This window comes from Pelodiscus sinensis, unplaced genomic scaffold (assembly GCF_049634645.1).
Source record: "Pelodiscus sinensis isolate JC-2024 unplaced genomic scaffold, ASM4963464v1 ctg71, whole genome shotgun sequence".
Lineage (NCBI taxonomy): Eukaryota > Metazoa > Chordata > Testudines > Trionychidae > Pelodiscus > Pelodiscus sinensis.
This window is the reverse complement of record NW_027465980.1, coordinates 239,550-527,236: the sequence shown is the minus strand read 5'-3', so window position 1 is coordinate 527,236 and position 287,687 is coordinate 239,550. Positions and strand designations below refer to the sequence as shown.

Here is a 287,687-nt window from a genome sequence, read left to right as displayed (position 1 = left end):
TCCCTGCAGGAGAGACGAGGCCTGGCCCAGCCATGCCCTCTCAGGCTGGGATGGGCAGTCGGAGGATGGGGATCGGGAGCTCTCCATGGGCTCAGGATGTGCTGCTCTCAGCCAGCTGTTCAAGTACAGGGGATCGGGAGCGTTTGCGCAGCACGCCAGGCAGTGACTGGTTCTCCAGCTACCTGGAGCCGGCAGAGGTGCTGGTTCTGGAAGAAGCCCAAATCCCCAAGGTGCTCTGGCCTTGTGTCTCCAACCCACCAGTCACAGCATTCCTTCCAGATGGGCCAGCTGCCCCGCTCCCACTCTCGGGGCTGTCGACTTGCTCCTCAGCCCCACTGCTGGGTCGCCAGGAGCCCACAGCTAAGTGGGAGGCAAAGAGGGAGCCCCAAGACAGCACGGGGGTGTCACTGGTCTGCAGCAGCCAGAGGAGCAACCCAGCCAGCACTTTGAGCGGGTGGCTGAGAGCAGCGCATCCTGAGTCCATGGAGAGCTCCCGATCGGGCCTGGTGCAGGGGCGTCTCTGGGGCTACACCGTGGCCTTTGCTGTGGCTAATGGTTTCCTGGCTGGCGGCAGCAGTGGGGAGGGCGTTGGGAGCTGGCACCGTCCCGTCCCATTGCTGCTTGTGAGCTGTTCCACACTAGGGATGTTAAATGGCATTTAATCCAGCTAATCAAGTAGTGGATGGAATTCCCATTGACTACTCGATTAGTCGATAAGGGGAGAACTGCGGTGCCCAGAGGCGCAGCGCCCGGACCCGGCGGCTCTCCGGGCCTTTCCGAAGCCGAGGCGCAGCGCCTGGACTCGGTGCAGCTGGAAAATCAGCAGATTCCAGGCTTGCAACTGATCCCCCGCTACCCCCCCGCAGAGACAGTGCTGGGGAGAACTGATTTTTAAGCCAGCTCCCCCCAGCACCTGCTCCTGTTCCCGCCCTCCCCCCGGCTTGCTGCCTCTCTCTGATAGAGGTATGGAGGGGGGGGGGGGGAGCAACTGGTCGAGTCGCTATTCAACTGCCCACGAAGCATTTGCCTTTCCGGTAGTCGACTAGTCGCTTGCTGTGACGTAGTGGGGGGACTTGCTGGGCTGTGGTGACCTCTGCTGTCTGGAGCAAGACCCAGCAGGGAAAACCTCACTATGCGAAGGTGACTCCATACCCGTTGAACCAGCCAACCCCCCATGGGGAGAAACAAAGGGAGGTGGATGCTGCCCTGGCTGGGGGCAGGGCTTGGAGAGGGGGAGTTAGTTCCTGGCTGGAAAGCAGGGAAGAAGGAGCTGGGGAGGGGGGCTGGGACTCCCCCATCTCAAGGGGGGCACTGAGGCCTCTTAGCCCCCAGTTCCTGTAACTAGATTACATCTGTGCTGTGCTGTATCGTGGAGAAACAATAAGCTACCTGTATTCTACTGGCTGGTGAAGTCTGTTCGTGCTATTCCAGGGCTGCAGGAGACTGGGGAACCCCAACGCGCCGTCACACTTGCATCCCTAGTCCACACCGTCCTGCCGCTAGTTAACGTTACATGAGCTCTCTGCCTCCACCTCTTTCCAGCTGTTTGTCTCCTCCTGAACCAGGGGTGGGCAAATATGGCCTGCAGCCTGGATCTAGCCTGGTGATCCTCTGGGCTGCCAGTGTCCTGGGGCCCTCGGGCAGGCTTCCTGCCTGCCACGTTCCCCGTACTGTTCAAAGCAGCCAGCTGTGGGGCCAGCGTGTGTCTCTGCATGGCATGCCCCTCGAGGCGGGTCCCTGCATGCTGCACGTGCCCACACGCATGGCCCAGGCAGCTCCCATTAGCCGGTTTGTGGTCAACAGGTGCCATGAGGATTGTGCTGGGTGTGGAGGCAGCGTGCAGAGCCCCTCACCCCGCCTCCAGCAGGCCACGCAGAGGCGCACACAGGCCCGCAACCAGCCACTTGGAATGACATGTGGGGCACGGCAGGCAGGGATCCTGCCTGTGGGCCCCACGGGGTTGCTTAGGGTAAGTGCCTCCCAGCCAGCGTCTGTGCCTGGCACGCCATCTCTGGGACCCAAAGACCCTCCCGCACCCCAGCCCACTTGACCTCTTACCACACTCTTGGAGTGGCCCTGCAAACCCCCTTGCCGCCCTGTTCCAAACCAGGCCTGAGGTGCCTCTGGCAGCAGGCAGAGCGTTGAGCCAACAAGGGCTCCTGGCTTATTGTGGGGGTGGCCTTATGGCCGTCCGGCCTGGGAAGAAGCTGTGCTGCAATAAGCACACGGGGGCTCTGCCTGGTCAAGCCCCGTGCTGGAGAAAGAATCGCTTCCCCACCCAGCAGTTGTAGGTGAGACCAGGCCTCTGCTGCTGGGACCTTGGTGGCAGGCCTGCATTTGGGATGCTCCACTCGGCCATCCTAGAGGAGCCTCCCGGCCTTTCCTGTGCTGGGGCCATGTCCCGTCACTGCTCGGTGTTCTGCTGCGCTGGACTGGAATTGCCGGGCTCCTTCCCTTTCGGGTCCCTCGGGAGAGCTGGCAGCCTGCTCGGCGAGGCTGTGCGGCAGCGTGCACCACGCTGACAGTGGCTCGGAGTCCTTGGGCGCCTGCCGCAGGGTGGGGAGGGGGTGAGTGAGACCCAGCCGCTCGAGTTCCCTTTCTGGGGGCACCACAAGACCAGGCTCCCCTACCAGCCCATGGAAGCCCATTTTCCTGCCTTCCCCTCTCTGAACAGCACCTGCCACTGGCGCTGGCTCCCGCGGTGCAAGCGAGCGTCCGGAGCTCGCCGACCGGAGGGAATTGCGGGCAGGTGCTGCTCAGAGACGCCGTGGGGCATGCGAGGCCCGACACTGCCAGGGTCTGGTTGTGTGGAACGCGACGTGGGTCCGGGGCGGAGTGTCACCGTGCCGCCTTTGATTATATGGTCACGTCCGGGCTCATTTCCCTGGGTCTCCTGCCTTCTGCAGTGCCCAGAATAGACTGGTGGGGACGGGCCGTGTAAAAGCAGCTTTTCTAGTGCGCTCTGGGCAAAAGAGCTTTTGCTGTGGGCAGGGAGACGCAGGGTGGGGGAAGGGCGGTGTGGGGGCTTCCTTGGCTTGGTAGAAGGTGTCTGACCGTCTCTTGAGCACCTCTACAACCAGGACAGCCGGGGTTGGAACCGGAGGGAGGGGAAGAGGAGTCCCCATGGTGACCGAGTGTGATTTGACTGTTGGGCGTCTTAGGGGTGGCCCACGGTACGCACGCGGTGCGTGTGCTACGCGCCTTCTGCTGGGCTTGTGGAGCGGCGGGGAGGGTCACAGCCCTGGGCTTGCTCCCGTCAACCCATACGAGGGGAAGGCCTGGGGAGGGCTGTGGCCCACGATGGACAGGAGGAAGCCTGGCTTTCCCAGTCTTTGTGACACGGGAGGACTGGGGCCAGGCTCTTTGCAGTCTGGGGCGACTCGACGAGGCCTCAGGGAACGTGGGCAGGGTAGCTGTGGGGTGTCGGGCAAGGCAGTGGTGCTTCAGAGGCCTGTTCTGTGCAGCTCTCGCTCAGACCTTTGGACGCTGTTCAGCCTTGCTCTGGCAGTTCTAGTCCAAGAATGCTCCGGCTGCTCGGTTCGGTGGCAGAGTCGGGAAATGCCAAGCGTGAAGGTTGCATAACTATCCGCCCCCCCCCATGTGCATTTGTATTGCTATGGGCTTCCATTCGATTGTGCAATGGGCATCTCTCTGTACAGCTCCGCTGCGCATGGGCAGGACCGCGTTGCTTTGTGCTAGGCAGGCAGGCCGTGCCAGCTGCTTGGGGACGCCGAGCAGACAGTGCTGTTATGTGCAGAGTATGACAGAAGGTGCAATGTACTCCTGGCCCAAGTTCTGTGGGCTAGGTAGGCGCTGGGGCTGTGCGGCCCCGTTAGACGTGGCTTGGGCTGTGCTGAGTCTGCCCATACACCTGCCCACACGCGGCTCTGTGAAATTCCATGACTCTCAGCTACAAATTTACCTTGACAGCGAGGCACCCTCAGCCCCTGAATTGCATGCAAGGGTGGCTTTGCTGGTGGCTTACCAAGTAAATAAGTAGCTTGGTGCTGACAAAACGACAGTGGAGAGCGCTTGTCTGAACAGCCTGCCAGTAGAGATGAGGTTGAGCCATCCGGTGACATTACAGGGGTGCAAGGCCTCTTGTGCTGTAGGCATGTACCTCCGGTTAATGACGCCTGAGAGAGCACGGTGCATTTAAGAACGTTTGTGACCACGTAAGTTACCAGTGCACCTACCCAGGCACGCCACCAGCTCACACCATGCAGAGAGTTGAATTTTCCCCAGATACTTGAAACAAAAGCACCTAACTTCAGGGGCACAGGAACTAAAGAGGACAAATATTCCTCTGTCTGCCATGTGTTTTCTGTGCGCCACAGCAGTGTGTCTGGCCAGTGGCTCTGCCTTCCTGGTGTCTGTGTGGGGCTCTCGCAACAACAGGGGACAGGAGACTTTCCTAGAGAAGGAAGATGTCACCTGTTGGCTGGGGGGGGGGAGATGTCTCACCTGTTGGCTGGGGGGGGGGGGAGATGTCTCACCTGTTGGCTGGGGGGGGGGGGAGATGTCTCACCTGTTGGCTGGGGGGGGGGGGAGATGTCTCACCTGTTGGCTGGGGTTGTGCACAGGAGAGAGAGACTCTCTCTCTCTCTCTCTCTCTCTCTCTCTTTTTTTTAATGGACTCTCAGTTTCATGTTGCTTTTCTCCCTTTTGCCTTTCCTGACTCTTGTGTTCTTACCCGTTGGACCTGCCACGTTGTGGCTGTAGCTTCTTTGTGGGGAGGAACTAGTCCCGCAGAGGCAGAACGCAGTAGCAGTGTGAGGGTTGAAAGGAGGGACAGTCTGGGAGGTAACCACCAAGTCCAAAGTGCACTGCGGGAAACAAAGGGTGTTAGAACAGGAGCTCTGCTCTGCGCTCCAGGGCCCAGTGCGTTTCTAGCTGCGTCTTCAGCTCTGGCAGCAGCTGCTCAGCCTTTTCAGGAAGAAAGCGAGGAGCCAGCCCTTGCCAAGTGGCTGGGGAAGGCCTGCTCCCGAGGAGAGGTCTCTGTGGGAGCCCTGGCTCCGAAACAGGAAGAATTGGAGCCATGAAGCACTCTGCTTGGGGACTGTGATTGTCTGCCCTGCCCCCCCCCCCCCCCAACTCTCAGGATTGTCCCTGGTTCCCGCAGTCCACTTCTCTCCTCCTCGCCTTGCTCAGGTCCTTGCCGTGCACTGGCCCCTCAGCGGAGAAAAGCGGGGGGAGGGGCGGGCGCTTTGCGCTGTGAATCAGCCAAAGGACGGTTAAAGCAGAGCTCCCCCGCCAGCACGTGACTCAGTCACGCTCTGCCCCCCAGCCACGGCAGCGAGGCACCGCACCGGCCTGGGGGGTTGTGCTTTACCACGGCAAGGGGCTGGCGTACGCTGCTGCTTTACAGCGCTGTAATGTGCTGCGTCGGGGACAGCAGTGCTTTTCACCTCGAGCCACAAAGTAGCAGCGCAGACTTCGGCCTGGTTTTGCCAAGGCAGCTTCTTGCTCCTGGGCTCTGGATCCATCTCTCGGTGGACTCCGTGGTTGTAGTTTGTGTTCGACGGGTGTGAATGGTGCCTCCCTCCTGGCAAGAGGCTGAAGAGGCCGGGGGCACAGCTTTTCCGAGTGTGCGGATGGCCTTCGCAGACCTGTGCCTGCTATGCTGGGGCCGGGGAAGGCCCCCTCGTGGGAGTTGTGGGCTGCTGGGAAAGGGATGTGACTTCTTCCTCTTCGGCCCCTGCTGCTCTCAGCGCGGCCGGAGGAGCTCCGAGTGCCCACCCCGGGGAAGTTTGAACCATCAGTTGTCCCCCCCCCGCCCCCCTCCGCCCCAACAGGGTTCGTTAGTTTGCTAAAAACAACTGAGACAAACCCTTAACCTTTGCGATTGGGACGTGACTTTGCTTCCTGCTAGCTGGCTCAGGGCTGTCCTTTCCTTGCTGCACGGGAGCGAATCCAAGTAGGGGGGCCGCGTGCTGTGCCCCTTCGGCCCGGCTCTCTGGGGCAGGCGCTTGCAGTGCAAATGCTCAGTGATCCCCGAGCAGAGTGAGTGGCAGGCGGCACCGGAGCAAACTTTCCCTAAGCCACTCCTGGTGTGCAGAAGCCTTGTCTCCACCCTCTGCCTTCCTCCCCGACCTTTACACCCAGCTGAAGGTCAGCCTGGCGCCTGCCGAGGCAGCTGGGAGGAGCGTCAGGTGCTGGTACGACGAGGGGCGAGCAGCTCTCTGCAGTCTTGCCAGCTTCCCGGGAGCTCCCCAGGCAGTGAGTTGTTTTCCGACTCTTTGGGGGTGGCCACAGGCAGCGCGTGTCCCGTCTGCTGCCTTTTCAGAACTGAGGCGTGGCTTTGATTCTCCCACGACGCCCCTCTGCGGGGAGAGACGGGTTGGGCTCCGCTCCCGAGCGGGTCCCCAAACCAGGGAGCCCTGTGGAACTGCAGAGTGCGCCTCGCTCGGGGTGAACATGTGCAGCGAGCCCTGGGCTGCTGGTGTTTGCAGAGCTGCACGGGGCTGCTCCCGCGCTGGAGTAGCCAGGCACCTGCCCAGGTCCCTCCTTCCTCGGAGCGAGACCGTGCTGAGGCTTTTGCCCCGTCCCTAGAGGGTGCAGCTGCTCCTACTGCCAGCAGGCTGGCCCTGCCCTGGGACGCCTGGTTCCCAAAGGAACACGTGGTCCTGCGGCACCTTAGAGACCAACAAAAATAAACGGAGCCATGAGCGCTGGTGGGCAACCCCTGCCCTTGGACTAGGGTGGACCCTTCCGGGCGATGCTTACTCTTGCGGATCGCCCTTAGCCAGCATCCGGGTAACTGGTCCAATGGGGTCGCGCATCCCTACTCGGTGTGCTGAACAAAGCGTTTCCTGGCCTCCAACGGGCCCGTCACCACACCGGAAAGGTGACCGGGGTTGGGAGCAGCGGGCCCAGGCGCCTGCTGCTGCTCCACGCTCAGCTCGGGGCTCTGCAAAGGGCCGGTCTCTCCTGTTGCTCCAGAGCCACGATCTGTGCTCGAGGCTGCAAGCACTGGAGCCCCGACCCCGTCTCTGAGAGCGAGTCGCTTCGCAGCGGCAGTCGATCTGGGCTGCTCTGCGCGTCCCTCCTAGCCGAGCAGAGAGACGGCGCCTCCCTCTGGGCCCTCGGGCGAGGTTCCGGCTGCCTCCTTTCAGTGAGGCTGGTTTAGCCGGGGACCAGGCTGTGTGGCTGGGCTGTGGCCGGTGCGCTCCCTCCCTTTGCTAACCCCCGTCTCTCCCCGCAGAGTACAGCCGCTTCGAGTCCAAGATTCACGACTTGCGGGAGCAAATGATGAACAGCAGCATGAGCTCCGGGTCCGGCTCGCTGCGGACGAGCGAGAAGCGCTCTCTCTATGTCCGGTAAGGGCCCCTCTCCCCCGGGCCTCGGACTCTCCCTCTCTGGGCGGGCCTAGTTCGGATGCTCAGGGTGAATCCCATTGACCTCCTAGGCCAGGGTTGCACCCCAAGCCTTGCCCGGTGAGCTGCGCTGGCTGGCGAGATGCAGGGAACGTGGGGGTGCCCTGTCCGCCCACTGGGGCCACCTCCTGTGGGGAGCCTCTGCCTCCTCAGGGTGCTTGTCAGGCCCTTCCCTGCCGTGGCTGCAGCGCCCCGGGGAAGCTCGGTCTCTTGTCGCAGCCCAGAGGTGGTTCCCTGCCGTGGCACGTACGTGGCCTTTGCAAGGGGCTCCCTTCCAGCCAGGCTGACAGACGCCGTCCTGGGGGAGCCCAGTGAGTCCTGCATCTCCCTCCTTACCCCCTGGACGCAGGAGCGTGGCCCTCGGGGAGCCTGTCTTCCCAGATCCGTCTGCTCCCCCGGGAAATGGAGCCTCCGTGCAGCCTCATAGCTTGACAGCCTGCTGCTCCGGCTGCCCCGACGGCCCGGGGCCTGTGCAGTCTGTGCGCTGCAGCCCTGGGACAGGCCGCCCTGCAGGCACCAGGCCAGCCGCATGCTAATGACTTCCCTGCTGTCACAGAGCCCTGCCTCGCCCTGGGCGTTGCATTGAACCCCAAGCTCCCTGCTGGAGATGCACCGTGCCTGGTGCTGGGCGCCCGGCTCAGGGCAGCGGACTCCCAGGGCTGTGAGTTCAGTCTTTGGGGAGGCCAGTTAGGGATTTGGGGCAAAAATCTGTCAGGGACGGTGCTGGGTCCTGCCGTGAGAGCAGGGGACTGGACTCGATGACCTTCAAGGTCCCTTCCAGTCCTAGGAGCTGGGCATCTCCATTCATTTAAGTCTTGCCTAGCTGGATTAGTGCTTTGTCCCTGCACTTGCACTTGGGCCGGAGCTGGGTGTGAGCCAGACAGGGTATGTGCCAGCTGCTGCCCTTTGTCCCCCACTCCCTGCGCTAGCACCGTGGGCTCCCCCTTCTCTTGGCCCAGGGTGTGATAACTTGCTAATGGAGATAATCCCATACACCTCGACCCAGCAGTGCCTGAGCGGGCGGGGGAGGGCCTTCTCCCAGGGGAATTGGCCGGCTGCACCCCCTGTCCTTTCTGGGGTGAGTCCTGGCCCAGGGCTGTCACTGAGCCCAGGGGCCCCCTTCTGGCGGCTCTAGTGCCAGAGCTGGGCCATAGCCGCTGCCTGCGGGCGGGGGGCTCTGCGCCAGCCCCTCTCCAGCGGGTGGCGCGGCCCCTGGAGAGCAACGCCGGCTCCATGCTGGAGGGGATGCGGGCGCTGCTCTGGAGATCCAGGTTACCTGCCCCGGTGGTGGCCTCCTGAGGACTGGCACCCCCCAGACCGGTCAAGAGAAGGCGCGGGGCTGCGCGCTGGTGCTCCGGGTCTGCTCCATTGGGTGGGCGGGCGTAGGCCGGAGGGCGCTCTGGCGGCGCTCCGCTGGCTGTGGCAGGCAGTCGTGCAGGGTGTGGAAGGGGCTGGAGCAAAGCCGTGCTGGTCTCAGGCTGCAGTGTTCTCTGCCAGGTGTCCGGCCGGCAGCTGGAGTGCACATCTGCCCCCTCTGGAAGGGGCTGCTCATGGGCTCTTCCCATTGCCCCGGCCGGCCGGGAACACAAGCCTGAGGGCATCCCTTTGAAGCAGCATCTGGAACCCCGGGCCGGCCGGCTCCTCTCTGGCGGCTCTCCAGTTAACCCCCCTGGCTCTCCCTGCCAGGGCGCCTGTGCGTTAAGACCCCACTGCTCCCCACACCTGCCACAGAGCCCTGCCCCAGCCCTTGTGGGTGGGGTGGTTTCGAGCACAATTTAGCTGAAACTGGTTGAGCTGTCGTGCTGTGGACAGGGCAGTAATTACGAGGTTCGCTGCCAGACTGCCTTAGTCAGTCCTCCGGGGCAATCCCACAATGCACGGCATGACATCAGCAGGGGCGGGGCTTGCCACACTGTCTCCCAAAGCAGGCAGTAAATCCCTGTGCTTGAGCACACCCGCATTCCTGGGCTCCCTGCCGGTAGTGACTGGCTGCCCGTGCCTGAGCTGCTCAGTAGATTTGAAGGCCAGAGGGAGCCATTGTGATCATGTAGTCAGATCTTCTGAACAACAGGCCTGAGATCTGCCCCACAGTAATTCCTGGGGCCGTGCCTCTAAGGAATCCGCTCTTCTTGATTTGCAAATTGCCGGTGCTGGAGAATCCACCCGTGGGAAACTGATCCAGTGGCTGATACTCGCGGTCAGACATTTGCCATCTGAACTGCAGCTGCCAGACACTGGGTCATGTTGGAGCTGTGTCTGCTCGATTGAGAGCCCCTTAGAGATGTGTGCCCCTCTGTAAGTTGGGGGTGTTAGCGTATCCGTGGAGACAATTAGCTGATAAGCCTGGGCATCCCCTGGAGCAGCCTCTGTCTGCAGCCCTCCTGGGGCTCTGTGGCAGCCTCCCCGAGCCCCCGCCCCACCCTGTGGTGCTGCCTCTGAGGGAGGCACTAGCACGGGGGTTGGGGGCATGCGGCTATGTAGGATCTGGTGCCCAGGGGGAGCCGGCTTCTCCTGGGCACCGGCTCCTGCTTCCCCCCTCCCTTGCCTGCTACAGAGGCAGCAAGGGGGCAGGGGCGTGTACTCGACAGGATTAACCAATAAGACCAGGCCACAAGGTTCAAGTCAACTAGCCATACCCAGACGGCCAGATAGCCACGTGTGGCCAGCCCGGGTCTAGCTCCTCTTCCCACTCCGGTGCCCAGGTGCTGCAGGCTCGAGCTGGATGCTCGTAGGAGTGCTGCGGGCTGGCAGTGCAGCTGGTCAGAGCGGCTGCTCGAGGCATCTGGCCTTCCCCTGGCACTGGCATGGAGGGTCCCAGACAAACGTCACTGACCGGGCAGCTCTGTGGCATTCTGAGGCCACGACTTGGCTCTCCTGGGGGCTGAGTGATGTCTCAGCAGGATACTCCAGGCCGGGCGGCCGGAGGCTGTTTCTGGGCGTGGTTCTGTCCAAGCAGAGTGAGCGATAGTCTTGCCGGGAGGTGGCGCGGGAGCTTTGCGGTGCGCGTCCGGCCGGAAATGCAGCCCAGCTCTCCTCTGAATGGATCCCGTGCGCCCGGGTTCGGTGGCCTTGGCTGTGCCAGTATCTCTGTTCTCCTGCCCTCGCCCCATGGGAGCAGAGCAGTTAAATAATTCTCCCTCCGCCACGTCAGTGCTGCTGAGCCGTGGGTGGCTGGATTTCTGCTTTGTTAATTCCCTCGTGAGCCGCTGGATTCCCCCAGGAGTTGCATAGCCAGCCAACGCCCTAGCTCCCTGTGTGGCATGGGCATTCTCTACGCATGCCGCCGGCGCGCAGCTGGGAGACCGGAGGAGTGCTCAGAGGGCCTGTGTGTACTCTGGAACCTGCCTGGCCAGTTCTCCCGGCCTGTCGCATTTCTTCGTTCCTGCTTGCTCTGCTCTCAAGCAGGCCCTGCCAGCCACGCACCCATTGGCTGCAAAAGTTCTGCCCTTTCCGGGGTATGTGCCTGGAGCTAAAAGCCCCTCGGTGCTCTGCTGCTGTCCCCCGAAGGCAGGCTCCATGTGACATGCTGGCTTGTTTTGGGATGGAGCTTGCCTGTTGGAATGGGCTCCCCGCAGACAGACTGGGGCTGCTCCCAGCTGGACCAAGCCAGGAAGCTGCAGCTCTGCTGGGATTTTCTGCCCCGTTCCCCACCCCCACCCTGTACTGTGGCTGCCTCGGTTTGGGTGTAGCCGCGGCGTGTGCGGTGTGGTGAGTGAAAGCGGCACCCACAAGTGGGCCCCGGGTTCTGCCACTGCTGAGGGTGTCACCTGGGACCAGAGTCCCAGGCCAGGTGCTTTCACTCCCGTTTTGCCTGGGGCGGAAGCTCTAGGAGGCCCAGGCAGTGGGCTGGGCTCTCGCTCTCCCCAGCCCAGTTGTGCTGCAGTAGCTGCTGGGACAGGTGTGGGAGGGGCTCTAAATGGGAGTCTCTCTCTGGACAAGCCCCAAGGACTTTCCTGAAGTGACACCGCTGCATCAGGCTGGATATTGCATGGGCAGCGGGGTACAGACCCGGGACCTCCCCGGCTTCCCTCGGGGGGTGGAGGGTGCGGGGGGAGCCCTAGGCTCTTCTCTCCAAACACAGCAAGAGGCTGCCCGTCAGTCTGAGCTGGCATCGACGGCACTGACTCCTTTTCAAGGGCCAGTCTGATCCCGGGATGCCAGGGTTACGCTAGGGACGGGAAAGGCTCCCCGGTAAGCAGTGCCCTTAACGCGTGATGCAGGTGGGGGCTGGAGCAGCTCCCTGCTGCCATGGGCGGGGGACTGCTCCCGGCTCCCCGAGCAGCCCGTCTGCAGCAGGCCCAGGCGCATCTCAGGCAGGCTGTGCTCCGGATGGCCCGCTGGGCTGGGGTGGGTGACTGGTTAGACGTGAAGTGAGCCTCACGTTGAACTGGCTGATCAGTGGCAGGGGGTCTCCATCCGGGCCCATGCTCAGGAGCGTCCGGGGAATGGCTCCGTGCAGGCAGGGTGGGACTCGGTTACCGAGAGGCACTCCGCTCTTGGCGCTAGTGCCTCGAGGGTTTCCCCGAGTCCTTCCTGCTGCAGTCTTGTGCTGATGGGGAGAGAGATTCTGCAGCTAAAACGTGGCCAGGGAAGCCCAGAATGAGCCTGCAAGAGTAGACCAGGGTCTCCCGTCGCCAAGTGTCTCCCCAGTGGCCTGCCCCCCCTTGTGTTTGCATTGCCCTGGGTCACCAAGTCTTCCTGAACTGTCAGAATGGGCCCCTCTGGAAACAGTTGGGAGCCGCTGGGCTAGAGAGCAGGGAACGTACCGGAGGCAGCAAGGTGGGGGAGGCGGGAGCCGGGGTCCGTGAAGAGCCGGCTCAAGCCAGCTTCCCACGAGCCCCAGATCTGCCGAGCCACCTGCCCCCCATGCCCACGTGGCGCCCTCTGATAGGCAGCAACACAGGAGGCTTTCAAGATGGCTGCCTGCAGAGCCCCTGCCACCACATGCTGCTGCCTTTCTATGCGAGGCAGCAGCGCAGGGAGCGGGGTGGGGGGGAGCCGGCTTCTAGGCCAACTCCCCACATGGGCCAGCTCTGCAGCACCACCTGCCTCCCGCCTTTGCTGGCTCCCCCAGAGACAGCGGAGGGGGGACAGGCAGGAGCCAGTGCTGGGGTGAGCCGGTTTAAAAGCTGGGTCTCCAGCTGCCCCGGTTCCCCAAGCGTGGGGCGGTGGGGGGGCAGGAGAGGCTGCCACAGAGTAGCCTCTGTCCGCAGTGGGCCGAGCTTGCCACAGACAGAGGCTGCTCCATGGATGCCAGTGCAGCCTCTGTCCACAGCGTGCTCGGGTTTTCGGACTGGCTCCTGCCTTCCACCCCATGCTGCTGCCTCGGGATCAGAGGCATCGGCACAGGGATCTCCCCGGAGTGGGGCTGGGAGCGCACTGGCTGCTGCCCCTGCCCGGGGCCTATCGCACAGTCACGTAGCAGCGCTGTCTAACATCTCCACTCGAATGTGGCTCCCTCGGGAGCGCACTGGCTGCTGCCCCTGCCCGGGGGCTATCGCACAGTCACGTAGCAGCGCTGTCTAACATCCCCACTCGAATGTGGCTCCCTCGGGAGCGCACTGGCTGCTGCCCCTGCCCGGGGCCTATCGCACAGTCACGTAGCAGCGCTGTCTAACATCCCCACTCGAATGTGGCTCCCTCGGGAACGCACTGGCTGCTGCCCCTGCCCGGGGCCTATCGCACAGTCACGTAGCAGCGCTGTCTAACATCCCCACTCGAATGTGGCTCCCTCGGGAGCGCACTGGCTGCTGCCCCTGCCCGGGGCCTATCGCACAGTCACGTAGCAGCGCTGTCTAACATCCCCACTCGAATGTGGCTCCCTCGGGAGCGCACTGGCTGCTGCCCCTACCCCGGGGCCTATCGCACAGTCACGTAGCAGCGCTGTCTAACATCCCCACTCGAATGTGGCTCCCTCGGGAACGCACTGGCTGCTGCCCCTGCCCGGGGCCTATCGCACAGTCACGTAGCAGCGCTGTCTAACATCCCCACTCGAATGTGGCTCCCTCGGGAGCGCACTGGCTGCTGCCCCTGCCCGGGGGCTATCGCACAGTCACGTAGCAGCGCTGTCTAACATCCCCACTCGAATGTGGCTCCCTCGGGAGCGCACTGGCTGCTGCCCCTGCCCGGGGCCTATCGCACAGTCACGTAGCAGCGCTGTCTAACATCTCCACTCGAATGTGGCTCCCTCGGGAGCGCACTGGCTGCTGCCCCTGCCCGGGGCCTATCGCACAGTCACGTAGCAGCGCTGTCTAACATCCCCACTCGAATGTGGCTCCCTCGGGAGCGCACTGGCTGCTGCCCCTGCCCGGGGCCTATCGCACAGTCACGTAGCAGCGCTGTCTAACATCCCCACTCGAATGTGGCTCCCTTGGGAGCGCACTGGCTGCTGCCCCTGCCCGGGGCCTATCGCACAGTCACGTAGCAGCGCTGTCTAACATCCCCACTCGAATGTGGCTCCCTTGGGAGCGCACTGGCTGCTGCCCCTGCCCGGGGCCTATCGCACAGTCACGTAGCAGCGCTGTCTAACATCCCCACTCGAATGTGGCTCCCTCGGGAGCGCACTGGCTGCTGCCCCTGCCCGGGGGCTATCGCACAGTCACGTAGCAGCGCTGTCTAACATCTCCACTCGAATGTGGCTCCCTTGGGAGCGCACTGGCTGCTGCCCCTGCCCCGGGGCCTATCGCACAGTCACGTAGCAGCGCTGTCTAACATCTCCACTCGAATGTGGCTCCCTTGGGAGCGCACTGGCTGCTGCCCCTGCCCGGGGCCTATCGCACAGTCACGTAGCAGCGCTGTCTAACATCTCCACTCGAATGTGGCTCCCTTGGGAGCGCACTGGCTGCTGCCCCTGCCCGGGGCCTATCGCACAGTCACGTAGCAGCGCTGTCTAACATCTCCACTCGAATGTGGCTCCCTCGGGAGCGCACTGGCTGCTGCCCCTGCCCGGGGCCTATCGCACAGTCACGTAGCAGCGCTGTCTAACATCTCCACTCGAATGTGGCTCCCTCGGGAGCGCACTGGCTGCTGCCCCTGCCCGGGGCCTATCGCACAGTCACGTAGCAGCGCTGTCTAACATCCCCACTCGAATGTGGCTCCCTTGGGAGCGCACTGGCTGCTGCCACTGCCCCGGGTGCTATCGCACAGTCACGTAGCAGCGCTGTCTAACATCCCCACTCGAATGTGGCTCCCTCGGGAGCGCACTGGCTGCTGCCCCTGCCCCGGGGCCTATCGCACAGTCACGTAGCAGCGCTGTCTAACATCCCCACTCGAATGTGGCTCCCTCGGGAGCGCACTGGCTGCTGCCCCTGCCCGGGGGCTATCGCACAGTCACGTAGCAGCGCTGTCTAACATCTCCACTCGAATGTGGCTCCCTCGGGAGCGCACTGGCTGCTGCCCCTGCCCGGGGGCTATCGCACAGTCACGTAGCAGCGCTGTCTAACATCCCCACTCGAATGTGGCTCCCTTGGGAGCGCACTGGCTGCTGCCCCTGCCCGGGGGCTATCGCACAGTCACGTAGCAGCGCTGTCTAACATCCCCACTCGAATGTGGCTCCCTTGGGAGCGCACTGGCTGCTGCCCCTGCCCGGGGCCTATCGCACAGTCACGTAGCAGCGCTGTCTAACATCCCCACTCGAATGTGGCTCCCTTGGGAGCGCACTGGCTGCTGCCCCTGCCCAGGGGCTATCGCACAGTCACGTAGCAGCGCTGTCTAACATCCCCACTCGAATGTGGCTCCCTTGGGAGCGCACTGGCTGCTGCCCCTGCCCGGGGCCTATCGCACAGTCACGTAGCAGCGCTGTCTAACATCCCCACTCGAATGTGGCTCCCTCGGGGGTGACTGGGCTGGTTCGGAGAGTCTGCGCGACTTTCTCATTGGGTCTGCAGGGGCCGTGGGGCGTGCACCGTGGGCCCGGCATTGCTCTGCTGACTCCAGCTGCCACACTGGAGCCCCAGTGCCTTGCCGACCTGCTGCTTTGCTGGCTATGGAGCCTCAATTAAAGAGCCACACGGAGGCATTTGTACCTTCTGCTGTTCCAAGCCTCACTTCTAATGTCGCTGGGAGGGAAGGTGACTAGCCTCAGCATGTGTCCTGTGTGTGACCGCGCTGCACCTAGCCAGCCTCACTGCCTCCCTCCTCGGCAGGGGGGTCGCACAGCAGAAGGGGAGAGAGAACAGGAATATGGCTGTAAATGCACAAACTCCCAGAGCACAGGGGCTGGCTGTGAACCCTGGGGAGACGAGATCTCGAAGTGCTGCTGTCCTGAAGGGTCTCTGAGACGCCCTGGGGTTAACCCTGCTTCTCTCCAGTCATTCAGAAGGTAACAGAGAGAAAAGGTTTCTGGGTGGTTTGGAGAAAATCCCTCCCAGTTTTGTTACCCTGACGTGACACCGTAGCTGTCGGACACGACTAGCCCGTGACTGGCTAATCAGGTAAACTCCCCTCGGCTGCTCAGGGCAGGTGGTAGTGGGCGTGTAGACGGTCCGGCCACGGGGCTCTGTCCGTGCGGAGTTACTCTGCTCGCTCAACCAAGGACACAGTCTGCATGAGAGAAAGTGAATGACCCTGGAATTGAGCCATCCTGAGGGGGAGCTGGGCCCCGGCCTGCGTGGGGAACTGGCTCGGCTCACGGCCTCCGGCAGAAAGACAAGCCATGGAGAGAGAATTTGGGTGTTAGCGGGTCCTGCCTGATCGATTGCAGGAAGCCAGGAGCTAACTGTCCCTCGTGCGCCCATCAGGCTTCCCTTACAATGCCAGGTGGCCGAGCTTTCCTCCAGCGGGAGTGAAGCTGGGCTTCCAGGCCCATTCTGCAGCCGTGGGCGGTGCCTTGTCGGCCCTGCATTTGCTGTGGAGCGTGGAGGAAGCAGGCCACGCTGGCTTGGAGATGGGAGCCACACGTGCTCTGGCTCGCATTCCACTCTCGGCCCTGTATTCGCTCCCCTAGCCTTCTAGGGAAATGGCCAGATCCGTCTGTGTGTTTTTGCTGCTGCTAGCCAGCCTTGGCAACTGCACTTCTGTGCCGTGACGGCCGTGCTGGAACCGCGCGCGGGAGGCAGCCAGTTGATTACGGGCAGGTAGATAAATGTTCAGACACACTCCTACTTCAGTCTCTGGATAAAACGTGCATGTAGACATCAGTGTCAGTTGTGAGAATGGCCTGCCCTCTCGTGTGGCAGTCTCTGTCCGCCCCCAGGGGATGTAACCTCAGCTCGAGACACTGGCAGCCCCTGCCTACGGAGCAAAGGCTAGTGCGTTCCTCAGCCTGCCGATTCCCTTCTCTGCTCTTGCGCCCGCCTGGCGTGGGGAGCGGGTCTGATGTGAACTCTGTGGCCCACGTGGGTGCAGAAACATCTGACGCTCAGGGCTCATTTAATCTCCTCCAAAATGAGAATGACGGCCACTTCAAAGCCAGGGCAGGAGTGTGGGGAGCCGGCTTTGACGGGCTGCAAGGCCTTTCTGGGCCCAGGCAGTGAGGACGGGAAGCCTGAAGCTGCAATACAAACATGGTCATAGGCCCGCACAAAGGCCTGCGTGACTTCTGAGGCTGGTGTGGAGCACGACTTTCTCAAGAAACCCTGCTCACTTAGGCATCGGAAGCGGAGAATTTCTAGCCTGGTGGTGGGCAGCTTGTGGCCCCTCGGGTTGTGTGTGTGGCCTGCGAGATGTTTTGTTGACTGCTGCCCACACACGTGGTCGCCAAATTCTGCTGGCTCTACCGGTAATTGCTAACACCAGATGCAGACGCAGACACGGCAGGTGCAGTGGGGTGGGTGCTGATTGCACACAACGCTGAGAGCCGGGTGCTCCCTCTGCATCCCAGCCCAGCGCTGCCAGGGTCACTCGGCACCCCACGATCTAGGGATGCCGGCGCCGTGAGCAACGCTGCCCTGCCTCGGGCAAGCGGTTCGGTTTGCTGGGAGAGGGTCTCACCGCACGGCCAGGTCTGAAAAGGGGGGAACTAGCTGCTGAGAATCCCAGACGTGGTCAGGATCTCGGGGGGCTTCCAGCCCCACCCCAGGAGGTTACGGAGCAAGGCCTGGTCTGATCACCTGCTGTCCAGTAGCCACTGACTATGGCAGACTGTACCATTATCAGCAGGGGGGTCTCACTTCTTCTGTCCCTTTGCAGAGCCCTGTTTGACTATGACAGGACCCGGGACAGCTGCCTGCCGAGCCAGGGGCTCAGCTTCTCCTACGGGGACATCCTGCATGTCATCAACGCCTCCGATGACGAGTGGTGGCAAGCGAGACTTGTGACCCCCCACGGGGAAAGTGAGCAGATTGGGGTCATCCCCAGCAAAAAGAGGTGAGTGTCTGGGCAGCAGCCGGCCCTTCCCATTCTCCACAATGGCCTGGCCACAGCACAGGGCCTGCTCTGGCCGCCAAAAGCCAGGCTCTCCCACGCCCAGGTGTGTGTCCCCTGGTCAGGAGGCTCTGTGGGTCCCTGCAGGGCTGTGCACCATCCAAGTGGGGGCAGTGCAAGCAGCAGTGGGTAGGTCACTGCAGACCTTCTCCCTGCAGGGTTTCAAAGCAGCAGCGCCACACGGAGCCCAGGACCAGTGGGGGAGTCCACGCACTGCGGGTAGCCTGGGACACCTGGGCTGCAGGCGGCGTTTCAAAGCAGCAGTGCTGCGTGGAGCCCAGGACCAGTGGGGGAGTCCACGCACCACGGGTAGCCTGGAGCCCCCGGGCTGCAGGCGGCGTTTCAAAGCGGCAGTGCTGTGTGGAGCCCGGGGTCTGGCCCTGGCTTCAGGTGGTGCTGCCACTTTGAAATACCCCCTCCACTCCTCTCCTTGCTGCCTCTTTCTGGTAGAAGCAGCAAGCGGGGAAAGTGACTAGCGACTGGTCCTTCCCATACCTCATGTGAGCTTACCGGGGAGCGACCCACAGCCCGCTGCAGGCAGAAGACGGCTCCAGCCCTACTCTTCTCTCTTCCTGACCCCATGCGAGGCTGGAAGTGGGGGGGGGGGGGGGGAACAGCCCCTGTCCACAGTGCAGGGGCCACTCCAGCCAGGCCGTAGTGGGGGGGGGGGGCTACTCCTCCTCCCCCACCAGCTGGCCCCATTTAATCAGGTAACATTTAACCCGTTCATTGTTCAACGTGATTTTGCATCCCTGCCTGAAAACAGGCCTGGGGCTCCCCCAGCAGCTCCGGGCCCCGTGCCCGAAAACGCCGCCTCTGCCTTGTGTGCCACCAAGTCTGCCTGTGCGCAGGTCCCATCCCATGTGGAACCAGCAAGCCACCTGCTCTGGCTTCTGTGGCTTTCCCGTCCGGAGCCGCTGGGGCAGGGGAGTTGGGGGCAGCGTTTCGCTCCCGTCCCGTCCGGAGCCGCTGGGGCAGGGGAGTTGGGGGCAGCGTTTCGCTCCCGTCCCATCCGGAGCCGCTGGGGCAGGGGAGTTGGGGGCAGCGTTTCGCTCCCGTCCCGTCCGGAGCCGCTGGAGCAGGGGAGTTGGGGGCAGCGTTTCGCTCCCGTCCCGTCCGGAGCCGCTGGGGCAGGGGAGTTGGGGGCAGCGTTTCGCTCCCGTCCCGTCCGGAGCCGCTGGGGCAGGGGAGTTGGGGGCAGCGTTTCGCTCCCGTCCCGTCCGGAGCCGCTGGGGCAGGGGAGTTGGGGGGCAGCGTTTCGCTCCCGTCCCGTCCGGAGCCGCTGGGGCAGGGGAGTTGGGGGCAGCGTTTCGCTCCCGTCCCGTCCGGAGCCGCTGGGGCAGGGGAGTTGGGGGCAGCGTTTCGCTCCCGTCCCGTCCGGAGCCGCTGGGGCAGGGGAGTTGGGGGCAGCGTTTCGCTCCCGTCCCGTCCGGAGCCGCTGGGGCAGGGGAGTTGGGGGCAGCGTTTCGCTCCCGTCCCGTCCGGAGCCGCTGGGGCAGGGGAGGTGGGGGCAGCGTTTCGCTCCCGTCCCGTCCGGAGCCGCTGGGGCAGGGGAGTTGGGGGCAGCGTTTCGCTCCCGTCCCGTCCGGAGCCGCTGGGGCAGGGGAGTTGGGGGCAGCGTTTCGCTCCCGTCCCGTCCGGAGCCGCTGGGGCAGGGGAGGTGGGGGAAGCGTTTCGCTCCCGTCCCGTCCGGAGCCGCTGGGGCAGGGGAGGTGGGGGCAGCGTTTCGCTCCCGTCCCGTCCGGAGCCGCTGGGGCAGGGGAGTTGGGGGCAGCGTTTCGCTCCCGTCCCGTCCGGAGCCGCTGGGGCAGGGGAGGTGGGGGAAGCGTTTCGCTCCCGTCCCGTCCGGAGCCGCTGGGGCAGGGGAGGTGGGGGAAGCGTTTCGCTCCCGTCCCGTCCGGAGCCGCTGGAGCAGGGGAGTTGGGGGCAGCGTTTCGCTCCTGTCCCAGGCAGAGCCGCCGGGCTGCGCAGATGCCTGTGGCTGCTCCACTTGCTGCAGGGCCCAGCCTTCGCAGGCAGAACCGGAGCCGCTTGCTGGGGGAAGAGGAGGGTCTGCCCCGACCGAGATGGTGCTTCTAGGGCAGCGGGGTGAAGGCCTGGGCAGAGTTCAGCCTCTGCAAGCAGGGGGGCTGTGACCTGGCACAAACCCTATTGCTAATGCCAGGGGACCAGCTGGGGGAGGGGAAGGCCCTGTGTCCTCACCTTCTGCTGTGAGCCCTGGCCCCACGTGTCAGGTCAGTTCGGCTCTCTGGGGCAGCCCCCGCCCTCCCTTCCCCCAGGGGATCTTCGTGCTGGGCAGGCGGGCCAGTTGATCAGCTTTGCTAGGACTGGGCTGCCCACTGGCTCCCACCCCCAAGCTTTCTGGTGCTGGTTAGACTCTGCTTGATAGCCCAGAGCCCCCTCCAAGTGTGGCTCCCCCCAGCTAGCCCTGCCGCTTCCTGGGGATTGGCAGCTCCCAGACGGGCGTTGTTCCATGGACGGGGCAGAGGGGCCCTGCTGCCCAGCAGGCATTGACCCGGGCAGCAAGCTGTGCACACACAAACTAGGCTTTCTCCCTGTGGATTCTCATCAGGGTGGAAAAGAAGGAGCGAGCACGATTGAAAACAGTGAAGTTCCATGCCCGGACTGGGATGATTGAGTCCAACAGGGTAAGTGCAGAGCTGGGGCGCAGGGGCTGGCGCGAGGCAGCAGCTGGAGGGGCTGGCATCGTGTCAGCCAGAGCATGCCTGAGTGGAGCTGTCGAGGCCAGCTGGGCTGCTTCTGAGGCTTCTGTTCGAGCCGGACGGTGTGGGCTTGGCTGTGGGTCTGCGGAGCTGGCAGCCTGGAGCGGTGTCCCGATTCGGACAGACACGCAAGCTTGGAGCAGAACCTCCCTGTGATGCTGCGTGTGGCCCCGTACGCTGCTGGTCGCGCCCTGGATCACTCATGAGCAGAAGGTGCATCACAAAACCTCTGGGCTCAGCTCAGCCCTGCGCAAGCGCATGCAGCTTCCCAGGCTGGGTGGCTGGAGTCAGAGCCTTGCCGATCGCTGGCCACGCTTCAGCCAAGGAAGGGGGCTGCTTAGGGACGTGGCTTCACTCCTGTGGAAAGTGGGTTGGGTAGTTGACCTTCCGGCATCCCTGCAACATTTTTTCTCTCCGCTTAATTTCTCTCCTGCATTGTAGTTTCCATGTAATCTCCACGATTTCATTTGCGGGCGATTGTCCTGCACAGACCCTCATTGTCTCTTCATTTTAATTTCTGTGCATGCGTTAAATGCCATTGTTTTTTCTGTCCTCCCTTCCATCTCCATGTTCTTCGCAGTCGAGCAAAACGAAACGTAAAAAGAGTTTCCGCCTCTCCCGAAAGTTTCCATTTTACAAGAGCAAAGAGAACCTGGCCCAGGAGAGCAGCGGACAGGAACGTAAGTAGCAGCTGGCCAGAGAGGGCAAAGTGCGCAGGCCCAGCGCCTGCTTCCTCTGCGCTTCCCGGCCAAGCAATCCCTTTGCGCCGGACTCTGCCCTCTTGAGAGCTGCCGAGGTCGGAAGTGGATCCGCAGGCAGAGCAGGCTGATGGGTTTCCCAGCCTCAGGCAGCTGCTGCCGCTGCCTGGCCGTGGTGCAGGTTGAGATTCCCGCCGTGCGGCTCCAGGCCAGGGGCCACGGCAGCCTTGGCTGAGATGACAGGGATGAATGGCGAGCGCCCTGCCACAGCCCCGGCCGGCCGCTAGTGAGGGCGTCTCTGCTAGTTTCTCCTCCCTTCGCTCGCACAACTGCCTCTCCCAGCTGCTGCCAGTCGAGCCGCCTCTGGCCAAGGCCCAGGTGATGGAGAGCAGCTGGTGCACACTCAGTTCGCTGTTTTCATCCTTTCACAGCTTCTCAGCACGTGATCAACCCTCTGTTCTGTCTTCCTCTGCTCTCCCTGGTGTGCCAGGGACTCTGCCTCCCCTGCTCCTCCCTCCTCACATGCTCCCCCCAGGGCTCTGCCTTCTCATGTGCCCTGGGGCCCCTCTGCCTCTCCCTGCGCTCAGAATGAGGTGAGGGAATATGGAACTCCAGGCTTGTGTTGAAGTGGGAGTGGGGGGCACCGTGTCCCTTGCTGTCCCTACTGAGCCTGGCACTGCTCAGCTACCAACCCATTAGGCATAGCGAGTCCAGCCACGTCACCTGCTCCAGAGGCACCTCTGGGCCAGTCCCGCCGTCTGCAGAGCTGCTCTGTGCTTGGCTCGGCCATGGAGGAATTGCAGCTGTGGGAGGGACAGCTCCCTCCGTGGCCCCAGTGAACCGCCTCGTGCACACTCCTTGCTGGAAGACCGGGGAGAGCAGCTTCCCACGTGGAGCTGGGCAGCGCCACAAGGACAAACCCTGGCTCGGGCCTGTGGCTGGGATCCGGGACCTCGGCTCAGTCCCCACTCCGTGCTGGGTGTGGTGGGGTGAAGGTGCAGAGCCCAGGGCTGTCAGGCTGCTCTCCCCCTGCGTGTTCTCTCCAGGGTAAAAGCTGAGGTGAGCGCGTGGTGAGAACCGCACTGTCTAGGAGCAAGGGCTCTGCACGCCAGGCTCTTCCCTTCAGCCAGGGAGGGGCTGGACCATGCTCCTCTGGGGAACTGCCGGGCTCCCCCTGCAAACCCGCTCCTTGCTGGCAGTCCACGTGAGGGAGGGCTCTTAGCCTGGGCTGCGAGCTGGCTGAACGTCAGCCGCTCTAGTGAGGTATTGGTGGCTCCGCTGGCCTTGTCCTGCAGACAGCTGTGGTCCTCGCAGGTAGGACAGGAGGCAGGGCCATGCTGTGTCCCACACGGAGAGTCTGGGATCCCAAGCTCTTACGGCAGCTTGGCTTGGTCTCTGTCTATGGGAGAGGGGCCAGGCTTTCACAGGCGTTCAGTGCCCAGCCTGCCGAACAGGCCTGCAGATGTCTGGGGGGGGGGGGTGTCTGGCATGCCTCGTTTCTTCCTGGCCCTGACAGCCGCGTGTGCATCTGCATGCTCCGGGGCCTCTGGCCGCGGGTGGCTGGTGCTGTGGCTGCCCAGCGCGCTTGCTAGATGCATCTGCACGTGTGGCTGCAGTGTCCTTAGGTAGGAGCCAGGCTGCGCTGGCGAACCGAATGCACAGACCCCTCTGGGGGGGGAGGCCCCCCCCCTCGAGGCTCCTCCAGTTTTGCCAGCAAGTTGTGAACTTAGCGTCCCCTCTGCTCAAGGGGGCTCACGGCTCCCCAGCATGCCCGGCACCGGTGGCTGTGGTATTGGTGGGGGAGTGGGAGCCATGTCTGGGAGAGTCCCTGGGAAGGGGGGTTGGTTTTCTGCTTTCCCTCCTGGACGGGTTTGTGATCTGGGATCATCTGGGAAAAAGGGGGTTGACGGTTTGCTTGCAGAGGGCAGCACCAGGCAATTGAACATAATCAGCTTTGTGACCAAAGGGGATTTGCTCCCTGCCTGTGGCGCTCTAGTCTGTTTGAAGGCCCAGCCTCAGCCAGCTCCCGGTGAGCATGCCGTGGGGACCCCATTCCTTGTCTGTTCCTCTTAGCTACTTGTAGCCAGTCTCCGCCTTGAAATGCTTCACAGCGCTCCACTAAGGAGACGTCTACACAGCAGCATTGTTGTGGAATAACAAGGAGCATGTCTACACTGCAAGCCTGTATTTCGAAATAACGATGAGCTGCAGGACTTCTGACTCCGAGCCCTGGAACCCTCCTTTCCCGAGGAGTAAGGGAAGTGGAAGTGCTCTCCCTTTGATTCCTGCTGCGTAGCCAGCGCCCAAAGCCGAGTTAAGCTAGTTCAATGTCAGCTGTGCAATTGACACAGCTGAAATTACATAGCTTAATTCCACCTTAGCCCTGCTGTGTAGACGTGCTCTGAAGCCACTTCTGATGTGCTGGTTAGGGAGCAGTGTTTGCCCTGGGTGCTCCCTCGGGGAGCTGCCAAGGGGTTTGAACTGCTCAGCCCTTTCAAGGCTAAGCCTGGAGTGTACCAGGGCACGGGTGTGGGCAGAGGGCTCTAGGGCCCTCAGTCACCTGGAGTGGGAGATGCAGCCAGGGACGTTCTTGGGAAGGCCTCCCTGCCTCCGGGATTGGAACAGTTCACTTGGGCTGCTCCAGGGCCAGCTCTTCCTTTGCAGGCACCTTCCCCGAGTGTGTTCCGTGAGCAGGTGGCCTGCAGGCCCTGTGAGGCAGGTTGGAGGCCCTGAGACGGCCATTGGCTTGGTGAGAGGACGCTGCTCGGGTCGGCAGTGTGACGGCTGGATGCGTTGCCTGCCCCAGAAAGATGCTTTTGAATTGTGTAACCTCACTTGCAATTGCAGCTCTCAGCTGTTCTGCACTCCTGTCACTAATGTTCACCTGGCTCTGTCTTCTTCCTCTCCCTCTCTCTTACTCCCCTCTCTGGCTCTCTGCCCCTTCCTGCGGGCTCTGAAATCAGGACTTCCCTGGGTTAAGTGACGATTATTATGGAGCAAAGAACCTGAGTAAGTCATTTAAATGCGCATTGTTCACTCTCCATTTCTGGCATGTCTGGCGGTGTTTCCGGGGGAGGCTGGGATCCAGGCGCTGGGAGTGAAGGCTGCTCTTGATGTGTGGCACCAGGCAGTGGAGGTGGTGGGGGCTAGGCTTAAGGGAGCGCTCCGTCCCCCCAGGAGAGGTAGAACAGCCTCTTGTGCCTGCTGCATGGAGTTAGAATTCCCCTGCGCTGATGGCAGGGGGAGCCGCACTGTGTCCTCCACAGGCTGGTGGTCACAGCTGGAGCTTAGCTCCAGCTGGCTCTCGGGTTGAATGCCAGCCCAGATGAGTATGTGTCCTGGTTGCATTGGCAGCTGCTGCTGGCTTGCAGTCAGGGCCCAGTGACGTGGGCTGCTGGCTCTTCCTGAAGCAGGGAGCTGTGTCACTGTGCTGCCTGCCTGCTCCGGTGCTTGCGCACGTGCCCTGAGCTGTGACACAGACTCCGCTGGGGAGGCGATCTCCGCACCCGGGCTCCCCACACCGAAGGGAGCAGGCCGCGGTGTCTGCAGCATCGGAAATGGCTTAAACAAGCAAGGCCCCGAACTCTGTTCCGTCTCGTCAGTGTCTTGTCTCTGTGAGTCCTGCCGCACCCCCGGTCAGATTACACCTCGCTTAGGGTTTGTGCTGGTGTGTCTGTGTGCTACGGCAGCCACCCTCCTCCCTCCCACCTCCCAGCCCCGCATGGCACCTGGCCAGCTGGGACTTGGAAACCGACTGGACTGCCGGCGGGCGTCAGCCCTCTGTCTAGTTCATGCTGGATCCTTCATGGGGGCAGCTCCCTGCTCTTGGAGATGATGCAGGATGAGACCTGGTGCCTTACCAGGGTAGGCCGTGTCTGATGCCAGGATAGAGCTTTCCAGCCTGGGGAAAGGGAGCCAGCTAGCCGTAAGTTCATGCCTACAGGCTACAGGGAAAGGAAGCCTTGCCTCTGGCATTCCCACCTTCTTTTGACACTTGCCACGGTGCCCCAAGTGCACCGCACTGGATATCCCTGCCACAGCTACTGACAGAGGAGCCTTGAAATCTACCTGCTAGTGGGGCTGTGCACCTGGAAATGCCAGTTTGAGTGTAGCCCCTGGGGACAGGCTGAATCTGCGACAAATCTCATTGGGTCAGCACGCTGTGATCAGCTGTGGGGCTTGCCCATCTCCTCTCCCTGTGTCCTGTGGCCACTAGCGTTTGGTGACTGTCTCCTACCCCACGCACCTTTTGTGAGCTCCTGGCTGCGCGTGTTCTGAATTGGCGTCTTTTTCTTGTTGGTTTGCAGAGGGCGTGACGTCAAACACCAGTGACAGCGAGAGCAGTTCCAGTAAGTGTCTCTCTCCCCGTGTCTTCGCCCCTGTGTGTGCTAAGCGTCTTCATTCTCTGTTGTGCCCGTGGTGTTCCCTGTTCGGAGGCCGATGCTTCCTTTGGCCACTCAGCTGAAGGTCCTAGAGATGCTGTGGCCAGCTCCCTCAAGGGGATGGCAGCTTTTCTGCCGGGACTAGGTAGCAGTATGGATAAGGATTCAGGAAGAAGAAATGCCAAGTACTGCTGTTAGCCCGGAATAACCAGCTGCGCACACCGAATGGGAGAGCACTACCTGGGCAGTATTGCCGAAAGGGATCTGGGGGTCAGCGGAGTGCCACTGTTGCAAAACCCGCAAACCTCATCCTGGGCTGTATTAACAGGGGCATTATGAGCAAGAGAGACACGAGGAGTCATTCTTCCACTCCACCCTGCACTGATTAGGCCTCAACTGGAGACTGTGTCCAGTTCTGGGCACTACGCTGCAGGAAATTGGAGAGAAATTGGCGAGGGTCAAGGGAAGAGCAACGGGTATGATGAAAGGTCTAGAGAACATGAGCTATGTGGGAAGATTGAAAGAACTGGGTTTGTTTAGTCTGAAAAGAGCAGCATGAGAGGGATGCAATAGCTTTCAAGTCCCTAAAAGGTTGTGACTAGGCAGGGGGAGAACTGTTCTTAACCTCTGAGGACAGGACAAGCAGCAATGGGCTTCAACTGCAGCAAGGGAGGTTGAGGTTGGACGTTGGGGAAAACTTCCTGCCTGTCAGGGTGGTGACACACTGGAATAAATTGCCCAGGGGGGTTGTGGAATCCCCATCTCTGGAGATAGTTAAGAGCAAGTTAGACACACCCGTCAGGATGGTCTAGATGGTGCTTGGTCCTGCCGTGAGGGCAGGGGACTGGACTTGACGACCTCTCCAGGTTCCTTCCAGCGGGATACAGCGACATGGGTACTAGGAGGTGGAAGGATTCTCCCTGTGATCTGTCCCAGCTGAGGATTCTTCCCCAAGGCAACTCTGGCTTTTGGGTGCCTTGCAGCCCCTGGAGCCAAGCCCATAGGTCTCTTGTGCTCTGAGAGGACGATCTCTGCAGGCCACCCACAGCTTCGGTTTCCACGATAATGCTCGCTCTGCCCGAGGTTTCTGTCCCCTTGTTCGACCTGCCTGGAACTGCTGCTGCCCTGCTGTGTCCCCAGTTCACCCTGCCAAGGTGATCTGAGCCGAACGCACTGGTGCCAGCCGGGCAGCTCAGAAGTGAAGCAGTGTGTACAAGCAGGGCAGGGCCCAGCCCCGCAGGGCCTAGCCTGCATCCACAGATGGAGGGTGGGAAATAGGTGGCACCCCGCACAGCAAAAGTGCCGGGCCTGTGGAATGGCTGCGCAGAGCAGGTGGGGGTGGGGCTGTGGCCCCCCCCACCGGAGAGGGACGGATTCCACACAGCTAGCCAGAAAGGAGGAAGGCTGAGGTGGCCCTGCCGGTCCGTCCTGACTCCAAGGTGCCTGGAGTAGGCTCCTCAACGCAAACATTGGCCAGGTTACCTGCTGGCTGGGGGCAGCCCTGGGAAGAGACTCTGGGGGAGAGACTGCAAAGAGCTCCTCGCGTGTCTGGGACAAGTGGCCGTGAAGAGACTGCCTGGGCCGCCTGGGCTGAGTGCAGCCCCCGCCAGCGGGTGGGAATGACCCTGCAGGTACTGTTAGCTCTTCCTGGGACAGGCAGAATGGGAAGGCTGCTCTGCAGCACTGCAGGCTGGGCCTCTCCGCTGCACTGTGCTGTCCAGCAATGTGGGTAATCCAGAGGCCTTTGGACACCCGCGTATGGCGGCTCCTGGCTGCCTGTTTCCTTCATGCTGCTCCCTGGGAGCACAGGGTTGAGGCAGGAGAAGCCCCTGCAGACACTCACCTGCTTCTCCCTGGCTCTGTTCCAGAAGGACAAGAGGACACTATCCTGTCGTATGAACCGGTGACACGGCAAGAGAGTGAGTATGGCTGGGGTCCGGAGTCCTGGCTTGTGCATTGGCGCTTCTTAATCCAGGATTTACCCCTATGCCGGGGTGTCTGGGGGGGCCGGGACTCCAGTGTGAGCAGAGGCGGGGCCAGACTGCCCCAGCCAGCCTTTGGCCTTCGTGGTTGCCACGGCAGGAGCCCCAGGGTTCCTGGTGTGATTTGAAGGGTGCTGCAGCAGCAGTGGCTGAGAGCCCTGGGCCTATTTTACAGCCCCTTTCGCTCCCCCTCAGCAGCGTGGCCGTACCCTCCTGGGAGGGAGCAGACGGAGCAGCGTAAAATGCCGCTACAGCAGCGCTCTGTTGGCTGGGGACAGGCTGGAGGTGCCCTACCAGCCTGCTTTCCCGCCACCTTCATCAGACCTTGCATCTCCAGCCAGCACCAGAATCTAGCCTCAGGCACATGCCAGCTGCTGCTCTGGGAGGCCAGGAAACCGGGGGGCTGCGAGGCATCCAGTGAAAACAGGAGGGGCACTTGGCTGCCTCTGCCTGCAGACTCTGCTCGCCACGGGCCTCTGGCCAGTGCAAACACTCAAAACTCTGGCTATAAAACTGCCACCGCCGTGAACCCGCCTGGTCTCTTCTGCTCTGCGTCTCCCGCCCATGAGCGTAAGTGCCTGGAGTCAGAGCTGAGAGCACCCTGCACGTTGTTCACCGGGGAGCCGCCAGTTCGCTAGCTCTTCAGCCGCAGCAGAACAGGTTGTGTTCTCCAGACACGGGGTGTAAGTGCCAGCAGCACGGCTGGGAGAGGAGGTGCATTCCTACCCTGCACTCACACCACGATCCCAGCCTCCTACACTTGGAGGAGCGCACAGGAAAGCGCGTGCAACGGCATGTCAGAGAGGAGGTGTAAGCACCAGTTTTCCATTCTGTGCTCTTCCTGAGAGTTGCTGGTGTGTTCTGTGGGCTGTGCCCAAAGACCAGTCTCTAGAAATTGTCTCCACGTGCATGAGAAAAGTGCCCTTGTTTTAGAATGGGAATGGTTCTGCCCTTGGGTAGATCTGAAAGCTTTGCAAGTGAGCCGCGGTGCGAATGGCCGCCCTGTGTGGACCGCCAGCGTGAGCCGCGGTGCGAATGGCCGCCCTGTGTGGACCGCCAGCGTGAGCCGCGGTGCGAATGGCCGCCCTGTGTGGACCGCCAGCGTGAGCTGCGGTGCGAATGGCCGCCCTGTGTGGACCGCCAGCGTGAGCCGCGGTGCGAATGGCCGCCCTGTGTGGACCGCCAGCGTGAGCCGCGGTGCGAATGGCCGCCCTGTGTGGACCGCCAGCGTGAGCCGCGGTGTGAATGGCCGCCCTGTGTGGACCGCCAGTGTGAGCCGCGGTGCGAATGGCCGCCCTGTGTGGACCGCCAGTGTGAGCCGCGGTGTGAATGGCCGCCCTGTGTGGACCACAAGTATTCCACAGCAAGTGTGTGGGAGGCTACTGGGGTTAGAGACTCAGCCTCAGGGGCATGGCTTTTCTTGTTTCCAGTTCACTATGCGAGGCCAGTGATCATCCTGGGGCCAATGAAAGACCGAGTCAACGATGACCTGATTTCCGAGTTTCCACACAAGTTTGGCTCCTGTGTGCCGCGTAAGTGTTGGTGTTTGTTGTCGGGGGTTCTGACTCAGCGCTAGGCAGAGGGGTGCTCTGGAGAGGGGCCAAGGTTGCTGTAGGTGTGGGCTGAGCTTTGGTGGAGGGAGGTTGCGGAAGCTGGGGAGCTCTGACTCATGGAACCCTTCTCTTTCAGACACTACCAGGCCTCGGCGTGAGAATGAGGTGGATGGGCAGGACTATCACTTTGTGGCATCCCGAGAACAGATGGAGAAAGATATTCAGGACAACAAGTTCATAGAGGCTGGGCAGTTCAATGACAATCTCTATGGGACCAGTATCCAGTCGGTTCGGGCAGTTGCAGAGAGAGTGAGTATAAACATGCAGTCCCCAGGGAAGCCTGCAGTTCACCCAAATGATGTCTCATCCTATTCTGTCTGCAGCCATTGTAGCCATGTTGCTACGTGTGGAGCAAGAGCTTCTCAGGCAGGGATTCCTGCCAAGTCATATGGCCTAGTCCCACAGATCCACGAATCCAGCCCAGACTGCCCAGTGCTTTACCCCCAGACCTGCCCATCCTTTCCAGGCAGATGTTCTGGGCTAGCAAGGCACATTGCAGCAGCAGTGTCTGCTTGATCTTCACAAGCGCAGGTGCCGAGGTCCTTTGCAGTGGATCGAGAACAGAAATGTTCTGTGCTCAGAGCATGAGAGTCCATTGCGGGTTTGTCGTCAGTGTCCTGGCTATTGAAAGGAAGCCCCAGTCCCTTCTGGGTACTGCCACCCTGCCCCTGTTGGTCAGGAAATTCTGTCCATGCTGGGGCGTGGCCTATATCTTGGGATTGGCATATTCCATCCCTTGTCTTCCTGCTCCAGGCTGCGCTCAGAAATGGGAAGCCAGAGGTAGGTGTGATTGAATGACACTGGTCCCCTCATGCCCTTCCAGGGGAAGCATTGCATCCTGGACGTGTCTGGCAATGCCATCAAGAGGTTGCAACAAGCACAACTTTACCCTATTGCCATTTTCATCAAGCCAAAATCCATCGAAGCTCTCATGTAAGTGCCTATTTGCCCCCTCCTCCTTCGGTGCATTAGCTGCAGGAGATCAGGAACCTGCACGTCAGCTGCTTCCAATTCAGAAAAGGGACGGGGGGAAGGTGGCTATTGTCGAGGTCACAGAATCACAGAAATGTCAGGCTGGAAGGTACTGGAGGAGGTCACCTAATCCAGCCACCTACCCTGAGGCAGGACCAGACCTGCCTAAGAGCATCCTTGACACAGGGTTTTCTAGCCTCATCTTTAGTAAGGCAATTCCACAACGTCCCTGGGGAGCCTATTCCAGAACTTCCCTTTCTAGTTCAAGGGATAGTTTTCACAGTGGAGAGGGGTAACTAGGGGTCTCAAGGGTCTGTCATGGGACTTGTGCTGTCCAATGTAGTCATAAATGAGATTTGAAAAGGGGTTTAACTTGAGGTGGCATTATTTGCAGATGCTACAGAATTACTCAAGATAGTAAAAGTCCAAAGCTGACTGCAAAGATTACAAAGGGATCTCACAAAACTGAGTGACTGGGCAGCAAAATGGAAGGTGAAATTCAATGTTGATAAACTCTGAGTAGGACATATTGGAAAACATAATTCCAAGTGTACATTTAAAATGATGGGGTCTAAATTAGTTTAGGCTCTCTGACAGCAGTCAAAAGCTAACCGTGTTTGGAACAAATAGAAAAGATAATAAAATAGAAAAGATAACAATGCCACTATCTAAGCCTGTGGTCCATTCACATTTTGAATTCCCCATGCACTTTTAGTCTCCCTATCTGGAAAAAAAAGATACATAAGAACTGGAAAGGGGAGAAGACGACAGAAATGATGAGGGGTATGGGACAAGCTCCACGTGAGAGGGGAGTAAAAGACTTGGGCTGTTCAGCTTAGAAAAGAGATGACAAAGGCCCAGTCTACAGCAGTGTAACCTACGCAACTTCAGCTATGCAAACTGTGTAGCTGAAGTTGACACACGTGCCATGGGTGTCTTCCATGTGATAAAGTCAGTGGGAGCTGCTCTTCTGTCAACTCTAGCTATTCTTCTCATCCTGGTGTGGAGTACTGGACTCGACCGGAGAGCACTCCTAAGTCGATTTATCATATCTAAGCAGATCAATAAATTGAGTGCCAGTGGATCAATTGCTGCGGCGTGGATCCACCCTATAGTGAAGACAGACCCTCAGAGGGATGTAATAGATGTCTATAAACTCATGAATGGCATGGAGAAATGAGAGAGAGAATCAGGAAGTGTGATTTACTCCTTCATATAACATATGTACATGGGGGTCATCAATGGGATTAATAGGCAATATGTTTATAACAAACAAGCGAAAAAACTTAATGCAATGTAGTCAACTTGTGGAACTCCTTGCCAGGGGATGTTATGAAATCCAAAACTGTAACTTGTATAATTCAGAAAAGAATTTGATAAATGTATGGAGGCTAGATCACCAATGGCTATTTGCCCAAGATGGTAAGGGATGCCACCCTTTGCTTTGGGTGTCCCTAGTCTCTGAGTCCCTGAAGTTCAGACTAGATGACATGGATGAATTAATAAATTGTCTTCCTTGTTCATTCCCTCTGAAGCATCTGCCACCAGTCAGAAAACTGGACACTGGACTAGATGAGCCACTGGTCTGACCTAGTCTAGCCATCGTTATGTATGTACATTCTGAAAGCTTCCTTGCTGCAGTTTACAAGCATCACTTCTTAACCTGTGGACAATTTCACCGATCGCCATCCTCTTTGGAATAGCTCTTTAATGGACTATTACAGGGATCCCCCATTAGCTGGGCTCGCCAGCCGCGCGGTTCTGTGCTCCGCGCCGGCTCTTCCGGGGTGTAATCTGCTCGCCACGAGCGAGTAGATTACACTATTTGTCGAGCCCTGCCCATTAGCCATCTTTTCTGAAGATTAAACAACCCCAATTTATTTAACCTTTCCTCGCAGATTGAGTTTTCTAAACCTTTATCGTTTTCTTGCTCTCCTGTGGGCACGTGCTCTCTAATTTGTCCACATTTTTAGAAGTATTGTATCCAGAGCTAGGCAGAGCACTCAGCTAAGGTCTCATAGAGCCAGGAAAACTAGGACACTTACCTACCATGTCTGCCTTGTAACACATTCACCTCTTTTACAGCTGCATCCCATTGACTCCTGTTCAGTAAGTGAGCTGACCCCTGGATCCTCTTCAGCAGATATACCAGCTACTCAAGTTCCCTCTCAGCTGCACAGCTGGGTGGGTGTGCAGCTTCCTAACAGCCCCATGTAGGGCTCAGGGCAGGCACACCGAGTGCCATCTGACCATTGGCCCCAGCATGGGATGGCCACTCTGTGCTAGGGGAGAGCTAACGGTGCTTCCTCCCTGCTGTGGTTGCTCTGTGCTGGAGCCAGAAGGGGCAGCACCTCCCCACTGTTGCAACTGCTCTGTGCTTGGGGGGTGGGTGGGAGGGAAGGCACGTTTCCCCAGCCATGGGACCTGAGCTTCTGGGGACAGGTGCCCCCCACTGTGCCCAGTGGAGCTGCAGCGGCTGTCTCAGCTGGCCCTGAGCTGCTGTAGCGAGAGAGGACTGCAGGTAGTCTCCTCTCTCTCTCTCTTCCCTCCCTCTTGAGAGAGCCTGCACCTCAGCCCCACCCTAGCCCATACCCTGGCACCCCAACCTTCTGATCCAGACCTGAGCCCTTCAACCCCAGCCACAGCTTTCACACCCCTGCGTCCCAAGCCTTTGCCCTCGCCCACACTAAGAATCCATTAGCCCAACCCCTACCACGTGAGTTTTGTTGTGTGCGCCAATATGGCAGTAATGTGTCACACGTCACCTCCATAGTCTTGCATGTAACAAAATTCATTCTACTCAGGAGTAGGAAAATTCGCGGGAACTTGGCTACCTCCCCAGTTATAACAGGCTTGTAGTTGTCCACTTGGCTTTTCCTTCCTAAGTATAGAACTTGTCTTACTGAATTTTTCTTATTGGTTTCTGACCAAGTTTCCAATTTGCAAAACTCCTTTGGAATTCTAATCCTGTAAGCTTGGTGTCATCTGCAGATTTTATGAGCATACTCTGCACTCCATTACTTAAGTCATCAGTGAAAACATTGAATAGGGCCAGATCCAGGGCTGACCCTTCCAGGACTCCACTAGATACGTCCTTCTGAATTTGATAGTGAACCATTGAATGTGGCGTTCCAACCAGCAGAATACCCATGTTCTATTTCGCTTACACCAAATTTCCTTAGTTTGCCTTTGAAAATTTCATCTGCGACATTGTCAAAATACTTCCTGAAATCAAAATACTCACTTCTACTGCTTTCCCCGCTCCACTAAACCAGGTACCCTACCAAAGGAGATTAGGTTGGTTTGGTAGGATTTGTTCTTGACAATATTACCCCATTATCTCTGTGCTTACACATTGATTTGTTCCAGTATATTTCCCTGTATCAAAGGCAGGGTGCTAGGCTAGTCAGTAAGTCCCTGAGTCCTGCTTGCTCCCTTTTGATAGATGGGTACTATGCGTGGCCTTCTCCAGTCATCTGGGATCTCACAAGGCCTTCATGAGCTCCAGAAGATCACTGCTTTAGCTAGTTATTAAAGTACCCAAGGGTGAATTTCATCAAGCACTGCTAACTGGAATACATCTAGCTTATCTACATTGTCTTTAACCTGATCTTCCCTATTTTGTCTTATTCCTTCTGCATTCTTAATATTGTGTTAAGTATCTGCTTGTAGTTTTACCATTTTAGTGAAGGTCGAAGCAAAACTGACATTTAAACACTTCAGTTTTCTTCACATCATCTGTTTTTAGGTCTTTTTACCTATTAAGTAGAACTTACATTTTCCTTCATCTCCCTTTTGCTCCTAATGTATTTAAAGAGCCTCCTCTTACTACCTTTATGTCCCTTGGTAGGCGTGACTCACTTTGTGCCTTTTCCCTTCTGATTTTGTGTCTCCATGCTTATGCTATTCTGTATTCTTCAGAGCAATTTGTCCATGTTTCCAGTTTTTGTAGGATTCCGTTTTGATTTTCAGATCATCAGAGAGCTCCTGATGAGTCATAATGACCTTTTACTATTTTTTTTTCCTCTTTCCTTCCCATCAGGATGGCTTGTTGTTCTGCTTAAATATTGTCTCCATGAGAAGCTGCCAGTTCTCCTCAACTCCTTTGTCCCCTTAGTTTCCATGGGACCTTACCCACCAGTTGTGTCTCTTTAAGTCCTTTGTGCTTATTCTGCATCTGCAGAATCTGTTCAAGAAGCGTCCCTGTGGGTGTTCCATTTCAGGTTCCGCCTGTGCCTTTGAGCAGAGATTTTTTGGTAGCAGTGCCCCTCCCCCCCCCCCCCAGTCTTGTGCCCTGTGTGGGAAGTATAAAGGGGCTATAAAGTCTCTCCCTATTTTGGGATCCTTTGCTCAGGGAGGCCAGGCTCCCTGGGAGTTAAGCTGCTGCTCCCCCTGCAAGGCTATTCTGATAGTGACAGGCATTCTTAATGTCTCTGCAGTTTGAGAGTTGCTCATATTCACTGTAAGTGCAAGATGTGCACTTCTCCCTCTCCCCTTGCTCCCCCCATGATGCACCCTGGAAAACATAGGCAGTCCAAGCTTAAATGTCTGATAAGAGCAAGCCTTAAGAGCAACTTTGAATCCAGGGCCAGAAGACTTCCCACTGTAGCTTGCACTTAGATATACATATAGGCTGTGACTAGACTGGCTAGTTTTTCCGCAAAAGCATTTGCTTTTGCGGAAAAACTTGCCAGCTGTCTACACTGGCCGCTTGAATTTCCGCAAGAACACTGCCGATCTCATGTAAGAAATCAGTGCTTCTTGCGGAAATACTACGCTGCTCCCGTTCGGGCAAAAGTCCTTTTGCGCAAAAGGGCAAGTGTAGACAGCTCAGATTTGTTTTGCGTAAAAAAGCCCCGATCGCAAAAATGGCGACTGGGGCTTTTTTGCAGAAAAGCGCGTCTAGATTGGCCACAGACGCTTTTCCGCAAAAAGTGCTTTTGCAGAAAAGCATCCCTGCCAATCTGGACGCTCTTTTCTGCAAATGCTTTTAACGGAAAACTTTTCTGTTAAAAGCATTTGCGGAAAATCATGCCTAGTCTAGACGTAGCCGTAGGGAAAACCAGTAAAAGTTAATGTAACAAATCATAGAAATTCAAATGACAGTGAGTGGAAGTATTGGGAAGAATTGTTATAGATCGAATACAGGCCTAATATGCATTCTAGAACCTACCCTTATGTGTCTAGCTGCTTTCTCTCTTACAGAGCAATGGTCACCCAAAGCCCTTCCAGTATTTACAGTCAGGCTGTATCCATTTGCACCTCCAGATGAGGGAACACTCCACTGCCCTTAATCCTATGCAGGGCTTCCCCTGCGTGTTTCTTTCCCTGCACACTCCTTTTCGGTCGATCGTGAAATCTCTGAATCCGCATCTGGCTTAGTGTGCAAATGGGCCTACGCTGGCCGACACAAGGGCCAGATAAGAGAGAAGCATCTCTGGAAGCATTGCCTGGAAAGGACCTGTCCGAGACAGGTTACTTGTCTTAAGAACGTAATTTTCAGTATAGAGGCAACTCTGGAAATGAAATCCATCCATTGAACCATGACTGATGACCAGTGGCTATGGGCGCTCTGCAGACTTTGGACACCCTTCTATTGGGTTGGATATAATTCACATGGCATCTCTGTAAAACCACGAATCCTCTGTGTCCTCTGCTAGCTGGCACTACAAGGTCCTGGGGCCACGTTGCTTGTAGCAAAAGGCTAATGATTGTCTGAGCTTTCCAGCATCTTTCCACTCCACCCAAAGAACAGAAGCATATTGGTGCTGGAAGGAACTGCAGGAGCTGGACTTGCATTGCACAGTGCAGCAAGAGAGCACATGAAGTTCGGCATGTTGCCCAGTCTCTTGCAATAAGTCTGTAGGGGCTGCACAAGGAACTAGCTCCCCAAAATATGGAGGGTTCTCAGCACTGGTGGTGGCAGTGGTTTTTTGTTTTAAGTAAAAAAGAAACACGTTGAAACGATTCTCATCCATGCCTGGCAGGGAGATGAATCGGAGGCAGACGTATGAACAAGCCAATAAGGTCTTTGAAAAAGCCATGAAACTGGAGCAGGAGTTTGGAGAGTATTTTACAGGTAAGAGTCCTGCAGAGCAGAAGTCACCTCATCAGCACCACCTTGCTGCCATATTTATGGGATATTCTCCCATGCCTCTGAAAACAAAAGAATTCAGAAATGGACAGGAATCTGTGGATGCAGCTTCTGAGACCAGGGGGAAGGGCAAACCTGCCCAGGCAGGGCAGCAGCTGTGCAGGATTTTCTGCTTTGCTGAAGGCAGCAAGGAGAAAGGGGCAAACAGAAAAGCAAAACTTACTGAAGGGCTGAATGGGGAATGGGGGTCAGCCCATGGGAACAGCAGACAGAGAGAAGGTGCCGCTTATGAGCTGAAGGATTAAATTAGTGACTTGAGAGGTGAAGAAGACTGAACTGCTTTTAGTCTGTCAAGAAAAGCATGGTACCGTGGCTGCTTAGGGGAAAGAGCATTTGAAGGGCCTGTAAGGGATACATGGCAACTTGTGCCTCTGCAGATAAGCTAGCCAGCACGGCAGGGCTTCTCCCATGTTAAGGAAAATAGCACAAGTGCTGTACCACACAAATATTTCTGGAAAGTAATGGGCAGCATAGGAGCAAACATGTTAAGATCTTGAAAGAACGGTGAGATCCCACCAACTGCCGTCTCACATGCCTGATTGCTGCCCTAGGGACTTGCCCAGCTAAACCACGTGGCAAAGGCGGTGTTCGGGCTAGAACAAGCCTGTTGCTGGGCATTTAAAACCCTCTCCAGGATATTGTCCTTTCACAAAGATGAGCAAGAGAAGCCCAAGGAATTCTAGTGCTGTAAAAAAGCCGCTGTGATTCTGGGCTACATGTATGAAATGTGTTATCATGAATCTTGGAGGGGGATGGACTGCCTGTGGGACATTGGATGCCAGAAAAAATGACACAGTGTGAGGAATCTGACAAGGCAACCAAATGATCTGGGAGTGGGAGCAAATGAATTCTGGGAAGAGATTAAAAGCTAAATGTGCCTGGTTTCATTAAGCGTAGAGTCCAACTCAATAGGGCACACCCAGCCCTCTAAAGTGAGGGCAACCCCATCAGGGAGTGTTGTGATACCCAGGGGTGTTACAGTAGTAAAATATTGCCAAAGGGAAATGCATGGCCTGTTGGACAATGAGATGCACTTGGCTGGGAAATGCTCTCCCGGAAGCACCAAGAACTTCTTCTCAAGGGGGGCTGGAAACTAAACTAGATCCCTGGGCCATCGGGAATCGGTAATGAGCCCATCTTTATGCAAGTGCCTGCAGCTCCTGTTCCAAGTGGATGAAGTAACCAACACTGAGCTCCGAAAGGTTCTAGTACCTAGTATGTTTTGAATGAAGTTGTCTGAAAAGTTGATTGTCAGCCCCTTGTTGAGAGACTAGTTGGTACTTCGTACACATGACAAGAGTCTGTCACCCTTTAGCTGCTTGGAGATGCTCTGTATCCTTTACTCTCAATGGCCTTGTTTGCCTGTTGTCTGCTGTTCACGGAGTGCACATCTAGAACGACATACAGGATTTGCTCAGGTTTGCTGGTAGCTGTGCCACATTGTCCCCTCCCTCCCCTTTGGCTCCTTTGCTCCACTGGCTGTGCAGGTGTGGTACAGTGCTGACTGACTGGTTTATTCTTTCCCCTTTTTAGCCATTGTACAAGGAGACTCTCTGGAAGAGATATACAACAAAATCAAACAGATCATTGAGGACCAGTCTGGGCACTACATCTGGGTCCCGTCCCCTGAGAAACTCTGAAGACTTCCCCCACCAACTTCCTTGTGAGCAGATGTCTGAAATCCCTCCCTCACCTATGCTCCAAGGGGGGAGGGGGGAGAGGACATGAATACTCCTCCTGCCCCTTTTTTAGATCGTCGCGAGATTGAGTTTTCTAGTCCTGTTTCTTTTCGTTGGGATAAATCAGTCTCACTTCTGTGACTGTCCCCACCATTCCTGCATGGACCTTCCCACTGCTCCATTAGAGACAGATGAGATCCCATTCAAGTCGTTTTTTATTATTAAAACTTAACCCAAGCAAGATGGGAGGAGATGGCTGAGGACTTACATAAAGAACGACCGAAACCATGGATTTTTGAAAACGAGCTAGGACTGGAGCTCCGGGGAGCGTTTCTTCCAAGCATGTGTCACTGCCTTGCAGCTCTGAAGGGTGCAACAGAAAAGCAAGCATTTTATTTATCTGTATATGTAATTTATATATAATAGAGATATTATATATATATTATATATATATATATGTGTGTGGACTAGAAAACCTGAGGGACCTCCTAAAATGGTACTGTATTATTGCCTGGATGTTTTAAAATGTTTTGTCCCAGTTACTGGGCATGGGAGTCTGGTCAAGAAGAGATTGAAACGGTACCAAGTGCTTCAGATGCTTCTTGCATCTGGTCAGTTTTCTGAGAACCAAAGCCCAGATCTTTGGGGTAAGGCAGAGGGGGCCAAGGATCCAGAATAACACGTGAATCTGTATCAGCTGATCTGAGTGAGACTGGAAGACCCAGACTGAGCAGGGGTGGCAAAGCGAGAGAGAATGGATAAGACATGATTAAATTGCACATTGTTTTACACACCACCTAATGTGTTTGCATGAGAGGTTTCCTTTTTGTTCTATTTTTTTAAGCAGATGTTAAACCAAAACCATATTGTGTTGCTGTGTCAGCATTTTTATTCCAATTTTCTCATGTTAATAATCTGTGGGTATAAAGTCCAGTTTTTTAACTTATTTTTTAAGATGATTACATTGTAAATAGAACTCAGACCCAGGGAGTCATAGTTAAGAAATAATCTACAGACTTTATTGAATGAGCAAGCCGTCTGATCTCCACTGCTGCCGGAACACTTCACTGTGGATGCAGCAAATGCCATCCAATTGGTCTCCCTGGGCCCTTAGACTGGATCTGAATCTGGTGTGTGATAAGGTGAGAGAATTTTAGTTTTTCTCATGGAAGCACACTGGTATTCCCCTCTGCTGCTGGAAGAAAACCACAGCTGTGCCTGGATGGAAACTCACAACTTCCCAAGTCAATAATGGAATTTAAAACAGACTTCAGCATTTCAATAACCATGACAACTGCTATCCCCTGCCGTGGGGGAGGACGTGTGCTATTGAACAGCTGTGCATGCAATGCAGCAGTGTCTTTTACTGAGTCCCTGGGACTCAGCGCTTGGCAGACAGTGCTTGTTCACTTTTTCTGTTTAGTATTTCTACTACTGGAAGTGTCTGCATAAAGCCTGTTCTGGCCTTTGGGATCCACTGTCTTGGGAGCGTTGCTTGCAGTCTGTTGGGCATGGAGATGCAGACAGAATTGTACAATCGTACTGTATAACCAAGCAATTTTGTGACCAGATGAGTGGTGTAAGACCACAGACAGGTAGTCTTCCATAGGCTGAGAGGCTGCTGCTTTTGAGAAGCTCAGGTGTGTGCATTTGAATGTGGCTCCACCTCGGGGAAAGAGCTTCCAAAAGGATTTGTGGATTTTCCAACCTAGATTTTGTTATTCAGATACCCTTAATTCTAGTGCAAGAGCCCCCACTTCTTCCACTCTCATCCACCAGAGCGAAGGAGATCACCATAAAATGTGAGCAGGTATGTCTTCCTTCGTTCCAGGTAGTGACAGTTGGATGCTACAGAAGGAAGCCAAGGTTTTCCTAACTAATGGGATCAGACCATTGCTGTTTCCAGTTAGAAAAAAACATGCTGCTAATACTGTCCACTCCCTAAGGTGACAGGCGGCTGTTTGTGCTGGTGTGTCGTGTGCAGTGGGCACTGCTGTCAGCGGGTAGACACACACTCTGGGCAGCGAGACCCTGTTCCTTCAGTGATTGGCAAGGGGTTAGCAGACCGGTGAGATTCGGGGCAGTGCAGCACAGCACACTGATAGAAATACCACTGGCAAGCAGTGGCGCTAAGACTACTGTTGAGGTAGTTGCAATGGGATGGCCAGTGTTTATAGCTACGGCCTATTCTATTGGTTCTGCTCTGGATGCCACACACCCCATTCTCTGGAGAGCTGGTAGAAGTGAATTAGGAGCACATTCCTAAGATGCTAGTCTTAAGGTTCCAAGTTCCTTTACTCTTTTTCTGTCTCCCCTCTTCTAGTCACATGGAGAAAAAGGCCAGTGTGCTCCATGGCACAGGTGAAAGTACCCAATCAGTCATGACACTAGTTGCTTACCAGTGTTTCTTCCAAGGAGACATATATTTTTAATAAACAGAGAGTTGCAATGAACTCTGTCTCAGAAACCTTCTTGTATAAACCCTCATCATATAGTGGACCCTTGCTACTTCCGAGTTGATCCTGGCCTCTGAGTGTGGCCTAGCAGGGCTGCAGTGAACTGAGGGGTTATGCTCAACATGACACAGCCTGAAAATGTTTAGGCTTGCAGGTGGGAGGGGGTGGCCCCTAAAGACTAAATCCTAAACAGCAGTCGCTGGGTTCAGATTAGTGACCACATCTACAAAAAGGCCCCTTTCCAGCTTTGTCAAGGCCACTAGCTATTTGAGTTGGGGTTATGGTTGCAGGCCTTTTCCTTGTGCAGCATCATATTCTATTGTGCCAAGGCAGTTGGACCTAAGCCCCTTGCTTGAAGGCCACAGATCCTCATGCCTGCAATGTGGGGAATTTGCTGCAACATTTAAAATTAGTGGAAATTATGTGCTTTTATTACATTCCTGCCGCATCTGGTCCTGCATGTACTCAGAGGGGAAGTGGTTTGTTTTTCACTGACAGGCATATGACGATATTAGGAAAAACTATTTCCTGAGGAGGGTGGTGAAGTACTGAGTTGGGCTCCCTAGGGAGGGGGTGATTGGGATTGGTCCTGCTGTGGGCATGACTCGACCTCCTGAGGTTTCTGCCAGTCCTGGGATTCTATGATTCTAAGCTGGGTCATTATTAAAACGCAACTTGGTCAGACGTGTTATTAGTACAATACTGGTGGGTAGAAGTTATGATTGTTACATTAAAATGTTGGGGATAGAGTTAAGCCTTCACTAAAAGTTAAAGCCTATTTTTGAAATTCAGTGTCCGCTTTCCATGTGTGAAAGAGTTTGATGGGGAGAGGCTGCTATTTCAATGGTGCATCACCAAGTAGCAGACCCAGCCTTAGCATCTAGGGGGTGAAACAAATCAAAGGGCTGGAAATTAATGTTTCAAATAACTGATCTAATTTAATAGATGGTTTCACTTGTTAAATTGAAACTTATAAAAACCTTAGAGCTTGTCTTCAGATCATGCAGATGAGTGGAACTTCTACAAGCTCATAAACCAGTGTGTTTTAAGAAGCTATTTCCTAAATGTTTACTTTTATTACAAAAGCTTCATTGGGTAGCCAAGTTAGTCTGTAACAGGAAAAACTTAAACAACAAATAGACTAACAAAACATGTAGATAGTATCATGAGCTTTCGTGGGCACAACCCACTTTTACAGGCACTTATAAAATGAAACTGAGTTTTGATTTTAGTTGGAATGAATTAAAGCTCTTACCTGGGAGTTTTCCTTTCAGAAGGTGGCGCTGCCGGAATAAAGTGGCTTTTGAAGACCAGCTTACTGGTTATAGCCCATATATTTAATGTTGTGTTTTAGTTAAGCAAATTAATGAGTCAGATTGAAAATAGTCCTGTAGTCTGGTCACTGCCAGTGGTTATACTTGGGGTAAAAGCCTCCGAATAGACAATGAAAGGAGAGGTAGAGGGTCTCTCCTCCGTCAGAGCTGTTACCTCATGCCCTGAAGACGCTTGTCACGTACCTTACAAACCTAGCCAAGCTTGCTGTGAATGCAGATCTCTATCTAAGTACTGAAACCTTCCTTGAATCCTGCCGGGTGCTCTGTCCAATAATACCTGGTGGCAGCAAGCTCCACAGCTTAATTCCTGCGTAGTAAAGATTTCTCCAGCTGAACAGAAGGGTCACGCTCCTGCTTCAAATCCTATAAGCTTGGGAGATTAGACCCAGGGAATGAATGGAAAGATAGTGCCTGTGCTGGCACCACCGATGCTTCAGGGACAGGCCGGGATACCCACCTGAACCAACTGCAGCTGCAAGAGATGGTCTCAGAACAATTAACAGCTACACATGAATGTCTTGAAGTTGAGCGCCATGAGCCCTGCTTGTTTAGTGTATCGATCTGTTCTGCTAACTCCACCGTGCCAATTCTGATTGGTATGGCTGTGCTCACTGTACAACCGAACAAGGAGGCACTCAGGTATTCAGATATTCTCTTTCTGCCAAGCCATCATCACACTGTGGCAGCAGTGTTAGCAACACAGAATAACCCTGCTGGCTCTACATCTCCTAGGGGTCAGCAACAGCCAAGCAGTTTTCTCAAGGAGACAGACAGTACCTATGGCCCCCGGCTCCCAAGTGGCACTGCTGCTTTAAAGCATCCTCTCCTATTCCCCCTCCCCTTGCTGCCTCTTTGGCTATGTCCTGACTGCAGGCTTCTTTCGGAAGCAGCTTTTCTGGATGAGATCTTCTGAAAAACCTTTGGAAAGAGAGCGTCCACACTGCCTAAGTGTATGGAAAAAGCAATCTACTTTTTCAAAAGATAGCATCCAGTCAGTGTGTATGCTATCTCGCATGAAAGCTGTGATTACTGTGGATGGAGCGGCCACCGAGGCACCTGTGCTTTTTCCAAAGGAGCTCTCTTGGGAAAAGACTTCTTCCTTGTAGAAAGTGGTTTACCAATGTCGGAAAAACCCGTGTTCTTTCGATTTTTTTTTTCCCCCAAAAGAACGCAATTGCAGTGTGGATGTAAGTGAAGTTTTTCTGGAAAAATGGCCATTTTTCCAAAAAAGCTGCAGTGTAGATATAGCCTTTCTGATAGAGACACTGAATGTGTCTGTCATGCAGCTAATGTCTGTGATGGGAGAGCAGGGACAGTGTTCTTTAAACTTCAGCACAAGCAGACGTGTGAGCCTACTACTACCAGATACTTTTCTCCTTTGATGGGCTGAAGGGTACATACAGTATATATCTTTCTACAAACTCCTGGTCCCTAAATCTGCAGCCATTCTGTTAATCCCTAACTAGCCAATAACAGTTGTCCATCTGGCCACCCATCTCACAACCAAGCTATATCTAGTATCCCAGAACTATGGTCAACTCCTCTACCCAGCTTAGGGATGGTAAATTTTAATTACCAGTAGTCAATAGGGTGCCTCCACCTTTGAAGTGTAGCAACAGCCTAAGGCTGTTGCTACACTTCAAAGGCAAAAGTGCTGCAGGGAGCGCAGGGCCAGCAAGACAGTCCCCCACTGGCCCTGTGTTCCCTGTGGCATTTCAAAGCGGCAGCGCTACACAGAGCCCAGGGCTAGGGGGGGGGAGTCCCCAGCTCATCCCGGGCTCCATGCAGTGCTGCTGTTTTGAAATGCCACATGCAGCCTGGGGCATCCCCAGCTGGCCTGTGTTTCAAAGTGGCAGCACCAGGTGGAAGCTGGGGTCTGGCCCCTGCCTCCATGTAGTGCTGCTGCTTTCTTCTCCCCTTTCCGCCTCTTTCTGACAATGACAGCAAGTGGGGGGAGGATGACTAGTTGACTATCCGATAGGCATTTGCTTATCCGATAGTTGACTATTCATTCCCATCCCTCGCCCAGGCATGCAGTCAAACTGTTTTGATGTTGGCTGACTGACCCCTGCTAACAGACATATTCATAAAATTCTTGTCCAAAGCAGGAAATTCTTCTGCGAGGAAGATTAAATGAAGATGTATTTATTACAGGCATCTACACTGCCGATCCTTGACTGTATGTGGCTAGTGAAGCAGTATGGATTGGTATTTAACATGCTCATGGTCAACCTCACAGCAATATTTGTTAGCCACACACTGGTACAAGCACAAAGACCATTGCTCGTCTAATGGCATTGAAATGCTTTACCGTTTGCCCACAGGTGAGAGAGGTTAGGTCTCTCCATGGGAACAAGGTAGGGGGAAGGGCCTAACCAAGGTCATCCCTGAGGTGGTCTGACTTTCACCTGAACTGGTCTCAACTTGTTAGCCTCCCTGATGAGAGGCAGCAGACTCGGGATGTTGCCAGGGCTTGGCTATTACATCTTAATTTAACCCAGTCTTTCTTGCTGCTTTCTTTGTAGCCATTTCCAGTCATGCGATTGCTTTACAGAGCATCTCCAACTTGATCACACAGTACACTTCTAGCTGCTATTAGCTGACCAGTGATCCTGTCCACCAAACATCAAGCTGCTTGCTAGAAGGCCAGTTGTCTCTATCACCTCAGGTCAGTAAGGCTGCAGCTGGGTGTACCGCAATGAATTTCTGGTGAACATTATGCCCTTGACCTGGCTAAATGCCCATCTGGACAGGCACTTACTGCAACTGTTTGGCTAATAGGGCTAGCAGGCCATTCCCACCATTCAGGGAGGAATATTTGCCAGTCAACAGTAATGGGCGCCACACGGTGCCTCAGATGGCACATGACCAGGAGTCATCACCAAATTTGTTTGGCTAACTGGATCACTAGCTTTCCAGGCCTAGGCCAGGTGCTTATAGGGAGCATACCACAAAGGCTGAGCCATGCCCCATACCACCTTTATAAGCATGAAGTAGCACTGAGCACAAAAACAGCCCTCTCCCCCCAACTCCTCCTACTATTCAGAAATGCCTCACATAGACGTGGGGGGTGCCACACTGTCCATACCATATCACAGACTTACTGTTATCCTAGGGTAAGTAATTCTTACCGCACCTACTAGCGCAATACAATGCTGCCTAATTAGCACCACATCAAAGCCTCTTGGTTGCCAAAACAAATGGCAGCAGTGGCCTAAGAGGACAAGATTGTGTGGCAATTTGAGAGGCAGCGGCTGCATCAGTGCTGGCATGAGCCATCTAGTTTAATGTACGGAATGTCAATGGCTGTGACTGCGGCAAATGGCAGCTGCTTGTGGAAACGAGCCAGTTACCAGCTGCAGGACATCTCAAGAGAATGCATAGATAAAGATTGGCTTCCAGCTGATGGGTGGAGATGGGCCATCACCTGTAGTCTGGCCATTTAATCAGGCCCCCCCAAACCACTAGCTTTACTTAGTGCCATGATTTTTAAGTGTGTTGGATTTTAAATTTGCCCTCTGGTTGTTGAGCCTTTAAGGGTCACATGCTCTATAGCTCCGGCAGGGCTTGGCACTTACCCTTTTATTTTAAATAAAAGCAACCCCTGAAGCCATATGAATACCTGGTTCTGCCCACATTGTAGAGAAAAGCATGAAACTATGAACCCGAAGCCTCAAAAACCAGAAGGCAAACAATCCAAACTTAACTTTCTTTTACATTTTGATTGAATTTGGGGTGTGTCTGTGTGAAGGAAGAGTAATGCTTAAGTAAGTGGGAACAGCACCACGGTCTATAGAAATAATATTTTATTGTACAGTGTAATGCTGCAGCCCTCATTTATGTTCAAGAACACCTCTGACCCTGAGCAACTCCTCTATGAGGTAGTGCAGTGTTAGCTGGCCTTGGACAGCCAATGGTGTACTAGTTTAGCACCAGCTACATTATATCAGTGGCCAGTGTTGCACTCTTAATACTGAGTCTCAACTTTCCTTCCAAACAGCTGCAAAGCTGATGCTGTCAATAAAGATGGAATGATTGACAGCTACATCTACACAGCTTCCCTCTTCCCCAAAAGCCTATGCAAATGAAGTGCAGATTAGCATACTGCTGTGCTTCAGTTGCATAATTAATTAGGAGTTGTTTTTGCACAAAAAGGTGCTGTCTACACAGCACCTTTTAGTGCAAAACCCCCCTCTTGTGCAAGAGCCGTTCGTCCTCATTTTTTCAGGAAGAACGGCTCTTGCACCAGCGGAGGAGGGTTGCGCAAAAAAGTTGCTGTGTAGACAGCGCCTTTTTGTGCAAAAATGGCTCCTACTTAAGTATGCAAACAAAGCACAGCAATATGCTAATCTGTACTTCATTTGCATAGGTTGATAATGTGCAAGCCAGCTGCTATCCCAAGTCATACCATTTGAAGAAGAATTAAACTTGTGAATGAAGTTAAGTTCCAACCCTTCTCTGTGTATTTGGCTTGTGCAATTGGTCTGAAACAAAACAGCTACTTGGAGATCCATTAATGAATGTCCAAGCAGATAAAAGTGTTCCCCAGCAGGTTTTTGTGTGTTGCCTTTTCGGGTATCTCATTTGTGTCTTAGAAGGTAATCACAGCTGGAGCTGTTTAAGTGAGCATGTAACCAAGGTTTTAAGTTCTGTGACCTACTCAAACATTCTGTTTATGCTATGCAGCCCTTGTTTCAGAAAAGCAGTTTTACTAAGCTAACACGGACGTGATGTAGAAGTAAGGTTAAATGTTAGCTGGTGGGGTGGAGTCTGCTCACCCAATCCCTTCAGCTGTGGACAGTCTCCCACCGCACGTGTTGCTGTTGGGGAGGTTCAGAGTGAGCACTGACTAATGCAGGAAGTTCCATTTAGCAGCTCATAACCTGCAGTGCTAGACAAAGCTTTAGCATTTTGTGTGTGACAGGAGGTGCAAGGAGCCACTCTCTTTGTGATAACAAAATACAGGACTATGTAGCACTTTAAAAACTAACAAGATGGTTTATTAGATGATGAGCTTTCGTGGGCCAGACCCACTTCCTCAGATCAAATAATGGAAGAAAATAGTCACAACCATATATACCAAAGGATACAATTTAAAAAAAATGAACACACATGAAAAGGACAAATCACATTACAGAACAGAAGGGAGATGTGTGGGGGGGGGGGAAGGAAGGTGAATGCCAGTGAGTTAATGATATTAGAGGTGGGGAAGGGGAAATGTCTGTGAGTTAATAGTATTAGAGGTGATAATTGGGGAAGCTATCTTTGTAATGGGTGAGATAATTGGAGTCTTTGTTAATTCCCCTGTGGAGAGTGTCGATTCTTTCTTCGCCAAAGAATCAATGCCCACAAAACAGACATTAGACAGGATCACAAAGAAAAAACAGTTGCTTGTCATTTCAACCAGAAAGGACACTGTCTGAATGACCTGCTAACCTGCATCCTACTTCAGAATAGTGATAGAAATGTAGCCGTGTTAGTCTGGGGTAGCTGAAGCAAAATGCAGGCCAATGTAGCACTTTAAAGACTAACAAGATGGTTTATTAAATGATGAGCTTTCGTGGGCCAGACCCACTTCCTCAGATCAAATAGTGGAAGAAAGTAGTCACAACCATATATACCAAAGGATACAATTAAAAAAAATGAACAAATATGAAAAGGACAAATCACATTGCAGAACAGGAGGGGATGCAGGGGGGGGAGGGAGGGAAGGAAGGAAGGTAAGTGTCTGTGAATTGATGATATTAGAAGTGGGGAGAGTGGGATGTTTGTGAGTTAATGGTATTAGAGGTGATAATTGGGGATAGTTTCCCCAATTATCACCTCTAATACCATTAACTCACAAACATCCCACTCTCCCCACCTCTAATATCATCAATTCACAGACACTTACCTTCCTTCCTCCCCCCCCCCCCCCCCCCCCCGCATCCCCCTCCTGTTCTGCAATGTGATTTGTCCTTTTCATATTTGTTCATTTTTTTAATTGTATCCTTTGGTATATATGGTTGTGACTACTTTCTTCCACTATTTGATCTGAGGAAGTGGGTCTGGCCCACGAAAGCTCATCATCTAATAAACCATCTTGTTAGTCTTTAAAGTGCTACATTGGCCTGCATTTTGCTTCACCTACTTCAGAAGACATTCAAATCTGCACTTGAAAGGGAATTCTCTGAACTGGCATTCATGCTAAAATTCGACACTCTCTGCAGGGGAATTAACAAAGACTCCAATTATCTTACCCATTACAAAGATAGCTTCCCCAATTATCACCTCTAATACTATTAACTCAGACATCTCCCCTTCCCCACCTCTAATATCATTAACTCACTGGCATTCACCTTCCTTCCCCCCCCCCCTACATCCCCCTTCTGTTCTGTAATGTGATTTGTCCTTTTCATGTGTGTGCATTTTTTTTTTAAATTGTATCCTTTGGTATATATGGTTGTGACTATTTTCTTCCATTATTTGATCTGAGGAAGTGGGTCTGGCCCACGAAAGCTCATCATCTAATAAACCATCTTGTTAGTCTTTAAAGTGCTACATAGTCCTATATTTTGTTTCAGCTACACCAGACTAACACGGCTACATCTCTATCACTGTGATAACAAAGTGACAGTTGCAGTCCTGGTCAGCAGTTCTAAATGGCTGCCCATACTGAAATGGATTGAAAACCTAACAGAGGAAGACAACAGTGGCAGCCACAAGATACACAGGAGGCTGGAACCCTTTTATTGTTCACATTGCTGCTTTCTATAAAATCAAACATTTAAACAACTGTCTGTGCAACCGCAGCCCTATCTCATAAGATTATGAATCAGCTTCCTCCCATTAAATAGCACTCTAATAGTCCCTGAAAAAAAAGTTCACATCTCTCTAATAAAAACTTCCTGAAAAGTAAATAGCTTTACAATGGCCATCAGCAGCGAGACCTGGGTGCTGGTTCTAGCACTCACTGCAGAACTAGTAGCCTCTTCTATCCAGCCAAATGCTTCCAAAGTCCCATCACCCTGGCTTGCTGCAGTCAGTGTTATTCTTCATTTGGAAGGAATCCCTTTGCTCTGTCCAACTTATCCAGCACCTCACCATAAAGACCAATCATCTGGGGAATATAACCACCATCAGTCCTCTGAGTGGATAAAGAAAAACAAACCTCTCCCATTCGAATAGAGAGTTGTTCCTACACACTGCTTCACACATGGGCTACGTCTAGACTGGCATGATTTTCCAGAAATGCTTTTAATGGAAAAGTTTTCCGTTAAAAGCATTTTCAGAACAGAGCGTCTAGATTGGCACGGACACTTTTCTGCAAAAGCACTTTTTGTGGAAAAGCGTCCGTGCCAATCTAGACGCGCTTTTCCGCAAAAAAGCCCCAATCGCCATTTTCGCGATCGGGGCTTTTTTGCGGAAAACAAATCTCAGCTGTATACACTGGCCCTTTTGCGCAAAAGTTTTGCGCAAAAGGGACTTTTGCCCGAACGGGAGCAGCATCGTATTTCCGCAAAAAGCACTGATTTCTTACAGTAGGAAGTCAAAACAAAATACAGGACTAACAAGATGATTTATTAGATGATGAGCTTTCGTGGGCCAGACCCACTTCCTCAGTAGGAAGTCAGTGCTTTTGCGGAAATTCAAGTGGCCAGTGTAGACAGCTGGCAAGTTTTTCCGGAAAAGGGGTTGATTTTCCGGAAAAACTGGCCGGTCTAGACACAGCCATGGTTTTTAAAAACCAATTTAACTACACTTGTTTAAAAGTGCAGCCCACCTCCCGCAATGTGCTTGCATTCACACCAGTGGACAGGTGCTTGGAGCAGCATACTTTTCAGCTGCTGGCACACATCAATTTAACTATATCTCTTTCCAAAACTGATACAATTACATCAGTATAAAAACTCCTGACCCACTCAGAGTTAATCAGGAGACACTGGAGGCTTGGCTGTGTGTAAGACCAGTGCATGATGACTGCATACATCAGCCAGTCTATAAATTGCTGCAGTTGGGACAGGCAGCTCTAAGGGCATCTGGATGCAAACATAGCAGCAGCAGAAAGAGGCTTAGCTGGCTAAGGAAAGCTAAGGGCTAAGACAAGCTATACTGTTTTCTGTAGGTCTGACCCCCAATAGCTCGTCCTGCTTAAGCATCTAATGCAGCAGAACTCAAACTCCATTGCACCATGAACTTCTTCTGACAAAAATGACTCCAGAGCTCCAGGAGGGGAACCAATGACCATATCTGTCTGAAACCCACCACCTGAGGCTAGGGGTCCAAAACTGGCATCCAAGCGCTTCTGCCCTGGCTGGGGCATGTAACCTTAGCCATGGGCAGTGGGGCTGAGGCTTGAACTTGAGACTTGCTGGGCCCCAAGGTTGCAGCCCACCTTAGGGTCCTGACCCAGTTTAAGAACCCTGATCTGGTGACTTCTTCTGCCTTGTCCATTGTTCTTTGAAGTGGCTCTGTCGATGCTTCCCTGCCCCTCCCCCCCTGCCGTTTTCACCTGTCTGCCTTCTGCTCACACTCACCTGGCTTTCATAGCTGCTCTTCAGGGACCCGAGGTGATTCAGAAAGCGCATCCCCAGCCCACACCAGTGCTCAGCCTCCTTGTATTTACCAACAGTGTACTGAAATATTCCTGTATTCCAGGCTCTGGTCATCAGCCACAGGGTCTCCACCTCTGGGTAATCACCCTAAAGTAGCCAGCAAGGCAAAACAGCAATGCAAAAATTAGGCTTTTCACTCCTAAAGGTGCCTGGGCTACAGTGCATTGGAGTTTACTATTAAAACAGAGACCCAAAAGGGAGTTTTTCACCATGGCCATGCAAAGACCAGAATTCCTAATAGTCGTTCCATAGTTCACACTCATCTAGACCACTTCTGAACCGCTTACTGCCACCATGGGTGAGGACAAAATGGTTACTTAGCTCTCGTAACTGTTGGTCTTTGAGCTGTATTGCCCATGTCCGTTCCACGTAGGTGTGCACAGCTCATCGCAGATTTGTTTTCCCCAGTGGTACCGGTTGGGCCAGCAAGGGAGCCCTCTGGAATGGCACCCTTATATTGGCACATATATACCCCTACTCTACCCCCCAGTTCCTTCTTGCCAGAGTTCTCCGATGAAGGGGAGGTGGGTGGGATTTGGAATGGACTTGAGCCACACGACTCAAAGAACAGCAGCTATGCGAGGCAAGTAACCATTTTTTCTCCTTCCAGTGATTGCTCATGTTCATTCCATATAGGTGACGCCCAAGCAGAACCCTTTGAGGCGGGGTTGCCATATACATTGCCAAGGAGCCTCATACAGTTTCTGGCTGTGGTCATGAGGGAGGCTCATAGGCGCAGGATGGATTCCTTGATGGCTAGAAACCGGGTCCTGGCCAGAGAGGCCGTAGCTACTGTGGAGTCCAGCAGGGCACTCACAAACTCTAGTGTCTGAATAGGGACCAGGGTGGACTTGGCCTTGTTCAGAAGGAGATCCAGATCGAAAAAGACTCCTGAATCAGGGATCTATGCTTCACCAACTGAGCAGGAGAGGGCCCCAGAACCAGCCAATTATCCAGGTATTGGTAGACCTGAACTCTACACTTCTGGAGGAAAGCAGCTACCAATGCCATGCATTTGGTGAAAATGCTGGGAGTCGTAGAAAGGCCAAAAGGGAGTGCAGTGAACTGATAGTGGTCCTGGGCCACCGTGAAATGGAGGAAATGTCTGTGATGGATATAAGGAAACAAGCATCTTTTAGCTCAAAGGCAGCATAGCAGTCTCTCAGATTGAGGGAAGGGATGATAAAGACCATTTTGAACCTTGTCTTGGAGCTGACAGCATTGAAATCCGAGGTCCAGAATGGGGTGAAAGCCACCCTTGGCTTTGGGAAACAAGAAATAACATGAGTAAAGCCCCTTACCCCTGAACGCCATAGAAACCACTTCCACTGCTCCTAGACTGAGAGGCTGCAGAGATGCTCATGAGAGGGGTCCCTAAAGAGGGGTGGAAAGGAGGCTGGGAGAGGAATGGGATAGAATATCCATTTTGTACCATGTCCAGGACCCAACAATCTGTTGTTACGGTCGACCAAGCACAGTGGAAAAACAGCTAAACAGTCCAGGAAGGGGAGGACCAAAATGATGACTCATACATTTAAAATATCTGATGTGGCCCCTGGGATTTGGCAAAGGGTCCCACCCCCTCGTCGGAGGAGGAACAAGAGCAATGTCTGCCATTCCTGATTCCCAAATTCCTACCCCTACGCCTAGTGAACTCAAGTCTGGGCTCTTGCTGGGGAGGGCATGACAGGCCCTTGGGGTTAAAAGAATGCCTCTGTGAGGCAGGGGTATGGATCCCAAGGAACTAGGCAGGGGCTCTTGAGTCCTTCAGACCATGCAGCTGGTTCATAGATTCATAGACTTTAAGGTCAGAAGGGACCATTATGATCATCTAGTCTGACCCCCTGCACAGTGCAGGCCACAGAATCTCAACCACCCCTCTTAGAATAATCCTCTCACCTATATCAAAGATATTGAAGCCTTCCAATACTTTGAAGGACCCAACATGCAGAGAGTCCTTCAGCTGTAATCTGTGCCCAATGCTACAGAGGAAGGCGAAAAACCTCCAGGGCCTCTGCCAATCTACCCTGGAGGAAAATTCCTTCCCGACCCCAAATATGGCGATCAGCTAAACCCTGAGCATGTGGGCGAGACTCACCAGCCAGACACCCAGAAAGTTCCCTATAGCAACTCCTATCATCCCTCCATTGACCTATTTCCAACTGATAATGAATGGTCAATTAGTTACCAAGATCATGTTATTTCCTCCAACCATCCCCTTATAGAATCATAGAACTGGAAGAGACCCCAGAAGGTCGTCAAGTCCAGCCCCCCGCTCTAGGCAGGACCAATCCCATCTAAATCAACCCGGCCAGGGCTTTGTCAAGCCGAGACTTAAATACCTCTTGGGATGGAGACTCCACTACTTCCCTAGGTAACCCATTCCAATGCTTCACTACCCTTCTAGTAAAATAGTTTTTCCTAATATCCAATCTGGACCTCTCCCACCACAACTTGAGACCATTGCTCCTTGTTCTGCCATCTGTCACTACTGAGAACAGCCTCTCTCCATCCTCTTTGGAACCTCCCTTCAGGAAGTTGAAGGCTGCTATCAAATCCCCCCTCACTCTTCGCTTCTGCAGACTAAACAGACCCAAGTCCCTCAGCCTCTCCTCGTAGGTCATATGCTCCAGCCCCCTAATCATTTTGGTTGCCCTCCGCTGGACCCTCTCCAATGCGTCCGCATCCTTTTTGTAGTGGGGGGCCCAGAACTGGACACAGTACTTCAGATGTGGCCTCACCAAAGCCGAATAAAGGGGAATAATGACATCTCTGGATCTGCTGGCAATGCTCCTCTTAATGCATCCTAATATGCCATTAGCCTTCTTGGCTACAAGGGCACACTGTTGACTCATCTCTAGCTTCTCATCCACTGTAACCCCCAGGTCCTTTTCTGCAGAACTACAACTTAACTGGTTGGTCCCCAGCCTGTAACTATGCTTGGGATTCTTCCGTCCCAAGTGCAGGACTCTGCACTTGTCTTTGTTGAATCTCATGAGATTTCTAGTGGCCCAATCCTCCAATTTGTCTAAGTCACTCTGGATCCTATCTCTGCCCTTAAGCGTATCTACCTCTCCCCCCAGCTTAGTGTCATCTGCAAACTTGCTGAGGGTGCAAGCTATCCCCTCATCCAGGTCATTAATAAAGATATTGAACAAAACCGGTCCTAGAACCGAACCTTGGGGCACTCTGAAAACAAGCCCACCCCTTCAAAGAGAAGGTCTTGGGTGGTAGTCAGGAGTTCAAGGGGAACACTGGCGATCTAGAGCCAGGAACAAAGGCGTAGGACCAGTCCTGTAGCCATAGTGCACAACCAGCTCCGCTGAGTCGAGGGCTGCCTGCAGGACCGCGCACTCAAGACACAAACCTGCCCTCCTCTGACAGGGCCTTAAATGGCTGCCATAAATCTTGGGGCACAAGGTCTCTGAGTCTGTCCATGGCACCAGGCATAGGGGCTCAGGAGCACCTGCTGGTGGCAATCCTGAGCGGCAACCTGCCAGAGACACAAGCCAAAGGGTCCTTTTCCTTTGCCTCTCTGTTTTAGGTGTCAGGCCCAGCTGTCCTTGCCATTCCCTGTGATTTGCCACCTGAACAACAAGGGACCCTGGCAGGGGGTGGGAGAAGAGATGTCCATGGCCCACCTGAGGGACGTAATATCTCTGCTCCACCCACTGACCAGATGGTGGGATGGATGCCGGAATTTGCCAGTGTTTTGGTGATCTGGATCACCGTTTTGTTGAGGGCAAGCACCACTCTGGTCAGGACATCCACATTTAGGGTATCCACTGTAGGGTCCGAGTCCTTTGACACGTGCTCAGCCCGGACTCCTAAGCTCTGTGCAAGGAGCTTCGGGAGATCCCGGTGGGCCCTTGAGTCCATCGAGGGCATGGACAGAATGAAGCCCCCCAAGTGCCTCATCAGGGAAAGAGGACGAAGAATCCTTCAGCACCTGCTCCTCCTGCTGGTGGTGTTGATCCAGGTTTTAGAAGGCAACTGCGTACTACAGGCCCATGACCTGGGCTGGTTCCATTCCCCATCTCTGGAAGGTCTGGGAGATGGCTTACGGGGGGCTTGAGAATGGGCATATGAGGGGAGTGGGATAGTGGGGGGTCGCCGAGAGCAGTGCCCTAGGACCTGAGTAGGTGGAAGCCGGTTGGTAGGGACCTGGGCCTGGTGGTAAACCCAGGGGGCCCAGAAAGGCCACTGCACTGCTGCCACTGAGGTGGCCATGATGGCTGAGGAGGTTGAGCTGGAACTCTGCGGTGCTGGGTACCGTGCCATGAATAGGAGTGGTGCATGATTGAGATGCACCATCCCTGGAGAAAACGGACTCGGCCTCAGAGTCAGTGGAATAATCCAAGGCCAACGTGGCTATTGACTCTGGCTTGCCCTGCTCTGGGGCAGAGGAGGCAGCATTGGGTGCTCCAAGGGCATGACCACTGACAGTGCTGGGGTTCTGTGCACTGGTGATGGCCCCGAAGTTGGCGGTGCCCTCTGGTGAGGCCTGAGTACCGGCAGGTCAGTGCGGGAATTCCCATGCAGTCTCAAATGTGTCTGGCGTGGGAGGCCAGTCCACCTCAACCAGGTTGTCATCATCTGAGCTTGGGTCCCAGTGTGGGCTCGAACACCCGAGGGAGGGTGTAGGAGCAACAGTGGATGCAGGAGCAGGGTGGAGGTAGGTGTCTGGCTAGAGGGGAGGATGCAGGAGCAAAGGAGGGTGAAGAGTGGCCAGGAGGGAGGATGTGGGTGAAAGCTGGGGGTGCAGGGTCTTGGCGGGGGTGGAGGAGAGGTGAGTGAGGGGGATTAGAGTGCAGGGGACCTGGGCACGAGGGGGGCACTTATCTGGCTTCACACCCCCATCGCTCCTAAGCACCACCTCCTACTGCTCCCATTGGCCGGCCAATGGGAGTAGTGGGGAAAGCCTCTGGACAGAACGTCCCTGCATTGCCATTCCCACAGTGGGGTGGGGAGGGAGAAGCTCAGCCCCCCTCCCGCACACAGCGGGGAGCCTGCACTGCCACTCCAGACTAGCGGTTCTGGTGTGCAGCCGCAACACTGGTGCACTAGCTCCGGCTTCCTACTTGGAGGGCACAAGGGGTGGAGTGGTGAAGAAAACACTGACCTTCCCTGCCAGACCTGGCTGGTGGAGAGAGGCAGAGCCAGCAGCTCCGTGTGCTGTCATTACACCAGAGGGGGGTAGAGGTGGCATGGTAGTGCAAGCTCCCCGCTGCGTGGGAGGAAAGGGGGGCAGGGCTGAGCTCGAGCCACAGACCACCTGTAGGACGGCCATGGACCACTAATGGTCTATGGCCCACATGCTGAGAACTACCGACCTAAGGATCCTTAATTTAATGACAAGCCTTTTGGTATCTTAATCCCTCGATCCTGCTTATAAATAAATTCCCTGTCCCAAAGGCAAAGCTGGAAGCAGCACAGAACCCAGCACATCTCACACTCCACCTATATGACACTTATGAGCTCGGTCTGGGAATAGGGCATGTGCGGTGACTGCAGACCTCAGCTATGAAACTCAGGCCAGGCCAGAGCTCTCTATGTCCCCTTCCCTCCCTGCATGTGAGAGCTTAAATATTTTACGTCTTGCTGATTGCTCACATTCTGGTGAGGACTTTGTGAGCTTGTGTAGGAGCATTTCCAGCCTTTTCTTTTTGTGCTCAACTTACTGTGGTTCCTACAATGCTCAGAGCATCTTCAAAGTAGCCCCACACCTCCTCCAGTACACAAGCATCTGTGTCTATCACTCCAGTGGGCAGAGAAAGGTGAATCAAGCTGTGCAGACATTTGCTGGGAATCAAAAAAGAGGAAAATTGTTCAGCATCGTATGGAATATGAATCTTTGGCAAAGCAACCAGGCATAGAACAATTGGCCGAGTTTTAACAGCAATTCACGAGGGCTTTGGCCTATCAAGATAGCAGGGAAAAATACTTCTTACAGCCAGAGTATGAAAATTGGCCTCCTCTCTCAGACAATGAGGTTTGGGGTAAAACACTGAATGACTTGACTGAGGTGAAAAGTCTGATGAGATCTTGGAGAGGAAACAAGGGTGGGAGCATAAAATCACCTTTTCCTAGTAGGATATCATGTCTGGGTGGGGCCAGTCATAAGCACCCTAGTTCCCCTACCCTTTTGGCTATGGTGATGGCTATAAGGAAGAAGACCTTGAAAGACAGGATTACCCCAAGACTTTACATAGGAGTCTTCCTAAGGCAATGAGAACCAAATCAAGGTCCCAGAGTAGAATGGGCTCTCTTAAAGGGGAAAAAGTTTAGAAACCCCTTAATGAATCTAACAGTGGTAGGGTGAGTGAAAACTGAACACTCTTTGACAGCTGAATAAAAAGCTATGAAGGGAGCAAGGAAAAAGAATCTCCAGAGAGCCCAGCAACAAGCCCAGGGTCTCTACATTGAGCAGATACTCAAATACATTCCAGGGGAGAAAGTCAGAAGGCGATTTGGACTGATGATCACACTAGTCTTGAAAATGCTTCCACTTCTGCATGGCAAGTTTTCCTCATAGAGAGTTTCCTGATATTTAGCAGCACTATCTGAACCTCAAGAGAACAATTCTGTTCTATGTCCAAAAGCCATCAAGTAGGCCTTGAGGCGCAAAAACAAAAGACAGAGGTGGGCTATGGTTACTGATTCCTGGGTCAGAAGGTTTGCTGTCAGAAGAAAATAAAGAGCAGAGAGATCCAAAGCAGATCTGAGAACCACATCTGCCTTGGTCATGGTTGTGCCATCAGAATGATCACTGCTATCATCTGCTTCAACTTGTTCAGAAACTTCAGGATTGATAATGTAGGTTGGATAAGCATACAAGGCTAATAGGTCTTGAGAAGGTGGGAAAACCTGTGGCCAGTCTAGACACGATTTTGCGCAAGAAAGCCCCGATCGCCATTTTAGCCATCGGGGCTTTTTTGTGCAAAACAATTCTTTCCTGTCTACACTGGCCCTTTTGCGCAAGTATTCTTGCACAAGAGGGCTTTTTCCCGAGCAGGAGCGTGAAAGTATTTGCGCAAGAAGCACTGATTTTGTACATTACAAAGTCAGTGCTCTTGCACAAATTCAAGCGGCCAGTGTAGACGCAAAATCTTGCCAGTCTAGACGCACCCCAAGAGTTTGATGCCTGCTTATCATCATAACCTTTGTGTTCAATACTTCTACCAAGTAACTAACAATCATAATAAAGAAATGTTCCAGCTCCACAGACAAAAAATAGCACAGGGAAAGGGATCTAACATGTGACCAACAATTGATTCTTTGTATGTCTTCTTTCCCCACCAGTCCCTCATTTCCCTGCCAGTTTGACACACTTCCTAGACAAACAATGGCCAGTTGATGAGATACATTATCACCTGGCTGTCTTTGCACATTCCTTCTAGCAGTAACTGGTGTGAATACTAACCTGATTCTCACAGCATCAATGGCTTCCTGTTTCCTATGAAGGATCAGAGCACTCTTGAGGGCCCTCTTGCACACAGAGGGATAATGAGCAGGAGACTCCATTGCTAATGCTTGAAAAACAAAGGAACATATTGAAGGAAAAAGAAGTGACCAAGGTCGGACCTCCTGCTCATTGGTCACTGACTGTTTCTGGATCTCCTGTGATCAATGACCCAGGATTTGTACAACAGGAATGTGATTTCATAAGCTGCCATTTTTTATCCTACAGTCGTTCAGTACTAGTGACCACAAGTGTAGAGCACAAACCGTCATGGTATGGGCGGTGCGGGGAGGCAAGCTCCACAACCTGTGGCCCTGCTTGAATTCCACCCCGGCTGTGTTTAGGACCTGCCCCTCTTCCATTGTCTCCCTCCGCTCTTTCGTTCCTCTCTGCTCACCCTTTACAACCAAACCCTGGAACCCAAATGTAGCAAATGCCATTTGAAAAACCCCCACACGCTTTTCAATTGTCTTTCTAAAGAATGTAAGAATGGCCAGACTGTGTCAGACCAAAGGTCCATCTAGTCCAGTATCCTGTCTGTCAACGGTGTCCAATGCCAGTGCTCCCAGAGAGAATGAACAGAGCACATAAACATCAAGGAGTCCATTCCCTGTCGCCCATTCCCAGCTTCTGATTAACAGCCTGGCTACACAGTCATTGATGAATCTTCTCCTCCATAAATTGATCTAGCTCTTTTTTGAACCCTGTTAAAATCCTGGCCTTCACAACGTTGTCTGACAACATGGAGCATGTTTTCCACTGCAGGAAAGATTGGGAAGACAGAACATGCAGAAAGTACCTAATTAACAACAATACATTTGGGAATAAAAGATGTCAGTCACAGGTTTTTTGTTAAATCTCAGACAAACTTCAGGGCATATCTGCAAAAAAATTGTATGAAGGGCAGGTCAGCTGTCCTGCTGAATACTGTATTAAATATTACAGGATACATGAGTCAGCTCTTCTCTATTTCACAATTTCTTCATAGGTATTTCTAAGCTGATTTCACATTTTAAATGTATGTACTCTTAATCCTTCATAAAGTAATCATTCAAAATTATTACATAATTAACTCACTAAGAAAAGACATTACTTTAAATTAATCAGTCAGAGCGGTTTAGTGTGTTCATAACAAAGTTAATTGCTTTTAGAAAAAGAGAACACTAATTTATTTTGTGTTATCTTCTTAGCAATGGACATGTTCATGAAATTTCATCATATGTTTATGTTAAAATATGTCTCCAAAGATTTTAGGCATAACAAAGGATTTCATATAGTAGTAAAGTACTGATTTTGGTGGAAGGTTCTCTTAAAACCAGTTAATCAAATAGGGTATGTCTACACTACAGCACTAATTCGAACTAACTTAGTTCGAATTACAGGCAGTCCCCGAGTTACGCGGATCCGACTTACGTCGGATCCGCAGTTACGAACGGGGCACTTCCTCTCCCTGGTCTCGAGCAGACCAGGGAGAGGAAGCAAAGCGGCGGGGGAACGCGCGGCCAGCTGACAGCCCAGACGCGTCTGGGCTGTCAGCTGGCCGCGCGCTCCCCTCTGCTCCCCTCTCCCCCCCCTCCCTCTGCAGACCAGGGGGAGGGGGAGCAGAGCGGAGCAGAGCAGAGCGGCGGAACGCGCAGCCAGCTGACAGCCCAGACGCGTCTGGGCTGTCAGCTGGCCGCGCGTTCCGCCGCTCTGCTGTGCTCCGCTCTGCTCCCCCTCCCCCTGATCTGCAGGGGGGGGGGAGCAGAGCGGAGCACGCGGCCAGCTGACAGCCCAGATGCGTCTGGGCTGTCAGCTGGCCGCGCGTTCCGCCGCTCTGCTCTACTCTGCTCCCCCTCCCCCTGGTCTGCAGACCTGGGGGACGGGGAGCAGAGCAGAGCAAAGCCGCGGAGCCCGAGGGCAGCAGGATAGCCACGGCGCGTCTGGGCTGTCCTGCTGCCCGCGTGTTCCGCCGCTTTGCTCCCCGTCCCCCTGGTCTGCAGACCAGGGGGACGGGGAGCAAAGCAGAGCAAAGCCACGGAGCCCGAGGGCAGCAGGATAGCCACGGCGCGTCTGGGCTGTCCCGCTGCCCCCGTGCTCCGCAGCTTTGCTCCGGACGCCTGTGGTACAGCAGCTGGGGCGCTGCCGGTTGGTCCTGTAGCGCTGCTCTGGGTGCCACTGGACCAACCCAGCAGCACCCCAGCTGCTCTGCCCCAGGTGTCCCCTAGTCAGCAGCTGCTGAAAATGACCAGTGGCTGACTACAGGAAGCCCCTGCCCCGGGCTTCCTGGAATCAGCCGCTGATCAGTTTCAGCAGCAGCTGACTTGGGGATGCCTGGGGTTCTTAAGTTGAATCTGTATGTAAGTCAGAACTGCCAGATTCAGCCACTGTTGAAACTGATCAGTTTCAGCAGCGACTGAATCTGGACGCCAGTTCCGACTTACATACAGATTCAACTTAAGAACAAACCTACAGTCCCTATCTTGTACGTAACCCGGGGACTGCCTGTAGTTAATTAGAACTAACGCATCCAGACTAAAAAACTAGTTTGAATTAACGTTTTGCTAATTCAAACTAGCATGTCCACACAAAGTGGACCCTGAACTGAGGTTAAGGATGGCCGGAAGCAGTGCCGGCAGGGCATCAGATGAGGACTTAGAGCATGGAGATGCTGTCTCAGGCTAGCCGAGGGCTGTGCTTAAAGGGACCCAACCCCCACCCCAGACAGACAGTTCTCAGGGGTGCCCCGCTTGCAAAGCAGTCCTGGCTTGGATTGCCCAGAGTACCCACACTGGGCACATCACAGCACTCGGCCATCAGACCGGCTGCACTTGCCGCAGGCTGCCATCTGGGGAGAGGGGGCAATTGGGGGGCTGCAGGAGGTCCCACCCCCAGAAACCCGCAGAGCCAGCCCAGTCCTCCCCATCGGGGGCTCGTACCCCATTCCTCCCTCACCTCCTTCCACTTACCCCTCCCTAGCCCCCCTTCCTGATGTACAAAATAAAGGACAATTGTGTTCAAAAATAGAATCTCTCTTTATTGAACAAAACTGGGGGAGACTGGGAAAAGGAGGTGGGAGAGGGGAAGAGAGAGGGTGGGAGAGGGGAGGGCAACTACAATGATGAGGGGTTTGGAACAGGTCCCATATGAAGAGAGGCTAAAGGGACTGGAACTTTTCAGCTTAGAAAAGAGGAGATGGAGGGGGGATATGATAGAGGTCTATAAAAGCATGAGTGGGGTGGAGAGGGTGCATACAGAAAAATTCTTCATTAGTTCCCATAATAGAAGGACTAGAGGACACCAAAGAAAAGGAATGGGTAGCAGGCTTCAAACTAGTAACAAAAAGTTCTTCTTCACAAAGCAAATAGTCAACCTGTGGAACTCCTTGCTGCAGGAGGCTGTGAAGGCTAGAACTAGAACAGTTTAAAGAGAAGTGAGATCAATTCATGGAGGTTGGGTCCATGGAGTGGTATTAGCCAGGAGGTAGGAGTGGTGTCCCTGCCCGAAGTTTGTGGAAGGCTGGAGATGGATGGCACGAGACAAATGGCTTGGTCACTGTCTTTGGTCCATCCCCTCCAGGGTTCCTAGGGTTGGCCGCTGTCGGCAGACAGGCTACTGGGCTAGATGGACCTTTGGTCTGACCCAGTACGGCCATTCTAAGCTCAGGGCTCAGGGTCGTGGGTCTCAGTGGACCACCTTGATTTTCATACAAACCTGCTCCTGGGTGGCCAGGCTGGCATCTCTCCTGCTCTAGACGGCCGCTTTCCTGTGCCTAGTGCGGAGGTCGTGGACAAGGTCCACGATGTCTGCACTGGACCAGGCGGGTGCCCACCTCTTGCGGTCCTGGGCAAGCTCCCGGGAGCCGCCAGCCTGGTCCCGGGAAGAGGGGGAGGGCTGGGGGGCATCGGGTGGCTGGCTCAAGCCGTGCCAGGTGCAGGGTCCGTTAGTTCGAATTAACTTTGTAGTGTAGACATACCCTGAGGCTGTGTCTACACTACATGCCTCTGTCGGCAGAGGCATGTAGATTAGGGTTGTAGGCAAAGGTAAATGAAGCCGCGATTTAAATGATCGCTGCTTCATTTACATTTACATGGCTGCCGCGCTGAGCCGACAAACAGCTGATCAGCTGTTTGTCGGCTCGCAGCTAGTCTGGACGTTCCCCCTGTCGACATCAAAGTCCTTTCCGGCAGCCCCGTTATTCCTCGTGGAATGAGGTTTACCGGGGCTGCCGACAAAGGGCTTTGATGTCGACAGGGGGAACGTCCAGACTAGCGGTGAGCCGACAAACAGCTGATCAGCTGTTTGTCGGCTCAGCGCGGCAGCCATGTAAATGTAAATGAAGCCGCGATCATTTAAATTGCGGCTTCATTTACCTTTGCAGAACAAACAAATCTACATGCCACTGCCAACAGAGGCATGTAGTGTAGACGTACCCATAGTGAGAAATAAAGAATGAAAACTCGTTCGATCCAGGTATCTGGAAGAAAAGGAATGTTGTCCCTTAAGGGCTCCCTTCAACAAGGGAGTGAAAAGGAGAGTAGGGATGGACAGAAAGGACAGGACAATGTTGGAAGCAAGATTTTGTACTATAGTAATTAAAATTAAAATATGTATTTTAGATAAGAGTGGTCCTTTTGAAGAATTTATTTTAAAAACTGTCTGTCTGAAGATCCAAGCATTTAAGGCTAAGGCTGAATATGCAGATTGTGCACCTAAAAATCTATGCAAGGATTTTTAAGAAATGTGATTTTAAAATCTTCAGCAAAAAACTAATGAAATATTTAAACTAAGGTCCTGTAGACAAACTTTAAGCAAAATTTAAGCAAAAGCAAAATTTAAACTAAAGTCCTGTAGACAAACTAATGCACAACTGTTTTCAGCAGTGTTGGCTAAGGATATTAAATATTGTGTAATGTACTTGTCGAGTAGTCGATGGAATTTTCATCAGCTACTCAACTAGTTGATAGCACTTTCGCATACCTTCTGCTGGGGCTCTTGTACATTTCAAAGGAAGAATGTGGAACTCCTCATGCACCCCAGGGCCAGTGGGAAGTCCAGTGGGACTCTGGGTTGCATGTGGGCCAGCTTTGAAATATACAATAGTCCCCAGCAAGGGCTCTTGTGCATTTCAAAGTGGAAACACCCTCATGGAGCCTGGGGTCAGTGGAGGACTCAGCGTTCCCCACAGACCCCGGGCTCCATGCTGTGCTGCCACTTTGAAATGCCTCACGGAGCCTGGGTGAGCTGGGGAGTCCCCAGCTGACCCCAGGCTCCATGCGAACGCAGCAATGGCATTTCAAAGAGGCAGCGCTACACAGCTGATCCTGGGCTCAGCCATGTAGAGCTGCCTCTTTGAAACGCCGCCTCGGTGTTTCAAAGCAGTTCAGCACGGAGCTGATCCCTGGGCTCCATGCAGCACTGCCCCTTTAAAACACCATGGTTCATCTGTGTGGCGCTGCCCCTATGAAATATCCCCTCTTCCCCCCATCCCCCTTTGCTGCCTCTATCTGATAGAGGCAGCAAGGAGGTAGAGGGGGGAACAACTAGCTGACTAATCCTTAAGGGTATGTCTACACTAGCCCCCTAGTTCGAACTTGCAAATGTAGGCATTCGAACTTGCAAATGAATCCCGGGCTTTATATACATCTTCCCGTCCGGTCACCATTTTGAAATGCCACTAGTCCAGACTAACTGCCCGTGGCTACATGCGGCAGTTAAACAGTAATTGGAACTAAGTCCTTAGTTCGAATTACCTGTTACACCTCATTCCAGGAGGAGTAACAGGTAATTTGAACTAACGACTTAGTTCAAATTACCGTTAAACTGCCACGTATAGCCGCGGGCAGTTAGTCCGCATTTCAAAATGGCGACCGGACAGGAACATGCAAATAAAGCCTAGGTTATTTAAATCACGGGCTTCATTTGCAAGTTCGAATGCCTACATTAGCCTCCCTAGTTCGAACTAGGGGGCTAGTGTAGACATACCCTAACATCCTTAGTGTTGGCACATGCCTGTTAAAACTGTTTCATTACCACTTAATGGCTCTTTCACAGGTTCAATGTTATGATAATGGTTCTGGCAAGTTGGAAGGCTTTCACTTTTAAATTAATAGATCCATTTCAGGGGAGACTCGCCAGCCTGCAACAGCCTGCTGCAGAAGCCTTCAGGAACCATGAGAATAGTGATAAGAAGAGGGGAGAGGTTGAGCACTAAGACTCAAGGAAGGCATTGCCTCTCCTTGCCTCTTATACCAGACACCCATACAGCATAGCTTTATTTCTTTATTGTCATTAAATCCTAAATGACTGCTGCAGTGCTTAAGAAAATAGGTTTTGTAGTTAATGAGAGCCCCCTTTATCAGCTGGTTACATCTAATGAGGTAACACAAAAACAGAAGTGTCCTACAGGAACAATGGCTGTTTGGGTTTGTTTCACATTTCCTAGCAATGCCATGGCTGATTTAAAATAAAACAGAAATGCAGAATCAAGGTGTCATTCCCTGATGCTAATAGCTTCAAAATAAGTGAAATGTAAACAATCTATCATTTTGGCTCCAAGACTCCCTGTCACCTTCCTCCAAGTCCATTCTAAATTCTCAAGTTCCAGAAGACATGGCTAAAGCTTTGTGATGATACTACAGCAGTACAGAAAGTGCCAGCTACATGCTTCTCCACTATCTTTGGTTTTTAAAACAAGCCCGGATATTTTCTGAAGGATTTGCTCTAGCTCAACCAGAAGTTACTGGACTGGACGCAGGAACCACTAGCAAACCCTGTCTGCCCTGTGTCAGGCAGAAGGTCAGACTAGACTAGTGATACTCTGATCTCAGTCATTTGGGAGCCATATTAATGATCAATACCATGCGTAACAGCCACAATATTAAGAATTTACTGCTTAATTTAGTGCATGTCTGTGTGCCTAATCAAGTAAAAGCATCCTGATTGGTTCATGACTTAGATTAGTTTACAATTACATCACACACAGTGTTTTAATATCATGTGCTGCAAAATCCACAGGAAATACATTATGTGGCTCCCGAACCTCAGTGTGAGTACCACTGAACTAGACAATCATAATGGATCCTTCTGGCCTTAAACTCTATGAAAAGTTCTAGATTTTTTAGATGGAGGAAATCGGTAAGGCACTGGCTTACCTACAAACTATGGACATCTCTGGGTACTACCAGGATCACAAACATCTCTCCCAGTTGACAAAGCATGTTTGGGTTTTGCATAGATTTTCATTGCTGTAGAGCATAAGAGCATACTCCTATCCACTCCAAATGAAAGTGAAAGACTATCATAAGATGCAGTAATGGCCAACTTTCTTTACATAACCTTAAGAACTGGAAATGTAAATAGGGCCCTTACCAGCAATGGTTTCCAACGTCTTAGTATCTATTTGCGGAAGTTCCCACACCGACTCCAATAGGTTGTCCACTTCTGGATCACTGAGTTTGGCTCTCGCCTCAAATTCATAAAGCAACAGCAGTGTGTCAGTTGGGTCTCTGGAGAAATCTCCTGCAGAGGAGACAAATTAGTGCCTGTTATTAGTCAATCTGTTACGGTCAGTTTATGAAATGAAGCTGTAAGATGCAGTTTTACCCTTGGTTGCAGGAAAATCCTTAAACCAGGGCTGGGCAAAATATAGTCCGTGGGCTGCATCTGGTCTGCCAAGCTGCCAGATCCGGCCTGGCATTTGCTTATGGGATAGTCAACTAATTGCTTACATCTCTACCTTGGTGTAGATTACATTTGAAACTATAGCTGAGAATTGGGCCACTCGGAACATTCAGGGCATGTCTACACAGCAGGCCTAATGTCGAATTAAGCTACGCAACTTCAGCTATATCAATTGCTTAGCTGAAATCAAGTACCTTAACTTTTGGCATTGTCTACACTGCAGGCAGTCGAAAGGAGAATGCTCTTTCTTTGACTTCCCTTACTCTTCATGAAATAAGGGTTGCCATGAGTTGGAGTAAGAAGTCCTCCAGCTTGATATTATTTCGAAATAAAGGCCTGTAGTGTAGACACATTCTTTTGAATTTCAGAATAGCGTCAGTTATTCCGAAATAACACTGCTGTGTAGATGTACCCTAACAAAATAGTCAGCACAAACATAAGAGCAAATCTTACACCCCATTGCCATCAAGGGATGCAAAAAGAAATTCCCATATATAATTTCATCAAAGATCTCTGTGGGCTAAGAGGAATATTTGCCTATTTCATACCGTGTGAAAATTAGATGCTTTCACAAAAAAGACATTTTAAAAATAAAGAGAACATATGTTGAAAAATGTGTAATTTGTTCTTCTATGTCACCTTAGAAATTATTGCACAGTAATTTCTCCTCTTTGCTGATACTGCCACGTGCAACATAATTACAACTCACTACAGTCATCTGGATTTGTATTTTCACTTTTACTTGAAAAACAGGCAGTCAACATAATTGGACAAATGTATCGCCATAGTCGCTTTGCCAAATGTGGACCCACTATAACAGATTTACTGCTATTATCACCAGCATCTCAACAAAAGTTGCCCATGTCCAGTTTCACACACTCGGTATGGCAAATATGTAACTCTTGCTGACAACTATGACCAGGTCTTCTCTTGTTGTGCCAGAGATCGATCTTCTGTTGTTTGACTGAGAAGATATAAGACCCACTAAATCAACGCTGAGGATAGCTCCAACTGGCGCCAGCACTCCTGGCAGTTGTTAGGAGTAAGGGAAGCTGACGGGAGCATTTGCTCCCTTTGGCCTCCCTCTGTGAAGCAGTGCCAAGCTCAACTTAAGGTAAACTGACTCTAGCTATGTATTTTACGTAGCTGGAGTTGTGTATCTTAACCCAATCTTCCAGGTCTAGTGTAGACCTGGCCTATATATGTGCTATCCTGAGCTGTTAATTTCTCAAGTGTTGCACAAACTACAGGCTGAATCATTTCATGATACCCTATAAAGACAACTGGGTACTGTTTTGTCATGTGTGTTTCACCCTATCCTGCTGGTGCTAATGGGGTTAATTAACTGCACATTAATACAACCTGCACATTTTGCACTGCCTGTGCAAAGTGACTTATAAGAAAGGAAAATCTAGGAAGACTTGCCGCTATGTAGGTACAGACAGAAAATTGAGAGTGACTCAAATTACTCAGGTCAGGTCTACACTTGACCTGGAAGGTGGACTTACGATACATAACTCCAGCTATGTAGAATATGTAGCTGGAGTCGGCTTACCTTAAGCCGAGCTTGGCGCTGTCCCCACTGCAGGAAGCTGATGGGAGCAAACACTCCCATCAGCTTCCCTTACTCCTTGAGACGATAAGGAGTACAGATGCCAGCCGGAGCTGCCCTCAGCATTCGATTTACAGTTCTATACTAGACCTGCTAAATCAAACGCCAGAATGTTGATCTCTAGCACGGCGAGGGAAGACGTGCCCTCAGACTAACTGAAATCAGGCATATCACAACCTATGTTGTTACTGACTGGTAATAAAGAAGTACGGCTGTATCATATGAATCTACTCCTACCTACTTAGAGGAATCCAGGTTTAGGTCAGCTAAGAGCTGGGGAGAAGAGGGATTCCTTCTCAACCCTAAGAATGCTGTATACTGAGGTATACATCTGTTATAATCTTATTTGTCTCACTTTGCAACATAACTATTTTGAGCATCACCATAATGAGCCCTCAATGGCGAGAGAAACTTTACACTTACAGCTTATCCTTATTCTCAGGCCCCTACACAGGAATTTCTGGGGGGGGAGGGGGGGGGATACTTTTTTTTTTTAAACGTGGACTTCACCCCACCATGGTTCCCCAAGTAAGTGTGCTCTGGACAGCTGGGGAAAGACAGGGCTGATTTCCGCCCCTCTCTCTGCAAGAGTGAGGCCCAGCCCTGCCGCAGCTGGCTGGAGCATGGGGGAGGGAGACTCAGGCAGCGCGCCACCCCTGCCTTTCCCCAGCTGGCCAGAGCATGGTTACTTGGGGGGAACATGGGGGGTGCATTCGAACCCTTTGCACCCCTCCCTGCTTTACGGGCCTGATTCTATTATCTTCTGGTTGTCTAAAGGAAAACAACACAGCAACCCTTGAAAGTTCTTACTTCTGGAGCTCAAGAGAAGAAAAGGCATCAGTTCTGTTGCTTTTAGTATAGTACCGAATCCCTGCAGTTGAGTCCTAATGTGCTACTTTACTTAAACTGGGAAATCCAGGCATTTTTTCTCCTGTTAAACTGCAAGTGCAATGAAGCAGGTTTGGCCAAGTAAACTTTTTTTAAAGAACCTGGGTATTTTTGTACAGACTGGTCTACCACCGTTAGCAAGCCCATAAAATTAATCTGAAATCTTTAGTTCCAAACATGCTGAATCAGACAGCATCTAGACAATGAGAAAGCCAACAAGGGTACAGAAAAAGCATTGTGTTGCCAGCCTCTCCAATTCTTACATCAAATTATTTTGTAATACAGGTGTGTCAAGACTTTTGAATTGAAAAGAACAGTTCTCTGATTCCCAGATCATCATCTTCGAAGCAATGAGTCTTGGAAATACTTGTTCTAGGTATCGTGATTCTACATAATCAACAGCATTTGGTTATAGAATGTCTAGCTTGCCTGTTAGCTTCAGAGCATTCCAGATCTCCCTGCATGCCTGGATGTGTTGAAGAGCCTGAGACAGAAGCTCAATCTATTTTGTGAAAAAAATACATTATTTTTAAACTATGCTTTTAAAATGAAATATGAATATAACTCTCACAGGAAACCTCAGACGAGAAGCCTTCAGAATACCTGGCTACATAATAAATGAAAAACCAAGCATACTCTAATCAATCATCTGAACCTAATCATCTTTTTCTTCTTAAGAGCAGTCTCAGCACCCCATGCAAATCAGCAAGGATCCTTTACACTTGAGGTGCCACCGGACCAGGTATATAGCTCTAGGACAGCAATAAGGGACATGGCTTACATGAACCATCAGCCAGAAAGAGTTTATTCACCTGTGCAGTAACTGACATTCTTAGAGATGATTGTCCCAGTGGGTGCTTCATATCAGGTTGGTGCACCACTGCCGAGCCTGCAATCTGGAGTCTTCAGTGCTGTGACTCTGGGGCCATGTATATGCATGCCTGTAGCCACATGCTATTAGGATGCGTCTAGACTGGCAAGATTTTGTGAAAAAACAGTCGCTTTTGCACAAAAACTTGACAGCTGTCTACACTGGCCACTTGAATTTGCGCAAGAGCATTGACTTTGTAATGTACAAAATCAGTGCTTCATGCGCAAATACTTTCACACTCCCGCTCAGGAAAAAGCCCTCTTGTGCAAGAATACTTGCGCAAGAGGGCCAGTGTAGACAGGGAAGAACTGTTTTGTGCAAAAAAGCCCCAATGGCTAAAACGGCGATCGGGGCTTTCTTGCGCGAATCGCATCTAGACTGGCCACGGATGCTTTTGTGCAAAAGCACTTTTTGCACAAAAGCATCCGTGCCAATCTAGACGTGCTTTTGCGGAAATACTTTTAACGGAAAAACTTTTCCATTAAAAGTATTTCTGCAAAATCATGCCAGTCTAGACACAGCCCTAGTGTGCAGGCACTATGCATATGCGAGCCCTCACACCCCTCAGTTCCTTCTCTACCCTGGAATCATATAGCCTAAAGAAGGACAGAATTATAAAGTAGAGGGGAGGAGGGAGGGTAGTGGAGCACCCACAGGGCACTTATTTTGAAGAACATCAGTAACTGCATAGGTGAGTAACCTCCTCTTCGAGATAGAGATATCCCTGTGGGTGATCCACATCAGGTGACTTCAAAGCTGTATCTCTTTAAGGAGGTAGGGACTTTGGATCTGGCATGAATGCAGTAGATAGAACAGCCTTAGATAATTTGAGGCTAGAGAAAGGTCCTTGAATAAGTGCATAGTGCTTTGCAAATGTGTGTTCTGATGACCAGGTAGCAGCTGTACAAATGTCTGCTATAGGGACCTTTTGTAGAAATGCTACAGAGGTAGACATGGCTCTAGTTGAGTGTGCTCTTATTCAGTCAGGAGGATTAACACCTGATAAGGAGTAGCAAAGTCTTATACAGTCTGAAATCCAGTGGGAGAGTCGCTGAGCTGAGATGGCTTGACCTTTATTGTGATTTGCTATGGAGACAAACAATCTAGGGGTATGTCTACACTACCCTCCTAGTTCGAACTAGGAGGGTAATGTATGCATACCGCACTTGCTAATGAAGCCCGGGATTTGAATTTCCCGGGCTTCATTAGCATAAGCGGGGAGCCGCCATTTTTAAATCCCCGCTGTTTCGAACCCCATGCAGCGCGGCTACACGGGGCTTGAACTAGGTAGTTCGGACTAGGGTGCCTATTCCGAACTACCGGTACACCTCGTTTCACGAGGAGTAACGGTAGTTCGGAATAGGCGCCTAGTCCGAACTACCTAGTTCGAGCCCCGTGTAGCCGCGCTGCATGGGGTTCAAAGCAGCGGGGATTTAAAAATGGCGGCTCCCCGCTTATGCTAATGAAGCCCGGAAAATTCAAATCCCGGGCTTCATTAGCAAGTGCGGTATGCATACATTACCCCGCTAGTTCGAACTAGCGGGGTAGTGTAGACATACCCTAGGAGAGGACCTGAATGGTCTTGTGCATTGTAAATAGAAAGAACGTGCCCTGCGCATATCAAGTGTGTGCATATTTGATTTAAGCGAGTTACCGTAGGGTTTGGGGAAGAAGGTAGGGAGGTGTAGTCTGATTCAGGTGAAAGAATGATAGTACTTTGGGTAAAAACTTGGGGTGGGTCCGTAAAGTCACCTTGTCTTTGGAAAAAGAGATGTAAGGGGGATCTGCCATAAGTGCTGCCATTTCCCCTACTTGTCTGGCCCATGTAATGGCTACAAGAAAGCCTGTTTTGTTTTCATAGAAAGATGCAAAAGGGAGCAGGTGGCCACTGGCTCTGTGATGGATAGGAAGAGTACTAGCCAGCACCCGTTGACTAATGGGTTAAAATTAGGTAGCTAGCAAGGGTGTTGGCACGGATACGGTAATGAAATTTAAATTGGATATAGATACCCAGTCTGTTCTTCCTTTGTGGGGATTTCTAAGAAAAAGGCTGGAGAGAGCAGATGCAGGGATCAGAATTACCATGCCTATAAGAAATATTGGACATGGGAATGAACTGGACCTTGAAGTACAGATAAGCATGTATCATGAGTAGAAGGAAAAGAGTATCTAGTCACAATCGGGGTATTTTTCTTTATTTAGGTTGTTTAGTTTAAACTCCTCTTTGTGAATCCATGCCTCCCCCATTCACTATCTGAAAGATGTTCCCAGAGATTTTCTGTGTTTTAATTAGTTTTATTTAATTGCTCTGTACACCTATCAACCAAGTATGCTTTATCAAGTATATTTTTTGTTTGTTAATAAAAATCACTTTTTTTAAGGTGATGATTTGATTCTTGTGTCCTGGAAAGTAACAGGGAGTCTCTGTGTGTATTTGCTTGCGTAAGACTGGGCACTCAGCCACCAGAGACTGCAGCTTGTTTTTCTCTTTTCTTTTTTCAAACTCTTTTGGGGCAAAAGAGCTTTGGGTACCCCTAGAGAAGGAATTCAAGTTGTTCCCTCCTGTTTTTTAGGGTGAAATCACTTGATGGTGGCAGCTTTTTGGGTTTTCTTTTCTCAGAGCCACTGCATCTGTGACTCTGGGGAGTTTTTATTTGTAAGCAGAGCCTATAGAGGCAATATATTTAAGGTCTTTGCAGGCCTCCACCTTTGGTGCTCCGAGTGCCAGAGTGAAGAATAGCCCTGACAGGCTCAAATAGGGTTTTGGTGAGAGTATTTAAAACTAAGTAAAGGTCTCAAGCTTGCACTGGTGGAACCACATATGGATAAAGTGCCTGGAGGCCTTTGATGAACCTCTTACTAAGAGAATGTGCAAATATAGAGGTAACATCTATTTTAAGATGAAAAGTCATTATAGAGCAAGGTGTACCTTGATGGAACTCAGTGCAGGACCAGCTTGTTTAAGGTTCAACAAACAGTCCAAAATTAAAGGTAATGGAGATGTGGATGGGTTAGCCTGTCAATGTGAGCTCCATATTGAGAATGTTTTCCACTTCTGAAGGTATGCTTTATGAGTGCTCTGCACTTTACTGTGCAGCAGGACACGCTGGACCTGCTGCGAGCACCCTAGCTTCTGTGTGGAAAACTACTGAGGAGCCATGCATGTGGCGATTTGGAAGATAGGTCCGACTTCCGGGCTGAAAGAAGAGATCCAGGTAGCAGGGCAGGGGAATTGGTGATATGTGCACATTTTGAGCAGAAAGGGGAACCAGGGTTGCCATGGCAAAAAGGTGCTATCATAATTAAGTGTGCTTTGTCCCTTTGTGCCTCGATAACAACCCTGTTGCTGAGAGGTGGGGGGGGGGGGAAGGCATATAGATCAGGAAGGCATCTCCCAGGGAACCCTTCCCTATGCCACCTCTGGAACAAAAGCAAAGACTTTTTGTTGTTCTGGGTGGCAAAAAGGTCTATGGTGGGATGACCCCACTGTTGGAAGACCCACGAAAGGATATCTGGGCAGCGCCCTGCTTAGAGCATTGATCATGGTATTGAGGTTGCCCGGAAGGTGTACAGTAGTGATAGTTACACCATGTTTTAGGCACTGATTCCAAAGTGCAATTGCTTCTGTACATAGGGTGTGTGATCAAGCTCCACCCTGACGGTTTCCTTAAAACACTGCAGCAACTTTGTCTACATATAGCCTCTCATGATTGTTGTTGATTATAGGAAGGAGTATCTCACACACATATCTTACTGCTCGCAATTCTAGCACATTTATGTGGACATCGCTGCCTATTCTGGACCACAGCTCCTGAGCTGTGTGATGCTGCAGGGCTCCCATGAGGGAGCATCCATCATCATGGAAACAGACGGTTCTTCAGTAAGGAATGGAACACCGGAACACAGATTTTTTTGTATCAATCACGAGAAAAGAGTCCGCTTTATTGAAGATGGGATGATAAGGGACTTGGATAATGGGTGAATATTGGGCTTGTAAGATTGTCCTGAGCCTCCCCTGCAGGCACCTCATATGTATGCAAGCATTTTTTACCATAAAGTTGCAAGCTGCCATATGGCCCAGGAGCTGGAAACAGTCATGGGACATCATTTTGGGAGAGGACTGCAACTTCCTGACCAATGGCACTATCTTGTGAAAACGCTGTGTAGGAAGGGAAGCGAGTGCACATGGGGAATCAAGGTAAGTGCCTATGAACTGAATCTTTTGAGTAGGGATCAAATTTGATCTGTTTTCATTTATCTGCAGCCATAGATATTAGAAGACGTGTCTTGTGATCAAGAGGAAGCATCGAGCACCAGTTTTGGAGCGCGCTTTGAGGAGACAGTCGTCAAGGTAAGGAACTATGATAACAGTTTGTTTCTGCACGTACAGTGTAACAACTGAAATCACCTTTGAAAAAATTATTGGAGCTGTAGAAAGGCCAAATGGTAGGACCTTGTACTGATAATGTTGAGTACTTAAAACAAATCGAAGAAATCATCTATGAATAGGATGAATGGAAATATGCATCTTGCAAGTCGAGGGATGAAAACCAGCCACCTCTTTCCAACACTGGTATGATGGTGGCAAGTGTTACCATCTTAAGCTTTTGCTTTTTAACAAATTTGTTCAGTGCTCGTAAATCAAGAATGGGTCACCATTCTCCCAACTTATTCTCCATGAGGAAGTTATGGGATTAAAAACCTTTCCCACTATACTGAGCGGGGAGAAACTCAATTGCCCCTTATTGTAAAAGATGGTCAACCTCCTGTTGGAGAAGATCCTCATGAGAGTGGTCCCTGAAGAGGGACTGGATAAGGGAATGGGAAGGAGGTGCTGACAAGAAGGTAATCGTATATCCAACCTTGATTAACTCGCTTATCAGATGTTATCCTTCTCTAGTTGTTAAAAAATGGTAGAAGATGGTGCTAGAACAGTTTAGATGTCACAGATGGCATTGGAATGGGTGAAAGGTTTTCATGACCCTTGATATATGTCTCAAATTTGCTTAGTGGATTGTTGTGACTGTAGTGAATTATTAGAAGACTGATGTTGGCCCCTGCCTCTAGAATGGCTCTGTTGAAGTTGATCCAGCCTGTTGTATTGTTGAGTATAGTAAGAATATCTTGGTCTAGGGTATGGTTGACACCTGTATTGTTTTCTTCTTGTATTTGCAGGATTATGAATGCCAAGAGACCAGAGGGAGGCTTTTATGGAATGTTGCACTTCATTGGTGTTAGCTGTGGATAGCTTTTGCCTGTAGAATGGAAGGTCCTCTACAGTGGACTGGATTTCTCTGCAGAAGACTCCAGAGTTGAACCACAAGGCTTTTCTCATGACAACAGCTGTTGCCAGAGAACGAGCTGCTTTATCGGCTGTATCTAACACAGTGGCCTGAAGGGCCATTCTTGAGATTGCATGATCCTCTGTGACCCTAGCTTTAAATTGCTGCTTCTTGGCCTCAGGAATATCTGAAATAAAATCATTTAATTTTATGTAATTCCTGTAGTCATATTTGCTAAGTAGTGCTGCATAATTTGCAACTTGGAATTGTAGTGTGTAATTTTTTTGATTACCTGTTGTGTTCCCTCCCTCTGGGGCATCTCGTATTGGCTACTGTTGACAGACAGGATACAAGACTAAATGGATGTCTGATCTTAGCCAGTATGGCCGTTCTTATGTTTTGACAGAACAGATCAAGTCTTTTGCTGCCACATCAAATGGGGGTCGATCTAAAGTGATGCTGCTTACTCTTTTAGTGGGCTGCTTCCACTACCAGGGAGTTAGGTGCTGAGTAGGTAAAAAGAAACTCTGACCCTTTTGGGGGGAAACATAATATTTTTTATCAGCCCATTTACATGTTGGGGTGGCTGCTGCTATGGTTTCCCAAATTGTCTGTGGGTTCCATGATGGCTGGGTTAATTGATAGACCAGTGGTCCCCAACCTTTTGGGGCTGCTGCTCGCCCAGGGGTGGGGCTGCTCACGCGCTGCGTGCCTGGGAGTAGGGGTCGCCCATGCTCCAGGTGCTTGGGGCTGGCACCATGCTTGTGCCACGCGCCCAGGGGCGGGACCGGCCCAGATTGTTTGGCGGGCACACACCAATGGTCTGGCGGGCGCCGTGGCGCCCGTGGGCACCGCACTGGGGACAACTGTGATAGACCTATCTTGGAAGTCGTGTGAGTTAATAAAATGTCTGTCAATTCATGTTAGTTTGTGGACACTTCCTGGATGGAAATATTGAATTTAGCCCATAGACGTTTTAAAAGGTCCTAAAAATGTGAGAAATCGTCTGCTGTAGTTGGTGGAGAAGGCAACACTGCTTCAATCGGGAAGGATGATTCATTGGTGTCAGGTGAGGTATCCGATGATGGGTCAGACTGGTCCCCTTGTACAGTACATTATCATTGAGGGGATGGAGATTGTGGTAGTAGAGATTGTTGTGGTACAGTATGACATTTACAGGATTAATAGTGTTTATGATGAGACTGCCATGGGCTCCAATACTACCACTGCAGTTAAGGCATGCGTGGTGGCATCCCTGGGTTACTGTACCAAGCTGCCATATTTCGGTGTCTGGAGTGTGCAGGATGAGTCCTAGCCAAATAGACAGAGTAATCAGTGGGTGGTGAGTTTTTGGGAGAAAACATGACATATATTTCCTGGTCAGAGTCACTAGAAAACCACTCTGGCAATATATCTGGTCTTGGTGCCAGAGTACCAGGAGAAATGCCAGTGCCAAGAAAAGACAAATTGAAATACTGGAATAAATTGCCCAGGGAGGTTGTGGAATCCCCATCTCTGGAGATATTTAAGAGTAGGTTAGATAAATGTCTATCAGGGATGGTCTAGACAGTATTTGGTGCTGCCATGGGGGCAGGGGACTGGACTCGATGACCTCTCGAGGTCCCTTCCAGTCCTAGTATTCTATGATTCTATGAAAGTTGAGGAGACCAGGAGGTCTCTGTGTTGTGTATACTGCTACGATGGCGTCGACAGTGCTGTAGATGGCTGCACCAATGCCACTTGTAGTGCCATATGATGTCTTGGCACCGAGTGGCCAGGCAATACAGTCGGTGCCATGGTGGTGCTGGAAGTTGTGCTTGGCACTGGAGTCCGCTGCAGTGCCAGTAAAGTAGTGTTGGTGCTGGTAGGTGCCAGCAAAGTAACATCAGTGCTGTGATGTTTGAAGCAAGCAATGTGAAGCCTGAGGCCTCAGAGTGGGATTTTGCAGGACCCGCTTTCATGGCAATGCTGACAGAGTTGTCGTAAGTACGTAGATGTGGCGCTGGAGTTGTTCTCTGCACCATATTTCTTGGATATCAGCATTCAGATGCTGGGGCCCTCTGAGGTAGCAAGGAGGTGCAGGGGTTTTTTGAGGATTTTTTCTCCTTTTGCACCCAAGGTGTATCTGGCTACATGTTATCTTACTGTAGATTGCAATGTAAATTTCTTGGGGCAGGGACACTGATCCAGATCCTCTGGTGGTATAACTCCATTCAGCTACACTGAATTCCACAAAATCAATTTAAAGCAGCTGAGAATTTGATCCAATAGCTTGTATTGTTTGTAAAGCAACATGTACGTTTACTCTCTATTGTGAAAGACTTATATTTTCTAGCATGTATTCTAGGTGAAATAACTAGGCCTGTCAAGCGATTAAATAAATTAATTGCAATTAATCATGTGATTAAAAATTTAATCACGATTAATTGTGTGTGCTGTCCCTTTGAAATGCTGCAGTGGTATTTCAAAGGGGCAGCGCTGCGGAAGCCCAGGATCAGCTGGAGTCCTCAGCTGAACGCAGGCTCAGTGCAGCTGCCTCTCTGAAACGCAGCAGTGGTGTTTCAAAGGGACAGCACCACAGGAGCTTGGGATCAGCTGGAGTCCCCAGCTGACCCCGGAATTTCCAAGGACCAGTACCACAGGAGCCACAGCTGACCCTGGGCTCCATGTAGCACTGCCCCTTTGAAGAGCCAGAGCAGCACCTCAAAGGGGCAGCGGAACACAGAGCTGGGTATCACACAGAGTGCCCAGCTGATCCCCAGCTCTGCGTTGCACTGCCCTTTTGAAGTGCCACTCAGGCACATCAAAGGGGCTCCACGTTGCTGCCCCTTTGAAGTGCCGCTCCAGTGCCTCAAAGGGGCAGCACAACGTGGAGCCGGGGATCAGCTGGAGTGCCCAGCTGATCCCTGGCTCCGTGTTCCACTGCCCTTTTGAAATGCCGCTCCGGCACTTCAAAGGGGCAGTGCTGCATGGAGCCCGGGGTCAGCTGGGGACGCCAGCTGATCCCAGGCTCCTAATGTGCTGCCCCTTTGAAGCGCCGAAGCAGCACTTTAAAGAGGCAGCGCAGCATTAATGCCTGCAATTAACATGTTAATTTTTTTAACGCATTAATCCTGCCCTGCATTAATCACAGGGGTTAACACAGATAAATTTACAGCCCTAGAAATAACAGAATTATAAAAACACCCAAAGAAGCTGTATTTGGGGTACATTAAAAGCCAGATGCAGACCAAGGATTATGATGGATTCTCCATCACTGACAAATTTTTAATTTAGATTGGATATTTTTCTAAAAGATTTGCTTTAGGAATTACTTTGGGGAAGTTCTTTAGCCTGTGTTATACAGAAGGTCAAAATAGATGATTGCAATGGTCTCTTCTGGCCTTGGGAATCTTAGGGTGCATCTGTATTGCACCATTATTTCAAGATAACTAGTGTTATTTCAAAATAATGTCAGCATCTCCACAACCATTCCATTATTTCCAAATAATTTTGAAATAATGGATGTCTTATTCCATAATCTGTAAGCCTCATTCTAGAAGGAATAATGCCTATTCTGAAATAGCTGTTTCGAAATAAGGCATGTGTAAATGCTCCATTGCTGTTATTTCAAAATATCCCCTCATCAGGGCCATTCTAAGTTATTCCTCCCCAGTTTCTCCTGGGGCTCTAAATCGAGATAGCACATCTACATTAGGGAAGTCTGCCTTGGACTAATGTTGAGGTTTCCCTGCAGTGTAGATGTGCTATTTGGAATAACTATTCGGGAATAGCTTATTTCGAAATAAGCATGCAGTGTAGACATACCCTTAGTCTGTGTATGTATAGGGCCAGTTAACAAAATAGCACCATACCTGTTCGGTAAGTGTTAAACTGCATCGCCCCATTTCCAGATCAATTGCAGCAGCCAACAGCAAGCATGTCTTCTGGGCAATCAAAACAGCCTTATCAGAAGGACAAAACTGGGACAACTAAAACAGAAATGTGAATGAATAGCAAGAATACTGTCAGGTCAGCAAACAACAAAGAAAGGAACATTTTCTACTACAGTGAGGGAAAAGAGCAGTTTACTTATAGTTTTCATTTTTCCTTTATCTCCCACTCTTGTGACACTTTTCAGAGGCTCAAGTACCATTTCCTTCCTTCCTACTGATCTTTTTCCACCTAGAGGGCAAGGATTAGCACACTTTTGTTGAAGCTGACCTTTTTGAGACCATTTTGTCTTGGGTTTATACAACAGCAGCAGTAATGACAGCATAATTAGGTAACAAGTACTAAAAGGACACTAGGCAGCAGAGGATAGGTCTTATACTGGACCAACCTCTGCTGGTCGGAGAGACAAGATTTCATACTTTCCAGAAGTTCTTCAAGTTCATTAAGCTTAAAAGCTTGCTTCTCTTACCAATGGAAGTCAGTTAAAGATATTTCTTCATCCACCTTGTCTCTCTAGTATCCTGGAACCACCATGGCTACAGAACCACCACACACATTAATAAAGGGACACTCTCAATCATGCTTTTATATTTTTCCTGTATTGCTAGTGCTCAAAAAGCTCAAAATCACTTTCTGCTTTTCTTATGGGCAAATATTGTTTGTTCCAATGTTCTGTACGTAACTGAAATTAACAAAGACATTTCTTCTTTAGATGGGCATTGTACAACCTCCAAATATGCCTTCCCATTCCAAAAATGGCAACACTTACTTTAAATGGGTCTCTAGTATGCAAACAAGGACTCTATGTGCAGATCTGTCAAGTCTCACTATCTACAGGAGTAACTCCCTGATTTCAAATTTATTTTAAGGCAGATTTTAAAGTCTTTAGGATATATTCTAATTGTTGCAACAGTGAAACACTGGAATAACTCTACTGATTTCAATAAAATCACACCAGATTTACAAGTGTACATAAGATTAAACCAAACTCTCTCTCTCTTGTGTTGACGGATATTTATTCAATCTCTTTTTAAGACACTTAGTCCCCACAATACCTTAGACAGCATATATACTTCTGAGAAGATCGATGCTGCAGAGGTCAATCCTCTGGTATTTGATTTAATGGGTATTGTATAGACCCGTAAATTGAACACTGAGGGCAGCCCTGGTACTCCTCCTGTAATGAGTAACGGAAGCCAACCAGAGTGTTTGCTCTCATTGTCTCCCATTGTGTGGACATCGCCACTGCTTGGTTTAAGGTAAACCAATCCTAGATATGCATTTTGCATTCATCCCAGCAGGGGCTGGACATTACACCAACTATGGGAATTCATACCATTTCAAACCCGCACCAAATAGCAGCTCTTTATTATTTAAATTATTCAGTGAAGTCAAAAATCTGTGGAAATATCCATTCCCTCATCTATTCTGGGAATAGATGAGCCTAAATTACTAGTTTGTTTTCTTTTCATTGACAACTTTTCCTAGCTTTACAGGCAGAACAAAACAGATAATGCTGCACTTGCTCTGAAATCAGGATTGACAGATGGTTGTGCTGTTTTGAAGATTAAGCAGTATTCTAGAACCCTACTTTTAATTTCAGACTCGGGTGACTAGTATTCAGGTAGCTGTTTGGGATGAACTTGCCCAGTATAGAATCCAATTCTATAGAAACTAGCTGTGTACAGACAGACTTTATGTAATTATAATACAGCACATTTCTGGTATACTTTATACATAACGGCTGTATCTACATTGGCACCCTTTTCCAGAAAAGGGATGCTAATGAGGCCAGTCGGAATTGCAAAGTCCAGAATGAAGACAACACAGCATTTCCATCAGCAGCATACTATCTAGAAGATGAAATCCCTGCATAATGCTTGAAGAAGGTGTGAATGTAAGACCAATTAACATTAAAAATGTCCAGAATAAGGGACATTCGTGAGTAATATCATAGAAGTAGATAATAATCTTGTGGAATAGGCCAACACCCTCGGAGGAAGCTGTATATCTGTGTTATAAATCTTCAATATGATACAGTAAGAGATCCACCTACAGTCTCTGGGTGGAAATCACCAAACCTTTGATCTATCTGCAATAGCCAGTCTGGGGCACATCTAAACTACAAAGATTTTTCAAAAGAGAATATGCAAATTCCATGGAATTTGCATATCTTCTTCTGATTGCATTTTCAAAAGAGGATCTTTCGAAATGGAAGTAGTCTGGATGCATTTTTTTCGGGAAAAAACCCAGTTTTGAAAAAAAACACAAACCTTTTTTTAGGTAGAGTGGGGTTTTTTTGAAAAAGGGTTTTAAAAGAAAACAAAAATGCGTCCATGGGAATTTGCATATCCTCTTTCGAAAAATCTTTGTAGTTTAGACATAGCCTAGGTAATTTCCTAAATGATTTAGTGTTGTCTACATAAAAGACCATCACATTCCAATCTTCAAAGTATGCAAAATTGCCTCCTCTCTCAATTGGTGAGGCTTGGGAAAGAAACAGAAGGTGGATAAACCGGTTGATACAAAAATTATATGACACACTGAGTAAAAATTTAGGGTGTGAACATAATGAAACTTTATCCTTGGAAAATGCAATCAGTGGAGAATCTACCGTAGAAAACCTGTTTTATTCACCATAAAAGCTGAGGGAAAAACAAACAAAAATGTCGTCTTGTGAGTTAAACTAATGAAGAAAAAAGTAGCCATTGGCTCAAAGGAAGACTTTATATGACATTTAAGTGCTAAATTCAAATCCCAGATAGCTGTGGGTTCCTTACCTTGCTGATAAATGTTCCCTAATCATCTCAAAAACCTTACAGTTTTAAGATGGAAAAAGAATGAGAATCCTTCAGCAAATGAATGAAACCCTCTGTATAACTGCTACTATAGACACTGATTGAACGGTAGTGCCAGATGTATACAAAGAGACATGTAGCAATGTTCTAGCTAACAGACGCTTATCAATAATAACCTGAAATGGGTCATGCTCATCACCTGACAAATGCTCAATTGGTGATGAATTTGAAATAATCTGAATGATTTATTTAGGCATAAAACTTAATAGTTCACACATCTAAATCAAAGAGTCATGGATGAGTTAGTCTTTCTGCAAAACTGATAAAGAAATTTGTGGTCTTTATCATATAGTGTGGCCTTTAAAGTGTTATCTGGCACATTTGTTGACTGTTGCATAACGAGGGATGTAAGAGAGTAGTCAATTAGTCGACTACCTGATAAGCTTAAGTTTATCAGGTAGTTGAGCTGACTACTCACATTCTCCCCCTCTTGCTGCCTCTATATCAGAAGCAGCGGGGGGCTGGGGAGAAAGCAGGAGTCAGTTCCGGGGAGGGGGACTTAAAAGCCAGTTCCCCCGAGCCCTGTCTCTGCTCCCCCCCCCCAACTGGTGCCTCTGTCAAAGGCAGCAAGAGGAGGGAAGCAGGGGATGGTCTTTCCCACGCCATCCCACCCCAGCAGCCCAAGCCCCACCCACTCTGAGAGCCACCAGACAGCCAACACAGGATACAGGACCCACCAAAGGTAGGGCAGTGGGGTGGATTCTGGAGTGGCCTAGAGTATAGGGCATTCACCTGGAGAACACAGGGTGGTGGGTTCAAGTTCTGGGAGCAACTGGACAGCCAACACAGACTGCCCCAGGCACCTCCATTAGGAAAGCAGGATAAGGGACCCCCTGAAGGCACAGGGGGGCATGAGTGTCTGCACTCTCCTACCCCCCGCCATTGGTACCTCCATTAAAGGCAGCAAAAGGAAGGGAGCAGGGGACACACACCCCCACAGACAGCAACTGCTACTGTCTGGCAAGCAGCCCTGCTCAGTCCTGGTTTATGCTGGGACCAAACCCGGCTGTGGCTCTGCAATTTAAAACACGGTAGGAGGCAAGGGACAGACTGCCCAGCTCTTATTGCCTTTTAAATTGCAGAGCCGCAGCAGGGTTTGGTCTCAGCCCAAGACAGGACTATGCAGGGCTGCTTCCCCTACTCAATTACTACAATAATCCAAATTTAACATCCCTGTGCATAATCAGGGAATTCAATATTAGATGGGTGAAGAGAAATTCACAATCTTTTCTTGGGACATAATATTTCTTATTGGCCCATTTACATATCAGCAGAATTGTCACAGGGGTTCGCCAGAGAGATCAGAGAGGCTAGCAGCATGAGAATTACAGAGGATGTGTCATCCAAGGATCCCAAAATGGACACTGGAGAGGTTCAATAGGTATTGTTGATGGCATCAACTTATGCTTGAATTGGGTCAGGGGTACAAAGGCCTGTCTTTGGTGCAAGTACCGTGTCTTCTCAAAAGTGTCAGAATAGAAATCCCTTCTCTAAAGTGTCGGGGATCAAAATGTTTAAATTGGAGGAAAATTCCTTCTATTCAAGAAAGTTCCAGCATACTCTGAAAGTGAGAATCAAGTGGGACTGGGCAAATGTCCCACACTGGTGACTGGGCTTGGATCAGTACAAATAATCTCTGTACCAACTGACAAGAGAAAATTCTAGTTCCTCCAAAACAAATAGATCTCACAAAAATCTAAACTCCTGAGGTACTATGTGGGTTTGGTGTGTGGGAACCTATTCTATTGTCAGTACCGAGGGTATGTGCTCCTCTGGCACGTCTAATCCTGTCAATATGGACAGTACTAATGAAAATGCCAAGACCATGAGTGGCATGGCATGTCATCTTACTAGCATCTCAGTAATCAACTTAAATGTAGACAGTACTGAAGGACTTGTGGTTACCATTCTCTTAGAGGTGAAATGCATTGATAAGTCAGTGTCCTGCTCGTTCAGCACCAAAACTACCAACGCATTTACTGCCCCTCTTCTCAGCTGAGTCTGGAAGGCACAAGTTCCATAGCAAGAGTGTCTGGAGCCATAGCCAGGATGGGACATGAGGTGTCCGCAGCAGTCTTGCTCTGCAGGGGCCAAGGCCTTTTTTGAGGTGTACTCCTTCTGTGGAGAATGACTCTGTTTTCTATCAGTCTTCTCTGTGAATTTATCTAGGGTAGACCCAGATGAACATGGCACTGTCTCCACTCAGCAGCTCACAGCAGGGTAACGGAGGTTCCTTGTCTAGATTGGATGGTTGGTGAAGGGAATGATCCATCATTAAGAGTCTCACTTTTAGCTCTTGATTTTTTTTCTTGCTCCTGCTCTTAAAAACAGTGTAGATGGAATACTTTTGGAGGATATGAGACTCTCCCACACAGGAGATGCCACAGGAATGCTCATTGCTGACAAGAATGGCCTCATGGCAAGAAAGGCACCACTTGATACCTTGAGAGTTTGGCATATCCCAGAACAATAGTATGTAACATGGAAATGTCCCTCTCCCAGAAGGGGAAAGGAATCAAGAGAAAGTCACCTACACCCCTAAACAAAAAATAAATGAAATAACTAAAGATAAACAATAAGCTAAAGAAAGGTAGCTAGGCTAGGAAACTTCAAAAGTCAGTTGCAAAAGTTATTGCTCCATCTCAGGCAGAGATGACTGAGAAGAAATCAAGAGTGGTTCATCCAAGCAACTCTATATAAGCCTCAGAACAGGGCACAAGTAAGCACAGGGTGCATGTGTGCCCAAACAAGCACCATCACCAAAAATCTCATCCACAAAGACACTACTTGAAGTACTGATTATTAAAAGTTTATTTAGTGAGGTATAATGAGTATGCAATTGATAAGTACATGAACAGGCTACTGAATGGAGGATGGCTGAACCTTAACAATTAGATTATTAGTAATTAGTCAGGTGTAGATAATGTGTGTTAATTAAACTGAAGGATTATTTACAACCTCAGAGGTCTAACAACTTTGGGGTTTCCTCTCACTTAACATGGATATAGAACATAATGTTAATGGGAGATATGCATGCAAAGGAGATGGAGAAAAGTAGTCTATGTAATAGACATGCATCAGTGGCACAGAAGCCAAATTTCAGTAATCACCTAGCATTTGAAATGTCCTTTTAATTTAAATAATTTGAATTCCATTTTTAAATCACATAATGTAAAACATGACTATAATTCTGAAATCTGAGACAGATTTTCCTCTTCATGACCAAAGCATTTAACACCAACAGTGCCAAAGTAAAGCTCTCTAGAGAAACATTTGATAAATTTGTTTGGAGCTTGTAGCAAAACCAGCTTCACTACATCATCTGTCACATCACAGACAATTCTAGCTAGAGCACATACCTTGAATGATAGTACAAAGAAATCTCTCATTGTTCCAGGGCAGTTCTCAAACTGTACAGCCAAGTTCCAAGCTAATAAAATCAATAAGATAGGAGACCAGAATAAAAATTGTTTGCTGGTATAGTCTGTTCCTATAAAATCTTTGTAACAAGCATTTCAGGAGGAGTATTAAATTTTAAACAAGAAGCTCATTCAATAACAGCAGGAAATACTGTCAATAGTTGCAATTAATATAAATTATTCATTATTTTAAATCTATTTCAATAACTAATCATTCTGCCATTAAATCCATTCACACCAAGTTGAATGAGGATGATCCAAATTCTGAACCAAATGACTCCAGTATGGAATCAGAATAGTTCCTTTAACTTTAATTGATTTTCTCTAGATTTAGATGGAATCTGGCTGAAAGTATACAATGTCATCCCCAGAGCCACAAAAGGCAATAATTGCTGACTGCTTTGCATATAGTTTCTATCCTGACAAGTACATTCAGAAAAGAATTAGGCAAATCAGTAATCTATCCCTTAGATAGTTGTCATTCTCAAAGATGAACGGAAGCCTGTGTACCCAGCTTCACCCCCCCACAACCCAACCCCTTGCCCTGACTTCTGCACCCTCAGCATCCCCAAGGCCTGCCCTGAGCTCCCCACACCTACAGCCACCTGCCCTGACCAGAACCCTGCCACGCCAACCTACACTTAAATTGCTTACAGGTATTGTCCTATCATAACCCTATACCCTAAACTCCCCAGGGGGTGGTGGGAAGGAGTTTGCAATACCACAAGACCTATAAGAAATTAAAGTTACTTTCACCTTAGATTCCCATTACTGAATAATCCAGGTATGTAACTGGCCCTATCAGGTGCTCAGATCCTACAGCGATTTGCATATTACAACCTGCACATAACCCTCTTCCCTAGGCTATGCTTTCCCTAAACAAGAAGAGATAGTTACCTGTTCCATAGCTGATATTCTTCGAGATGTATTGCTCATGTCCATTCAGCATAGGGGTGTGCACCTGCCACATGCACCAGTGCCAGACGTTTTTTCCTAAGAAGTACCCGTAGGGGCAGGGGTCCACAGTGCCCCCTGGAGTGGTGTGCATATGCAATGCTATATAGGACACTCCCTGGCCCCTTCCGCCTCAGTTCCTACTTGCCATAACTCTGACAGAGGGGAGAAGGGTGGGAAATTGAATGGACATGAGCAATGACATCTTGAAGAACACCAATTACAGAAAAGGTAACTATCCTTTCTTCTTCGAGTGCTTGCTCATGTCCATTCAACATAGATGAATATCTGCAGAAGTGGATAAGAGTTAAGGACATATAGACTGCAGTATAGCTCTGCCAAATGCAGTGTCTTCCTTAGCTTGCTGCATGATGGCATAGTGGGACGTGAAAGTGTGCTCGACAGATATTCTAGATTGGAACATGTGTCAGCTAGGCATGCAACAAAGCTTGATCAGGATCAGCTCTACCAGAGCTCAACACTAGCGGCTGGGCCCTGCCAACTTGTAGCACATACAGATACAGGAGGTGATCCACTTTGAGAGCCACTGGGAGGATATTGGGGAACCCTGCCCCTGCTCCGCATAGGCCACAAAGAATTGAGTGGACTTGCAGAAGGGCCTCGTCCTTTCTAAGTAGAATGCCAATGCTCTCAGAACATCCAGTGTCCTCTCCTCGCTAGTCGTGTGAAGCTTGGGATAAAAGACTGGCAGAAAAATTTCCTGGTCCAAGTGAAAGGCCGAGACCACTTTGGGAATGAAGGCTGGATGAGGCCACAGCTGGACCTTGTCCTTGAAGAACCAGGTGTACCAAGGTACTGATGTCACAGCTCAGAGCTCGGACATGCTTCTAGGTGACATAATCACAACTAAGATGACGACCTTGAAAGAAAAAAACAAAAAGGGGCATGTGGCGAAGGGTTCAAACAGCGGTCCCATGACCTGTACCAAGACCAGCCTCAAATCCCACTGTGGTAGAAGATCTCAAGTCAGAGTAGAGCCATTCCAGACCCTTCATGAACCACGATGTGATGTCGTGCAAGAAGACAACACACCCTAATAGGGGCAGATGAAATGCAGAAATGGGAGCTAGGTGAACTCTAACTGTGGCTAGGACCAGCCCCTGATGTTTCAGGTGGAACAGGTAGTCCAGGATCTCTGAAGGGAAGCTTTGGACAGGGCGACCTGCCACTGCTGCACCCACTTCGCTATGTAGGTAGACTGTCATGGGCTTTCTACTCTCAAGAAGAACCCTCTGAACCTTGCCAGAACATACCAGCTCCTGGGGGTTCAGCCATGGAGGAACCATGAAGTCAGACAGAGGAACCATGAAGTCAGTGAGCTGAGGTTTGAGTGCAGGAGACGTCCATGGTCCTGGGAAAGCAAGTCAAGTCCCAGGGGCAACCGCTTGGACACACGGGATACTAGGCTGATGAGCATCCCAAACCATTGCTGGCAGGATCAGGCAGGCACGATAAGAATCATTGTCACCGTGTCCCTCTTGACTTTCTGCAAACACTGAAAGAGGAATATATCCAGTGAGGAGCCCCGCTCGAGACTGAACCAAGAGTAGAATCTGCTGTATCTTGCATTCTCTTTTGTCGCAAAGAGGTCCACTCAGGGAGAACTCCCTCATGGAAGAAGGAGTCAGCCACCTTGGGGTGAAGAGCCCATTCATAGTGAGAGGAGAACTATCTGCTGAGACAGTCCTCAGCTGTGTTCTGCACTCCCAGAAGATGAAGCACCCCTAACACAATGTTGGGAAGCAGGCAGAACTTCCAAAGCCGTATGGCTTCCCTGCAGAGCTCCTTGCCTGTTTATGTAGCACATGCTGGCAGTATTGTCAGTGAGGGCACACACCACCCTGCCCTCTAGGTGAGGAAGAAACATCCCGTGTGCATTTTTGATCGCTCTGAACTCCTTTATGTTTACGTGGAGTGATCTCTGCCATGGACCACACTCATTTAGTACAAAGGGTCCCCATGTGGGCCCCCCAGCCACAGTCTGCAGCGTTGGGTACTAGCTACCTTGAATGCAGTTGTGAATGAAAGTGAATGCTGGACGTGACATGATCTGTCTTGGTTTACCACTCTAGGGCCCTCAGGATACAAGGTGCAAAAGCTGCCACTCATTCTAGGGAGTACTTGGCTGACACATATGTGGACGTTAGCCATAGCTGGAAAAGTTTCATCCTGAGCCTGGCGAGGGGCATGACATATGCGCAGGTGGCCATGTGGCCCAGAACCAGCAGACACACCCCCATTGTAGTTATGGGTGTGCTGGTGAACTATTGCAGAAGGGTCAGCAAGGCCTTGAACCTCTCTTGAGGGAGTGATGCTTTGGCCTGGGTGGAATCCAGGATAGCACTGATGAACTCTAGAAACTGGGTCACCTCTAACAACTTCTTTTCGTTTGTTAGGAGGTGAAGGTGACAGCACATACCCAGAAGGAGCTCCACGGTACACTGGACCTTGAGCTTTGATGGATCTTTAATGAGCCAATCGTCCAAGTAAGGCTCTACTTGCACCCCTTTGCACCTCAGGTATGCTGCTACCATTGACATGCATTTGGTGAAGACCCTAGGGGGGGAGGTCATAGACAGGCCGAAGGGCAGGAGAGCAAATTGATAGTGATTCATTCTCACTGTTCCAAATTGACAGTGATACATTCCTCAGGAAGCATCTATGACCCTCAAAGATCACGATATAAAAGTATGAGTCCTTGATGTCAAGGGAGACATACCAGTCCCCGGGATCCAGATCAGAAATGATGGAGGCAAGAGAGACCATGTGGAACTTGAGGCGGACCAGGTACTTGTTGAGGCCACACAAATCCAATATAGGTCACAGACCCCCTTTGGCCTTCGGAACCAGGAAATAACGAGAGTAGAAGCCCTTGTTCTTGAAACCCAGCAAAACCCACTGCTCCCACCTGGAGCAACTGGGATAACTCCTGTTCAAGGAAGTGTTCATGAGAAGAGTCCCTGAAGAGGGACAGGGAATGTGGGTAGGAATGTGGTATGGAAGAGAGCTGGAGGGTGCAGCCATGCTGAATGGTGGCTAGGACCCAATGGTCCAATGTAATGTTCCTCCATGCCAGGAGGAAAGGGTGGAGTCTGGAGAAAAACAGGTGGGGAAGATCTTGAGAGTCTGGTATGTCATCCTTGGCACATCCTCAATAGGTGCACTTGGCCTGTGGCTTAGACTAGATTGTTGGCCATATTGAGGATGGTGGCCCAGCTTCCTCCTAGAGGACTTGTGGCGAATGAGGGCTGTATCCTGTCAGGGATAGTGGCCCTTCAAATGAGAGATGTGAGGCTTAAACTTCTTCCTCTCCATCTCAGGGACATACAAGCCCAGGGTCTTTAATGTGGTATGGGAGTCCTAAGCCCATGTAGCATAGTGTGTGTCTGCTCTGCAAACAGGGCACCCATGTCAAAGCGCAGGTCCTGAATGGAGTTCTGTGCCTCTGAAGAAAGGCCCGAAAGGAGGAGCCATGCTGCCTGGAGATGGATGATGCCATGGATCGAGCCACTGAATCTGCCGCATTCGAAGCTGCTTGCAAGGCCACCAAAGCTACCAAAGACTCTTCCTCCACCAGGACCTTAAAATCCCCATGCAACCTGTCTGGAAGGAAGGACTCGAATTTAGCCAACACCCGCCACGTGTTGTCCTCATAGCAGGTGAACAGTGCTTGGTGGTTTGCCACCCTCAGCTGGAAATTGAACGAAGAATAAACAAGTCCAAACATTGGGAGTCTTTATTCATAGGGATAGGGACATGTTGATCTTGGTGCTCTCTGTGGCTAACAGATTCCACCATGAGGAAGTATGAAGGAGGTAGGGAGTACAGGAATTCATGGTCCTCAACAGGGACAAAATATTTCCTCTCCGCCCTCTTTACAACTGGTGAAATAGAGGAGGGGGTTTTGCCACAATGCCCTGGCAATCTTGGTGACCACTTTGTGTAGAGGTAAGGCCACTCTGATGGGGCCTACCTGCCCCAGGACTTCTAATAGTGAATCCGAGGTCTCCTGCACCTCTTCAGCCTGAAGGCCCAAACCATTAGCCACCCTCCTTAAGAGGTCCTGGTGGGCTCTATAGTCTGGGGGCACCACCAGGAGAGAAGCCACTATTGCCTCATCCAGCAAGGAGGAAGAGGAGGCTGGGGATGGTTGGCTTACCTCTTGGGGTTGGGGGGGGGAGTCGGTTGCTCACCATCTCCTAGCTCTGAAGAAACCGGTGCCACAGCCTTGCCTGGTTGCCCACGAGGAGTTGGGGACACCGAGGGAGCTTGCGATGATCTGGCAACCAAGCAGATAAGCTGGGTTGTATTGAGAAACCCCAGGAAGTCTTGGAGCACGACTGAGCCTGCCACTACAGCTACATAATACTCTGTGACGGCATCAGTGGTCCCGAATGCAATAGTGCGGAGAGCTGCGTGAAAGTCTGCACTGGAGGGATGGAAGCCAAGTCTGAGGCAACACTGCAGGACAGAATGTTTCCCAAAACCCAGGACAAGGACCTTGTAGGGCGACTTTCCCGGTACCGGGACTTCACGACTGACAGACCTCTGTGAGTGGGAGAGCCTTGCCTTCCTTCATGGACTACAGTGCTCAGAAAATCTATCCCTAGTGCTCAGGAACCAGCATCAAAGAGGAGAGCCTTGGTGCCATGAAGGGGATTGGGACTGGCGGGACAAGGCACAATGGCTACAGTAGCTCAGTGCCAGTGAGTATCTTCGGCACAGCGAGTGATGCCTCAAGTATGGAGAAACGTCCCTAGATTGGTGCAGCAAGTAAGGGACTTGCTGTCCCTCCAGTGTTACTGGTGCTGGGGAGGTGCATGCCTCCACAGGTCTGCACACCAATTCCAACAACGTGAGAAACCTCGCATCATGCCCAGGTCTCTCTCTCACAGACCTTTGGGGACCTTGGGGAACTTTCCTCTCAGACTGAGAAGGAAAGCGGGACCTGACTGTGCTTGGTGACTGAGGGCCAAATAGTGGATTCCCTCTATGTTGAGGTGCAGGCAGTGCTGGGGGTGGCAGTACCAGCATGGCCCATATGTCCTGGGTAGCCTAGAAGGCTCTGGCATGGAGGTGAGATAGACCTCCAGCACCGGGGACAGAGACCAAGTAGGGGAGCTCAGTGCTGCCTGAGCCTTCTCTTGTTGCCTATCAGCTGTCTGGTCAACCTTCTTCCCCTTATCTTTACAACGGCACTTGTCTCTGTCTGACTTCTTGTGCTTTTCTGGGGCCGTAGGTGGCAAACAGTGCTGAGCCGCCAATGCCAGTGGTGTGCTGTGTACCAGTGCACCGGTGTTTGGTGCTGAGTCCGACTTCTGATCTTGCGGAGCAAGCATGAACTGCATTTGTAACGCCTGGAGTTGAATACCCCTTTCTTTAATCATTCAGGGATGGAAGGACCTGCAAACATGATACCTGTCCAAAATGTGTCCTTCCCCCAAGCAATGAAGACAGTCAGCATCCAGATTGCTGACTGGCATAGGCCTCTGGCATGCGGTGCAGGCTTTGAAGCCAGGGGAGCAAGGCATGCCCTATCCTCTAAGCAAGTCTCTAAGAAGAATCTAAAAGTCCATAAACCTATTAACAGATAGAAGATAACTATCTACAACACAATGGAAAAGCAGGAATGTTGGCTACCGCCTAAGGATGAAGCACACTATTCCAAGCACCGTCACTGGCATAAGAAGGGATGGAGGAGGGAGGGACTGGAGAGTGTCCTACATAGCATGGCATATGCGTGCCACTCCAGAGGGCGCTGTGACCCCAGTCCTATGGATATTGCTTAGGGAAAAACTTCTGGAACTGATGCAGTACAGGGGGCAGGCACACACCTATGATGAATGGACATGAGCAAGCACTTGAAGAAGAATTTAGACATCTATTTTATAAAACAAAACTTAGCTGCAGAATGAATCAAAGACCACCAAGTGTTAGCTCTTCACACACAAGTTTTTATTTCCAACTCTTTGCCCTTTCTTCCTTCTATTTACACGCTGGCAATGCTACTCACCTATTTTTCTAAACCAGTGAGCCTCATTGGACCTCATATCCAGTGTCATGCTCCCTTCAGTGAAAGGCTCAGCAAGTCTCTGATGTGCTGCAGAAACATGTCATTTGACAGATAAGAAACCTTCCCTGAGCAAATGTGGAAGACTCAGTGTGCAGCGGCAGTCAAAAAAGCAAACAGAATGTTAGGAGTCATTAAAAAAGGGATAGAGAAAAAAGACAGAGAATATCTTACTGCCTCCATATAAAACCATGGTACACCCACATCTTGAATATTGTGTACAGATGTGGTCACCTTATCTCAAAAAAAGATATATTGGCATTGGAAAAGGTTCAGAAAAGGACAACAAAAATGATTAGGGATTTGGAATGGTGCCATATGAAGAGAGATTAAAAAGACTTGGGACTTTTCAGCTTAGAAAAAAGGAGACTTGGGGGATATGATAGAGGTCTATACAATCATGACTGGTATAGAGAAAGTGAATAAGGAAAAATAATGTACTTGTTCCCATAATATAAGAACTAGGGTCACCAAATGAAATTAATAGGTAGCAGGTTTAAAACAAACAAAAGGAAGTTTTTCGTCATGAGGCGCACAGTCAACCTGTAGAACTCCCTGCAAGAGGATGTTGTGAAGGCCAGGACTTTAACAGCGTTCAGAAAAGAACTAGATAAATTCATGGAGGATCAGTACATCACTGGGTATTAGCCAGGAGGGGCAGGGATGTGTCTCTAGCCTCTGTTTCTAAGAGGCTGGAAATGGATAACAGAAAAGGGATCACTTGATGATTACCTGTTCTACTCACTCCCTCTAGGACAGTGGTCTCCAACCTTTTTACACTGAAGATCACTTTTTAAATCTCAGAACAGGCGAAGATCTACTGCCCCACCCCTTCCTTGAAGCCTCTCTATTCTCCTCCTGTCCACCACTTGCTATCCCCACTTTACTTACACACTCTCATAAACACTTTATTTTTAAATTATGCAATATATAAAATTAAAATCACGTGTTTATAGTTATGAAATAAATGGTCTGTTTTTTATTCATGCTATTTAAATCTAAAATGAAGCATTTATAATTATACATTTTGTGGGGACAGAGTACTGCGGCTGGGATCAGGGGAAAGGGAACAGGGTGCTGGGAGGGCAGAGGACAGGGTTCTGCAGCAGGGGACAGGGTGCCAGTGGGGACAGAGTTTGCGGAGTGGGGACGGAAATGGGGACAGAGTTCGGGGAGTGGGGACAGAGGAGTGGGGACAGGGGGCAGGGTGCCAATGGCAGCAGAGAGTCCCCTGCATCTGCCTCCTCCCAGGATTCCCCGCCCCCAGAGGGAAGCCAGCACATGCCTCCTCTGGGCCGACTCCCTCACCCCCCCCCCTCCGCGGGGCAGGGAAACCCTGTGCGTGCCTGCCCTGGGGACAACCCCTCCCCTCCCGCGGGAGCCTGCCCCAGGGACAACCCCCCACTCCCGTGGCAGAGCCAAACCCCCACAGGCTCCTGCCCCAGGGCCAAACCCCCCTTCCACAGCCCGGCCCGGCCTATCCCCTCTCCTCCTGCAGTGCGGCCAACCCCCGCAGGCACCTGCCCCGGGGACAAACCCCCCCTCCTGCAGCGCAGCGCAGCTAACCCCTCCTGCATCATGGCCAACCCCCACTGGCGCCTCCCCCGGAGCCAAACCCCCTTTCCATGGCACAGCCTGGCCCGGCCCGGCCAACCTCCACCAGCCAACCCCCGCCCTCCCCTCCCGCAGCACGGCCAACCCCCGCGGGCACCTGCCCCAGGGCCAAACCCCAGGGCCAACCCCTGCGCTCAACTCACCCCTGCGGCGCTGGTGGCGCAGGAAAGCCGACGCACTCCTCCTCCAGGGCTGATGCCCCCTCTCCCAGCACTGAACAGAGCTGTGGGAGAGGAGCAGCCCGCGCACTTCTGGAACTCCCTGAAATGACGCGGGCTTCAGGAAGGACTTCCGTCCACTTCAAGGGAAGCCGGCACTACACTAGAGGTAGGTAGTGGGGCTTCTCGAGGGTGGGGGAAAAATGGGGGGGTGGGGTTGCCCGAATGCCTTGCGATCGACCAGTTGATCGCAATCAACGGGTTGGTGACCACGGCTCTAGGGCATCTGGCACTGGCCACTGCTGGAAGACAGGATCTGGGCTAGATCAGTGTTTCTCAAACTTTTTTTTATAAAGTACTCCTTTTTTTAAAACAAATTGTAAGTAGCCCCAGTACCTACAATTTTCAGACAAACAAAATTTTTTGTACCATTGCAAAACATTTGTTTAAACAACTTAATCATAACTGATTGGTTGGAAGAACTTGCCTATAGGCAATAAACTTGGCATCATACTTATGATCGTGCAAAAAGGATAATAAAATCAGTCCAATTTTTGTATTCATATATATTCATACACACATATGTATTTTAATGCAAATATCAACAGTGATCAATAAATTTACAAAAAAATGATAATTAATTTAATGTGAAATTTGAGTTTGTTTGGATGAAATTAAATTTTCAAACCTAGGTTTCAAACTGCTGAGTGCCACAATTAAATCATTTGCTGGACACATACGATATCTTAATTTAGTTTTTAATTCAGTCATAGCCAAAAACTTTTCTCACATAAATAGGTTGATGTGAATGGGAGGAGTTCTGTGTTACTCAGTTCATAGAATCAGAATACTAGGACTGGAAAGGACCTCAAGAGATCGAGTCCAGTCCCCTGCCCTCATGGCAGGACCAAATACTGTCTAGACCATCCCTGATAGACATTTATCTAACCTACTCTTAACTGTCTCCAGAGATGAAGATTCCACAACCTCCCTGGGCAATTTATTCCAGTGTTTGACTACCCTGACAGTTAGGAAATGTTTCCTAATGTCCAACCTAAACCTCCCTTGCTGAAGTTTAAGCCCATTGCTTCTTGTTCTATCCTCAGAGGCCTTCTGCATGTGTTGTTTACATTCACCTTTCATTTTCTGCCAGAACACAAGAATGTTGCCATTTTTAGTACACTATCAGTAGAAAGCTCAAAAAGTTGCTCCTTCATTTCTTCTGAAATCCCTGCTTTCTCAATAGCATTGTCATCAAACGGATTCAAAATCTAAAGCTTCTGCATGTGTTCAGCTTCATCAAAGCTTGGAAAATATTGTTCAAAATTTAATTCCAAATTTGTCAAATGTTCCTTTATTGATGTTTTGATATGTTCATCCAAAATAATTTCATTTTCCACACAAAATTCTGAAAGATATTGAAATGACCCAAAATTTCTAGATAAAGCATTATTTTTCCAGAAAGCTAAGTTTTTTGAATGCTTGTACTTTATCATGCAAGATTAAGATATTTGTATTAAACCCTTGTAACTGTAGGTTCAAGTTATTGATTTTATCAAATATGTCACAAAGGTCGGCTAATCTGCAAATCCATAATTCGTCTTGAAAATATTGTACTAATTCGGATTTAATGTCTGTACGAAAAACTTCAACTTCAGCCTTCAAATAGATGGTTGAACAATCTTCCACATGACAACCATCGAATATCGGAATAAAGTAATACAGTAATATGTTCAGATCCCATATCATGGCATAGCGATCGAGAAGGACGTGAAGTTAGAGCCCACAATTTTATAAGGTTAGCTGTCTTCACTGCAATCTCTAACACAGAGTTTAAATATTCATTTAGCTGTTTTGAAGCCAATGCTTCTCTATGAATGATACAATGAGTACACTTTATTGAAGTTTATAGTTTTTAATTGAGCACTAAGACCATTTTGTTAACCTACCGTTGCTGCTGCTCTGTCTGTACACACAGGTATGCACCACTCCCATGATGATCGATATTTCAAATCTGTTCATTTAACAAGTTAAAAATTTCTTCCCCCGTTGTTTTAATGTCAACTTCTTTACAGCAGAATATTTGCTCACTTCTTTTTCATCTTCATCATCAATGTATCTGACAAACACCATTAATTGTGTGCAATTGGAAATATCTGTTGATTCATTAGGTTGTAAAGTGAACTGTTTCTTCTGAATAATTTTTACAGTAATTTGTTTTCTTATGTCTTCCATCATCTCATCAATTCTTCTTATTGTATCATTTGAATGTGGGATATTTTTAATTTTGACTTCTTTTTCACTAAACATAATTACAGCGATTCTGATAGAAGCCGGAATAACAAGCTTTTCAGCAATGGTATGTGGTTTCTTTGTTTTTGCTATCATTTGTGCGATTTCATAAGACGTTTGTAAAGCTTGTTGAGAGCTTTTTGCATACACTTTCATAGCAGCACAGGATATATTGATACCTTCACCTTTTCTTGTAAAATATTCAATTGATTTATCTTTTAATGTAGGATGCTTTGTACAGTAATTCCTCATTTAACACTATAGATATGTTTCAGAAAATGATCTTGTTAAGTGAAAACGTGTTATGCGGGGTCAATTTTCCCACTGAAAATAATGGAAAAGGTGGGGGTTGCGTTTCAAGCGGTGGTGTCTGTTGGGACCCGGACATAACCTTGGGAGAGAAAGGGGACTGGGTTACAGCAGGGAAGGGAGGTGTTTGGCTTTGGGGAAGGGAAGGGGAGGAGAAGAGAGGGGAGGGGGATTGAGTTGGGAGTATGCCCCTGTGACGGGTCTTCCGGGACTCGCACTGCGTTCGGCAAGGGGGGGTTTCCGGGGAATGGCGCGGCGAGTGGCAAACCCTCCACCATTTTGCAGGGAGGCGGGAGAAGCCCCATGCAGCTGCTGGTGACGGGCTGGCTGGGGAAATCGTGTTATTCCGGGGATACCGCCGGCCTGCAGGCGGGGGTGGAGGAGCGGGGGCAAGGTGTCAAGCAAGGGGGAGTCAGTGGGGAATGGCGTGGTGAGCAGTGAATCCTCTGCCGCTTTGCAGGGAAGCAGGGGAAGCCCTGCTGGGGAAATGGTGTTATTCTGGGGACGGTCATGGAATTCAAAAAACATTCCCCAAAAGAAGCATGCTATCGTGAAAACGTGTTAAGCGGGCACATGTTAAATGAGGAATTACTGTATTAAGGTGACAACAGAGAAGGTTTCATACAGTGGTTGGATAAAGTCTCACAGCAAATCACACGAAGTGGCAAAGGGGGTATACTTCCATTTGTAGTAAACCCAAATTTTAAGATATTTGGAATTGTAACTGTGTGTTTTGCTTATCTCAGAAGAATTTCCACTTCCACTACTGGTGCGTGGTTTTTTCACTACAGGTTTTCCCACCTCAAATGCTTCCGACATGGTTTCCTGTGTACTACCTTCTTCCAAATTTTCAGTTTTATTCTTTGTTTTCACAAGAAATTGGTCCATTTTAAACCCTTCAGTTGCAATTATAATAAACTAAACTTGTACTAATAGCAATTTTATCACTTACTTCAGATAGCAACAAGCGTGATATTCGACTGTTTACATCCATCCGCTATGAAAACTGGCAGTTTTAAGCTACCAAGTAGTGAGGCATGCCAAAGATGAACAAAGTTTGCCAATAACTTACCACTCATCACCACTCAGTAATATTTCCATATCTCCATCTAATGTAATACAGCCGAGCAATTGAAGGAGTTCACGGATTCGACTGAGGTTTGCCGATTGATAACTAACAAATAGCCAGACGGGCAATGAATTTTTTTGGGTGTAAAGTACAAAAATAATAAAGCGCTGTAAAACTTAAAACAAAAATTCAGTTTTCTCCAAATTTCAGTTGTGTTGACATACCCCCAGATTTCCCTAAGGGTATGCATACCACCGGTTGAGAAACACTGATCTACTACTAAAGGAATCATGGAGCACTGCTGGGTTCCAACCAAGCCTGAAGCAGTTGAGAAGGAACTGAGGGACGGTTAATGGTGTGTGCGCATTGGCATGTTCACTACAGCACAGCCAGCACGATGCATACACACTGGCTCCCACAGGTACTGCTGCTAAAAAGTTTCAATTATAAGCTCAGGGGCACTGAGACACCAACCGTGGTGTGCCCACAGGGACACTCTTTGAAGAAGAAGAATTTTTTTCATTAATTTTAAATCGACTGCCTATAAATTTCATTATACGAGCTTCTTGTGTTATATTAGTGAAGGAATAAATAATATTTTCTTATTAGTAGGGGGCGGTGCCCCCTGCTCGCTCCACTCACCAACCCCCCTCTTTGGGGATAGGCATCCCCAGTTCCCCCCTTCCCCCAGCTGCCGGGGAGGGCCAGGCCAAGGAGTGGCAGCCCTGGCCCTCTCCCACTGGCTGCAAGGCCTCCCTGAAGCCAGGCCAGCCCCAGCTCTCCCTCCCGGCCACCTTCCCACCCCTGCTCTTGCCACTTCAGTGCCTTTCACTCCCACTCATCCTGGCTCTTTCCTACCCCCAGCCTCCAGGGAGGGAGACTGAGGCAAGGTTGGCCCAGCTCTTCCCTTGACCTAGGAGTTGTGTGAGGGAGCTGAGGTGCAGGGAGGAGGCAAGGCTCCACCCCTCCCTCCCCCTCGGATCACCAGAGAGTGGGAGGCCTGCTGGAGCACCGGGGTGGGGGGAAGCAGAGAGGCCACATTGCTCATCTCCCAAGCACCAGGAAGATGGGGAGGGGAGGCCACGTGGCATGCAGCTTCTGTTCCTCCTGAGCACCAGGGAAGGAGGGAGGAGAAAGGCCACGCAGCTCACAGCTTCCACCCTCCCAAGCACCGAGGAGGGGGGAAAAGAGAAGGGCCACATGGCTCCCAGGGCCATACGGCTTGCAGATTTGCCTTACCACTGGAGATCCAGGAAGGGAGCAGAGAAAAGCCACACAGCTCCCAGCTTCAGCCCCTCTCCTTCCCCTGGAGCACCAGGAAGAAAGGGAGAGGAAAGGCCGCATGACTCTCACGGGCCGGATGAGAGGGCCTCGCGGGCCGCATCCGGCCCGCGGGCCGTAGTTTGGAGACCCCTGATCTAGAGTATGCAGGAGAGCATGATGACCTATGGTAGTGCTGAGAAGGAGAGTATGGTGGAGACCGCTTGTGGTAAGAGGTAGGGAGATTCCCACAGTGAGAAGGAACCGAAAATACTGAAGCTGGCAATGATGGTTGTAGAGAGAAGGCAACTGGTTCTGGGTTGGGAGAGAGGGTGATTACTCTCCTAGACTTATGCGTGGCCTTGCATGATGCAGAGGACGAACGCACATGGCTCCTAGATGATCAGTGCTCTGATGACAGAACTGTATGTGTTGAAGGCATTGAGTGCAACGGTGTTCCACTCATATTTGGTGCCACTTGAGTCAATGCCGATCAGTGCAATGCCGCCGTGACAGGCGATGTCGAAGAATTCAGTGCCGAAGGTACTGGTGCTGAGAGTGCCGGTGCCACACCAATCGATGCCAAGTCGGCTGGTGCCCAGTCAGTCGGTCGATAGCTGGGTGGTGCTCTTGCGGCTGGTGATCTTGTAGCCAGTGCTGGAGGACTCAGTGCTGGGGGTGACAGTGCTGCAGGACTCTGTGGCGTTGGGCTGTGCGCCAAGACTAAAGAAAGAGATGAACTCAAGGGCAGTGCCTGAGTCTGGGGTCTTGGCACTGGTACTGGTGCCATCGGGCGCTCCCTCAGTGCCGATGTGCTCGGTGCCGACAGTCTTGTTTTCATCAGCGCAGGCGCTGAGTCAGCCCTTGGTAGTACTGCAGATGCCGGTGCGTAGGGACAGGCTCGGCTCTGAGGCACTACGGCTCGTCTTTTGCTTTCGAGCCTGGTTAGTAGAAGATGAGCCAGATGTACCTGGCTTATCACCTATGCTCACTCTCTGAGTCAATGATGGCTTACCCGAGGCTTTAGAGATGACAGATGACAGCCTCAGCAGGTTGCAGCACTTTGTTGAAGAGGAGCATTTTCAGGCGCATTTCGTGATCCCGTCTGGCGCGCACTGTGAGCTTAGAGCTGTGCTGGCATTTCTGAGGAATGTGGCTCTCTCCCAAGCACTTGATACAAGTATCATGGCCTTCCAAGGCTGGCATTGCCTCGCGGCATGAAGAACATTTCTTAAATCCAGGAGACCCGGGCATCGAAAGGCACATGATGCCCCCGCACATGTGCGGTCCAGCTAAACCACAGCTAACGAATCTCCGACCTGTGGCACCGGGATGAGCCCGTCATCTAGGGTACATCTAAACTACATGCCTCTGTCGCCAGAGGCATGTAGATTAGGCTACCAGACATAGGAAAATGAAGCGGCGATTTAAATAATCGCCGCTTCATTTAAATTTACATGGCTGCCGCGCTGTGCCGATCAGCTGTTTGTCGGCACAGCATGGTAGTCTGGACGCGCGGGGGTCGACATCAAAGGCATTTGTCAACCTCCCAGGTATGCCTGCTGGGATGAGGTTTACCTGGGTGGTCGACAAATGCCTTTGATGTCGACCCCCACGCGTCCAGACTACCGTGCTGTGCCGACAAACAGCTGATCGGCACAGCGCGGCAGCCATGTAAATTTAAATGAAGCGGCGATTATTTAAATCGCCGCTTCATTTTCCTATGTCTGGTAGTCTAATCTACATGCCTCTGACGACAGAGGCATGTAGTCTAGACATACCCCTACAGTGAAGCACCCACGGGGACACTACCAAAGAAGAATATATTTTTCCATGTGCATTACTTTGCATTTGTCAACACTGAATTCCATGTGCCTTTGTGTTGCCCAATCACTCAGTTTGGTTATTCCTGCTCTTTCACCTATCATTTAAATGGAATACATGGCAATGTTTTCATAGTGATCTAATGATCCTTCAATATATGCACATGGACTGAGGTTGAGATGGACAAAGCAGACAGACTTGTTGAGAGTCTCTAGGTTACATTAAAAGGAGTAAAAAACAAGGGTGATGTCATGGTAGGGGTCTACTACAGACTGCCTACCCAGAAAGAAATGAGGGGTGCACGTTCCCGCTGCCAATTCTTCCTCCTCAACACTGGAAAGAGGAGGGACTGATGTTGCAGGTATATTAGTCAGATTCATTTCTGGTCTTGCTGGGTACTGTTGGGCGGGATGAGAGGTGTGCCTGGAGTGAGTGATGAAGAAGTCTGCCTGACTGACAAACTGCTGCAGCACAAGGAAGCTTAGTGCTGGCAGAGGAGGCACTCTTAGGCTGGAGAGCATTGTCTGTGCTTCCAGAGCAGTAGGCTTGCTGCAGTGTATCAGTGCAGCAGGTGGTGCCATTGTATTGCTTGGTGCCAAGGGGTTATTCCACTCTCTCAAGGCAGAGATAGTGGGCTTGTGAGCCTGCCTTAGAGCTAGGCTGCACCAGGGCTTTTGCTCTTTCAGTTGTCCCGGTGCCAGACAGATCCGGTGCCTCGCAGTCCAATGCTCTTGGTGCCAGTGGTACCAGTGCAAATTCTGTAATTGGAAATTACTTTTTAGGAGGCAATTCTCTGTGAGGGGAAGGAATTAAACTGCTTTTTTGAAGTTTTTGGAGTGAAAGGGTCCGTTGGAGCTGTCTTTGAGGAGGATTCCTCATCCAATGTGGCAGTGGGTGAATGATGGCGAGGAGGGGTCCTGTGCTCAGGGTCAGAAGCAAGACACAGGGATTTCCCCTTTATTCAGCTCTGGTAAGGCCATACCTGGAGTATTGTGTCCACTTCTGGGCCCCCCACTATAGAAAGGATGTGGACGCATTGGAGAAGGTCCAGTGGAGGGCAAACAAAATGCTTAGGGGGCTGGAGCACGTGACCTATGAGGAGAGGCTGAGGGATTTGGGTTTATTTAGTCTGCAGAAGAGAAGAGTGAGGGGGGATTTGAGAGCAGCCTTCAACTTCCTGAAGGGAGGTTCCAGAGAGGATGGAGAGAGGCTGTTCTCAGTAGTGACGAATGGCAGAACAAGGAGCAATGGTCTCAAGTTACAGTGAGGGAGGTCTAGGTTGGAAATTAAGAAAAACTATTTCACTAGGAAGGTGGGGAAGCACTGGAATGGGCTCCCTAGGGAGGGGTGGAATCTCCATCCCTAGAGGTTTTTAAGTCTTGGTTTGACACAGTCCTGGCTCATAGACTCATAGACTCATAGACTTTAAGGTCAGAAGGGACCATTATGATCATCTAGTCTGACCCCCTGCACAGTGCAGGCCACAGAATCTCACCCACCCCTCTTAGAATAATCCTCTCACCTATGTCTCAGATATTGAAGCCTTCCAATACTTTGAAGGCCCCAACATGCAGAGAGTCCTTCAGCTGTGATCTGTGCCCAATGCTACAGAGGAAGGCGAAAAACCTCCAGGGCCTCTGCCAATCTACCCTGGAGGAAAATTCCTTCCTGACCCCAAATATGGCGATCAGCTAAACCCTGAGCATGTGGGCAAGACTCACCAGCCAGACACCCAGAAAGTTCCCTATAGCAACTCCTATCATCCCTCCATTGACCTATTTCCAACTGGAAATGAATGGTCAATTAGTTACCAAGATCATGTTATTTCATCCAACCATCCCCTTATCATAGAATCAGAACTGGAAGAGACCTCAGAAGGTCGTCAAGTCCAGCCCTCCGCTCTAGGCAGGACCAATCCCATCTAAATCAACCCGGCCAGGGCTTTGTCAAGCCGAGACTTAAACACCTCTAGGGATGGAGACTCCACTACTTCCCTAGGTAACCCATTCCAATGCTTCACTACCCTCCTAGTAAAATAGTTTTTCCTAATATCCAATCTGGACCTCTCCCACCACAACTTGAGACCATTGCTCCTTGTTCTGCCATCTGTCACTACTGAGAACAGCCTCTCTCCATCCTCTTTGGAACCTCCCTTCAGGAAGTTGAAGGCTGCTATCAAGTCCCCCCTCACTCTTCGCTTCTGCAGACTAAACAGACCCAAGTCCCTCAGCCTCTCCTCGTAGGTCATATGCTCCAGACCCCTAATCATTTTGGTTGCCCTCCGCTGGACCCTCTCCAATGCGTCCGCATCCTTTTTGTAGTGGGGGAACTACACTACAACTGGCTGAGTTGATTTAGTTGGGATTGGTCCTGCTTTGGGCAGGGGGCTGGACTCAATGATCTCCCGAGGTCTCTTCCAGACCTATGAGTCTATGATTCTACTCCACGAGATGAACTCTAGCTGTAGCAAGTTTTTGCCATCAATTTTTTGCAGTGGTAACACTTGTAACGTGTGTCTCTCCTAAACAGTGAACACACTCTACATGGCCGTCTGAAGCTGGCATGGACAGTTTACAAGTTAGACAGCATCTAATGCCTGGAGAGCTAGGCATGGCAGAGAAGCTGTTTGAAAAAAGGGGATGGGAATAATCCCTTGTAAATACATATAGACTGATAGGCAATGTCTGCTTCAGGTGGGGGAGGAAGGATTTTTTTTTTAAGTAAGGAAAATAAGGGGAAAAGCCTGAAGGGAGAAAATAATGAAGAAGATAAAATTAGGAGTAAATAATAGTAGAAAAGTTTCCTGAAGATGCTGCTGCTATGCTGACTGAAGCCAACAGTGGCAGAGCAGGAAATGGGGAATGGCTGGCTGTGAACATGGGACAGCTTCTCAGAGAGGTGTGAGATAGCTGCCATGCAAGCATGGTGAACCGGAGCACTGCTATTACAAATCTCTGGCTAAAAGCACAAGGGTGCACAGGTACCTACAGTGGAACTCCCACAGGGACACTCTTCAAAGAAGAAGTGTGTATGGTTAGCCCACACATGCTGGCTAGCCTCATGATGCAGCAAAAGGAGAGACGGCACATATGCAGGCCCAACAGACATTGCTACTGAAGTTCACTGATAAGCATGGCAGGGATGCAGACACACCTGCAGTGAAGCACCCATAGGGACACTAGTCAAAGTAGAGGAGGGGTTTTGGGAAGGTAGGCAAAGGGCAAATTGAACTAAGTGTTAATATTGTCATTAGCCCATCATTTCTCTGACCAACTTTCTATTATTTTCTGCCGTTTCTAGTTTCAGAGGAAGAATAGAAGTCACTTTAATATAAACAATCCTCTTTTTGTAAATAACAAGGACAATAAAGAGCCTAGCACTTGACCTTTAACTACCAACTTTATAAATTCACACTGGAAACTCATTATAACAGAACAACCCTTTTCATTTGTCATAGCTCCTGCCTGTCTAGTAAAGGTGCTGTTCTGAGCCCTATCCATGTAAACAGAACTGTCACTTCAGGCCATCCTAGACTGAAGCCTCTAGGACTGCTAGCCATGTCACCTGATTTTTAACTGCATTTGTGAGGAGTAGGGTTTCCTCTTCCCAAGGGGAAACTGTGTAGGAAGAGGGGGCCTTTTGTCTAAGGGAAGCAGCTAACACTGTTATAGGCCCTACCAGCAATGAAGCTCTTCTAAATGTAGTCTTCCATCTTTCCAGAGCAGAAAAACACAGCATTAACTGTGCAGATAGATAAACAACCACAAAAAATGGAAATTAAACTACATACCTGAGGTCAAGTAAGCCACAAGTGTGTCCATACCGTTATTCCTAGAATGGAGGGGGAAATCGAGTTTTACAGAACACTTATTTTATATGGTATGGCAGAATACAGTAACTCTAATTACAGATAAAATAACCCATCCTTTTGTCAAAAGCATAAAGACTCAAACCCCATATTGTTCTAGGACCTGGAGTAGCAGTGCTGCAGGCATGTAGTAACAGTCGTGTAGATATGGCGATCTTTAGGAACAGAGTTGGAGCATTGTAGCAGATTTTCTATGTTTCATTTACATAGCCTTGTTTCCTTGCAATATCAAAAGTATGGCACTAACTCCAACGTGGGTACAGAGCAAAATGATATAAACCAGTCCAAACAGACCCAAGATTTACTATCAACAGTATTCCTTTTCCTGGGCTTTGGGCACTCAAAATACAAATTGAAAAATACTTGGTTTCTGGCATGGGAGATCACTGTTCTCAGAGCTCTTGACAGGCACATTTTCCAACTGTCAACTGGAGATGTCTACTTCAGAGAAACAGTCTGATCCACACTCCCCACTGAGGACTGAGTTAGTATCATGCTGGCATTCAGTTCACAGGAGAGAGGGAGTAATACAGGTACTTGGAGAAAAATTATCCAAGATGAAGAGATGACCACACTTGATGCCACTGGGCCCATTAATTGAAGTTCTTATTCATTTATGTAAATTGTTGTTTGGCTTGATTAAGGGAATAATAAGAAAATAAAAACCACATATACCTTTCTAAGGCTATGTCTACACCACAGAGTTCTTCGGAAAAACATCTGTTTTTCCAAAAAAACTTCACTTTCGTCCACACTGCAATTGTGTTCTTTCAAAAAAAACTGAAAGAACAGAGGGGCTTTCGGACATTGGTAAACCTCTTTCTATGAAGAAGAGGGAGTTCTTTCGAAAAAAGAGGAAAGAGGAAAAAGCACAGTTGCCTTGGTGGCCACTCTGTCCATAGTAATCACAACTTAAATGCGAGAAAGCATCCATTCAGTGTGGACACTATTTTTCGAGAAAGCAGATCGCTTTTTCGATGTGCTTGGGCTGTGTGGACATTCTCTTTTGGAAGAAGTTTTTTCTGAAGATCTCTTCTGGAAAAGCTTCTTCCGAAAGAAACCTGCAGATGTAGCCCAAGTCGACAATCATAGTACAGAAATAACAAGTAGTCCTGTGGCACTTTAGAGGCTAACAAAAAACATATATAATATTGTGAGCTTTCATAGGCAAAACCCACTTCATCAGATGAACTGAAAAGTGATAACGGGAATGCAGAATTCATAACAGAAAAAGAAGCAGGGTAGTACCAATCAATTATAGGACCTGTGCTAATGAGGCTAATTAGGTGGGCCGGAAGTGTCCTAAACTTAACTTGTAATCTAAAAAATAGCTGTTAAATGCAGGAAAGGCTGGCTTTATAATGCCACATCTTTGTTCAAGCCCAGTAAAATAGTGTCAAATTCACAGACGAATGTCAATTCCGCATTCTCTCTCTGTGATTGGCTGGTGAAATTCCTTTGTAGAAGAATGGCTACTTTTAAATCAATTAATGAGTACCCAGGCAGGTTAAAATGTTCCCTTACAGGTTTACGTGTATTAACATTTTTGATGTCTGACTTGTGTCCAGTCATCCTTTGTTGCAGAGACTATCTCATTTGGCCAATATACATGGCAGAGAGGCATTGTTGGCACTTAATGGCATATATCACATTAGAGGATGTGCAGCTGTATGAGTCTCTGATGTTGTGGTTTATATGATTAGGTCCTGTGATGATGATGCTTGCAGAGAGGTGTGAACAGTGTTGGCAACAGGGTTTGGTGCAGGGGTAGGGTTCCTGGGTGAGTGTACTGAGGTGTGATGTGTGGCTGCTGGAAAGGATTTGCTTCAGGTTAAGGGGTTGTCTGTAGGGCAAGGACTGGCCTGTCTCCCAAGGCCTGTGAGAGTGAGGAATCTTTTTCCAGGATCGGTTGTAGATCGTCAATGATGCGCTGAAGGGGTTCCAACTGGGGGCTGTGAGTGATGACTAGTACAGAAATGTATTTAGAAAATGGCCTCACCTATTCTCTTTGGGTTCTGCCATGACTTTTGACAACACAAGGCGAATCACACATCTATATGTAAGAAAAAAACAGAAAATAAAACTGAGAAACTATATCACTATTAATATTTTTGTGTCTTTTCAGATCTGAATAGAGAGAACCTTTTCCCAGCTCTTCTCTATGCCATCAAGTCAATATACAGATTTTTCCCATCCTCATCCTTTATTTTGTCCTCTACTTTGCTAAGTCAATATCTGGCTGGCTTGGGGTAAACAACAGAAGCAATGTGTTTGTCTTATAATTATTATTCTTAAAATAGGGTAGAAAACTTTAACATTGTATTTTTTAAAAAATTCTTTATTAGCTACAAACCCAAGTTCTAAGGCTAGATACCAAATATCAAATCAGTCCTTTCACCTCTGGGGATTATAGACAGGAAGTCAAAACACATTTGTTGCAATTTCATTCTAGTCACCACCAGCCATTTGTCCACATCACAGAAACATTAAATTCAGAGCAGCTGGCATTCACTACTCAAAGGAAGCCTATGACAGTCATGGCTACAAGTGTGGCAGTTCAGGTATGAGGTATATTTTACAGTGCCATGGGATGGTCTGGACTTCAACAGCAGAAAAGCTGCTGGCTAGCATAGTATACATCACCTGCTCAGTTCTTCACCTTAATGAAAACTAAAAAAAAATATTCAGATGTAATAAAATAAAACAAAGAAAAGCAGCACAAATTCATTTCCTTTATGGGTATCTCTAATACTTACTTTAAAGCTGTAAACACTTGTTGGCAATCTTGTGAGTGCTGATATAAATACTCCAAAGCTTTAATAGCTACAACCTGCTGTTCATTCTGAAAACAAGTAACACACACATTTTCTAAAAGCTGTGCTAATCTTCAAATAATTCCATCCTACCCACAACTGGAAAATGTTTGCTGGATTTCATAGGCCTTTTCATGGGGGTAAGGCAAGAGGATTCTGCATAACAAACATGCCCAGATGCAAGGCAAAAAGTCTTAACAATGTGATTCCTTGTACAATCAGTCCATAGACAGAAAAAGACCACTACATCTTGGGGAAACCATTAGAACCTGGGATACTATTAGTAAAACCCAAGAGGACAGATAAAAGGACTGTGCTATACATGCCAATATAATCATTAATTCAGTATACGCACAATTCAGTTACTGCTCACATACATGCAAGGAAGACACGGTATTTTTCATAGTAATTTGAGATTTCCCAACTCCAGAATCTGAGCTTCTTACACACATATAAGCAGCTTCCCCTTCCGAGTTCAGCAATCAAGACAGAAGACAACAGAAACTCTGTACCTTATGACAGGAGACCTTAGGAAAGCATCTGATGCAATGTCCATGTACTAACATATGTACAGGCAGTCCCCGAGTTACGCGGATCCGACTTATGTCGGATCCGCACTTACAAACGGGGCTTTCTCGCCCCGGAGCTCTCAGGCAGCGGGACCGCCCAGAGCACAGCGGTCCCGCCACCTCGACCTCCAGGGCGAGAAAAGCTGCTCCGGGTGCCCCTGGTCTGCTGGGGACCGTCTCCAGCAGACCAGGGACACCTGGAGCAAAGCTGGGGAGGTGGAGGGGTCTCGCGCCTCTGAGGCTTTGCTCTGGCAAAGCCTCAGAGGCACGGCACCGCACCGCTGCTGCGGCTTTGCTCCTGGTGCCCCTGGTCTGCTGGGGACCATCTCTGCTGCGGCTTTGCTCCCGGTGTCCCTGGTCTGCTGGAGACGGTCCCCAGCAGACCAGGGGCACCGGGAGCAAAGCCGCAGCAGTGGCGGGGAGCTGCGCCTCTGAGGCTTTGCCAGAGCAAAGCCTCAGAGGCACGGCACCCCGCTGCCGCTTTGCTCCCCGTGTCCCTGGTCTGCTGGGGGGGGGGGCACAGCTAGTGCGCCCCCCCCAGCAGACCAGGCTTTTGTTGTGGACCCTGGGGCAGAACAGCTGGGGCGCTGCCGGTTGGTCCCGCAGCGCCGCTCTGGGCACTACTGGACCAACCTGGCAGCACCCCAGCTGCTCTGTCCCAGGCGTCCTGATTCAGCCGCTGCTGGTCAGTTTCAGCAGCGGCTGAATCAGGATGCTTGGGGCAGAGCAGCTGGGGTGCTGCTGGGTTGGTCCAGTAGCGCCGAGGAGTGGCGCTACTGGAGCAACCCAGCAGCACCCCAGCTGCTCTGCCCCAGGCGTCCCCAAGTCAGCCGCTCCTGAAACTGACCAGCGCTGACTACAGGAAGCCCGAGGCAGAGTTACTCTGCCCCGGGTTTCCTGGAATCAGCCGCTGATCAGTTTCAGCAGCAGCTGACTTGGGGACACTTGGGGTTCTTAAGTTGAATCTGTATGTAAGTCAGAACTGGCGGTCAGTTTCAGCAGCGGCTGAATCTGGACGCCAGTTCCGACTTACATACAGATTCAACTTAAGAACAAACCTACAGTCCCTATCTTGTACGTAACCCGGGGACTGCCTGTACCTGAGGAATTTTCCTTAAGAATTCTTTTAAAACTTTATTTCTTTGTATTGGAATAAGCCTCTGTTTCACCTTATTCAACACACTTGAGTTTACATAGCAAGGTCTTCTCTAGTGTAGCACATAGCAAAGAAAGTCTACAAATTAGGACAGGCTACAGCTGCTACACTTACTTGAAGATTAAACAGAAGCCCAAGAAAATATTATCAGCTCTACCTACCTCTAAAGCAATCTGGGCAGCTAAACTCAGAAGATTGGTGGCTGCACTTCCATCTGCTAACAACTTATCTTCAAGTTGAGTATGATTTGCTGCTAACTTCCCAATTGCAACAACTGCCTCCACCGCTGAAATTAACGAAGAAAGGGAAGTTACTTACCCTGTGCAATAATGACAGCTCTTTGAAATGTGTCCTCCCATGGGTGCTCCACTGTTGCTCTCGGGCTTGTCCCAGCGCCATAGATTGGAGATTTTTCAAGCAGCATCTGGTCAGGCCACGCATGCTCGCACGTGGTGCATGCAGTTTGCGCCTTTGAAGTTCACGTGTGCAGCCCAAGTCTCCTCGGTTTTCATCGTAACTACCAGCTTGTGTACAACAGATCCGAAGAAGAGGGGAAGGAAGGGTGGGTTGTGGAGCACCCATGGGGGCAAACAAACTCAAAGAACTGTTGTTACTGTACAAGGTGAGTAACCCCTTTCTTCTTCGAGTGATGTCCCCGTGGGTGCTCCACTGTTGGTGATTCTGTAGCAATATCCACAGTGTGGTAGGTGGGCTTTAAATTATGAGTTATGCAGATCTGAGGGCCACCTGGGCTACAGTGGAACTCCTCTCTGTTCGAGGGTTGATTGCATAGTGTTTTATAAAGGTGTGGTTGGACGCCCATATAGCTTCTGCACAGATATCTATAAGGGAGACCCCTTTCAGGAAGGCAGTTGACGTATCTATGGCCTGTGTCGAATGAGCTCTCAGCATTGTAGGAAGAGGGCTGTTTTGCATGGAATAACATTGAGTAACACAGGATGTAATTATTTTGGAAATACGTTGCGCGGATAATGCCATCCTCTGCAATCATTCCATAAGGGATAGGAATAATGATTGCAATTTGTGGAAGGGTCGTGTACAGTCAATATAGAATGCTAACATCCTATGGGCATCTAGCCCATAATACTGCATCCTCATGAAAAGCATGAGGCTTCAGGTGAAATGTGGGAAGAACTATAGGCTTGTTGATGCGAAATTCTGAGCACACTTTCAGTAGAAAGGAAGGATGAGGTTGGAGGACCACTCTGTCTTTGTAAAATACTGTGTAAGTGGTGCCACCACGAGAGCAGCATTTTTGCTCATTGATCTTACCGATGTGATTGCTATTAGAAAGACCATCTTTGCTGTTAGTACAGGGAGCGAACATGTGGCTAGAGGCTCAAATGGAGGTCCCATCAGTGTGTTCAGCACAAGGTCTAGATCCCATGAGGGGGTTAGCAGCCTGCATGGTGGATTAAGATTATGCAGCTCTCTAAGGAATCTCTTCGAGACTGGGTGCACAAATATAGAAAATCTGTCAATCGGCAGATAGAAAGCCATCACACCGCAAGATGCACTCTGAGGGAGAATGGTGATAGTCCTTGGTCCTTGATCTGCAAAATGTAATCCAGCATAATATGTAGTGGAGCGGCAATCAGCAGAGTATCATTATCGGTGCACCATGCTACAAAGCAGTTCCACTTCTGGAGGTAAGTCTTATGTGTAGTCTGTCTTCTACTGTTTATTAAAACTCTTTTCACCTGTTGAGAAGAGCTCTTTTCCATCTCTGGGTATGTCTACACTACAGCACTAATTTGAACTAACTTAATTCGAATTAGTTAATTCGAACTAAGCTAATTCGAACTAGTGCATCTAGACCTAAAAACTAGTTCGAATTAGCATTTTGCTAATTCAAACTAGCATGTCCACATTGAGTGGACCCTGAACCAAAGTTAAGGCTGGCCGGAAGCAGTGCCGGCAGGGTATCAGGTTAGGACTTAGAGCGTGGAGCTGCTGTCTCAGCCTAGCCAAGGGCTGTGCTTAAAGGGACCCGACCCTCACCCCGGACAGACAGTTCTCAGGGTTCCCCGCTTGCTTGTCTACCACGACGAGGGACAGCAAAGCAGTCCTGTCTTGGAGTGCCCTGAGTGCCTACACTCGGCACATCACAGCACTCGGCCATCAGCCCAGCTGCACTTGCCGCAGGCTGCCATCCGGGAGGTCAATCGGGGGGCTGCAGGAGAGCTTCCACCCTGAGGAGCCCGCAGAGCTACCCCAGTCCTCCCCATCGGGGGCTCATACCCCATTCCTCCCTCACTTCCTTCCACTTACCCCTTCCTAGCCCCCCTTCCTGATGTACAAAATAAAGGACACGTGTGTTCAAAAATAGAAACTCTTTATTTAACAAAACTGGGGGGGGGGGATTAACCTCTGGGCAGACTGGGAAAAGGAGGTGGGAGAGGGGAAGAGAGAGGGTGGGAGAGGGGAGGGGGAAACCTGGGAGGAGGGAGGTGGAAGGGGGAAGCCAGGGGAAGAAGGAGGAGGGGAAGTATCAAACTATGGTACGCCATACCTTCAGTACTGTGTACAGATGTGATCTCCTCACCCCAGAAAAGATATTTTGGCCTTGGAAAGGGTTCCGAAAAGGGCAACTAAACTGATCAGGGGTTTGGAACAGGTCCCATATGAAGAGAGGCTAAAGAGACTGGGACTTTTCAGCTTAGAAAAGAGGAGACTAAGGGGGGATATGATAGAGGTCTATAAAAGCATGACTGGTGCGGAGAGGATGCATAAAGAAAAGTTCTTCATTAGTTCCCATAATATAAGGACTAGAGGACACCAAAGGAAAGGAATGGGTAGCAGGCTTCAAACTAATAACAGAAAGTTCTTCTTTACAAAGCAAATAGTCAACCTGTGGAACTCCTTGCCGCAGTAGGCTGTGAAGGCTAGAACTATAACAGAGTTTAAAGAGAAGTTAGATAAAGTCATGGAGGATGGGTCCATGGAGTGCTATTAGCCAGGGGGTAGGAACGGTGTCCCTGGTCTCTGTTTGTGGAAGGTTGGAGATGGATGGCATGAGACAAATAGCTTGGTCTTTGTCTTCGGTCCATCCCCTCCGGGGTAGCTGGAGTTGGCCCCTGTCAGCAGACAGGCTACTGGGCTAGATGGACCTTTGGTCTGATCCAGTACGGCCGTTCTTATGTTCTAAGGTCAGGGTCGGGGGGGCTCACTGGACCACCTTGATTTTCATGCAAACCTGCTCCTGGGTTTTCATGTGGCCTTTGGTGGCCAGGCTGGAAGCTATCCTGCTCTAGACGGCCGCTTTCCTGTGCCTAGTGCGGAGGTCGTGGACGTTGGAGGCCTCCCCCTAAACCTGGATGTCCACGATCTCCGCACTAGACCAGACGGGCGCCCACCTCTTGCGGCCTCGGGCAGGCTCCTGGGAGCCGCCAGCCTGGTCCCGGAAAGAGGCAGAGGGCTGGGTGGCAGTGGGCGGCTGGCTCGTGCCGTGCCAGGTGCAGGGTCTCCTGGCTGAGTGCTGGCAAGCTTGCACCTGGCACGGGCACCATAGCCAGACCGTGCCCCTTTAAGGGCTCCGGGGCTGGGAGGGGGGCAGATGAATTTCCCTGGTTGTGCCCAGAGTGGCCACCAGGGCAAGCTGGGAAGGGCTAGCCTCTCACTAGTTCAAATTAAGTGGCTACACAGCCCTTAATTCGAACTAGGCGTTAGTCCTCGTAGAATGAGGTTTACCTAGTTCAAATTAAGTGCTCCGCTAGTTCGAATTAAGTTCGAACTAGCAGTTTACCTGTGTAGCGCCTATGAAAGTTAATTCGAACTAACTGCTGTTAGTTCGAATTAAATTTGTAGTGTAGACATACCCTCTGAGAGCTAGATAAAAACCATGTGGTCAGGTGTAATGTTTCTGGTTGGGGATGAAGAAGCTTGCATGAATTCTGAAATAAGAGATCTCATCAATTCAGAAGGGGGTAAGGAGGTCGACAAGACATTTGATAAAGATAGGGAAACCAAATCTGTCTGGCCCAGGCAGAGACTATAAGAATGACCCAAGTACCCTCCTGCTCGATCTTCCTGAGTACTCTGGGTATGAGAGGAATAGGATGGAACGCTTAGGAGAGGCAAGCCTACCATGATATGTGGAAGATGTCCCCAAGGGATCCCGGGCCCAAGCAATATTTGGGTTCCTTGGAATTCTGGTATGTCGCAAAAAAAACTACAGTTAGGTATCCCCACAGGTGAAACAGCAAATGCAGGATATCTATGTGAAGTTCCCATTCATGGTCTGTAATGAAGTGACAACAATCCGCAGTTGCATTTTGATCCCTGGGAGGTACGATGCAATGAGGGTGATGTTGTTGCAAATGCACCAATTCCACAGGCAAACTGCCTCCGCACAAAGCGATGGAAAGCAAGCACCTCCTTGTCGGTTGATGTAAAACATGGTGGTGGTATTGTCCGTTAGAATGCGCATACTGCAGCTGCGGATGTCTTGGACGAAGCACTTGCAAGCACTGCCCACAGGGCGCAGCTCCAAGAGATTGATATGCCAGAGGGATTGGTGAGCTGACCCTCTGCCCTGAGCAAAGCACCCCTGCATGTGTGCACCCCACCTGAGGAGGGAAGAGTCTGTAGTGATGTACACAGAAAGCTATGGCTAGTGAAAACGAACCCCCAGCAGGAGGTTTCCTGGACTGGTCCACCACTTTAGGGACTTGTGAAAATTGGCAGGAACAGATACCTGCTTGTGCAGCTGGTGTTTGGCTGGGATATAGACTAAAGAGAGCCAATGCTGAAGGCAGCAAAAGTGCAGGCGTGCATACTGGACCACTAAAGTCGTGGCAGCCATTAGAGATATGAAGGACTAGTCGACTATCTGATAAGCAAATGCTTACAAGATAGTTGACAGGATAGTCGACTAGTCGCTTCCCTCCTCCCTTGGTGCTTCTATTAGATAGAAGCAGCAAGGGGGGGGAGAAGAAGAGAGGGTACTTCAAAGTGGCAGCGCTGCTTGAAGCCTGAGGCTTTTCAAAGCAGCAGCACCACGTGGAACCTAGAATCAGCCGGGCACTCCCCAGATGTCCCCAGGCTCCGTGTGGTGCTGCTGCTTTGAAAAGCCGTGGGGAGCCCGGTGTCAGGCTCCTCGTGGCATTTAAAAGTGGCAGTGCTGCGTGGAGCCCGGGATCAGCGAGGGAAAACCCAGGTGATGCTGGGCTCCGTGCAGCGCTGCCACTTCAAAACACTGCCACAGCATTTAAAAGCAGCAGCACCACATGAAGTCCAGGGTCAGTGGGACAGTCACCAGCTGACTCCAGTCTCCAAGCGGCACTTTCACCTTTGAAGTGTAGCCCTAGGACTGTTGCTATATTTCAAAGGCAGAGGTGCCCTCTCGACTAATTGAACAGTTAATGCAATATGCATTAGGGATGTAATGGTGTAGTTGATTAACCAATTACTCGACAAGCAAAAGCTTATAGGTGAATGCTATAGACTACACGCATTTCCCCTGCCCCCCGGCCAGTAAATTTTCTAGCAGACTGGCCCGGATCAGTACGGGGTCCGGGATCTACCCCTGCTGCAGCTCTGCATCTAAAGTGTATTAGGAGCCAGGCAGGTAGGCAGCTGGGTCTGGGAGCTCAATCCACCCCCCCAGACAGGGGCTACTGCCACCCCATGCTGCTTTCTCTGTAACAAAGGCAGCAGTGCAGGGAAACAGGAAGCCAGTCTGTGAGGGGAGCTGTTTTTTAAACCGGCTCCCCTTGCGGATCAGCTTCCACCTGGCACCCTACGCTGCTGCCTCTGAATCAGAGGCAGTAGCGCAGAGGGCAGGGGGCTCCTTCGGAGTGAGGCCAGAACACACAGGCTGCCAGCCCCGCCCCCACCTCCAGGTCTATAGAATAGTCGGCTAATAGTTAAGAATTCATGAGGTTAATTGACTATTCAATTAATTGACATTTAACATCCCTAATACGCATTGACTATTTGATTAGTCAGTTACCCGATACTTAACATCTTTAGTGGACACGTGGCCCTTAAGTCGAAGACAGGATAATACAGTGACGGTAGGGCTGGATGTTATGATTCATATAAGGCTTGTTAAGGCTTCGAAGTGATGCTTGGGAAGGTATGCTCTCACCGTGCTGGAATCCAGATGAGCTCCTATGAACTCTAGCGATTATGTGACACATTGAGTGGATATCTATTAGTTTATGATGAGGCTGAGGGATTTGAACTGCCTCTTGGTAAACTGGATCCCCTGCAGAGTCACTTGTTGGGACGGGCCCTGTATGAGACAGTTGTCGAGATAAGGAAAAATCATCTACCGTCATGTTGCAGATGCACTACTACCACAGCTAGGGTTTTTGAAAGTACCCTGGGGGCAGAAGAAAGTCCAAAGGCCAGGACTTGATACTGAAAATGGTCAAACCAATCGTAAAGTGGATAAAGCATCTGTGAGCTGTGTGTATAGTTCTATGAAAGTAGGCGTCTTGCAGGTCAAGGGCTGCAAACTAGTCTCCCTCCTCTAGTGCCAGAATGATGGATACGAGTGGGATCATCTTGAATCATTGTTTGCGGAGGTATTTGTTTAGGCAGAGTAGGTCTAGGACAGGTCTCCAAACCCCAGATCATTTTTCCGTAAGGAAATAGTTTGAGTAAAAACCCCTGCCCCGATATTGCTTGGGCACCTTCTCTATGGTGCCTGTGTAAGAGGTGATCCACCTCTTGCCGTAGAAATAATTTCTGAGAGGGGTCCTAGAAGAAGATGGGTGGTGGTGTTCGGGGACTCCCTCCTAAGAGGGATGGAGTCATCCATCTGCCATCCAGACCAGGAATCTCGAGAAGTGTGCTGCTTACCAGGAACTAGAATTCAGGATGTGACTGAGAGTCTTCCAAAACTGATCAAACCTTCGGATTGCCACCCCTTCCCGCTTCTCCATGTGGGAACTAACAATACGGCCAAGAATGACCTTGAGCAGACCACTGCAAATTATGTACTGCTGGGAAAAAGGATCAAGGAATTTGAAGCGCAAGTGGTGTTCTCGTCCATCCTCCCTGTTGAAGGAAAAGGTCCAGGTAGAGATCGTCGAATCGTAGAAGCAAATGCATGGTTGCACAGGTGGTGTCGGAGAGAGGGCTTTGGTTTTTTCAACCATGGGACTCTGTTCCGGGAACAAGGATTGCTAGGAAGAGATGGGATCCACCTAACCAAGAGAGGAAAGAGCATCTTCAGAGGCAAGCTTGCAAACATAGTGAAGAGGACTTTAAACTAGGTTCGTTGGGGGATGGAGACCTAAGCCCTGAGGTAAGGGGGGGGAAGTGGGATACTAGGAAGAAAAAACAAGGAGAAAGGAGCAACAAAGGAGGATCCTTGATTCAAATGGAGAAGGTAGGGCCATCAACTGCTTATCTACGGTGTTTGTACACAAATGCAAGAAGCCTGGGAAACAAACAGGAAGAATTACAGATCACAGGCCCCGGCCCAGTCAAAGAACTATGATTTGATTGGAATAACAGAAACTTGGTGGGATGACTCACATGACGTAAGCACTGTCATGGAAGGGTATAAACTGTTCAGGAAGAACAGGCAGTGGAGAAAAGGAGGAGGAGTTGCACTGTATGTAAGAGAGCAGTATGACTGCACAGAGCTCCAGTATATAGAGGGAGAAAAGCCTGTTGAGAGTCTATATGTTAAGTTTAGAGGCCGAAGTAACAGGGGTGATGTTGTGGATGGTGTCTGCTATAGACCACCAGATCAGGTGGATGAGGCTTTCTTCAGACAACTAAGAGAAGCTTCAAGATCGCAGGCTCTGGTTCTCATGGGGGACTTCATTCACCCTGACATCTGTTGGGAGACCAATACAGCAGTACACAGACAATCCAGGAAGTTTTTGGAGAATGGAGCAAGTAATTAAGGAAATCATCTGCAAACACTTGGAAGATAGTAAGGTGATAGGTAAGAGCCAGCATAGATTTGTAAAGAACAAATTATGTCAAACCAATCTGATAATTTTCTTTGATAGGATAACAAGTCTTGTGGATAAGGGGGAAGTGGTAGATGTGGTATACCTAGACTTTAGTAAGGAATTTGATATAGTCTTGCATGATATTCTTATCAATAAATTAGGCAAATACAACTTAGATGGGGCTACTATAAAGTGGGTGCATAACTGGCTGGATAACCGTTCTCAGAGAGTAGTTATTAACAGTTCACAATCCTGCTAGAAAGGTATAACAAGTGCGGTTCCGCAGGGGCCGGTTTTGAGACCAGTTCTGTTCAATATCTTCATCAACGATTTAGATATTGGCATAGAGAGTACGCTTATTAAGTTTGCAGATGATACCAAGCTGGAGGGGTTGCAACTGCTTTGGAGGATAGGGTCATAATTCAAAATGATCTGGACAAATTGGAGAGGTAACAGGATGAAGTTTAATAAGGGCAAATGCAAAGTGCTCCACTTAGGAAGAAACAATCAGTTTCACACATACAGAACGGGAAGCGACTGTCTAGGAAGGAGTATGGCAGAAAGGGATCTAGGGGTTATAGTGGACCACAAGGTAAATATGAGTCAACAGTGTGACGCTGTTGCAAAAAAAGCAAACATGATTCTAGGATGTATTAATAGGTGTGTTGTGAGCAAGACACGAGAAGTCATTCTTCCGCTCTACTCTGTGCTGATTAGGCCTCAGTTGGAGTATTTTGTCCAGTTCTGGGCACCACATTTCAAGAAAGATGTGGAGAAATTGGAGAAGGTCCAGCGAAGAGCAACAAGAATGATTAAAGATCTAGAGAACATGACCTATGAAGGAAGACTGAAAGAATTGGGCTTGTTTAGTTTGGAAAAGAGAAGATTGAGAGGGGACATCAGAGCAGTTTTCAGGTATCTAAAAGGGTGTCACAAGGAGGAGGGAGAAAAATTTTTCTCCCTGACCTCTGAGCATAGACCAAGAAGCAATGGGCTTAAACTGCAGCAAGGGAAATTTAGGTTAGACATTAGAAAAAAGTTCCTGTCAGGGTGGTTAAACACTGGAATAAATTGCCTAGGGAGGTTGTGGAATCTACATCTCTGGAGATATTTAAGAGTAGGTTAGATAAATGTCTATCAGGGATGATTTAGACAGTAACTGGTCCTGCCATTAGGTCATGGGACTGGACTCGATGACCTCTCGAGGTCCCTTCCAGTCCTAGTATTCTATGAGTCTATGAATATTGGGGATAACTTCCTGGTACAAGTGCTGAAGGAACCGACCAGGGGCCATGCGCAGCTTGACCTGTTACTCACAAACGTGGAGAAACTAGTAGGGGAAGTAGATGTGGGTGGCAATCCGGGCAGCAGTGATCATGAGATGGTAGATTTCAGGATCCTGACAAAAGGAAGAAAGGAGAGTAGCAAAATACATACCCTGGACTTCAGAAAACCAGACTCCCTCCGAAAGCTGATGGGCAGGATCCCCTAGGATGTTAACATGAAGGGGAGTCCAGGAGAGCTGGCAGTATTCTGAAGAAGGGGTCCTCCATTGTTGCTCCTTCACCCAGTTGCCAGGTGTCTGGTGTCATCGGTGCTGGTATGGTCAGTGCTGGGGTTGAAAAGTTTTTTGTTTTGGTTCTGCTGCAGATACGGCACAGGGTCGTTCTGTGCCAAGGGTGCCCGGTTTGTCTCCCTTACTAATTCTGGGAGGTAGAGATCGGGCTGGAGACTTTCTCTTTTTTGCAGGTGGCAAAGATGAGAGTGAGTGTCACGTTAGTGGACTTTGAAGGGAGCCGCCAGATCACTGCTGTACCCATGGAGGGGTGCCCCAAAAATGGTATAAAAGGGGGCCATGTGAGGTGTTGAATAGGAGCTTACTGTCTGCTAATCCTATGTACGCTAGTCATGTGATTGTATAATGTCTGTGTGTATAGCTAGAAGTCTGTAATCTGTGTAGATAATGAATATTTCTCTGCATGTGGTAGAGCAGTGGGCAGAGCCCAGCCTATGGACATGCTAATCAGCGAGGCCCTGTGGGACAATGGCACTCAATGGGCCAAGGACACACGTAAAGAATGAGTGGTGACTCATACCTAAGGGCTACCAGCAGAGAACACAGGAATAAGCCGTGGGCCAGGCGACCTGCTGTAGCCAAGAAGAGACCAGGAAGGAGGGATAAATAGGCCATGTGGTGGACTCCATCTTGGTCTTCAGCTCAGCACTTCATCCCAGAGGCAGCAATGCAGGGATCGAAGAGCTGGAAAGACCTGTGGACCCATCCTGATCCTAGGATGCGCAACAAGGACTTTTAAACCAGCAGCTGTAACATCTCTTCGGCTGGTTTCTTGGAACCGGACAGAACTTGTTTGGGGTAGGTGGGATTGGGTGCTAGGACCCCCCACCTGTGTATGAGGCCCAGAGCCATCTGGGGCACAGATTGCTGGGGTGTTGGAGGGGTTTTGCTCGTGAGGCTTCAGGCAGGCAGCTGAAGCGCTCTGTGGGACTGGTTTGTGGCCTGTTTGGAGAGGTCACCAGTCTGGGGGCTGTAAGGAGCCCCGGATTTGAGCAATTCGCCCTGAGCGGACGCCCTCAGCTGTGTCCAGACACGGCTCGGTCCGTCACAGTGAGCCCATCCATTTCCTTTGTTTAGTGGGAGTCTCTTGCTGAGAAACCTCCTCCTTGGCAGCCTGTGGTTCTAACGCCTTGTTGAACAGTTACATGCGGAGTCTAAGCTCCCTGTCCTTCCAAGCCCTGGCCGTAAAGCTGCTGCAGTGAACACACTTCTGAGGGACGAGTGTCTCTCCCAAGCAGCAAATGCATGACCCATGGCCATCTGATACGGGCATAAGGTCACGACATTTGTCGCATTTTTTGAAACCAGAGAGAGCCGGGCATTTTGATTGACTTTTTTCGTAGTTCTTTCTTCCTCTTTTTCTTTTTTTTGGGGGGGAGGGGAGAGAGGGAAAGGGAGGGAAGCAGGAACCAGTATGAGTGGGTCTCTGACGCAGTAACCATTTACATAAGAAACAGGGTTTTGTTTTGGTTTTTTGAACAATTCAAAGAGAAACACGATAACTATAAATTTCTAACTAGGTAAACAGTAATTTCTTATCTACGGGATCCCGAGAGAAGGATAGGACTGGACTCTGTCTGTGACTGAGGGCAGTATGAGGAAAACTGAGGAGACTCAGGCCGCATGCACACACGTCAAAGGCGCGAACCACACACGCCACATAGGAGCATGCGCGCCCGACCAGAAACCACTTGAAAAATCTCTGATCTGCGGCGCCAGGACAAGCCCAACACCAACAATGGAGTGCCCACAGGGACATCACTTGAAGAAGAACCAGCTGTTAGCACAATTTTTCATAGAAGCATATGGAACTAGTTGTACGCTGGTATTTTAACACAAATACCATACTCATTTAAGGAAAGGCTGACATCTTCAACTGATTTTCACAAACTCCCCTGGAAAACCTGTCCCAACTTAGTAAGCATGTTAACACTTCTTTACAGTTAAGCAAAGTGCTTGCTAGAAAGATAATTATATGGTTTTTCTGGCTACAGAAGAGTGTTACTAAACAAGGCAAACTTTACCTCAGTCTTGTTCAAATGCCTGGTTGTTGCAAAAAGCCAAACACTACATCTACTATATAACCCATAAACTGGGTGGGTTCCCACTTTCCCATGTCTTGGCTCATGCCAGTGTGATGCCTTTATAGAGTCACAGAATACTAGAATATGAAATTTCGAAGGGACTTCAAGAGGACATCAAGTCCAGTCTCCTGCCTTCACAGCAGGACCAAGCACCATGTAGATCATCCCTGATAGATGTTTGTCTAACCTGTTCCTAAATATCTCCAATGATGAAGATTCCAAAACCTCCCTGGGCAATCCCTTGCCCCAGGTCACAACCCAAACCCCTGCACACCCTCCCACCCCGGTTCCCTGCCCCAAGTCACAACCCCCTCCTGCGCTAGGTCACAGTTCAAACCCTTCTAACTCCTCCTGGAACCCTAGTTCCCTTCCCCAGGGACCTCTTGCCTAAGGTCACAATCCGAACTCTTGCATCTTAGTCCCCTAACCCAGGTCACAACTGCCTCCTTCGACCAAACACTCTCCCAGACCCCATGTCCTCTCCTGCACCCCAATCCCTTACTGAAAGCTCCCTTCTGCACCCAACCTCCATCCCAGACCCCACATCTCCTCCATTAATATAGAAGAGTGCAGCCCTTGACCACTTTCCGATTTCTTCAAGTGCCCCCCACATCAAAAATTATTTTCCACCCTGAGTTAGCTGGTGCAACAATACTCTAAGCCTAGCTCAGTGTTTACCTCAGTTGCCATTAAATGGATGTAACATAACAAAGGAGGGGTAGGAGGATAGGGCAGTAGCAAGAAACAAAGCTATCAGTATGATGTTAAAGATGAAGGAGACTCTGAGCCATATTTTAATTTAAGCTTTTCATGCCCAGCACTCTCAAAGACAACTGCAGTCTTGTCTGAGTGGACATATATCCCACTTATTTTAAAAAGAGCTACACTCACTTACAATAGAGGGTGCTGGTCTGTGCAATTTCCTTGTGTACATTGCAGACACAAAAATGCTCCATATATTTGTTGGGCAGGTAACAATCACTATTTGACAGAGATAAACCCTTAATCAGTTGTATGGTAGTGTGGATACAACAGACACAGCCAGTGAATTGTGATAACTGCCACTTTTAGAGTAAGAGAGTCAGTAGTAGGTGCACACAGGAAATAAGACGGTGCAGGAAACCTCTCATCCCAGTATATTTCTTCATACAACATACTGTTAACCTGTGGAACCCTTTGCCAGAGGATGCTGTGAAGGGCTAAAATATTTCTCCACTCATTTTCCACTCTTCTTCCATGAAAATGCTAAGAGGGATTAAAGGTCCCCAGATTCTGCCTTTTCTATAGCTACAGATGTCTAGAATTATTATTATATTATTATGTCTGTACGGCCCCTTGTGCATGCGCCTAGTCGGGGCGGGGCAGCTTGCATGTACTTATGATTCCAGGAGCTATGCTGGCGGGAGCTTAGTGCTCTGGTAGGTTTGACCAAGCTGGTAAGGTCAAGGGGAGAGGAGCCAGACTAAGCATGCACACCGGTCCTCCAGAATTGGGGGTTTGGCTCAGGGCTAACAACCCTGATCTAGAAAAAGCTTTTGTTATGGAAACAGCAACAAAGAATTCCCTTGCAACTGTGTCCAGAGACAGACAGAAGTGGGGGACCTTTGTTGCTGCCCTATACGCCAGTGGGCGTGAAGGACGATGATTATGTCTATAAGTATCATTATTATTATTATCTGTATTTCAGTAGCAGCCAGAGACCCCATAAGGATAAATGCTACATTGTGCTGGCCACTGCATTAATCTATAAAACAACAGTAGGTGCCTCATAGAGCTTACACCTCTAGTTAAAACTACAGGCAACAAGCGAATGTAACAAACAATGCAGACAGTAAGAAGACGGGATCACATGGCTGAAAAGAAATTATATGCACAGTTTACAGAGGAGGGTGCTGTTCTATTAAGCTATAAACAAACAATAGACATTAACAATGTCTGTAATCCTTGCTGACCATTTACCTAATTGTCAATAGGAAGTGGTGAGAGCTTAACCACAGAATGTTAAATGAGCACTAAATTCTATGTACCTATGAAGAAAAGGAAGCATTGTTCAGATACACAAGACGTAAGCAAAAAACTAAAATTGAATTCGATGACCTACAAAAACCCCTGCTTCAGGGGAAACAAAAAGTAGCACAGACCACAAAAATTAAAAACAAGTCCAAATATAGGCAAAGAAGTGATGTCAGCATTGCCAGGCAAGAAGAAAAAGGTGTATATAAGGTTGAGCAGACAGAAAGTGGAAGAGTTGTGAATCCGAAAAGCTAGGTCTGATCAACCAAGTAGCTCTCTCCCTGTCGCTGAATCCCGTTGCCGTATGTAAGCTCCGAAAGAGGAACACCGGAAAGAAAAAGAATATCTCTTGAATCTAAACAATGTTTCTATCCGTCTTAATGTAAGTATTATACAGGTATGACAGAAAATTCCACAAACTGTCAAAAGGTAAAGTGGAGGGTATAGCTGTAGGGGGAGTTATTATATTTGCTTTAATTGTTTTATTTTTTATATTTTTATCTGTATGTTATACTGTCTGAGAAGAATTAAAGACAGTGAGTTGATTTAAGTGAGAAATTAATTAAAAAGCAAATAGAAAATAAAAATCTTTGTTTAACCCTAAAAAGGAGTATTCCTCTGTTTGTGGTTTCAAATCCTATAAAGAACCAAACACCGGTTACTAAAACTAACCATTTTCAGGTTACAGAATCAATGACAAGGAGAATAATTCAGAGGGATAGCCGAGTTAGTCTGTAACTGGAAAAACTTTTAAAAAAACAAAGAATAGTCTAGCAGCACCTTAAGTCTAACAAAACATGCAGATGGTACCATGAGCTTTAGTGGGTACAATTCACTTCTTCAGATGAATAGAATATCAAAAGTCCAATTCCAAAATAAATAAGGAGAATGATGTTGGCATCAACTATGACAGAAAAAAAATGAGCGAGATCAGCACACAACAGGCAATCTGAGAAGCAAAACTTTCACAAAGTTATGTTTAAGGTGATAGCAAAACATTCGGGTGGAAAAGTCTGACAGAGAGAGTAAAAGGTCAGATTGGCTGGATCATGACATATTAGAGGTAGAGAGGGAGGTGAATCAGAATAAAAATTCTGAACTGAATCAAGGTGAGCAGATGAGATCACCTAAAACGGTGATTTTCAACCTTCTTTCATCTGTGGACCCCTAAAAAAAATTCAGATAGAGATACAGACCCCTTGCAAAATCTTAGATATAGTTTATGGCCCTTCAGGAGTCCATGGACCACAGGCTGCAAACAAATGCTCTATGGTAACAACATTTCACGGACCCATTAGAGATAGTCTGTGGACATCCAGAAGTCCACAGATCATTAGTAGAGAACCACTGCCCTAGAATACAATATATGAAAGAAAAGGAGGGGGTTGCAGACCTATGAGACTTCATCAGAAAGTGGGAGAGAGGAGAACTACCCTCCAAAAAGTGTAAAAGGGGAAAAGAGATAAGAGGAGACTTAGGAAAGCACAGTACCATAGAGACACCAAGTAGATAAGAAGTCAAGAAGAGAATGATCAACATTATCAAAAGCAACAGAGACCACGGAAGTTAAGGATGCAACTGAGGCACTGACATTTGGCCAGGAGGAGGTGATTAGAGACTTTGGTGCAGGCAGTTTCAGTGGAAAGGGCAGAAGCCAGACTGGAAATGGTTTAGAACAGTGTTTCTCAACCAGTGGTATGAGTACCCGAAGGGGTACTCGAGAGAAGTCTGGGAGGTATATCAACACAACTGAAATTTGAAGAAAACTGAATATTTGTTTAAGTTTTACAGCACTTTATGAGTTTTGTACTTTTACACCCAAAAGTTTCATCACCCGCCCAGCTACGATTAAGTTGTTTAAACAAATGTGTTACAATGGTAGAAAAAAACCCGTGTGTCCGAAATCTGTAGGTACTGGGGGTACTTATAAATATTTTTTGAAAAGGGGGTACTTTATAAAAAAAAAGTTGAGAAGCACTGGTCTAGGATGCAGCTGAGGAAGACAAACTTGAACTGAGAGGGAGAAGAGAATTGGGGACATAGGTGGAGAAGAAGCTATGTCAAAGGCAGGATTTTTGTTGGGAAAAGATCAAATCAATAAAACTGAAAAATAATCATATCTTCTTAGCAATATCCCTTCTGATTGTTTCTACCTTTTTCAGTGTTGCCCTCTAAGACTGCAACCTTATACACACTGAACTGAGTGAAGATGCTGCTGGGATCGCACCTCTCTGCTTCCCTCACTGCCTCTTTTGCCTGTTAACAGAAAATATTAATGGAATTTTACTGCAGTCATGACAAGGAGTGAGTCACACATATTGTAGAAGGAGTTACAAGTTGACAAGAGACTATATTAATGATTATACACGTTATTTATACAATTGCACAGCAGTATAAAGCTTGGTGCTTTATAGATAAAAAGAAAAGTCCATGCCCAGAGGACTTAAACATCTGAAGTTATCCAGAGTTGAAAAAATAAGGGGGTTGCCACAATACTAAAATAAAAATTACAAAACCAACAATAAAAAACACAAAAATAAGCTTTTGAGCATACGCTGGGAAAATGAAAGACATAAAACTGCCACAAAACATTTTTATAGGACCATTTAACTATCCTAATAGGGTGACCAGAGGCCCCATTTTCAAAGGGGCAGTTCCAGATTTCAGCCTTCCTCCAGGTGTCCCGACTTTTCTTTAAAAACAGGCAAATTGTCCCAGCTCTTCTGCTGCTGGCCTGATCACCAGTAGTGAGTGGGGGGTCCGGTGGCCGACAATGGTGGGGGGGGTGCAAAGCTGAGGGTGGGACAAAGCTGCAGCGGGCAGGGCAAGCCTCTCCCCCAGCTGGGGCTCCGGTGCAGTGTCTGCGCTGTGCCAGCTGTCAGCCAACAAAACCCTGCTCCCCTGTCCCATTTCTGGCTAGCTGTGACTGAACACTGAGAGCAGCAGAGGCTGCTGAGTGTGAGCAGGTGCCAGATGGCGGCTAGTTACTTGTTGCCTCCGCTGCCCACCATTGGCACTTTACACGCTCCCTCTCTTGCTGTCTTCTCTGCTATGCCCCTTAATACCCCCCAGCCCCAATGATCCTCCATTCCGGCCCCCTCCGTGGAGCGTGTCCCTTCCCAGAGACTCTGTGTGCCCCCCATGGGCTGCCTCATGAAGACGAAGTTCCAGGTACCAGGAAAGGTGGGTCTATCCTAGGCACCCAGTCAGGCCGAGAGGATAGAGAGTGCTGGCTAGGGAGGCTCAGGTCAGTCAGTCACTCTCCGTGGGAGAGGTGTACAGGAGTATGCGTGTGTCCCTCTGCCCGTGTGAACCCTAACGCCTCACAGAGAAAAAAGTAATTAGCAAGAATCCAGCTCCACAGTATTTATGTTTAACAGAGGCTCAGTCAACTTGATGTTAATTTGAATGTTTGTACTTCACTCTTCTGATTGATTGCCACTGAACTCACGTGAATTAAGAATAATTTTATCGGGTGTCCCGTATTCAACACAGGGCAAGATGATCACCCTAATCTTAGGAATTTATTCCACCAAAAAAAAACCTACATTAAGAGAAGTTAATGTTGCAGTTAAACATTTGAAACTAAAGAAATGCTAAAATTACTGTTAAAAACACACTCTTAATTCTGACACTTTAACAACAGTCTTTAATTTCAGGGTAAGGTCACACACTATTTCTCAACTGATACAGTGTAACATCAGACAATCTTTTCCACAGCCTTGAAAGTTTCACATTGTAACCTAAGTAGTAAAACAGAAATGCAGCCTGTGCAAAAGGCCAACACAAAGCCTAGGCTCCATTAAAGTCTCACTGGTCTGAATGTCTGGATAGGAGTAAAATTCACCTTGAATGATGTAGACGATCTGCAGAGCAGACTCTCCTGGACTCTACTTGGCATGGACTGAAGTACAAGGAAATAGAAATTGCCACATGTATCTAAAGTTAAACAGTATCATGCTTTGTCCCTGTCTAGTGGTGATTACGACACAAAGGTTGATGACGATGATGATGCATCCCTGTCTTTCAGATGTGGATCATTCAGATGTGGCAGTTCAGGCTCTTGCATACAGATGTAGAAGTCCCAAATTCAATCTCTGTTGTCAGGGCTGCATGGGGGACAAGCTTCCTCACCTAGGTGGAACATGTAACCTATACCCACTTAGAGTGATTCCCTTTCTAACTGTGGCTGGGAAATGTATAAAGATTGATGAGATGGGTAACCGATTGGGACCTTTTAATGCAGGCAGTCAAGGCTTCTGCTTTATGATCCAGAGATAAAGAATTCTGTGCTACTGTTGAGGACCCACATGGGGACACAAAATAACAAGAGCAGAAGGCTAGTAGCACATCAGTAATTAATGCTGACTGGTGCTTCCAAACACTGTTGAGTAAACGTTTTATATAGTCTCCCACAGTATTCTTGCCAGCAAGTTAAAGTAGAATGTATTGAATAAATGGACTGTAAGGTGGATAGAAAGTTGGCAAGATCATCAGGCTCAACAAGTAGTGATCAAGTTTATGGCCGGTATCAAACAGAATGCCCCAGTGGCATTTCCAATTTTTATCTTAGGGGATATTTTTGGTTTGATGCTGCTTCCCCATTTTATTAACTGTAGGACCACCAATGAGTTTGCAGAAAGGCGAATAAACAAAAACTCAGCTCCTTTAGCTGGCACATAATACTTCTTGTCTGATTGCTTACAAGAAGTTAGGACCATGGCTGGAATCTGCCATACGTTTTTGCTGGGTCCATGATGGCAGCATTAATGGATAGTGCTATCTTTGCTGATGGAGAAGCTTGTAATGTTTCTGTCAGCTTGTGTTGAGTCTGTGGTAACTCAGCCAGTGGGATGTCTTATGGCTCTGCTACTCATTTAAACAAATCCTGAAAGGATTTAAAGTCATCTCCCATGGGAGGGGAGGGGACAGCATTATTGTATTATCCGGAGATGAGTAAGTAGGTAGGAGGGTGTCACCTTCCAACCTGTCTGCAAGTTCATCAACTTCCTCCTCCAGAAATTCTAGGGAAGCCAGAGCAGATGGCAGAGGCAGTTGCTGAGTCCTGGATCTTCATGTATTGGATGGCTGGGTATTCTGGGTTCTGTATAATGCAGCGGAAAGCCATGGGAAGGAGCACCCATTGTGGGGGTTGCCAACCCACATCCTGCGGCTGAGTGGGTCCAAGCATAGGAGAAAAATAGTAAGATGAACCCACTCTTGTCTCCCTTTCCTCACTGGAGCGAGGAGGGGACAAACTACCACAATGGCCTGGTGCCGTCAATGCCAAAGTGTGGAGTTCTCAAGGCGGAAGCAATGAGGAAGTCTGCATGACTGACAAAGTGCTGCAGCATCAGTACACTCAACAATGGCACAGGCAAGTGCAAGTGGCACGATAGTGCTACTCTGTGTCTGTGGCTAACATTTCTGTTTCCTTAGTGCCAAGCTATGAGACTTCGGTTAGGTTTGCTGCTGCTGCTATGAGAGCGAGACCACAGAGGATCCTTTGCTATTCCAGACATCTTGGTTCCAGATAATTTGGCACTTCTCAATCCAGCGCTCCAGGAGCCATTAGTGCTGGGGCAGTTTTGGCAATTTGGGAGGCGAATCCCAATGTGGCAAGAAGTGAGACTGCTTTTTTGTGGTTTTGCTAGGAGCAGGGTCCTTAGCAGCCATGGTGGAGGAGGATCTCATATCTGAGACAGCTGTAGATAAGGACTGACAGGAGGGTGTCATGGGCTCAGGTTTGGAGGTGGGATGGAGGAATCGCTCCAGCAGTAAAAGTTTTAGTTGGAGGTCCCTGGCTTTTTTTGTCCATGCTGTGAGATTCTAGAAGTGGGAACACTTCTGTGTAATATGTATCTTCCCCAGGCAACAAACACAGCGCTAGTGGCCTTCTGTCATGGGTAGTGAGAGCCTGCAACTCAGACGGCGTTTGAAGCCTGGCAAGCCAAGCGTGTCGGAGATGATGTATTGAATAAGAATGTGAATAGTCCTGGTCTAATGCCTCTTCAGCAACTGCCTGCCAGAGGCAGGGACAGAAAGGCCAGGAAAAGACTCTCTGTTTGTTTTACTTAAGGGGGAAAAATGAGAGAAAAATGAAAAGAGATTAACAAGACAGGAATTTAAACTGAGAAAAGGGCAGAGGGCAAGGAAAAGAGAAAGTAGATAATGGTGCTGCTGTCATTCTGACTAAAACCAAGGGTGGTAGAGAAAGAACTGAGTGATGGCTGGCTGCACGACCAGAATAGCTTCTTGGAGTGCCATGAGACAGCTGCTGCTTTTGAGCGGCCAGTCCTCACCCACAGACAACCCGCCAGCCTGAAGCAAATTCTCACCAGCAACTATACACCACACCACAGTAACTCTAACTCAAGAACCAATCCCTGCAACAAACCTCAGGGCCAACTCTGCCCTCATCTCTACACCAGTGACACCATCACAGGACCTAACCAGATCAGCCACACCATCACTGGTTCATTCACCTGCACATCTACCAATATAATATATGCCATCATGTGCCAGCAATGCCCCTCTGCTATATACATCGGCTAAACTGGACAGTCCCTACATAAAAGAATAAATGGACACAAATCAGATATTAGGAATGGCAATATACAAAAACCTGTAGGAGAACACTTCAGTCTCCCTGGACACACAATAGCAGATTTAAAGGTAGCCACCCTGCAGCAAAAAACCTTCAAGACCAGACTTCAAAGAGAAACTGCTGAGCTACAGTTCATCTGCAAATTTGACACCATCCGTTTAGGATTAAACAAAGACTGTGAATGGCTAGCCAAGTACAAAAGCAGTTTCTCCTCTCTTGATGTTCACACCTCCACATCAGCTGCTAGAAGTGGGCCTCACCCTCCTTGACTGAATTAACCTCATTATCTCTAGCCTTATTCTGGCCTACATATTTATACCTGCCTCAGGAAATTTCCACTACATGCATCTGACGAAGTAGGTCTTTACCCACAAAAGCTTATGCTCCAATACATCTGTTAGTCTATAAGGGTACGTCTAGACTACAGGGTTTTGTCGACAGAAGTTTTGTCGACAGATAGTTGACAAAGCTTCTGTCGACAAAGAGCGTCTAGACTACATTCAGTTCTGTCGACAAAGCAAGCTGCTTTGTCGACATAACAGTGTGGACGCAAAGGACAGTTTAGATGCAATAATGCTTTCTGTCGACAGAACTCTGTCGACAAAAGGCGTTATTCCTCGTAAAATGAGGTTTACCAGCGTCGACAAAACTGCTGAGTTCTGTCAACGTTATGTCGACAGAACTCAGCGGTAGTGTAGACACAGGTTTAGTTTTGTCGACAAAAGTCCACTTTTGTCGACAAAACCCTGTAGTCTAGACACACCCTAAGGTGCCACAGGTCTCCTTGTCAATTTTTTGACTGTGAACATTTCAGATTCTGGAGCTTTACTATATGTCTTTGTATATTAAATCAGTACAGTCTAGTTTCTGATCCAATTAAAAAAGTCCTTCAAATGTGATTTTCAAATTCTTTTGATTTAGCCATCTAACATGGAACATAAAATCATAAAATTATAGAATGGAAGGAACCTTACGAGGTCAAAGCTAATCCCCTGCACTCATGGCACGATCAAATACTAATCAAACCATCCCTGACAACTGCTTGTCTAACCTGCTCTTAAAGATCTCCAATAATGGAGATTCCACAACCTCCCTAGGCAATTTATTCTAGTGTTTAACCACCCTGAGAGGAAGTTTTTCCTAATGTCCAACCTAAACCCCCCTCTCTGCAATTTAAACCCATTGCTTCTTGTGGTATTCTGAGGTTAAGAACAATTCTTCTCCCTCCTCCTGGTAATAACCTTTTAGATATTTGAAAGCAGTTATCATGTCTTCTTCTATGGGTAGGTCTACAGTACAAAATTAGGACAAATATATTAAGGCTGACTTTTTAGCATCCAGTTTTACAAAGTTGATGGTGCATGTCCTCATTGGATGCATGAGCATCTTGGAGTGCATACCCAGTAACATGGCTATCTTCAACTTTAACAGTTATGCACTATGTGTCACCATCCCACAGTTCCTGCCACCTCTTGCATTCTGGGTTAAGCTCCTAGTTCCTAATGGAACAAAAACATTGCAGCAGGTGGTTCTGGGTACATTTCATTAGCATCCCATAATGCACTTATCTCCTCCTTCCCTCTCTGCTTGAAAGCAACAACAAACCATTTTTTCACGCAATTTTTTCCCTGGTTATCCTAGCACATGCCATAGCATTGCAAGAATGGACCTTGCTGAGTACAAATTGCTATGGCAAGTATTGCAAACACCTCGTGTGTTATGCTGCACTTTGTCCAGAGCCTAGTCACATGCCGCTACAGTAAGGAAGAAGGGGAGGAGGACATGAACACAAATATGGAGGAACTTACTGAGTGGAGCAATTGGCCTACAATGGCAGCAGTTACTCCTGTTGACACTATGGGATGCTGATTCTGGTCCCATGAGACAAGCACAGACTGGTGGACCGCACAGATATGCAGCAATGGGACGATGATCAATGGCTGCAAAACTTTTGCATGCATAAAGCCACTTCCATGGAACTTTGTTATTGCTTTCCTTCATTCTTAAGCACAGCAATACCAGAATGAGATCTGCTCAGACAGCTGAGAAGCAAGTGGCAATAACTCCGTGGAAACTTGCAACGCTAGATTGCTACAAATCAGTCGGAAATCAATTTGGAGTAGGTAAATCTACAGTGGGGTCTGCTGTGATACAAACAGACAGGGCAATCAATACCCTTCTGCTAGGAAGGAGAGCAACTCTGGGAAATGTGCTGGACACAGTGGATAGCTTTGCCGCGATGGAGTTACTACATAGTCCCCCCCACCCAACTTTTCCACCTTTATCTCTTTGTACATTGCTCCCCATCTGTCTGTTGCACTAGTGATGCAATTATGATGCTCCATCTCTCTTGAGCTGAGGCACAACACTATTGTGCACTTTGAAGAAAAAACTTCTACAATGATACCCTTAATGAATTACCTAGCTAATAATGTCCATGTCAAGTAGCAACTGAGGATAGTTTTATATTTCCGTTTTAAAACATATTAATATCAAAACATTTTATTATGAAAATGTGACAAATCTCCACATTAGGCAGTTTTTTTATCTGCTGAACCCCTTCTATTTACTCCATTATTTTTTTAGATTGTAAGCTGTTTATGGCAAAAATCAGGCTATGATGTCTGAAGTGCACCCAGAAGTGGCAGTGAGGATCTAATGAAAACAAATACATTAATAATAATTAAGTATGCACATTTTAACCCAAGTGTAATCATGCAACAACACAGAAAAACAACAGAACAACCCTCCATTACCCTTTACCCTTTCACAATTGAAATCAAATCCCATTAACATTGCAACACAACAAAAAAATACTTTTTCAAGTTGCATCAGATGAAAGTAGCAGGAAGCCATGTTCCTCTGCAACTTAGCCAAGTTCTGATCTATCTGCCAAGGTGAATAGAAGCTGAGAGAATAGTTGTACCACTGAAGGGCTTCAGAGTAGCTTTTTGCCTAGAAAATTTAAAAAAATATATAATTAAAAAATAAAAAAAAATCACTGAAGTTTAAATTTACTATATTTTCCTAAGCTAACTAAATCAGACTTCATAAAACTCAAATAGTCACATTCATAGATTCCACGGCCAGAAGGGACCACTGTGATCATCTAGGCCTCCCATATAGCACAGACCATAGAACATCCCCAAAATAGTTCCTAAAACAGATCTTTTAGAAGAACATCCAGTCTTCATTTAAAAACTGCCAGTGATAGAGAATCCAACATGACACCTTGATAAACTGTTCCAGTGATTAATTAGCTTGTTAAAATTTACACCTTATTTCTAATCTGGATTTGTCTAGCTTCAACATCTGAACATTGGATCATGCTACAGACTTTCACTTTATTATATGACAGGGTCTAACCAGCATGGTTTCTGCAAAGGAAAATCATGTCTGTAAGACTTCTTTGAACATGTCAAAGTAATAGATAAAGGAGAACCAGTTAATTTATTTAGGGCTTCAAAAAGCCTTTGGCTAGGATCCTTAAATAAACTTAGTTGTCATAGGGTGAGAGGCAAAGTATTGATATGGATTAATAATGACTTAGAAGATGAGAGATTAAACTCTGAATAAATGGTTAATATTCATCATGAATTGGGTTAACAGCAATGTGTTTAAGATATTACCAATCTAGAAAGGGATGTAAATGACCTAAAACTTTGCCAAACTTTAATTCTTTAAGCTTAAAATCTCCAAGACATATGTCTGCTTCAGAATGCTTTTGTTTTGTTTTGTTTTTTTAATTTAAGGGAAAACAACTCAGACATTTCTAAAAATAAGGCTAGGGAAACATTTGTTGTTTTGCTCACATTAAAAAATTCTGGTGACTTGTTCTTTGATCAGCATTTGGAACAGACTCAAAATTTGTCAGAGATGGCCTTTGTGTAACCACTGTGAAAATCCATCCAAATCAGGCCAAGTGTTAAGTCTTTAAAAATTACAGTTTGCATATGCTCAGTAGAGATTTAAGAGATTTTAGCTGCTAAAATCTCCGAAGATTCCATTCTTCATGAGTATACTCGAGCTGCTCACAGCTCCAAGTGCTGGACAGACTGTGCATGCACCATCCTTACACAGAAACTGAATATGCTCCACCTAATATATGTAACTAATATATGTGACCAGACTGCACATACACCATCTCCACTGAGCAAATGAGCAATCTTCCTCCAGCCCAGGACTAGGGATAAAGCTGTTAATGGCTGCCCTGACTGCTCCAGGGCCCCTGTGGGACAAGGCACTGCAACAAGGAACCGGTCTCTCCTGTGCTCTCAATGATATCCCTGCAGACTCCGGACATCATGGAGGAGAAAGCCATCTCAGATTAGAATGAAAAGGGGACAAAAGTCAGACCAGGGGGAGGGAAAGAAGTAGATTGGGATGAAGAGCCTAGTAAAACTGAAACAGACTGGCTGTGCAAAACAGTATCGAAATGAGTGTTACAAGGAGGGAGAAAAATTGTTCTCGACCTCTGATGATAGGACAAGAAATAGTGGGCTTATATTGCAGCAAGGAAGGTTTAAGTTGGACGTTAGGAAAAACTTCCTAACTGTCAGGGTGGTTAAACACTGGAATAAATTGACTAAGGAGGTTGTAGACTCTCCAGCACTGGAGATATTTAAGAGCAGGTTAAACACACACACCTGTCAGGGATGATATAGATGGTGCTTGGTCCTGCTGTCAGGGCAGGGAAGTGGACTCAATGACCTCTCAAGGTCCATTCCAGCTCTAGTATTTTATGATTCTGTGATTCTATGACAACAGGGATTGGGAGCTGAGGGTAAAGGAGGCTAAGGCCTAGTGAGAGAAAAAAGGTGGGAACTGGGAGCTAGTTATTGCTGGCTGTAGGAAGGAGCACTAAAATTACACAGAAGCTAAAGATGTGAGCAGAGTGGGATGGGCAGGACACTAACAAACCCCTAGGGGCTGAGACAAGAAGTCAGGGAGGGGGAGTCTTTGGCAACAAGTCAAGGAGTGATACTGAGGGTGCTTCTACGTTGCAGGGCTTAATTCGAAATAAGCTACATAAATTGAGCTACATCAATTGCATAACTTAATTCAAAAAAGCTTATTTTGAAATAGGGAGTGTCTACACAGCACTTAATTTCGAAATAGAGCACTCTTCCTCCAACTTTCCTTATTCCTCATACAATGAGGATTACAGGAGTCAGAGTAGGAAGTCCTCCACGTTGACAGTATTTTGACACTGTTTCAAAATAACTGCCTGCTGTGTAGACGCAGACTAAGTTATTTCAGAACAGCGCTAGTCATTTCAAAATAGTGCTGCAGTGTAAACGTACCCTGAGATTGGATGAGGAGCCCAGGAAGGAAGACTGATTGGGAGTTAATGGGGAAACAAGAAAAAGACCAACTCGATGAAGAACCAGGAGGAAGGTGGAACTGGACTTGCTGGTCAGAGAGAATGGGCCTGAAATGAGAAGCCCGAGGAGCAGAGAATCTGACTGGGGGGGCACAGACTGAATTGCACCTTGGCCAAAAAGCATCTTCATTTGGCCAAAGAGCAGGTTATAGTAGAATCCTTTCTACTTTGGTTTAAGGATCTCCTAAACAGGGACCAAGCAAGAACATTTTATTTCCATCCAATCTGAGTCTATGAGATTGAGTGAGCCCATATAGGGATTCTTGATTTTCCTACCCCAGGTTAGGAGATCCAGAAATGGATATATCCTGACTGGTGTAGGCAGACATCATTAGAACTTCTGTGAACCAGAACTGTCTGGATCAGTAAGGGCTTAAGAAAATGTTAGCTCTGTCATGTCACCTCTTCACTGTAAGTAGTGGTAATAAGGAAATGGGAAGGAAAAGTATATCTGAGGTCTTTTGTCCAAAATAGCAAAACAGCATCACCATGAGAGTTATAACCAATGGCTTCTCTGGAACAATACAGGGAGATATGACATAATGACAGGCAACAACAGCTGAGCAAGAATTCTGGTCACTGCAGCTCCAATTAAAGACTGCAGAACAGATCTGTATCCATTTGGTGAGTGAAGAAGAGCTGGAAGGCAAAGTGACCTATTAAGCAAAGGATACAAAAAGGCACATGTTCTCTCTCAGTATCCACTTAAAATCCCACCCCCAGGCATAAACTATTCAAATGCCCATATAATAATCCACAGAACCTTCATGAAAAAACTGTTTTCTCAATTCACAAAATAAACATGAAAATGTACAGAGATGTTTCAAGAGAGCTTGTGGAAGCTCCTTCTCTGAAGGTTTTCAAAAGGAGACTAGATATCCATCTTTCTTTGATGGGGTAAACAAAAAATCCTGCATCTTGGCAGAGAGTAAGACTAGATGTGGTCCCTTCTAATCCTATGATTCTAAGCTCCTCACCAATGAGTCCACCAGTACTTGATTCCCAGTTCCCTTCTGCCCTTGTTACCAGGCCACCCACTCTCCAGACCATCCACCTGAGAGTGACTAGTCTCAGGACTCTTCTGCCCACAACACAGTTCAGTGACATAGCCTTTTTCATCCTTCTGACATTGGCTCTTTAGCTCAGAAAGATAAGCAAACTAGCTGTTCCACTGCCTCCCAGCTCTCAGTCCTTTTTAGCCTCCCACTACTGGCTCTCTACCTCAGAATAATCAGGAATCTATCCCCTCTTCCAGCCCTCTATTATGACGCTCTGTAACTGAAAGCACCCTGGAATCCCCATATTCACTACTGTCACATAATTATGTTTTGTACAAAGTGTGCCTAATGAGTTATCATTTTAAAAGTCTTGGTCCTTGAACATAAATATCCCATTGAATTGTATGTGCTATCAGAGTATGTGAAGTTATGAAGTTTTCCTTTGTGTGTATTACTGAAATATACTGTGAAATTGGGAACACCCACAACCAGCCTTTCAGGTACAACAATGGAATAGCCAGACATGCTGATGGCACATGAAAGGAAGTCCACTTTCCCAATTGCTAGTCCAGAAGACTTCTCAGAGAGAGTATGTGTACAAGGGAGAATGCTTGACCAATGACCAATCACAAGCACTGATCTTTTCAGCAAGCTGGAAGAAACTATAAAGAGAAGCAGTATCATCACTAGGCCTCACTCCCCCCATAACTCAACACCTGGAAACATATCTGGAGGACAAAGACTATGTGTGACAGTGAGTCAGGGTTCCCCCTGATCCTGCAGCCCCGTAGTAGCAAGAACAGACTCCACCAGCCAGTAGAATAGAGAGGATTTATTGCTTCTCCAGGATACATCACAGCATAGACGTGATATGGTTTCAGGAGTCAGGGCCAGGATGCCTCAGATCCCTCGGGTTAGGGGGTCCATTGCCCCCCCTAGACCCTCAGCCCTCCGCTTAGGCTGTTTCCTTCATGTTTCCCAGCCAGCAACTGACCCTTCTCCCGAAACCTGGTGTTCGTCTCTGCCTCCCACCCTTTGTCTCTCCCCCTGGGAAGCGCCTTGTTATCTGGTTAGGCTGGTAGTTAGGTGTCTGGGCTAATACACATGTGGGTGAGTCAGTGGGAATCACACAGCACAGCGCAGGGGGTCACCGGGTTACAGAGCAGACAGTACCCCCACTACGTCACACTATGAACTGAGGAGGGTGGTCCCAGGCTGGAGGAGAGTTCCAGCCTGTGTATTGAAGTTCTATAACCTGTTTATACAATCTATTAAAAAGAGATACAGCTTGATTCAAATTCTATGCAGGTTATAGAACTCATTTTGTGAATTTACTTTTATTTCTTGAGTAGCCAAATTTGATCTTTAGCTTACTACTCAATCAATTAAAATCTATCTTTCAGTAGTTAATACATCTGTTTTATATTTTTACCTAAAGCAGTGTTTTTGTTGAAGTGTTTGAAAGAAAAGACAGTTACCAGTTTCTGTAATTGGATTTTTTCAAGATGTGTTGCACATAACCATTCACCACAGGTGTGTATGCTCACCACATGCATCGCTACTGGAAGATTTTCCCTTAGCATTTCCCAAAAGGAAGCCGGCTCAGGTGCCCCCAGCTCAGGTGTGCCTCCAGCTCCCTCCACCCTCAGTTCCTTCTTCCTAGAAAAACTCAGACCGTCGGGAAGGAAGGTGGGATGTTGAATGGACATGAGCAATGAATCTCAAAGAATGCCAGTTAAAGAAAGAGGTAACCATCTTTTCTTTTTTGCATGCTTGCTCATCTTGCCCATATCCAAGCAGTATCTTTGGAGGTGGGAGGTGTTCACTGACATGCTGACTGCAACACAGCTCTTGCATGCTGCAGGCATAGTGCATAGCAAAGGTGTGCACTGAGGACCAGGTCACGGCCTTGAAAATCTCCTGGATAGGAACACTGGTGAGGAATACTGCAGAGGAGACTTGCGCTGTGGCTGAGTGGCCCTGGTGAGTGGGGGCAGCTGAGCACTCATTAGCTGATAACATGTCTGAATGCATGAAATTATCCAACTGGAGAACCTTTGTGTGGACAAGAGGAGCCTTTTCTTTCTCTCAGCACATCCCGCAGGGCTGGAGCACACAAAATCTACTAGCCTGGGCCCCACTAGGCTCTGGTGTGTGGGAAGGGTCTTTCTCCTCAGTAGGGGCCACGTCAGTGAGGATTTGGGGGAGGGTTGTCTGGGAGGTTTTGTTTTTTTGCTTCTCACTTGTGTGAGGCTCTCAACTGATTTTTTTTGTGGGTCAGTGGCCCCCGACCCAAAAAAGTTTCACCACCCCGGCATAGAGAGTACGCTTTTAAAGTTTATGGATGATATCAAGCTGGGAGAGGTTGCAAGTGCTTTACAGGATAGGATTATAATTCAAAATTATCTGTACAAACTGAAGAAATGGTCTGAGGTAAATAGGATGAAGTTTAATAAAGGATAAATGTAAATTAGTTCATGTAGGGAATAAAAATCAGTTTCACACATACAAAATGGGAAATGACTGTCCAGGAAGGCATTAGTACGGAAAGGGATCTAGGGGACATAGTGGACCACAAAATATGAATCATCAGTGTAATACTGTTGCAAAAAAAAAACAAATATCACTCTGGGATGCATTAACAGGAGTGTTGTAAGCAAGACATGAGAAGTAATTCTTCCTCTCTTCTCTGCCCTGATTAGGCCTCAATTGGAGTACAGTAATTTCTCATTTAACATAACAGATGTGTTTCTGAAAATGTTAGTGCTAAGCGAAAACGTGCTATGCGGGGTCAATTTTCCCATTAAATGGAAAATCAGAATGGACCTCCAACCTCCTGATTTTTTGGGGGTGAGGAAGTATCTTGAGTAGAAATCCTTTCCCCTGTGATGAGTACGTATGACAGGGGTCCCTGAAAAGGGATGGGGAAGGAGTTTGTGTTGGAGGGAATTTGATGAATGGTATCACCAGGCCTTTCTGTATGACTTCTAAGGCCCACTTGCCTGTAGTGATCTTGGCTCATGAATGGCAGAAGGGCTGCAGACTGTCTTGGTAACGCTCATTGGAAAACTATGTTGAACTTTTGACCACGTTTTCAAAAGGCTTGTCGGCCATTGGTAGACTGAGACATGGCTGGCTGTTCCTGAGTTTGTGTGAGTTTCTGTTGTCTTTGTCTTCTTCTCAAATCATAACGTCTTTGGGATGAGCATGATGACAATGCTCTGACCCGTGCTGTGTATTGTCTATTCAGCTTCTTCATGGATTGGGAGACATACCTGCCCAGGGTCTTTAATGTCACTCATGCGTCTTTAAGCAAGTATAATGAGACATCCGTGGTGTAGAAAAAAGTTTTCCACCTTCAAACAGAAGATCTTCAACAGTATTTTGTACATTTCTAGGAAAACCTGAGAGATGGAGCCAGGATACCTATTTCATGTCTATGGAAGTGGCTAAGGACCATGCTGCAGTGTCTGCTACAGAAGGACATTTGTAGTGCCGTCTTAATTATACAGAATCCTTCATTTATGTTGGACTGGAAGGAAGCCTTCCTGGAGACGTTCAATAAAGTTCTTCATGTTCTCAAAGTGATTATACATGTACTTTGCTAACATCATCACGTAGTTAGCTATTCTGATTTGGATGGAGGCCGATGAGTATGACTTTCTGCCCAGGATGTCAAGTCTCTTCTGCTTCTTGTCATATGGAGTGGATGTATATTGTGTCTGCCTGCCTCTGTTGCTGGCCATATCAACTACCAGTAAGTTTGGTGCTGGATGCCTAAATAAAAATTCAGCCCTCTTTGCTGAGACATAGTATTTTCTATCTGCTTTCTTTGATGTCGGGGAAACAGAAACTGGTGTCTGTCATAGTATTTTTGCAGGGTCTAATATGGCCTCATCGACTGGTAGTTCAATTTTGCGGACAGTGAGGCCTGCAAAATGTTGGTAAATTTTTGTTGTGTCTCGGGGACCTCAACCAACGAGATGTCTAGTGTGTTAACCACTCTCTTGTATAGATCCTGGAAGGACTAGAAGACATCCCCCACGGTTGGCGGAGGAGGCATTACTGTTTCATCAGGGGAAGAGGATGAGACGTGCAAGGTAGGTAACGTATCCTCTCTCTGAAAGTCGCCCAGTGTGACTTCCAATGTCGTTGGACTTGGGGGGGGTCTGCGTTCCACTGCAGGAGGCTTGGACGGAGGCATTAATTGAGCTGTCTCAACCTGAGTTTTCAATGCACCCTGCCAAGGCTGGGGAGTGGAAAGGGAGGGAGCCATGGGAAAGGTTGCCACATCTGAGGTTGGGGCATTTGTTGCTGCAGCTGTGTTTGCACTGCTGGCTTCAGTGATGAGTGTCTGGAGGAGAATGTAATCTCCTCATCATCATCGCTGTCACTGGAGAAGAGGGGTGCCGAGCTGGTGGGAGTGGCTATCCTGCTTCTTCCCCACAGTATTGGTGAAGCATTGGTACTGAATAATGATGTGCCTGGTACCGACATTACTTTCAGTTCTTGCTGGGTAGTCACTGGTCTTGGCATGGCAAATGTTCGCACCATCAGTGCCACATGCTGTGCCTGAGCTAGCGAGTACGCCAGTACCCAGGACAGACAATACCAGGGAGACTTCTGTACCCTTCGTCGGTACAAACTTGGGTGGTATGCGTATCAACAGTTTGGAGCACTTCTTATCCTCCGCACCATGAAGTTGTTTCAGCGCCAGTTTCGTTGATACCAACACCTATGGTACTGACAGTGCACAGTATTTTTTCTCAGCTTGGGTGCTGGTACCGCAGGGTGTGAATCTTTGGTAGATATTGCAGCTCAGGAATTGACCATACCTGACTTCGCCGGTGCCTGCAGATCCCCTGTAGCTTTCCCCTTTGGCGATGGAGGCTTTCTTTGTGGGGATAGCCGTCTCTTTGGTGCCCTCTCTGCCAAGGATGAAGAATGCTTTTTGACATTTTTTTGGCCAAGGACCCTTGATCTGAAGCTGCCATGGGCAAGGTCCGTACCAGGGAGGCTAGAGGTGCCAGTTCCAAGACTGGCCTATCCACTATCTCCATGGTGAGGAGCTATAGCTGGAGTTCCCACGCCTTTAAAGATCTGGAAGAGAGCTTTTTACAATGGTGGCAGCTCTTCGAGAAATGCTCCTAGCCCAAGCAACAGATACAGTCAGCATGTCCATCAGAGAAGGGTATCGACATTCTGCATGTCAGGCAGCATTTAAATCCTGGTAACCCTGGCATGCTTAACTTAACCTAAGTAAGGACTATGAACCTTTTTCTTTAAACTAACTAAAGTAACTCAGGGAAAACCGAGATGAGAACACAACTAACAAAAATTATCTAATAATAGCTACTTCACTAAATCTCTATGGTAACACATGGAATGCTACTGTGTTCCTTCCAAACCAGGAGCAGTTAAGAAGGAACTGACGGGTGGTTGACGGTGCACGCACGATGGCACGTTCGCTACAGCATGTGCGGTACAACACGTGTGCCACCACCCAGGAGGCGGAGTACTGCTACTGAAAAATTCTGGTTCCAAGCACAGGGGTGCCAAAACATCTACAGTGGAGCACCCACAGGGACACTCCTTGAAGAAGACTATGATATTTCTTAGTAACTGGTGGGTGCAACGGTGGGAAACATCTGACTAAGCGCATATGACCTCAATATTGGTGCAAAGACAAAACTCACTCTGCTCATGGATGGAAAAACTTAAAGGGAACACTGGTGGAATGGGTAATGAACTTACTCTAGTCAGGCTTCTGACCAGTGGAAGAAGATACGGTCTTGGGATGCAAAGCTGGGGAGAACTAGCTGGAGCTTTTCTATTGCTAGTTCATGAGTAGCTGGGAGAAGAAACTGTGTAACTAAGTTGGCATGTGTGCCTGTGGATATCTGTGTAAGTGTAGTATGTGCCAACAGCATCACAATGTGAGGGATACCCCAGGCTGGTGGGACAGAGGGCTCAATAGTCCCACAGTCCAAATTGCACCCTGGGAACCCCATCACACTTACCGTTTCTCCTCCTTCTCACACAGTGCCCGCTCGCAGTGTCTCTGATGACTCTCTCTCATAGGCACCTGCCCCCTTTCCTGTGCTCTCAGGTTCGCCTTGACTCACTGGGTATCTTCCATTTACAGGTATCCTCATGTAAAACCCAGTTGGTGTGAGCTGATGCATCACAGATGCACTAGATCTGCTCTCAAATGACCAGTGTTACCCTATAACAGTGACCCTTCATTGATTTTTTTAAAGCAAAGAACAAAGATTCTGCTCTTCTCAAACCTCATAGCTCTTGGCAGCTCTGTCCCACAGAATGATGTGCAGCTGGTTCAGTGTTTCAGGTGACAGCTGTTTTCCTGTATAGTGACCTGAGAAGTGATTGAAGTTAAGCAATTACAAGGTCTTAAATAAAAAATAAACTATTATCTACCATACAGAAACTGCGGTTCCTCAAGATGTGTTCCACTATTTGTACACATGAGCCCAGTGCACTCCAAACAGATTACTGGACTTCAATGCCCACTCTGAGTGTCCTTACCCATTCAACTGAAGGCATAAAAGTGGGCCACTGTATCTGCAATAAATTCCACAGTGACAGAGATGCATGTGGAGAGTGGGTGGATGGCAGGTCTTGTTGGGGAGAAGGAAGGTGTATACATGTATATATTATGGCAAAGCTCCAACCTTGTCTTGGTGGGTCCCCCAAGTCCTGGCAGACTGCACATGCCTTAGAGGCTTACTACTACCCTCAATGGAGCCCCTCTGTCTCTGAGGCAAGGGTAACAGCTTACTGAGCCACTTTCATCATAGGCTAGGCAAAGGGTTGGTGGGAGAACTCCCATGGTATCTGTTGCCTTTCTTGTCCCGATATATACTTCCACTTCCAACAAGGATTACTGCTTAGGAGTAAACAACAGTAGAATATATTAAAAGAGAACTAGATAAATGCATGGAGGTTAAGCTCATAAATGGCTATTAGCCAGTGAGGGTAAGGTATGGTGTCCCTGGCCTCTGTTTGTCAGAGGGTGGAGATGGATGGCAGGAGAAAGATTGCTTGACTGTTCGATTCACTCCCTCTGGGACACCTGGCATTGGCCACTGTCGGCGAGCAGGATACTGGGCTGGATGGACCTTTGGTCTGACCCGGTATGGCCATTCTGATGTTCTTATGTATATTATATATTTTGTATGTATATTTTCTGTATGTTTTATAATTTAAACAGACTCCTGGTAGATAGGTAGATAGGTGAGTGCCTCAAGTTAGTATCCTTAATCCATATATAGGCATCTAAATAGCAAGTGGCCTAATTTTCAGCAATGCTGAGAAACCACTGAAGTCAATGGGAGCTACAGATGCTAAAAATATTTGAAAAATCGGGCCACTTTTTTAAGTCACTAGAAAAGAATTAGCACCCAATGCATTTTAACAGTGAGAGGTGGAAGTACACAGGGCTAGATTGTGTCACTTCCATTCCAGCATAGCCATGCCACAGCCAATCACAGGCTAGTCCAAAGGGCAGGGCCTGAAGGCTAACCAGCCCTAAGGCTAGATGATTATATCAATCTTTAAAGAATTCAAGAGTTAGAGTGTACAGGTCGTCCCCGCTATAAGTCGCCCTGGTTCACATCCATTCTGCCCTAAAGTAATTGACGCTTGTAGGAACTGATGTGTTATGAGTCCTCCTATTCCCCACTCTTAAGTTGTGCATAAAAAAAAAATCGTGCAAATGGAAGTCAGCTGCAGGAAAAAAATTCCCTGCTTTAAGTTGTTTTGCTATAAGTCAAAGTTTTTTCAAACGTATCTTGAACATATAGTGAGGATGGCCTGCAATGGGATATTAAACTGCTTCCAGCTCATCTGAAGAAGTGGATTTTGCCCATGAAAGCTCATGATGCTATATATATTTTTATTAGTCTCAAAGGTACCACAGGACTATTTCGTTATTATACAGTTCTACCACTAGGTGATGCTGTAACATAACTTATTTACGCTAACCCTAGCAACACCTGGCAGAACATTACAGAATCTTGCAGTTAACATATCTCTGCTTGCTTGCTTTCTCTCTTTTTCTGCGCAGGAAGCACTGTAGTCATTCTATATCTGGTACACAACCCTGACCTGCTAACAGCAACCTTAAAACCTACCATGTACCAGAAATACATGACAAGTTCAAAAGTAACTGCAACTAAGATCCTTTCTAGACTTCAGAGAAGATTGACACTGCGGTGGTCAACATTCTGGTGTTTGATTTAGATTAAGAAGGTCTAGTAAAGACCCACTAAATCAAACACTGAGAGCACGCCCCTGTCAATGCCAGAACTCCTACTCATTATGAGGAGTAAGGGAAGTCGAAAGGAGCATTTCTCCCGTCAACCTCCCACTGTGAGGACGGTGCCAGAGCTCAACTTAAGGTATGTCAACTCCATCTACGTTTCAGGTGTAGTGTAGTCCTGGCTTTAGGTTACTGACAACTGTACTAATGCCATGAAAGACTGCAGGATCTCATCAACTTGCTACTTTTCAATGCTCCAGACAACTTCAGCTCTGATGAACCATCACAATGGACAGACTGGAAACACTATTTTGCAAGACTTTTAATTTTTTTTTTTTTTTTTTGAACTGAGGAAGTGGGTCTGGCCCACGAAAGCTCATCATCTAATAAACCATCTTGTTAGTCTTTAAAGTGCTACATTGTCCTGCATTTTGCTTTAATTACTACAGAATTCCATATAGAAATTTTAAATCCATTGACTTTACTGAAGACAGTAACTATGGGAAGGTTTTGGGTAGGCTTGATGTATACCTCGTATCTTAGAGAAATGTGGATTATGAAAGAGTATTCAAACTACCAAGCTTTCTGATCTGGAAAGACAGAATTTTGCTCCACCTTGAAGTGTGCCAGCGCTGCTGCACCTCTAATCGGAGATTTATGACAGCGGTGTTCTTGGTCAGTTGTGCACGAACTGGTTGGCAACCTTTGGAATCACTATCCCGCGTGCACAGCCAACTGCCTCTTTGGTTCTCTCGCTGACCCAGATGTAGCCAGATCCAAAGCAGAGGGGAGGAGGGTGGGAGGTGGAGCACCCACGGGGACAATCATCTTGCACTCCAGTTACTGCACTAGGTAGGTAACCTTCCCTTTCTGTTTAAGAAGTGTTCCCATGGGTGCTCCACCTTGAAGTGACTATGAAGCAGTATTCGTGCTTGGTGGTGGGCACTTGGGTGAATTTTACTTGGTAACTACCAATATCGCTCAGCCAAAATGCATATTAGTGTCCGCAGACAACTGGATGTCATAATGCTATGTGAAGGATGGGTGCTGAATCCCACAGGGCATTTTTGCAAATTTCTTCTGTTAGTACGCTCCTGAGGAATTCTGTTGATGCTGGCATTGCTCTTGTGGAGTGAGCACATATGGTCTCTGGGGGCTCCTTTTGGAATATGTCGAAAGCTAGATGTATGTAGCCCGATATCCATTTGGACAGTCTTTGTTTGGATATGGGTAACCCTTTTGATCTCTCTGTAAATGACAGAGTCATGGAGATTTGCGAAAGGGTTCTGTATGTTGTAAGTAGAAGGCAACTACCATGCGGACATTGAGGGTGTGTAGCGCTCTTCCTCTGTGGTCCTTGTGAGGTTTAGGGAAGACGATGGGTAAGTATATGGGTTCATTACAGTGGAATGAGGTAAGTACTTTTGGAAGAAAATTGGGGTGAGTATGGAGGGCCACTCTGTCCTTATGAAATACTGTGTACACAGGATCTGCCATTAGTGTGCCTAGCTCACCCCCTCTTCTTGCAGAGATAATTGCAACTAAAAAGGTGACCTTCAATGATAGGTGTAGAAGGGAACAGGTGGCTAATGGTTCAAAGGGCTTGTCTATGAGTGCTCTGGGGATGAGGTCAAGGTCCTATGCTGGAAGTGGGTCTCTTCATTGGTGAAAACATACTGTGTAAGCCCCGGAGGAATCTCTTGATGGACAGGTGAGTGAAGACAGAATAACCTTGTATTGGTGGATGTAGTGCTGCTATGGCAGCAAGATGTACTTTAAATGAACTTAGTGACAGACCTGTTTTGTGTAGTTCTAACAGGCAGGTAAATATCTGTGAAACTCCCATCTCTATAGGAGTACACTTCTGTTTGGAATACCAGACCGTGAAGCAACGTCATTTTTGTTTAAATGTTTTTCTAGTTGCAGGTGTGCAGCAGTTCACAAAGATTTGCTGCACTTCCTCGGGATACTCCACTTCTGCAGGAATCAACCAGTTACCATCCAGGCATTAAGATAGAGTGTGTGGACATCTGTATGGTACATCTGCCCATTCTGCTATATGAGCAGAGATCGGACTGGAGGGAGGCAGGATGGTGGACGTACACTCCTCTGCAGCAGGTAAAGATATCAGGTTTGTCTGGTCCAACTCTGGGCTATGAGTATTACTTGGCATTGGATCAGAGGGAAAGGTGGGAATGCATACAGGAGGGCTGCTGCCCATTTTATGCTGAACGTGTCCCCCAAGGATTGGGAACCTATGCTCGCTCTCGAACAGTAATACAGGCACTTCTTGTTCTTGTGGGTGGCAAGGAGGTCTATCAGCAGAAATCCCCATTTTTTAAATAGATGGTTCAGAACTGTGGGGTTGAGCTCCCACTCGAGTTTGTGTGGGAAGTTTCTGCTGAGACTATCTTCCAGGATGTTGTCCTTGCCTGGGAGGTAGGTTGCTATAAGTGTTACGTTTCTCGGGATGCACCACTCCCACAGTTTAACCACTTCCCAATATAACTGGTAATATTGAGCTCCCCCTTGCCGATTGATAGAATACACTGTTGTGACATTGTCCATTAGTATCTGGACTGTTTTGTTCCAAATCAGGGGCAGAAAATGAACACAAGCATTACACACTACCCTGAGTTTGAGTAGATTTATGTGGATGTTTGTCACCTGCTTGTCCCATTGGTCTTGGACAATGTGTTTGCCCAATGGGCTCCCCAGCCCATTAGCGAGGCATCTGTCATAACTTCTAGTGTTGCAGATGGTTGCTGGAAGGGGACCCCTCTGCACACATTCTGGTGTAGTGTCTACCACATGAGTGTGGACTTTATTCTGCTTGGCATGGTAAGACATTTGTTGATATGGTGTGTGTGTGTGTGTGTGTGTGTGTGTGTGTGTGTGTGTGTGTGTGTGTGGTCTATACACTGTGCTTAGCCAGGCCTGCAATGGTCTCATGTGCAGCCGGTTGTATAGTACCATAAACGTGGCTGCTGCCATGTGTCCCAGTAGTTGTAGGCAGACACATGCCGTTATAGATGCACTGGCTTGTTCCAGGGATACCAGATCCTTGACAGCTGAGAGCCTGTGCTCTGATAGTGAAGCTATCGCTTACCTGCAGTCCAAGTGCACTCTTATGTATTCTATAGTCCGAGTGGAAGTAAGCACACACTCTGCCAGATTTATTTGTAGGTTCAGAATGTCGAACAATGTTCTAGTGGCTGCTGCTACCTGCTGTGTGTCGTGCACTGTGGGGCCTTTTAGCAGGCAATTATCAAGGGAATATGGGAATATGGTGATGCCCCCTTTTCTTAGGTGGACTGCCACCACCGCCAGTACCTTCAAGAATACCCTTGGGGCTGCTGAGAGCCCAAAAGACAACACTGTGTATTGGACACGAGGTCCCTTATAAAACGTAAGAACCATCTGTAGACTGGATGTATTGAGATATGAAAATATGCATCCTGAAGGTCAAGGGTGGACAGTCAAGCTCCCTTTTCCAAGGCAGGAATGATGGTGGCTAGGGTTACCATCTTGAACCATTGATAATGAACAAAGCCATTAAGTTTTCGGAGATCTAAAATCGGTCTCCAACCCCCTGACTTCTTGGTGATGAGGAAGTAGTGGAAGTAGAATCCCTTCTCCTCATGTTCTGGTGGAACCTCTTCTATAGCCCCTAATTTTAAGAGCTGCTGTGCTTCTTATATGAGCACGTGCTCATGAAAGGGTTCCTGAAATGGGATGGGGAGGGGAATTGAGGGTGGGGGATGGTAGTGAATGGGATGCAGTAACCCATTTTGATGATATCCAACACACACTTGTCTGTGGTGATGGTCCGCCATACTGGATAAAATGCAGCTACGTCTACTGCCAAATGCTGTACAAGGTTTGGATTACTGCCTTGGAAATTTCGGTGCTGTCTAACCCTTGACCAGACCTTCAAAACGCCTTACGAGATGTTGAGGGTTGTTGCACAGTTGCCTGACTGGAGACCTGTCTGCTCCTGTTCTGTCTTGGTCGGCACCTGTTGTCGCAGTTGTTGGGATATGTAAAATTAATAGGTGTTTGGGATGACTATACATCAGTAGCTAATGGGTCTAGCCAGAAGAGGCATTGCCATTGCCCTTTAAACATGTTTTTCCTTTTTGTCCTAGCAGCCTTGGAAGATGGTAGCACTGATCAGTGTCTTGTTTTGTCTTTGCACTTGTCTGTAAAAACATTTTCAAGGTTGAAGTGCTTTCCCCCTCCCTATAAACTGCTGATTAAGACAGTAGGTAATGCTGATTCAACTAAAAACCAGTAAACAACAAACAGGAGCGGGTAGAATTGTATTCATCACCTACTTATTAATAGTCATTGTGTAGGAGTTAAAACTACTAAATAAGGTTTTAGGAAAAGTAGTGATAGACGTGTGAATTAACATACTAAAACAGATAAAAGGGTTGATTGGTACCAGGTTGTTGCCACTCGGACATTATGTTGAATGTCTAAGGTAAATGTGAGTGGGCAATAAAGCAGTTCTGTTTACCCCATCTGCTCCTGGGTCGCCTGTTTCTTCTCTAACAGTAGTGTCTTGGCTGTTGGTGAAACGGGATTGGTTTATATCTGCGTGAAAGATCTTGCCTAGGGTCTTCAATGTGGCTCATGAGTCCTTCATTGTATGTAGTGGGGCGCTGGTGGATCTGGCAAAAAGTTTCGTGCCCTCGAATGGTAGATCTTCAACCATGGACTAGGACCTCCCTTGGGAAGCCGGAAAGCTGGAGCCACGAAGCACACCTCATGACAATTGCTGATGCTAAGGACCTTGAGGCAGCATCTGTTGAATCTAAGGGAGCCTGTAAGACTATTCTGGAGATCAATGCTCCTTCACCGATGTTCGCTTTGAATTGCTCTTTTTTATTATCAGGAAGATTTTTAATAAAATTTTTAAGTTGATCGAATATGTGGTGTATGCACTTTGTGAGGAGGGCCACGTGTTTGCAATTCGGAGCTGAAGGCTGGCTGATGAGGAAGCCTTCTCGCACATTAGGTTCAGGCATTTCCAGTCCTTGGCATAGGAGACTGTGCACATGACTTGCTGCTTGCCTCTCTGGTTGACAGCGTTGACCACTAGAGAGTTCAGCGTGGGGCACGAGAATAAGGCCACACCTTTCAGGGCCACATAATACTTGCAGTCAGATCTTTTGCAAGTTGGTGGGGTTGTTGCTGGTGTCTGCCATATGGCTTTGGCAGGGTCTATGAGTACTTCATGCATGGGAATTGTCAGCTTGGAATGTAGTGAAGCATGCGGGATATTCATCAGTTTGTGCTGGGTCTCAGGCATAGCTAACAGTGATATTTCCAGCATGTCTGCTACCCATTTAAACAATTCCTGGAAGGATTTAAAATTATCCCCCGCATTGGGTGGCGGGGGAATGATTGTGTCATCGGGTGACGAGGATTAAAGATGTGTAGGTGGGGGTGAGTCTATTGTTCATTCTGCCCGTGATGTCAACTTGCTCTTCATCCTCTGAAAAGCAGGAACAGTCGGGCGTATTGGGGGGGGGGCGGTTAAGGCTTGGGCATCTGTGGTAACTGCAGCTGCTGAGGTTGCCCAACTCTGTATGCCATCCACTGGTCCCAATATGGACAGACGGTTAGTATGACTGGCAGAAGCCACTGTGTTTGTTGCCACAGCTGCACTTGCTGCATTGGCTTGGACGACAAACTTCTGGGAGTATGCATCTGTTTAGGTGCTTCATCCTCATCATCACTAATTAAAGGCGGTGCCGACACTGGTTCTGAAAAAAAACTGAACCTGGAGGTATTTGGGGTGCCATCTGTCCCAAAGAGCAGTGTCCCCGGTAAGGACACTGTCAACTTTATTGTGGTGATAAACTGAGGCAATGGAGGTAGGGGGGAGAAGAATGGGCACCGGAGGCACTAGTAGTGTCAGACCCAGCATTAAGGCTGGAACCAGTGCTGGCTGCTTGTTAAGAGCGTCTGTGTGTTTCATTGGTGCCGACACTGCAGGATCTTGTAATGGAGCACTCGGAGCCAGCACTAATTGCGGTCTTGCCGCTGCCACTTTTTGCGCTGCCAGTGCTTTCACCAGGTCCAGAGTGGAGCTGTTGTGTTTCGGCTCTGCGCTCAGCTTAAAGGATGAAGGACGGACCTTCTCCCTGGGGTTGCAGCTTTTCTCAGTGCAGGCCCTATCTGTTGACTGTTTCTCCAGTGCCGTAGGTGGAATCACCATGGAGACAGACTTTATATTCTGAGAGCATTTCCTCACTGGGGATACAGACTCCAAGGAAGACTAGGATCTCTTTTTTGGCATTTGAGCCCTTTCCTGGTCCCCGGGGGTTCGACCTGGTGGGAGCCAGTCTCTCAGATGCCACCCCAGGAGATGCATGCCTGAGTGGTGTGGCCTGCTGAGGCAGACCATGAGGTTTTCTCCATGCTAAGCATTTTTAGCTGGAGTTTCCTTGCTTTTCTTGTTCTAATTGTTAACTTCATACAGAGAGGGCAATGTTTCATGTAGTGCTCCTCACCCAAACACTGAACACGCTCCAAGTGTCTGTCCAATATAGAAATGGACAGCCTGCAGCTCTTACACATTTTAAATCCTGGTGAGCCAGGTATGTCCCAGTAAAACAGTCTCTTGTGAGCAATGGGACCGTGACTGACTATATGTGGTATAATGAACTCAACTATGCTAATAACTATCAACTTTATCTAAGAACTAATAACAAGGTAAAAGGAGGGCAATTGCTCTGCTGTGACCAAAGCCAGCAGCGGTCAGAGAGGAACTGAGGCGGTGGTTTGCCGTGCGCATAGGATAGCCGTTTCAAAGGTCTCGTGCCAGTGTTCTGCATGCACAGCCAACCGGGTCACAGCTGTGATAATCTCTGATTAGAGGAACAGTGGCGCTGGCGCTCCTCAAGGTGGAGAACCCATGGGGACACGCCTCGAAAAAGAACTGCTTGGTCTGGAAGATGGTGACCACATTAATGTCAAACTGGACAAAGAAAAAGGATAGACAATTCTAGCAGTTGCAAAGAAAAAAAATTCAACTTCAAGGCTGTGTCTAGACTGGCCAGTTTTTCCAGAAAATCAGCTGCTTTTCCGAAAAAACTTGCCAGCTGTCTACACTGGCCGCTTGAATTTCCACAAAAGTACTGACGATCTCATGTAAGATTGTCAGTGTTCTTGCGGAAATACTATGCTGCTCCCATTCGGGCAAAAGTCCTTTTGTGCAAAACTTTTGCGCAAAAGGGCCAGTGTAGACAGCTGAGATTTGTTTTGCGTAAAAAAGCCCCGATCGCGAAAATGGCGATCGGGGCTTTTTTGCAGAAAAGCGCGTCTAGATTGGCATGGACGCTTTTCCGCAAAAAGTGCTTTTGCGGAAAAGCGTCCATGCCAATCTAGACGCTCTGTTCTGAAAATGCTTTTAACGGAAAACTTTTCCGTTAAAAGCATTTCCGGAAAATCATGCCAGTCTAGACGTAGCCCAAGACTATAGTGATCAACAAAAATCACTGACAGCTATAGTTTGTTCCTCAAAAAGAAAAACCAACAAAGCAATCTCTACAGATGACAGATGAAGAACAAGATGATTTGAGGATTCCAAACCAATCACAGCCAGTCATTGCCCCTAATTGACAGCCAAATGACTATGCTTAACATCAAAAATATCATCATAGTGAATTTTGTAAATGGTAGGAATGTAGATATGTAATGAAATGCTAACCTATATTACACTTTTCAGAGAAGCGGCTGTGTTATGTGTTAGTCTGTTACAGCAAAAACAACAAGAAACAATGGCACCTCAAAAACTAACACATTTATTAGGGCTTAAGCTTTCATGAGATAAAATTCACTTTCTTGGATGCTTGAAGTGAAAGAAAGGCAAGAATACAGAGAAGGGAATGTAATATCAGTTACAATTAAAACAGGGTGGATGTAGCTCACCTCTAGCAGTGATGTGAAGGTGAAAGTACCTGAATGGAAAATCACTTATTGTAATGAGACAGCCATTCCCTGACTCTATTCAGACCCATTCTGACTGTACCAAATTTGCACTTGATTTTCAGCAGTTTTACATTGCAGTCTGGTTTTAAAGATTTTTTGCCTCAGAATGGCAACTTGCAAGTCAGATTAAGAAGAAAAAAAAGAGTCACGTTAAGGAAAGAAAAGAGGTAAATCAATTGCTTAAGTCAATTAAGCCTTGTCATCAACAAACAGCAACAGAAGCGGGACACTGACCTGCAATTATGCCTTCTATTTTTTGCTTTGCAAGAGGCTCCTTCAGCCTCTGTAACAGAAACTTGATGTGGAGCAGGACGATTTTTCCAAGGTCAGGTGAGGACTCAAACCGCTCTGAGATGAACTTCAGAAAATCAAAACCAACCAATTCCCTATTCACAGAGATGCATTTTTAAGGGAGTTGTATAGAAGGGGCTGTTGACTTCCCATTCTGGGATCCAATATATCCATCCCATAAAATCTGTTTTGCATTTAGATTGCTTGTCACACACACACAAAAATAATCTAGTGGTTTAAGCCATCTTTTTCATTCTGAGGAACCAGTTCATAGCAGAAAGATGCTCCATCTCTTCTATGAGCTGTAGCTATACTCCTAATTCTTGACTTTCAACGGCTCTGTGGATCCCTTGCGGTCCACAGATTAGTCTGAGAACTAGTTCCCTAACCAATAATTGCTCATTTGACTCTAGGACAGCCCTGTAACCTGTAAGTCCATAAATATCTACAATTAAAAACATTTAAAGTCTGATTAGTAGTATCAAAGGGAAATAAATACACCTTTAAGGCTAAAATTCCATCCTCGATAGCCTGTATGATTCCCAGATCTAGATCCAACAAAAACACAGAGGGAGAAACAGCGGATGGCAGTGGGGAAATGGAACTTCCTTGCTCACACCCATATTGTTTATAAACTAACTTTTTAATGTTTGTTTCCAGAACTGCAGACACTAAGAATAGTATTTCAAGAGCTTAAGTCCCTGATTAACAGTCACGGAAATGTACTATCATCTAGGGGATAAGAATTTGGCAATATACTCAGTCCTCTGTTGGCAGGTCATAGAAGGACTAAGGGGTAACATGTTTAAACCCCACAGAAGAAAACCCTTTGCAACACCCTCAAGAGACCTGTATCTGTGGTCACTGTGCCCATGGAGTACGTAGGAAAATCCTTAAAGAGACTCCCTCAAAATATCTTTTGTTGGTCCATCTTAGCTTTCCTGCTAGCTGCCAGAAATCTCCCCGTGGTCCTTTTCTGTCATTCTCTAATCTAACTATTGAAAGATGGGCAAAATAAATGTCAACACAACTTCATAACTGGGACCCAAGAAAGTATAATCTCCTTCCTCAGAACCTTTACCATATCACATCAGTGCCTGAACTCACATGCCAGAGAAACAGTTGGTACAAGTTACTCTGAATCCATGTCTAGATCCCTGCAAATCTGTAGCTATCCACTTTCTATCCACAGGTATCTGCATCTGCAAACATGGATCATTTTTGTGGACATGGATGCAGATGCAGATACAAATTTTGTAACTGGAACCCTGAAAATTTGAGGATATCCTCTTTATATCGACATTTGCGGATATCAATGTGGATATCTGCAGCTCATTCCTGCTGATACAAATTTTGCATCCATGCAGAGCTCTACCCAGGTCTCTCACTTCAGTGCATGGTAGTGCTGCCAAAATATCTGAACTCAGCTGACCCAACAACAGGAATTTGTAATGGAAACTTGAAATAGACCTTGAACTGCAGCATCCAGTGGTGAAAGTAACTTGAAATTTCTTACAGGTACTGTCCTTTGGCAATCCAGGTCCCTGCCAGTTCTTTAAATAGATCTCTGTTGTCTTTTGCCACAGCTCAGCCAGCTCTTGCCAGAGCTGTGCACTAGGGCAAAATACCTGCTTACTTTCACCTCTAACCAGATAGAAGGTTATAGCTATAAATACAACAGCCCTGATTTAACTTTCTTCCTGAGTTATGCTTGGACAAAGTGGAGGAAACAGCTCCCCAATTCAGGTCTGCTAAGTCAAGACACAAATTAGGGCTACACAGGAACAATCTATATATGCCAATGTAGGATAAGGTGTAGCAATTCTCTCTTCCATCATAACTCACATTATATTATTCCCATGACACACTATTTCTACAACTTAACTCTCCTTTGTAAGAATACTGGGAAGACCAAACAATGTAAGTTTTCCCTCAAGTAGGGGGTGCTGAAGTTCTGTACCTCTCATATTCCAGAAGCAGCTTAGCAGTGTTCAAACAGAAATCTAGTGACACCTCATGATGCAGAAGTTCAGCAATAGCTAGAGAGAAGGAAACAATACAGATTACTGAGTCACTGAGGAAAATTATCTGCTTGCTGTAAAAGTGTGGCAGGTCTCTATGTGGTCCCTTTCAGCCTGGTGTGGTGGTGTGGGTGAGTTCCATTTTAATTTCCCCCTATTGGGGCAGCATTGGGTTTGTTTTAATATCCCAGGGCAAGGAGAAGCCAACACACATGAATAAAATAGCATGTCCCCTTTCCATAAGGTTTCAGGAGATGAGCAATTCCAATAAACAATTCATAAAGTCCTCACCTAGGGACTCTCAACACAAAGTTTCTGAGTCTATCTTGACCAGTCTCCTGGAGCCTCAGAGGAAAAAAACAGCCACAGAAGCCTGCCTAACTCCTATTCCCTTTTTCCCTGATGAACTTCCTATTCCTGTTTAAACAGCCCAGCCTTAGTCCTGGGTAGGACCTCTCTGATTACACTTCAGGCTTTCCCAGACTGTCCCATAAAGCACATTCTTTCACAATCACACTCTCAAATCCTTTGTCTACTTACGAAAAAAAAACATAATTCTAAAACTAGGAACCAGTTCTTCATATTTTCATTTTCTTTTCATGTTTTCAAAGTGAACTGGAGGGTAGGAAAATGACAAGCTGACAGCTTTGGAGGATCGAGTCCTCTGTCTCTCGTAAGAACACATACAGAAAGGAGAACAATGCAAGCTTCCTCCTCATGCTCTCCCCCTCACAATGTGACTCCACCCTACTCTGGAGGGACCACTTCAATCATGATGGGGAGTTTAGTCTCTATGAACTCTCAGTTAAATTTGCAACAAAAGAGCAAGTTAGCATGATGGTGGGTTTGGGTCGCCTGTCACTGGAGACTGGACTGAAATTCTTCAATAGCCAGAGGCAGTGGTAGCAGTCAATTTCTCCTGTCTCTAACATGTACATTTTCACATCAAAATCTATGAATGGAATACGCCCAGCCCACTTCATGACCCCCCTTACCAACCCCTCTCTCCCTGGCCAGCATTTGGGATGGTAGTCTTTCCCCCTTTGCCAGGGATTGAGCTTTCAGCTGGTTTCTGGGGTAGGGAGCCCAGCCACTCCTTCTGGGACTCCCTCCACTGCCTTCTCTAGCTCTGTATGTGTGTATCGAGAGAGAGAGAGAGAGAGAGAGAGAGTGTGAGTGTGTGTGTGTGTCTGTGTGTACATACTCACTCTCTCACACACCTTCTATCCAAGGAAACTTTTAAAGATCTCCAGCTGTGTCTGTCTGTCTGTCTCACACACCTTCTAACCAGGGAGGCTTTTAAAGACTCCAGCAGGTCAGAAGTGGAGTCAGCTGTCACTAATCTGCCTGGGCCAGCTCCCTGCCAACTGCTCCTAATTGTAGTATACCGTTTTCTGTTATTTCCACTCCAATTCATCTGATAAAGTGGATTTTAATCACAAAAGCTCATGATTCTCTATATTTTTGTTAGCCTCTAAGGTGCCACAGGACTACTCATTGTTTTTAAAGTTACAGATTATCATGGCTACTCCTCTGAGATTTTTTTAACATAAATTCTTCCTGAGCTATGAAATTATTTGAATTCAAATCCCTTCTGAAGATCCCTTCTGCTATGATATCAACAAAGAAACCAGTTGTCTTATACTGTACTGACAAGTCTGAGGAGCAAATAAAAATAAAGTATAAAGCCTACATAAAACACAGATCTGTGTTTACAAAGAAATTACTCACCCTATGTGGTAACAATAGTTCTTCAATGTGTGTGTCCTTATTGGTGCTCCACTGCAGACACTGTCTCTCCTTGTTCAACACCGGTGGTCACCAACCAATAGATCGGGATCTACCGGTAGATCTTGGAGCCTCTGACAGGTGATCCTAACTGGTTTGGCCAAGAGGCTGTCAAGTGCCAACACTTCAGCTGCCCCTCCCCCTACAGCTGCACATCTCCTGTCCTTTGCCTTGGAGCTGTCCCCTTAGGAGACTCCTGCTTGCTGTGCAGGGGAGGGAGAGGAGAGTGCTCATGTCAAGATGCATCCTCTCCCAATTTGTATCCTATCTCCACAAAGCAGAGGAGGGCACAACAGGACTTGGGAGGGAGTTTGCTGGCTGCTTTTGGGAGTGGACCAGGGCCAGGACAGGGGTAAGCCTGCCTTAGCCCCGCTACACCACCATCCAGGAGCCACCTGAGGTAAGCAGTGGCCGTGGTTATTTGTGTGGCAAGGTTATTTGGCTTTGAAGTAGATCTTGGATTTCACTTAAATTCAAAAAGTGATCTCATGCTTAAAAAGATTGGAGACCATTGTGCTACACTATAAGGTTAGTCAGTGGGTGTGGGTTAACCATCCTCATTTCTTTCTCTACTGCAGTCATATCGAGAACTCCAAAGTTGATGGGGGGGAGGTCAGATAATGAAGCACATAGGGAGATACATCTTGAAGAACCATCATTACTGAACAGGGTGAATAACTTCTTCGAGTAGTGTCCCTATGGGTGCTCCACTGTGACACCTGAGCAATATCACCTGTAGGACTTTGGGCTGGACTGGTCACATATTCAAGTATTGAGGAGCCAAAAACAGTATCACAGGCAAAATCCTCACTGATCTCATAACATTGTGTGAAGGTATGGACTGAAGCCCAAATCACCACACTGCAGAACTTCAAGATGTGGACACTCTTTAAGAAAGCAACAGATGAAGAAACCAATTGCATGGATCAAGTCCAGAAGAGTAATGTTATAAACCTGGTATCACTGTCTAACACAATTCAAGACCCACTTAAGTCCTTTGACCTTTCCAACATAAAGAGAAACAATCTAGGGGATTACCTGACAGCTTTTGTCCTTTCAAGGTAGAATGCAAGGACTCTTCTAATGTCCAAGGTGTGCAGTATGGCACTCCTATTTTCCCGGTAAGGCTTAAGGTAGAAGGAGGGTAGGTGAATGTACTAGTTCATGTGGAATGAGGAGGTCACTTTAGGGAAGAACCTTGGATGTGGCCTAAGCATGACCTTGCAGGGAAGATTACTGGGTACGGCAGATGTGCCATTAAAGCTGCCATCTCTCTAGCCATAGTAATTGTCACTAGAAAGATGTTTTCATCATCAGATCAGTTAGCAAACAGTTTACCTTGGGTTCAAAAGAGTCAGTCTTTTTAATACTAGATTTAGGTCCCAAGATGGGGAGGGAAGTCCAGTTTGAAGGAAGAGGTTTGTTATTCCTTTCTGGAACTTTATTATGGTTGGATGTGAAATTACTGAGTACCCTTCAATAGTTTGGTGTCCTCAGTCAACACATCTAAACATTTGTCTAGAAATGGATGACTGAGATGTAGATGATGTTGCATAAAGCCTCCACCCGAGCTATTACTTAATTTTACACATGGATTTTCTGGATATACACGAAACTGTAAGGTCCTGCCAACACATGACTTAGAGACTGACAAAAACCTCCTGCTGACTGCGTTGCTGTGGGGAGGGGGGCAGTTGTCTTCTAAATCACTTCATTAATTATTATTTGTAAATGATTATCTGAAGCTTTGTAATTGTTTCAGCTGCATTGCTTTTTAAACTCTGCAACTAGTTATAATCTTTGTTAAACCTTGCAACTTGGTAACTTTCATCCACTCTGCTTGTAACTTGCTCTAAACTGCATTCTCCCCTGAGATATGACAGTGTGTGTGTATGTGTGTGTGTGTGTGTGTGTAGACTATTGCGTATTTGGGATTAGAAACTACAAGTCTGAGCACATGGAGCCAGGTGATGAGTAATCAGACCAATCAAGGAGACACTGCTGCTCTGCTGGATCAAGGGAAGTCTGAGCATGCTCCCTGGTAACGAATGTAGATGAGTCACAGAAGATGTACAGAGGCAATAAAAGGAGAGAGCACATGGCAGAAGCTCTCTTTCTGAGAAGCTCCTCTTTCTGCAGCCAGAAGCTCTCTTTCTTTTCTGACCAGCTCCCCAGCCATGATCACCAGAATCCACATGCCTTGGCTCCTTCTGCAACCCATATGCCTGAGGGCAGGAATGAATGTGTGTGAATGAGTGAATGAATGAAGGAGTGTGTGTGTTTGTGTGTGAGAGTTTAACCATATAGTTCATATAGTGGAGTGTTCATTCCTCAATCAACACTAGTGTAACCCTGAGTGGTTTCCAGTGGGAATTTTTGGGTAACAGATGACTGGTTCTGCATCGGATGGCATCTATTCTGGCACTGGTTGCAGCACTGATCATAATCTCATTGAGGCTGAGTGTATGGGGCAGGACACAATCATTGGCTGAAGAACCTAATCTGTTTCTTTTTGTTTGCAAATAATAAGCATCTTTAACATCACAAGAGAGGATTTCGGAGTGTGTAATATGTCCATGCTCTCTGCAAACAATTTCTCTCCCTCTAAAAGTAAGTTCTCTACTGTTGCCTAGACCTTCCTAGGAAAGCCAGAAAGTTGGATCGCTAAAGTTCTCTGCTTGACTACAGTTGTGGCAATGAAGTAAGCCACTGTGTCAGCAAAATCCAGAGAACCATGCTGGGCAGTTCTGGGGGTGAGGAAGCCTACTGCTACATCAGTGTTATATTGTTCTCTGTCAGCTGGGACATATTCAATAAAACATTGCATCTGAGAAAAAATGTGTGTGTGCTTGGTCAGTAATGCAGAGTACCGGTTGTACCTCCCTAAACTGGGACTCTCTGATCTGGCAACATCTGTGGTCTAGTAGAGAGCCCCAGGGTAGGGCTGCTTGCAGTGCGACTGGGAGCTGGGTGACATGGCAGGGAGCACTGTGGCAGGGGGATTGGGCAGCATGGCAGAGAGCCCCATGGAAGGGGGGTCTGTTCGCATGGTGGAGAGTCCTGTAGCAAGGTGGATCAGCAGCATGGTGGAGAGCCCCACAACAGGAAGGTCCAGCGGTGCAGCGAACAGCCCTGTGGGAAATGGGTCCAGTGGTGTGACTGGGAGCCCCATGAGGCAGGATGCCAATGTCCAGCAACCCAGGCCAGGGCCAGCAAACCAACTGAGCCAGAGGCAGGGGAGCCAGCTTGTGCCAAAAGTGAAGCCAGCCATGGGAAGGGGCAGGGGACTTGGGGCAGGAAGCATTGGACCTTACCTGGTCCAGTAAATTCCCTCATTCGGGACCGGTCAGGTCCCAAGGGTGCCAGACCAGGGAAATCCATCCTTTAGTTTGCTATGCAAAACTGAAGGGTCATCGATGAATAGACTTGCTTGCAAAAGTAGACTAGGCATTTCCACTCTTTATCATAGGGGTGGTTTAAGTTTGATGTTGCTTCTCCCTTTGATTAACTGCCTTGACCACCAATGACTATGGAGGAATGAAGCAGGACTGGGGGAAAATCCTTCTTGAGGCATTCTAGTTTGGTGCCATGATCTCAGTACCGAGTTCAGAACTTCCACGATACCCAGGTTTCCAGTCTGCTGGAATTCTGTTAGCACCTAGTATCCCAGTGCTGGTGACAATGCCAGAGCGGATGCACCGTCACCATACCAACCCTCATCATACCAATTTGTCTGGTGTCAACTTTGATGATGCTGCTGATGGTATTGATAGCACTTCAAATCCTGGGAATGTTTTAGGGTGTATACCCTTATCCCTCTGTACTGGACATTCTAGGCCTATGCCCAAAGGATCTGTGGGCCTGTCAGCACCACTGGGTGCCAACAATCACCATGAGGTATGGGTGTGCCAGACGACCTTTCTGCCTGCAGTGCTAAGGATACCAAGCAAGATGGTGATCACTTTCACTCATCTCTGGGTTTGCTGAGGAGACTTCCCACTCTCTTCTTTAGCTTTTGAGAGGAGTTCCCAGTTCTTTCACAAAGTCAAAAGCCAGGGGCATAGGCACCAGCTTCCTCTGGGCCCAAAGGCTGCTCTTCCCCAGGCTCCACCTCCACTCGACACCTTCCCCCAAGTTCTCACTCTCAATAAACATCCTCCCATCCCGACCCTGCTGTGACGTAGTGTGGGTACTTTGTTGGTTGCTAGGCTTGGGTTGTGAGTGACCTCCACTGGCTACTGTCTGCAGCACGGCCCAGCAGGGCAGGGGATGAGTCATTATGCAAGGGGGCTTCGAACATGTCTGACCAGTTATCTCCCAGGGAGCGGAACAATGGGAAGAAGGGGAGTGGAGCCCTGGCTGGGGGCAGGGCTGGAAGTGAGGGAGTTAGGTTTCTGGCTAGGATCATGGAGGAAGCAGCCTAGGCAACGGGCTGGGATTTACGGGCCCAGGCTCCCCCATCTCAAGGGGGGCTGAGGCATCCTAGGCCTGCCCTGTAACCATATTACATCTGTGCTGTGTTGTATCCTGGAGAAGCAATAAACTCCCTCTATTCTACTGGCTGGTGGAGTCTGTGCGTGCCACTACGGGGGTGCAGGAGACGGGAAAACCCCAACGCGCCATTACACCTGCCTCCTCTCTCCCTCAAGCACACCCCATTCTATCTTCTCGCCCTTTCTCCCAGAGCTTCCCGCACAGCAGATTGTGGTGGGCAGAAGGCACAGGGAGGGTGGGAGAGAAATTAATCAGTGGGGCCACCGGCGGATGGGACACATTTGGTGGGGGGGGGGGGCTTGCAGCCAGTGAATATTAAGAACCAATTAATTTTTTTCCATAGGTGTTCCAATCCCAGAGCACCAATGGAGTCAGCACCTATGGCTGGGGGGAAGATTCACATTTGACTGGTGGATGTGGATGGAGATCTGCCTCCATAAAGATGATCTTCTGGTGAAGCTCTCAGTCTTTTCAAGCTCTTAGTCAAAGTTGTTGGTTGAGGGAATATTTTTGTTAAATGTGGCTCCCTCCAAAACAGCAAATATACTGAGAATGCTTGTCCATGACACGGATAGCCTTGCTGCGCGCATGACACTTTTGAAGCCCAGAGAGCCAAGCATACCCTTGTCTGGGGTGATCCCTTGGCTAAGGGGGGTTGTGGAATCTCCATCTCTGGAGATATTTAAGAGCAGGTTAGACAGACATCGATCAGGGATGGTGTAGAGGGTGCTGGGTCCTGCAGTGAGGGCCGGGGATTGGACTCGATGACCTCTCGAGGTCCCTTCCAGTTCTAGTGTTCTGTGATTCTCTCCGCCTCCTCCCCCAGGTACAATTAAAAAATAAAGCCCTTTTTTATGGCACATGGATCTGTTAATGTACAGCTCATGGCTCTGTCTCTAGCTGAAACCATAGAGTAAGAACTGAGGACCGTTAGCCCACATGCACTGATTAGCCTCGTGGCACAACATGAGGAGAGATAGCACATGTATGAGCCAACAAATACTGTTACTGAAATTCACCAATCAGCAGCACAAAGGCACAGAGATAGCTATAGTGGAGCAGCCATAGGGAAACTACTCAAAGAAAAGCTTTATATTATCAATGAATGGCCAATCATTATACTGACCACTCTTAAACTCAGCCAGACTGCACCATTACTCCTTTGAAGTAGCTTCCTTGCTTTCTGCACAGGAATTAAGTGAATACAGGCCAGTCTAAAACTATTAACTTTTTTACAAAGCTGCCTTTTAACTACCTTAGTACTAACAAGTCCTAACCCAGCAAATGCATATAACTGTCACTCAGCAGCAAAATATTATCCCCCTTTTATTCAAAGTCACACCAGGCACTCAATAGCAGCTATATTCTCAAAGATTGTTACAATAATTTTGATAGATTTCCATACTACATATATCCCAAAACCAGGCTGTGACATTTAGCAAGTAAATCCCCTTCTTCCACAGTAGATGAAAGACTGATTTCAATTCTCTCCCAAACCATTCAGTCTTACTTTATGCACCTGGAATGTAATCACATTATTCTGAGCCACATACAGAAGTGTGATACCTGTCTTGATGTCTTCATCTGAAGCTTCACTTTTCAGAAGGATTTTAATTTTCAAGTAAAAACCAGCTGGATGCATATTCTCCTGCATATTGAAAAGCAATGACAATACATAAACAGCCAAATTGGTTTTTGAAACTCAGAGAACAATTTTAGCTGAATCCTGTCAAGAGTCCAACACATTCACACACATGAAGGAATGTCAGGAAATCGTAGCAAGAACAGGCTTTCCCACGCATACATACACAATATAAATATTCTCCACAGTGTTCTCCAATCTAGTTTTAAATGTCCCAAGCTCTATAATAATGGGGGGTTTCCACAAGGGGAGACGCAATTCTCGGTTTAGTCCTGAGTGGAGCGCAGGATCAGGTCCAGGAGGTAACCGTTACAGGACCGCTTGGGAATAGTGACCATAATATAATAACATTTAACATTCCTGTGGTGGGAAGAACACCTCAGCAATCAAGAACTCTGGCATTTAATTTCAAAAAGGGAAATTACCCAAAAATGAGGAGGTTAGTTAAACAGAAATTAAAAGGCACAGTGACGAGAGCCAAATCCCTGAAAGCTGCATGGAAACTTTTTAAAGACACCATAATAGAGGCCCAACTCAAATGTATACCCCAAATTAAAAAACATAGCAAGAGACCTAAAAAAGAGTCACTGTGGCTTAACCACCATGTAAAAGAAGCAGTGAGGGACAAAAAGGCATCTTTTAAGAAGTGGAAGTCCAATCCCAGTGAAATAAATAGAAAGGAACATAAACACTGTCAAATTAAGTGTAAAACTGTAATAAGAAAAGCAAAAAAAGATTTTGAAGAACAGCTAGCCAAAAACTCAAAAAACAATAGCAAAATGTTTTTTAAGTACATTAGAAGCAGAAAGCCTGCTAATAAACCAGTGGGTCCCCTAGACAATTGAGATACAAAAGGAGCAATCAAGGACGATAAAGCCATTGAGGAGAAGCTAAATGATTTCTTTGCATCAGTCTTCACGGCTGAGGATGTTGGAGAGATTCCCAAACCTGCACCGTCCTTTGTGGGTGATGAATCTGAGGAGCTGTCCCAGATTGAAGTGTCATTAGAGGAGGTTTTGGAACAAATAGAAAAACTTAACGTGAACAAATCACCGGGACTGGATGGCATTGACCCAAGGGTTCTAAAAGAACTCAAATGGGAAATTGCAGAACTGTTAACTGTGGTTTGTAATCTATCCCCTAAATCAGCTTTTGTACCTACTGACTGGAAGATAGCTAACGTGACACCAATATTTAAAAAGGGCTCTAGAGGTGATCCTGGCAATTACAGATCGGTAAATCTAACATCAGTACCAGGCAAATTAGTCGAAACAACAGTTAAGAATAAAATTGTTAGGCACGTAGAAGAACATAATTTGTTGAGCAATTTGTTGGGACATAATTTGTTTCTGTAAAGGGAAAGAGGAAGTTACTCACTTCGTGCAGTAACGATGGTTCTTCGAGGTGTGTCCCCGTGGGTGCTCCACATCTGCTGTCGGGCTGGTCCCGGCGCTGCAAATCGGAGCTTGCCAGAGCTGTGTGTGTGTGTGGCTGGACTGCGTGCGTGCGAGCCCATTTCGCGCCTTTCATCTGCCGCGCGCTGTCCAGCGCCCGCCAGTTCGTCTCACTGCCTATCTGAAAGACGGAAAGACAAGATTCCGAAGCAGGAAGGAGGGCGGGGCGGGGCGTGGAGCACCCACGGGGACACACCTCAAAGAACCATCGTTACTGCACAAAGTGAGTAACTTCCTCTTCTTCTTCGGGTAGTCCCCGTGGGTGCTCCACGTCTGGTGACTCCGAAGCAGTAATCTCAGTTAGACGTGGGCTTCGGAATCGGGATTCTGAATGCCAGGCAGCACTGCCAAGACTACCGCTGAGTCAGAGGAGAAGTGCTGAACAATTGCATAATTCCTTGCAAAGGTGGAAGTAGAATACCAAGTCGCCACCCGGCAGATGTCCTGCAGAGGGACTCCTTTCACGAAAGCTGCAGATGCAGCAATTGCCCTTGTTGAGTGGGCACTAGGCTGCGACGTGAGTGGCTTCTTACAGATAGCATAGCAAGTCGTAATACAAGAGACAACCAGTTTGGAAATACGCTGGGCCGATAAGGGCTCGCTCCTAGCAGGCCCTGATGTCGAAATGAAGAGGCGATCCGTCTTATGGAGAGAGAGGGTTCTATCTATACAGAATGCCAAGGCTCTACGAACATCGAGCGTGTGCAGGAGAGCGTCACGCTGAGAGGTATGAGGTTTTGGATAGAAACATGGCAAAACGATTGGTTCATTTATATGAAAATCTGTGCAGACTTTAGGTAGAAAGGCTGGATGAGACCTCAGTATCACTGATTCAGCATTAAAGAGTGTATAGGGAGGTGTTGACATCAGTGCGGCTAATTTGCTCACTCTACATGAGTCTCCTAAGGGGACAGCTCCAAGGCAAAGGACAGGAGATGTGCAGCTGTAGGGGGAGGGGCAGCTGAAGTGTTGGCACTTGACAGCCTCTTGGCCAAACCAGTTAGGATCACCTGTCAGAGGCTCCAAGATCTACCGGTAGATCCTGATCTATTGGTTGGTGACCACCGGTGTTGAACAAGGAGAGACAGTGTCTGCAGTGGAGCACCAATAAGGACACACAAGGGATGGCACCAGTTGGAAAGCAGACTCCATAAGTAGTAGTTTTAAGTGGGAATCTCTCTCCAGCTTAGTGCGAGGCTTAAAACTCCTACAGGAATCAGTGACATGAGACTCTCCCAGATAGGGGCAGCCCATGAGCCTAGGCAGACTAGGTAGTTGCCTGAGGCACCGCCAGTCCAGGTGCCCGATGATGATGTCACGGGGTGCCGGGGCACCCCAAGATTATGTCATGGCCATTGATGGCTGAGCAGGTGGGGGCACCGATCGCGCCTTCCGCCTAGCACGGCAGCTCCCGCAGCCGCCCTCAGGCCGCTCCTGCTCCCAGACACTTTAGGCAAGAGTCATGGGGGTCTCCTCTCAGCATCGGCTTAACGCAGGATGCACAGGGTTTAAAGCCGTAAGGGCCTGGCATCCTCCTCCCCCAGAGGGGAGAGATAATAAACTGCAAAAAACTAGCTAACTAATTGACAAACTAAAACTGGAAGAACAAAGAAAACTGCCAACAGGTAAACAATTAACTCTCACTGGGATCTGTCACAAGAACAGAGAAGCTCCAACAACTATGACGGGCAGTAAGAAGGAACTGAGGAGGGGAAGCACCGGCAGGGGTACTTATGCTCCGCTATAGCAGTGCCACTCCAGGGGGGCCGACTTGCCGGCCCGATGGGTACCGCTGGGGGAAAAAATTCTCTGGAAACCATGCATGCGGCGCACGCACACTTCATTGGAATGCACATGAGCAATCACTCAAAGAAGAACAAGAAGTCCATGTCCCTGGCCGAGACAAAGAACTTCCTGTCAGCCCTCTTGTTGATTGGGGGAGTGCAGGCAAGGGTCTGCCAAACCTCTTCCAAAGCCTCCATTATGGCCTCTGTGACCGACCAGGCCATGTCTGGGCACAGCTGAAGGCGTCCGCTCAGGGCGAATTGCTCAAATCTGGGGCTCCTTACAGCCCCCAGACTGGTGACCTCTCCAAACAGGCCACAAACCAGTCCCACAGAGCGCTTCAGCTGCCTGCCTGAAGCCTCACGAGCAAAATCCCTCCGACACCCCAGCAATATCCGTCCCCAGATGGCCCCGGGCCTCATCCACCGGTGGGGGGGTCTTAGAACCCAATCCCACCTACCCCGAACAAGTTCTGTCCGGTTCCAAGAAACCAGCCACAGATCCTGGTCAATTTGTCCTCTGGACCTTACCCACAAATCACGCTGGGCCAATCCTTTAGCATCTAACAACTAAAGGTTTATTACCACAAGGAAGAAAAGCATGAGAGTAAGGTTGTTAAAGGAATAGTACATTACATGCATCGAATCTCCCAGTTCTCGATGCAGGCTCTAGCAGAGATATTACAGCTGCTGGCTTAAGAGTCCTTGTTGCACATCCTAGAATCAGGATGGGTCCACAGTTCTTCCTGGCTCTTCGATCCCTGCACTGCTGCCTCTGGGATGAAGTGCTGAGCTGAAGAGCAAGATGGAGTCCACCACATGGCCTATTTATCCCTCCTTCCTGGTCTCTTCTTGGCTACAGCAGGTCACCTGGCTTATTCCTGTGTTCCCTGCTGGTAGCCCTTAGGTATGAGTCACCACTCATTCTTTAGGTGTGTCCTTGGCCCATCGAGTCCCATTGTCCCACAGGGCCTCACTGATTAGCATGTCCATAGGCCGGGCTCTGCCCACTGCTCAACCACATGCAGAGAAATATTCAGTATCTACACAGATTACAGATTCCTAACTACACACACAGACATTATACAATCACATTACTAGCGTACATAGAATTAGCAGACTGTAAGCTTCTAGTCAACACCCCACATGGCCCCCTTTTATACCATTTTTGGGCCAATACCCCCACCTATGGGTGCATCAGTGATCTGGCTGCTCCCCTCAAAATCCAGTAACGTGACAGCCTCATTGATAAGTAGCATGATCTTTGCATGCAATGGAGGCTGGAGGATTTTCAGGAGTCTGAGTTGCTTCTCCTGTACTTTCTGGAGAGGAACCTCCTGGCTAGCAGCCACTCTTTTGAAGAGATCCTGAAATTTCTTTAAATCATCCACTGGAAATGGATCTCTTCCAGTGAAAAAGATGAGTTATCAACTGGAGAGGTGTCTAGACTCTGTGGATCAGGATCCTCCTCCTGGATTTGCCCCTCCTCTTCCTCTGAGTCCTCGGTGGGAGGAAGTGAGGTTGGAGGGGGTCTCTTTACCGGAGTAAGTGGGGCAGTGGAGCGTTGTCTTTAAAACATCCATGGATCCCATGGTGGCCAATGTACAGTATAGTGTGGTGGAGGATAATGCCAGTGCACATACCACAGTGGGTGATGGGCTAGTCAGGATCTGTCCCTGCGAGAGGTGGAAAGTGACTGTGTAGGAGAGGGGTATTGTGATAAGAAGACACTTTTCTGGTCATCATCTTCAAATGCGCTATACATGGGAGAGCACCAGAGATCTAGGAAAAACTGGGGAACCTCAGGATGAAGACAGTGCCAATGAGGGTTCCCTACCATGGTGCGGGGATAATGGGATTTTTCCTGCCCAGTTGGCGCCAAAGCACCGTGACCCGAATTGCTCGGTGCCAAGCATTCCAGAACCATGGTTCTGTCCGCTGGTGTCATAGGGAGAGGTGCCAGTGATGGCGGCATAGACACCGGCACCAGAGATGTCGGTTCCAGTGCCAGTGCATTGGTTGGAGTCAACCTCCCAGCTGGTGCTAGCGTCTTAGCTGATGCTTTGGTCATTGCTAGCTTTTTCTCCAGTTCCTGCACTTTGACCTGAGCCAAAGATTTTGCTGGTTCCTACGGCTCTCTGGGTGCCAACACTGCACAAACCAATGCCAGAGACTGCAAGTGGCAGGACTTAGTGTAGGCATCATGGAGGCACGCAACACTGTGATACCAGAGGTGACAGGTTTGCCTCCCCTGCTGACTTGGGGAGATGGAATCACTGCTAGGGATCTCACTGGAGAAACATTTTTTCCTTGGCTGATCCTTTTGTCAATGGGAAGCCAGCCCACATCCTGGGCACCTTGGAAGACTTAGAGTGGGCTCGAGGCAGCTGTTGGGGCTCTGAGGGATGGACTACCTTACTGAAGAGGAGCATTCTGAGCTGTAACTCCATCCCTCCTTGCTCTGGCTTTGAAGCTGGAACAGTGGTCACACTTCTACGGGACATGAGTGTCCCCCCAGCATCAGATGCAGGAGGAGTGCCCACTTGAAAGCAGCATGGGATCATGATGTGTAGCATTTCTTAAACCCCAGAGATCCCAGCATGGTGCTCAAGCAAACATTTTCTAATCAGTCTTCTGCTTCTTTTTTTTTTTTCTCTCCTTTACTTTCTTCTTTTTTTAAACAGAGAAAATAAACTTGGAGGAAGGGGTAGAAGTCCTGAGATGAGGAAGCCCACATCTTACGTCTCTGTTTTCTCCCCCTTCCCTCCACCTTTTTTTTTTTTTTTTTTGCAGAAACAACTGGGGAGAAGAAAAAAACCTGACTAGAAAACTAACTGGAAAATATAAACAACTATTTCTGTCCAGACTAGAACAAACACTGAGGTAAGAAGTAAGTTCCATCGGTCACCGAGATGGTAAAGGAGGAACTGAGGAGGGGTGGGACTGTGCACATGAGGTGCGAAGGCACAAATGCCATGAGGCGCCTATTGCGCATGTGTGGCCCAACCAACAGCTGCTATTTAAAACTCCGATTTGTGGCACCAGGACAATCTGTCACTAATAGTGGAGCACCCATGGGGACATCACTCAAAGAAGAACCAACCTTTTCTTAGAAAAATAATTTTAAAACACAAATGCAAAATTATTAGCATCTATTATTTAGATCATGGTTTCCTGCTTGCTGATTTAAATCATGATTAAAATTAGTGACTTAAATCAATCCACTCTGCTTAGACATCACAGTAAGTTAGAACCTCATTAGCCAGGGTTAGAGCCCTGAGAGCTTTGTCTTGGTACTGTTTGCAATCCCACTCCAGATAGACAGTGGCTAATAACCGCAGCACTTTAGCCTAGAATGAAAAGACAAAATTAATAATTAAACTCAAATGAAACGTAAGCAGGGTCTGAATGAGTTCTCCCCAATAACTAGCTATAGGAGCAAAAGGGAAGTTACTCACCTTGTACAGTACCGACGATTCTTCGGGATGTGTCCCCCCATGGGTGCTCCACTGTTGCTGTCAGGCTCGTCCCAGCACTGCAGATCGGAGTCTTTTTCTAGCAGTATCTAGTTGGGCCACATATGCGTAGAAGAGGCACCTACCTTTCGGGCCTTTGGAGTTCACGTGCGTGGCCCAATTCCCCTCAGTTTCTACATGTATGCCCTCTTGAATGAGTGTCAAACCAAAGAAGAGGTAAGGAGGGTGGGTCATGGTGCACCCATGGGAACACACATCTCAAAGAACCATTGTCACTGCACAAGGTGAGTAACTTCCCATTCTTCTTCATGTAATGTCCCCGTGGTAGATGGGTTCAGCTAGGTCTTACACGCAGATGAAAAAAAGAAGTTACTCACTTCCGTGCAGTAACGATGGTTCTTCGAGGTGTGTCCCCGTGGGTGCTCCACGTCTGGTGTCGGGCTGGTCCCGGCGCCACGAATCGGAGCTTGCCAGAGCTGTGTTCGGCCGGACCGCACATGCTCGAGCCGGTTTTGCGCCTTTCATGTGCCGCGCGCGGTCCGGCGCCCGCCAGTTTCCTCTCACCGCCCCTCTGCAAGACAGAAAGAGAGGAGATTCCGTAGCGGGGAGGAGGGCGGGTCGTGGAGCACCCACGGGAACACACCTCGAAGAACCATCGTTACTGCACGGAAGTGAGTAACTTCTTTTTCTTCTTCGGGTAGTCCCCGTGGGTGCTCCACGTCTGGTGACTCCGGAGCAGTAATCTGAGTTAGACGTGGGCTGCGGAATAACAATTTTGGTGGCTAGGGAGTACTGCTAGAGCCACCGCTGAATCGTAAGCTAGCCGCTGCGTGATTGCATAGTGCCTTGAAAATGTGGTATTGGAGGACCAAGTGGCTGCCCTGCAGATGTTGCGTAAGGGGACTCCCCTAACGAATGCTGCTGACGTTGCCACTGCTCGCGTCGAGTGGGCCCTTGGCTGCGATGGGAGCGGCTTGTCGCGAATTGTGTAACAGGTGGTAATGCAGGAGACGATGAGTTTCGAAATACGCTGGGCCGAGAGGGGTTGGCCCTTAAAGCGGCCTGACGTTGAAATAATAAGGCGATCTGTTTTCCGGATGTTGCGGGTTCTATCAATATAGAATGCCAATGCCCGACGGACGTCCAGGGTATGCAGGAGTGCGTCCTGCTGAGAGATGTGAGGCTTTGGATGGAAGCATGGCAAAACGATCGGCTCATTAATATGAAATTCTGTGCAGACCTTAGGTAGGAAAGCCGGATGAGATCTCAATGTTACAGATTCCTTACTAAATACTGTATAGGGAGGCGATGCCATTAATGCTGCCAGCTCGCTGACCCTACGCGCTGATGTTATGGCCAAGAGGAAGAGTACATTCATTGCCAGTATAGGCCAGGGTACCGTCGCCAACGGTTCAAAGGGAGGACGCGTCAGGGTGTCCAACACAAGGTCTAGGCTCCATGCGGGTGGTGGGGGCCTGCGAGGTGGATTAAGGTTAGTGAGGCCTTTGAGAAATCTTGTGACCATGGGGTGAGAAAAGACCGACCTGCCCTCCACCGGGCTGTGAAAGGCCGCAATTGCTGCTACATGGACTCTGAGTGATGATATGGAGAGCCCGGCAACCTGTAACTGAAGGATATAGTCCAAGAGGACATGCAGTAGTGAGAGAAAAGGGTTTAAGCCCTTTGGAGCACACCAACGTGTGAACCTAGACCATTTGGACAGGTAGGTCTTCCTGGTAGAGTCTTTCCTGCTATGCAGCAATACCCTTTTCACCTGGTCCGAGCAAAGACTCTCGGACGCGCTGAACCATCTATCATCCATGCAGTTAGATGCAGAGTGTTCAACTTCGGATGCAGAAGGGCACCGTTCTGCTGCGTCAGGAGGTCCGGTCGATGTGGGAAGCGGTATGGTGGTCGCGTGGACAGCTGCAGGAGAGTTGAGTACCATGGCTGTCTGGGCCAGGCCGGAGCTATGAGTAAGACTCTCGCCTTGTCCATGAGGATCTTCTCGAGCACACTCGGAATGATCACAACAGGGGGGAATGCATATAACAGTGATGTTCCCCAGTGTCGGAGAAAGGCATCTCCCAAGGAACTGGTGCCTGCTCCTGCTCTGGAACAGTATGCTGCACGTTTCCTGTTGGCCCGAGTGGCGAAGAGATCTATCATCGGACGGCCCCAGCGACGGAAGAGAGGTAGGAGGACATCCGTACTGATTTCCCACTCGTGATCGTGATGGAAGTACCTGCTCAATGCATCCGCACCGGGTAAGTATGATGCGACTATAGTGATGTCGTTTCGAATGCACCACGTCCATAAGCGGACTGCCTCCATGCAGAGGGACCGGGACCGGGCGCCTCCTTGTCTGTTCACGTAATACATCGTGACGATGTTGTCGGTGAGAATTCTGGTTGTCGTGCCTCTTATATGCGTCCTGAACTGTCTGCAGGCATGGAACACTGCCCGCAACTCGAGAAGGTTGATATGTAACATCCGCTCCGATGCGGACCAGCGGCCCTGAGCTGTTTCCGTGCCGATGTGAGCACCCCATCCCACGAGAGAAGCGTCTGTTGTTATCTCTTTTGACGGCTGTGTCACATGGAAGGGGACTCCTGACAACATGTTGTTGGGGTTGACCCACCAACGGAGGGACTTCTTTACATGTACGGGTGGAGCCACGAGTTTTCAGGTGTTGTGTCTGACGGGGTTGTACACCATGCTTAACCAATGTTGCAGGCACCGCAAATGCAACCTTGCATGCCGCACGATGATCGTAGTGGCTGCCATATGGCCTAGGAGCTGCAAATATACCCGTACTGGGAGTGTTGGAGCTTGTAAGACTGTGCCTATTAAGTCCTTTATGACTTGGAAGCGCTCGACCGGAAGATGAGCTCGCTCTGAGAGAGAGTCGAGTCGGGCTCCTATGAAGGTTAGAGTTTGTGTCGGTTGCAGACGCGATTTTTGCATGTTTACAATGAGGCCGAGGGAGTCGAATAGATCCCGCGTCGCGGCTACCATGTAATGTGTCTCCGACTGCGTGACCCTTGATGAGGCAGTCGTCGAGATACGGGAAAATTGAGACCCCTGTTTTGCGTAGATGGGTGGCCACCACCGCTACTGTCTTTGAGAACACTCTCGGGGCCGATACCAGGCCGAAAGGGAGCACCCTGTATTGGAAGTGCTTGTCTCCCACTACAAACCGAAGAAAACGTCTGTGCGCTATGTGCATTGTGATATGAAAGTATGCGTCCTGTAAATCTAGGACTGCGAACCAGTCTCCCTTGTTTAGCGCCGGTATGATCTTGGCCAGCGTGGTCATCTTGAAGCGCTGCTTTCGAATGTAGCGATTGAGGCCTCTCAAGTCGAGGATAGGCCTCCACCCTCCGGACTTCTTGGGGACTAGGAAATACTTGGAGTAGAAGCCTTTCCCCCGGAACTCCACGGGTACTCGTTCTATGGCCCCAATCTGTAGAAGGTGGTAGACCTCGTGCTGAAGAGCGACCCCGTGAGATGGGTCCCTGGAAAGGGACGGGGTGGGTGAGGTCCTCGGGGGAACTGAGGTAAAGGGAATCGTGAGTCCTGATGATATCACTTCCAGGACCCATCGGTCCGAGGTAATGCTGGCCCATTGATGACGGTATGGCCTCAGCCGATGATGGAAGAGGTTGTTTGCAGGCTTCTGTGTGATGACAACGAGAGACTTGTTCGAGTCCTTGACATGGGAGTCAAACGTGCTGCTTAGAAGCCGGTCGAGCAGATGCTCGATTCTGTTGCTGGCGCTTGCGCTGTGGGCGCTGTCTAAATCTGGACTGGTCAGGTCCGCGTTGTTGCTTTTTGAAGGATGAATAGTCGTACCTCCTTTGAAAGGGGTAGTATCGTTTACGCTTGAACGGAGGGGTGTACATGCCCAAGGTTCGGAGGGTGGTACGAGAGTCCTTTCCCGAATGTAGAATCTCATCGGTCGTGGAGGCAAACAGCTTCTGTCGATCAAACGGCAGATCTTCAACCTTGGACTGCAATTCTCGAGAGGCTCCCGCTGACAGGAGCCAGGAGGTTCTCCGCATGGCGATGCCCATTGCCATGGCTCGTGCAGCCGTATCCGCTACTTCTGTGGCGATTTGAAGTGATGTTCTACACGCGGTATACCCCTCCTGGACAACAGCCTTTAAAAGAGGTCTCTTGCTGTCGGGAAGGTGTTGCATCAGCTCCGGAAGCTTTGAATAGTTATCAAAGTTGTGGTTTGATAGGAGGGCCGCGTAGTTGGTGATTCGGAGAAGTAATGTTGTGGAAGAATATATCTTACGGCCGAATAAGTCCAATTTTTTAGAGTCCTTATCCGGGAGGGAGGTCTTAAAATGGGGCGTCTTAGCGTTGTGGCAGACAGCGTCCACTATTAAAGAATTAGGCTGTGGGTGATTGAAAAGAAAGTCTAGGCCTTTGGAGGGGACGAAATATTTTTTGTCCACCCTTTTATTCGTAGGTGGTATAGATGTTGGCGTCTGCCAAATCTCCTCAGCTACCTCCATGATAGCCTCGTCTATAGGGAGGGTGATCTTCCATTGATGTTTAGGATGTAAGTTCTTAAACAGCTTATGCTGTTTCACCTCAGCCTCCATGAGTTGTACCTCCTGAGATTGCGCCACTCGTTTAAAGAGGTCTTGGAACTCTTTAAGATCATCTGGGAGTGATGTCTCGGTCAAGGTTACCCCTTCTCCCAGCGCGAGCGTGGAAGAGCGAACACTAGGAGACATATCCGGTTCCGTTTCGGAGAGCTGGCCCTCTTCCATGTCTGATTGTGGATGAGGGGGGGAGAGTGGTGGTAACGTAGGTCGGGGTGGAGATTGATTCCGAGGTTCAGAATGCATCGAGCGCGGGCTGATTGATCGACAGGAGCAAGGTGATCTGCGGCGAGATCGGGAGCGACTGTGATGGGGTGACCCATAATAATAGGATCTATAGTAATGCATGGAATGACGATCAGAGGCTGCTGGTGATGAACATCTAGAGGATCCCACGGTGCCATGCCTGACATAGTAAGTGCCGTGTGGCGTGCGATTTGGGGAGTGGAATCGCCTTGACGGGGATCGAGATCTGGAATATCTATAATGTGAGCAGCTACGCTCCCTATAGTGATGGTGGCGAGAGGATAAGCTTTGCCTATGATGCTCCTTACGCCCCGCTGCATGGTGTGCAGACATGGAGGGGTGAGGCGATGGCTCCGGAGGGGGCACCGGGGAGGGGGAGAGGGAAATTTCACGGATGTCCATCCTTGGTGCTGCACTAGTAGAAGCTGCTTCTAGCTATGCTATCATGTGCCGAAAGTGTCCGTCTGCTATGTACATTGGACAAACATCTCAGACACTTCGCCAAAGGATTAATGCCCACAAAACAGATATCAGACAAGATCACAAAGAGAAAACAGTTTCTTGCCATTTTAACCAGAAAGGACACTCTCTCAATGACTTAACCACCTGCATTCTGCTACAAAGACCTTTTACATCTGCACTTGAAAGGGAATCCTCTGAACTGTCATTCATGTTAAAATTCGACACTTTCCAACAAGGACTTAACAAACATTTGAACTATCTCACCCATTACCAAGACAGTTTCCCCAATTATCACCTCTAATACCATTAACTCACAAACATCCCACTCTCCCTACCTCTAACATCATCAATTCACAGACACTTACCTTCCTTCCTTCCCCCCCCCCCCCCGCATCCCCCTCCTGTTCTGCAATGATTTGTCCTTTTCATATTTGTTCTTTTTTTTTAATTGTATCCTTTGGTATATATGGTTGTGACTACTTTCTTCCACTATTTGATCTGAGGAAGTGGGTCTGGCCCACGAAAGCTCATCATCTAATAAACCATCTTGTTAGTCTTTAAAGTGCTACATTGTCCTGCATTTTGCTTCAACTACCCCAGACTAACACGGCTACATTTCTATCACTATTCTAGCTGCTCAGGGATTGCAGGCTGCAAGCTTGGAGGGCCAGGTGGCTGTGCTGACGGAGTCATTTGTTCAGTGCTGGGTACCGTGGGTGCCGAGGCTGCTGAAGACAGCTCCCTGTGAGGGGAGGTGTGCACTGCATTCAAAGAGGCAGGCACCGTCGGTGCGGGGCAGGCTGTCTCTTTAAGGGGCCCCCCTGCCGTCTGCGGTGCCGGGGGCAGTCCGAGCCGGGAAGTGCTGGCTGACTTCTTTGAAGTGGCTGCACGGGCTGTCTTTGAAGTTGAAGTGCCCGGCTTATCACCTGCGCTCACCCGCTGCTGCGGGGCAATCTGCAGGGAACGAGCAGGAGAGGCTTTCTTCCTCTTAGGGGAAGACATAGCCGGGGAGGGAGCCCTCCGCTTTCTTGCGGTCGGGTCCGAAGCCGAGGAGCCTGGAGCGCTGGAAGGTAGGAGAGCCTTATCAAAGAGGATCTCCTTTAGCCGTCTTTCCCGCTCCTTGCGGGCTCTCGTCGTGAGCTTGGCACAGTGACTACATTTTTGGGGGATATGTGCCTCCCCAAGGCAGCGGACACAAGCCGAATGTCCGTCAGAGACAGGCATTGAGTCCCTGCACATAGTGCACTTTTTGAAGCCGGGGGAGCCCGGAATACCGGCTGTCTGAAGGGGGTCGACTGCCCCTTCCTCTCTCCTTTAGGAATTGTAACTATGTTTGCATAAAGGGTCCGAGAACTACTGAACTTAGCTCAAGCAGAGCTAGCCGGGTAACAATGTAACTCTTCTTACTTGTATACTTTTTTTTTTTTAACTAGAAGTTGAAACAGGAAAACATCTGTAGAAGGCAACAATATAACTATATACAAATGGTAACTGTTTCTTTTGCTATCATTATGCTGCCTCTTCTCTCTTTTTTTTTTTTTTTTAAACCAGAGCCGCGGCTCTGAGAGCTGCGCAGCGGAGACAGCTGAAACCTTCAAATATAAGTATAAACAGCTGATAACTCTATAAAGGTATTAACTAAAATCAGGAACACACTAATGAACTGAAAATGTAGTGAAAACGAACAGAAGTTTAAATCATTTTGAACTTTCCCTCAGGAAACCTGAGGAGAGGAAGGAGAGCTCCGTCCGTGACCAGGGGCGGATTAGAGGAAACTGGCGGGCGCCGGACCGCGCGCGGCACATGAAAGGCGCGAAACCGGCTCGAGCATGCGCGGTCCGGCCGAACACAGCTCTGGCAAGCTCCAATTCGTGGCGCCGGGACCAGCCCGACACCAGACGTGGAGCACCCATGGGGACTACCCGAAGAAGAAGACTGCGTTGGCCACTGCTATTTATCATGCGTTTGCTCTTGCTTCTTTATGTTATAATATATAACATATAATATATAATTTTTTTTAAATGAAGCACAAGCCCAAGGGCCCACCGCCTGCGAAGCTGGTGGTATACTGTCCCTCTGGAGCTGTGCAGTAGCTATTTACAACAATAAAACCAGAAAAAAAAATTTAAACTATTACGAACTAAAGTGATGAAAGTTATTTTTTAAAACTAATTATAACCTAAACCCTATCTACAGAGAACTGAAGAGGAGGAGAGGTATTGAGCTCCATCTGCGACTGAGGGCAGTAACGAAGGAACTAAGAGGAGTCAGGCCGCATGCACGAACTCCAAAGGTACGAACAGCATGCGCCCCTCCCGCACATGCACAGCCCAACTAGATACAGCTAGAAAAAGACTCCAATTTCCAGCACCGAGACAAGCCCGACACCAACAGTGGAGCACCCACAGGGACATCATTCAACTGTATTTACAGGAACATATCCACTCTGCCAAGATATATTGCTGACAGAGCAGTGCTGCTCAAAGTGATTAACTCTGGCTGGTGTTGGACTAAAAATCACTTTAGTACATTTACTTTCAAAGGGGTCTGGCATTCGAGCTTGTAGGTTAACAAAATCCTTTTAGCTGAAGGGGACAACTTCATTTGGGACAGGTTAAGCACAATTCTGCTCCCCTTTATTCATGCAATTAAGACAACAACATTGATAACATTTCACTGCCCTTGAAGTCAGTAGCCCAACACCAGCCAACATAGGCGGTGAGTTATCTGGGCTTGTGGTGCCCATGCTCCAGGAATATTCAGAGCCGGGGGCCCTGCTCCACCAATATTTGGAGCTGGGTCTCTTTGGAGCTGGGTCTCTCCCATGGCCCTGCCTGGAGCGGGCCCCAGCCCCTGCCTGCTGGGCCCCCTCCCCCCCCCCCCGCCCCAGAGCGTCCCCCCCGGCCCCGGAGCATCCCTGCCGGAATGAAAGCTGTGCATACGTGGCGAACTGAAATGCTGTGCAACAGCTGAGAAGAGAGACGCCCAGGCATGGCGTGACGTCACGGCCCGGGACTTTAAAACCGCCCAGCCCAGCTTCTGGCCCGGCAAGTGGTCTGGAGCCACGGAAGCAGCTGGGGCCCAATCACAGACTCCAGCGCTGCAAACTGGAAGGAAGAAGGTGGGGAAGGAAGAGGTGAAGTGGGGAGAGGGAAAAATAGGGGGAAGGAGTGGGAGAGGAAGGGGCTTGTGCTGAGGGGAGGGGGGCAGGTCAGGAGAAGGGGAAGGTACCAAGGGACAGGGTGGAGGAGAGACCAATGCCAGGCGGCCAAGTGGAGACTGAGGAAAAGGGCAGGAGGGGAGGTGTCAGTGGGAGGGAGGACAGGGTGGTGCTGAGAGGAGAGGGTAAGGGCATTGGGGGCTAGAGAGGGGAGGGGGAGGTGCTGGGAGAAGGCTTGAAAGAAGGGGTGGGCATGAAGAAGGCCAGAATGGAGCAAGTCATGTGTGAGGGCACAGGCGCAAGAGGGGAACAGGGGGCAGAGGGTGGTGAGGGGGTGGGCATCGGGGGGGGGAAAGGGCAAAGGGGGCAGAGGCAGTGAGGGAAGGGGGGCACCAGGAGGGTGCAGGGGTAAGGTAAGGTGCAGGTGCCAGAGGATTCTGGGGGTGAAGCAGAAGGACAGACACCTGCAGGGGAGGGACCAGCACCAGAGGAGAGAGGCAGGGCAGGTGTGCAGAGGGAGGTTTTAGGAGAGGGGATGAGGAGGAGTAGCTCACATGATCAGAGTGGGGCTACTGGAGGAGTGGGCACAGGGGGGAGAGAAGGGCTGGTGGAGGGGGGCAGGTCTCAGGAAGTCTGAGGGCAGTGAGAAGGGCAGGAGTCCGAGTCAGGACAGCAGAGGAGGATGAGGGGTTAGGGGGCAGCAGGCACCAGGGGAGCTGATGGAGCAAGGGGGAGAGACATGGCAGCAGAGGGAAAGGGTAGAGGTTTATAAGATATTTATTAATAACTTGGGTGCCACAGTGGCACATCCAAACAAGCCACATGAACTCAGTACTGGTGCACAACACAAAATTCATTCTGCTCATGGGAGGAAACTCTGAGAGGGAACACTTCCCCCAGCCTCTCCTCCCCTCCCCCCGAGGTAATGTCACACACATTGGGTTAATGCAATTACAGGATAGTTGCATGAGGGGGGTTTGGTGGGGGCCAAAATAATCCCTATTGGTAGGAGGATGGTGGGAAAAGTGCTTAGAGAGGGGACTTTACTTCTGGTCATGTGTCCATCAGAGAAAACATGAAGAACATTCCCACTTTGTCACAACAGGTACAACAAAATATAATATATTTGATGCACAATGGAATCTACAATGGGTTCGTTCCATATTCAAAAGAGTATTAATAACATTGATATTCGTAGTTAAATAATTTTTTCTTACGATAGTGCTATTGTGCAATAAAGGGAAACTGTTAAATGCTTACGGTTTCCAGTCCATTTTTACATTATTTAATAAAAATATATCGTCTTACAGGGCGGGTGGGCAGGCGGAGGGCTGGGGGAACTAGACCCATTCTGGGCACCACCAAAAATTATATAAACCTGCCACCCCTGCCAGCTAAAGTTAATTATTTTGAGCAACACCGCTCTCTCTGTTGAATATCTTGGCAGAGTAGGTGTGTTCATGTAAACAGAGTTTGCTCCTGAAGTCTGACCCCATGCAACTATCTGTCAGGGGAGACTTCATTCAGATTCTGCTTACAGAAATAATCAAAAACAACACTTAAATATTGCACAAAGGAATGGAAATAAAGGAGATGGAAATATAAGCTGTGGATAATATTCACTATAAGCACACTGGGACTTGTCTTTTCTGTTACTAGAAGTATAGTAGCAAGCACAATGTGTTGTTCCTTGACTGGGACTGCAAGGCACTATCATCATAACAATTGTATTCTCATCCCATCTGAAGATTTGTCTTGACATAGTAAATCGGTTTAGTTTATGTCAGGCTTAGTAAACTTGCTAGCTAAGCCTGACAAGAGCCAGCATGATAATTTGCAGGGGCTAGTTCGAATAGGACACTGTGGTACAGGCCAACGGCAGCCACACATCAGGCCTGGGGCTCCAGCTATGCCCACATGGGGCTGTGGCAGCTGCTCCTTCAGCGGAGTGAAGAGATCCTGGGCTGGCAGCGTGGTTGGGGGCGGCAGGCCTCCCTCACCACTAGCACCCACGGCAGCCTCCTTCTCTTCTCCCATGGGCTGGGGAGCCTGTCAGGCAGGAGAGGCCACGACCTACATGTGCAGCCTGCAGCTTCAGGATGCCTCTCAGGTAGAACATACTGTCCAGACAGTCAGTGTGATTAATAAAGTGTAGGGTCTTGGGCAAGGAAACAGACTGTACTTGCCTAACACCAGTCTTAAACAGACCTAAACTTAACATTTTTCCTTCTGTAGATGCAGGGTGACCTTTAGCACACTTTAGGTGATCAAATTTAAAATACATTTACTAAGATAAAGATCAAGTTTAGGTCAGACTTAAGAAACACATTTAGTAAAACCAACCTAACTTGACCACTTTTTTGAGTCAAGACAGAGTCTATGGGTTATAATGTAATTCTTTTGCAAATACACTAGTTTGAACAGAGCAATCATGGACTAGCTTTTTATCTCATGAAAATCTCAGTTAAAATATAACTGGAGGAGGGAATAGCTCAGTGGTTTGAGCATTGGGCTGCTAAACCCCAGGTTGTGAGTTCAATCCTTGCAGATGCCATTAAGGGATTTGGGGTAAAAATTTGTCAGGGATGGTACTTGGTCCTGCTGTGAAGGCAGGGGGCTGGACTCAATGATCTTTCAAGGTCCTTTCCAGTTCTAGGAGATAGGCAATCTCCATTAATTTAAGGACACACATAGCAATGACCTCATTCTCAGACTCTGTCTAGTATGTAGTGCAGAATTATTTGCCCTATGCTACTATTCTGCAGGACTAAAATAGCAGAAAGTGCTAAAAATCAGGATGGATAACCACTGGCACAGCTGTGAGAAGTGAAGTCCAACAGTGCCAGAGTGGCAATGGGGACCGCAGTGCAGAACTGGCACTAACAAAATCCTGCTATTAGTCTGTGAGTAATTCAAAGTTTCTGTATGCTTATTTCTTACCTGCATTTCTTGCCCAGTAGAATACTTTTTATCCATCTTCCCAATCTCATAGCTCTGGCTAAAATTTAAAAGGAAAAAATCAGAATTATATGAGCTAAAAGGCCTGAGAAAAACTCAGTCTTCTGGGCTATGCAGTAACTTCAGACTTAAATTTCCCATTTGATCAGAGTGACTGATCACATTTTTGGGCCCCGGAGATGTTCCAGTTGCAAGCAGAAATAGATGCAGTCTGATATTTTATTTGCTATAATCTTGTTTATTTACAAAGACTGTACAAAAGTCCTGCTTCTCCTAACACAGGAAAAGCCAACAACAAAAGGATAAATTTCTCAGCTTGTGCTCCAAAGTCTTTTTAGCCAATGATCCAAAAAGCTCTCTCTGGTTTTTCTCAGGTCATGCTGTACTCACAGGCTACAGCTTGGTTTTCTTGCTTTATACCTCTGCCTCTCTATGCTGTGTGTTCACAGTTTGTGTTTGCTGTGCCTTCCCTCACACACACCTTGCTGAGAAAAACCCCTCCGCCCACTTAGTCCAAGCTCCTAGATGGGTTCCCAACTCCATTATGTCTTAGATGAGGGTCTTCTAATTAACACATTCTGATACTTCTGTTAACAAGATGCACTTACACCTCAGGCACAAACGAACACCTCTCAGAATAACAGTATTATTATCCCTGCTTTACAGATAAGGGAAGTTAGGCCCGGTCTTTACTAACATGTTAGGTCAACCCAGATACATCATTCAGGAGTGTGAAAAATCAGTAACTCCGAGCAGTTAAGCTGACCTAACAACTAGGCTACGTCTAGACTGGCATGATTTTCCGCAAATGCTTTTAACGGAAAAGTTTTCCATTAAAAGCATTTGCGGAAAAGAGCGGCTAGATTGGCACAGACGCTTTTCCGCAAAAGCACTTTTTGCTGAAAAGCATCCGTGCCAATCTAGACACGCTTTTGCGCAAAAAAGCCCCGATCCCCATTTTCACGATCGGGGCTTTTTTGCACAAAACAAATCTGAGCTGTCTACACTGGCCCTTTTGCGCAAAAGCTTTTGAGCAAAAGGACTTTTGCCCGAACGGGAGCATCATAGTATTTCCACAAGAAGCACTGATTTCTTACATGAGATCGTCAGTGTTCTTGCGGAAATTCAAGCGGCCAGTGTAGACAGCTGGCAAGTTTTTCCGCAAGAGCAATTTTGCGGAAAAACTTGCCAGTCTAGACACAGCCCTAGTGTAGATATTACTAGGCTAAAGAAAGAACTGCAGCTGTGCCACTATAATGTATCATGTTTAGACAAGCCCTTAATAATACAGAAGATAAGAGACTGGCATTCAAGGCCATATCAAATCAGTAGCAGAGCCAGAAACAGGACATAGGAGTCTTGATTTACCAGTTCTAAAAATTAGACCAGAGTATAAAAGGCCTCTGAGGTAAATGCTTGTGGGTAATTCCATAAAACTGAAGCTAAAAAGCAAATGACAGGTGAGTAAAAATACAGCTTTAGGGATGTAAAAATAAATTACTTCTGTGGGCTGTGATAGATTAGCCACTTGGCCCACAGGGCCCACACCAAGGAGCACCACACAACTGGGGGAGGCCCCAGAAAAATGGGCACCTCTCACCAGCAAGTGTCAAGGGGAGGCGGGGTGAGCCTCCACCCAACCTCACTCCCCAGCAGCACCATGTGCATAGGGCAGGAGAAGCCTCCATGCCCCAACTCCGCTTCACTCTCTGGCAAAAACATTGGGTGGGTGAGGGGAGCCCCTGCATCCTGACTCCACTCCATATTCAACAGCAGCAGAAGATGGGCAGGCTGGCGGGGTGGGCAAGGGAAGCCCCAGCACCGTAACTCCATTCCTTGGCAGAAGTCTCAGGCAGCATGGTAGCAGATATTTTAGGCTTGGGGCTACCTAAGACTACCAGGCCACACCCACACTCCACCTCCAGGCTCCTTCTTGACTGCCTTTCCCATGCCAGAGACCAGGGCAAGCGGGCTAGGGAGAATAATTTTTGAGGCATGAATAGGCTGGAAATCACATGAATAGGCTTAGCGGAAAGGCAGAGATGCTTTCTCGTGCCAGTACTATGCAGGGTTTTTGCATATATAGGGATTGTTTCCTCTTGGCCAGCACCCTGGCCTGGCCAGTCTTGGGTTTTCCTGGGGAGCTGGTCCAGTCAGAGGCAGTGGGGGAAGAGGAGGTTACTGACGTTCCTCGAGATGAATGTCCACATGGTTGCTCCATATCAGGTCAGTGTGCCACTGCTGCACTGAGAATCGAAGTCTTCAGAGCAGTGTCCCTGGGGCCGCACATACACATACCTGTAGCTGCATGCCCCTACTATGTAGGAGTCACACATGCGCAAGTCCCTCCCTCCCCTTGGTTCCTTCTCTACCTCAGAGAAAGACCCCCTGGAGAGGTCAAAGCTCCGAAGTATAGGGGAGGAAGGAAGGGTAGTGGAACACCCATGGGGACACACATCTCAAAGCAACCTCCGAGAGAGAAAGGAGGAGGGAGGGAGGGGTCTCCGTGAGTGCTCCACATCAAGAAACTACAAAGTTATATGCCACTTTGAGGTATAGCATGTGGGAAGAGGAGATCCGGGATGTGAGGCAATGGTATTGGAGTTGAGCAGAACATCCTTGTGAGGAATGGCTACCAAGGTTAGCATGGCCATAGAGCCCTTCCCCATGCCCAATATGGGACAAAAGGGTTGGTACTTTTTGTTGAATTAAGTGGTGATATGGTGGGGTGACCCCACAGGTGAAAAATCCATGATAGAAAGTCTGGATTGATGTGCCACTCGTGATCAGTGGGGACAGCCTTGCTGAGTGTGTCAGCCGTAATACTGAGAGTGCCTGGACGACGGAAAGCAGTAATTTTTATACCATTCCTTAGGCACCAATTCCAAAGCATCATGGACTCCATACATAGGGCATGTGGTGGGGCCCCACCCTGACGATTTATATAAAATATCGCCGCGTCATTGTCGGAATACAGCCTGACATGACTGTTGACAATAAAAGAAAGGAATCAATCACATGCATATCTTACTGCATTCTCACGGGGCAACACTGCCTCGCACTGCAGCTAAAGGCGTTCACCTGGCCCCGGGGGCGGGGCGGAGCGGACCCCGCCCCCACAGCCCTGCTGGGCATGCTCCAGAGTGAGGCCTGAGATAAAAGCCAAGGAAGGCAGGCAGTTAGGGGGCAGGAGCGCAGGGAAGAGGTCCTGGGCTGTCCCAGCTATCCCTGAAGGCAGGCCTGCCAGCACGGCCGCCTCAGAAGCTAGGCCTGCTGATACAACCACCTAGGAGCCGCAACACTAACTACCAGCCCCGGGACGTAGCCTGTCGGGGAAGAGGTAGGAAGTAGCCCAGGGCAGAGGAAGGACCTCCGAGAGGTTGGCGTGTTCTGGCAGACATCCCCGCCCACCAGGCAGTGGATACTTTCACTGTCAATAGGGCCCTGGGCTGGGACCCAGTGGAGTGGAAGGGCCCAGGTCCCCCTACCTCCCCAAAAAACCCTGTAATCCAGCCTCGCGGACTGGGAAAAAGGCTTGACTTTAGAGACCAGGCCGGATGGCTGTTTTTCCTGAGTGCTCAAAGTTCCAGAACATTCGTGTGACAATTTCTTTCTGTAGTGGACCCTGAGCCATGTGGTGTTGGTGACGTCTTCAAGCATGAGGGATGCAGCTGTTGTCATGGAAATGCACAGTTCTGGTGGGGGAAATGGGACTCACAAGCATAGGTTCTATGGAATTGTCCATCAGTGGAGAGATTGTTTTACTATCAGAGGGAGCAAAAGGGATTTTGATGGGGGTGAACGTTGGATTTGTACACATATCTGAGCCAACCTTATAGATACCTGATGTACAGGTGTGCATTGTTCACAACAGAACTGCACGTGGCCACGTGGCCCAGGAGCTGCAGGCAGTCATGAGCTGTTACTTTGCAGGCAGACTTCAAGTTTTGAATAAGCTGCTCTATCTTCTGAAAGCACTTTGTGGGGAGCAAGACAATGGCTTGCGTACAATCTAGGTAGGCTCTTACAAACTGAATTTTCTGTGTGGAGAGCAACGTTGATTTTGGTTCATTTGTAGACAAAGGGATTGGAAGACATGCCTGAGGACGAATGTTCGAGTTCAGCGTGCACTTTGAGAAGGCTGTTGGCCAGGTAAGGGAATATGATGACATTTTGTTTCCTTAGGTATGCAGTAACTATGGCTAGCACTTTCAAAAACAATCTTGGAGCAGTGGAAAGGCTAAATGGTAGGACCTTGTATTGGTAGTATTGGGAACCTAAAATGAATCAAAGAAAACCTCTATGAGCCGAGTGGACAGAAATGTGAAAATATGCATCTTGCAAGTGGAGGGACCAAAACCAGTCACCCTGTTCCAACGCTGGGATGACAGCAAGTGTCACCATCTTAAACTTCTGTTTTCTTATGAATTTGTTCAGTGCTCTTAAATCTAGAATGGGCCACTATCAGCCTGACTTCTCCCTCAGGAAGTAATGGGAATAAAAACTCTTACCCATAAAGTCCTGAGGAACTGTCTCGATTGCTCCTAAATATAGATGTTCCACTTCCTGTTGGAGAAGTGGCTTTTGAGAGTGGTCTCCGAAGAATGAGAAGGTAGTGGAATGGGAAAGGGATATAGACATGAAGAGAAAAGTTATCCATACTTATTTATTTGGAGAACCCATCTAGCCAATGTTATTTTTTGCCAATTTTTCTAGAATGGAAGATGGTGGGGCTGGAAAAACTTGTGAGATGACGGCGACGTTGGAATAGGGGAGAACTTTTCTCAGCCATCAACCTGTTCAAATTGCTTGCTGGGCTGCTATGCTTGTTTGGTGTTACTAGAAGGTGGGTGTTGTTGTTGGGACCTATTTCTATTACAACAGGGCTGGCTCGAGCCATTCCTGCGCCCCGGGCAGCAGGAATGCAATGCATGCATGGCTCCGCCCCCGGGCTCACGGCGCATGTGCAGCCCTGCCCCCGGCGCGCTGCGCACCTTACAGCTGCAATCGGGTGCACAGTGCCCGATTGCAGCTCTAAAGGGCACCGCACGGCCCCCAGCCCCGGGGGCACAGTGCCTGATAGCAGCTCTAAGAGGCGCCGTGTGCCCAGGCGCACGGCACCCCTTGTAGCTGCTATCAGGCAACCCCCCCATAGGCTGGCACCTTGGGAAGCTGCCCGGCTAGCCCCCCCACCCTGAATCTGGCCCTGTATTACAATGTTGTTGCTGTTTTTCCTGTCTAGGGTAACTATGGGTATACTGAGGGTGTCTGGGATAAGAATGATACCTGAACTGTTGTCTTCTAAGTGCTGGATTGTGTATACAAAGTGATCTAAGGGTTGCTCTGGAATCTTTCATTCCATGCAGCGTATCATTATATATTGGCTCTAAAGAGGTTCATAGAATCATAGAACACTACAACTGGAAGGGACCTCATCATCTAATCTAGTCCCCTGCCTCACAGCAGGGCCAAGTACTGTCTAGAGCAGGGCTACTCAATTTTGGAAGCCCAAGGGGCCATAATGATACTCACAGCACATGCCGAGGGCTGCAACTTAAGTGTGGTTGCATATGCATGCAAATATATATGCAAAGATATGCAAATATTTTATTTCACATTGACAGGCATGAATACAAGGATTAGCTTTAAGCCAAGGCACCAGACCCAAACATGGCCAGTGTGAGCCAGTCAGCACCTCTCAGGTTCTGCCCAAAAGGCTAAGCAGCCAGCACTTCCAAAATGCCCCAGCACTCCTGTCACCTGTCACCTCCTTCCCGGAGGCTAGAAATGCCGACACCCTGTACTTGTCTGTTCCAGCCAGCCCATTCGCTTGTGTCTTTCAATGCTCACGTGGCGCTTGGCTGAGTGCTGTTCTGCTCAGCTGGACCGCCACGGGGGAGCAAGCGGCCATTTGGGTTCCCCACGGCGGCCCGACTAAGCACGCAGCTCTCAGCCGGCGCCATGGCGGGAGGGGAAGGGGGCGGGGCGGTGACGTACATGGCCCCTCCCCCCTTCGCTTCCCGCCGTGGCACTCAGCTGCGTTCTGCACCGCTTAGCCGGGCCGCCGCGGGGGAGCGCAAACGGCTGCTTGTTCCGCTTACTCCCCCGCGGCGGCTCAGCTAAGCGGTGCAGAACTCAGCCGAGAACCATGGCAGGAGGGGAAGAGGGTGGGGTGGTGATGTACATGGCCAGGGGGAGGGGCCCAGCTGAATGAGAGACAGGATGGGGAGGAGAAGAGAAAGGGAGAGTGAAAGGCAGAAGGGGGAGAAGAGAAACAGAAACAGAGAGAGAGGCAGGAGGTGGAGGAGAGCTGAGAGAGAGAGGGGGGAGGCAGGAGGAGGAGGGGAGGAGCAGAGAGAGAGACGGACATGGAGGAGAGTCCCGAAAAATCCCGTTGTATGACAGGTTATTGGCTAGTTTTTCAATAAAAGCTAAAAACTTTCGCTTTTTTCTAGTCGTTCAGCCGTATTTGTTTGCTATTTTCTCAGAAAAAAATACTTTCTATTTTGTTTTCCCTTTTACATTACCTGAGCCAGAAGGAGCTCTGTTCATACCTCTTCTGTTCATATGTTTCCACTCCAAAGTTATAGCAGAGGATTGATAGATAACAGGTCTGCAATTTTTTAAAAAAGTGCTTTTACTGTTTGGTTCTCGTAGCAACTTTTTGCAATCTAAAGCAGCTCAGTCTCAGACATGCTTACAATACTTTTTATATCAAAGCTACACCCATCACTATCAGAACTACTTTTATAGGAGGGGTAAATAATCTGATTAAATTTGCTGAGCTGTTTTTCTATGGGAAACTAAAGCAGCATTAATAAGAAAATCCTTCAACATCACACATAACAATAGATCTGTTCAAGAATATGTTGCAGCCCAATTCCATCAATAAATACGACAGAGTACTTAAGAGGAAGAACTAAAAATGGGGAAATTAGAATAGAGGAGGAAACACTTGGGAGCTAAACACTGAGGAGTGAATAAAAACATCACAAAGCAGGAACTATTGCACTGTACAGTTTGGAGGAAAAGGTTCTTCCAGTGTTTGATATTTCAGAATACTGCTGCTTCATCAGCTCCTCTGTATAAAAGTGTCAAAAACATGATACACCTCAGCTGAGCCTGAGGCTAGCTAGATTCGCCAACAGGCTGCAGCACTATGACCTGCCTGGCTAGTCCACCCAACTGGCTTCAAGATCTCCACAGCTCTGCATTAAAGCTCAACAGCAGCAACAAGTTGCTGGTGTGTCAACACTTGTGCCTGCAGCTGTGATCCTATACCTTTTTCCTAGACTTGCTTCACCTCTGTTCAATTCCCTACTCTGGTTCTGACTCCTGTTTCCTAGTTCCAGCTGTGAGCTGCAGTGCTGCTCCTGGCCTCTGACACTGACTCCAAGCACAAGACCTAATCATCATTAGTCAGATCACTAGGCATAACTGCCCACACACACTCTGATCTGTGACAGTTTGAACAGCCCAAAAAAGACAAGACATAGTTCAGCTACAGGAATGAACCACACAAAAGCTGATGCCTCCTTGGCAGAGTTAGTGAGGACCCTGAAGAATCTATAAATCCAAGTCAGTGCCCTTCTGACACAGAACATAATACTGCAGGTGAAAACCAGGCCTCCAGTGACACTGGCCCAGTGAGCACCAATGACCCCAATTGTCTGACAAGTGAGATGGCATCTGTGGAAAATATTGTGGGTTTTTAAACCAGTGCCACCTACTGTCAGTCCCTGCTTCTTCCACACTGATTTCTTGCCAACCAAGCCACAGTGGGATTTATTAGTGCTGCTGACTGAGAAAGCATTGGCTTCTCCACTGTTTAAGAAATTCAGTCCCTTCCTATTGAAACACATCAGGAAATTGGTCCAAGCCACTTCAATAATCTTCAGCAACCCAAATAGTAATGTACAACAGAAGACACTCATCAGGTACCGAGACACGATGCCACCCGATTGCTCACTACACAGTAGATATTCAGCACCTGGTAACAGACACAAACATGAACAAAGTCGCTCAGTGCCATCACTTCCAGTTGGGTTTAAATGATGGAATCAAGGAGAAGCTGGCAGAGATAGAACCCTGTATTGGGCTAGATACGTTTATCCAGCTATGCATGAAGATTGCCAGTAGCTTATCATAATGCCAGAAAGAACAGAGCATAGCTTCTTGACTCTCACTGGTCTTAACAGCACCAGTCAGCCAGCAACCAGTACCCACTTTACAGCATGAACTTCTGCAGTTAGACATGGCCCGGTCTCATCTCTGACATGGAGAAGGCCCGATGCTGGGTTTCAGGCCTCTGTTTCCATTGTGAGGAAAACAGACATTTCACCTTAACTAGTCCTGCAATGGCCTGTTCCACATCTCAGTTGGGAAAAGCCAGACCTTACACCTGTGTCCACCAGTAACCTGGCAGCATTCAATCAGCACCAAATGCACCTTAAGTTTCTGCTTCATTTACACCAGGGGTTCTCAAACTTTGTGATACCGTGAGTCCCCTCTAAGTTGCTCACAACCCCCCAGGGGGTTGGGACTCACAGTTTGAGAAACACAGGTATACACTATTCCACCATGTCAGAAATCATCTTGAAGGCACTGATTGACTCTGGACCTCCGGCAGCTTAATGAACATTGGGCTTCATGCAAGCGCATAGGATCCCAACACAGTAGAAAGGTCTTACACAATCTAACAGTATCCATGGACATACTACTATTCTCATGAGGTTCCATCATTAACAAATCTATACTCTGAGAAGTCACAACCGTTCAGGCCCCTAGTGAAACCCTTCTATTTCAGTTTGGTTTGTTCCCCAGCTTCCTACTCATTCTTGGAGTTATCAACTTATTACTCATGTTTAAAGCTACAATTTTGTCATGCATATTTTAATACAAGTTATGGTAAGATCATGGGCAAAAAATCATGGAAGCCATGACACAATCCTGACTTTTACTGAAAACATCCTTGAAAATGGAGAGGGAGGAGGGTCTAGCACCATCTTCCATAACAGAGCAGCTAGGAGCTGCTGGAACTGTTGCCTAGTGGGTATGAGGAGCCCCTCTACCACCCTGCAGGGCTGGAAATGTGGGGAAGGAAAGGTTCCCCATTGTCCCTAGAGGCAGAGGAGCAGCAGGGGTTGGGGTTGCAAGTAACAGAGGATGAGGAGCTGCGGAAGTGAACGGATCTGGGGTCCCTAGCCTCTGTTTGTCAGGAGCTGGATATGGATGATGATTACACCTGTTCTTTTCACTCTGGTGCATCTGGCATTGGCCAATGTCAGAAGACAGGATACTGGGCTACATGGACCTTTGGTCTGATTCAGTATGGCCGTTCATATGTTCTTAAGTTCATTCTGCCACCACCAGTAGTGGCTGGGAGCTGAGGGGGCAGTTGCTCACAGCAACTGAACATCTGCAGGGTGGTCCCAGCGAGTGCCAGCAGCTAGGGAGCTGGCTCCCCATCTGTAATTGCTGACCAACTTGGGGGACCCTCTGCTACCTCCAGTGGTAGCTGGGAGTTGTAGGGTACAGAGGCAGTTGCTTGCAGGAACTGAGCAACTGCAAGGGAGCCCTTGCCAGAGGTAGCAACTAGGAAGCTGACCCTCCACCAGCATCCGCTCCAGGGGTCCCTCAGCCGCCAACAACTGGGAGCTGCAAGGGGCACTGGCTGCTTGTGGCAGTTGAGCCGTTGCAGGGGAAAACCCTGCCAGCAGTGGCTAGGCAGCTTACGGCGCAACAGCAGCAGCAACAGCCAGTTAGCTTCAAGAGCATCCCCCACTACCCACAGAGGCTGAGATGCAGGGTCAAACATTGCCAGCAGCAGCTGGTCAGCTGCAACAGGGTCCTCCACCATCCATGGAAGCTGGGCTGTGAGGTCCCCCAATCCCAGCAGTGACTGGTCTGCTGTAGGACCCCTAATATCAAACAAGTCTCTAGAAGTCATGGATTCCATGACCTCAGCAACCCCCTGACATAATCTTGACCTCACTTGTGAGCCAAATATACTGTGGAGATCAGGCATTATTGGTTTCTGCCCATCCTATTGCCAACCAAGTGAAGGTTTCATTGAGGAAGAAGGGTTGGAGCTTGCAGGAAGAGCCTCTCAAGACCTTTCAAATATCTGGCCATCATATCCTGGGAAAAGAGTCAGTGACCTTGGACTGGCAGATGGAAGACAGATTTCAGCCAGCTGTACCCAGATAGAAGCCAGTGCAAGACCTTCATGTTTCAGATGCAGAAGGTACTCAAGGATTGTTTACAGTGGAGCCTCAATATGGCTGACCCTCTCAGAGTGGCCCAGACTGAGAATCAGGTCCATTGCCAAGGAGATGGACCTGGTGGACGGCTTTCTTCTTTCCAAAAGAACCTGCCTCACTTTTTGTGAGCAGGATTGCTCCTCCAAGTTCAACCATGGAGCAATAAGACCACGAGGTGGAGTGGCAGAAGGTATGGATGCAGGAGGTCACCATGATCCTGTGACAATAGATCTCACAGATCAGCAGAGGTCAAAGTTACAGCACCAAGAGACTCATGAGAGTACTGTACCAATGCTGGTGCAGCCATGGTGAGCATTACTCACACCACGTCCTTTCTGATCATCTGCAGGACCTTCCTGATCAGAGGAAAGAGCAGGAACACATACTTGAGACCTTTTCTCCAAGAAAGGAACCTTCTTCCAGGCCAAGTCTGGAGCAGAACCTAGGGCACTTCATGTTCTGCCTGGTCATGAATAAATCTACTTATGGAGAGCCCCACTTTCAGAAGATAGCAGAGGCAATTCCCAAAGTGAAGAGTCCACTAGCACTGAGCGAGAACGGTCTACTCAGGCGGTCTGCAATGGCATTCTTGCTTCCCAGGAGGCATCGAGCTTCCAAGGAGATATCACAAAAGTCCCAGAGCTGAATACTCTCTTGGCAGAGGGCTGCAGAACAGGCCCCTACATACCTGTTGATGCAGAATATAGTGGCCCTATTGTCTGTGAGAACTTGGACCACTCTGCCCAACAGGTGAAGTGGGAACATCTCGCACACCCTCTGAACGACCCTGAGCTCCTTTATAATTATATGGAGGCTTGTTTCTGTCCAGAAACTACTATCCCCTGCATTTGGAGTATGCCAAGATGGACGGGGGCACCCCCAATCTGAGGCATGAGATGCCGGTTCCATAGAATGTTGGTTGACCCAACCAGAAGGGTACACCCAACACAACGTTCTCAGGCACAGTCCACCACATCAGGAATTGTAGGATCTGTGACAGACTGGTAACCACCTGGTCCAGGTGCATGGTGGGTGAGTACACCAAGGCTAACCACAGCTGTAGGGGGCACATCCTAAGCTTCCCCTTTACCAATACTAACATTAACTTTTTGTTGTTTGCCAAGAGTCCCTGATGCCAGAGCCGGCCCAAGCTACGGGCTGACTGGGTGATAGCCTGGGGTGCCTGATTGTAAGGGGCACCACGCGGTGCTGCCAGGCCGGGCGCGCCCGGGGCACAAGAATGGCTCAGGCCAGCTCTGCCTGATGCTGGCTCATGCCTACCAGGAGAGCAATGTCCTCCCGAACCTTGACTTCAGAGCTGCCCATGATGAGCCAATTGTTGACACAGATATAGACCTAGATCCCTGGGCGCCTCAGTTAAGATGCCACCACTGACATGCACTTTGAGAACACCCTCAAGCCCAAGGGGAAGCACCATAAATTGGTAATGGTTCAGACCTACCATAAACTGAAAAAATCACCTGTACCCCTCAAAGATCATGATATGGAAATATGCATCGTTGCGGTCGAGGGTAGCATACCAATCCCCCAGATCCAGGTCAGGGATAATTGAAACAAGGGAGACCATGCAAAACTTGAATTTTACAAGGTAGTGGTTCAGATCTCACAGGTCCAGGATGAGACAAAGCCTCTCCCCACTGCCTCCCCCCACCCCGCCTTTGCTTTTGAGATTAAAAAATAACAGGAATAGAAACCCCGGTTTCTTGTAATGATCTGGGGTAACTCCTCCACCACTCCCATACAGAGTGATTCCTCTACCTCCTGTTCGAGAAGTTTCTCATGAGAGGGATCCCTGAAGAGATATGGGGAAGGTGGGTGGGAAGAGGTACTAGGGTACAGGATAGCTGGAGGTCATAGCCATGCTACGCCATGGTCAGGACCCAACTGTTCATTGTAATAGTTTTCCAGACTGGAGGAAGAAGTGAAGGTGGGCCAAAAACAAAACAGGGAGGATACAGTTTGAAAGGTATGTCACCATACTGCTGCGCTGGCTCATCGTCACCAAGTTTGCTGCCATACGCTTCCCCAAGTGCAGAGGGGGCTACTGACGGCACCTACATGCCCATCTGGGCCCCCGACCATCAGTCATCACATTACATCAATCGCAAGGGCTAGTTCTCCATGGTCCAGCCAGCCATCATAGACCACCGAAGCCAGTTCACTGATGTCTACATTGGCTGGTTGGGAAAAGCACCTGGTGCCCACACACTTAGGAACTCCAGCCTCTTCCACAAGCTGCATATCAACGCTGCCTAGATTTCGAATGTGCTGTGCTTTCTCAGCATGGTGCCGGAGGTGCCGGCCTTGTCAGCAGTGCTCGCACTGGAGGAGCTCGATGCCAAGGGCAGGGATTTGGCCAGAGAATACCTGGCCTTTTTTCTTTGTCCTGTCTGAGGACAAGGAGGGATGGTTCTTGTCCGACCTTGGGACGTTCTCCCTCTCTTTAGTCCGCGATGAAGCTGAGGAGTCTTCTCAAGCCAGTTAAATGGACTTTTCACACAAGAAAGTCTTGAGTCAATTGGTTCGATCCCATCTTGCTCACGCAGTGAGATTGGAGCAATGAGGGCTCTTTTGGGAGAGGTGGCCTTTTCCCAGGCATATAATGCAATATGAGTGCCCATCAGAAGCAGGCATGGCATCTCTGCATGAGTCACACCTCTTTAATCCTGGTGAATCAGGTGTCTTGAAACCAGGGAGAGTGCAGGAAAAATGAACTAGGGACAAAGGTTCAAAAACTTGGAAAATGATGAAAACGGAGGAACTTTGTACTTGTTTTGATGTTTTACATCAGGGAAGGGTGACTGTAAAGGAGCTCTGTCTGCTGCTGTAATGGACTGGAGGAGTGCTGACCAGCACCCAGTGACCAAGGGGTTAAGCTCAGGCAGCTAGCAAAGGTGATGGCCAGGGGGCCTCTGAGAACCAATCGAGATAGAGGGTTGAAATTTGAATTGGATATAGGTTCCCTGGCTGCTTTCTTTGTGTGGGAGAGATAAACCAGGAATTGAGAGACACACAATGATTTAAACCCAAGCAGGACTGCCATGTCTCCAAGGCGTTCAGAGCATTAGAGCACTAAACAAAGGCTATGTCTAGACTGCAAGCCTCTTTTGAAATAGGCTTTTTCGAAAGATACTTTCGAAAAAGCCTCTTTCGAAAAAGAGCGTCTAGACTGCAAGCGGAAATTTCGAAAAAGCAAGCCACTTTTTCGAAAGAAAGCAGCGAGTGAGTCTGGATGCTCTCTTTCTAAAAAGTCCTGTTGGCATTCAAGAATGCCTTTTTTCGAAAGAGCACTTTCGAAAAAAGGCGTTTTTCCTCGTGAAATGAGGTTTACCGCCGTCGAAAGAAAAGCCGCGTTCTTTCGATTTAATTTCGAAAGAATGTGGCTGTAGTCTAGACGCAGGTGAAGTTTTTTCGAAAAAAGGCTACTTTTTTCGAAAAAACCCCTGAGTCTGGACACAGCCAAAGAGAAATCAGAAATAAGTAAAAGGGAAAAGTGAATCCAGTCGTGTTCAGGGTAATTGTCTTTATTTTGTGGTTTGGATTGAACTGCTCTGTGTGAATCTATGCCTCCCCTCCTTATTTACTGCCTTGTATTGTGCCGAGATTTTTCTCTGTGTTTTAATTTGTTTTCCTTAATTGCTCTATAACATCTAGCAACCAAGTATGCACTCTCAAGTTTATCTTTTGTTTTGTAATAAAAATAACTTTTTTTTAGGGTGATGATTTGATTGTGTCCGGGAAGGTCGGTCTGTGTGTATATCTGCATGCCTCTGACTGAAGGGTCAGCTACTAGAGACTGCAGCTTGTTTTCCTCTTTTCAAGCTAATTTGGGGCAAAAGAGCATGGGGTATCCCTGGGGGTGATTTCACCCATGGTTTTTAGGGGAAAAGCACTTGATGGCGGCAGCGATTCCCCAAAATCTGTGTATTATGATTCTGGGGGGAAGTTTTTTATAACCAGTGCCTATAGAGGCAAGATTATGAAGCTCTCTTGCGGACCCTCACCTTCTGCACTCAGAGTGCCATAGTGGGAAACAGCCTTGATAGCTTCTAAGGACAATAGAGAAGAAACTGAGGCTCCACACCACATGCACAACTAATGGATAATAATGACATGAAGACACACCACTGAACATGCAGGCTACATTTACACTGGCATCCTTTTCCGGAAATGCTTAAAACGGAACAGTTTTTCCGTTATAAGTATTTCCGGAAAAGCGTGTCTACATTGGCAGGATGCTTTTCCGGAAAAGCACTTTTTCCGGAAAAGCGTCCGTGCCAATGTAGACGCTCTTTTCCGCAAAAAAGCCCCGATCATCATTTTCGCGATTGGGGCTTTTTTGTGGAAAAAACTACTGTGCTGTCTACACTGGCCCTTTTCTGGAACAGTTTTTCCGGAAAAGGACTTTTGCCCGAACAGGAGCAGCATAGTTTTTCCAGAAAAACAATGACGATTTTACATTAGATCGTCATTGCTTTTCCGGAAAAGCAAGCGGCCAGTGTAGACAGCTGGCAAGTTATTCCGGAAAAGCGGCTGCTTTTCCGGAATAAGTGGCCAGTGTGTAGACAGCCGCAGAGTGTGGCAGGACACTCCTAGAAAATATCTCCAATTTCCAGCACAAGGACACATAGGCACATAGAGTAGAGCACTCACAAGGACATCACTCATAGAAGACTGCACTTTTATGTAGAAAAATTATGATTAAAAAGACAGTTACCTGTTCTGTAAGAGAGAGTTACTCACCTTGTGCAGTAATGGGAGTTCTTTGAGATGTGTACCCATCAGTGCTCAACTCTAGGTACTAGTGTGTCTTTGCGCCGGCAATCAGAGATCTTTTCTAGCAGTCTCCTGACACACCGCATATGCCCAGTAGTATCTCCTCATGCCATTAGTGTTTGTTAGTTGCATGTGCTGTGTGGTGCCTCCATTCCTTCTCTGCCTTGGATATGTCCCAAAGAGGCTCCAAAGTAGGAGAGGAGGGAGGGCAGTAGAACACCCACAAGGACACACATCTTGAAGAACTCTCATTACTGCACAAGGTCAGTAACTCTCTTTTCTTCGAGTGATATCCCCGTGGGTGCTACATCCTAGGTGTTTAAAGAGCAGTGTCCGTCTCGTGGAGGCAGATTTTGAAGAATGTCCCAGAGACCGTAGAGAGAATAGAGTGGCCCGCTGATACTGTTCGGATTAGGCCAGATGCCAGAGTGTATTCCCTGGTGAATGTATGCTCGGAGGACCAGGTTGCCACTTTGCAGATGTCCTCAAATGGGATTTTGTTGAGGAAGGCTGTGGTGGAAGCCACTGCTTTGGTGGAGTAAGCTGTGATGACAGGTGGCGGTATGGATGGTGTAACAAGTATGGATGCAAAAGCAGATTCATTTAGATATTTGTGAGTAGATGACTTGTCCTTTCGAGCATTCAGCAAAGAAGATTAAAAAGTCATGTTGGACTTTGAGGATGTGTAATGCTGCTTGGATCGTGTCATCATGCGGCTTTGGACAGAATGCAGATAAGTGAATTGGTTCACTAATATGGAAGGGTGGGGAGTACTTGTCCTTGCTGAAAATTGTGTAAGAGAGATGTGCCATAAAAGCTGCTATTTCACCTACATGTCTGCTGGAAGTGATGGCTACAAGAAAGGCTACTTTCATTGACAGATGTAGCCATGAACATGTGGCAAGTGGTTCAAAGGGCGGCGTGTTCAGACTCTTAAGGATGTGGTTAAAGTCCCACAAGGGAACAGGTGGTCTGACTACAAGGAACGTGTTTTGTAGGACCATTAAAAAATGTTTAGTCCTGGGATGAGAAAACAGCAAGACGCAATATCCATTGGAATATTAAACACTGCAATTGCTGCTGTGTGGACTTCTACTGAACTAAAAGAGACACCTGACTGCCGCTGTTCAAAGACGTAGTCCATTATGATTGGTAGGGAAGGAGTGAGGGGTGAAATGTTATGTTTTTCCCGTATCCAAGCAGAGAATCTCTTCCATTTATAAGTGTAGGTTTTCCTGGTAGAAGAATCTCATCAACTACTGATTAGTATTTATTTTACCCAGTCAGAGCAGCAAGTTTTGGCATCATGTAGAACATAAGAACAGCCATACTGGGTCAGACCAAGGTCCATCTAGCCCAGTATCCTGTCTGCCAACAGTGGCCAATACCAGATGCCTCAGAGGGAGGGATCACAACAGGTAATCCCCATGTGATCCTCCCCTATCACTCACTCACTCCCAGAGAAACAGAGGCTAGGGATACCATTCCAACCCAACCTGGCTAATAGCCATTGATGGACCAAACCTCCATGACTCTATCGAGCTTTTTTTTGAACACTGTTAAAGTTCTAGCCTTCACTACATCCTCTGGTAAGGAGTTCTACAGGTTGACTGTGCATTGAGTGAAGAAAAACTTCCTTTTGTTTAAACTTGCTGCCTATTAATTTCATTTGGTGGCCCCTAATTCTTATATTGTGGAAATAAGTACAGCCGCTCCCCGACTTACGACCACCTCCACTTACAACCATCCGCACTTACAATCAAAGCGGTCGTAAATGCGGATCCAAGTTACGAATGGCAATCCGCACTTACGAACAGCAGCAGTCACCATGTAACTCTATGGGATCCGAGTTACGAACACTTCGAGTTACAGCCAAGTCTTTGGTCCGTAACTCATTCAAAACTCAGGAAGCGGCTGTAAATAACTTTTCCTTATATTCACTTTTTCCGACACCAGTCATGATTTTAGAGACCTCTATCATATCCCCCTTTAATCTCTCCTTTTCGAAGATGAAAAGTCCAACTCTTTTTAATCTCTCTTCATATGGGACCCGTTCCAAACCCCTAATCGTTTTTGTTGCTCTTTTCTCAACCTTTTCCAATTCCAATACATCCTTTTTCAGATGAGGTGACAACATCTGTACACAATATTCAAGATGTGGGCATACCGTGGTTTTATGTAGAGGCAATAAGATATTTTCTGTCTTATTCTCTATCCCTTTTTTAATTACTCCTAACATTCTATTTGCTTTTTTGACTGCTGCTGCACACTGAGTGGATGTTTTCAAAGAACTATTCACAATGACAGCAAGAGCTCTCTCTTGATTAGTTGTAGCCAAATTAGTCCCCATCATATTGTATGTATAGTTGGGACTATGTTTTCCAATGTGCATTACTTTATATTTAACAACATTAAATTTCATTTGCCATTTTATTGCCCAATCACTTAGTTTGATGAGATCTTTTTGAAGCGCTTCACAGTCTGCTTTGGTCTTAACTATCTTGAGCAGTTTGGTATCATCTGCAAATTTTGCCACCTCACTGTTAACCTCGTTCTCTACATCATTTATAAATAAGTTGAATAGGATGGGTCCCAGGACAAACCCTTGGGGGGACCCCACTAGTTACCTCTCTTCACTTGTAAAACTTACCATTTATTCCTACCTTTTGTTTCCTATCTTTAAACCAGTTATCAATGCACAAAAGGACCTTCCCTCTTCTCCCATGACAACTTACTTTACTTATGAGCCTTTGGTGAGGGACTTTGTCAAAGGCTTTCTGAAAATCTAAGTATACTATATCCACTGGATTCCCCTTGTCCGAATGTTTGTTGACACCCTCCAAAGAACTTTAGCAGATTAGTACAGCATGATTTCTCTTTACAGAAACCACGTTGACTTTCTCCCAACAAATTATATTCATCTGTGTGTCTGACAATTGTATTCTTTACTATAGTTTCAACTAATTTGCCCGATACTGATGTTTGACTTATCGGTCTATAATTGCAAGGATCGCTTCTAGAGATATTCTGGCCTGCATATTTATAACTGCCTCTGGAAATTTCCACTACATGCATCTGACGAAGTGGGTCTTTGCCCACAAAAGCTTATGCTCCAACACTTCAGTTAGTCTATAAGGTGCCACAGGACTCCTCGTCTCTTTTGCAGATTCAGACTAACACGGCTACCCCTCTGATACCTGTTACGTAGGTTGCTGTAGGGGTACTCTGGCATCATATGCACCAGTTCCAAAGTTTCATTGCCTTGGTGCAAAGGGAATTAGACCATGCTTCTCACTGTTGATTGATGTTTAACCCTGGGAGTCATGTTTAACTCTTGGTTGTTGTACTTAACCATCTGCGAGTTGTGGTAGGCCTGGGGAAGCTGGTGGCTGCTGCCTGGGCAGGTGGGGACTAGAACCCATGACCCTAGGTTGTTAGGATAGGATGTTGTCAGTTAGGATCTGGATGGTCTTGTTTTCGATGTGTGGAAGTAAATGAAGGCATGCATACCATACTGCTCTTAACTCCAGGAGGTTAATATGGAGGGACCGCTTGTGATAGGACCATTTGCCCTGTGCTGTATGGGAATCCAGGTGTGCTTCCCAGACCACATAAGGGAAGCTTCTGTCATTATGGTAATTGTCGGGGATGGCTGTTGAAACGGAACACCCTCTATCATGTTGTGTGTTGATGTCCACCAGTGTAGTGACATTAGGACGTGGTGTGGTATGTTGACTGACTTGTGTAGAGAGTCCCTGGAAGGGATGTAAACAATGGCCAGCCATGCTTGAAGGACCCTCACATGGAGTTTGGCTAGTCTCTCACCACATACATTGTGACCACCCACGTGATCAAATATTTGGGGAAACAGCTGCATAGTGTTGTAACTGGAAAAGCCTGCACTATGTTTATGAGGGTAAAGAGGGACTTGAACCTGTGTTTGGGTAGTGTCACTCTGGTTGTGATGGAGTATAACTGAGCCCCTAAGAACTCGACAGCCTGTGTAAGCTGCAATGTGGATTTCTGATAGTCGATATGGAATCCAAGGCTGAGTGATAAGAGCTATAGTCTTGTTGACCATGTCCTTGGCATCTTGATATGACGTGCCTTTGATAAAGCAGTCATCCAAACAGGGAAAGATTATCACCCCTATATGGCAGAGATTTACTACTACTACAGCCAGTGTTTTTTAGAAGACTCTCGGTGCCATTGATAAGCCAAATGGAAGGACTCAATATTGGTAATGGTTGGTTCCTACTGTAAAACGTAGGAAACATCTGTATCCTGAGTGAACAGTTATATGCAAATAGGCATCTTGGAGGTTGAGGGCTAAGAACTAATCTCCACTGTCTAACGCTGGTATGATGGTTGCTAATGTGACCCATCTTGAACCTTTGATATGTTATGTACTTGTTGAGTTTTCTGATATCTAGTATGGTGTAGGGGAGCCTAGACTACCCTGCCTTGACAATAAATGGTGATGTCTGCCTTGTCCAAAGTGCAGATCGCTAAAAAACAAAACCCAGGCCAGTCTCAAGTCTGGTGCACATAGCACACAGGCATGGCTTGGGAGGGAGAAGCTGTGAGAGGAAGGAATGTTTTGAATACCAATGCAGATTAAGCATGGTACGCGAGACCACGTCAAGAACACACAACAAGCACCTTCTACTGGTACTTCTGTTTCTGATAAGCAAAAGTTACAGATGCAGCCATACAACTGTCAACTATGCACGTAGCAGCAACATCCTGGGTGACAGGATGTGCTCCAAATAGCACACTGGACATTTTACATATCCTACACAATACGTAATCAGTTGGTAAATATTATAAAATGGGATTAGTAAGAACAATCAATGGGAGGGAATGGGCAGGACTGACCCACAGGTCCTGCTTGATGTAACTAGAAGTAAGTAGGCCATTCACACCAGTGACCTAGTGCATGACATTCCACTGTGTGGGAAGAAAAGGAACCAGGACCTCCTGCCTGGTATTGTAGGTAGCATACAAGTAAAGTGCAAGTGAACTAGGCTTTATTATTGTATTATAGTAGTTCTTCTATTAATTGCTTTTGCATTGGTTTGCGCTGTATTAATTGCTTTAGAATTTATAGTATTTAAAGTTTAAATTGTATAGCAATTGTTTCTAAGGCTTGTAAAACTTAAACAACTGTATTAACTGCTTAAAGCTTGCAATAAATAAGAAAGTGGTTAAGTATTCCTGGAGTGTTCTGGTTTCCCTTGGATCTAAAATAAATTGAATCACACAACAATTTCAGATATGAAGTAAAGAAAAAGTAACTTTAAACTAGGCAAGTAAAAATGAACAATTCACAATAAAGTCTGGGCAACAAAGTGTTGTCAGCCTTCCAGTATTTTACCTCTGAAAACCAGGAATTAAATCTAACTCAAGTAAAGAGTGAGGTTGGGAGAAATATTCTAGTTGTCCTTTTTATGACAATACAACCCCCAAAGACACAATTTAGTGCAACTGGAAGTCTTCAAAGTAGGAATAAGATCCTCCGGAAAAGGGCGCTTTTTCCAGAGGATCGGGGCCAGTGTAGACACTCTTTTCCGGCTTTTCTAAAAGCCAGAAAAAAGCGGCGGACATTTTTATTTAAATGCCGCGGGGGATATTTAAATCCCCCGCGCATTTCCCTATTACGATCGCTGAAATTAACATGCCCCTTCCGGAAAAGGGGCCAGTGTAGACGTAGCCAGACTGTAGTAGGATGAGGTGAGGACAGAATTGAAGTGCATTGGCAGAATTGACTGTAAGAAGCTTAAATGCACAGCTTCTCTATGCTTTATGCCTGAATCAAGCCTGTACCTCACATTCACAAAAAAATTAAATTCACTATATTCAATCAAAATGTAAAAGAGCTGCTGATTGCTCATGGAAAGCACTGACATACTGTGCATTCAATTTAAAAACCTTTCTGCCTATGCTTGATTTGTCTTCCCTCATTCTTTAAGAAGAATATTATCAGGAAAGCAGAATTGTTCATCAGGTCCCACTGCTTATTCCTCACATAAATCATAATTCTTTTGGATATCACAATGGTTGCCATAAAGATAACTGTGATATCAAACAACAAGAGGCAAGAACACTAATATAGGGGTATGTCTTCACTAGCAAGTTTTATTACAAAAAACTGCCTTTTCGCAACAAAAAAGTGCGAACAGTCACACCACAATGCAACTTTTGTTAGGAAAAACACAGTTTCAGCAACAGAAAACTTCCACCTCTATGAAAGACTTTTTTCTTTTCCCCTCCCTTTATTGTTGACAAACAGCCTGTGTAGACTCTGCTGTTTGTTTTGTAGACAGAACTGGCTGATGCTAGTGTCCCACAATACCTGCCCTGATGGCTCTGCTCAGTGTTTTGATCTGTGCTGCCCTGCAAGCATGCACCCTTCTCTTTTCAAAGCTCTGGGATGTATCTGACAGCTGAGTGAGCTGTTCTGTTTGGGGAAGGAACAAAGAACAAATGATTGGACTGCTTCTGTTCTGCCGCGCACTAGAAACAGTGGCACGCACACTGCCACTGCACCGGGAAAAGGACAGACACTGTGCTGCTTTGACATTCCTTAGCACAGAGAGCTCACAGAGCTACTCATGATGCCACTCCCAGCTGTTGAGAAGGCTGAGAGAGAACTTGGCAGGAATCCTAAGAAACGCAGGGATCAGCTCTTCCTTGCCACAACACTGATCTGTGGGACACATACCCACAGTGCATTACTCACATTGTCGATGATAGGGCCCCCAGAAGAAGCAAGTGTGAACACACACTGGCAATTTTTGTTTAGTCAACTTTTGAGTGTTGACATAACCTTATTCAACAAAACTTGGTATTATAGACATACTCTAGATTTCTTCTCTTGCATACTCAGAATTGTAACTTGACAGGGGAGTTGTCATGATTATCTGTAGACTGTCTATTTTAATAAAACATTAATAGCAAGAGCAGGTGAACTCTGAAGAAACAAATGTGCTTAGTACAAAAGAACAAGCAAAATTAAGACACAGAAGAGAGAGAATTGTCTTCATGAATATTTTTTGGAATTCTCTGAGACATCAGTAGCTCCTTGAAAAGATGCTTTCTTTCTTATTAATATTAAACTTTTGGAAAGACACAAAAGGTCTGATTTCACTGACCTGTTTTGGCAGTCTTGTCAACATATCTTTGCAGCGTTGCAGACATGTCACTGCTTTCTGAAAATACCCTTGAATAACTGCCTATGAAAGCAACAGAATGTGCCAATGAATTATTAGGATAAAAGCAATTTGTCTTTAAATACCCTGCCAGCTCACAAGACAGTGTAACTCACTACACTGTAAAGGGATATATAACAAAAACATTAAGACACACCTAAAACTCTGAGGTTATAATGCCTGAACATGCAAAAACGTGATCATTTCCTTCAAATGCTAAAATTGCCATGAGGATACATGGACTATAGAGTAACTCAGTTTCCTAAAGAGTAGGTCATGTGAAGGTTATAAACAGGTCATGAGCACAATGTGGAGGAAAAGAGTATTGGAGAATGAGCCTATCCCATCAGACAGCAGGGCTGTGCCTACCTCCCCCACTTTGTCACAACTTGGTGCACATAGTTGCTATGCCACTCAGGTTTGTCACCAATACTCCTCCACTGGCCGGGTCAAACCTGACTGGCACTATGACCTCATGCACCATCTGGAGTGGGAAGCCAAGCACAGTTCCACTGAAGCCACCACTATAAAGTGAATGCAGCAGGCGTTCACTGTCCAGCAGTGTTCCCTGTAACTTGTGCCCTTGTGGGGCTGTTCAGAAGAGATTCAAATGCCATCCAGCTGATTAACAGAACGCCCACAGCTAAGGGTCTTTTTTTTTTTTTTTTACAGGTACTGCACATTTGCACGCCTCGGTGTAAATAAAAAAAAATTATTTCACCCATGGATGGAAAAAATCTGAAATCTGCACATGGATGGAAAACAGAGGAAATATTGCTCTCCAACCCCTTTTTCTGGAGCCTCCTCCCAACATCAGGCCAGGATTAAGATTGCAGAACAAGGCAAAGGACTGCTTATGGTCGATGCCCCTCAGTGGAGCGAGAAGGAGGAGGTTGTTGACCAATGATTTTTGGGCCTCCCCTATGAATAAAGATCCTGACAGGGTCACTAAAAAAAATAAAATGCAGTTAGAGGGGCACCACTAGGGATGTGAAAATGTAATGGTTTACAATTAACCAATGAGACTGTATCAGAAACAGGCAGGAGAACTCAACTGCAAGCACTAGCTCCCACAGAGCCATCTGCCCCCCTCCTCCCACACTGCTGCTTCTGTATTAGAGGCAGCAGCGTGGGGAGGGCACAAGCGAGCCACCTTCCCCCTGACATTGCTGCCTCTGATACACAAGCAGCAGTGCAGGACAGGACAGATAGATGGGAGCCGGTGCACACAGGGGGCCAGCCCCCCACATGTAACTGTGTAACCACTGAAATTTTCAGTGGCTCCCTGTGCAAATTAGGGATTGAGGCCTTCTCCTATAAGTACCCCAATGTCTGTACCACTTTTTAGTGTTGCCAACCCCAACTATTCAAAAATCATGGGTGCCTTACAAATCATGATACATTTTAAAAAATTATAATTGTGGGGTTTTATTTTCTTTTTGATGTTTTAGCAGAGTACACTGGTGTCATTTCAAACATTTCTTCTAAAAGGTTATAAATGTTCTTTTCATTAAAATTTTTTAAATGAAGTTGAGATTCTCACCTATTTGCATGATTTGCAGGGGGAGCTTTAAGAAAAATCACCAAATTTCATGAGGCTCATCATACAAACATGAGTTGGTAACGATGACCTCCCCATTTGCATATAAAAAACACTTGTACGTAAAAAGTAGTGTGCGAGAGCGTATGTTAGTAAACCTAAAGATTATCATCTGGTGGCACATTCAATAAGAGGACGTTACTCCTTGAGGTGTTGGGCTCATCCCAGAGCCACAGGTTGGAGAGTCGTCAGCTGTGGTCCAGCCGGACCGCGCATGCGTGGGGCGCATGCTGTTTGCACTGGTTGCTAGCTTACGCACAGTCCGGCTTCCCACCAGTTCCTCCTAACCGGATCACTCCTGAAAAACATAAGGAAGAAACTCCAAAGAGGGGAGGAGGGCGGGTCATGGAGCACCCACAGGGACACACACCTCAAAGAAAGATCGTTACTGCACAGGGTAAGTAACTTTCTCTTCTTCTTCGGTGATGTCCCCGTGGGTGCTCCACTTAAGGTGAGTACAGAGCTGTAGCCTCATCTACGGAGACGGGATCGGAGCCAAGATCAGTCTGCTGTGGGCAGCACCGCAGAGGTCAGTGCTGATGGCATAATCTTTAGCAAAAGTTATGTCCAAAGACCATGTCGCCGTGCGGCGATGTCTTGGATTGAGACTCCTTTGAGAAAAGCTAGGGAAGTGGATGTTGCTCTAGTAGAATGAGCTGTAATAGGCATAGATATGGACTTATTTTGTAAAGTATAGCATGTGGTAATACATTTCATGATTATTTTAGATATACGCTGTGAAGACAATGCTTTGCCTTTGGATCTTCTGTAAGAGCATAGGAAAAGCCGCTGAGATCGTCGAAATGGGCGAGTCCATTCCAGATAAAAGGCAAACGCCCTGCGAACATCTAAGGTATGTAGACGGGCTTAGTAAGTAGTTGCATGCAGTTTGGGGTAAAATGTTGAGAGTACTATCGGTTCATTGATATGGAATTCCAAATTCACCTTCGGCAGAAATTTTGAGTGAGATCGAAGTATTACCCCTTGGTTGGTGAACAATGTATATGGAGCAGCAGCTGAAAGAGCTGCCAATTCCCCAATGTCACATGTGGCTAGAGACTCGAAGGGTGGGTATGTGAGAGTGTCCAGAACGAACTCAAGATCCCACAGAGCAGGTGGTTTCCTGTGTGGAGGGTGTCAGTGCATTAAACCCTTCAGGAAGCGCTTAGTCATCAGGTGAGACATAATTGAAAAACCCTCAATTGACTGTCTAAATGCAGAAATCGCCGAGAGATGGACCTTAATAGATGAAAGGCCTAACTTAGAACGGAGTAAGTGGAGGACATAGTCCAGAATGCAATGAATTGGAGTGGACATTGCATCAAAATCATTGGCTATGCACCACAAATGGAACCGGTACCACTTATAAAGGTAAGTCTTTCATGTGGAATCACGTCTGCTGTGAAGTAATATTTGTTTCACCTCTTGCAAACAAAGTGCTTCTGTGCTATGGAACCAGTTAGGAGCCATGCCGTGAGGTGCACTCGGTTGATTTGTGATTGTGGCATGAACATCCCCGGCTGCATGAGCAAATCTGGTCGTTTGGGTAACTGATATGGTGGTCAGCGAGACATTTGTAGTAGAAGAGGGAACCACGTCTGCCTGGGCCAGAACGGAGTTATCAGTATCACGGTGGCCCTGTCATCCATTATCTTCTCCAGCACTCTTGGAAGAAGTGGGATATGAGGAAAAGCGTAGAGAAGATGATGAGTCCAGCTTATCAGAAACGCATCCCCCAGAGACTCCGGGCCCAGAATGGCTCTGCAACAGTATTTGGGACAATTTGCATTGAGAAGTGGCAAACAAGTCTATAGTGGGGTGTCCCCAGCATTGGAATATCACTAGAGCCACTCCCAGATTGAGTTCCCACTCATGTTGAGGAAACAGGTGTCTGCTCAAGGCATCTGCAATGGAATTGTCCTTGCCAGGTAGGTATGTTGCCATAACAGTAATTCTGTGACCGATACACCAATTCCATAGCTTCATGGCTTCTGCACAAAGGGATCTGGATTGGGCTCCGCCTTGTCGGTTGATGTAGTACACCGTGGTGGTGTTGTCGGAGAAGACTTGAACCGTCTGACCACAGATCCTTGGAAGGAATGTCTTGCATGCACTGAATACCACCCTGAGTTCCAGAATAATTATTGAACCTATGGTTAGAGAGACGAACAATATAGTTCGCCATTCTTAGTATGAGTGTGGCGGAAGAATAAACCTTTCGTCTGAAAAGGTCTAACTGTTTGGATTCTTTATCAGCAGCAGCATTCCTATATTGTGGCGTCTTGGATTTTTGCTAATCTGAATCCACCACCAATGAATTCGGTTGAGGGTGCATAAACAGAAATTTCATCCCCTTCAGGGAAACGAAATATTTCTTGTCTGCCCTCTTGTGAGTGGGCTGAGAGGATGCAGGTGTTTGACATATAGCATCAGCAATTTCTAGGATTGCGTCAAAGGGTAATGCCATTTTGGATTTCTGAGATTTCTGGAGGTTCTTCAAAAGCTTATGTTGCTTTTGTTGAACCTCCACCACATGCAGGTCCTGGTATTCTGCTACTCTTAAAAAGCTCCTGGAATTGTCGAGCATTGTCTACTGGAGAAGAGTAACCAGGGAACACTGCATCATCCGGAGAGGAAGAAGCAACAGAGTGGTCCACTGGGGACTGCTCCTGTGGTTGTGCCTGTTCCGGTGCCACTACTTGTACTGGTTCTGACTGTGCTTGAGAGAGAGGCACATTTGCAGACGGTGTGGAAGATCGAGTGGAAGCGCATGGTGGGGTGGCAAGCCTGGAGCTATTGCGAGAGTGATACCGGTAACGTCGTGGAGACCAGAAGGAAGAGTGCCCAGAAGAGTATCGTCACTCCTTATGATAATCACTACGGTGGTGATGATGATCACGATAGTAACGAGACTATGAATATGCAGGTGAGTATCATCATCTGTAATCATGACAATATAGAGATAAAGATGAGCATGTAGGCGATCTAAGTGAGCGAGATCTGCATGTGGTGTACGATAGTGATCGGGAACATCTGCAGTAACGACAAGGTGACGGTGAATATTGTTGAGAATGTCTTCGCAAGAGAGTGGTAGCATGAACCTCGTGTGTGCGGCTCAGAGAAGGCAGAAGGTGATCGAGGCTGTGGAGAGAAAACGAATTGTTCAGGGCCTGGTGATGAGAGTAACCTTGTGCCCAATGTATGATTAACCCCTGCCTGCAGCACTGACTGGTTCAACTCGGAAGGGGGGGGGAGAGCCCTGATGCTGCGGTTCTGTGAGCCGACGCGTGCAGAGGCTGATTCACTAGCACTTCGGCGCTTGCTATTTTCCAGCTGTGGAGTCAGTGCCGACGAAGAGGGTGATGAAGAGCTCGGCGCTGATGACGGAGAGAAGGGGTTTGAACCCCGCACCGAGGCAGCCGGTGCTGAAGGGATCTGTGCTGTAGTAGCCGGCACCGAAGCAACCGGTGCCACAAAAGCCGGCACCAAAGCGGCCGGTGCCACAGTATCCGGTGCCGAAGCAGCCGGAGCCGACATTTGCAGGGTCGATGCCGCTGGTGCCGATGTCGGCGCCTTCAGCGCTAGGGAACACACAGTCGCGGGTGTCTGAGCTTGCCTTTGTACTGGAGCTGGTGTAGATTCTGGTCTTGATGGCACAGCCATGGTCTGATCCGCCCCCCTGCTAGAGGTGGGGCTCGTCTCGGAAACACTGCGGTTCTTCCCTTGCCGCTCACCCTGCTGTGATAGCCTGGTTGGCTTATGACTCCCGCCCTTAGATGACACAGAGGGGAGAGTCGGGGTTTTTGCTGATGCCGAAGTCTTTTGAACAGACTGCCCCGGCAGCTGAGTATCTTCCAGCTGAAGTGCCTTGCTATATAGCAGCAGTTTCAGCCGCATCTTGAGGTCCCATCTAGCTCAATCGGTCAATTTCAAGCAGTGTGGGCATTTATGGGGTACATGCCCCTCGCCCAAACACTTCACACAGAGAGTGCCCATCTGATGCTGGCATCGCGTCATGGCACTGCGAGCACTTTTTGAAGCCGGAGGAACCCGGCATTATGAACTGAGGAAAAAAACAGTTTGTGTTTGTTTAGGTTTTTTTTAAACTAGAAACTGTTGAACAAACATTAACACACTAACTAACTTACTAACTATTAACTATTGGCTGACTAACTAACTATTTACACAATTCTTTCTTTAAACAGTTGAGGAGAAGCGAGTTGCTCCACCTGTTACCGTTGAACGGTAAGGAGGAACTGGCGGGAAGCCGGACTGCGCGCAAGCTAGCAACCAGCACAAACAGCACGCACCCCACACATGCATGGTCCGGCTGGACCACGTCTGACGACTCTCCGACCTGCGGCGCCGGGACGAGCCCAACACCTCAAGCGGAGCACCCATGGGGACACCACTGAAGAAAGTTGTTGTTATACACTGCACACAGCATCCTGTGTCCGGCTTTTAACACTTCTTAGATCATGGGTACTTGAGATCTAGACAGTGTTCAGTATTATTTAATCAGGTCAGTGACAGAATATCAGCACAGAGATGCGTAGTTTTGAATTTAAAAATCTCACAAAATCTCTTTCTGTTGATGTATAGACCCTGGATCCAAAGTAATATAAGAGGTGACTGAGGCCTCAAAAAGATAGTTGTTCACTTTATAAACACTCCCGGTTAGCTACATCACAGAAGGTGGCTGAACTATGTCAGCTGACTCAGGCTAGTGGGACTTGCAAGATGGAGCCTGAGTTCTGGGACACTCTCTACTCACAGGATATTAGAGGCTGGAAGTCTACACAGCACTAGCCCGCAGCCCCAGCTGCTGGCACAGACCAGATGTAAGTGTCTCATTGCTGTGTAGATATTCTCATCAAGAAACAGTCTAAACAACATTGTTGGATTATGATAACTAAGTTGAGATAAATGTCTAAAAAATAGATATTAAGAATGCTTACACAACTGCAACACTGAGAAGTCAAATCTAAGACCTTATAGTAGATCTATGAAAACATATCTTTCCAGTTTATTGACAGGAACTCTCACTTCTACAACTGGTTCAAAGTTACAGTGTGATCATTCATACATTTAATATGCCCCAATGACCTATAAAGAAAAACTGGCCAGGAGACATACTGATTCAGCCTGATAAGACAGCACTTTGAACAGGTCCTTCTCTACATCGGCTTTGTGCACCTGAATATCTGCCTCATCGCTGCTTCTCTTCATTAATTGAGCATATAGTTTTTCTAGACTCTGAAAAAGAAAACATAAGCACCCAGAGAGCTGTTACTCAACTGTAGCACTTGCTAGTAATAGTGTCTGTAGGAGACTGCACCTAACCAAAAACTTACATTTATGGCAATCACAAGAAATCCGTCAGCAAGGGCAGCTCTTCCAGCATCCACCCACCCTTTTCCAGTCTTCATAGTCATCTGAAGCAGAAAAAAAAACATGTGTTTTGTGACTATTCAACCATTTTCAAACTATTCAATGATGGATCTCATGTTGATGCATGTATCTTAGACAATAGAGAAAATTTCAAACCTTAAAATTTGTATGACAAGTGGCTCAACTATTTGAGTGCGTTCTGATGTAGTATAAGATCTGTAAGTCCTGTTGTGTTAATTTAAATGGAATATATGAGTGCAAACCATCAAATTGTTAACATAATGCTGTCACTGTCCAACAATGAGCAGTTTTAAACTAAGTTTGGAATTATGACACAGAGACCCCACTGACAAAGGTATGAGTCTGTACCAATGGTGGGCAACCTGCAGCCTGAGGGCTACATGCAGCCCATCAAGGTTCTCTATGTCACTCCCAAGACATTTCTGTTTACCATTGCCCATGCGCAGGGTTGCCAGATTCTGCTGTTTTCTGTCTATATAGTTTTTTTCCTACCAGTATTACTGAAGTGACATGCACATAAAGCAGGGCTACTCAACCTTGGAAGTCCTGGGGGCCACAATGATACTCACAGCACATGCCGAGAGCCACAACTTAAATGTGGCTGCAAATATATATGCAAATTTATGCAAATAGCTTCTTTCACACTGACAGGCATGAATACAAAGATTAAGGCAAGACTACACCACACACAGGCCCCATTTAAGTCAGTTCTGCTGATATTAATACAATGCAAGATTACCCGATTTCCACCCATATGATAGCACTGTTAATGAGCAATGACAGTCCAGGAATTTAACTACTAAAACACATATCAACAGAAGCCCATTATATTGACTACTTTTTTGTTTTGGGTTCCACCTGCAGGCTGTGTTGAGCCCCGCCTAAACCCAAACCACACCATGGGCTGCAAACAAATGGGTCGCGGGACGCATGTTGAGTAGCCCTGACATAAAGCAAGGGCACATGACGTGAGATGCATTCTAAGTGCACACAGCATTGACTATGAGAGCTCTGTACTCCCTCTGTATCAAATCAAAGCAACACTAGAATTCAATGAGCAAACCCCACAAAATCTAGGTGCGCAAGTGCAGTTAGCGAAACTATCCTGCCAAAGCCCCAGGTTGCTCAGAGCAGTTGGCTGCGAGGGTCATGTGCCTCTCTGTGCCATGTGCCCCTTGCAGGAGGAGCAGGGGAAGGCCAATGGAAGCTGTAATGATTATGGTAGGGGCAAGGGCAGCACGCAAAATCTTCCCGCCATCCCTCCTCCCCCGCAAGAGGCATGCAGCACAGAGAGGCTCATGGCCACAGCAGCTGACTGCTTTGAGTGGTCTGTGGCTACCGGCAGGCTGGGAGCCTGCCTGAGCGCTCTGGTGGCTTCCAGCCAGGAATTACCTAGGTAAACCCCTCCTCGCCAGAGGCCGTATAACCCACATATCTTCTGGATAGGGATGCAAAAGGTTAACCGGTTCCCTGGTAAACAGGTGACTTATTGGCCTGCTTACAAGGTAACCAGTTAATCGGCCCTGCTGCCTGAACCCTGCCTTCAGCCGCAGCAGACCCAGCTGGAGCAGCCCCTGTCCGCAATCGCAGCACAATCAGGACTGCTAGGGCTCTTGTGCCTCTCAAAGGGTAAGCACCCTAGAGCCAGGAGTCAGTTGGACTTCCCGCTGGCCCCAGGGCTGCATGCGGAATTCTGCATTCCTCCTTTAAAATGTACCAGAGCCCCAGCAGCCCGCAGTCACTGCCCCTGACCCAGTGGCCCCAGCAGGGTCTCTGGTACATAGCAAAGGAGGAATGCAGAAGTGCCTATAGACTAGTCAAGTAGTCAATGGAAATTCCATCAACTACTTGACTAGTAAATTAGTCGTTAGTTAACATCCTTACCTGTACTGATAGTGCTAGCCACTTAAGTTCCCTCTAAGCTGTGCAGTCATGAAGTTGCTATTAAGCCCCACCTAGGAGCTCAGGGTTGCAGGGGAAGGGATAGCTCAGTGGTTTGAGCATTGGCCTTCTAAACCCAGGGTTGTGAGGCCATTTAGGGATTTGGGGCAAAAATTTGTCAGGGATGGTACTTGGTCCTGCTATGAAGACAGGGGACTGAACTCGATGAGCTTTCAAGGTTCCTTCCAGTACTAGGAAATCTCCATTAATACATGTATTTTTTTAATCTCCAAGCCCCGAAAGCTGCTGCAGTCAGCAGGTACGCACCCATCCCACTGGCCCCAGCAGGAAGCAGCTGGAGGTAACAGGAAGGCACCCCTACCCAACTTAAAGCTGCTGCACTCATGGCTGTTCTGTGCTGGGGCCAGCGAGGGAGCGGACAGCACAGTAGGTTCAGCGCCTAGGTGGGGGACCGTGGCGAACCATTCTCTACCTTCACCATGCAGGCAAGAGCAGCACACACTTAGGGATGTTAAAGAGTGGGGGGGTTTGGAAACATGTAACCACTGAAATTTTCAGCAGTTAAACATTCACACGCAGGGGGAAAGGCAGCTCTCATGGAGATGTCTACCCCTCCCCTCGTGCTGCTCCTCAGAGGCAGCAGCACAGGAGCCACAGCTCCCTGTGAGCACCGGCTCCCCACGGAGCCATCTGCCCCTTAACCTACATGCTGCTCCCTGCACCAGCTCCCACATGCTCCCGACCCTGCTGTGCTGCTGCCTGTTATACAAAGGCAGCAAAGGGGGGCAGGCCCTTGCATGTAACAATGAAGGCTAATCAGTGAGCCCAGGCTCATCAGTTATCCATTTAACCACGTACACTATCACATCCTCAGTGCTCACAGTGTACAGCCTCATACTCCATCCCACCCCCAGGAGCTGTACCTGCTGGGTGCTTCTGGGGCACAGCACTGCTGACCAAAAGCCACCCAGGGTAAGCCAGAGCCTCAACCCTCCTCCCCACACACATCACCTTTAGCCCTCCCAACACAAAGCCACCTCTTGAACTCCAAAGCCCAGGCCATACCCCAAATATCACAGCCCCAGTCCAGAGCCTGTACCCCCTCCTGCTTTGAACTTGCAGCTCAGAATCTGTGCATCCAAACCCCAGGCCTGGGATCCTCCCCAAACCCGGAGCTACCTCTTGCATCCCAAACCCTTCATCCCTGCACACCCCAGAGTCCTCACCCTCACCCACACCCACACCCCAACCCCTGCCTCAACTTACAGCCCCCGTCCGCATGCTGTATTCCTAGTGATCGCTGTAGTCATGGTCTGGACCGCAGAGTCCAAAGCAGCCTGTAGAGATGGTCTTGACACTGTCTTGCCTCCTCAAGGAATACTGAGAACTCTGGACTGGAGTCCAAGGAATCAATTCCTGGAATTTTGCTAACGCACTGCAGGAATTGAAGGTGCCAGCAGCTGACGACTGCAACTACAAGTGACCAACCAACAGGAAGTCCTCCTGGCACAGATTTTACATTCAAAGGGTATGTCTACACATCAAAGTTAAATTCGAAATAACAGCTGTTATTTCGAATTAACTTTAATAATGTCTACATGGGCACTTAATTTGAATTTGGTAAACCTCATTCTACAAGAAGTAACACCAAACTCGAATTAGCTAATTCGAAATAAGTGCTGTGTAGACACTTATTTCGAAATAGGGGGCCTCCAGCCTTTCCAGGGTGCCCTAGTGGCCACTCCAGCCTCAAGCAAGAACATTCCTCTCTCTCCCCCACCCTCCCCGGAACCCTTAAAGGGGTAGACTCTGGCCACAGTGCCTGTGTCAGCTCCAAGCCTGCCGGCCCAGAGCCCGCAGTCACTGCCCCTGACCCAGTGGCCCCAAAACATGAGCCAGCAAGCCACTGGCAGCCAGCCCTCCACTGCTCCCCAGGAGTAGTCTGCCAGCTCCCTGGAGCCTGCCAGGGCCCAGAGAAGGTGGGAACCTTCCTGGTCCAGGGCGGAGATCAGGGTGGATCTTACTCAGGTTTGGGGAGGGGATCCCCCAATGTCCATGATCTCCATACTAGACGGAGGAACGTGGCCATCTATGGCAGGATAGCTGCCAACCTGGCCACCAAAGGCCACATGAGATCCCAGGAGCAGGTTCACATGAAAATCAAGGTGGTCTGGCGAGACACCCAACCCTGAGCTTCCACCTCCCCCTTCTTCCCCTTGCTTCCCCCTTCCAGCTCCCTCCTCCCAGGTTTCCCCCTCCCCTCTCCCATCCTCTTTCTTCCCCTCTCCTGCCTACTTTCTCCAGTCTCACCAGAGTTTCATCCCCTCCCCCGCCACTTTAGTTAAATAAAGAGAGGTTGTGTTCATGACAATATGTGTATTTTATTTGACATCAGGAAGCGGGGCTGGGAGGAGGGGTAAGTGGAAGGACATGAGGGAGGAATGAGGCACAAGCCTCCAGTGGAGCATACCAGGGAGGCTCTGAGTGCTCCTCAGGGTGGAAGCTCTGTCGCAGGGCCTCCTGGATACTGACAGCCCCCGATGGACCTCCCGGATGGCAGCCTGCAGAAAGTGCATCCAGGCTCACAGCAACATGTTCATGAGAAGCACCAGAGTGCCCAGAGGCAGCTCTGGCTCCATGTTGCAGAGTGTTATGATGCTCCGAGTGAGGGCAACCAGAGCACTCAGACACAAATGCTTTGCTGTTCTCAGCGACGCAGGCAAGCAAGTAGAGACACCTGGGAACCGGCTGCCCAGCGGAGGAAGGGGGGAGGTTGGGTGTCCCCCCCCTTTAAGCACAAGCCTCAGATAGTCTCAGGCAACAGTCACACAAAGACACTCCTGACCTGATGCCCTACCCCTGACCTGGTTCCGGCCAGCCTTAAATCTGATTCAGTGTCCACTCAGTGTGGAAGCAGTATTTAAAGTTAGCAAAACACTAATTCGAACTGCACTGTGTGTGTAGACACATTAATTAGAATTAGCTTAATTCGGATAAACTATTTCAAATTAAGATAACTCGAATTAACGCTGTAGTGTAGACATACCCAAACAGATCCCATTTCTTTGCATCTTTGGACTTGGGAGTGGGCCTGGGCTGACCTTTGCTGCTCCTTGTAATTCGCCACACTGTCTACTAGCATCCCTGATTGAAGCTGCATGAAAAGGTGTTCCTTTTTAAGAAACAAAATACTTCCTTTCTACCCCGAGCCATCCGAAATATGAAGGCTGGTGTCTATCAGAGCATCTTTGTGTTGGCCTGTATCATTTTTATGAGTGGCAGAGCCAGCCTTGAAGGACCCTCTGGGGCTGGAATTGTGTCAGTCTTCCACCACTTCATCTGCTTAAAGGTGGAAATTTTGGGCCACCCATTAAAGAACCTGGTAGGCCTTATTGTCCATAGTAGGGAATGTAGTGGTGGAGATGCCTGCCACTGCCTCATCTGGTGATGACAATGACAAAGCTCTTAGTACAAGGTCCTCCTGTCCTTCAGGCTCTCTGGACAGTAGCTCAGGCATGACCGCACTGTGAGAAGTGGATTGTGGCAAAGGTATATTCTGGGATAGTGGCTCAATAGGTGCAGTCCCTGAAGCAGACCCGGTGTCCACGACCTGTGAAGGACTATGGTAGTAATCGGGGGTCTGACATGGTACCAAGGTGGCCAAAGTGCACACAGTGCACACACCACCAATGCTGCTCTGAAGCCCTACCCTTCAGCCTGATAAGCCCAAGGGATCCAAAAGGTCAGTTGAACTAGACCCTGCTACTGTGGGGGCCAGGAAACCATTGACACTGGCATATCCTGTGACCTATGGTGCCAGGACCAAGATCTGTAACAACTGTGGAATGAGACTAAAGATTCAGCCCTGGAGACCAAAGAATACTCCATGCTAGACCACAGGGGTGTGGATCCCAACGAATGATACCACAGCAATGGAAAGCCTCATCATAGCATCATCAATTTGCCTTTGTGCTTTATCAGCGGTGGTGCCGTCTCTGATGCTGTGACGGTAAAAGGGGGCAGTGCTGGTACTGTCAGTGATGCCATCATAATTGGTGGTGCCGTCACTGGTGCCAGTGCTTGCACTGCCGCTTTGACCAGCTCCTCTCATTAGGCCAGAGACTGTGCCGTCATGGCTATAAGGACCCATGCTACCTCAAATATGTCAGTTGTCAATAGGAGGTCACCATCCTCCTCCAGCAGCTCCCTAGTATGAGAGTCTCAGAGCACTGGTTGCACCCCACTATTGTCTCTCTGTGGTGTCTTGGTAGAAGACTGACCTCCTATCTGCCTTCTTTTTCTCACATGGCACCAGAGTCTGGGAGCGGTGCCACACACTCAACCCCACCTTGTGTGTTTGGGAGAGGTGCTGGTAGAAGGAGCATCTTTGATGCCGAAGAATCCCACACTAAAACCAGAGCACTGCACACCGCTATTACCATAGCCAATTCCGATGCTAGCTATGGCCAAAGAGCAACTTCCATAAAAAGTAGGTTGAGGTGACAGTCTGGCTCCTTGGACATTAGGAAAAAATTCCTAACTGTCAGGGTGGTCAAATATTGGAATAAATTGCCAAGGGAGGTGGTGGAATCTCCCTCTCTGGAGATATTTAAGAACAGGTTAGATAGACATCTGTCAGGGATGGTGTAGACGGAGCTTGGTCCTGCCTTGAGGGCGGGGGGCTGGACTCGATGACCTCTCGAGGTCCCTTCCAGTCCTATGATTCTATGATTCCTTCTTTGTTCAAGGTCTAAAGCTCCTGCAAATGGGGCACTTGTTGGTTTGATGGCCCTCTCCCAAGCACTTATGGCACACCACAAGCAGATCACCTTTAGCCAGACATTTCCACAGCTCTCATAGGATTTAAAGCCCTGAGAGTAAGACATACCACAGTTAGGGGGAATAAGATAGGGAGGACTCCCTAAAATGAAACTTAACTACAAGCTGGACTTCCCTGATCTGGCACCCTCGGGACCTGACTAGTCCCGGATGAGAGATTTTGCCGGACCAATGGAGGTTACATCTAGTCCTCCATGTTACCAGCCCCCCCCAGACCTGGACAGACCACCAGCCTTCTGGCCACCATCCCCACCCCCCGATTCCCCTGCCAGCCCCGCTGCTCTGCCAGTCCTCCCCCCACCTTCCCTGCTAAGCCAGGCAGCCCAGCTCCCTGTGCACTGGACTCCTGGATGTGCCAAGCAGCCCTACTGTGGCAGGCCAGGCCACCCCGCTGAATTGTGCCGACTCCTGGACGCGCAAGGCTCCTGGCCCCTCCGAGCAGCATCACTGCAGTATGCTGGGCTCCTGGCCCAGCCAGGTAGTCCCATTGGGTTGTACCTAGCACACCTGGCAGCCCAGCTGCAGGAAGCCCAGCCTTCAGCCTTCCACTGGAACTCTCTGGTCCTGGAATATCCCTGGTCCTGCTGGACCACAGATGTTGCTGGACCAGAGAGTCCCGGTTTACAGAGGTTCAACCTGTAAAAACTATAATTATTCATGATACTAGAGTAACGAAGAGACACTTGCAAAGCAAGAGAACAGAGTTGTTCTAATGACCATCATGAGTGATAAGAAGGAACCAAATAAGCAGCAGGTCAGCAGTGGTCTATATAGACTGCCACTGAGGCACTACTTGAAGGCGGTCCACAGCTAACTGAACAGATATCAGTAGGATAAAAACATTACAATGACTGCACACATGCAGGAGTGGCCCGAGGCCGGCTGCAGCAGCTGGCGCCCTAGGCGGGGCGGTGGAGTCGCCACCCTTGCCTGCATGGCCATCAATGGCCATGACATCATCACAGGGCGCCCCTGGCGCCCAATGACATCATCATCGGGCACCCGGGGCAGCAGCGCCCTAGGCAACTGCCTAGCTCGCCTAGGCTCACGGGCCGCCCCTGCGCACATGGCACACACACACAGCTGTTGGAAGGCACATGAACTGTAATGCGAAGAACAATAGTTCTTGTTTTGTCCATCAATTAGGCTTAGTGTCTGAAACCCCAATTTTGGTTTACTGATTTCCAGTTCCACGTTTTTCCTGTTTACCAAGCATGATCTTAACATAGTCCTTGAGTTATATCAGTAGGTCTTTTTGCTTGGACTAATTCAGTCTGTCTCATTTTTGCACTTTTCCCATCAACATTTGCTGTTACAAGTTACTGCGGCATTTTATGAACTTACTTTATTAGCTCAACTATAAAAATGAGTACAATATCCACTTATCACAACAGGATATACTCTTGTCCATTAAGTACTGAAGCTGTAATTTACTTCTTACACGATATTTTTATTGGTTGGGTAAGGCAGAGCTATTGCAGTTAATTTCTATGTGGGAAACCTCAGGAACTCATATTCTCAGCATGGACTAAGCTTTCTTTATGCAGGTTTGCTATGGAAGTCAAAGTTTATAATGCTTTTGCTGAGAAACTCCTAACTATAATAGCTTAACCAGCTGCAATTTTATTAACACAGGACCAACTTTAACGGATATATCCCTCAAATACAATTCACTCACTTTCCTGAATTACACTATCATTTGAAAGTACCTTTCCATCATTTCCCTTGGAAACCACCATACTGCATCTGCATTCTCACCATTTAGCTAGACTTACCAAAATCTGCCTTCGCACTATCTCCTCTGGAGGATCACTGCTTTCACACAGGCATGCTAGCCTGCAGGAAACATGTCGCACTGCAAGAAAACAATGCACACATACATAAGGATGGGCCACTTCCCCTATTCTTTTCAGACCTTAACTCCAACTCCAAAGTCAGATTATGAAAACAACAGAGAAGCTACTTCACTAACTGATGCAATGAGAAAAAAATCATTTCTTAGGTAAGAAGAAGTTACTCACCCTGTGCAGTAACGATGGTTCTTCGAGATGCGTATCCCATGGGTGCTCCACTGCAGGCGTCGGGCTTGTCCTGGTGCTGCAGATCGGAGAACTTTTCTAGCTGTAGTCTGCCGGACCGCGCATGCGCAAAGCACGGCTCATGCCTTTTCACGCCGTTTGTGTGCGTGCGGTCCGGCTCCTGCCAGTTCCTCCTGATCCTCTTGGTCCGAAAGACATAAATAAGAAACTCCAAAGAGGGGAGGAGGGCGGGTCGTAGAGCACCCACGGGACACGCATCTCGAAGAACCATCGTTACTGCACAGGGTGAGTAACTACTTCTTCTTCAAGCAGTGTCCCGTGAGTGCTCCACTGTATGTGAATTCGCAGCAGTAGCCCCTGTGACAGAGGAGGGTTTGGAGCTATCTTGCCGCAACCGTGGACAGCATCGCTGTCACCAGTGCCTCATCTGGTATGTGAAGGTTGAGGATGGCATAATGTCTGGTAAAAGCGAAGCGTGAGGACCATGTAGCAGCCCTGCAGATGTCTTTTAGCAGCACGCCTTTCAGAAATGCAGTTGATACGGCCATTGCAGATGTTGAATGGGCTCTCGGTTTTTGTAATAGCGGTCTATTTTGTAAGATATAGCATTTCTTTATGCAGTTCACTAGGACTGACAAAAATGCACTGTGCTGACAATGGGTGGCCCATAGAACATTCAGCCATAGACACTAAAAGCGTATTTGCCTTCTGAAAGGGTCTAGTCCTTTCTATGTAAAAGGCCAACGCACATCTGACGTCAAGAGTGTGTAGACGTGTTTGTTCTGCCGAGGTATGGGGCTTGGGATAAAAGGTAGGAAGTACTATCGGTTTGTTAATGTGGAACCACGAGTTCACTTTTGGGAGGAAAGTGGGCTGAGGGCCTAAAATGACTTCCTGATCGGTGAACACTGTGTATGGAGGAGTAGCTGATAAGGCGGCCAATTCACCAACTCTTCTCGCAAGGTTATAGCAAGTAGGAAGGTAACTTTAATCGTAAGGAAACGTAAATCACACGTGGCTAGTGACTCAAAGGGCTTACATGTCAGAGCATTAAGAACTAGCTCTGGATCCCACAGTTGTGCTGGTTGTGTGCAATGTGGAAAAAGGTTAGTCATGCCCTTCATGAATCGCTTTGTCATTGGGAGAGAAAAAACAGACTATCCATCCACAGAGTGGCGGAAAGCGGTGATTGCGGCAATTTGCACCCTAACGGAAGCACAGATGAGAGAAGAGTCTCTGAGATGCACAAAGTAATCCAGAATCCGGTGGATGGGAGCAGAGTATGGGTCTAAACATGTCAGTGAACACCACGCAGAGAATCGTGCCCATTTATGAAGGTAAGAGGATCTTGTGGATAATTTTCTACTGTGCAGTAGGATGTGTTTGACCTCTTGTGAGCAAATCATCTCTGTTTGTGGGAACCAACCAGGTACCAGGCCATCAACACCAGAAGGTGGATTTGAGGATGGAACAAGAGCTGGTTGTTCTGGGAGAGTAGGTCGTGTCTCCTGAGCAGAGGATACGGAGAACGATCCGACATTCAATAAAGGTAAGGAAGTCACGTTTGTCTTGGCCAGAAGGGAGCTATCAAGATTACAGTGGCTCTGTCCATGAGTATCTTTCCTAGAACTTTGGGAATGAGAGGTGTGGGAGGGAACACATATAGTAGATGATGGCTCCAGTAGCATAGGAAAGCGTCTCCTTTAGAACCCTGTCCGATCCCTGCTCTCAAGCACTATTGGGGACATTTGGCGCTCGTACGTGTGGCAAACAGGTCTACCGTTGGAAAGCCCCAAGAATGGAATATGGTTGAGTGCATGTCCGGGTGCAGCTCCCACTCGTGTTTCATGGAAAAAGTCTGCTCAGTGCATAGGCCATGGTGTTCTGTTGACCGGGTAAGTATTCGGCAATGAGGGAGATTTTGTGCTGGATATACCAGTTCCACAAACGTATCGCCTCAGCGCAAAGCGACTGGGATCGGGCTCTGCCCTGCCTGTTTATATAATGTACCATTGTCATATTGTCAGTAAGAATTCGAATGACTTGACCGTGAATCTTCGGAAGGAAGCCTCGACAGGTGTTGCGCACCGCCTGCACTTCTAGGAGATTGATGTGCATCAGCAACTCCGCGGAAGACCAAAGCCCCTGCGCTTGATCGTGTTTCAGGTGTGCGCCCCACCCTAGCAGCGATCCATCGGTGGTTAGTTGTATTGTCGGTTGTTGATGATGAAAGGGGATGCCCGACAACAGATTTTTGGGAACAGTCCACCAAGCTAGTGGGTCTCTGATGTAAGGAGGAATTGTCACCCTTCTGTGGACATCTCTAGCATTTGGAGTGCATACTGCTGCTATCCAGTGCTGGAGACAACGGAAGTGTAGTCTCACGTGTTCGACGACGTACGTTGTGGCCGCCATGTGTCCCATAAGCTGAAGAAATTGAAGTATAGATGGTTTGGGACTGGTGGTAATAGTTTGTATAAGATCTTGTATTGTTTGAAACCTGGTTGTCAGTAAGAGGGCACGTGTCCTGGTCGAGTCGAGATGAGCACCTGTGAACTGTACTGACTGGTGGGGCGTCATGGCCGATTTCAGAATGTTGAGGATCAAGCCCAAGGCCTCAAAAACCATTTTTGTGACATTTGTCACGTGAAGGGTCTCTGCTGCTGAAGGAGCTCTGATTAAACAATCGTCTAGGTAAGGGAATATCATTATGCCCAGACAACGCAGGTAAGCTGTAACTACTGCCAGAGTCTTGGAGAAAACCCTGGGAGCCAATGAGAGACCGAAGGGCAGGACCCTGTATTGGAAATGGTCTGCGCCTAATTGGAATCGTAGAAATCGTCTCTGGGCCGGGTATATTGCCACATGAAAATACGCATCCTGTAGATCGAGGGACGTGAACCAGTCGAGAACCAGCCACCACCCCCCACCCCCACCTCCAATTTTTTCTCCGTGAGTAAAAACCCCTGCCTCTGAACTCTTTTGGGACTGTCTCTATTGCTCCAATGGCCAGAAGGCGAATTACCTCTTGTTGTAGTAGAGGCTCATGAGATGGGTCCCTGAAAAGGGACGGGGTGGGGGTGGGGGTGGGAGGAGGTAGAGAGACGAATGGGATGGTATGTCCCAGCACCCATCTGTCGGTGGTGATGAGAGACCATCGGTGTTGGAAGGGTCTCAGACGATGATGGAACAGCGCATTTGTAGTATTGGGATGGTTGCTGAGCGGAATGGTCCATAGTCCTGTGACAGGAGTGTCAAACTTGCTGTCTGGTATTTAGACGGCCAGATGGTTTTGGCTGAGGTCTTCATCTCTGTTGGCGCTGCCGGTTACGTTGTTGGTCCTGCTGCCTGCATTAGGATGGTTGAAAGGTGAACGGTCTTTGCCTCTGATAGGAAGTATACCTCTCACGATGGAAAGGAGGTATATACAACCCTAGAGTCTTGAGTGTAGTTCTCGAGTCTTTACCCGAGTAAAGAACCTGATCAGTTTTGTCCGAGAAAAGATTCTGCCTATCGAAGGGCAGATCCTGAACTTTGGATAGGAGGTCCTTTGGAACGGCCACCTGCTACAGCCATGATGCCCTGCACATAACCACGGATGTGGCTGTGGTACGCACTGCAGTGTCCACTGTGTCCAAGGCTATATGAAAAGCTGTTCTGGAAGCTGCATAGCCTTCTTGGACTACTGCTTTAAGGACCTCACGCTTACTATCAGGTTGTCACATTGCTGAATTGGAGGGAAGCAGCCAGATCGCTGCTGCACCCCTAGGTGGGGGTGTTGGCCCCAGAAATTGGTATGGGGGGAGCCATGTGGGGTATTGAATGGGAGCTTATTGTTTGTTAATCTTATGTACACTATTTATGTGAGTATATAATGTCTATGTGTGTAGGTAGGAATCTGTAATCTGTGTGGAAGCTGAATATTTCTGTGAATGTGGTTAAGCATGGCTATGGACAGGCTGAGTAGCAAAGCCCTGTGGAACAATGACTCTCAATAGGCTATGGACACACCCAAAGAATGGGATTTGTCACCTGAGGGCAGCCAGCAGGAAACATAGAGATTGGCCTCTGACCAGGTGACTTGCTGCATACAAGAAGAGGCCAGGAAGGGAATAAAAGAGGCCATGTGGTCGATGCCATTTTGTTCTCAGCTCAGCACTTCATCCCAGAGGCAGCACTGCAGGGATTGAAGAGCCCGGAAGACCTGTGAACCCATCCTGATCGTAGGATGTGCAATAAGAACTTTTAAACCAGCAGCTGCAACATCTCTGCTAGAGCCTGCATCGAGAACTGGGAGATTCGGTGCACGTAACGTACTGTACTTTAATAACCTTACTCTCATGCTTTTCTTTCCTGTAATAATAAACCTTTAGATATAGATTCTAAAGGATTGGCCCAGCGTGATTTGTGGGTAAGGTCCAGAGGGTAAATTGACCAGGGATCTGTGGCTGGTTTCTTGGAACCGGACAGAACTTGTTCGGGGTAGGTGGGATTGGGTGCTAGGACCCCCCACCTGTGTATAGGCCCGGGGCCATCTGGGGCACGGATATTGCTGGGGTGTCGAAGGGGTTTTGCTCGGGAGGCTTCAGGCAGGCTGCTGAAGCGCTCTGTGAGACTGGTTTGTGGCCTGTTTGGAGAGGTCGCCAGTCAGGGGGACTGTAAAGAGCCCCGGATTTGAGCAATTCGCCCTGAGCGGACGCCCTAAGCTGTGCCCAGACACGGCCCGGCCCGTCACACAGGTAGATGCTCCAACAGAGGTACTAGCTTTGAGTAGTTACCAAAGCTAAGATTACTTAATAATGCAGAATAGTTGGCCATACAGAGTAGGAGACAAGTAAATCTTTCGTCCAAAGAGGTCTAATTGCTTCATGTCTTTGTCCGGCACATTAGGTCTTTGTTGTGAGCCCTTGGTTCTTTGTTAGGCTGCATCAACAACCAGGGAATTCGGTTGGGGATGGGTGTCCGTGTTTTTGTTAGTGACTGGTGTCAAGGCTGGCAGTTGCCATATATCGTCCGCAATCTCCAGGATGGCCTCATCTAGTGGGAGAGCCACCTTGGCCTGATGTGATGGCTGTAAATTTCTGAGCAGATGGTGGGATTTCTGCTGGACTTCCGCAATCTGTACCTTTTGTGTGTCTGCCACTCTTCTGGAAAGGTCTTGGAACTGTCGAAGATCGTCGGATGGTGACCTGTCTCCTTGGAATACTGCATCATCGGGCGATGAAGAGGATTGGTCAGTGGGGGACTGGTCCTGAGGCTCATCCTGTGCCGGATGCTGCTGTTGTTCGACTTGTGATTCAGATGGCTGAGAAGGTGGGATACCGGTCGGAGTGGGTGGTCTGGTTGTTGGTGGTAAAGACTGATATTCCCTGGTGGACAATATTTGAGACCAATGTGGAGAATCCGATATTGACGTATGTCAGGTAGATGAACGGAAGTAGTATCTATAGTAACGGTGATGCTGAGGCGTCCTGTCATAGTAACGCGAGCTACGCAGCGATCTACTATGATAATGACGTCTATACAAATCATAGTACCCAGAATGACCCGAACACGATGGAGATCTGGGGGATCAGGATCATCCCCTGGATCATAGAGGAGGTGGAGGTGACCAGTGATAGAGACGTTGTGGCGAGATGTGCGAAGAGTGATAAACTCTTTGTGATTGCCTCATGGAATGTGCGGAATGCGCCTAAGAAGGAGAATGCGGTTCCGGCGAGAATGACTACAATCCAGGGTAGGAGAGGGCGTAGGGATTCTCCGGGGTCTTCAACATGTGGCAGCAGTGATTCGCTCTGGTGAAGATGTAATTGGGGTAGAGGGTCGTGCAGACGTTTTGTACTCTACCCTTGGTGCCAAGCGTAGTGCTGTAGGGTTGTGTGGAACTGATGAATGACGTGGAGGTACATCATCTGGTGCCGGTGTGTGTTCCGGCACCGTAATTTCACTCAGTGCCAGCGAGTCGCTTGGTGCCGGTGAAAGAGACAGTGCCAGGGAGTCTGCTGGTGCTGGCGATTGGGTCAGTGCCGAGACAGCAGTCGGTGCAGCGAGGGCTGTCGGTGTCGAAACTGACTCTGGTGCCACACTCAGAGATGGTGCAGGGACCAATCTTGATGCCCTTTTCAGCATCGGTACCGGGGTTGGCTTTGGCGCCGATGGTGTTTTAGGCGTCAGATGAGGCAAAGTCGAGGGATGCAGAGCTGAAGTGCTGTGACTTTGCTTAGCCTTGAACAGGCCACACATAGCAAACGTGCCAGAGGTGCCTGGTTTGTCCCCCACAGCCAGGCCGCCTCTGTACAAAGGGATAGAGAGCGTGCTCCACCCTGGCGATTGACATAATACATGGTGGCGATGTTGTCGGTAAGTATACCTATAGTCTTGCCCTGGATATGCCTCTGGAAATGCCTGTAGGCATTGAAAACCACTCTGAGCTCTAGCAAATTTATGTGGAGGGATAACTCCACTCCCGAACACTTGCCTTGTACCTGCATAGTCCCCATATGGGCTCCCCAGATGATCAGAGACGCATCTGTTGTGATATGCGTGGCAGGAAAAGAATGGTGAAACGGGATCCCGGCTAAAAGGTTGTGCGGATTGGTCCACCACAGTAGGGAGGCACATACCTTGGTAGATGGAGAAATCAGCCTGGTGACTTGATGTTTTGTGGGAACTAAAGCCAGCCAGTGTTGAAGGCAGCAGAGATGTAACCTGGTATGATGGATTAAATAGGCCGTAGATGCCATATGTCCCATTAGCTGGTGGCAGGTGAGTACTGTGACTGTGCGACTGGTATCTAGTATGGTAATGAGGTCCTGGATTGCCTGGAACCTCTGAACTGGGAAATAGGCATGTGCTGTCACTGAAACGATGCGCGTGCCTGCCAAGTCCGGGATTTGTGATGGGATAACTGTGGACTTCTGTTCATTTATCATTAAGCCTACTGTGGTGAAAATTCGCCTTGCCGTCATTGTGCTTCCACAAGGGAATGGCCTTTTATAAGGCAGTCATCCAGGTATGGGAAAATGAAGACTCCCTCCCTTCGTAAGAGTGCCGCTACCACTGCAAGAGTTTTTGAAAATACTCTGAGTGCTGCTGATAGTCCGAAAGGAAGCACCCGATATTGAAAATGCTCCTTCCCTATTGTAAAGCAGAGAAAATGCCTGATTGCCGGGTGGATAGTAATATAGAAATAGGCGTCTTGGAGGTCGAGAGCTGCAAACCAATCTCCATTATCCAGAGCAGGAATTATGGAAGGGTCACCATTTTGAAACACTGCTTCCTTAGGTACCGATTTAACTTCCGCAGGTTAAGAATGGGTTGTCATCCTCCCGTTTTCTTCACCATAAGAAAATAGCAGGAATAAAACCCTCTTCCCCAGAACTCATCCAGTACCCTCTCTACTGCTCCAATGTCTAGAAGACGCTGAACCTTTTGTTTGAGCTGAGTCTCATGACAGGAGTCCTTGAAGAGGGACGGGGTGGGTGCGGTTGTGGGGGGTATGGATGTGAATGGGATGGCGAAATTGGAGAAGACAATTTCTAAGACCAGTGGTCAGAAGTAATGGCGGCCCACTGGCGATAGAATGGCCTGAGATGATAATGAAATACGGCTGGCCCTTGATGTTTCCTGATGACCATGGAGCATGGTTCGGGGCTCTTGACAACAAAGTCAACCCTGTTGCTTGTTTGTAGGTGTGACGGGGGCATGGCTGTTTTGGGTGCGCCTCCTTTGTGGGCCCTGTTTGGCTCACAATTGATCTAATGTTCGCTGTTGGTGCTGCTGCCTATAGTGAACATCATAGCATCTCTGGAATGGCTGATACTGCCTCCTGCGGTATGGAGGGGTATACATACCCAGAGTAGTTTGCGTGTCTTTCCCTGAATGAAGAACACCATCCATCTTCTCTGCACTTTTAATTTGTCAAATGGTAGGTCCTCCACTTTGGTATGTAATTCTTTGGGGATTTCCACAGAGTACAGCAATGACGATCTTCTCATAGCTATGGCGGTAGCCACCGCTCAGGCAGAGGTATCCGCCACATCTAAGGCAATTTGCAGTCCTGTTATGGCCGACGCGTAACCCTCTTGAACTATTGCTTTCAATACCAGTTTATTTGTCTCTGGAAGGTGGTCCATTAGCACAGTCAGTTTCAAATAGTTGTCGAAATCGTGATTAGATAACAATGCCATGTAATTTGCAATCCTTAACAAGAGGATGGCTGAGGAAAGCGAAGTTACTCACCTCCGGTGCAGTAAATGTCGTTCTTCGAGGTGTTGTCCCCGCGGGTGCTCCACTATGGGTGCTGGGCTTGCCCCGGCGCCACAGACAGAGACTTGTCGTTAGCAGTGTCTGGCCGGACCACGCATGTGCCGCAGGCTCGCAGCTTTCGCGCTCTGTCGCGCGGTCCGGCCCCGCCGCCAGTTCCTCGAAACCGCCTCGAAGTCTGTAAGAGACAAGCAGAGAGAGAGAGAGGACTCTGAAGCGGGGAGGATGGCGGGTAGTGGAGCACCCGCGGGGACACCACCTCGAAGAACGACAGTTACTGCACCGGAGGTGAGTAACTTCGCTTTCTTCTTCAGGGATGTCCCCGCGGGTGCTCCACTATGGGTGACTGCGTAGTGGTAGTTGCCAAAAGCGGAAGGAGGGCAAGGAGACCCTATTTATCTGCCGTGGAGAGCACCGCAGTCGCCACTGCCCCATCTGAATGCGAGAGAGAGATAGAATAATGCTTAGCGAAGGTCCCATGAGAGGACCAGGTCACCATTCTGCAAATGTCCTTCAGAGATACGCCTCTGTGGAACACTGTAGATGTGGCCATGGCTCTAGTGGAATGAGCGTGTGGTTGGGACGCAACCCTCTTGTTGCGTACGATTGCACTATGCATGCGGTTACGAGATTGGAGATTCTCTGGGAAGATAGACGTTGACCCTTTGACCTGTGTGCCAGGGAGACGAATAAATGGTCCGTAAGCCTGAACGGTTTAGTACGATCTATGTAGAATGCTAAGGCCCTGCGGATGTCCAAGGAATGTAGGGCCACGTCCCGTGGCGAGGCATGGGGCTTCGGGAAAAAGGTTGGCAAGATGACTGGTTCATTAACGTGGAAATTGGAGACAATCTTGGGTAGGAACCTCGGATGTAATCGCAGGACTACCCCATCGCTACGGAAAATCGTATATGGTGGAATGGCCATCATGGCGGAAAGCTCGCTAACCCTGCGTGCAGAGGTTATTGCGAGCAGGAAAACCGTTTTCAGAGTGAGGAATTGTAAGGATACGGTCGCCAGAGGCTCGAACGGTGGCCTCATTAGGGCGTCGAGTACCACGTCCAGGCTCCACACAGGAGGGACTGGGTTGCGTGGTGGGTCCATATTGATAAGGCCCTTGAGAAATCGTTTAGTCGTAGGATGGGCAAAGATAGAAACACCATCTATAGGTGATGTGAATGCCGATATTGCTGCGAGGTGCACCCTGATGGAGGCTAACGCAAGACCCTTGTTTTTTAGGTGCAATGCATAGTCCATTACGGAGGAAATGGACGGACGTGTCGGATCGTGGTGGTTCGAGGTACACCAGGAGGAGTATCTGTGCCACTTGTGAAGGTAAGTTTTCCTCGTGGTTTGTCGCCTACTTTGTACTAGGACGTTTTGGACTGCGGCAGAGCAGAGAGATTCACATGGGTTCAGCCAGTTAGGAACCATGCTGTTAGGTTCAGCATTTGTATCTGGGGATGTTTCAGGCGTCCTCGGGCTTGTGTGAGGAGGTCGTGGAGAGGCGGAAGGCGGATCGGTGTCCGCAAAGAGAGGCGATGCAGGAATGGAAACCAGTGCTGGCGAGGCCAATCTGGGGCTATGAGGATTATCGTAGCCCTGTCCGCCTTCAGCTTCTGAAGGACCTTCGGAATGAGAGGTATGGGGGGAAATGCATAAAGGAGGGGTCCGCGCCAAGTCACGAGGAAGGCACCCCTAGAGATGCGCGGCCCAGGCCCGCTCTGGTGCAGAACTTGTGGCATTTTGTGTTGGCGGGAGTTGCGAAGAGGTCAACTCGGGGACTCCCCCAACGTTGGAAGATGTCGCGTAATATGCCGTCATGCATTTCCCATTCCTGTTTCGAGTGGAAGTGTCTGCTCAGGAAGTCTGCCATCACGTTTGTGGTGCCAGGTAAGTAGGATGCCAAAGGAGTCACCCGTGGCGAATGCACCAGTTCCAAAAGCGGATAGCTTCCGTGCATAGGGAACGGGAGCGAGCGCCGCCCTGGCGATTTACGTAGTACATGGCTACGATGTTGTCTGTAAGTATCGTCCGTGGTCTCTGCAAAGAGCTTATCCTTGTCGAAGGGTAAGTCCTCGACCTTCGTCTGTAGTTCCTTTGGAACTCCTGCCGCTTGAAGAAAAGAAGCTCTACGCATAACAATAGCCGTAGCGGCAGAGCAAGCAGCAGTATCAGCCACGTCCATGGCCATCTGGAGGGACGTTCTCACTGATGTGTAGCCCTCTTGGATGACTGATCTCAGGATCAATCTTTTTGAATCAGGGAGATGATCCATGAGAGGAGTGAGGCGTGAAATTGTGTCGAAGGAATGATTGGAAAGATGCGCCAAGTAATTGGCGATTCTGAGGAGTAAAGTCGCTGAGGTGTATACCTTTCTGCCCAGGACGTCAAGCCTCCTTACGTCTTTATCAGAGCCCTGGTGTTTGAGATAAGGGGCTCTAGATCTCTGCTGAGCTGCGCCAACTACTAAAGAGTTAGGCTGTGGATGGGCGAAGAGGAATTCCATGCCCTTTGGTGGCACAAAATATTTCTTGTCGGCTCTTTTGTTGGTGGGAAGGGCCAACGCTGGAGCATGCCACACTTCGTCAGCCAGTTCCAGGATGCCTTTGTCGAGAGGGATGGCAAGGCGTGAACTGTGTCGCGGTTGGAGATTCCTAAAAAGCTTGTGTTGCTTATCTTTGAGCTCTTGTAGGGAAATCTCCTGGGTAATCGATACCAGCTTAAATAATTCTTGGAATTGACGGAGGTCGTCTGGAGGAGAGCTGTCGTCAGGGTTCACTGCATCCTCCGGAGGAGATGAGACTGGAATGGAAGACCCCAAGGCATGGTGCACGAAGGGAGTATGTTCCAGCTCTGAAGAGTGGTGAGATGGTGATGGCGCATGATGTGGAGGAGTAAGGGGAGCCGGGGTTGGAGAGCGCCTGCGTGCAGCGTAGTCGGAGACGGATCGTGGTCAATAAGAATACCGGCTATGGGAATGTCGAGAGTCGTGGTCATCACGATGGTAGGCACCACGCGGCGAACAGTCATAATTTAAACTGGAGCGGCTGCCGTACCGATAATGGTACGGGGAGCAGAGCGAGCAGGAGTGGAGGTGTGATGCCCTGGAGGAGGCAGGAGAGGCAGAGAGATGCCTGTACTGGTGCCTGCGATGGGGAGATGCAGCAGCCAGAAACGGGGAGGGCAGTCTCGACGAGGTGCGAGGAGAGCAGCACCGATGAGAGGACCAGCGTGGGGATCGCAGCGCCGGCAGAGGAGAGGACGGTGCTGGGGAGAAGAAGCGGGAGCAGCTGCGGAGGCGTGGAGAATAGAAAGCAGCAGCAGCAGGGCTCCGGGGTGATTGACGTGCGGCAGGCGCTGAAGCGCTAGCCGCTGAATTATTTAGCTCCTGGTGTGGCAGAGCAGGAGCGATCGGCACCGTGCCGGCCCCAGAACGGGTCGGCGCCGTGTGGTCCGGCACCGTGCGGTTACTGGAAGGCGGTGCCGGGGCAGGTGTTGCGGCCGGTGCCATGATCGGGTCCGGGGCTGCTCTCAGCGCTGGCTCAACGCTCGGCGCCGGAGGAGGAGGCAGCGGCTGAACTGAAGCCGGCTGGGGAGCTGACGTCTTTGCAGGCTCCCGTGGCCGCTTAGACTTTGAAGCCCCTGAGGTCCCCGGTGTCTGTGCCTGGCTGTCCCTGCCATTCAAGGCAGCTGGCAGGGATCTTGCTGGGGACAATGCCATTTTCTTCTGCAGTCCCACAGTAGGGGAGGAAGCCCGGCACTTAAGAGGGTGCTGATTCAAGTCAGCTTGCTGTGGCTGCAGGGCTGTATCAAAGAGCAGCATACAGAGGCGCCTCTCCCTGTCTTTCCTGGCTCTGGAGGTGAGCCTTAGGCAATGGTGACACTATTGGGGGATGTGAGACTCCCCCAGGCAACAAATACAGTCTGCATGGCCGTCAGAGGCTGGCATTGCCTCCGGGCAGGAGCCGCATTTTTTAAAGCCGGTAGCTGACATTTGTTGGGAGCTCGCTGCTTCTTATCTGTTGTTGGTTTTGAAAAGTAGGTGGTTGTTAAAGCTGATAGCTATCTTTTGTTCTTGATATCTTAACAGTCTTTTTTTTTTTTTTTTTTTTTTTTTTTTTAAGGTGAACGGAGCTCTATACAGAGGAGCTGACAGGAGAACAGCTGAGAGGCGGGAGGTAAGAGCGGTCTCCGCTTTCACTCCCGATAGTTCTTGTTTGTCCTTCCCCTCCTGAAAGAAAAGTGGGTTTTTTTGTTGTTTTTTTTTACTTTATGGAGAGAGAGGGGAGAGGGCGGAAAAGGATATTTTATATGTAGAAAGGGAGAACTAGAAGCTATCTAGCTCTGAGGAGAGAGGAGCGCGGTTACAGGCGTCTGCAGCCTGAGGCGGTGAAGAGGAACTGGCGGAGGGGCCAGACCGCGCGACAGAAAGAGCGCGAAAGCCGCGAGCCTGCGGCACATGCGTGGTCCAGCCAGACACTGCTAACGACAAGTCTCCATCTGCGGAGAAGAATAGACTTTCCTGTCAAAGAGGTCAAGTCTCTTATTGTCCTCATCCGATGCTGTTGCTCTATACTGGGGAGCCTTCGCCCTTTGGTGTACCACATCTACTACCAATGAGTTTAGCTGAGGATGACTGAAGAGGAAGTCCAAGCCCTTGGATAGGACAAAGTACTTTTTGTCCGCCCTTTTGTTTGTTGGAGATATGGATGTGAGAGTTTGCCATATCTCCTCTGCTGCTTCCATGATAGCCTCATCAATTGGAAGCACCACTTTAGACTTCTGTGTGGGCTGCAAATTTTTCAGGAGACGATATCTCTTCTTCTGCACCTCAACCAACTGAATCTCCTGAGATGATGCCACACTTTTAAAGAGCTCCTGGAACTACTTGACGTCATCCGGTGGGGAAATTTCCTCTGGTATTACTGCTTCGTCGTGAGAGGAAGATGACCATTGCTCCAGCAAATTATTGGGGTGTTATTCTTCCACATGTGACAACTGACCCTCTTCGGGCTCTGGTTGCTGTTGCGCCTGGGGAAGGGAAGTTGAAGGTGGAGGAGACTCCATTTGTTGATCGGTGACAGATCGCGGAACTGAAGCCCAACTAGCCCATCTGCAATAACAGGGGGAGGCTCTTCTAGAGTGGCGGTAATGAGCCGTGTGATCCCTATGGTAGTAATAATATCTGCCAGGAGGGGATCGCCTGCAAGAGGCACTGTAATACCTGCCATGCTCAGGTGAACAAAAATATACTGAGCTCCTCGAAGAGGGGGGAGGTGAAATGGACATGCATCTGGAGTGATGACGATACTCCATGTACGGTAACGATCATGAGGCAATGGCGACCTGGCTCGCCTGTCATATATATATAGTGCTTGTGGTGCTGATGGCAGTGCTGCAGCTTTGGTGATCTCAGCACTGGTGGAGAGGGCAACGGTGCCAAGGAGAATGTCAGAGATGGTGACATAGGAGTAAAACTTCTCGGCCGGTGTGATTTTGCCAACACCTTCCTTGGTTCAGTGGAGTCTCTGGGTGCTACCGGTGCCGGTTCAGGCTGCAGCACCAATAGTCTGGGCTCCAGTACCAGCTGTGCCGATGTAGACATAGGCACCGGTGCAGATGGCTTTAGTGCCGGGAGGAACTGGTGCGGACGGCTTCAGTGTCTGGGGCGCTGGTGTGGACAGCTTCGGTGCCAGGGGCGGCCTCGGCATTTCACTCGGTGCTGACGGTGCTGCATCCACCGGTATCTTGTGCCTCAAAGATGGCCTATGGGAGGCAATACCGGAGGTGCCGGGTCTGCTCCCTGTGTTCACCCTGCTACCCAGGGCAGGAGGTAACAAATGTGCCGGTGACACCCTTTTCTTTCTTGCGGGGGCTGCCCCCAGGAGAGAACACCCTCTGCTTTTGAGTAGGTACAGCGTCCAAGGTGGTGGTGACTCAGCTTCTACACACTGAAGAGCCTTATCGAATAATATCATTCTGAGGTGCATTTCCGTAGCGCCACACTCTGGCCGTGAGCTTAGTGCAATGGGCACACTTTTGAGGCACGTGACCCTCACCGAGACACCTAATGCTGGAAGAATGGCCATCACAGGCCGGCATCACATCGCAACAGAGATTGCATTTCTTGAATCTGGGGGAACCTGGCATATTGAAAGCTTCTCTGCTTTTTGGCTTTTTTTTTCGGTTTAACTATAAACAGTGAGAGAAAAAAACTACTACTTTTTTTTTTTTAACTAGAACAACGACTATGACTACAACTAACAGTTAAATTAACTAACAACTAATACTACTATCTAATAACTATTTAATAACTATTTTAGGTTCTGATGAGAAGAACGCAGAGATGAGGGAAACTCCGTTTGTGACTTGAGGCAGTTGAGAGGAACTGGCAGGAGCCGGATCACGCACAAAACAAGAGGCATGAATGGTGCGAGACTGCCCTGCGCATGCACAATCCAGCTGACTTCAGCTACTCAAAATCTCCAGACTACAGTGCTGGGACGGGCCTGACACCTACAGTGGAGCACCCCCGGGGACACTACTCGAAGAAGAATATATGTTTCAATCATGGTGGACTTAACCATGTTCCCACTGAAGTCAACAGGAGTTTTCGAATTAACTTAATTAGAATAGACTCAGGCTTTCCACATCTGGGAGCAGATTCACCTACTGCTTATCTTGGTATAAACCAAGGAGGACTAAGACAGCAAACAATTCTGCAAGAGACAAGGCTATAGCGGTGCAAAGCAGTCAAAATCTTAGCTATGCCCAGGAGATCATTAAAATACAGTGCAGCCCACAAAGCAGAGTGGAACTAGCTGAGAAGGGAAAATGGCCAGGGAATGGTCTGATTCAGAACCTTCTCTCTGCAGCTTCTACAAAGTTCCAGAAGGAGTTAAAGCTTATCCTAAGCAGCAACCCCAAGGAAAGGTAGCTGCAAAAACAGTCCGCCCTCCATCAGAATGAATCTCTCTCCAGTGCATGGAGCTTAGCTGGCACAAGAAGTCTAATTTAGGTCCATGGGTAAACATTTTGTAGTGAATGGATATACAAACAAACAACAACACTGGAAATCAGGGTAAATACCCAAATACAATTTGTTTATTATTGCCTGTTAAGAATCAATAGTGTGTTGCTCTGTGATGTACAAGAGACAAATGAAAACAGTTTCTGCTGCAAGGAACTTCTAATTTAGCAACCACAATCATAGAAAACTTCAATATTTTCATCTTACCTAAAAGATGGCAACAACAACAACAAATTGCTAGTGAAAAGCTGGGACTTTGGTTCAGTACTGATTGACGCAGGAGGTACCACTTACTAGGTCACAAACATTTCCTACAGCACTTGGGTTCTCTTTCTGTCTAAATCAGGAGTGGGCAACCAGTAGCTCCAAACCAAATATGGCTCAGCACAGAACCAAATATGGTTCTTTTGTCATTCTCAAAATACATGCAACTTTTTAAATTAAAATGAAAAATTCAAAATTTAAAAAAAGACGTAATTACTCATGTCTTGTGTGTGTGTGCCTGTCTGTTTCATCTTTAACCTGAGGTGAAAGAAGGCAGTGCACCCACAAGCGCTGGCTAGGCCATTCTGTTCATTTAAAGGGCTGGCTGAGGGCGTGCTATAGGGGACGCATGCACACTCCCAGCCAGGATAACAAGAGGGGATGGCAGCAGCAGATGCCTCCATCTGGCCACGGCAGCCCAGCTCCAGACCTCATTTGACTGCCACTGTCTGTCCCCAGGCACCATGCTCCTGGGCCCAGCAGCAGTGGCACAGCCAACAAGGCCACAATTGGGGCCTGGCCCCTATCTGGCAGCAGTGTCCTGTTCCTGGCCCCAATCCTGGGACAGGTGCCACGGTCTGGCCCGTCTGGCCACAGGAAGGACTGTCAGCTGCCTCACTCCTACTTCAGCACAGGTAGGAGGGTAAGCTACGATCCAACTGCAGCGATGCTGGCCCAGCCCTTCGTCTAGCCACTGCTGCAGAGGTGCAACAACCCAGCCCCAGCTAAGGTAATCCAGCCACAGCGCCCTCCACATACTCTACTTCCCACCCCCAGTGCCCTGCCCTGCCTCCTGCACCTCCCACACACCCCAACCCCTGTCCCAAGCCACTCACACTCCAACCCTGACTCCTACACCACTACATCCACAAACTGCTCCCCCCAGCAGCAGAAGTTCCATTAAATAAAGTCTGTGAGTATGTTTCATTTATGTTTTTCTTAATCATCATGTCAATTATCAATAATATTAAGTTGTATTTTTTCAGTCATGCAAATGGGGATTCTTATACTGATTCTTTGTTGACTTGTTCTGAATTTTGATGTAGTTTGGCTCTTTGGTTTGAAAAGGTTGCAAACCCCTGGTCTAGATAGAAAGGTATTTTCCTGATAGGCCTCCCATCAAAGTACTAAGCAGACCTGACCACGCATAAGAGTGACTTAAAAAATATAATTGGGCCAATACCCTTCATTTCTTTATGATATATAAAGAAATTCTGAAAGGCTTTCTGCTTTTTTTTGTAATGGTAGAAATTCAGATCTATGCTAGAAACCTTGAGGGTGACATGAGAATAGGTAATATAACACCTCAACAGCCAAGAGATTAAAAGTGCAGCAAATGAGAGAAAATGAATTATAGCCATTGTACAAAACTACATTTTTGCTTGCTTTTGTTAATACCTATTTATCAAAGCTGTCTAGTGGACATTTGGGAGAAAGTCTTAAATAAACATGTGATACCCTAAAATTTCTATTTTACTAAGAGATCTCTTATGTCCTGAGAATAAAAATCCTGGCCTCCTTCAGTTCCTTTTAACCTTAACTCCAATGCAGAGACATAAAAGGACAGATCTCAAAGAATAATTAATATGGAAAAGGTAAGTAACCATTTTTTTTTCTTCAATGGATTTCAGCAATGCTGAGGTGCTTGAAGCCTGCATTCAGTAACTTTATTGTGAGCAAGTCAATGCCAGTGCTTTCATTAAGAAGGCTGAAAGGAATGTCACAATTTTGACAAGAGGCTGAGCCTAGACTCCTAAAAACTCCCATACAATCGGTTATGAAGCATATGAATAAAAAAAACAAAACAAAAAACTGCTTCAACTTATGAGAAGAGGGTAAACCCGATGACTCTCAAAATCCTTTAAATGCGGAGCTGCAGCGGGGGTAGCGTGAGCTGGGAGTGAGCCAGTGTGCCTGCCCTCCAGCTCTCAAAATCCTTTAAATGCAGAGCTGTAGCAGGGTAGCTGCTGGACCTGGCGTGAGATGGGATTCAGACAGCATGCCTGCCTGCCTGCCAGCTCCCAAGCTCCTTTAAATGCAAAGCCAGGGGGCAGGGAAGGCATGTAGCCGGTAATGTTAACCAATAACTAAGCCCTAGTCTACACTAGGGAGTTATTTCAAAATAACTCCCCTTATTTCAAAACAGCAAGCAGAGCATCCACAATACCAAGCCCGTTATTTCAAAATAACAGGCTGATTATTTTGAAATAATAACTCCTGCTTTTCATGAAGAATAACGGTTATTTCAAAATAGTTATTTTGAAATAGCGGTAGTGTGGATGCTCTACTGCTGCTATTTTGAAATAACTACTGCCCAGACTCATTCAAAGTAATTACTTCCCAGTGCTTTCTGGGGCTCTCAGTCGAGGAAGCCTACCTCGGACTAATTTCAAGACTTCCCTTCAGTGTGAACATGCTATTCTGAAATAGCTATTTTGTGAGTTATTATTTTGAAATAAATTATTTCAAAATAATTTCCTAATGTAGACATGCCCTTAGACTGTAAGCACCTTTCAATAAAAACTATGGACCAGATACTGGGGTCCTACAGACTTGCACAGAGAGCAGGTCAAGATGCAGAGACAAAAGTGTCTTTAAAGATCACTTCTGCACTCCGAAAATCATGATGCTTCAATTGTGCAAGACAGCGAGTTTTGCACAAGGTTAGATCAATATTTGTGTCAATACGGTTTATTTCCAAAAATTTCTGACCAAACATTAGTAAAGCACAGAAGAGTCCAGACACAGACCCTTTCCTTTGGTCATATCCCTTTTCATTGCTACCAGGCAACAGGAAAGGGGAGTAATATAACAGCTCCCACGTTGACTGTGTCACCAGAGGATCATTCTTGCACTGGAATGATCCTTCTTTAGTTGGTTATACAAAATAGCAATGTGTTACTCTCTGCTTCATTTTATCTGCAAAGATATTTTCACTGCTGGTGGTGCGCCAGAGTGCGCAACTCCAGTAAGAGCCAGTTGGGGCACTCCGCTGCAGGAAGAGGTGCAGCATACTCCCAGGGCTCTCCTGCAACAGGCTGACACACTGAGCATCAGGCAGGTAAAAAAGGCTGGCTGGGGGCTCACCCCACATCGGTCTGGGACTTCATCAGCCCTCTACCCCTCACCCAGCACCCTTTAGAGAGGGCAGCAGGAAGGCCTCCCCCTTGCCCCATTCCTACCAAGACTGCTTGTGTCTTGCTACTTCTTTTCCATCACTATCAGGGAGCAAGGGGAAAACACTCAGCATCCCTGCATTCCTCTCCCTCCTGGCTGGTCCCGCTCCCTCCGGGGAAGGCAGGGGGCAGAAGAGTGAGTGACCCATGCTGTATGCCTTCCTCCCACTCCCTGAGCATGACAAAGGGAAACAGCAAATAGCATCAGTAGGAAATGGGGGGCTTCAGCCCCCCCAACCCTCCTTAAAGAGTGCCCTTGCCTCCATGCACTCTGTAAGAAATTTAAATTACTTTCACTCCTGCACACAGCCCTATGGGACTATATAAAAACGTTAAATAAAATAATATTATCTTAAGAGGTTTTCTTTTACAGTATAAAATAATTTAATCTATGACACAAAACACATACATACATTTAGCTCTTTGCTCATCATTGATCACTGAACCTACTCGGTTAGTCACTGCCCAATTCCATAGATTTACTGCACTTTCTTCAATCTAGGAAGGCAGAAAAAAATCCATTAGACTTCACCATTTTGTCTTGATCTGCATCATACTGAACTTCTTATGTAACAGAACCATACAGAGATAAATACGTATATGCCTGTGTAAATCAAAAAATGACAGGACCTAAAGTTGAAAACATTTAACAGGATTGATGGCACCTGTGTTGGCCAACGTTGTCTTCAGACATAATTTGAAATTATACACAGTAGGGAACTCTGTGAAAAGCAAGATTTCAGAAACATTTGTTTTGTGTCATTAAAGCATCTTCCTGAACAGATTCACTTCACTCGATTGTCCTTACACTCATTTACAAGTCCATTCTTGAACTTATAAACATTTGATCAGGTTTACTCCATCCATCTGGAATGAAATGATCTCTCACACACAAACCTTGTGCAATAGTATATTCATTTCCATTAAGATAGAACTGACATACTGATGTCTTTCAAAGTCTAATAAGGATATTCAGAAAAAAAATTCTTTAAGAATGGCTTCAATTCTAAAAAAATCTTCTCACAGAGACAGACATAAGTAGTTCAATCTACTTAGAAAGTTAAGAGGTCACTTGATTATGGTATGTAAGTTCTGACAGAGAGAGAGAAGACTTCTGACAATAGAGGATGCTTTATTCTACCAAAAGACCCGACAGCTGCAAGTTGCATTTATACAAATTCAGACTTGAAATTGGGTACATAAAGTGAGAGTAATCAGCCATTGGAACAACAAACTAAGCGATGTGGTATATATTCTATAACTTGATGCCATTAAAAGGGCTGGTTTTGTTCAACATCTTTATTAATGACCTGGATGAGGGGATAGATTGCACCCTCAGCAAGCTAGAAGGAAAGGTAGATATGTTGGAGGGCAAGGCTAGGGTCCAGAGTGACCTAGACAGATTAGAGGATTGGGACAAAAGAAATCTGATGAGGTTCAACAAGGACAAGCACAGAGTCCTACACTTGGAACGGAAGAATCCAAGGCATTGTTACAGCCTGGGGACCATGGTAGTTTGGCAGAAAAGGACCTGGGGATTACAAAGGATGAGAAGCTGGATATGAGTCAACAGTGTGCCCTTGTAGCCAAGAAGGCTAATGGCATATTAGGATGCATTAGGAGGAGCATTGCCAGCAGATCTAGAGAAGTGATTAATCCCCTTTATTCGGCACTGGAGAGGCCACATCTGAAGTACTGCATCCAGTTCTGGGCCCCCCACTACAGAAAGGATGTGGAGAGGGTCCAGCGGAGGGCAACCAAAATGATTAAGGGGCTGGAGCACATAACCTACAAGGAGAGGCTGAGGGATTTGGGCTTATTTAGTCTGCAGAAGAGAAGAGTGAGGGGGGATTTGAGAGCAGCATTCAATTTCCTGAAGGGAGGTTCCAAAGAGGATGGAGAGAGGCTGTTCTCAGTAGTGACGGATGGCAGAACAAGGAGCAATGGTCTCAAGTTACAGTGAGGGAGGTCTAGGTTGGATATTAGGAAAAATTATTTCACTAGGAGGGTGGTGAAGCACTGGAATGGGTTACCTAGGGAGATGGTGGAATCTCCATCCCTAGAGGTTTTTAAGTCTCGGCTTGACAAAGCCCTGGCTGGGTTGATTTAGTTGGGATTGGTCCTGCTTTGGGAAGGGGGCTGGAGATAGATAGATATATATATTATTATTATTGACCTGAAGGGCTGAATTAGGGATGTAAAAGAGACTAGTCAATTACCCAATAAGCATATACTTATCAGGCAGTCGAGTGGCGACTTGACTAGTTGCTTCCCTCCTTCTCCCCCCAGCCTTGCTGCCTCTAAAAGAGGCAGCAAGGGGGGGAGCAGGAGCCGGTGCTGTGGGGAGCTGGTTTAAAAGCCAGTTCCCCCCAGCACCATCTCAGGGGGGCAGGGGATGCAGATATGTAGCAAGGAACCAGCACGAGCTGGGAATCAGCAGCTTCCCAGCTCTCGCTCAGTCCCAGATGCTGTGCCTCTGCTTTTTACACGGATTAAAAGCCTGACAGCACAGCTGGAGGACAGAAAGCGAGCTGATTCCCGGCTCGCAACCGGTCCCTCCCAATACGCTTCTAGCTTTTAAATGTATTAAGAGCCTGTCAGCTCTTAATACATTTAAAAGGCAGAGCCACAGTGGGTTAGCTCCCAGGGCTGTTTCCCCCTTTCTTGACTAATCAAGTAATCAATGGGAATTCCATTGACTTCTTGATTAGCTGATTACACGCAATTTAAGATTCCAATGCTTAATCTCCACCAGACTTATATTATCACAGTCACCAGTTGTCAGGTACATAGGATTTTCAAAAACGTTATCCTCTTGGGTAAAATTCTGAATTTAATTTTTGTCCAAAAGAGTATGTTGGGGCAAAAGTTTGAAAAAAAATCTTTCAGTTGTTTTTGTGTTTAGTAAAGAGTTTTCCCCCATTTTAATCAACTTTTTCAAAATGGCAGAAGTTTTTAACTTAATATGTAAGTAGTTCTTAACAAGGATTGACGAAAAATACCTAAGTTATAAACATTTAAACAGTCTTTCATTCATTTTAATGAGGTATGAACTACAAGAAATAAAATATGAATGTTATTTATTTACTTTCTGAACTTTCACACTGTTGCACTCGAAAGTAAAAAGTCATAATAGCTCATTCATATAAAACAATGTTCCTTGTTTTTATCCATGGAGCACCTGCCAGAAAACCACCCAAAAACAAGTCTAAATAACAGGGGAAATCTATAAATATCAGAAAATATAAGCAAGCGAGTTGTGGGTTGTGTCATTATACTTGGCAGGGTTTGCATCATGATACCATGATGCTGGGCAGGACTTGTGTCAGAAACATTTCTCCAAGAGAAGGGAGGGATAGTTTGGATGTGGTTTTTTTTAAGCTGTCAGAAGACAAGCAGAAAAACCTATGGGCTGCGACTGCATGAAAACATCAACGCAACTGCCCCAAAAGAAGAAAAAAGTTATTTGTTTTAAGTGGACTCACTACCATTTGTGTTCCCTGCTATTAAATGGGGCTAAAAAATACAGATGGGGGCAAACTGGAATAAGAGGTAGGCCAAACGCACATATTCACATGATATCCAAGTCAATTCTATGTATTTTAAAGGCATTTAAAACACATTTACACAATTCATACTTTAAACTCTCTTGAAATACTCATTTACACAATATTCTAATCTCCTTAGAAAGTAATTACAATCCACTGTGTCTACTCTCACACAGTTCTGCAACAGATTTGTTTCTTTTATAGACACAAAAAAGCATAAGCTTGCCCAAGAATAAAAGTGTAATGTTCAATGCAGTTTGCAATCCACTCAATACAAAGAAAATTTAGAAGGAATGTTACATGTCAGTAATGTTATCATGTCACATGTCTGTAATGCTAAATATATGGCATCCTCTTTCAAAATGAAAGAAAATTAATCTGGTCTGAAGAGTTGCTGGAATCCTATCATACCATATAATAAACTTTTGCCAGTTGCTAATTTGGCCCTTGGACTTTTTGTTAGTGAACATTTAAGAAGTTATACTTTAATATGACTCATGTTTTATATTGATACATCAGAAAAACCTGCATTTTCTTCAAATGTGCTAAATGACATATAAACAAGAAATGTTATACTATACCATACTTTTATAAAAATGTGAACAGAACATATTATATTCTAAGACAGTGTCTACACTTCCACTTTCTGTGCTAAAATTTTAGTCATTTAGGGGTGTGAAAAAACACACTCCTGAGACACAGACATTTTAGCACTGAAAAATATAAGAATAGACAACGAGTAGTCTTGTAGCACCTTAGAGACTAACAAAGTATAGACACTTCAAGGGGTAGCCGAGTTAGTCTGTACAAGATAAACTTAAAAAACAACAAAAGGTCTGGTAGCACTTTATAGACTAACAAAACATGTAGATGGGATCATGAGCTTTTGTGGGCACAACCCACTTCTTCACAGCACTTCATGGCTGGGAGCTGCAACTCCAAGCAATAAAGCTACCACCCCTTGTTCAGGATGGGGTTTTTTTTTTATACCACTGAGAGAGTCAGTTCTTTTGGTTATAAAGCATGACTACACTGCCCACATCACAGCTCTGTGGCAGATGTGCTGTCAAGTTGGCAGTGGAGACATATTCCAAACAAGTGTCACAACCAGGTCTTGCTCTTTACTTGCACTGGCCATTAGGTGTTGAAGTTGTCAGAAGGTCAACACAGAGCTGTTCACCATTACCTCGGCCACAAGATTGGATTGTTTTTAAATATGTGTTTTCAGCCAGTGTTTCCAGACTTCTACCTGAACCTCCTGAATCTCATTCCCAGTCTCATTATCCACATTTTCTATTTCACTGAACAGTTTGTCAATGATCTCAGGTACATTTGATGAGGTGTCTTTCTTCACCAGTTCTTGAATTAGCACTGAAAGAAAGACAAACAAGGGGCAGCAACTCTCCACACAAAAATTAAGAGTAACACATCATTTCTGAACATCTGAACAAGATAAACCAATCAGTTTACATTTTCTTCATATCCTTCTATCTACTACAGCAGTTCTCAAACTTCAGAAACTCAACAATCCCCATTTTGATTTAAAAGTTTTCAGATTCCCAAAGCCTCCTGAGATTTATTTTCATTTAAAGGTAAAAAAAAAAAACCACATTCATGAAAAGATTATTTATTTATATTGTACCACTAAAACTATTTATTTATTGAAGTATCCATTATTAGACAGATATATATAAGTATGTGTGGCTAATGAACTACCCTTTATTTTTATTGTCATTAAATCTAAACAGCTAGAAAACTTCTCTCCTTCACCCAAGGCCTTACCCCATCCACCTCTTGCCACCCCACTCCTGCCCATCTCTCTTCCCCACCTCTTTCCACCCCCTCCTTGCACCTCATATACACCACTGAACCGCAGCATACAAGAGGCACTGGAAGGAAGGGGGAGTAGTTGATCAGAAGGGCCGGCACCCTAAAATACACTCGCAGATCCAGCCTACCGACCAAGATTGTGTTTATTTAGTAGCCTAGTGTTTCTCAAAGTGAAGAAGGAACCTGATCAATTAAATAAAACAATTCAAGAAATAATTCTGAATCCTAGAAATTTTTTACTTAGGCAACAAGGTGAAATTCTTGTGACCTACACCAATTAAATCTGTTGACTTTCATGAAGTTGAATCCAGGCAATGAGACCAAATTTTGGACCAACATTTAATTTGTTAATAAAATATCTCTTTCCTGAGAGTGTCTTTTGTTTCTATTCTAAACAACTTTTACTCTTTGGCACTCTCAAATAATATAATGCTGCATGAAGCCTGCATCAATAACTTTACTGTGAGCAAGTCAATGCCAGTGCTTTCATTAAGGCTGAAAGGAATGTCACAATTCTGAGGAGAGGCTGAACCTATAACCTTAAAAACTCCCATACCATCTGTTATGAAGCGTATGAATAAAAAAACCAAAACCCTGCTATCCTGGGTCTTCTAAATTCCTGCCTCAGGTTTAAAAGGAAAACTGACAAACTCAATTAACTGCCGTATAATTAACCAGTCACTGAATTTAGAGACAATTAAGTAACTTTACTGGGTCCTCCTTCCCTCTTCAATAGGTTTTGATCATCATAACGTAGAAACTTCTCCACACATAGGTTTGAGATGCAAAAAACACTCAAAGTCTCTCTTTGTCGCTAGTTTTGTAATTATTCAAGCATTATATTAATCCATTAACCAGTTGCTTTTCAAGCGCTAGTTAGTTAAGCCCTGCCTGTTTCCAACTTTCTTTGACTGTGAAGTTCTTCTAGCACATCAAGCCCAATCAAAGTGTCTTTGTTAAGTTATTTAATATTATTTGTTTTCCTTGAGCTGAAGACAGTCATCAGCTATTTTGAACCACAAACTAGACAACATGCTTGGTATTTCCTTCTCTATTTCTCCTCTATACTTGTGTGCTCAATTTACTGGGCATGGGGCAATACAAAACCTTTATACCCCATACTAAAGTAATCTGCAAGCATTTATTCAGGGCCAGCAATATTTTTATTCTCCCTAGCTCTTAAGAACACCATCCTTCCCCAGAGCCTCTAGTCCATACTTCTCAAGTCCTCCCTGACATTCAGGTTCCAAGACAAAGCTTAATATTATCAGGAAGAGTCAGATTTTCCTGACTATAATTAGAAAAACCTGGAAATGAGGCTTTTATTCCCTGTGGCTTCATCATAACACACAAAATATACATGTGCAGCACTGAATTATTTACACAATTACGGATTAAACATTTAGTTTTTCAAAGATTACTGATTTGTACCTTTAATGTCCGGTAAGTGAGACTTCCCCTTCATTTCTAAAGCGTTGAATCAAATCCTTTAACACACACACACAGACAAAAATTCAAAAGTTTTATATGTAACTTTTCTACTACACCTTTCAACTATTCCTTACTATAGGCTTGATTCCACTCTTACGGTGTGTCTAGGATTTTTTTTTTTTAAATGGCCTTTTTTCGAAAAAACTTGCCCTGCGTCTAGACTGCTGCCATGTTCTTTGGAAAGTAAATCAAAAGAACACGGCAGATTTTTCAGCCGCAGAAAAACTCTGCACTGCCTTCCCTTATCGACTAATCGATTAGCTGATTAATAGAAAGTTAACATCCCTAGCATGGTGTCCAACCCGCTAGCTACTACATGTGGTTATTTGGCCAGGCAAGTGTGGCTAGTTGGCTTGAACAATGTAGCTATTTGGCTAGTTGAGCGTGGTTAGTTCACTATAGCAGTAGCCACTATAATGGTTACTGCTTCAGAAATGGTTGGATACAACAGCTACAGATCCTTTTTTACTACTTTCCAACCACCTACTTATTGTTTCCTCACTCCCATTACCTCAGTTGATTTACTGCAAAAATTCTAATTCAGAAACTTAAAGAAAAATTGTTTATGTTAAATGTAGGCATGTGAACGGTTAACTGGTTAACCAATAAGCATCATGCTTAATGGGTGATGCTTACTGGTTCCAGTTAGCGAGTAGGAGCGGGAACAGCTCCCCACCCGCTGTTTGCAGGAAGCTGTTCCAGCCCCAAGGAGCCACCGCAGACAGGGGCTGCTCCAGGCATCCAAAGCAGCCCCTGTCTGCACCCAGGGGAAGAAAGGACACAGATAGGGGCTTCTCCAGCTGTGCTGTCCATGCCTGTGGAGAGGGGCCTCTCCAGCCTGGCCCCCTTAATTGGTTAACTGGTTAATTTTCATATGTAACCAGTTAACCAATTAAACATAATTTTACATCTCTATTTAAATGCCCTGCCACATTTCTGACTGGCTATTTTTAACTCTCCCATTTTTAGCTCATCTCATATCTCACTCCTGGGGGAATTCTGCACCACTGCATGCATATAATTAATGAGCAATAAATATATTTAATTTTGAGTGCAGAAAAAAGCTTCTGCCAGAAAGTTGCTGCAGTACTGCCTTTTGCCCACCAAAGGGTGCTATGGCACTAGAACAGAGTAGCAGCTCTCCTTGAGGGAGGGAAGAAAAAGAGCCCACCCACCTTCACAGCATCTAGCAAGCCAGATCAGGAGACAGTGAACATGAACAGACATCAGCATGGGGCTGCTCTGAGTCACGGAAGGGTGGGAGCACATAGGGACAGGGAGCTGGCTGAGTAGGACACATAGACCCATGGGAATGAGTTACGTAGGTGCTTGAGTAGGGCTGGAAGGACATGTGTGGACAGTAGGGGCAAGGACATATGCAGGTTTAGGGTCACATGTGACAGATGTGCCTGATAGAATGGGAGAGATTAGGCATCAGCCAGGATCTGCATGGGGAAAGCTCCCAAAGACTGCTTCTAGCTCCCTCAAAAAATCTGTTCCATACTTTTCCCACTTATACCCAAGAACCCTCCATGTTCACACCATGTTCATTCCCAACAATTACTTCCCTGTCACTCCGTTCCTCTTTTAGCTTTGAATTCCTTAAGCCTTTGCACTAGTTCTCAGGCATGCCGGAAATACGATTCGTTATTGTAGTTTAAATTAATTATTACTCAGATTTCTGAATTAATATGCCTATTAATCTGTTTGTTACCTGTATTGTTACAGACATAGTTGCTGGCATGTAATTTGATGTAAATGACCAAAAATAATTGAAACTGATGTGATTATGTTGAATAATCTTGACAAATACAATATGCAGAGTTTGGAAATACCGTGCACAAAAATTATAATATTTGGAACAGAATTCCCCAGGAGTGATATCAGAAACTGATCAGGTTGGCCAGTACACAGACAGACAGACCATACATAAAATATTACAAAAGTAATCGACGCTCTTTGTGGATTTCTTGATTCTTGTGTTTAGAGCTGTGATGGGCAACCTACAGGACACATATAGTCCATTGGTGTTCCACCTGTAGCTCCCTTTCCCCTTTTTTCCCCAAACCTCTTGTGCACCAGGACACTGGAGCGCGGCACCTACCCACTCCTCCTCCTCCCTTCCAGCACTTTCAGAGCACTCTGAATTGGCTGACTTGAAGCTGTTCAAGATCTGGAAGGGAGTTGGAAAAGTGGGAATGGGGCATGAATCAGGTGATTCATTGTGCTCCAAAAGCACTGAGAGGGAGGGGGAGTAGGTAAGTGTGGGGCTCCAGTGTGGGAGAACATGGCGGAAGGGGACAGAGAGCCACAGGATGCAGCTGGAACCCCAATAAGCTGCACGTTGCCCACCACTAGATGTCAATCTTACAACCCACTGAAATGGAGGGCCACTCATGCAGACCACTCACTAGTATTGGTTGCCCATCAGAGCAGTGGTTCCTAACCATTGGTACACAGACTAGTGCCAGGCCACACCCATGCCTTGATGATTGGCTCAGCAGGAATGTCCTGGATTAGCCAATGACTGTGCTATTAGCTCTTTAAATTGGACATGGGTAACTGTGTCTAGTCACTTCCACCAAATACAATGGCTAAAAGACGGAAGTGAAGGAAGTAAAATATTTTGGGAAGCAATGTCTTATGTATGATTTTTAACAGTGGTGGAAATAAAATACTTTGGGTAGCTAACGATGTGTTATTTTTTTATTTTTTAAGGTACAAAGAATACTTTGGGGGCAAGAGAATAATAATAAAAAATCTGTTACGATGACATGTAGTTACAACAAAATTTAGTGGGGATATGCTACTTCAATTTTGTAAAATCAGGAGTAGGGATGTTAAATATCAGTTAATTGAATAGTTAAGTAACCCTTAATGAATTCTTATTGGTTAGTCGACTATTCTACAGGCCGCAGGAGGTGGAGCTGGCAGCCAGTGCACTCTGGCCTCACTCCCGAAGAGCCACCTGCCACTCCGCATTGTTGCCTCTGATACAGAGTCAGCAGCACAGGTGGTGCCAGGGAGGAGCTGGTCCATGAGGGGAGCCAGTTTAAAAAACAACTTCACACACAGATCAGCTGCCTGCCATCCTGTGCTGCTGCCTCTAACAAACAGGCAGGAGTGCCAGGTGGCTGTTGGGAAGGAGGGGGGAGAGAAGGGGTCAGACGGGCTTACTGGCAATCAAAACAGGCCCAGGAAATGGGTTGAGAATGGGCCTTCCCCTTTTGACATCACTCCTGCGTGCCCCTCCCCCTTTCTCTGTGTGCAGGGCCAGCTCTAGGTTTTTTGCCCCCCCTTTTTTTGTCTGGGGAGGGTGTGCGCACAAATGCAGCTTGTGCAGCTTCCTCGGGTTTGGGGTGCTCGCTCCAGGGGGAGCCCAAACACCAGGGCATTTTCATCTCCTAGCACAAGCTCCTTCCTCTCCCACCTCTTTCCCCTATTTTTCCCCTTTCCCCTCCCCTATCTGGCTTCTGCTTTCCAGTTTGCGGAGCTGGAGTCTAAGATCGGGCCCCAGCTGCTTCCGGGGCTCCAGACCAGACCACATGCCGGACCTGGAGCTGGGCAGCGCGGTGCAACGCTGGGCCGGGCGGTTTTAAAGTCCTGGGCCGTGACATCACATCACGCCCGGGCGTCCCCCCTCTCACCTGTTGCGCAGCGTTTGAGCACACCATGCATGCGCTCCTTCAGCCTCACAGTGCCATGTACATGGCTGGCGCGCAGTGTTGGGGAATTTAAAGTGTAGGGCTGCGGCTCCCCGTCACAAATCCCCCTCCTCCTTCAGCAGCCACCATCCGGCCCTTAGGAGGACTACCCACCAGGAAATTCCTGGTATCCTAGCCAGTCCGCCCCTGGGGTCAGAGCTCCCGGACCTGGCACAAGCCATAACTGAGCCAGGCTGCCTGCCTGCCCAGCTCCTAATACAATTTAAACGCAGAGCTACAGCAGGGGTAAGCGCAAGCCAGGACTGAGCCAAGCTACTGGCCAGCCTGCTAAAAAATTTACTGGCAAAGGGTGGGGAGAGGAAAATGAGTGTAGTCTATAGCATTCGCCTATACGTTTTTGCCATGGCGTATGTGTGCACCCGTTGCAAGGAGCTCCTGACCCTCAGAGACCAAGTTCATGCTTTAGAGGCCAGGGTGGCTGAACTGGAGGAGCTAAGGGCGGTAGCGAGCTATGTTGATGAGACTTTCCGGGACACTGTAATACTGTCCCACCTCCAGTCTGAGAGCCCCAGTGCTCTTAAAGAGGATGAAAGTCTCAAGGGAACAGAGCATTCAATGGGAACTGAGGGAAACCATCCCGTAGTTGGGACCCTCCTTCCAGAGGATGTTGCGGTATCCTCTCACACTGAGGATACCTCTGAGGGTGAGGGAACGCCGGTTGTTAGGAAGAGGCAGGTGTTAGTAGTGGGTGATTCGATCGTTAGAAACATAGATAGTTGAGTTTGTGATGACCGGGAGAACCGTATGGTCACTTGCCTGCCTGGTGCGAAGGTAGCAGATCTCTCGAGGCATCTAGATAGACTTATGTTAGTTCTGCGGAGCCGCCAGTGGTCGTGGTACATGTAGGTACCAATGACATAGGAAAAGGTAGGAGAGAAGTCCTGGAGGCCAAATTTAGGTTGCTAGGAAAGAAACTGAAATCCAGGACCTCTATGGTAGCATTCTCGGAAATGCTTCCAGTTCCACGCGCAGGGCCAGGTAGGCAGGCAGAGCTTCAGAGTCTCAAGGTGTGGATGAGACGATAGTGTAGGGAAGAGGGGGTTGGATTTATTAGGAACTGGGGACACTTTTGGGAGAGGGGGAGCCTATACAGGAAGGATGGGTTCCACCTAAACCAGGGTGGAACCAGACTGCTGGCACTAAACATTAAAAAGGCCGTAGAGCAGTTTTTAAACTAAGAGATGGGGGAAAGCCAATTGGTGTGGAGATGCACGTAAATCAGATGGAGACTTCCCTTAGAGGAGAATCCATTGATAGAGATTCTCTAAGCTGTAGTCAGAAAGAAAGGAGGAGAGAGGACAAATCATGAGCCAGAGCAGACAAACAACCTCATATAAAGGAATCCAATGCATCAGGGAAGGGCAGACAAATGTGTAAAGTGCTTCTACACAAATGCTAGGAGTCTGACTAATAAGATAGTGAACTAGAGTACCTCGTATTAAAGGAGGAGATTGATATAATAGGCATCACTGAAACCTGGTGGAATGAGAAAAATCTGTGGGACACAATCATACCAGGATATAAAATATATCAGAAGCATAGAGCAGGCCAGGTGGGTGGCGGAGTGGCACTGTATGTGAAAGAGAATGTAGAATCAAATGAAATAAAAATATTAAGTGAATCAACATGTTCAATAGAATCGCTATGGATAGTAACTCCATGCTCCAATAATAAGAAATTAGCAGTAGGGTTATATTATCGACCACCTGACCAGGACAGCGATACTGACTTGAAATGCTGAGTGAGATTAGAGAGACTACCAAAATAGAGAACTCTATAATAATGGGGGATTTTAATTATCCCCATTTTGACTGGATACATGTCACCTCAGGAAGAGAAGCAGAGATAAAATTTCCCAATGGCTTAAATGACTGCTTCTTGGAGCAGCTGGTACAGGAACCCACAGGAGGAGACGCAATTCTCGATTTAGTCCTGAGTGGAGCGCAGGATCAGGTCCAGGAGATAACAGTCACAGGACCGCTTGGGAATAGTGACCATTTAACATTCCTGTGATGGGAAGAACACCTCAGCAGTCAAGCACTCTGGCATTTAATTTCAAAAAAGGGAATTACACAAAAATGAGGAGGTGAGTTAAACAGAAATTAAAAGGCACAATGACTAGAGCCAAATCCCTGCAAGCTGCATAGAAACTTTTTAAAGACACCATAATAGAGGCCCAACTTAAATGTATACCCCAAATTAAAAAACATAGCAAGAGACCTAAAAAAGAGTCACCGTGGCTTAACGACCATGTAAAAGAATCAGTGAGGGACAAAAAGGCATCTTTTAAGAAGTGGAAGTCCAATCCTAGTGAGATAAATAGAAAGGAACATAAATACTGTCAAATCAAGTTTAAAAATGTACTAAGAAAAGCAAAAAGAGATTTTGAGGAACAGCTAGTCAAAAACTCAAAAATAAACACCAAAATGTTTTTTAAGTACATTAGAAGCAGGAAGCCTGCTAAAAAACCAGTGGGTCCCTTAGATGATCAAGATATAAAAAAAGCAATCAAGGACGATAAAGCCATTGCGGATAAACTAAATGATTTCTCTGCTTCAGTCTTCACGGTTGAGGACGTTAGGGAGATTCCCAAATCTGCACCGTCCTTTGTGGGTAATGAATCTGAGGAACTGTCCCGGATTGAAGTGTCATTAGAGGAGGTTTTGGAACAAATCGAAAAACTTAACGTGAACAAATCACCGGGACTGGATGGCATTGACCCAAGGGTTCTAAAAGAACTCAAATGGGAAATTGATGAACTATTATCTGTGGTTTGTAACCTATCCTTTAAATCAGCTTCTATACCTTATGACTGGAAGGTAGCTAACGTGACACCAATATTTAAAAAGGGCTCTAGAGGCAATCCTGGCAATTACAGACTGGTAGGTCTAACTTCAGTACCGGGCAAATTAGTCGAAATAATAGTAAAGAATAAAATTGTGAGGCATGTAGAAGAACATAATTAGTTGGACAAAAGTCAACATGGTTTCTGTAAAGGGAAATCCTGTCTTACTAATCTATTATGCTGTGTCTACATGGGCGCGATCTTGCACCAAAGCGGCTGCTTTTGCGCAAAAACATGCTGCCTGTCTACACTGGCGGGGAGTTCTTACGTAAGAACACTGACATTCTTATGTGTGCAATCAGTGCTTCTTGCACAAGAACTATGATGCTCCTGCTCAGGAATAAGCCCTCTTGCATAACTGTTCTTGCGCAAGAGGCCAGTGTAGACAGGCAACATGAATTTCTTGCGCAAGAAAGCCTGATGGTTAAAATGGCCATCGGAGCTTTCTTGTGCAAGAGAGCGTCTACACTGGCATGGACGCTCTTGCACAAAAGCACATCTCTTGCGCACAGGCACCTGCCAGTGTAGACGCTCTCTTGCGCAAATACTGTAACGCAAAAACTCTTGCGTTAAAGAGTATTTGCGCAAGATCATGCCAATGTACACATAGCCCGAGTTCTTTAAACAGTTAACAAACATGCAGACAAGGGGGATCCAGTAGATATAGTATACTTAGATTTTCAGAGAGCCTTTGACAAGGTCCCTCACCAAAGGCTCTTGTGTAAATTACATGGCCATGGGATAAGAGGAAAGGTCCTTTCTTGGATTGAGAACTGGTTAAAAGACAGGAAACAAAGGGTAGGAATGGTAAATTTTCAGAATGGAGAGGGGTAACTAGTGGTGTCCCCCAAGGGTCAGTCCTGGGACCAATCCTGTTCAACTTATTCATAAAAGATCTGGAGAAAAAGGGGTAAGCAGTGAGGTGGTAAAGTTTGAGGATGATACCAAACTGTTTAGGATAATCAAGACAGAATCAGACTGTGAGGGTCTCCAAAAAGATCTCACCAAACTGAGTGATTGGGCAACAAATGGCAAGTGAAATTTAATGTGGATAAGTGTAAAGTAATTCACAGCAGGGAAAATAACCCCAACTATACGTACAGTATGATGGGGGGATAATTTGGCTATGACAAATCAGGAAAGAGACCTTAGAGTTATCGTGGATAGTTCTCTGAAAACTTCCACAGTATGCAGTTGCGGTCAAAAAGGCAAATAGGATGCTAGGATTTATTAAGAAAGGGATAGAAAATAAGACACAGAATATCTTACTGCCCCTGTATAAAACTATGGTATGCCCACATCTTGAATACTGTGTACAAATGTGGTCTCCTCACCTCAAAAAATATATTTTGGCCTTGGAAAGGATTCAGAAAAGGGCAACTAAAATGATTAGGGGTTTGGAACGGGTCCCATATGAAGAGAGGTTAAAACGACTGGGACTTTCAGTTTAGAAAAGAGGAGTCTGAGGGGGGAATATGATAGAGGTATATAAAATCATGAGTGGTGTGGAGAAGGCAAACTAATAAATAACTTTATTCCCATAATAGAAGAACTAGAGGACACCAAATGAAATTAAGGGGTAGTAGGTTTAAAACTAATAAAAGAAAGTTCTTCTTCACACAGCGTGTAGGTAACCTGTGGAACTCCTTGCCAAAGGAGGCTGTGAAGGCTAGGACTATAACAGAGTTTAAAGAGAAGCTAGATAATTTCATGGAGGTTAGGTCCATAAAAGGCTATTAGCCAGGGGATAGAAATGGTCTCCTTGGCCTCTTTGTCAGAGGCTGGAAAAGGATGGCAGGAGACAAATCGCTTGATCATTGTCTTCGGTCCACCCGGTTCTGGCCACTGTTGGCAGACAGACTACTGGGCTAGATGGACTTTTGGTCTGACCCAGTACAGCCGTTCTGATGTTCTTATGCTTGTCAGTTAATCAACTACACTATTATATCCCTAACCAGGAGTTAAGTCAAATTTAGTTATTTCAAAATAATTTCCTAGTGTAGACATGTTCCGTCAGAGGCAGCAACACGGGAGTGGGAGGAGCAGGCAGTTCCATGGGATCCAGTGCTCATGGAAAGCTATCTTAAAAACCAGCTCCCACCCCCCTCCCTCTGATACAGAGGCAGCAAGAGGTGGAGTCAACAGGATTACCAATAAACCCAAGTTTATCAGTTAATCATATAGTCAACTACACGTTGACATCCTTAACAAGGATCACATTCGCTCACTTGCTAGAGTACAGTGCTTGTCAAAAGAACAGCCATGCTGGGGGTCAGACCAAAGGGCCATGTACACCAGCATCCTGTCCTCTAACAATAGCCAAAGCCAGGTGCCCTAGAGGGAATGACCAGGACAGGTAATCACCACATGATCTCTCCCGTTGCCCATTCCCACATTCTGACAGACACTAGGAACACCATTCTATGCCAACTCCCGGCACATACCAACTCCTAGGGAGTAGCCTGCTGCTCTGCACTGTTGCCTCTGAGGGTACGACTAGACTGCAGAGTTTTTCCGGGATGAAAAACTCTGCCACATCCAAGGAACACGTCTGCTTTTCCAAATATTTTCAGAAGAACAGATTTTTTTTGGCATCCCTGTAAACCTTGTTTTACAAGGAAGGAGAAATGTTCCAAAAAAAGGGCTTTCCCCCAACATTTGACCCAGGTTAGATGGGCCAAATGTCAGAAAAGCCTCTGCCAGAAAAAGATACGCAAACTGTGATTTGCAATTTGCGTAGCTTTTTCCGGAAGAACTGTGTAGTCTAGACACAGCCTGACACAGAAGAAGAAACACAGGCCAGCAGGTGGGAGCTGGTATGTGCAGGGAGCTGGCTTAAAAGTTGCCTCCCAGAGAGCCACCTGCCATCCCATGTGTAACTGCTGGAAATTCCAGCAGTTATACATACATTTTAACGTCCCTACTCCAAACCTCTAATCATTTTTATTGTCCCTTTCTGAATATGTTACAACCTTGGAGAAAATGGCTGTGCTGGCGCACAGCTAAATTGATTCAGACCAGCTGTGTGCTGCTGGTTGTAGGTAGCCAGGTTTCCTGCATGGGCACATCTGACATCCAAACTCAAAGGAAAGAACAGAGCACCCTGGGAACACAACAAGGTGCATCTCCTGGCCTCTCCCCCATCCGCACTCTGTCCCCTGCCACCCAACCCAAGGGCACAGCACTTCTTCCAGTATCCCCCTCAACCCCACCCCCGCATCCAGCTTAGGTGCAAAGTGCTGCTCCAAGCCACCACTCCTCCAAGCATCCAGCCCAGGTGCCCAGTGTTTTCACCCCCAGCTCTGCCCAACCCACCCCAATTGTGGAGTGTTTCTCCTAACCACCCCACTCATCCTGGGCACCCTGCCCAGGGCCACTGCTACTCCTGACACCCCCCCCCCCACTCCACACCCCTCAGCACCCTGCCCAGGGCCACTGCTACTCCTGACACCCCCCCACTCCACACCCCTAAGCGCCCTGCCCAGGGCCACTGCTACTCCTGACATCCCCCCCCCCCACTCCACACCCCTCAGCACCCTGCCCAGGGCCACTGCTACTCCTGACACCCCCCCCCCACTCCACACCCCTCAGCACCCTGCCCAGGGCCACTGCTACTCCTGACACCCCCCCCCCACTCCACACCCCTAAGCGCCCTGCCCAGGGCCACTGCTACTCCTGACATCCCCCCCCCCACTCCACACCCCTCAGCACCCTGCCCAGGGCCACTGCTACTCCTGACACACACCCCCACTCCACACCCCTCAGCGCCCTGCCCAGGGCCACTGCTACTCCTGACCCCCCCCCCCACTCCACACCCCTCAGCACCCTGCCCAGGGCCACTGCTACTCCTGACACCCCCCCCACTCCACACCCCTCAGCACCCTGCCCAGGGCCACTGCTACTCCTGACCCCCCCACGCCACACCCCTCAGCACCCTGCCCAGGGCCACTGCTACTCCTGACCCCCCCCCCACTCCACACCCCTCAGCACCCTGCCCAGGGCCACTGCTACTCCTGACCCCCCCCCCACTCCACACCCCTCAGCACCCTGCCCAGGGCCACTGCTACTCCTGACCCCCCCCCCACTCCACACCCCTCAGCACCCTGCCCAGGGCCACTGCTACTCCTGACACCCCCCCCCACTCCACACCCCTCAGCGCCCTGCCCAGGGCCACTGCTACTCCTGACACCCCCCCACTCCACACCCCTCAGCACCCTGCCCAGGGCCACTGCTACTCCTGACATCCCCCCCCCCACTCCACACCCCTCAGCACCCTGCCCAGGGCCACTGCTACTCCTGACACCCCCCCCCCCACGCCACACCCCTCAGCACCCTGCCCAGGGCCACTGCTACTCCTGACACCCCCCCCCACTCCACACCCCTCAGCACCCTGCCCAGGGCCACTGCTACTCCTGACACCCCCCCCACTCCACACCCCTCAGCACCCTGCCCAGGGCCACTGCTACTCCTGACACCCCCCCCACTCCACACCCCTCAGCACCCTGCCCAGGGCCACTGCTACTCCTGACATCCCCCCCCCCCACTCCACACCCCTCAGCGCCCTGCCCAGGGCCACTGCTACTCCTGACACCCCCCCCCCACTCCACACCCCTCAGCACCCTGCCCAGGGCCACTGCTACTCCTGACACCCCCCCCCCCCACTCCACACCCCTCAGCACCCTGCCCAGGGCCACTGCTACTCCTGACACCCCCCCCACTCCACACCCCTCAGCACCCTGCCCAGGGCCACTGCTACTCCTGACACCCCCCCACTCCACACCCCTAAGCGCCCTGCCCAGGGCCACTGCTACTCCTGACATCCCCCCCCCACTCCACACCCCTCAGCACCCTGCCCAGGGCCACTGCTACTCCTGACACCCCCCCCCCACGCCACACCCCTCAGCACCCTGCCCAGGGCCACTGCTACTCCTGACCCCCCCCACTCCACACCCCTCAGCACCCTGCCCAGGGCCACTGCTACTCCTGACATCCCCCCCCCCCACTCCACACCCCTCAGCGCCCTGCCCAGGGCCACTGCTACTCCTGACACCCCCCCCCACTCCACACCCCTCAGCACCCTGCCCAGGGCCACTGCTACTCCTGACATCCCCCCCCCCACTCCACACCCCTCAGCGCCCTGCCCAGGGCCACTGCTACTCCTGACACCCCCCCCCACTCCACACCCCTCAGCACCCTGCCCAGGGCCACTGCTACTCCTGACACCCCCCCCCCCACTCCACACCCCTCAGCGCCCTGCCCAGGGCCACTGCTACTCCTGACACCCCCCCCACTCCACACCCCTCAGCACCCTGCCCAGGGCCACTGCTACTCCTGACACCCCCCCACTCCACACCCCTCAGCGCCCTGCCCAGGGCCACTGCTACTCCTGACACCCCCCCCCCCACTCCACACCCTTCAGCGCTCTGCCCAGGGCCACTGCTACTCCTGACACCCCCCCCCCACTCCACACCCCTCAGCACCCTGCCCAGGGCCACTGCTACTCCTGACCCCCCCCACTCCACACCCCTCAGCACCCTACCCAGGGCCACTGCTACTCCTGACCCCCCCCACTCCACACCCCTCAGCACCCTGCCCAGGGCCACTGCTACTCCTGACACCCCCCCCCACTCCACACCCCTCAGCGCCCTACCCAGGGCCACTGCTACTCCTGACCCCCCCCACTCCACACCCCTCAGCACCCTGCCCAGGGCCACTGCTACTCCTGACACCCCCCCCCACTCCACACCCCTCAGCACCCTGCCCAGGGCCACTGCTACTCCTGACACCCCCCCCCCCACGCCACACCCCTCAGCACCCTGCCCAGGGCCACTGCTACTCCTGACACCCCCCCACTCCACACCCCTAAGCGCCCTGCCCAGGGCCACTGCTACTCCTGACACCCCCCCCCCACTCCACACCCCTCAGCACCCTGCCCAGGGCCACTGCTACTCCTGACACACACCCCCCACTCCACACCCCTCAGCACCCTGCCCAGGGCCACTGCTACTCCTGACCCCCCCCACTCCACACCCCTCAGCGCCCTGCCCAGGGCCACTGCTACTCCTGACACCCCCCACTCCACACCCCTCAGCGCCCTGCCCAGGGCCACTGCTACTCCTGACACCCCCCCCCCCACTCCACACCCCTCAGCACCCTGCCCAGGGCCACTGCTACTCCTGACACCCCCCCCACTCCACACCCCTCAGCACCCTGCCCAGGGCCACTGCTACTCCTGACACCCCCCCCACTCCACACCCCTCAGCGCTCTGCCCAGGGCCACTGCAACTCCTGACACCCCCCCCCCACTCCACACCCCTCAGCGCCCTGCCCAGGGCCACTGCTACTCCTGACCCCCCCCCCCACTCCACACCCCTCAGCGCCCTGCCCAGGGCCACTGCTACTCCTGACCCCCCCCCCCCACTCCACACCCCTCAGCGCCCTGCCCAGGGCCACTGCTACTCCTGACCCCCCCCCCCACTCCACACCCCTCAGCACCCTGCCCAGGGCCACTGCTACTCCTGACCCCCCCCCACACTCCACACCCCTCAGCGCCCTGCCCAGGGCCACTGCTACTCCTGACACCCCCCCCCCCACGCCACACCCCTCAGCACCCTGCCCAGGGCCACTGCTACTCCTGACACCCCCCCCACTCCACACCCCTCAGCACCCTGCCCAGGGCCACTGCTACTCCTGACACCCCCCCCCCCACTCCACACCCCTCAGCACCCTGCCCAGGGCCACTGCTACTCCTGACATTCCCCCCCCCCCACTCCACACCCCTCAGCACCCTGCCCAGGGCCACTGCTACTCCTGACATTCCCCCCCCCACTCCACACCCCTCAGCGCCCTGCCCAGGGCCACTGCTACTCCTGACACCCCCCCCCCCACGCCACACCCCTCAGCGCCCTGCCCAGGGCCACTGCTACTCCTGACACCCCCCCCCACTCCACACCCCTCAGCGCCCTGCCCAGGGCCACTGCTACTCCTGACACACACCCCCACTCCACACCCCTCAGCGCCCTGCCCAGGGCCACTGCTACTCCTGACACACACCCCCACTCCACACCCCTCAGCACCCTGCCCAGGGCCACTGCTACTCCTGACACACACCCCCACTCCACACCCCTCAGCGCCCTGCCCAGGGCCACTGCTACTCCTGACACCCCCCCCACTCCACACCCCTCAGCACCCTGCCCAGGGCCACTGCTACTCCTGACACCCCCCCCCCCACTCCACACCCCTCAGCGCCCTGCCCAGGGCCACTGCTACTCCTGACACACACCCCCACTCCACACCCCTCAGCACCCTGCCCAGGGCCACTGCTACTCCTGACCCCCCCCCCCCCACTCCACACCCCTCAGCGCCCTGCCCAGGGCCACTGCTACTCCTGACACACACCCCCACTCCACACCCCTCAGCACCCTGCCCAGGGCCACTGCTACTCCTGACCCCCCCCCCCCCACTCCACACCCCTCAGCGCCCTGCCCAGGGCCACTGCTACTCCTGACACCCCCCCCCCCACTCCACACCCCTCAGCGCCCTGCCCAGGGCCACTGCTACTCCTGACACCCCCCCCCCCACTCCACACCCCTCAGCACCCTGCCCAGGGCCACTGCTACTCCTGACACACCCCCCCACTCCACACCCCTCAGCGCCCTGCCCAGGGCCACTGCTACTCCTGACCCCCCCCCCCACTCCACACCCCTCAGCACCCTGCCCAGGGCCACTGCTACTCCTGACACCCCCCCCCACTCCACACCCCTCAGCGCCCTGCCCAGGGCCACTGCTACTCCTGACACCCCCCCCCCACTCCACACCCCTCAGCACCCTGCCCAGGGCCACTGCTACTCCTGACCCCCCCACGCCACACCCCTCAGCACCCTGCCCAGGGCCACTGCTACTCCTGACCCCCCCACGCCACACCCCTCAGCGCCCTGCCCAGGGCCACTGCTACTCCTGACACCCCCCCACTCCACACCCCTCAGCGCCCTGCCCAGGGCCACTGCTACTCCTGACCCCCCCCACTCCACACCCCTCAGCGCCCTGCCCAGGGCCACTGCTACTCCTGACACCCCCCCCCACTCCACACCCCTCAGCGCCCTGCCCAGGGCCACTGCTACTCCTGACACACACCCCCACTCCACACCCCTCAGCGCCCTGCCCAGGGCCACTGCTACTCCTGACACACACCCCCACTCCACACCCCTCAGCACCCTGCCCAGGGCCACTGCTACTCCTGACACACACCCCCACTCCACACCCCTCAGCGCCCTGCCCAGGGCCACTGCTACTCCTGACACACACCCCCACTCCACACCCCTCAGCACCCTGCCCAGGGCCACTGCTACTCCTGACACCCCCCCCCCCACTCCACACCCCTCAGCACCCTGCCCAGGGCCACTGCTACTCCTGACACACACCCCCACTCCACACCCCTCAGCACCCTGCCCAGGGCCACTGCTACTCCTGACCCCCCCCCCCCACTCCACACCCCTCAGCGCCCTGCCCAGGGCCACTGCTACTCCTGACACACACCCCCACTCCACACCCCTCAGCACCCTGCCCAGGGCCACTGCTACTCCTGACCCCCCCCCCCCACTCCACACCCCTCAGCGCCCTGCCCAGGGCCACTGCTACTCCTGACACCCCCCCCCCCACTCCACACCCCTCAGCGCCCTGCCCAGGGCCACTGCTACTCCTGACACCCCCCCCCCCCACTCCACACCCCTCAGCACCCTGCCCAGGGCCACTGCTACTCCTGACACACACCCCCACTCCACACCCCTCAGCGCCCTGCCCAGGGCCACTGCTACTCCTGACCCCCCCCCCCACTCCACACCCCTCAGCACCCTGCCCAGGGCCACTGCTACTCCTGACACCCCCCCCCACTCCACACCCCTCAGCGCCCTGCCCAGGGCCACTGCTACTCCTGACACCCCCCCCCCCACTCCACACCCCTCAGCACCCTGCCCAGGGCCACTGCTACTCCTGACCCCCCCACGCCACACCCCTCAGCACCCTGCCCAGGGCCACTGCTACTCCTGACCCCCCCCCACTCCACACCCCTCAGCACCCTGCCCAGGGCCACTGCTACTCCTGACACACACCCCCACTCCACACCCCTCAGCGCCCTGCCCAGGGCCACTGCTACTCCTGACCCCCCCCCCCACTCCACACCCCTCAGCACCCTGCCCAGGGCCACTGCTACTCCTGACACCCCCCCCCACTCCACACCCCTCAGCACCCTGCCCAGGGCCACTGCTACTCCTGACACCCCCCCCCACTCCACACCCCTCAGCACCCTGCCCAGGGCCACTGCTACTCCTGACCCCCCCCCCCACTCCACACCCCTCAGCGCCCTGCCCAGGGCCACTGCTACTCCTGACACCCCCCCCCCACTCCACACCCCTCAGCACCCTGCCCAGGGCCACTGCTACTCCTGACCCCCCCACGCCACACCCCTCAGCACCCTGCCCAGGGCCACTGCTACTCCTGACCCCCCCACGCCACACCCCTCAGCACCCTGCCCAGGGCCACTGCTACTCCTGACACCCCCCCACTCCACACCCCTCAGCGCCCTGCCCAGGGCCACTGCTACTCCTGACACCCCCCCCCCCACGCCACACCCCTCAGCTTCCCCTGGCCTCCCCCGAGGGCGGGTCACCCACCCCAGAAGCGCTCCCAGGCGACGAGCGCCGAGCCCCTCACGGCCGCAGCCCGCGCTCCCGGGGGAGGCCGGCGAGGAAGGCGACCTCCGCGCATACAATGGCGGGCTACGAGCCCCGCCGGGGACGCACGGTCACCTGCCGCCGACGGGCAGGGCTCCTGTCACGGGCAGCGACACTCGCCTCGCGCCACCTCAGCCAGGCACCGTTTCCCGCCCAAGCAGGCGGCGTCTCGCGCCGCGGAGTATGCTGGGATAAATCGTGCTGCGCGCGCACCCTGCCGCGAGCCAGACAACTACAGCTCCCAGAGACCCAGCGCGAGAGGTGGGCGGTGCCTCGCCACCATTTTATTGCTAGCGGCGGCCGAGCCTAGCGCGCTGATTGGCTTGCCGTGACGTGACGCACGTATACCGCGGCCCCTCACCAATGGGGTTGTAGGCCCGGCCCCCTCGCGGTGAGTAGCAGGCGCTTAGCCAATGGGCTGCTCGGCGCTTCCCTTCCCGGCTAGGCGGCCCCGTGCTGCTTCTGGAAGGTTCCGGGTCCCGGGCCGGGATGTCGGGGGCGCTGAGCGCCACGCTGGGCGGCCTCAGCAGCGACTCCTACTGCGAGATCAGCCAGTACCGCGACCAGCACTTCCGGGTGCGCGCAGGCAGGGCCCGAGCCTGAGGGGTGGGGGCAGGTGCACAGCGCCAGGGGGCGGGGCCTGAGGGGTGGGGGCAGGGTGCACAGCGCCAGGGGGCGGGGCCTGAGGGGTGGGGGCAGGGTGCACTGCGCCAGGGGGCGGGGCCTGAGGGGTGGGGGCAGGGTGCACAGCGCCAGGGGGCGGGGCCTGAGGGGTGGGGGCAGGTGCACTGCGCCAGGGGGCGGGGCCTGAGGGGTGGGGGCAGGGTGCACAGCGCCAGGGGGCGGGGCCTGAGGGGTGGGGGCAGGGTGCACAGCGCCAGGGGGCGGGGCCTGAGGGGTGGGGGCAGGGTGCACTGCGCCAGGGGGCGGGGCCTGAGGGGTGGGGGCAGGGTGCACAGTGCCAAGGGTTGGGGGCAGGGGTGCGTAGCGGCAGCCTGAGGGGATGAGCACAGGACCGGGGGGTGGGCACATGGGTGTACAGCACCGGCGGGGGACAGGATGCACAGCGCCAGGGGGCAGGTCCTGAGGTGCTGATGGCAGCCCAGGAGATGGCAGGGTGCAGTACCCAAACCTGAGGGAGGCAGAAGTGCCCATGCCCTTTGCCATGATTGCCATCTTGCACTTCATTGCTGGAGTAGGAGGGGGAGGTTCTCAAACAGGCAGAAGTAGCAGTTTCACAACCAGTGGGTCAGGCATTCCCTGAACAGTAGGTTGCTGTTTCCATTTACTGTTTGTTGTGCTCTCAGGGTAGCCGATACCTACAGGATAAGGCCCTGAAGCTCTCTTCCACACTGTATGTGGGCAACCTGTCCTTTTACACCACTGAGGAGCAGATCCAGGAGCTCTTCTCCAAATGCGGAGATGTTAAGAGGATTGTCATGGGGTTAGACAAGGTCAAGAAAACCCCTTGTGGCTTCTGCTTCGTGGAGTATCCTTTTCCGTTTTCTGTTGCCATAATTTTTCTGCCACTGCTTTTTGATTAATCGCATCCTGGGTGGATTATATCCCCTCAGTTCTGTTGAACATCAGCATGTTACAGAGCATATCTGGCCTCTCTGGAGGAGCTGGGAATGCTCCTGTGATATGTGAGCAAACATGAAAATTGTGAGCTTTCATTCACAGTACCAAACAGTTTCCCTCCTTCACAGGGTCTGCTATTTCTCTACCATCCTGCCTCAGTCACTGACATTGCTGTGGATATAGTCATTTCTCTCATTCCCTGTATGCAGCTGGCATTGACAAGCTGAACAACACTTTGAGTCTTCCTTATAACAAATTCCAGGTATTATACAAGAGCAGATGCTGAGCATGCAATGAGGTATATCAATGGCACCCGACTGGATGATCGGATCATCAGGACTGACTGGGATGCAGGGTTTAAGGAGGGACGACAATATGGGAGAGGAAAGTCTGGAGGACAGGTAAAGAAAATACTAGCTTCAGCACTGAGCCAGCCTTCCTTGGGACTGGGTGATGGGTGGAGCTACCTTTGGCCGATCCAGTGCAAAGTAGGGATGTTAGCTGTCGGTTAATTGAATTCTTAGCGGTTAGTTGACTATTTTATAGTCCGTGGGGGGAAGGGCCGGCAGCCATGCAATCTGGCCCCACTCTGAGGGAGCCCCCTGCCACTCTGCGCTTCTGCCTCTGTATCAGAGGCAGCAGTGCAGGGTGCCAGGAGGGAGCCAGTCTGCGAGGAGAAACTGTTTAAAAACCAGCTCCCCTTGTGGGCTGGCTGCTTGCCACCCTGCACTGCTCCCTCTGATACAGAAGCAGCAGTGCAGGATTGCAACAGTCCTGTCTGCAAGGGTCCAAGCTCCCTGTGGACAGAGGCTACTGGGAGAGTAGGAGGCAGTGGAGGCTGCCCCAGAGCAATCTCTGTCTGCAGCAACCCAGGCTGGCCAGCGACAGAGGCTGCTCCAGCAGCAGCCCCTGTCCACGGGGGGCTGGGACAGAGGCAGCAGTGTGGGGTATGGGGGGCCGAAGCAGGTGGCACCAGCTCCTGCTTCTCCCTCCCCTTGCTGCTTCAGATACAGAGGCAACGGGGACAGAATGCGAGTAGCCAACTAGATTAACCGACTATTCATTCACATCCTTAGTACAAAGGCAGTCATCCATGGCAGACCCAGTAATGAACTGAAGCCAGTCTAAAATTATTTTAAGATCACTAGAGTAGGAGCATGGTACTTAATGCCTTTTGAAACTACATTCCAAGCTCCCTATGGCCCAAAACAAACCGCTTTGCTCACTTCTCAAGATAGTGTTCTCAAAAGGGTGTAGCAATCAAGGTGGGGAGTGAGAAACAGGATCATAATGGGGATGGTGTGGTTCTAAAGCTAGTTTAATCATCAAATGATGCCTATGAGAAGATTAAAATTTCTTCCCAGATTTCCAGAGGAACAAAGCTTTAGGTTCAGGCTTTGGCGATTCATAAAGATGAACTGCAAAGCAAAACCAAACAGAATTTGGCCCTTCTCTGCTGCTTCATTATGTCTAATGATGGCCCCGCCATTAGAAAAGTCAGGTCTTCCCATCAGTCTCCTTGGTAATGGTTCCTTTGCAAGGTATTTTAAGGGCTTGCAAAGGCTTGTAATCTGAGCTTCAGCCCACCACCAATGTATGCGAAGAGGGTGCCTAGCATGTCTCTGTCTAGCCAGGTGCAGATGCTGATTTGTGTTACTGCTTTGCCCCAGGTGCGAGACGAATACCGGACAGACTATGATGTGGGAAGAGGTGGCTTTGGCAAAATCATTCAGATGCAGAAAACCAATCACCAGACCGTAATCTACTAAATGACTAATCTATCCCAGTACCTAGAGGGATGGTGAGCCTCTGCAGCTAGCTCTGGCCTCACTCTTTGGATGGGGGTGTGATTGGAGCCAGGTTCCAGCAAAAGGCAATACGAGACTGGCTGTTCAACATTTGTTCATTTCTCATCTCTCCTGGGCTGGAATGGCTGATCTATTGTGATACAGGGCAGCAAGAAAATAGAGTGGCCAGCGCTGCAGAATTTCTCACTAAGAATAAGTGAGACATGTCCCGCTCAGACTTCTGCCTCCAAGTTGTCATTGCAGCTGTGGTTGCTCTCGAGCACAGATTTCTGAGAAATACAACAGCCATCAAAGCCCGCCTTTCTGCTTGTGCAGCTCTGGGACAGAGGGAGGAGTTTAAAATATGTAATTTACAATCTTGTTTGCCTCTGTAAAGCATCATTCCTGATATAAATTAGGGAAGCAAAGCAAGATCTTACTGGCCACTTGCAAGTGCTTGTCTGAACTCTGGACCCTTTGCTCAGTAAGCCCTGCAGAGCCTTAGTCTTTGCTGTATCTGTGATGCTGCCTGCTGTTGCAGAGCGTCACTATTACAATGTGGTTTTGTTTGTGTCTGGGTTTTTTAAATAAACATTAAGTCCTGTACCTGCTGCAGTTTGCGCTTCATTGCCATTGGGCATGTGGCAGGGCTTTTGGGGGACACAACCTGTTGGCATGTCGGCTGCTCTCTGACCACAGTGGGGCAGTCGTCCTGTTTGCTGTGATCTGGGTCTTCCTTTTGGTGCTGGCCTCATTTGTCTTCCCATTGCACTCTGTGCTAGTAGCGGGTTTGTCACCTCGTGAAATCACCAGTAAAGTTACACTTTGCTGTGTGTACTAAGATGCGAAATTAGTCCTCAGTTCCCTGCATCAGTGAATGCCAGGAAGTTTCCCCATTTTCTGCCATCGTAGTGCCAAGTCCTGTAGCATAGAGCACATGAAGCATCATGGGGCCAGACCAAGAAGCAGGAGCTGCAGGGCATACTGCTCTTTCTTGAGTCCTCCAGCTGGAGAAAGGGAAATTACCCTAGCATACAGTTCCTGTAACGCATTCCTGCATAATGAGGTGCTGTAACAGTTTCTTCTTTTGCATTAAATCACATACTTTAGCAGCTCAAGGCCTCTGAACTTCAGAGGGAAAAATGTCTGCCTCTGTCCTATTCAGTGGCAGGACACAACCAGGCCTCCAAGCACACTCTGAGTTACCCAACAGCCCTGATAACTAAGGAGTAATTGCCAGAGAAGTGCTTACACAGGCACAAACAAGGAGTCCAGTGGCTCCTTGAAAGTCTAACCATTTTATCAAGTTATAAAGTTTTTGCTTGTTGCAACTCACTTCATCAGATGCATGAAGGGAAAGAATCAGATGGTAGAGAAACAGAGATGGGAGCATTACATCAGCACTAATTCGATCAGGGTGGATGTGGCCCACTTCCAACTGTGGTAAAGTGAGAATACCCAAAGGGGAAAATTATTTTTTGTAATGACCTGTTCTGGTGGTGTCAATTTGTATATGAATTCCAGTTCAGTGGTTTCACGTTGCAGTCTGTTTTTGAAGGGGTTTGATTTGTTTGTTTGCTGAAGAATGGCAATTTTCAAATCTCTATCTGTGTCCAGGCAAATTAAAATGCTCTCCAACTGGTTTTGTATGTTATTATTTAGGGATGCAAAGGAGTAGTTGACTAGTCAACTAACTGATAAGCATATGCTTATCAGGTAGTCGAGTAGACTGCTCACTTTCACCCCCCCCCCCCTTTCTGCTTCTGTGTCAGAGGCAGCGGGCTGGGAGAGCAGGAGCTGGTGCTGGGGGAGTTGACTTAAAAGCCGGTTTCCCACAGCACTGTCTCCTTAGTGCGGGGGGGAGGGGCAGACCTGGAACAAACTGGGACTTCTTAGTCCTGGCTCACACTGCACCCAGGCGATAACCCCGCAGCAGTTTAAATGTAGTAGGGCTACAGCTTCTAATACATTTAAATTGCAGAGCCGCAGTGGAGGTAGTGAACACCCCCCTTATTGAGTAATCAATGGAAATTCCATCAACTACTTGATTAGCTGATTAACTGCAATTTAACATCCGTATTACCATTCTAGATACCTGATTTGTGTTCATTTATTTTTTCATATAGACTCAGTCCGGTTTGGCCAATGTCCATGGCAGAGGGGCATTGCTGCACATGATGGCATATATCACATTGGTAGATACGCAGAGGAACAAGCCTTTGATGGTATGGCTGATGTGGTTAGGTGTCATGTTACTGGATTTTAAGGGGAGCAACCAGATCACTGCTGTACCCATGGGGGATGTTTGCCCCAAAAGTTGGTACAAAGGGGGCCATGTGAGGTGTCAAATGAAAGCTTACAGTCAACTGATTCTGTATATGCTCTTCATATACCTGTATAATGTTGGTGTGGAAGTTATAGACATGTACTCTGTATGGACACTGGACGTTTCTCTATATGTGGTTGAGCAATGGGCGAGAAAAGCTTACCCTATGGACATGCTAATTAGCAAGCCACCAGGAACAATAAGTCTCTTAAGTACCAGATACCCACCTAGGAAGGAATGTAGGTGCCTGGCCACTGACCATGTGACTGTTTCCAGCTTGGAAGAGACCAGGAAGGGATATAAATATGCCATGTGAATGACGCCATCTTGGTGCTCAGCTCAGCTCTTCATCCCAGAGGCAGCCTTGCAAGGATCAACAAGCCGGAAAGAACTGTGGACCCATCCTGACATAGGATGTACACCAAGGACTTTTAAGCCAGCACTTATAAGATCCCTGCTGCAAGCCTGCCTCAAGAACTGGGAGATTCGATGCATGTAATGTATGGTACTTTAACAACCTCATTCTCATGCTTTTCTTTCTTTCAGTAATAAACTTTTAGCTGTTAGATTCTAAAGGATTGGTTCATCGTGATTTGTGGGTAAGATCCAGAGTGTAAATTGACCTGGGATCTGTGGCTAGTTTCTTGGAACTGGAAGAACCCATTTGAGGTAGGTGAGATTGGGTTCTAAAACCCTTCACCTGTGTGTTAGGCCCAGGACTGTTTGGTGCACGGAGAGTGCTGGAGTGTCAGAGGGGTTTTGCCTGTGAGGCTTCTGGCTGGCCAGGCAGGCAGCAGAAGTGCTCTGTGCGACTGGTTTGTGGCCTATTTGGGAAGGACCGCCAGCCAGGGGCTACAAAGAGCCCCGAGTTTGAGCAATTCACCCTCAGCGGTGCCCAGACCCGGCCTTATTTTTTCATGTAGACTCAGTCCAGTTTGGCCAGTGTCCATGGCAGAGGGGCATTGCTGCACATGATGGCATATATCACATTGGTAGATACGCAGAGGAACAAGCCTTTGATGGTATGGCTGATGTGGTTAGGTTCCATGATGGTGTGGTCAGAGCTGGCAATGGGGTTTGTTACAGGGATTGGTTCCTGGGTTAGTGTTTCTCTTGTGGAGTTTGTAGTTGGTGGTATTTGGGGGGGCTGTCTTTTAGCAAGGACTCTGTCTTCCAGGTCTGTGAGAGCAAGGGATCATAATGAAGGATAGGTTGTAGATCCTTGATTATGTGCTGGAGAGGTTTTAGCTGGGGGCTGTAGGCGATGGCCAGTGGTGTTCTGTTGCTTTATTTTTTGTCTGTCCTGTAATAGGTGACTTCAAGGTGTAACAATATGGCTTTTCTGTAGCTGTGTTGAAAGGCCTGTGGTAGGCCTGAACCAAAGCCTTCTTCTGCAGCCAGACTGAAGAGCAGCAGCCATTAGCTGTAAGGTCTAGAGTCACATACTCACATTCCATCTAAATTGTATTAAAATAGTGTCACACCAAGCTGTGAGAAGAGGATTTTGTCCTGATACCCCCCCACTTTCCCCAGATAAAGGAACAGATCTCAAGATGGGTAAAGAAAACTTAAGTCACACCATTCTGTATGGCCAGAAACTGCTTCTCCATTGAGAATGTTGTGGAGTCCACACTCTGTAGTTAAGTATCCTTACTTTCCTATTGTTTGTCTGTGTGATCTGTGTCTGGTTTGTAACGGTTTCTGACTGCTGTGTAATTAATTTTGCTAGGTGTAAATCAATTAAGGTGGTGGAGTATGATTGGTTACATAATTTTGTTATGATTGGTTAATAAAATTATACTAAAACAATTGGTTAAGGTATAGCTAAGCAGGACTCAGCTTTCATTATAGAAAGTGGGGTCCAAGAAGGTGACCAAGAAGAATATTGGAAGTAACAGAAGCAGAAGGAAAGAAGCAAAAGGCTGGAAGACCAAAGGGAGACAAGGAACACCAAGGAGAAGGGGAAAGACCTGGAAGAACTCGCCTCCGAGACACAGCCTAAGACTAGAATCTGGATCTTAGCTGCTGCATGTCACAGAGAATGACCTTGCCTAGCCAACAGGGGAAGTCGCCTGTACCAGGAATGGTGAGCATGACACTGGGTGCTTGGCATGTGTACTCTGCTTATTTGGGAATTGTCAGTAAATGGAGGATAAGGATATTACTGTGTGAGGCTCTTTCAGTGGCTAAAGATCCTCCAAAACCTGCAGGAAGTTGTGATCTGAGCCCTAGGAATTGGGTACGGGTGGGTGTGTAAATTAACAGGGTTGCATCTTGAGCCCTAGGAACTGGGTAAAGGTGTGTCCCCCTACAGTGTGGAAGGGATAGAGAAATTTGTGCAGGTAGCAAGGGTACCCGCCTGGCTCTATCAAGCTGTTTCTTCACTTCCCCAGGTGGATAGTGTAGTTTTAAGAATGGTTGATAGAGATCCTGTGTGGGTGTCTGGCTCGCTCTGTGGGATTGGAGCAAATGTGGTTGTATCTTAGGGCTTGGCTGTAGACATTGGAATGTGTGATGTGTTCTGGAAGGTAGCAGGAGGCATGTAGGTAAGCCGCTTAAAGGAAAACAGAAGAGTGTCAGAGAATTTCACTGGAAGAGCTGTTTGGCTGCAGGAGTGTCTCCCAGGGCGAAGAGTGGAGCTGCCCAAGATCAAAGGTACAAGAGGGAATAACCCTTTGTTATCCCCACCTCACCCATGAAGGAACTGGCTGTGACTCATGAAGTGTCTCTCCTACCCCTTATCTGTGTGATGGGAAAGAGCACCTCAGGAAATCTACACCAGTCTGCACCAGTGTTGAAATTACTTAGTATAATTTTATTAACCAATGAAAAACAAACACAATTGGTTAAGGTACAGCTAAGCAGGACTCAGCTTTCATTATAGAAAGTGGGGTCCAAGAAGGGGACCAAGAAGAATATTGGAAGTAACAGAAGCAGAAGGAAAGAAGCAAAAGGCTGGAAGACCAAAGGGAATAATTAGTGTTCCACAATTATAAGCTACTGAGAGAGGAATTGTCTTTATTTTCCTCTCTAAAATGCCACAAGCATTTACAGTACTACACCCAAGCCCCTTCATTGCTGTTGTCGGGAATGGCATGTCTCAGGGCTCCAGCTGTATCTATGTCTATACTGCAGGGCTACGTCTACACTGGCCCCTTTTCCGGAAGGGGCATGTAAATTTCACTAGTCGTCGTAGGGAAATGCACGGGGGATTTAAATATCCCCCGCGGCATTTAAATAAAAATGTCCGCCGCTTTTTTCCGGCTTTTAAAAAAGCCGGAAAAGAGCGTCTAGACTGGCCCCGATCCTCCGGAAAAAGTGCCCTTTTCCGGAGGCTCTTATTCTTACTTCAAAGTAAGAATAAGAGCCTCCGGAAAAGGGCACTTTTTCCGGAGGATCGGGGCCAGTCTAGACGCTCTTTTCCGGCTTTTTTAAAAGCCGGAAAAAAGCGGCGGACATTTTTATTTAAATGCCGCGGGGGATATTTAAATCCCCCGCGCATTTCCCTACGACGACTAGTGAAATTTACATGCCCCTTCCGAAAAAGGGGCCAGTGTAGACGTAGCCCCAGAGGTTTTCCGGGATACCAGAGGTATCACGGAGAATCTATGCCACATCCAAGGAATGTGTCCACTTTTTCAGAACAACTTCCAAAAAAGCAGACACATTTTCACCATCCCTGTAAGCCTCGTTCTATGAGGAAGAAGGGATGTGCCAAAAGAGGCAGTTTTTCTGAAATTTGGCGCTGTGTAGACAGACCAAATTTCAGAAAAGCCTCTTTCAAAAGAAAAGCAGAAAAAGATATGCAAATTGCTATTTGCAATTGCGTATCTTTTTCCAACTTTTCTTTGCAGTGTAGACCTAGCCTCAGCAGCTTTGCATCTTAATTAGCGGAGTCTCTGAAGATCCAGGACAAATACTTCTGGTGGCGTGATCTCAGGAAGCTGAGGCAGCATCATAGCTGTCTTGTGTCTGTGCAGTAATGCTTCTGACTCAGTTCCATCTCTGTAGGAACATCACCTCCTTTGGCAGGTTCCTAGTCCAGACATATGAGTTCCCTTTCCATGTCATGTGTGACAAGTGTGAACACAGGTTTCTCCTTTATCTACTATATATTTGAGAGCGTATGCGTCTGTCCATCTGAGTTTGTTTTTTCAAGAACTCCGAAATGGTAAGATCCAGGATCACCAAATTGGGTATGCAGCTTCCTCGTATTGCAATTTAAAGCAAGGTCAGGATTTGATTGGGCCAGGACAATGGGATGTGCCTGGAATGTGATTGTTTCTCATAAAATGGAAAGGGAGGGGTCTGATAGCTGTCCCTGCTATACCCCTGAATGACCACAGGGAGCACCCAACCCCCTACCCTGATTCCTGCATTCCCACCCTCTGCCCTCAGGCCCTCCTCATCCCCCAGCTCCCTGCCCTGAAGGACCTAAGCAATGCCAAGTAAATCTTCTAGTTCAGATACCTATTAGCCTAGAGCAGCATTTGTCATACTGAGGTCTATGAACAAAGGGGTCCATGAGGGTACTTCTGGGGGTCCACCAGTCCCACTGATCAACTTCTCCCCCTCCCTCCATGCCTGCTACACACCACAAAACAGTGCAGTGTAGGAGGTGCTGGAAGGGAGGGGGAGGAGTAGGGATGGGGCACGCTCAGGGTAGTGGTGGAAAAAGGGGGTACGGTGAGTGTGGAGCAGGGCCTGGGACTAAGCAGGGTAGCTTGAGGTCCACAATTTTAAAATGGGGATCCTCAGGCTGCAAAAGTTTGAGAACTGCTAGCCTCTCTCTGGGCACACACCTAGTAAAGGCTGTTCCCCACTCTGGCATTCCAAGTGCAGAAGATGGAGACCTGCAAGACTTTAAAATACCCTGCCACTAAAGGCTTCTGTTTAAAAACTCCTCAGGTCACAGATTCCCTGGCCGTAGCTTGGCATCATGACACACAAATGCAAAAAGGCCCTTTGAAAACCCAGGAGGACACATTGGGGAATTCTTCCTGTGGGTTACCCGCAAGCTCTAACCCTCTCTTTGGAGATAGCGTGAAAGAACAATCTGCAATTTCTTGTTAGCTGACTTTGCAGTTTTAGACTGTGCACATACATCCTCCAGCTTTCTAGTTATCAAATCATGGTCTTAAAAAGGTGATTTTTATTAAGACAAAACATACTAGGTTGCTACAAAGCAAGTGTAAAAATACTAAGAACACAGAATTCCTTCCCCAGGATTCAATGTAAAAGCTATAGTTTAAGGGGGAGGGGAAACGTGTTAAGCACAGAAGTCCAACAAAGACAAAAATAAAGAAAATAACCTTTTCATGTCTGATGAACCATTCCCTGTTCTACTCACATCTCTGTTGTTCCAAAGGTTTAGTCCTTCCTTAGGCATAGATGTCACTGGAGAGTCCATGCCTGTTTTCCTGGCTTAATTCATCTCTCCTGGGTTCTGTTCTGGTCACACAAAAGACTGACACAGGAAGATCACTGCTTCCTATTCAAAATCCCACATCCTGTTTTCATAGGCTCTCCTGGCTTCCTGCCGCTACTTCCTACTTCCCTAGCATTCCTGGAGACGCTCTAGGATCCACTGTCTGTGGTTTAACCCTTAAAGGCAATTTAGTGAACTGAATGGCTGAATTGCGCAGAAAAGGGTAGTACCCCTCTCATTCATCACGTGCCTCAGTGCAGAGCATTGGCAGCCACAAGAGTGCCAATTTAGTATGGTATTGTAAATACGGTATAAGCAGGGCTTGACAAACGGCGGCGAAAGCCACTCGCCAGCCCCGCACTCCACATGTGCAAGAGCCCTATAGTTTGTCGAGCCTGGTTATAAGAATTTTCATTTTACCAATCACTGTTTTCACTCAATTTTTTCATTAACCTCTCTTACGCACACTCATTGCAGGACTATTTTGAACTCCTTTATATTTAAAAAGCTCATAAGAATGGCCCTCTTGGGTCAGACCAAAGGTCCACCCAGCTGACAGTGGCCAGCACCAGGTCAGGTGCCCTAGAGAGGGTGGATTGAAGACAATGATCAAGTGATTTGTCTCCTGCCATCCTTCTCCAGCCTCTGACAAACAGAGGCCAGGGACACCATTTCTATCCCCTGGCTAATAGCCTTCTATCGACCTAACCTCCATGAAATTATCTAGCTTCTCTCTAAACTCTGTTATTGTCCTAGCCTTCACAGCCTCCTCTGGCAAGGAGTTCCACAGGTTGACTACACGCTGTGTGAAGAACAACTTTCTTTTATTAGTTTTAAACCTACAACCCCTTAATTTCATTTGGTGTCCTCTAGTTCTTCTATTATGGGAACTAATAAATAACTTTTCTTTATCCACCCTCTCCACACCACTCATGATTTTATATACCTCTATCATATCCCCCCTCAGACTCCTCTTTTCTAAACTGAAAGTCCCAGTCGTTTTAACCTTTCTTCATATGGGACCCGTTCCAAACCCCTAATCATTTTAGTTGCCCTTTTCTGAACTCTTTCCAAGGCCAAAATATATTTTTTGAGGTGAGGAGACCACATCTGTACACAGTATTCAAGATGTGGGCGTACCATAGTTTTATACAGGGGCAGTAAGATATTCTGTGTCTTATTTTCTATCCCTTTCTTAATAAATCCTAGCATCTGATTTGCCTTTTTGATCGCCGATGCACGCTGTGTGGAAGTTTTCGGAGAACTATCCACGATAACTCTAATATCTCTTTCCTGATTTGTCGTAGCCAAATTAGCCCCCATCATACTGTATGTATAGTTGGGGTTATTTTTCCCGATGTGCATTACTTTACACTTAGCCACATTAAATTTCATTTGCCATTTTGTTGCCCAATCACTCAGTTTGGTGAGATCTTTTTGGAGTCCTTCACAGTCTGCTTCTGTCTTGACTATCCTAAACAGGTATCATCCGCAAACTTTATCACCTCACTGCTTACCCCTTTCTCCAGATCACTTATGAATAAATTGAAAAGGATTGGTCCCAGGACTGACCCTTGGGGGACACCACTAGTTACCCCTCTCCATTCTGAAAATTTACCATTTATTCCTACCCTTTGTTTCCTCTCTTTTAACCAGTTCTCAGTCCCAGAAAGGACGTTCCTTCTTATCCCATGGCCATGTAATTGACACAAGAGCCTTTGGTGAGGGACCTTGCCAAAGGCTCTGAAAATCTAAGTATACTGTATCTACTGGATCCCCCTTGTCTGCATGTTTGTTAACCCCTTCAAAGAACTCTAATAGATTAGTAAGACAGGATTTCCCTTTACAGAAACCATGTTGACTTTTGTCCAACAAATTATGTTCTTCTACATTCCTGACAATTTTATTCTTTACTACTGTTTAGACTAATATGCCCGGTACTGAAGTTAGACTTACTGGTCTGTAATTGCCAGGATCGCCTCTAGAGCCCTTTTTAAATATTGGTGTCACGTTAGCTACCTTCCAGTCATTAGGTACGGAAGCTGACTTAAAGGATAGGTAACAAACCACAGATAATAGCTCAGCAATTTCCCATTTGAGTTTTTAGAATCCTTGGATGAATGCCATCCGGTTCTGAAGATTTGTTAACATTAAGTTTTTCTATTTGTTCCAAAACCTCCTCTGACACTTTAATCCGGGACAGTTCCTCAGATTCATCATCCACAAAGGACAGTGCAAATTTGGGAATCTCCCTAACGTCCTCAGTCGTGAAGACTGAAGCAGAGAAATCATTTAGTTTATCCGCAATGGCTTTATCGTCCTTGATTTCTCCTTTTATACCTTGATCATCTAAGGGACCCACTGGTTTTTTAGCAGGCTTCCTGCTTCTAATGTACTTAAACATTTTGGTGTTTCTTTTTGAGTTTTTGGCTAGCTGTTCCTCAAAATCTCTTTTTGCTTATTACATTTTTAAACTTGATTTGACAGTGTTTATGTTCCTTTCTATTTATCTCACTAGGATTGGACTTCCACTTCTTAAAAGATGCCTTTTTGTCCCTCACTGCTTCTTTTACACGGTCGTTAAGCCACGGTGACTCTTTTTTATGTCTCTTGCTATGTTTTTTAATTTGGGGTATACATTTAAGTTGGGCCTCTATTATGGTGTCTTTAAAAAGTTTCCATGCAGCTTGCAGGGATTTGGCTCTAGTCACTGTGCCTTTTAATTTCTGTTTAACTCACCTCCTCATTTTTGTGTAATTCCCCTTTTTGAAATTAAATGCCAGAGTGCTTGACTGCTGAGGTGTTCTTCCCACCACAGGAATGTTAAATGTTATTGTATTATGGTCACTATTCCCAAGCGGTCCTGTAACGGTTACCTCCTGGACCTGATCCTGCGCTCCACTCAGGACTAAACCGAGAATTGCGTCTCCTCCTGTGGGTTCCTGTACCAGCTGCTCCAAGAAGCAGTCATTTAAGCCATGGTCCACATTTACAAAAAAAGCCTCCGCTCCTTGCCCACACACACATTCCTGGTACGGGCCTGCACCAGCTCCAGAAGCAGATTCCCTGTCAGCACTTTCTCTGAAAGCAGTTGCAGCCACTTGGGGCAGAACAGGAAGAGGCGTGGGGGCAATGGGGCCTCTGAGTGGTACTTGCTGGACACACTGCCATCCCATGCCAGGCTCCCTGCTCTCCTGGACTGGGGCATGGCCATAGACACTCCTCTACAAGGGCTCTGTTCAAACTCACACTGCCCACTGGCCTAGGGGCCTTAATGCTGCGTTTGCCACTTTCCTCTTATCAGGTTCCTTCTACCACCAAGCACCATCTTACGCAAGAGGGAACAGCACCCTGCTCCACTAATAGGATAACCAGGCTTCCCCCTCCCCAGCAAGGGGTAACACTTCCAGGCCTTTTCCTCCCCTATCAACCAGAGAGCTCCTGCTAACATACATATGCATGCACAGGTCCTCAGGCAGCCTGGCAAAACATGGGTTCAAAGGAATAGGAGAGACACGCCCAGGAAACAAAAGCAGCTCTCTTGCCTGCAGCATGCTTGGGCTCAGACAAGCAACAGAACAAAAGGGGAAGGCACCTTAGTAATACTGGCTCCATTATCCATTTTCCCTTTTGATATTCTGAGCTGCACAGTGAAGTCAGGGCATGTCCATGCCACCTGCTGGATCAGTGGGCAGCGATCGATGCAGTGGGGGCCAACAGGTGCGATACCTGGCCACCGAGCACGCTCCCAGCGACTCCAGGACAAGAAGTGGAGGCGGAGTTCATGGGAGAGCAGCGCCATCGGCTCGCCGCCGTGAAGATCCCATGGTAAGTAGATCTAAGTCCATTGACTTTAGCCACATCCCTTACATAGCTGGAGCAGCGTAACTTAGACCCACGGCCTGCAGCAGTGTAGACCAGGCCTTCCTGTGGCCCATGCAAAGAACAGACACTGCTCTAGGGCCTGCTGAGCAGCGGCAGGTGTCGTTCCTGCCAGCTCTGCAGGCAAAAGGGGACATGACAGAGCAGAGTTGAGGCTGCCTTTCACACCTGTCCCAGAGGGCAGCAAACAGCAGAGCAATAGGGCTTCTTAGGGTTCAAACAGGAGAAAGCAGTCCAGATAAAACCCACCAGGTGTTGCTGCTAAGAGAGCATGAAGGGAAATCTTGCCTAGTGGCTAAAGCACAGAACTGAGAATCGGTTGTGGGGTCAATTCCCACCCTAACACAGGCTCACTGGGTGATCTAAGACATGACATTTCTGCCCTGCATGGCTCCACTTCCCATCTGAATTATGACTCCTGCCTACCAAGGGGTGGGGATGGGTTGTGAAGGGCTCCCTGAGATAAAAAGCCCTCGCCGGAGGCAAACTGCTACAAAACTGACAATGCAAATCAACATCAACTATTCAGAAGCCCATTTTATCTAGAAAGAGAAAAAAGAGACGACTGTACATTTCATGTGTCGCACGGCAGCAGTTGCCTGCTGTCATGGATGCTGCTTCTCAGCCTGGCACAAGCAAAACACAGACTGCAAATTACAATCAGCTTTTTCCAAGAGCTACAAAAGGTTGCACTGGGTAAATTCCTGCCCCATTATGCAAACCGACGAGCCGCATCTGGCATGCTAGATCCAGCACTTGGGAAGCAAAACCCCAAGTCAGTCAAGTGTCCAGGCATGAACTGAAAGCTGGCAGGAAAACAAGAGAGGCTGACTCATAACGGCGATTCTCCCAGCACCTGCGAGGTAAAGGCTGGGGGGTGGCCAGGAGGCTGAGTATTTCACAGCACGACCTCCTCAGGCCAGGAGCCACGTGTGTCTGGATTGCCTCTTGTGCCCGCGTGCTGCTAGCTGGGTTGTACCTGCCTGGCAGGAGGTGGCAGACACACAAGCAGGCTCTGGTGGGGCTCTCAGCAAAGCCTGTTCCTGAAGCAACAGCCATTCCCAGCCCATCGGCAGAGCCGGAGTCAGAACTCCAGAGTCGTTCCTGGCTCCCAGCCCCACACCGGCCTTCCTAGGCCACAGCACCCACTTCCTCCCAAACACTTCCTGGGTAGCACCCCATATCTGTCAGCCTTCATGGGGGGCTGTTCTTATGAGAAGCCCGTCGGTGTCAGCGGAGTGGAAGCAGCAGCCAAGGAGGCTGACAACCAGACTGAGGTCATATCTGCGAGCATTCCCTGTACCCAGATCCAGCCTCCATGCCAGGAGGTCCCCAGCGCCCTCCCCAGATGCTTGATACCTTCAGTGAGCGACATAACAGGCACCATCTGATCAGCTGACCCGAACCAGAGCCTGCCTCCAGCTGTTTGCACAGCTCCCAGCACAGCGATCTGCTCTTGGACTGTGGCAGCTGCCAGCCAAGCTGTAACTCGAGGTCTCCCTCCCCGGCCGACATCAGAGTGGCCACGCAGTGCTGGACCCAGGGACCATCTAGCCCAGCCCCCTGTTTCAGTATCAAAAGTCTCTCCCCTACAGCAGGGCTGGAAGTGCCAGCTGCCCACCGCTTCCCTCTGGGGGCCTCCCTGGCCTGGAGGCTGGATCTAATTGGTAACGTTCCCAGAAGTGACCTCAGTCTGGCCAGGCATTGCAGCGGGAATGACCAGAACGGGGCAGTTAGGGGTGGCCCAGGCCTGTCCTGGGAGAGGGAAGCTACAGCAAGCTAGCCATGGTGGTGCTGGTAACGGGCCCGCTGGAGAGCAGCTCTCTGCCCAGGTGCAGACGGGAAGCCAATGAGCAGCCTGGACACCAGCACTGTCGGAAGGAGCAGGGCTGCAAGCCTGAGCACAGAGCGCCTGGCCAGAGGCAGGGCGGGTTCGGCCCCCAGCTGCGCTCAGGACACCCAGCAGCCGCTCAACCTCTGTGCTGGGGTGCAGATGGCCAGGACCCTGCTGCTGCCAGAGCCAGCCCACTGGGGAGGTGCCACAAGGTCCTGAGGGGCTCAGAGAGGCAGGCACGCAGGGGGACCCCTGGGGAGGAGGGGCTGGGAGAGCACAGGGAACCCTGTGGGGTACAGTGAGCATGCCAGGGGAGCCGCCTGCCTCTAATACAAAGGGCCAGAAGTGGGGGAGAGGATGCCAGGCGGAGAGAAGAGGAGCGAGGCGAGGCAGGCGGACGATGGGGGGTTGGGAGCAAGGGAGAGCAGAGGCAGGCGTGGAGGGAAGTGAAGGGAGCAGCCTGGAGTGGAGAGGAATAGGAGCAGAGAGAGAAAGAGGAGCAGGGTGATGAGACACATGGGCAGAAGGAGGCTAGGAGAAGTGGAGAACAAGGCAGGGAACCAGCAGCAGCCAGGGCAGGGAGCTAGAAGCAGAAGGTGATGGGGGCAGGGTCTGGGGCAGTAGGGACTTGTCTGTGGACTGGAACTCAGGATCTCCAAGTCTCACCATTGCTGTTTTCCAGGAAACAGCTGCCAAATTCCCTGGCAGTGTCTCTGTGGAGTCCAGTCCACACAGGCCAGCTGCATTAGTGCCCAGCGCAGAGGGCTGGGCGGTGGAGCTAGAAATCTCACCTCAGCTGTGATCCCTGCACCTCAGAGCACTTGGAGTTTTCAGTGTTGATGTTGGGGGAGGGAGATTGCAGTAATGTGGCCACGTGAAGATTCCCATTACGTTACACCAATCACGCCAAAGAACGAAGACAGTGCTGTCGTGGCCCTGTCCGTCCAGGCTATTAGGGTATGGCTACACTACATGGCTCCGTCGACAGAGACATGTAGATTTGTTGACACGACAAAGGGAAATGAAGCGGCGATTTAAATAATCGCCGCTTCATTTAAATGGCTGCCGCGCTGAGCTGATCAGCTGTCTGGACGCTCCACTGTTGACATCAAAGGCATTTGTCGACCTCCCTGGTAAACCTCATCCCACGAGGCATACCAGGGCGGTCGACAAATGCCTTTGATGTTGACCACAAAGTGTCCAGACTAGCGTGCTGAGCCGACAAACAGCTGATCGGCTCAGTGCGGCAGCCATTTAAATTTAAATGAAGCGGCCATTATTTAAATTGCCACTTCATTTTCCTATGCCGGGTAGCCTAATCTACATGCCTCTGTCACCAGAGGCATGTAGTCTAGATACACCCTTAGGCTGCGTCTAGACTGGCATGATTTTGCACAAAATCTTGCCACCTGTCTACACCGGCTGCGAGTATTTGCGCAAGAACACTGACTTTGTAATGTACAAAATCAGTGGTTCTTGTGCAAATACTCCGACGCTCCCACTCAGGGATAAGCCCTCTTGTGCAAGAGGGCCAGTGTAGACAGCCACGTTAATTTCTTGCGCAAGAAAGCCCGATGGCTAAAATGGCCATTGGAGCTTTCTTGTGCAAGAGAGCATCTACACTGGCATGGATGCTTTTGCGCAAAAGATTTGCTTTTGCGCAAAAGCAAATCTTTTGCATAAAGGCACATGCAAGTATAGACGCTCTCTTGCGCAAATACTTTTAACGGAAAAACTTTTCCGTTAAAAGTATTTGCACAAAATCATGCCAGTCTAGACGTAGGCTCTGAGAGAAAGCAGGTGGGGGAATAACTTTTCCTGGACCAATTTTTGTTGGTGAGAGAACACCTTTTGAGTCACATGGAGCTCTTATATCTAGTGGATGGAGTATATTTAGGTTTCCAGAAAGCCTCTGACAAGGTCCCTCACCAAAGTAAGTTGTCATGGGATAAGAGGGAAGGTCCTTTCATGGATTGATAACTGGTTAAAAAGACAGGAAACAAAGGGTAGGAATAAATGGTCAGTTTTCCGAGTGAAGAGAGGTAGCTAGTGGGGTCCCCCAACAGTCTGTCCTGGGCCCAAACCTATTCAACTTATTTATAAATGATCTGGAGAAAGGGGTAAACAGCAGAGTGGCAAAATTTGCAGCTGATACTAAACTGTTTGTGATAGTTAAGACCAAAGCAAATTGAAGAGCTTCAAAAAGATCTCACCAAACGAAGTGATTGGGCAACAAAATGGCAAATGAAATTTAATATTGATAAATGTAAAGTAATGCACATTGGAAAAAATAATCCCAACCATACGTACAATATGATGGGGGCTAATTTGGCTATACCCATTTAAGAGAGAGATCTTGGAGTCATTGTGGATAGTTCTCGGACAACATCAACTCAGTGGGCAGCGGCAATGTAAAAAGCAAATAGGATGTTAGGAGTCATTAAAAAAGGGTAGCGAATAAGAGAGGAAATATTTTAATGCCTCTACATAAAACCATGGTACGCCCACATCTTCAGTACTGCTACAGTTGTGGTCACGTCATCTCAAAAAAGATATATTGGCATTGGAAAAGGTTCAGAAAAGAGCAACAAAATAAGATCTCCTGGTTAAGCCAAAGCGGTCTCTTACCATACTTTCTGTCTTTGCTACGCAGTGGAATAATTTGCTTTTGGGCCCTTAATAATATCCCTATGAAAAACTGCCAACTCTCTTCAGTTGTTTTTCCTCTTAGTCTTACTTCTCAGGGGACCTTACCCACCAGCTCTGAGTTCACTAAAATCTGCCTTCCTGAAATCCATTGTCTCTATTTTGCTGTTCTCTCCTCTACCATTCCTTAGTATCATGAACTCTACGATTTCATGATCACTTTAACCCAGGTTGCCTTCCATTTGCAAATTCTCAAACAGCTCCTCCCTATTTGTTAAAATCAAATCTAGAACAGCTTCCCCCAGTAGCTCTCTCAACCTTGTGAAATAAACAATTGTCTCCAGTGCAGTCCAAGAACTTATTGGATAGTCTGGCCCCTGATGTGTTAGTTTCCCCAACATCTCTCTGGATAGTAGAAGTCCCCCGTCACCACCAAATCCTGCGCTTTGGATGATTTTGTTTAAGAAACGCCTCATCCACTTCTTCTGCCAGGCTAGGTTGTCTGTAGTATGATATCACACTTGTTTTTTACCGTGTAGGTGGGTTGCACTCGGGCCAGGGCAGTTCCCCCTCGTGGTCAGTGGGCCTCCACTCTGACCCACTGGCTGCATCTAGACTGGCAAGTTATTCTGCAAAGCAGCTGCTTTTGCGGAATAACTTGCCAGCTGTCTACACTGTCCACCTGAATTTCTGCAAGAGCACTGACTTCCTACTGTCTGAAATCAGTGCTTCTTGTGGAAATGCTATGCTGCTCCAGTTCGGGCAAAAGCCCTCTTGCGCAAATGCTTTTGCACAAGAGGGACAGTGTAGACAACACGGTATTGTTTTGCGCAAAAGAGCCCCGATGGCGAAAATGGCAGTCGGGGTTTTCTTGCGCAAAACCGCATCTAGATTGGCACGGACACTTTTCCACAAAAAGTGCTTTTGCGCAAGAGCGTCCGTGCCAATCTAGATGCTCTTTTCCGCAAATGCTTTTAACGGAAAACTTTTCCGTTAGGCATGATTTTCTGCAAATGCTTTAGTCTAGACGTATTGCACCGTCAGTTGGAGGAATTAGCTGGGGCGGGGGGGGAGGAGGGAAGGTGTGTGTAGGTCCTCACCGGGCAAGCTGCAACCCCGCGGCCAGAGCCTGGCCTCAGTTCGGGGCAGGTAAATAAACAGTTCAGTGCCTGACCTCAGCCTGCCTGGCAGCAAATAAGCAGTACAAAGGCTCCCCCTGGGTTCCAGGCAGGCAGCACAATAAACAGTCCAAGCCCAAGCCCTTGCTCAGGGCATGGTACCCAGCAAACTAACAGCAGTTTGAAACCGAGCCCTTTCTTGGGCGTGGCAGCAGGCAAACAACCAGTCTAAAGCCAGGCCCCTATTCAGGGCGTGGCAGCAGTGGGTGTCAGCTAGGGTTCCCAGATAATTTTGACAAAAATACCAGACACACTTGATCTCAGATGGGAGGTGGGGGGGGACCGGCCATGGGGGGAGCAGGGCAGGTCGGGAGAGGGTTGGGGGGGTGGGGCTGGCGGGGGGGGAAAGCCAGCCGGCAGGGAGTGGGGCTGGCCGGGGACGGGTGTGCGGGGGTGAACCGGCCACCGGGAAGTGGGGCTGGTCCAGGCGCACACAGATCCCGGGGTGCTGCCCGTCCCGCTCACGGTCCCAGCAGGGTGCACAGGCGTGTCCGGCCCCAGGGATTTCATCCCGCTCCAGCCCTGCCCCGTCCCACTGTGTAGTTGCATGCTGGCTGGCTGGCAGACACGCTCATGCAGCGTGAGTGCATCTGCCAGCAGGCAGCACGCAAGTAGGTACTGATACTCATGAGGGTAATAAAACGGACTTTGTTAGAAAACACCCGACGTGTCTATGTCCAGTCTTTTCTCAATTTGTTTCCCGGACAGAAAGCTCAAATACCGGACTGTCCGGTTCAAAACCGCAGCCCTAGCGACATCTGTAATTCAGGCACAGCCAAGGGGGGAGTCTGCTACCCAAGAGTGCAGTTGCAGAGCGGATGCAGGCCCACCCACTCCACTGTGTCCCCACCCAGGGCCCTGGGTGCAGCAGAGAGCCGCTCCGCAACGCTGCCCGAGCTCACAAAGCGTCAGCTTTCCCCGGGCTGCTTCCAAACTCCCCTGAGGCTGCACCTGGGTTCCGGGCAGGTCCTCGGGGCGCCAGTGCGTCGGCAGCTCGGGCCAGGCAGGGAGCCCGCCTGGGAGCAGTGGGCGGTGCTCAGCCTCTGCAGCGTCTGGCTCCTCCAGGGAGCACAGACTGGAGGCTTCTGGCTCCTTCTGCCGCTGGTGCTTTTCTAGCCCTCTTGGCAGGTCTTTTATCTCCCTGGCCCCGCCTTCTGATTGATGGTCAGGTGCTTCGTTAGGGCCAGCTGTTGTCCACCGAGGCTGGGGAGGGGCGCCCCCTCATGGCCAGTGGGTGGCACTAAAGGCTCTCTCCACAAGTCTGTCCCCTACGTCCATCCCCCCAGTCCACGTGCACACGTTCTTAATAAACAAGGCAACACCCCCCCGGCCTGCCCTTCCCCTTCTGTCCCAATATTCCACTCACGTGCACTCTCACCAGGCCTCTGTGCTGCCAACAATGGCGGTTACCTTCATTTATTGGCACTTCCAGTTCATTCCCCATGCTCCTTGCATTTGTATTCAGGCTTCTAAGATGCTGATTTGATTTTGCCCCCCAGTTCTGCCTTGTCCCGCCTTTCTCTCTGCTGTCATAGCCCACGCTCCCTCCCATTTCCAACCCAACTCCCAGGTCTCCATGTTCTTCACTTACCTGTGGGCTTTGGTCACTTGCCCCCATTGAACCCAGTTTAAAGCCTCCTCACTAGGTTAGCCAGTCTGCATCCAAAACACTCTTCCCCTTCTGGCTTAGCAGTCCTCCTTGGAACAGCACCCTGTGGTCAAGGAAACCCAATCCCTCCTGCTGACACCATCTTCGCAGCCAGGCATTCACCTCCACCTGTCTCTGCCTGGGCCCCGACCTGCGACAGAAAGGACAGCAGAGAATGACGCCTGCGCTGTCCTGTTACCTGCACAACATTCTCTGCCACCCTCACTCCAGGGCCGTGGTCGCCAACCAGCAGGTCGGGACCTACCCGTAGATCTTGGACCTTTGACACGTGATCCTGACAGGTTTGGCCGAGAGGCTGTCAAGTTCCGGCACAACATTTGCCCCGCTCAGCACCGCCATGCTGCGCTTGCCCTCTGCCTGGCAGCTGCACCCACCCTTGGAAGTCTCTAGTTGCTGTGCAGGGCACAGGAAGAAGGGAAGGGAGTGGTGATCTCAGAGCGCCCCTCCTCCCACTCTGTACCCCATCTCCATAGTGCAGAGGGAGCAGGCATGGAGGGAGTTTGCTGGCTGTTTTGGGGGTGGTGCAGGGCCAGGGTAAGGGTGAGCTGGCCTTAGCCCACTGCACCGCCACCCAAAAGCCACCTGTGGTAAGCGGTGCCCAGCTAGAGCCAGCTCCGAACCCCGGCCCCAGTCGTGAACCCCTCCTGCACCCCAAGCCTCTGCTCTAGCCCTGAGTTTCTCTGCACCCAAACTCCCTCCCAGAGCCTGCACCCTGAACCCCCTCCTGCTCCTCAACTCCCTGCCCCAGGCTCACCTCAGAAACCGCCCCCACACTCCAAATCCTTTGGCTCAAGACCAGTATCTGCACCCTCCCCTCCCACACCCCAACCCTCTGCCCGATAAAAGTGAGTGAGGGTGGGGGAGGGAGGATGGAGTGAGCAGGGGCGGGGCCTCAGAGGAAGGGTGGGAAAGAGGTGGGATGAGGGTGTTTGGATCTGAGGCACATCCTGTATTCCACTTACATTCAAAAAGTGATCTCATGCTTAAAAAGTTTGGCGACCACGGGACTAGGGCATCCACCTTTACCCTTCCGTGGGCTGCGGGCATTAATGTAGGCACTAGCCCCCTGTTAATTTAGGCACTAATGCTGTCTCAGGCCCTAGCCTCAGAGTATAAGACACCCAGCTTTACTCTCTTCCCCACACATTCTCGGCCACCCCGCCTCCAGCTAGTTCTTAGGGCTCAAGGTCTAGCCTGGTTGATTTAAACCCCCCTCTTCCAGGACTCCGGGCCACCCAAACCCATTTCTGAGAGCTCAGGGCATAATCTTTTGCGGGTTTACAGGGTCTTTCTCCAGGGAAGGAGCCTTACACAGTGATGCCCTCCGCCTGCTGATAAGCCCCCCCCAGCACAGAGCGCCCCCAGGGCTCCCCACTCCCCCCTCGGCGGCTCCACATGCCTTGCTGGCCGGGCAGGACTCCCACTGCAGCGCGGTGCCACTGGCACGGGGCCAGCTGCTCCGATCTTGGAGCTGGGGCCTGGCGCTGGTTCCCAAAGAACTTCCTTTGGGCCCCAGTTTACGGTGAAAGCCGAGGCCGGCTCAGCTCTGCCAGCGCCCGTTATTTCACTACAGTATTACTGAACAGTTTTCTAATATGGGAGGGGGGACTTTTTGGCCTGAGAGCCACATTGAGTATGGAAATTGTATGGAGGGCTGGGTTGGGGGCTGGGGGAGACTGAGGCCCCGTACAGGGGCTGCTGGACCTGGTGCGAGCCCAGCTCAGTCCCAGCTCATACCAGGTCCAGGACCTACCCCGGCTGCGCCTCTGCAGTGTAAATGTAGTAGGAGCTGGGCCACCGGCATGCCTGGCTCTTACTGCAGAGCCGCAGCAACCTTCCTTTATCAGCTACACGATTAGTGGATTGCCCACCTCTTAGCACCCTTAGCCAGCTGTGGGTTGGCCCCACCCCTACCTAGCCCCTTCATTCCTCACCCCTGACCACCCACCACCTCCTGTCCCACCCCCAGGGCTGGCGGCAGTGCAGCTGTGCCTCCCAGAGCACTGGGGTTGGCTGTGCAGCGACTGTACAGTCCGGGCACTGGGGGCACTGAAGCTGAGGGGCAGGGGGCAGAGGCAGTTGGGCTGGCTCCTCCTGACCTCACATGCCAGCAGGAGCTGGGGGCACAACTGACGGGTCTGACTTGCCCCCAGGCTGTAGCTTGCTCCCTCTGTTCTAACTAACCCTAACATATTAGAAACCCCTGGGCTATGTCTACACTGGCAGTTTCTTGCGCAAGAATTCTTCCACAAGAGCGCGTCTACACTGCCTTGTGCTTTTGCGCAAGAGCATCCGTGCCAGTGTAGACGCTCTCTTGCGCAAGAAAGCTCCGATGGCCACTTTAACCATTGGGCTTTCTTGCGCAAGAAATTCATGTTGCCCGTCTACACTGGCCTCTTCTGGAAAAGCTCTTGCGCAAGAGGGCTTAGTCCTCATGGGGAGAGGAATAACTCTTCCAGAGGAAGCCCTGTTTTCCAACGCGATATTGTAAATTTACTTCTGAAAGAACGCTCGTGCAGTGTAGACAGCCGGCAAGTTTTTGCGGAAGAACAGCTGTTCTTGTGCAAGAAGCTGCCAGTGTAGACATAGCCCAGCTGGTGTCCAACCGGTTCTGAAGCAGTAGCCGCTAGAGTAGCTACTGCTGTAGCAAATGAACTACATTCAACCAGCCAAATAGCCACACGTGGCTAGCGGCTAGCCTGGTGGAAACCACAGCTATAAGCCAATTCTTTAGCCAATGGTACTGTCCCACCTTAAATCTCACACTCTTCGCTAGGCTACAGGCGGAACAATCAAAGAACCAGAGGGCAAAACAAAGAACAGAGAAGTGGGGCACATAAAAACCAAGCAAAGCAGTGGGGATTTCACACCCCAACTGCTGCTCAGAGATGTGCTGCCAGAAGAACGCAGAACAAACAAACGTAAACAGAACATCCGAGCGGCCGGGCTGGGTCGGAGCAAAGGCTCATCCAGCCCAGCGCCCTGTCTGCCCACAGTGGCCAGTGGGAGTGAACAGAGTAGGGAACCCTCACATGATCCCTCCCATCACCCATTCCCAGCTGCTAGCCGTTATCTTCGCCCAGCTAGAGTTTCTAGGCCTGTTTCTTTCTCTGCCGAGGGGGCACTATTGGCCCTTCTTAACCCCCAATATTAGTTTTTACGCCAGTGACATGGAATGCGACTTTCTGCGTTTTAGCCCATGGTTGCTGCTCTCCTCATATGGCTGCAGAAAAAGGCCTCAGCCTTACAGTATGGTGACAGGAAAAGGCCTTACCCTTCCAGTCCTTACTTACATGGGCATGCTTTTCCCCACGAGCCCCTGCCTCATTCAGTGCACAGGCTGGACCTGTCCTGGAACGGAATCCAGGCTGTGTATGAAAGGAAGCCGTCGTCCACAGGACACTGCCCTGCTTGTTGCAAACAGTGGAATGTGGCCTCTGCCAGAGCTCCCAGGAAATGCTGGGCAGGTCACTTAAACCAAAGTTTCCACTTGAGCTGGCCACTCGTTGTGTGCGCCTTGTTTTCTGGTTGCCTGCTTAGAGGCGGGGAGAGAGAGAGCTCCCCTCCTGCCAGACGGATGCCAGTGATCCCTGTGCGTCCCCTCCACCGTGCTGCTCCTCGGTTGCCTGAGCGTTTCATCCAGTGGCAGGCCCCGTCGGATCACAGCTCACAGGTGGTAGAGCAGGAGCTGCTGCTGGTTCCCTTGCGGGGCAGCTCTCTGTCTCTCTCTCTCTCTCACTGGCATCCTGCAGGGGAGAGCGATTTGGTGTTGCTCAGTGAGTAGCCAGAGGGTAAAGGCTACTTGTCCTGCCCCGTAGAGTCCCTCTAGCCGCCAGCAGGGCCTCCATTCACACCACCCCTCCCTGCAGCCAACTCGAGCAGTGGGCCAGCAGGGAGCTGGAGCTGGAGCCAACGCCTGACTCTCAGACAGCCAGGGCCCCTCCCTGGCTTCCAGGAGAGCCGCTGGGCCATTTCCAGGAGCTAGCCCAGCCCAGGGGGAGAGGCTTTTGTTTTCCCCATTGAACAGTTTCCCCAAGAATTGGAGCCCGAACTCACGCCAACAGCGAGCCAGGCAGCACGGGCTCAGCGCCATGGCCCGTGTCCGAGGGCAAGCAGGCTGTGGTGGGCACTGCAGGCCCCAGGAGGCCAGGCAGAGCGGAGACTCCTTTGGGAAGAGGAAGATTCCCAAAGCAGGCTGGGGCCATCTGCCTTCAATTAGTTTATTTTGCGGAATAATCTGTCAGGCTGATTTAGACCAGAACCTGTGAAATCATCTCCCTTCCAGATGGACTCAGCCCAGTCGTGGGCCTCTCCTTCCCCTGGCCCGCAGGCTGCAGGCAGCGGCGGTGCCCAGCTGGGAGAGAGGAGGGCGGTTTGTTACAGCAAGGGGCATCAGTGCCCAGTTATCCAGGCGGGCTGCAGCTTCCACTCCAGCCTGGGGCTCTCTGCTCTTGTACAACAGGCAGAAGGGGGCCGGCCAGGGCTGCCAGGGCTGCGGTTCTGAACCGGACAGTCCAGTACTTGAGCTTTCTGTTCAGGAAACAAACTGAGGAAATAGAACTGTCGGGTATTTCCTCAATGAGATGGAATGTCAAGTGTGCCTGGTATTTTTGTTGCAACCATCTGGCAACCCTAGAGCCGAGGCCCCTGGGCAGAGCGCGAAGTGGTGCCATGCTCCCAAAAGGGGTGGGGCCTCAGGCAGAAGGGGCGGGGCAGAGGGCAGCCAGCCCTCAGCACTGCCCAGATAGCGGTTTTCTCCCTCCAGGCACTGCCTGGAGCAAGCTGTAAGGCAGTCTGGCCGAGTCGGTTCCATGGCTGGGCCTGGGCCTCTTTCCCGTTGCAGACTGGGGAACCAGGCTGCTGCCCTGCTGGCTGCTCCAGTCTCCTGTGAGTACAGGGAGCATGGGGGCAGGACGGCAAGGAAGAGAATGAGCAGAGCAGCCAGCCTGGGGCTATGTCCACACTATGGGGTTTTTCCGGGACACTGGAGGTACCATGGAAAAACTGTGCTGCATCCAGGGAACACGTCTGCTCTTCCGCTCTTTTCTGCAGGAAAGTGGACGTGCTCTTCCGGAAGCCCTGTCTTCCTCCTCCCCCAAGGCAGAAGGGCTCTTCCGAAAGAGGAGGCCCCGGGTAGACGGAAAAGCCTCTTCCGACAAAGATAGAGAAATCGCGGCACCCCGTTTGCGCACCTCGGCGCAGGCTAGACACAGCCAGGGACAGCTACAGGTTTGGCTCCTGTGTCCTGAGGAGATCGCTCAGCTCCCACCACCCCCAGGCTCCGCCCGCGACTCCCCCAGCTGCTTCCGTGGGCCGCAGGGGAAGGTCAGTGGGTCTGGGAACAGGCTGGCTGCTGCCAGGGGGAGGAAAGGGCATGTCAAGGACCAAGGTTCATCCCTGCCAGGGGACTGAGGCTGGTGCCCTCTGCTGTCCACAGCCTCCATATGCCAGAGCTGGGAAGGGGAGTAGGACCCCAGGCTCTCCCTCCCACAGCAGCCACCACTGAGAAAGGATGGATCTGTCAAACCATCCCCCCCACCCTGCTGCTCTGGCCGGGGGGGGGGGGGAGGTGCCGGAGCCTCCCTCCAACTCGCCCCTGCCCTTGGCACAGAAGACAGAGCCGGGCTGGAGGCTCCATCATTCTGTTACTTTCACTCCCAGGCTGCGCAGGACAGGTACCTGCCCACAGGGCAGAACCCTGCCACGTGTGGGGCTAAGGCGGGCAGGTATCAGAACTGTTAGAAGCTGGCAGCCTGCCAGTGACCGCTGGGGGCCAGCACAGCCCTTGACTGGGCCTCTCCTGCCTGGAGGGTGGTGAG

General features: G+C 49.2%; 3 protein-coding genes and 1 long non-coding RNA gene across 10 annotated transcripts in view; 3 read left to right on the top strand and 1 right to left on the bottom strand.

Moving 5' to 3' along the window:
* DLG3 (discs large MAGUK scaffold protein 3) overlaps positions 1–40,394 on the top strand; it is a 169,711-nt gene extending 129,317 nt beyond the window's left edge. Inside the window, 11 exon segments of the mRNA XM_075917662.1 lie at positions 7,205–7,319; positions 17,505–17,681; positions 20,311–20,386; positions 21,042–21,141; positions 25,467–25,508; positions 27,410–27,460; positions 28,954–29,055; positions 29,213–29,385; positions 29,960–30,069; positions 36,096–36,187; positions 37,796–40,394. Coding sequence (XP_075773777.1) covers positions 7,205–7,319; positions 17,505–17,681; positions 20,311–20,386; positions 21,042–21,141; positions 25,467–25,508; positions 27,410–27,460; positions 28,954–29,055; positions 29,213–29,385; positions 29,960–30,069; positions 36,096–36,187; positions 37,796–37,902 — 1,145 coding nt within the window. The 3' untranslated portion in view covers positions 37,903–40,394.
* Positions 40,395–48,437: 8,043 nt separating this feature from the next.
* Positions 48,438–259,743, bottom strand: TEX11 (testis expressed 11). Of its 7 annotated transcripts, none has more exons than XM_075917646.1 (30): positions 259,613–259,743; positions 243,180–243,235; positions 241,168–241,289; positions 236,784–236,868; positions 217,369–217,448; positions 208,795–208,875; positions 208,577–208,696; positions 201,784–201,864; positions 186,098–186,183; positions 179,553–179,610; positions 167,904–167,999; positions 161,336–161,417; positions 153,427–153,505; positions 151,410–151,561; positions 141,181–141,266; positions 131,327–131,464; positions 124,056–124,158; positions 108,451–108,575; positions 106,508–106,593; positions 105,751–105,804; positions 103,674–103,714; positions 91,301–91,387; positions 84,253–84,323; positions 77,957–78,073; positions 68,379–68,451; positions 65,138–65,287; positions 57,749–57,857; positions 56,007–56,127; positions 50,248–50,412; positions 48,438–48,830 (listed from the first exon to the last, which is right to left on the bottom strand). In XM_075917646.1, the coding sequence occupies exons 2-30, from the start codon at positions 243,211–243,213 to the stop codon at positions 48,759–48,761; spliced, it is 2,754 nt and encodes a 917-aa protein (XP_075773761.1). In that variant the 5' UTR covers positions 243,214–243,235; positions 259,613–259,743; the 3' UTR covers positions 48,438–48,758. The 7 variants fall into 7 exon arrangements, with proteins under 7 accessions (XP_075773761.1, XP_075773763.1, XP_075773762.1 ...); XM_075917648.1 differs by having other exon boundaries at positions 208,637–208,696; XM_075917647.1 differs by lacking the exon at positions 259,613–259,743 and adding an exon at positions 259,478–259,602.
* LOC142825634 (uncharacterized) lies at positions 142,173–148,094 on the top strand. Its single transcript, XR_012900008.1, has 3 exons — positions 142,173–144,023; positions 145,092–145,289; positions 147,832–148,094. It is a non-coding gene; the product is annotated as an uncharacterized LOC142825634 (long non-coding RNA).
* Positions 259,744–259,954: 211 nt separating the features above from the next.
* On the top strand, positions 259,955–263,511 carry LOC102455774 (nuclear cap-binding protein subunit 2). Its single transcript, XM_075917645.1, has 4 exons — positions 259,955–260,113; positions 260,845–261,026; positions 261,381–261,519; positions 262,789–263,511. Exons 1-4 carry the CDS (start codon positions 260,027–260,029, stop codon positions 262,885–262,887), a joined length of 507 nt encoding a protein of 168 aa, XP_075773760.1. The 5' UTR covers positions 259,955–260,026; the 3' UTR covers positions 262,888–263,511.
* The last annotated feature ends 24,176 nt before the right edge of the window (positions 263,512–287,687 follow it).

What these genes read in the sequence shown, in the direction of transcription:
- LOC102455774 (XM_075917645.1), top strand. Translation starts at nt 260,027, where the DNA reads ATGTCGGGGGCGCTGAGCGCCACGCTGGGCGGCCTCAGCAGCGACTCC. An exon ending in ACCGCGACCAGCACTTCCGG is followed by an intron (nt 260,114 to 260,844) that starts GTGCGCGCAGGC and finishes TTGTGCTCTCAG; the next exon opens with GGTAGCCGATACCTACAGGA. An exon ending in GAGGAAAGTCTGGAGGACAG is followed by an intron (nt 261,520 to 262,788) that starts GTAAAGAAAATA and finishes GCTTTGCCCCAG; the next exon opens with GTGCGAGACGAATACCGGAC.
- TEX11 (XM_075917646.1), bottom strand. Translation starts at nt 243,213, where the DNA reads ATGAAGGGGAAGTCTCACTTACCGGACATTAAAG. An exon ending in GACGTTGGAAACCATTGCTG is followed by an intron (nt 57,858 to 65,137) that starts GTAAGGGCCCTA and finishes TTGTTTTTCAAG; the next exon opens with CATTAGCAATGGAGTCTCCT. An exon ending in AGAGCAGCTATGAAAGCCAG is followed by an intron (nt 48,831 to 50,247) that starts GTGAGTGTGAGC and finishes TATATTCCCCAG; the next exon opens with ATGATTGGTCTTTATGGTGA.